Source organism: Polypterus senegalus, chromosome 16 (assembly GCF_016835505.1).
Source record: "Polypterus senegalus isolate Bchr_013 chromosome 16, ASM1683550v1, whole genome shotgun sequence".
Classification (NCBI taxonomy): Eukaryota; Metazoa; Chordata; class Cladistia; order Polypteriformes; family Polypteridae; genus Polypterus; species Polypterus senegalus.
This window is the reverse complement of record NC_053169.1, coordinates 51,382,067-51,641,626: the sequence shown is the minus strand read 5'-3', so window position 1 is coordinate 51,641,626 and position 259,560 is coordinate 51,382,067. Positions and strand designations below refer to the sequence as shown.

General features: G+C 38.9%; 3 protein-coding genes across 10 annotated transcripts in view; all 3 read right to left on the bottom strand.

Moving 5' to 3' along the window:
• Positions 1-23,079: 23,079 nt before the first annotated feature.
• On the bottom strand, positions 23,080-91,264 carry LOC120516524 (interferon-induced, double-stranded RNA-activated protein kinase-like). 5 transcript variants are annotated; one of them, XM_039738256.1, is made up of 15 exons: positions 91,154-91,264; positions 84,824-84,933; positions 82,263-82,389; positions 68,840-68,955; positions 53,341-53,467; positions 52,196-52,260; positions 45,150-45,258; positions 44,364-44,428; positions 33,720-33,827; positions 30,422-30,520; positions 29,470-29,656; positions 27,890-28,033; positions 24,486-24,590; positions 23,975-24,037; positions 23,080-23,879 (listed from the first exon to the last, which is right to left on the bottom strand). In XM_039738256.1, exons 2-15 carry the CDS (start codon positions 84,913-84,915, stop codon positions 23,760-23,762), a joined length of 1,527 nt encoding a protein of 508 aa, XP_039594190.1. In that variant the 5' UTR covers positions 84,916-84,933; positions 91,154-91,264; the 3' UTR covers positions 23,080-23,759. The 5 variants fall into 5 exon arrangements, 4 of the variants coding, with proteins under 4 accessions (XP_039594190.1, XP_039594192.1, XP_039594191.1 ...); XM_039738258.1 differs by having other exon boundaries at positions 24,486-24,587; XM_039738257.1 differs by having other exon boundaries at positions 29,470-29,653.
• Positions 91,265-114,895: 23,631 nt separating this feature from the next.
• LOC120516522 (interferon-induced, double-stranded RNA-activated protein kinase-like) lies at positions 114,896-239,359 on the bottom strand. 4 transcript variants are annotated; one of them, XM_039738251.1, is made up of 23 exons: positions 239,090-239,359; positions 230,246-230,381; positions 229,144-229,255; positions 225,508-225,624; positions 223,404-223,536; positions 221,582-221,727; positions 202,669-202,795; positions 199,694-199,758; positions 183,585-183,645; positions 172,142-172,269; positions 169,707-169,827; positions 166,167-166,213; positions 162,883-162,991; positions 161,654-161,691; positions 161,188-161,257; positions 160,898-160,953; positions 148,658-148,765; positions 128,039-128,170; positions 123,770-123,956; positions 121,019-121,162; positions 117,847-117,948; positions 117,212-117,274; positions 114,896-117,116 (listed from the first exon to the last, which is right to left on the bottom strand). In XM_039738251.1, the coding sequence occupies exons 4-23, from the start codon at positions 225,612-225,614 to the stop codon at positions 116,997-116,999; spliced, it is 2,064 nt and encodes a 687-aa protein (XP_039594185.1). In that variant the 5' UTR covers positions 225,615-225,624; positions 229,144-229,255; positions 230,246-230,381; positions 239,090-239,359; the 3' UTR covers positions 114,896-116,996. The 4 variants fall into 4 exon arrangements, with proteins under 4 accessions (XP_039594185.1, XP_039594188.1, XP_039594187.1 ...); XM_039738254.1 differs by having other exon boundaries at positions 123,770-123,953; XM_039738253.1 differs by having other exon boundaries at positions 229,144-229,250.
• Positions 239,360-246,280: 6,921 nt separating this feature from the next.
• Positions 246,281-259,560, bottom strand: part of gpatch11 (G patch domain containing 11) — a 36,611-nt gene continuing 23,331 nt past the window's right edge. The window contains exons 6-8 of the mRNA XM_039738554.1: positions 259,275-259,388; positions 255,578-255,659; positions 246,281-246,945 (exon numbers count right to left, since the gene is read on the bottom strand). Of these exons, the coding sequence (XP_039594488.1) occupies positions 246,890-246,945; positions 255,578-255,659; positions 259,275-259,388 (252 nt within the window). The 3' untranslated portion in view covers positions 246,281-246,889. The remainder of the gene's footprint in view (positions 246,946-255,577; positions 255,660-259,274; positions 259,389-259,560) is intronic.

The window sequence follows — 259,560 nt, the reverse complement described above, 5'->3', positions numbered from 1 at the left end:
TCGCTAAGCCACTGCACATGAGACACGACTTTGGCTCTCCGATATGTTAAAACTTACTTGGAAATAATTTGTAGCAATCAAGTTTTTAAAAAGCCGAATACAGGAGTCGCGTTGCTAATCGAAAGCTCGTTTTTATTCACTAAGACAGCCAAGATGCTCGAATAATTATAAAATGATAAAATATACATTGAAAAAGCAGTTAAGCATCTCCATGCCGTTACTTGTAACATCTATCTTCATCCAAAATTGGGAAGACTGGCTCTGAGAACCAAGAACTCTAAATACTTAAGTCAACGGCGGTCCTTTTTTAGAGCCACTCAACAGTAATCTGCGTTAACAGACCACTTCCACACCTCCGTCTCTCACACCCGTGGGCTGTTACAGTAGTTTAAATGACTGCGATAACATTCATTTCAAACGATCGTGTGCCCTTTGTCGGGTGGAGAATTGGTTTTGGTGCAAAAACAATTGTCTGCATCTTAACATCAGCAAAAAGGTTATTGACGTTCGCCACACCAAAGAGCCTTTCTGCCCAGTCACGATTCAGGGAGTTGATGTAGAGGGAGGTCCACACTAATGACAAGTTGGACTGGTCCGCTAACACAGAGGAAGTGTGTAAGAAAGGAAGGAGCAGACTGTTCCTCGTTAGGAGATGGTGTTTCTTATCAACAAGGTAATTAAAAGGGCAGGCTCAGTTACAGAACACATTCTGGACGCCCTGGAGGTCATAGCAAAGAAGAGAGGTAAAACACAACTGAGTGTCATTATGTACAACGCTGCACATCCTCTCTGTGACACAACAACACCGAGGACTTTCAGCCAATGAATCATTCAGCAGAAGTGGGTCAAGAAACGGGAATAGGACTGTATTGTGTCACACTGTGATAGGGACGACCAAGTTAAAATGGTATATGTATATGTATGTGTATACAGTAATCCCTCCTCGATCGCGGGGGTTGCGTTCCAGACCCCCAACGCGATAGGTGAAAATCCGCGAAGTAGAAACCATATGTTTGTGTGGTTATTTTTATATATTTTAAGCCCTTATAAACTCTCCCACCCTGTTAACATTATTAGAGCCCTCTAGACATGAAATAACACCCTTTAGTCAAACGTTTAAACTGTGCTCCATGACAAGACAGAGATGACAGTTCTTTCTCACAATTAAAAGAAAGCAAACATATCTTATCTTCAAAGGAGCGTCGTCATAAAGGAGCGCCGTCAGGAGCAGAGAATGTCAGAGAGCGCTCGCAAAGAAAAGCAAACAATCAAAAAATCAATACGTGCTTTTAAGTATACAGAAGCACCGCGATAAAGCGGCATTTTGTTGAGGAGCATCCGTGTCCTCTGTGCAAACAGCCCCTCTGCTCACATCCCTCCGTCAAGCAGAGAGAGTGAGAGAGAGAGAGAGAAGCAAACAAGCACCGCGCGGGAAGCATATCTTATAGCATTGAGGAGTTTTAGTTAATATGCAATACATGCTCTGATTGGGTAGCTTCTAAGCCATCCGCCAATAGCGTCCCTTGTATGAAATCAACTGGGCAATCAAACTGAGGAAGCATGTAACCTAAATTAAAAGACCCATTGTTCGCAGAAAGCGGCGAACCAGCGATAAATCTGTGATATATGTTTAAATGTGCTTACATTTAAAATCCGCGATAGAGTGAAACCGCGAAAGTCAAAGCGCGATATAGAGAGGGATTACTGTATATATGTGTGTATATATATATATGTATATATGTATGCGTGTGTGTATATATATGTATATATGTATATATATATATATATATATATATATATATATATATATCAGTAAAAGCCAGATATATATATATATATATATATATATATTTCAGAAGCTTCAGGGCACCTTTTATTATTTATTTTATTATCATTTATCCAAAGCAGGTTAAAACATGTCACTTAATGAACAACCACACTGATGAAAAAAAAATGAGTGAATGTGTTTTTTAATGTTTACTTAAATAACAGCATATAAAATCTCTCAGAGTCCAAAGACATAGAGGTTAGGTGGACAGATGTTGCTACATTGGCCCTGGTGTGTGTGTGTGTGTGTGTGTGTTCACCCTGCACACTGTCCAGTGGGTGATCCTGCCCTGCACCTGATGCTTCTTCAGATAGGCTCCAACTGCCTTGCCACCATGACCTGGATAAGCGGTTTAAGAAGATGGATGTAAATAGCACTCTAAAGGCAGTGTTCTGTGAATAACTCAAGGTACTGTCTACCTGAAAATATAATATGCAATCACAGTTACATTTACAAGCCAAAACAACTTGAAAATCAAAATAAATCTTTTAGACACTACTAAATAATAGATAATACTAATAGACACTACTTATACACTCTTGCCCTGTTCTCCATTTAACACTGAATCTCTGGTAATTTCCCCAATGAAATTTACTCAGAAAGATTTGATTCAAATCTTGTGAACCTAAGACAAGAACTTCAGTGAACTTCCCCAGGCTCATAACAGCTGAAGATTTGCTTGCATGCTTAGCCGTAAATCTGAATCTTCTTGTCAAAGTTAGAAAAACTAACAAGAGGAGTACAGACTTGGGAAGAATGAGAATACTATGTCCGATGGCTATACCACCTGCACTTCAGAAGAAGTTATCCATCTGTACCTAAGTATGATCAGGCCTGACCAGTACCTGGGTGGGAGAACATCTAAAAAAAGCTTGGGGTTGCTGCTGGAGGAGGTGTTAGTGAGGCCAGCAGGGGGCACTTACCCGGTGGTCTGAGTGTGGATCCCAAAGCCCCTGTGCTGTGACGGGATGCTGTGCTGTAAATAATGGCACCATCCTTCAGATGAAAGATAAGACCAAAGTCCAGAATCTCTGTGGTCATAAAAGATCCCTGAAAAGTCATTTGAGTTTAAGCAAGCAGAGGTAAAAGGCATTTTAATACTGATAGTTGATCTGCTTGTAAATTTTCCAGCGAACTAAACATATCCATTGTGATAAAAAATAAAAATGCTGGAATGCTCAAAAAGAGTTGGGGAATATCCCTGTATAATGGCCGAAGGACAATATGAAAAATGAGGCCAAAAGAATCAAAAAGTTGCAACATTCAACAAGAAATATTGCTTACAGTGGAGTTTATTTAGCAGTAAATGGTGGCAGGAAATGGTCGTAACAGGAAATTATAAAATGGAAGTGGCATCATCGGGGATGGCCGGAAGTGCTGTCCTTATGGATTGTTGTGCTGCGACTGTGGAATCATGGCCATTTTGAGAACCCAGAAATATGGTAGGTGAATTATTGTTTTTCTTCTTTATTTCTTTAGATGGAGAGAGAGGCATTAGTACATATAATCAACCCTTTATCTCGCAAAATATCACTCACCTTGGACTTGTTGGCTGCTTCCTAAGCGCACGTGTGACACCATAAACATCCCATGGTTGTGACGTGAACTTCCTTATATGGGCAGAAATATTTTTCCCCGGGAAAAAAAAATACCGTGGTGGGTAATTCACACCAGTGCATTTTTCACAATTATTTTGCATTGTTGAAAGGAGGAGGAGGAGGATGTTGACACCTCAGCACCACAATGAACAGTGTGAGTTTTTTTACAGTGGCTGGAGTGCCAATCCTGCCACCAACTTTCAAGTTGAAAACGACCTGAAAATTGTGCGCTCCTGAGCTTATACGCTGAAGGACTTGTTTCAAACAGCCGAGTGTACAAATGAAGACGAGCTGTGCTGATTGTGCTAATGGCCTACTCGGTGCTTCAGTTTTGAGACTGTAGACTTGCCACTATGGCAAGCCAAATGAACATTTAGAGATGTACAGTGGTGTGAAAAACTATTTGCCCCCTTCCTGATTTCTTATTCTTTTGCATGTTTGTCACACAAAATGTTTCTGATCATCAAACACATTTAACCATTAGTCAAATATAACACAAGTAAACACAAAATGCAGTTTTTAAATGATGGTTTTTATTATTTAGGGAGAAAAAATCCAAACCTACATGGCCCTGTGTGAAAAAGTAATTGCCCCCTTGTTCAAAAATAACCTACCTGTGGTGTATCACACCTGAGTTCAATTTCCGTAGCCACCCCAGGCCTGATTACTGCCACACCTGTTTCAATCAAGAAATCACTTAAATAGGAGCTTCCTGACACAGAGAAGTAGACCAAAAGCACCTCAAAAGCTAGACATCATGCCAAGATCCAAAGAAATTCAGGAACAAATGAGAACAGAAGTAATTGAGATCTATCAGTCTGGTAAAGGTTATAAAGCCATTTCTAAAGCTTTGGGACTCCAGCGAACCACAGTGAGAGCCATTATCCACAAATGGCAAAAACATGGAACAGTGGTGAACCTTCCCAGGAGTGGCTGGCCGACCAAAATTACCCCAAGAGCGCAGAGACAACTCATCCGAGAGGTCACAAAAGACCCCAGGACAACGTCTAAAGAACTGCAGGCCTCACTTGCCTCAATTAAGGTCAGTGTTCACGACTCTGTGGTGTTATGGGTCCACAGCTCCTTGAGAAAAGGCCATTCATTTTAAATAAATAATCACCGCACCCGAGGCGGCTTCGTGAGGGGGGCGTTGTTGTAGCGAGCAGCGGGGCAGTCGTCGATGGGGGCGTTTCTCACCGTGTGCACAGGTGAGGAACTGCCCACATTCGTTGCTCCGTGGCTAATGCTACAGCTGTGATGGCCCCTCACGGTTTAAAAAGAAGCGCGAGTCGGTTGTGGGGGGGTGTAAAACGATCGGAGAGAAAAAGGAAAGGAAAGAGGACGGAGGTTACAGGGAGCAAGGAAGCATGCGGTGCAGGAGAGACAGACACGTGGAGCGTGCGTGTGGTGAGCGCAGCGATCGAGCGCTCATGGGCAGCTGCAAGGAAGCTGGGTGTTAGGCCGACACCCAGGCGCTTGAGTTGAGGTTGCTCCCGCTGAGCGACCATGTAGCGGGAGTGATCAGGTGAAAGCGACGGCCGCAGAGAAGCCGCGGAAAGGCAGCGGAAGTCGGGAGACTTGGTGGTTGGAATCCCCAACGTGAGCGACCTGACAGTTGGTGGAAACCAAGTTCTCCGAGGCTGGGATGAGTGCCATACCGGAGCCAGGGTTCGGGAGGTCTCCAGTCTCATGCGTGTGTAGAGGAGGGCAGCTGCAGAGAGCGTCTTGCCTGCTGCTTGGCCCATACGGGATAAGCAGGTGAGACGCTAATAAACGATGCACTGGATTTGTTGTTTTAAAGAACTGCTTCCTAGAGAAGATTTTAACCTCTGGTTTTTAAAGGATTGTTTTTTTGTCTAGTGTTTTAACCTCCACGTTCTTTTTATGGATTATTTATTTAATGAACATTGAAACTGCACTATTTATGGAACACTGTTTTTGTTGACTGTTTTTTAAATAAAAGCACTTTTGCACTTTTTACCTTCCCCTTGCTCAGTAATTTGCCTCCATTGACTAGGTCACTTGGTTACATTATCGACGGTGTCGGGTTCAAGTGCTTCCAACAGCAAAGGGAGTGTGGAGCCAGAACCCACATCATCACAGACTCCACCATAAGAAAGAGACTGGGCAAAAACGGCCTGCATGGCAGATTTCCAAGACGCAAACCACTGTTAAGCAAAAAGAACATTAGGGCTCGTCTCAATTTTGCTAAGAAACATCTCAATGATTGCCAAGACTTTTGGGAAAATACCTTGTGGACTGATGAGACAAAAGTTGAACTTTTGGAAGGCAAATGTCCGTTACATCTGGCGTAAAAGGAACACAGCATTTCAGAAAAAGAACATCATACCAACAGTAAAATATGGTGGTGGTAGTGTGATGGTCTGGGGTTGTTTTGCTGCTTCAGGACCTGGAAGGCTTGCTGTGACAGATGGAACCATGAATTCTACTGTCTACCAAAAAATCCTGAAGGAGAATGTCCGGCCATCTGTTCGTCAACTCAAGCTGAAGCGATCTTGGGTGCTGCAACAGGACAATGACCCAAAACACACCAGCAAATCCACCTCTGAATGGAGAAGAAAAACAAAATGAAGACTTTGGAGTGGCCTAGTCAAAGTCCTGACCTGAATCCAATTGAGATGCTATGACATGACCTTAAAAAGGCAGTTCATGCTAGAAAACCCTCAAATAAAGCTGAATTACAACAATTCTGCAAAGATGAGTGGGCCAAAATTCCTCCAGAGCTGTAAAGACTCATTGCAAGTTATCGCAAACGCTTGATTGCAGTTATTGCTGCTAAGGGTGGCCCAACCAGTTATTAGGTTCAGGGGGCAATTACTTTTTCACACAGGGCCATGTAGGTTTGGATTTTTCTCTCTAAATAATAAAACCATCATTTAAAAACTGCATTTTGTGTTTACTTGTGTTATATTTGACTAATGGTTAAATGTGTTTGATGATCAGAAACGTTTTGTGTGACAAACATGCAAAAGAATAAGAAATCAGGAAGGGGGCAAATAGCTTTTCACACCACTGTATTTGAGATATCTTAAAATGCTTTTGAGATAATCTCAAAATGTATCACAGATGTCTTAAAATGTAAATGAACTTATTTTAAGATATCTCAAAGCGAGTTTAGTAAATTACATTGTAAGTTATCTGAAATTCTTTTTGAGATATCTCTACATGTTAATTCTGCTTGTCAAAAGTCACAGAATTTTAACTGCTGTATGATGGTGGGTATATACTCTCCAGAAGCCGCAATAAGTGTGTAAACTCCATTTAATTTGTCTCAAATCACATGTCTGTTGTCATATCTCTTATAAATATTTAGTTTTGACTAGCCATCACCCGCGGCTCCGCCCACATATTAGTGAAAAAGGACAATGAGGAGGGCCCTGACCGGCTCCCTACTCCTGACATCAGGCTTCCCCCTCCCCTCTGCCCACAGCCTCTGTCTCAGATGAATGCAAATATATCGCTCCTGCAAGTGGACTATGAGTCTTAGTGCAAAATGAACCAGAATGTTCAAGCAAGTTATAGAAAAAACCTGATTTAAATCCATTAAGTAGTTCTCTCATTCACTAGCTAAGAGAAGGTTAGGTTACTCCCTGAAGATTTTACATGATTGAGGAGGGCTCTGCCCCCCGCCCCTCGGCCTGCTGCATGTCTCTCAGATTCGTGCAAATAAATCGGTACTGCACGCAAACTATAATACTTAACGTGACAAGAGAAGTTGCAAAATCAACCAGAATGTTCGAGCAAATTATAGAAAAAAAACACATTTTAAATCCGTTAAGTAGTTCTATCATTCTCTAACTAAGAGAAGGTTATGTTACACCCCGAGGCTGGCACGTGAATGAGGAGGGCCCCGCCCCTTTCCCCTCGGCCCAGTGCATCTCTCTTGGATTCACGCAAATAAATCAGTACTGCAAGTGAACTATGATTCATAATGCAATGAAAGAAGTCGCAAAATCAACCAGAATGTTCAAGCAAATTGTGGTATAGCAGGTCAATAAAAAAGGTCAGGTTTTTAAATCTGTATAGCCGTACCGTTTTCCATGGGCGCGATTGCACATCCGCGGGGAGTTAATGGGGTAGTGGGAGCGAGTCGCACCTGCACATGAGGGAGCGGTCATTCTGGATTGCCTCATTGGCTTCCTGCGGTGCGTAATTAAGGCTCTGCACCCACAGAGGTGCACAGGGGTGTATATACAGTATATGGGTCGACATCAGAGAATGGGGATAGATAAATCGTGCAAGAGAAATTGAAGAATATAGGGAGATAGAGATGGTAAGATTTATAGAGGTTAAATTAAGAGAAGGGCAGTGTAAGCGGGAGGTTCTGGCCACCTGTAAGGAGGAGACAACATGACCTGGGGCCCCGTGAAGGAGCGTTAGTTGGTGGCGCTCTGGGGGCTAGATTGCTCCACTGAAAGCTCAAGTGAGTGGGGTGAGCAGGGCAGGTGTCCTCCCGAGGGGTCTGAGGAGCGACTGTGGGAGCACGACAGATGAAGGGAGGAGAGCCAACCTCAGACGGTCTGGCAGTGACGTCCGTAAGGAGGCCAAGATGGAGGTTGGCTGAAGGAGCTTGTGGCTGTGGGCTCTCTGCCAGCTGATGCAGCAATGGGTGAGCTGGGGACAAAGAGAGACGGAGGTGGGACGGAAAGTAAGGAGAGTAAAGAGAGAGAGAGACTGCATTTTAACTTCTGCATTTTTACCTCTGATTTTAAAGGATTTATTTATTGATGGTTTTTATCCTCACTGGACACACGTTTTATGGATTATTTATTGAACCTGAGGCACTGCACTTTTGTTTGGACACTTTGTTGTTTTAATAAAAGCACTTATGCACTTTTTGGATATATCCCCTGGTTTCATGTGAGATTTGTTCTCATTTGTCAGCTTATCTCAGTGACATTACAGACAGTGTTGGGTTTAGAGCTCCCGGAAGGCATTGGGAGCATGGAGAGAACCCGCATTGTCACACAAATTATAGAAAAAAAAAGATCTAAATCCGTTAAGTAGTTCTCTCATTCGCTAGCTAAGTGGAGGTTAGGTTACGCTCCGAGGCTGGTGAGTGAGTGAGGAGGGCCCCGCCCCTTCCCCCTCGGCCCAGTGCGTCTCTCTTAGATTCCCGCAAGCGAACTATGATACATAGCGCAATGAGAGAAGTCGCAAAATCATCCAGAATGTTCAAGCAAATTATAGAAAAAAAAAGATCTAAATCCGTTCGGTAGTTCTCTCATGACAGACAGCCAGCCAGACGCTGGATTTGATATATATAGATATGTTTATTTTGGAGTACTTGATTAACATTATACGATTCGTAGAGATGAGTAAAAGCACTGAAGCCACAGGTTCTCAGTTCCTTTATAACCTTTCATTTCCTTTTTCTTTCTTGTGCATGAAGGATATATCACTTTTATTTTTTCCACCTCTCTCCCTTTCTAGGCCCAACTAATTCATTTACCTGGTCCAAGGGAAAGGAAACCAATTAGGAGTCCACAAACAAATGAACTGAATTATATACAAGGGTGGGCCATTTATATGGATACACCTTAATAAAATGGGAATGGTTGGTGATATTAACTTCCTGTTTGTGGCACATTAGTATATGTGAGGGGGAAAACTTTTCAAGATGGGTGGTGACCATGGTGGCCATTTTGAAGTCGGCCATTTTGGGATCCAACTTTTGTTTTTTCAATAGGAAGAGGGTCATGTGACACATCAAACTTATTGGGAATTTCACAAGAAAAACAATGGTGTGCTTGGTTTTAACGTAACTTTATTCTTTCATGAGTTATTTACAAGTTTCTCTTTGTTTACAGCCATTGACATGTCGCAGAGGTTAACACGTGAGGAGCGGATAGAAATTGTGTTGATGTCTGGTGAACGCAGTAACCGGGTCATTGCAGCAGATTTCAATGCAAGACACCCTACGAGACCACCCATCTCCCATGCTACAGTTAGCAAACTGCTTGCTAAGTTTCGTGAAACTGGTTCAGTGTTGGATTTGCCAAAATGTGGACGCATGAAAACTGTCACTAATGAAGAAACATCAGTGGCTGTCCTAGCTTCATTCAGCAAGAGCCCACAGCGTAGCACTCGCCGCATGTCACTGGAGAGTGGCATTAGTCGAACATCCCTTCGGCGGATATTAGCTACTCACAAATGGCACCCTTACAAACTCCAGCTACTGCAGCATCTCAACGAGGATGACCCAGATCGGCGCACTGAATTTGCAGAATGGGCAAAACAAAATTGGAACAGGACCCTCAGTTTACGCAGAAGATTTTGTTCAGTGATGAGGCAAACTTTTATGTGAATGGTGAAGTTAACAAACAAAACCACCGCTATTGGTCTGACACTAACCCACATTGGATAGATCCCTCCAAGACTGTTGGAACAAAAAAAATGATGGTATGGTGTGGTATATGGGGTACAAAGATAGTGGGGCCATTCTTCATCAATGGAAACCTCAAGGCCACTGGATATGCGAAATTGCTACATGATGATGTGTTTCCCTCTTTATGCACTGAAGCTGGCACGTTCCCTGAGTTTTTCCAGCAAGATGGTGCACCACCACATTATGGGTGTCAGGTCCGAGCATTCCTAGATAAACAGTTTCCTGGAAAGTGGATTGGTGTCGTGGGCCAGTTGAATGGCCCCCAAGGTCTCCCGATCTGACCCCCTTAGACTTTTATCTTTGGGGTCATCTGAAGGCAATTGTCTATGCTGTGAAGATACGAGATGTGCAGCACCTGAAACTACGGATACTGGAAGCCTGTGCTAGCATTTCTCCTGCGGTGTTGCTATCAGTGTGTGAAGAGTGGGAGAAGAGGGTTGCATTGACAATCCAACACAATGGGCAGCACATTGAACACATTTTATAAGTGGTCAGAAACTTGTAAATAACTCATGAAAGAATAAAGTTACGTTAAAACCAAGCACACCATTGTTTTTCTTGTGAAATTCCCAATAAGTTTGATGTGTCACATGACCCTCTTCCTGTTGTAAAAAACAAAAGTCACCACCCATCTTGAAAAGTTTTCCCCCTCACATATACTAATGTACCACAAATAGGAAGTTAATATCACCAACCATTCCCATTTTATTAAGGTGTATCCATATAAATGGCCCACCCTGTACAGTAACAGTAAGAGCCAATCTTTGAAAGTTAAAGTTTTGAGTTAAACCCATAGTAGTGTTTGCTTAATTTGAATAAAATAGAAATTTCTTTCATAGCCATAGACAATGGAATAGCCATTTACCTCCCTGTACGTTAGTATGAGATAGAACTTTCTTGCTCTAATTAAGACACAGTGTGATAATTGAGTAAGTTGTTGTTTTGAAGAGGTCCCAGTTCACAGGGACTTAAAATTCATAATAGAAATGGGATAGGCAAACAGTTTTGTGACCGTTTTGAAATGGTTCAGAAACATTTAGAAGTGATTTTGTAACGACTAGAAATGAAACAAGATTTATAAACTTTGAACAGAACTTCTCTTAAACATGACCTTTTCTAATTTTTGCTGTTTTAATTTTTTCTTTTTTATGTGAACTGTTTTACTTTGAAAAACAAAGATATTTTGTCTGTGGAATCATTTCGACGTGTCAGGCTTTTGTTTATTCCCATTTTGTATGCTAGAGCTGCAGAACTTTGGTAATTTTGGAAAAAAGCAGTTACAGTAACAAAATTATTTGTATTTATTGTAAAAGATAACCCAACCACAGACAGACACAACACCAGATGTCCACAACACACACGGTTGATTTACAATTACTATGTACACAATCCGGTTCCACCAACTCACACAGCTACTCAGTCCTTTTCCTTCAGCCGCCTCACCTCCACTCCTCTCTTGCAAGCTCCGTCTTCCTCATCCCGACTCCGGCTCTCCGAATGGACTGAGGCGGTTCTTTTTATAATACCCTGGATGTGCTCCAGGTGCTCTGTGATAGTCTTCCCCCAGCACTTCCTGGTGTGGTGGAACTGCTGTCCTCCAGGACTCGGGAACCATCCTGGTGCCCTCTGGTGGTGGCCATGGACCCCCACAGGGCTGAGCTTCCCAGCTCCGTTATCCGTGGCCCCTGATGGAAACCATGGGGGATGCCTTCTTGCACCCAGAGGAGATATTGTCCCTGTCCCGGTCTTTCCCTGCTCCATGCGTCCCGGTGGGGGAAGGTCCCTGGTCATCTGCCACACTATACTTTAAATCATGGGCGCCGGCAGGGGTGCAAGTAGGTGCACGTGCACCCCCCTAGCTTTTGAAAAAAAAGGAAATGGAGAAAAAAAATAAATCTTTCAATAATAAGAAAAAACGCGAAAAAATAGTTTTTATTTTAAATTTTTAAATTACAATTAGACGTTTACATTTTACAACTATACATAAACAATCATTCACTTTGTTTCTAAAAGAGCATCTCAAGCCTTCTTTTTTGTTGTCCAAACTTGTCTACAACTTTGTCGATAAATTTTGGACAATTATTTATTCTTTTTTTGTGTACACTAAGCATACATAATCCACTTAATCTATCGTCACTCATTGTAGATCGGTTCCAGGTTTTGACGCCGTAATGTGCTAAAAGATCTTTCAATACTGCAGGTTGTTGCAGGAAGTGTCATGCCAATCTTGAGTGCCTCGGAAACAGCCGGATAAAACTTGTAGCCTCTTCAATTAAACTCATGCAATCGGTAATTTCGTTTGCAATGTTTTTATTTTTCCACATCTCATACCATGTGGTAGCATCAGATATAAAGTTTGGAAGAATATCACCATACAGACTGTTAATGTCTTCCAGAACTATTAAAAACGATGATTTATCCAATTTACTCATTTCTTTTGGTTGAAGTTGTAAAAGTGAAAATGCTTTCTCTTGTGTAAAAGAATACCGAATTTGTAGAGAAGATATTATAGAATCCAAATAAGGGATGAAAATGGACCTCCTAAAATATTCTTCTGCGTTTTCAGAATTGTATGACACGGTGGTTGCTCTTATAATATAAGAGCATACATATTATGTAACCAATCAACTGCATTTGCTTAAGACAACTGGGCGTGTCTTAAGCAAAAGGTAGTATCTAATTATAATTTGAAGCTTCGATAGTGGTATATTTTTGTCATTTGCATTCATTATTTTGTAATTATTACGTAAATAATAATATTTTGCATTCAGAGCGTGCTATTATTTGTGTATTGTTATTATATGTATAGGTGTATAGCTACAAAATGTATTTTCAAAATAATTATGCAAATGCGAAAAAAAATGTAAACTTTTTTTAAAATTTATAATTCCCCCAACCCCTTCTTTCTACGCCACTAATACTTTAAAACCCCGAAAAATAATTATATCTATTTTACCAACATACAAGTATATAGTGTACAGCTAGATCTCTTTTACGCTGTGTATAGTTCGATTTATGGGAGAACAGTGACGCTTTAGAGAAAAGTATTTATCATAAAAGTTGTAGAACTTATCAATGTCTACAATTTTTATTTGAAATATTTGTCTCTAAAGTGTACTGTTCTCCCAGAAATCGAACTATTAACCGCGTAAAAGATCTAACTGTATGTAAGTCTTACAAAATTACATTAAAACTTAAGGAAAAAAGCACTACCTATGCCACTGAATACATCAATAACATTTTTAACTATATTCCAGTGATCATATGATAACAAAAAAAAGTCGATGATTTTTTGTCAGAAAATTAAAAATGAGGTCATGCCTTAAGTGGTTAATCTATCTATGCAAAAACTGACTGCTCTGTACTGTTCAGAGATAGCGACTGTATTGGCAGGTATTTAATGGGCACATACATATACAAAAAAAGTTTTTGTTGCGGGGGGGAGCGTAGAAAGAAAAAAATCTCTTTATGCACCCCCCTGAATTAAATCCTGGCGGTAATGCTTTAAATGACTATTATCTGCATTATCTCTATCTCTTATACATTACTTCCCTCTTACAGAAATGAAACATCCTTGTTTCAAATATATTTATAACATTTAACGTTACTCTAGAAAAAGATTTATTTTTCTTTTTACTACAACAAATATGAATTTTTTCAACACTAAATCATTTACCTAAGATGAACAGGTGGGCACGCAAGTCTTCCAGATCTTGTTCTCAGCTCTACAGTAGGCACCTCTGTAGCTGGTAAATCGTTATTTTCTGCTACAGAAGCAGGAGCCAGTGGTGAAAGGGCTGAGGATGGTTCTGTTGATGAAGTTTTCCCAAGACAATAAGACCTTGAAGCAGATAGGGCAGTGAGCTGTGGAGAGTCCATTTTAAAGAGTCCCAAGTAAAGAAGGGCTTACATCTGGAGTAGTTATAAGAGTAGCTGTCCATGCTGAAATATATGCCTTTAGCTGACTGTAGTGAATAATCCAAGGCTTTGCCTGGGAATCTGTCTGATTTACTATTTGGTAATGGACTTCAGGTTCTCCTGTGGTGTCATCTAGGTAGTGCAGAACCTTAAATAGGACCTTCCTACATTGGCGAAAGCTCATTTCACCCTTGTGCTGGAACATCTGCCAAGACGAGATCAACAGGTTCCTATGGAGTGTGCCAGGTCTGGTGGTCATAATAAAGCTTTTGCAGGCCTTCGGCAGCAAAGATATTTTTAAACACAGCATCAAAGGCAGAGCGCAACTTACAAAGCAATGAATCGACACAATCAGCAGGGCTTCCAGGGGTGGAATTTGACAACAAAGGGACATCACCAAGGAGCGCTTCAGCTGGAAGATGAACATCTCTACCATGAGCCAGAAAGGTGGTGGTCAAATAAATACTTGTGTTGTACGCCAACTCTACTCAGTGAAAGTGATCATTCCATACTCCCCCTTTGGTGTAAAGCATTTGGCAAGTTGATCTTTGATGGACTGATTAACTCTCTACCATATCATCTGACATGATATGATTTTGAGCTGCCTTAGTTTTATGAATTCCTAAATGACCACATAAATGTTTGACCAGATCAGAGTCAAACTGACGACCCTGGTCCATATGCAGGCTTTGCAGCACCCCATGGCATAATCATCAAAAAGGCACTTAGCAACTGTGGCTTCTCACTTATCTGGTAGTACATAAAGACTGAGGTATTTTGGGAAATAATTTATTACTACAAGCATAAAGCCTTTCTTTGTGATAAGAAATTCTGCTGCAGTTTCCACAAATCGCCTACTGATGATGATGTTCTGCAGTGGGACTTACTCATGTGGAATCCTAGGCTGTCTAGCCTCATATGCTGACACCGCAAATTAATGTCTTTTGACATCAAGGGTCAATGACAGCAGTAAATATACCCATTTCAATGTTTTTTTGAGTGATAAAGTACCCTGAAAGTGTGTATTCATGTAGACAGGAGGGTATAAACTGTCAGGGACAAGAACCTGTAAAATGCCGTCACCAGGAGATGGCTGTACCCTTCACCATAAAATAGAATAAAAAATGGTAACTCTGTGATATTCTTTCCAGATATAGCGAAGTATGCAAGGCTGACCCTTAGTTTTATGAAAAGGTGGTCTTTCTCTTTTTTCTCTTTTACCCACCTTATCACTGTTCTCAAAACAGGGTCTCCATTTTGTACTTGTTCAAGATCTTTACTACTACAGCCTGCTTCCTCTTGGAATTTAGACGGAAGGATGTTTGGCACTTGTACTGTACCATATCTGGAGGAATTGCCTGGTCTGCCGAAGTGCTAAATTAAGAGCGTACAGCACCTAGTTTGGGTTGTCTCTGACTGACTGATGAATCATTAATGTGCAAATGATTCTGTTTGGGGGAGTTCTTCCATGTCTGTCTTGGCAGATTTAGACACACAACATATTTGACTCTACTCTTGAGCCTCTTATAGGACAATATGAAAGAGAGTCAGCATTGTTTCCTTCTCTGTATTCAACAGTCTAGTCATAAAGTTCTACTTCCAGAGCCCATCATGCTCATCATCCAGTTGGGTCAACATCGAAAGCCATCTTTCCCAAGCCTAATAAGGTTTGTCATCTGTTATAATTTTCAAAGGATAACCTGAGAGGTATTGGTGGAAATGGCAGGTAGACCATACAATGGCCCACAATTTCCAGTCATAGGTTGACTTCCATCTCTCACCTCGAGTAAGAACACAACTGCTGAAAAGGTCTTGTTTTGGCTATCACCACCTCTGTTTTGTCACAGTCAACTCGAGAGAGAACACAGCCAATGGCAGTCCAAACTCACGCTTGAAATCAAGGTAAGCCAGGACTGGCATGTGTGTTAAAAGGGCAGCCGAAGAGGAGAGACAACATGGCAAACAAAGAGAAACAAAGGAACAGTCTACCCAACAATATCTGACTTTATTACTTCAGTGATCTTTGTCCACTCTTACAAAAGTCGGTAAATACAGTGAGACAGGTTACTTGAACACTGAGGCAGGAATTATTTGGATCGTAACATCTTTCTGTTATTCCTCAAATGACACATAAAAATTATATTTTTTAGATGCTAATTATCCCATGTGGTTTGTAGTGATGGCTTAGAAAAAATGTTAGCAACCCTGAACCGGAATAAGTTAATTAGAGAATATTACTGTATGTGATATTTATTTTAAAATAGTAATTCCTTACAAAACTAACAAGACTATTCCATTGCACTGTGCGTAACACAACATTTTCAAACACAGCTTATTTCAAATTTTTGGCACAAGCCAGTAATCAATCCTGGGTAGAATGGAAGTCCATCACGTGGTCCACTCTCTCTCATCACACACACACACACACACACAGGACCAGTTTAGTATCACCAACCAACTCAACCAACACATCTTCAGGATTCAAATCGATTTCAATTGAATTTATTTTTGTCTAGCGCTCTTCACTAAGTTCAAAAAAGAAAACAAAAGAAAAAAGATTAACTTAAATGGCATTGGAACCTAACAATACCAGACAGCATAGCATAGAGATGAAAGGAAAACTGGAGCACCTGGGAAATGTCCAACCATGGAGAGAACTCACACACAGGCAATAAGCAGACAGACATCTCTGCAACCATGCTACCCCTTACCAGACACATGTAAATGAAAAAGAACATCTTTCTACGACAGCCTTTCACATTGAAAGCAATGAATATTGCACGAGAATAAATGAGAGGTTATCAGTAGTTAAACTTTCGGGTTTTCAGTACATAATGAAATATATAAGCATTTGTTTTCAAATGTCATGAAGAGACTGAGGCTGAATGTTCCAAGAAGCTGGCTGATGTAATGTTCTTTCATGCACCTAGTAAGACTTGCTAGTTGGCACATAACATATATACTCGCGTAGAAGTCTGGTCTTGAAACCTGAAAAATCGATCATAAAATCAGACCCAGACTTATATGTCCGTTCAAAACTGTGACACTTCATTTTTTTTTATCTTCTTGCCTCCTCTAATCTCGCATCAGTTTCTCAGACATATCAAATTTTGTTGCAGCAACGCAGTAACCAATTTCTTTCGCCACGTCAATGACTTTATTTTCTTCTGATCGAATGCTCCATCGTAGATAAGGGGTGCTCTTATGATAAAGGTGTATGAAAGTGTGAGATACAAAAAACACAAAACAGTGTAAACTTCACTTCGGAATAGTTCAGGTATTACCGTGTGGTCACGTAGGCACAATACATACAAAAAAAAAGGCTGTGTGCTCCGTGGTTACTCTCTCAGGTGGGCGTCAGCATATCATAATCTCGTGGATCAATAGCGTGAGTTTTCCTCATTCGACTTATACAACCGACATTATAAAATATCAGAAATTAAACGATAAAATCAAGCCCCAAATTATCCGCGGGAGAACTTATTTGCGAGTATATACAGTATACAATTTTCATAACAGAATAAGAGCTGAATTCAAGAGATACTGAAGAATGTGAAAGAAAAATGAACTGCTTGCAAGCTACTAAGGGTTAAAAGCTGACAAAGCTGTTTTTCTATAACGGTAGGTTATTCATACAGGCGTCTGTTATAAGACAGGGTGCAGTAAGCTGACTTAGGACAACTTCCTATTTAGGAACACCTCTGTTAGACACAGGAAAGATGACCTTTCCTTCTTTAGGGTCCATCTGACATGTACACAAAACAAAAACAGATGGCCCATTTGTGTAATAAAATTAAATCCTCAGGTAAACAACTTTTTGCTTTTTGATAAGCAAGGAGAAGAGGGAGGGAGGAAAATATTAAAAAGCCAATCGAAAAAGGGAACTTTGCTCTTCTGCCTTGCAACACCTGAATCAATGTACTCACCTGTGCCTGAATAAAGACTGATTGACTGAACTATTCCTGTCTTCCACAAGAACAAGGATATAACGGAGAAATACTTTTATTTTAGGCTGGTTGTGCTCTGTGCTAAAGCACTTCATGTCTTTTAACCAAACAGAGTATGATATGGAAGCATTAATTCAGCACTGTTGTGCAAATTGTAGTAGACTGCTGTGATGGTTGCTCCCTCTTCAGCATGATGCTGCAAGAGGAAATAAATGACGCAGGTGGACAAGCTTTTCTCCTGCCTCATCACTGACTCAGAAGGCTTTGATCAAACTTGTCCTGGTAGAGGATACGTTTCTTTGTTAAATTAACATGTTCGATTTCTACCATAATATCTACATGTTATTCATCACTATAATTAGAGAGCTAGTTATGGGATTTTTTTTGTGGTGAATCAATTTCATGATTTAAAGTCTACTAGTCAGACTGCAGCATCCTTCTATTAGGGAGCAATTTATTAAAACTGAATAAATTGGTAATAACTGAAAAAAATTCATCTCGACTCATCTTATTCTCCAACCTCTTTCCTCCATTATTACGGTACCTGCACTAAACAGCATTGGACAGGAAGCCATGCTTGACACAGACCAGCTTATTAACCTTCTCCTGTTCACCTTCACAAAGGTGGCCATCAGCCTAACTTGCATGTGTTTGGTGATGGAAAATCCATAAGGACACAGGGGAATGTGCAAAGCCCACACTGACTATTTCTGGGTGTCGGATTTGAACCCAGACCTCTAGATCACCAAATCATCCTTGTCATTTACAACTTTTTTTATTAAATGGCTTATTTAATAATTATGATAACATCTTTTCATTTTGAAGAACGTTGCACAGTCATAAAGCCAATTACCTTAGCTTCATCACTTGATAAGCACAGACCAAATGAACTTGGTCTATACTTTTAGTGTACAGTATTATATTTATATAAGTTTTTTTTATATATTTAACAAACGTAAAAGGTGGTATTTATAAGACAAATATACAAAAATGAATAAAAATTGTCAAGAGCATAACCTCAGTAGAGCACAAAATGCCTCAAGTGACTGTCATGTCTGTGGAGGACACAGCGCCTCCTGCCTGCTGAACGGTGCTCATTTCCAGCAAGGCCTGTGCTCATTGGACTCAGCACTGACTGTCAATTAGAATCTAAACCAAGAATGAAGTCTGCAATGTGGAAGAGCCTTTCACTCCACCTGGTGAGAGCTTCATAATCATTATTGGACTTCACTAATGAAAACCAATTTGTAAATTCAGAATATCAGAATCAGAATATCTTTATTGTCATTGTAACAAATACAACGAAATTAGGTGCAGTCCCTGCAGTGTCAAAATATAAATAAATATAATTACAAAATGATAAGAAAGGATAAGAAGAAATGAGGTAGAACACAAACATTCAACATAAGACCTTAATTGCACATGAGACACTATTGCACAAGATGTCATCTATCGCACTGTTGTATTGGAGGTGATTAGGTGGCATTCAGTGCCCTAACAGAAACAGGGTGGAAACTGTTATTCAGTCTGTTAGTCTTTCTTTTGATGCTCCTATATATTTTGCCTGATGGCAACAGTTGGAACATGTCATGAGCAGGGTGTGAGGAATCTTTAAAGATGTTTTCTGCTTTCCTGAGGCAGCAGGAGCTGTGCAGTTCATCCAGAGAGGGTAAAGAACAGCCGGTGATCTGCTGGGCAGTCTTTACAATCTGCTGATTTGTTTTCCTCTGTGCTGTTGTGCAGCTGGAAAACCACACGCAGAGGCAGTAGCACAAGATACTCTCAATAGAGCAGCGATAGAAGGACACCAGCAGTTTTTGGGTGATGTTATTTTTCCTGAGGATACTCAGGAAATAAAGTCTCTGCTTAGCCTTCTTCACCAGCTCAGCTGTGTTCACATCCCAGGACACGTCTTCCATGATGTGGACTCCCAGGAAGCGGAAGTCTGACACCCTGTCCACACAGTCCCCTCCAATGTAGAGTGGTTTGATGTCCGTTTTCTTTTTCCTGAAGTCCACAATGAGCTCCTTGGTCTTACTTGTGTTCAGGAGCAGGTTGTTGTCAGTGCACCATGCTGTCAGCCTCTCCACTTCGCCCCTGTAGGCGGATTCATCTCCCCAGAGATGAGCCCCACCACAGTGGTGTCATCTGCAAATTTGATGATGGTTTTGTTGAGGTGGGCGGGGGTGCAGTCATGTGTGTACAGTGTGAAGAGCAGGGGGCTCAGCACACACCCCTGATGAGCCAGTCCTGATGCTGATGGCCAAAGAGTTGTGAGGGCCCACCGTATCCCTTTGTGTGCGGTCTGCCAGGAAGTATTTAATCCATATACAGGTGGAATACGGGAGTCCCAGGGCTAGCAGCTTGCACACCAATCTGTGAGGGAGGATGGTGTTAAAAGCAGAGCTAAAGTCAATAAAGAGGAGACGTGCGTAGCTCCCCTGTTGCTCCAGATAGGACAGGGTAGCATGAAGAGCAGCAGCAACAGTGTCCTCAGTAGACTTGTTAGCCCTGTAAGCAAATTGGTGTGCATCAAAGGTGGGAGGGATGAAGGACATGATGTGACTCCGGACCAGTCTCTCAAAACACTTCATCAACACCAGGGTGAGTGCTACTGGCCAATAGTCATTCAGGGAGGTTATGGGCAATTTTTTCGGTAAAGGGAGTAAGATGGAGGATTTCAGACAGGGAGGAACTGAGGCCTGGGACAGTGACAGGTTAAAGATCTTTGTAAAGACCCCAGCCAGCTGCTCTGCACAGCACCTCAACACACGTCCAGGGACACCGTCAGGACCTGCTGCCTTCCTGGGATTGACAGCCTGGAGTGCGCGTCTCACCTCATGTTCCTCCACCCTAAGGGTGGGAGTGATATTGTTGTGAGCTGCTGCTGCGTGTGTGACAGCTGCCTCTGGTAGTTCCATCTCAAAGCGAGCAAAGAAGTGGTTCAACTCCTCTGCCATTAACGCGTCACCATAGCAGCTCCATGACTGGTCCTGTAGTTGGTGAAGTGCTGGATTCCCTGCCAAACCTGCCTGCTGTTATTACTGTCCAGCTAATCCTCAATCCTTCTCCTGTAGTCCCTCTTAGCCTTTCTGATGCCTCTCTTCAGGGTGGACCATGTCATGCTGTAGAGAGCCTTGTCACCACACCTAAAGGCAGTGTTCCTTTCCTTTAGCAGCCGCTGAACCTCTCTTGTCATCCAGGGCTTCTGGTTTGGATTGACACAGATATGTTTCTCCACTGTGACAGTGTCAATGCAGGTTTTAATGTAACACAATACACTGTCAGTGTAGAGTTCCAGGTCTGCATTTTCAGAAATGTCCCAGTTAGCCCAGTTAGGCCAGGTTGTGATGGATCTTGCGGTGGTAAGAGTGGGGTGTATGCAGGAATCATCAGCAGTGACATGGGGTCAGACTGGGCCAGGTGTGGAAACTGTTTAGCTCCGTAGGCCAGCTTGATGTTTGAGTAGACCTTGACTAGTGTGTTAGCTCCTCTAGTAGCACACTTTACGTGCTGGTGGAGTTTGGGGGGCACTGCTTTTAAATCCACGTGATTAAAGTCCCCTGCAATAATGAGCACTGCATCAGGGTAACGGCTCTGTTGGCTGCTAATGCTGCTGTATAAATGTCTCAGAGCCAAGTTAGCAATAGCAGCTGGTGGTGTGTAAACAAAGGTGATCATTACCACTTTGAATTCCTGCAGTAAATAGATAGGTCTACATTCAGCCTTTATTTCCCCAATTGTGAAGACTTTGTTCTTTCATTTTTAAGGAAGCATGAAGACTTATTAACTCACCCTCCTTATCCAAAGTGTGGAGGGCATTCTGAGATTTAAGACAAACTAATGTAGGAAAAATAATTGATGGCTAAATTATCTTACAATGGCCTTTCCATGAAACTACACCATTATACATAGTGTGTTAATTAAATGTTCTTAATTGAATACTAAAGTAAATATCATTTGTTTTCAAAATACTGAGAAATGCAGTGCACTGCAAATTTAGTATTATGTGCAGACTCACAGACACACGCTATAGTTACTTTAGAGAAGGTGGTCTAATGGGATATCCCAGCTTGTTTCACATTAACTAAGTGGAAGTCACTTATTGGTTACTCTTTTGAAAAGCATAGATATTCAAATCTGCCAAGATGTTAATAATTAGAGAGTAAATGGTTTCCAACATGCTATAACCAGTAAAAGACAGCATGTGTTCTGAGGAGGTGCTCCATGTATATGGAGTTAATGTTCAGCAGTTTTGCTTATGACACTTCTCTTCGACTTTTCCAGGGATTTCCTCCATCTCTAAACGTAACTTGGTAGGTGTTTTGTCTATGTAAAGTAATATATTACACTACTTTCCACTTTTGTATTATTAATATGTAGCCTTTGTCAGAATTCCTCAAATCTCACAGACTTACCACTGTTCATAAGGTATTGTACCATATAACTTCTTCCTACCTTCCCTTCTACATTTATAACCTCAGGCGATTAGGTGTAGTAAAAGACAAACAGGAGTTAAGTTACAATTTAAATAATGTACTGTATTATTGATAATATTCATAAATAATAACAATATACAAAGTACATTTGAATACTGGCAACCATACAACCTAAAAAAATGGTGATGTGTAGTTTCAGGCGGCACACAGACTTGTAGTTACTTTAAATTTCTCTAGTTAAGTCCTCATTTGTGGTTTGCTTTCTTCAGAACATTCTGCATTAATGTGCCCTCTAAGGAGTAGCATATAGTGAGCAAAAAACATTGTTTATGAGCAACATTTTGTTTAAGCCAAAAATTTATGAGCACCAATTTTCGCGATAAGTACGAGCGACACCGTCAGAATGATCGATCGTGTGGGAAGTATGAGCTACGCTCTGAATTCGTGTGAGCAATCGCTCACGCGCTCAGCTTAGAGGGAACATTGGTCTGCATGCCTATCTCAATATGGCTGCCGAGCTGTGCTCTTCATTGTGTTGTCCTTTTCAGTTCATGGTGTGTGAGATGGTCTTTCATCAGTTGGTAAGAGAGAGAGGGTGAGGTAAAGCAAGCAAATTTACAGGTTTTCTGTCCAACCCCTACAGCCAATAGGGCATCACAGTACTTAAAGGCTTCTAATACAAGCCAATTCCTAACAGCCATACTTCAGACCAATAAGGCAGAGAATACAATCACACCTGCCACCCTCAAAACCATTTGTTAAGGTGAAGTTTGCCAGCTAGGCAGTCTGGCTTTCCTGTGGGGGTTGACTGAGAGGGTCGTGCAGAGAATCCCTTGCCAAACTTGTTTGAGGCACTTCCCCCAACCCTGTCGTAAAATTCACTATCCTGACGTAGTCCTAGGGAGTAAACATGAATGCTTCTCGCTAATGAAATACAGTACTAATATTACATTGCTTTGCCTAAGTTACAAATAAAGACATACCAAATATTTATCAACTTGTATGCAACATTTCATACCACAACAGTAGGAAACTTCAAGCCAGTTATGCATCTAAAAGAGAGTGGTGATTAAGCAGTACCTTAGTGCAAGTGCCTGCAATGATTGCTTTTAAAACAGAACACTTGATTTTGTTGAAGACATTCATTTGTGACAAGTGCAAACATGACTTAAAACTAATTTCATTTATATTATAGATTAGGCATATTTGTCATAAAAGTCTTGGAGGCCTGATTTTCATTTGCAATTTATACAATTGAAACTGTAAAAACAGTATTATGACCCATGATTACTTCATCAAGAAAAAAAATGGATATGTTTTTAGTTGATATTTCCCACGTTAAATGTGATCATATATTGTGGAAAGGAACTAAATGTTATGTAAGCGAGCTCACATTGGGAGTATTTAGAAATGCCTTTTGCAATTCCACTTGCTAAGATCAAGTCTGAAGAATAAGAGTTTGCCTTGATGGTTAATGTTTAAAAGACAGTAAAGAGTCGATAAAAATATAAATTCTCACAAATGTGTAACTGAGTCCACTAAGTTTCTGAAGGATGCACATCTGTTTAAAATCCAACACGTGAAGCTATACAGTCTCTCCCATGTCTTCACAGATGTCTCCTATACTGTTTTTGGCTTGCAAGAATTGTTATTTATCATTTTGTCCATTCTTTTGGAAAGATGTTTTGCCGTTGGTCGTTTTTTTGGATCTTCCGAGAGCATCGCTCTAATAAGTGAACACTGTAAAAATAGTGAAATCAGTTTAAAGAAAGGTGTTATTTTCAGTCTTTACTTTCAGCTTTAGAAGGAGTTTCTACGAAACAAACAGTACTTACTTCTTGGTCATGCTCCTTACAAAATGGTTCAGGGAAGATTCCTTCTCTTACATCTGGCCAAATCTAGAACTCAAAAAATAAAGTGTTTGAAATAAATCCCCATAGAGAAGGTATGTTTGCAATTATCAAACATATATTTAAAGGTGCTGGTTTTATTATCTCCCATGAATTACAATGTTTCATTAGATGTATTTAATTGAATTTAACCTCATCCCATTTTTTATTGTATTTGACCAGATAATACAGAGCCAACAGTGACAGGGATGTTATTTTGGGAGTTGTGAGGAAAAGTTAACTGTTACGTATAAAACAACAGCCTCTGTATTTTACTATGGACCCCTGAATGTGAAGAAAGGCATCTATAAAGGATGTCGTCCTTACAACCAAGCCAAAAAGGTAGTGCCATAAATTGGGGTAGATAGGAACTATGAAACGTGTGCTCCCCTTAAAATATAAATGTCAATACCTGTAACATAAAACATCTTAAACAACAGTCTCACACCAACCTTACCTTAGACTTTTCAAGGTCTGTTGACATTGGCCAAAGCAGTTCAAAGAAAATAAGTCCAAGTGAGAAAATGTCTACTTCATTCCCATATTTCCGTAGGTTCTTCTGCTACAATACACAAAAGCAAAATATTTACAAGAGAATAGTATTTCATGTGATTTGTATATCTGAAAAAGTAGTGCACTCCAGCTGAAGCTAAAACACAGAACAAATATAAATTGTGTTGCTAATTGTTGGTAATTTCCACTAATACTGAGAAATGGTGAACAATCACATTACATCTACTTTTTCATGAGAAACAGTAAGATGACCACAGTTTTTTTCCCCAACAGGACTTGCTCAAAGACACTTCATTTATTTCAAGGTTATGAGAGGCCGCAGCCTGCAAGGCAGGAGTCAGAGCTACAGAAGAAATGTTTAGAAATACTCAAGAACTTCAAAAACACTCCAATAGAGGGTAAGTTCATCTTCTCCTCATGTACAGTGAAAAAAGGATAAAGGAGACCATCGATGTTATTTAAAATGTCTTCAACAGAGGGGAGATCATCATATGAAATTAGGGCCCTGCTGAAATTGTGGGGCTTTTCTGCTGCTTCTGGCTCTGTTAAGACTAACTACGTTTCATGATTCACTAAGTAAGTTGTTTAGGCCTCTGCAATAAAGTCATCCATGGATCTATTAGCATGAGAAATGTCAATAAACACTCTACAAAATCAATAAATCAAAAACATCACTTAACAGCAGTCATTTCAGTCTGTGGACTTGTACACAAATTAAATCATGTGGACAATCTGTAAATGTAGAGCTAAGAATATCAGGGATGTGTAAAATGTACACAAAGAGGTGTGATGTAACAAATAAAGTTGTGCTTTCATGCCACTTTAAAGGAAAAAAGACTTTATGCTGTTGCAGATGCAAAAGGAGACGGTGCCAAGTACTACCAACTTTATATAATAGGGTGACCAGACGTCCTCCAAAAGGAGGACATGCCCTCTTTTTTAACATCGTTTCCTCCGTCCTCCAGGCATTCCAAAAATTCATTAAAATGTCCTCCTTTCACAGAATCACGAACAGAGTTGACCGCTTTTGACTAATTACATATGATATATACCGAGACTCTCCATTCATCTACATCACCGCATGACATTACGTTACGTTATCACATTATCAATAATTGTACATCAAGTAGCGGCAACACTGTTTTATATTCTATTTCTGCCCGACGGCGCAACAGACATCGGCTAGCAGTTGATTGGAGTTGGAAAATATATTTGGTCATTTTTGACCTCCTATTTTGACTGTCGGTGTCCTCCTTTATAGCCAAACCCATTTGGTCACCCTATTATATAATCAATTCTTACATTCATTCTCAGTTTCCCTTAAATCCAAATTAGAATTGTAAGGTTCCAGGCCTATCCTAGCATGCATTAGGCAAACCAACTCAAATCGATGAAAATCGGTGCCAATCCACTGGAGGGTCCTATACACTTACAAGGCCAATTTAAAATGAACAATTCACCCACCACACGTGTCACAGAGATGTAGGAACTAAACTTGGGTACATAAAGAAAAAAAAAACATGCAGACATGGGGGAGAATTTGCCGTCTCTTAGGGGGCAACTCCTTGATGCAGAAATAAAACACAAGTCATTGGATCCCTGAGGCATCACCACAAAGCACTGATCCACTGTGCCACCCTATTTTGAAAAACTACACCTTGCTTCCAGTTCTGTATTTTTAAGATAACATTTTAGTTAAATTTATCAAGGGTGTGTGTTATGTGAGTATAATAGTGAATACAGTATAATTAATATTTTTAAAACAAATTTTAAGATTTATTTCAGAAACTCCCTAAGATGTGATTTGACAAAAGAAAAAAAGTATGTTTATGTGCAAATGTTATGGTGGGTGGCACGGTGGCACAGTGGTAGTGCTGCTGTCTCACAGTAAGGAGACCTGGGTTCGCTTTCCAGGTCCTTCCTGCGTGGAGTTTGCGTGTTCTCCCCGTGTCTGCGTGGGTTTCTTCCGGGTTCTCCGGTTTCCTCCCACAGTCCAAAGACATGCACGTTAGGTGCATTAGCAATCCTAAATTGTCCCTAGTGTGTGCTTGGTGTGTGGGTGTGTGTACTCTGCTGTGGGCTGGCGCCCTGCCCAGGATTTTTTCCTGCCTTGCGGCCTGTGCTGGCTGGGATTCGCTCCAGCAGACCCCCGTGACCCTGTGTTAGGATATAGCAGGTTGGTTAATGGATGGATGGATGGATGGATGTTATGGCGCCTGATGTTTCATGCATCCTAAACTCAGATCCCACACTGGGATTCTATTGATGTGAAGTTTTCACCTTGTGAAATTTTGATCTCACATTCCCAGAGATGAGCAGGCCTGATTACTTGGAATTTCTAAGCTGACCCCAGTGTAAGTGAGTGTGACTGTATGTGCCCGGACATTTACTGAAGACTGTGTTGCTTTGTACCTGATGCTCCCAGAATAGACAACAGCATCACTCAGTCCTCTGAGGAGGCATGTGTGTAGTATTCTACAATATATACTGTATATTATACAGGGCTTTGATTTCATAGGGCAGAGTGGTGGCTCTGAGGTTAGGGATTGGAAGGTTGCTGGTTCGAATCCTGTAAACGCCAGAAGTGACTACTCCATTGGGCCCCGAGCAAGGCCCATAATCTGCAATTACTCCTTCCTGGGTGTGACATTAATCTGCAGCCAGCCCTGCAAACAGATCCTCCAATTTACAGGGAAAACCTTGGGGTTGGTGGTAGAATTGGCACTCCAGCCACCATAAAAAAACTCACAATGGTTCTATTCCACCTGAACTGGATAATATGGCTGCACTCAAGTCTTAATCTGGGATCCCAAGTTGGTTTGTCATGTGATGGGTGCAGCAATGTGCTGTATCAGCGCGTGCTCCTAACTTTTGATTTCATGAGTGGCAGAGTGGCAAAATGGATTTGGGGGAAGATTTCAGTGTTTAAAAAGAAGGACATGATCAGAATTGACTACTCGATGAACTAATATTCCATTCTGGGTCCATACCAATCTTGTCCATCACCCAAGTGACAATACCCTAAAGTATACGATAAAAATGTCTCACAGTCTGATCTCTTCACTCATAAGAAACTCAATGGGCCTAGACAGAAATGGCAAACATTTTTCTCTAGTGCTAGTAATATATTTATAAAGGCCTAGTCATATGAAGGGTATTCAGTTCTGACCAGTTTGGATGGACCACAAATTTACCCGAGAGGCCCATCTTATTTTAAACAGTTACATATGATCATTCTAATAGACTTTAATTTTGTCAAATAAAATATACAATCTTGTTAAAAAAGCAACAGCTACACAGTGTAATTCACAGAGTAAAAAACAAACAATGACAAGCTTTCAGGATTACCTGCTCAGGACTCATATATGAGTTTGTTCCTGCGTATTTTGTGCGTTCAATTAAGGTGTTATCATCGTCACTGCTTGTCGTGCATGCTAATCCAAAATCTCCAATTTTTACTGTGTCATCATCACCTATAAATATATTATTTGGCTAAAACAATAAAAAAAATGAATGAGAGGGATTTTCAACAAATCTTCTGTATGGTCAATTTTTTAAGTTGCTATACCAGCAAAAATAATAACAATAAAAGTATAATGTTATTCTTAAGGTGTGTATAATGCTACAGTCATTGAATATTTTATTATAATTATTACTTCTTGCAAGTGTAAATTTTCAGCTGCAGCCAACCAGATAAATATTTACATAAAAATGCCTTAACTTCAATCTGAATTTGATATAATGTTAGTACATATAATATAATAATAATGTGATGTCATATTTGGCAAGAAAACTGAACAGTTGAACAAACTTAAATTATGCAAATACAAGTAATCTGGCATTTAATTAGGCTAATTATAAGGATTGCCAAAACTAAAAGACTGAATACCAGACTGAAGATAAAACTCTAGAACTGGCCAAGGTAAGACAAAATAATATTCCACTGAAAATGCTCAAAATGTGTGAAATCTGACCAGTACACTTTACAGTTTATGGCCTGTTCTTAAAAAGGCATTTTTTTATGCGACTCTTCCAAAAAGATTCTTGTCAGTGTAATGGGGCCTCATGTACAGTGCATCCGGAAAATATTCACAGCGCATCACTTTTTCCACATTTTGTTATGTTACAGCCTTATTACGAAGTGGATTAAATTCATTTTTTTCCTCAGAATTCTACACACAACACCCCATAATGATAACGTGAAAAAAGGTTTACTTGAGATTTTTGCAAATTTATTAAAAATAAAAAAACTGAGAAAGCACATGTACATAAGTATTCACAGCCTTTGCCATGAAGCTCCAAATTGAGCTCAGGTGCATCCGGTTTCCCCTGATCATCCTTGAGATGTTTCTGCAGCTTAATTGGAGTCCACCTGTGGTAAATTCAGTTGATTGGACATGATTTGGAAAGGCACACACCTGTCTATATAAAGTCCCACAGTTGACAGTTCATGTCAGAGCAAAAACCAAGCATGAAGTCAAAGGCAGATCTGAAAAAAATGAAGACAACACAGAAACAGTAGCACTGTTTTGACACTGGGTGCCACCAATTTGCAAAACTGAGCAGAAAAGTGTGTACATAAGGTGAGAGGCTACCGTGAAAAATGTGCGTGGCTTTACATCAAGTTTAGTTTTTATACATCTCAAAGTGAGCGTGGAAACAGGTGTATGCAACATTTTTGTGCGTATACACAGTTTATACATGAGGCCCCATTTGTTTATGTAAAAACTATTCAAAGATCTAAAGTAGAAGGTGGAATTGTATTACGTAACTTGTAGTCTTACAACCATGTTTTCAAATTTATGAGATTATGGAAGTAATCAAAAGAAAACATACATTTCACCATGCTTTAACCTACAATAAACTTTTCAATAAATTTTAATAGCACTTTAGGAAGACAATAATAGGAGAAGAAGAAGGGCAATTACCTTTAAATCTCTGTGAATCAGATTATTGGAATGAATCTTTTCAACCCCATCAACAATTTGTGCAAACATCCATTTAGCCTTAATTTTGTTTCCCTTATTTTCCTTCATCCAAGTTTCCAAAGTTCCTTTCTCATATAATTTCATTTGAATAAACAGATATCTCTGTGGAGGGCTAGGACCTGAACTGCTAAAGAACAAAGAAATGTGCTCTGTCACAAAGTGACGGTACAACTATTTCATACAATTATTATTAAGGACAACATGTTAGGATGCTATCCTGTGCATTCAAGACATGCTGCAGTTTTTGCTTAGGCAGATCATCAAAATGCAACATTCTAATCTCCTGATTATATTAAACACCAGTTTTGTCATACCATTTCTAAACAAGTGAGCTGGGGCTGGGGTAGCAACGTACTTTGGGAGGAACTCAAATCCACCTCAGGCAGCGAATATAAATAGACACTTGTATCAAGAAAATTCAAAACTCCAACCTGACTATGGGATTAAAGCAGAATATCTAGAAAAAGTACACATGAACACACTGCAGGAACCTGCCATCTCTGCAAAGAAACTATCACAGCCAGAAATGCAGCATGACATCGAGGACTGTGAGGTGGTACTGTTTTTATCATGTAAACTTAGTCTTGAAAATTTAGAGATGAGCAAATTTCTAGGTTTCCTCTGGTAACTGTATAAAACATTTATCTATTAAAAACATACTATGAGGACATGGACTTACTTTTGAGATGTTTCTTTAATAGCTGCAAGATCTGGCTCCACTAAAACATAATTTGGCCTGCACCATGATAAAAAAAGCTTTGTGCACATTTTCTGTATTTTTAATGTGATGTCTTTTGAAAGGTAAAACTAGCAGAATGAAAATAAACACCTCAGTAGCTCTTTTGGTCTTGAGTTAATGAGTTAAGTTCTGATAAATTTTAAACTACATTACCTGTCAGAAGTGCTGCTTTCAAATTCCCAGTATGTAACATATTGAACAATATTTTTATGGTCCAGTTTTGCTAATGCGGCAACTTCACGGGAGGCTTTGCTACAATATAAAATTGTAAAAACAAAAATGATTAATGTAATCCATATAACTTGTGAACTGTAACTTGAAAATTATTGATTCACCTTAACTAAAGATTATGTTCCCAAATCCATATGATTCCCATATCAGTTTTTTCTTAAAGTTTTTAAATGTTGTTACTTAACAGTAAATAGAGCAGGGTGGCACAGTGGCACAGTGGGTAGCACTGCTGTCTCACAGTTAGGAGACTCGGGTTTGCTTCCCGGGTCCTCTCTGCGTGGAGTTTGCATGTTCTCCCCGTGTCTGTGTGGGTTTCCTCCGGGAACTCCGGTTTCCTCCCACAGTCCAAAGACATGCAGGTTAGGTGGATTGGCGATTCTAAATTGTCCCTAGAATGTGCTTGGTGTGTGTGTGTGTGCACCCTGTGGTGGGCTGGCGCCCTGCCCGGGGTTTGTTTCCTGCCTTGCGCCCTGTGTTGGCTGGGATTGGCTCCAGCAGATCCCCGTGACCCTGAGTTCACCGACAAAAGCGCGATAGACATATGCACCCGGACAAAACTGCGACGGACAAATGAGCGACGACAAACCCGCTAACTGGTTTTCGACAAAATCGGCACGACAAAATCGCGAAAGAGGCCAAGAGAGTGGGACGCGTACGTGCGCATTATGTGCTAGGTTATAACTGTTATAACTGCTGATGGCATGCCGCGAACAAATAACTTAGTCGAGGTTTGGCATAACGTGTTGTATACAAAGCGGAATTACCAGTAGTCAGGCAGCCAGCAAGTCTAAATACGCTCAACTATCAAGACGTCTTGCTGAAATTCTTCCTACATATGCAGGGCGTGATCTTAAGGACTATCTGCGTGCCGTGCTGATGGCATGCCGCGTCTAATAATATTGACTTCAAAAATAAACATTGTTATATATGCTTTAAACTAGTAATTCATATTTAACGAAACTTTCGTGATTTTGTCGGCGCTCATATGTCTATAGCGCAAATGTCGGGTCACATGACCCTGTAGTTGGGATATAGCGTGTTGGATAATGGATGGATGCTAAATAGAGCAAGGGTAAATTATACAAACAGAAAATTTCACACGTATGATCTTAACACTGAAGCATTCTTTCTGTGCTACGCAATTAACACTTTCATTTGTTCCTGTCTCCTAAATAAAGACAGCTGTAGAACAAAGCTGGCATTGCACAGTTCTGGTGGGCATCAGTGACACACAAGGTATCCTCAGCTGAAAAACCACACTTGATCACAATGCAGGAAGCCATCTTCCCCTCCCTCATTGGGATTTCAGCAGGACAATCATTTTTATTAACTTTTCTACACTGTCCAACATCTGGTCAGCCTGTGTTTTGTATTTCATATAATAACCAGAGAGGTTAACTGACATGTCTGCAGACTGAAAATTGTTTAAAATGACAGTCATGTTGAACTTTTAACCCCAAACCAAACAACTGCTTTCTGTGAGGGACATACTCATGCACCTATAAACAGGCATAACTGGAAGCAAATGATAATCCAACTAGCAGAGGATACACCTTCTCCTGAAGATCCAGCCACAGCCAGCTTTTCTTTCTGGGGATTGAAAGCGCTGTGCTTGGGCCTGTAAGATGCTCTCCTTAGACCTTCTGGAGACTGACACCCTGAAATCCACGTGCGCTCACGATTGCAGAGCAAGCAGCTGATTACAGGAGGATTTAAAACACTTCACTTTTACTGTCTCAGTTTCACTTAGGTTTCCAGGTGTTGCACGCATAAGGCAGCCTTCCGGGTCCTGTTAGCAACTCCATTCAAATTTCAAAGCCCATCTGAAGTGCAGTCATGACAAGTTGGTGCCCGAGGTTTTGCCATTCGCTGGAAAATTTAAGCTCCACTTACAATCCATTTATCCCAGTAGCTGCTAATTGTGACAAGCCAGAAGCCCAATCAATTCTAATCTCTCTATTAAAAAAAAAAATTGCTACAAGACGAGACTTTTTCCTGGGGATGAGACGTGATCTTTTGAAGAGAGACAGAGACATTGAGACACTTTCACTTCCCGCAAGACGGACAAGTCACGTGATACTTACAACCCTCAGATGCAAGTCCAGTGATACACATGCTGAGCAGGTTAGAGACAATGGAAGTAGGAAAATTCGAAAGTCTCCAAAAATGAGAGTAAAGATCGCATTAGCACAAACAATCTGAAAATATTACACGCAGGGAAATAATAGAACAGCGAAAAGAGATGGAATATTCAGGTGCTGTACAGGCTTTTAAACATTCGCAGCTCCGTACAAAATGCAGATCAAGCAGCAAGCAGCAGTAGAAAGCCAACAGCTTCTCGAGCAAAGAGGAGGTGAAAAAAACACCTGTTACTTGTTTCCCAATGTATCACTGTTTAAGAGGGGTTTCAGAGGAGAAAACAACCTGAGAAATGGGCAAACGGGTTCATCCTCCATCATGACAACACTCCATGTCCACCATCGCTTCTGGTACGGAAATTTCTGACCCTCGTGGCTAATGCAATTACAATATATGAATGTAGTATTTCTGTAAATTTATGTTACACTCTGTACACATTTCATTACAGAAATGAACTGTGGTTTAGAAATGGGGGCAGCCCTTGGGCATGCACCACTTGTTGGAGTCTTTTTGGCCTCAAGTGTCTTTCATCAAACTTTCATGCCTGACACACAAATAACAAACTGATACTAACAGATGTCCTAAATGGAGTAATCTAGCGTTACTGAAACATGTGTGAGTGGGGGGCTCACTTAGCGAGACTGTTACACCACACTTCTGCACTTCACTACTGAACATTGTAGCAATCAAAAATCATTATTTAATGAATAATAATTCGCATTTTAAATCATCTGGCCACAAGATATCTAAGTATTTCAATGTAACCACAGATTTAACGGCTTAAAATAATAATAATAAGCATCACTCAGGCAGTGCACTCAAATGCCTGTTGCTTAGAATATTTATTTTTTTAACACCTAAAATAGGTTCCGATATGAAAATGCAATGTCCAACAACTAGTATGTACTGTATGTGTAATTATTTACGTTATATATGAGTATAACAATAGAGGTGAGTCTAAAAGCTATAATTATATAAGTTGCATGCAAGATCATTATAGAATACCGCTGTCATATTTTATTACAGTCAATTATTGCACTAGAAATAAGTATATTTAATTAAAGGAAGAAGAAAAACTTACTCTGTATACTTTACCCTCTTCACCGCATAAAATTTATCCTCCAAAATCTTTCTTGCTTTCCAAACATATCCAAAGCCTCCTTTACCAAGGGGGCTAATCTGATCAAAACTGCAAATTTAAAAAAAAAAGGTTTTAATGCACTTGCTAAAATAAGGGGTTAAAAACATCTCTCCAGGTTTGGGACTTAATTAAAAAAAATTGAAGTTTATATGTTCTCCTCATGACTATGGAGGTTTTTCTCTAAATTGACTTTACTTTAATCGTGGCATCAAAGAGTGGCAGCAGGTTGCATGTTGATTAGTACATGCAAGTAAGTGCACTGTGCTCTGTACATGTGACAATAATGAGCCTATACACCGTGCCATGCACACTCACTATGGGAACATGATGGATGCTCCGCAACAGAGATAAGATGAAAAACAGGACTAGATGAGACACACTAACTCCTCTTCCTTCTTCTACTTCGGACAGGAAGACAATCCCACTCCAGACAAGTAACCTGACTTCTGGTGAGCTTAAGAATATGTCTCTTGTAGTCAGCACCTGATAAAGGTACAGACTCAGCTGAAAGACGGTATTCCATTTTGAACCAGAATCTGTATTTGCTCACTGAAGCCTTCTATTTGGAACCCTTCCCTGGCTATAAAACTTAGCAGTAAGTTTTTTTTTTCAGTTATTAGCTGTGGTGCTATTAGGTAGAGTATGTAGAAAGACCCCCAGCCCTTCTATGTTACCCTGTGTCTGTTTTTCTCCCACAATTTAATCTTTGCTTTCCTCTTCATCTCTTTCCACTTCTATATGGGGTCAATGTTTTTGATCAGACCTCTCCATACAGTTCAGTCCTGTATCTCTGCCCCAGTCAAGCCCTTTTCCTTCAAATCCTCTTTTACTTTATCCATTCACCACTGGTTTGGCCTCCCTGTCTTTCTTTTCCCCTGTACTTCCATTCCCATTACTCCTTGGTCCAAATGCTCATTGCCTGTCCTGTACTCCTGTACTTTCTTAGATATCTCCCACACTTTTCTTCTTCTTCTTCTTCTTCTTCCTCCTTTGGCTGCTCCCGAGGGGTTGTCACAGCGGATCACCTTTTTCCATCTCTTTCTGTCCTCTACATCTTGCTCTGTTACACCCATCACCTGCATATCCTCTCTCACCACATCCATAAACCTCCTCTTAGGCCTTACTCTTTTCCTCTTCCCTGGCAGCTCTATCCTTAGCATCTTTTTCCCAATATACCCAGCGTCTCTCCTCTGAACATGTCCAAACCAACGCAATCGCGCCTCTCTGACTTTATGTCTTATTTCTTGTTCTCTCCATCTTTGTAACTCCAAGCATCCATCTCAACATTCTCATTTCTGCCACCTCCAACTTCTCCTGCGCCTCCTTCTCATTCTCCTCCTTCTCTCTTTACTGTCCATGTCTCACTTCCATACATCATTGCTGGTCTCACCACTGTCTTAAAAATCCTGCCTTTTATATTCTGCTTAAATCTTTAATCACACAATACTCTTTTTTATAACATTTTATTAATTTTATTAGAATCAAACAACAATACATACAAGCAAGTCAGGTTTAACAAAACTATTTTCAAAACTAATCAACCCCCACCCATGAGAAAGAGAGCCAGGCCCGCAAAGCAAAACTTTAACAATAGTAAAAAATATGTAAATAAACAAATGAATAAAAATAAATAGAATAAAAAAGAGGGAAAAGAATCTGCTTCCACAATTTAAATGCTTATTCTAAAATGTTATTGATTAGATCCTGCCAAGGTTTGAAAAGGTTTAGACAGTGAGGTGCCAGTGGCTAAATGGCGATTGAAACCAGCAGTGGTGACAAGGGGTATCCTTGTCTGGTACCACATTCTAGTTTGAAGTAGTCTGAATTAATGTTGTTAATACAAACTGAAGCTTCTGCCTTGGTATACAGTAGTTTGATCCATGCACAAATGTTCGGGCCAAACCCAAATTTCTCCAATATGGTGAAAAGGTAGCTCCATTAAACCACATCAAATGCTTTTTCTGCATCCAGTGATAATAATATTTCTGGGGTGTTTGATTTTGTGGGTGAATATATTACGTTAAAGAGGCATCGAAGATTGGAAGTTAAGTGTCTGCCTTTAATAAATCCAGTCTGGCCTTGTGATGTTACCGCAGGAAGCACTTTCTCAATCCTTCTAGCTAGGACTTTGGAGAGTATCTTAACATCATTATTCAAAAGTGAGATTGGTCTGTATGGTGCACATTGTAATAAGTCTGTATTTTGCTTAGAAAAGACAGTAATTAAAGCTTGACAAAAAGTTTGAGGTAGAATTTTATTGTCTATAGCTTTTGTAAATGTTGCTAATAAAAGGGGAGCTAGCTTAATTGAGAATTTTTTATAAAATTCGGCAGGGTAGCCATCAGGGCCTGCTTCTTTCTCACTTTGAGGTGAGTTTATGGCATCTAGTAATTCTGATAGTGCAAGAGGTTTGTCCAATTCCTCTGCACTGAGAGAATCTATTTGTGGTATCTCTATTGCATCCACAAATGCATTAGGTTGTGTCTTGTCTTCTTTAAACTCATGAGAATATAAGGATTTATAGTAGTCTCTAAATGTGTGCATTATTTTTTATGATCAATAATTTAGTCTCCATTCGTGTTGGTAATTGCCAGGATTGCATAGCAAGCTTCCCGCTTGTGGATTTGTTGAGCTAAAATCTTATTGGCTTTCTCTTCTTATGTTCATAGTAATAGTGTCAATCACACAATACTCCTGATACCTTCTTCCAACTGTTCCATCCACAATGCACTCTGTGGGTTATCTCTACATCCAATTCCCCATCTTAGGAGATCCCAAGGTGTTTAACCAGATCCTACTAGGTATTTAAACATATCCACTCTTTTCAGTAGCTCTCCCTGCAGGTTAACTTCTGAATCCTGCTCATCATTAAATGTCAGATATATTCTGTCTTCTTCCTAATAATCTTCAGTCATCTATCTTCCAAAACCCTTCTCGATTCCTCCAACTTCCTCTCCAATTCCTCCTTGGCAAAAAGCTTGCACCAGGGAAATGGATCTTTCATCTCACAAGTGAACATATCAAATAAAAACAGAATGGTTTGCACATGTTTTTTATTGATTCAGTGAAGGCTTATGATGGAGCGCCATATCAAGAGGTCTGGAGGTGCAAGAAGGAGAAAGGAGTGCCAGAGAAGCATGTGAGGATTGTCTAGGATATGTACAAGTGAGGACACAGGTAAGAAGCTGAGTTGTACTAACAGGAAAGATCCCTGTCAGAGTAGATCTGCACCAAGGATCTTTTTAAAGCCCTTACCTCTTTAATGTGGTTATGGATGCAAGAGATGTGATTTAGTACTGGCAGGAATATGTTACAAGGCTAAAGTGATGAAACAGAAGCATGCCGTTTCAAGAGTAATATGTACCATCATGCCAGTGGTGTTGCTTGGCTCTGCTAAGGAGCAACAGATTGCACATGTTGTGACAGTGCTCCAGCATTTTCTATAAGAGATATGACAGAGGAGACAACTTATTGTTTACAGAGTGTGCCTCCAAACACTTGGACGATACACGCTGGTTCAATGGGGAATGTATAGGGCTCAAATGACTGAGAGAATTGTACTTTAATGGTGAATTAAGATTCAGAGGTGCAGGAGCATTTGAGGCCACCACAAGTAGGTATGAGTATGGTTGCAGTACTTTCAAAAAGCATTTCTAGTTACAGAAGTGGTTCCTGATGTGACTCCCTGAAGAAACCCTGGCCTGGGCTGCAGATGCATTCAAAACTGCTCCAGCATTAATGGTAATGTTTGGTTGTAGTAAGTGAGCTGCTCTGTGCCCACTTACATGTGGTGAAAGATGAAACTAGAAAAGTCACCTCTTGCTCCCCACCTAAAGAGAAAGTTTAGTCACATATACTGCAGCAGCTCTGGACATTTTCCACCTTTGAACTGAACTGCATTAACTTCTGCATATGCCTCCCCTTCTCCGTCACCCACATTTCTCCTCAGGGGTTGGGGTTGTTCGGGTTGCTTTGGCAGTTGCCTTCAAAATGACCACATTTTATTATGGATTCTTGTAACTAATGCAACAATCTGATTCATCAGAGATGGCTGGCTGGTTTGGGTTCCTTGGTAAAGGATCAGCCTGTGTGCTTCTCCACAGCTACTAAAGGTCTGCTCAATAAAGTACATTTTACAGAACTATGTATGCAGTTATAATGTCCTCATTTAGTGATGTTTGCTTAAACCAAAGAAAAGAAAAAGAAAGAATTGAGTCGTCCATGTGAAATATTGTAAATAAAACGCTATTTGATTAGGAAGCAGCTATTTTATGCACAAGTGCACTATGGATTTGTAAATGACTGTATTTATTGCAATAGATATTGTTAAATTCAAACATGGAATGTGGCCTGCCACTGTCAGAGCTATTTTGCAATAAATATCTTGCACTTCCTTGGCATGGGGATGAAAAGCACATGAGGGGAAAAAAATAACTATGGGGAGAGCATGTGACCTCCGCAAAATCCAAAGTCAGCCTCCTGGCTGTGCTGGGCAGTGACGCTAATCACTGGGCTGATCCCCACCACCTTTTTTTGATCAGTGCCTTTCTTTATTTTACTTTACCTGCGCTAAACAATAATACAACAAGAATGTTTCAATAATAAAAACAAGAATGGCACCTCTTAGTATTTTTCTTGTTTTCAAAGATTTTAGTATTGTGTTCAGTAACTACTTTTGCTAGAGTAAGAATCAAGCATCTATAATTCTAATCTCGCATAACTAGAAAACACGCATAATTGGAAATACATCAAAGAAGTACCACACACTGTAAAAAATTAATCATGAGGTTTGTAATTTTCATTAAAAAAATTGATGTAATCATTAAAAATAATGTGCATATTTAATTAAAAAAATAGGTTTTCTGTGTTTCTTATAATATATTGAGAACATTTTACTAATAAAATTAAGAAATAAATTTTACCTATTTTTTTAAGGAAATGAGTGCAAATTTTAGGCTTAATTTGAGGAACCATTAAGGCTAAAATTTTGAGGAAAAAAGGCTTCATATTTATTTAAAGAGAATTGGTCCAATTATCCGGGTTTGATTGAGTCACCTTCATTTGAATCTCAACAACGGCAGTGATCAGACGGCGTTTTGAAGGAGCAGACGAACAGTGGAAAATATTAAGAGGTAAGTTAAGCCTCTTACTAATTTTTACATTTTATTTTGATTTCTTATATAAGCTCCTCAGGACACCACTTATTCACGCTAGTACAGGAATTGTTTTACACTGAGATTTGAATCTGAACGACAGTGATCATTATGGCATGTGAAACAGTGACTATGTTGAACCAGGTGTTTTAAAATAAAGGTTTACAATTATTATGCGATGTTATTTGATGTGAAAATCTGAACTCAAGCTCATTAGTCATAACTCCTCAAATGCACGTGCTGAGGCTAGAATGGACATGTTGGTCGCTAAAGCAAAAATAATTATGGCCATGCATCGAGCTTGATAGGTGGGGCAGTTTCAATGATTATACCTAAAAACTTTTAAGAGTGTTGATGTGTTTATATATTCACTTCAAATTGTAAAGATGTATTAAATTAGCATTTAATCATTTCACGCAGTATATGCATTTTTTTCATTCATCCTCGACATTAGAGGGCGCCCTCTTAAACAGAACAAGTCACAAACACCATAGAAGCAACACAATGACGTTCCAGGAATTGATATGGACAAACCCATGCTTTTGACTAGTTGAAGAATACAAACATCTTTGCAATAATTAAGGCATTATCAGTCTCCACAAAGAATAAGATATATCTATAGCAATTTACATTTTCTCTTTGATTAATCTATGTAAAATTCGACCTGAGTGAGGTTATTTGAACACATTTGAGATTTACTATAATGCAAATTTATTTAAAATTAGTCTCTAACGATATTTAAAAATGTTTAGACTTGTTTAGCAGTATTGGGTTTCTAGGCTTAAACCATTCCAATATCATGATTTTGGTGATTAAAAATATGTAATAAAAATATTCCACAAACCTTACATTAAATGTAAACCCTTATAACTACTTTTCCTTATGAATAATAATTTTAACAGCAACTTCTGAGATGACAATGAAGCTTGTGGTGCAAGTAACTACTTAAACTAAATTATGTCAGTGTCTATGCTTAAACATTTAAAATATTATATTATACAACTGATTTTATTTGATGCAGTTTTGTCAAGTGAATGATTTTTTACAAATCTGATTCAGTTTTTTATTATATTTTTTTTTACAGATCATCGTGAGAGTCGTTGATGCACCATCTTCAAAAGCATTTGAGTTTTCAACGGAAGTGGTATTTTTCTACTTTCTTATAGCTACATTTTCAGTTTAAGCATGCTGCATTTAAGAATGTGAAAAGATAGCTTGAGATCATGCTATGGCATGAAAAGAAAAAATGTCAAACCCCTTTGCTCTCCGAAGACATGAGGTGGTTGAATTGTGCCCGACTGTTGCAGAATTTAAAGATCGCTGGCCTGCTCTGTTTGACATTCTCCAGGTAGAGATTTTACATTTTGTCATTAAATACCATCAGATAATAATGTGGTTGTCAACTGAACATAATTATAATTGTTTTCATTTTTTAGATTAATGAAGAGTTTAGGAGAATTACTACTCTGCACCTTGAGCCAACATTTATTAAGATGGTGGATTCCTAAACTCCTAAACTTTTCACAAAATTTTCCTGCAAAAGAGGAGCACTCGGACAGATTTTGAAGAAGAAAATGGGTGCCATACAGCAGGTATTTTAATTGGTATTTTTTATTATTATTTGATTGATATTTGCTTCATTATTATTGGGTATTATTACTAATTTCTACACTTTTGGTGCCTTAGACCTCACATCAAAACATAGAACAGACAAGAGATGTTGTCCTCCATTGCTTGGTCAATTACTTGGGTGAAAAGGAGGAAGACCTCGTCCAGGAGTACAATGTAAGTGTCTAAAACTATTTCAGATATTTATTGTTTTCAGAAAACTGCATTTAGCATTTGTTTTCCTTTAAAAAAACAGAAACACATCTTAAACATAAGTACGTTCCTCAGGTAAAAAAATTCTTGCACTAGTGTCAGCAATAAAAATGAAATAAATTAAACAATGTCAACATTTCTGAAAACATCCTGTCCGCCATTAGCCATAGTATACTTGAGTTTGTTGTAGTGTCAGTCTCCATAGTTCACTGAAACACGTTTTGGGGAGTTAGTGTTTTACAATGTTACAAAGATATGAACCTAGAAATGGTTTACTGTACTTCCTTGAGGTCTCTGCATTTTAAGTTCTTATGAGGAAAAACTTGTTTGAACATCTGACACAAATTTACTACATAAATAACAGATCTTCATAATAAAATATGTTATGTTTGTTTTACAGTGTGACAATGAGGATGTGCAGCAAAGTCTACTGCAGCATGTAATGAAAATTGCTGTCTGCAAGAAGGATGACCAGGAGGACTTTAGCATTGTCTTGGATGGTGTGCAAGTCATGACTGGCTTGGGAAATCTCACTAGAGCCTGCGCAGTTCTTCTTGGATTCACATATGCACTAAACCTCGCCTATCCCAAACAACTGAGGAACACGTTTGAGGCCTTTCTGAAGCTCTTCTTGGAACTGGATGTTTGCAGGTTTTCCCCCAAATTACAATCTCTCAAAAACAAACTTGTGTGTTAGATTGTTACCAAGTTTTGGTGAAAATGCCCAGGTTGAGGTGTGAGATTGTTCTGCAGCTTGTTCTACAACAGGTTATCTGTTTGATGCTAAACAGTTGATTTCAATGACATAAATTGTCAGTTACAAACTGTTTTACAAATTGTTTTTGTTTTTTCTTAAAACTGCTGTAAATGTTATATACACTATTTTACAAAGTGTTTAATATTTTGATACCAGTGTAACATGGAATAAAAGCATGTTTAACACCAAAATGCATTATGTATTCATTTCATTATAAAATGTTTTTTATATTATTAAGTAATTTTCCTTATACATATGAGTACATTTTGTTTTATCTGCTTAAACTAAAAATGATTATTCCACTAATAATGTTAAAATCATCATGTCTCTGGCTAAATAATGTAGGATATTTTACATGATTTATTCAAGTAGATTCTGCTAGGGAAAAAAATCAAGCCGTAAATACTACTTAAAAATAATATGCGTCTGGCTAAGTAATTTAGGATTTTTTACATGATTTATTCAAGTAAATTCTTCTAAAAAAATCAAGCCTTAAAAAATGTTTGAAAATAATATGTGCAATATTGTTACGATATTTTTTTTTAAGTAGATAGATTTTTTACAGTGCAGACGTATCTAAACTCATAATGGAATGTGTAAAAAACCAACCTAATCTCTGAACAGTCACAGTTGACAGTGTTCTTGTTGCTTACGCTGCACGCTGGGACCCAAGTCTTCTGTGCACTGCAGCGCTTGAGTCGCGTCTCCTGTCATTGCTGAGGAAGCAGGAGATGTGTCGAGCTTGGCGGCGAACTCCGTGGCAGGCAGACTCGATCTGAAATGCAATGTGGATTGCTCGCGATAGACTTAAATTATCTGATTCTAGCAAGAGCTTTTCGCAGACCTTTGGATTGTTAGTGTGCTCAGCCAATTGATCCCTAATAAATTCATCTTGCATGTCTCCGAATTTGCATAAACTGGCTAATCCCCTTAAACTGGCCACTTATTGGTAAACCGATTCGCCTGCCTGCTGTCGCCGTTTACGAAATAGGATTCGGCGGAGGATAACACTTTATGAGCAGGAAAAGTGCGTCTCCAGGAGAGTCACAAAACCGTTACCCAAAGTCTTGAACACGCGCTGTCCCTCCGTTCCTAGACAATGGAGGAGCAAAGCTCTTTTGCGCGCATCACTTACATTTTGCAAATCAAAAGCCAGGAGGTAAGTTTCAAAAGACTCCAGCCAGCGGGACCAAGGCACTGGAGGCTCTCCAGGCAGGGAAAGAAAGGGAGAAGGTGGTGGAAGTGAAAATTCAGCCATCCCTGTCACCAAAATGTTACATACAATACGAGAACGTACAGGTGCAGTTTGTCTCAGAAAGGCGTTTATTTCTGAACCACTAATCCCGCCAGAAACTCACCCTGTAACCCCAAACACCTTACGGCAAACAAGAACACACTGTCGTAAAATGTCCATATTGCAAACATAACAGTTCTGTTTATAGGTACACCTGAATGTATAATGGAGCTGACAACTATGGAGGAATATTTCGGACAAAATGAAATAAATAAATAAATGCGTAAATAAATAAAAGTACTGTGAAATGTGAGCATAAATAAATAAATGTGTCATGAAATGAGAGCCTTAATAAATAAATATGTCATGAAATGAGAGCATAAATAAATAAATGTGTCACGAAATATGTTTTTCGTTGCTTATTTATTTATTTCATTTTGTCCGTAACATTCCTGCAAACCGTCATGAAATACGGCTTGAAATAAAACTGTCACTTTCACTCGTCAAAGTTGAGAGGGTGGGCTCTAACACGCCCTCTTAGTTACTGATTGGTGAATCGATAGCACAAGAATTAATTAGAAAAATGCTTACTACTGCCGATGAAATGGATTCTGCCGAAGATATTACGTATTTCAGAGAGAGAATTGAAGATTTATCGGAAGAAATTACAATGTTGGCGGCCCTTTTAGACTCCGATATAGATGAAACTGTTTTTGAAATTATCGAAGAACAGGTGGAACAGACTCTACTACACTCCAGTTCAGGTGACAAAGTTCGCTGCTCTGGACGTCCAATCTTTGACATTCCAGCTGAGTCAATAGAACACCTTCTGTTATGCGGTTTAAAAGTACAACAGATTGCAGATCTATATGGTGTATCGGAGAAGACGATCACAAGGCGAATGAGCCAGTTTGATATACGGTAAGCTACAACGGCTGTATTAGTTTAGGTACTTTGACATGGAATGCCCAAAGCAGCGCCAACTAATATTTTGAACTGAACAACTTTACCACTGATCAGAGCTGTACAGTTGTTTGAAAAAGTAGCTGCGAATATGCAACTGACTTTCTACTCGTAAAACAAGGGTCAAATACTCAGTTCTAAAAGGGCCGCCAACATTGTAATTTCTTCCGATAAATCTTCAATTCTCTCTCTGAAATACGTAATATCTTCGGCAGAATCCATTTCATCGGCAGTAGTAAGCATTTTCTAATTAATTCTTGTGCTATCGATTCACCAATCGGTAACTAGAGGGCGTGTTAGAGCCCACCCTCTCAACTTTGACGAGTGAAAGTGACAGTTTTATTTCAAGCCGTATTTCATGACGGTTTGCAGGAATGTTACGGACAAAATGAAATAAATAAATAAGCAACGAAAAACATATTTCGTGACACAGTTATTTATTTATGCTCTCATTTCATGACATATTTATTTATTAAGGCTCTCATTTCATGACACATTTATTTATTTATGCTCACATTTCACAGTACTTTTATTTATTTACGCATTTATTTATTTATTTCATTTTGTCCGAAATATTCCTCCATAGGACAACATTCTGTGGATAACAAGCAAAACGTTAAACCAGTGATAAAATCTGTGGCCTTGTAAATACTCACTCTTTAAGGTCAGGAACAACTGGAGCCCTGGTTTCTCCATTGATACTTCCACTCACTGTTCCATCCTTAAAATACAAAAATATGTTAGACTGATATATTGTAATTCTCTAGAAAATAAGTTACCCCCCCAGCAATAAAAGTTATTCACATACTGTAATAATGTGCCATTAAAATCACAAAGACAAAGCAGGCATTAGCCCTTGGTGGAGCGCCATTACTTGACACCCTCTTTCTTTTATAAAGTGCTGATTCAGAGCTGCTATCAGAGAACTCTGGAGCTGTAAGCTACAAGCACTACACGCTGAGTCACTGTACCACTCTTAAAGTCACTAATTACATTATAATGAGCATAAAGTTCAGCTCTGCTAACAGTAGACATAATTCACGTTGCCATTACACAGGAAGGATTTACAGGATACCCTGATTTGTTAAATGATTCCTTGTCTCTCCTTCCAAAGGGGGAAGCTGCACTTCTTCTAGCCCAACAGATACACAGATATGGCTGTAGTACTTATTCAACAGCATTATTTTAACATGAAGGCAGATGTTCACCTTGGAGGACCTGATGCAGAAGTGAGTAAAACACACGTGTACCAATGCAGCTTTGCCTAAGGGTTAACTGGTCTCATCTTCAATGATTATCATTGTAGAATTTATTGTAAAGATTTCCATATTAAAAGACTGATAGTCTTCCTCAGCGTACTTCATCTACTTTCTCACAATTCAGGAAGACTTGCTCTCTGCTAGTAAAACATAAAACATATTTTAAAGAAGTGACCTCCATACCAGTGAAGGCGAAATGGCGGCAGAAGCTTCAGGCCTGGGACTGCTGTCCTTGAACACAATGGAGTCATCACTGTCCCCAGAGTTCAAACTCTCTGCTTCTTGTTCAGAGCTTGTAAACAAATAGAATTAGAAATGAACAGTTAAAACATTTAACACATTAATTATTGACCTGATACTCACTTTTATTTGTAAAGCATTTGTTCTTCATACATTACATGTTAAAAGAACATTACTTAAAGGTTTAACAGCAAAACTTGATGGCCCAAGATCCTAGAGTGGAATCAGACGGTTTTTCTCTTTCATTTTCTTTTTTTTTTTGAAGTAGAGAATTTAATTTGGATAATGTTTCATTGCAAAAATGATTCTCTTTCAGTTATGTGTTGTATTGCTCATGTAAAATATTTTATTTATGCATTGGCCTTGCAATAGTGCTGTAAAAGATACATTTTTTCGTTACATAAATCTAGCTATAAAATTCTAAAATGTATAAGAGATAAATATACAGACTGCAAGAAACATGAACTTAACAAGCAAAGCCTGCTTAAAAGAAGACTTATTTAGGTCACTCTCACATTTTTCTTTCATTTTCATTTTTGTAAATACATGGAACCCTTCTAACCTACTATTTTATAATAAACACACCCTTTTATACAATTCAAAGAATTTAATTGCACCCTTTAATTAGAGACTTCAAGTCTTTGTTGAAATATCATCTCGTCTTGATGTGAGGCATGATGGCTGTTCACATGAAACTGCAATTTAAACTGAACAGTTACAGAGGTTTTCTATATATATATATATATTATCGTATTATTTCCCTCTGCTTACCTTTACCTGTTTTCTTAAGGGTAAGTGTTCTTGTCAAGCTCGTTATCGAGTCGGCCTACTGTTGCACTTTAAGATGAACAAACACACATACATAGCTATACGCATACACACAGACCGTAATCACAACAGTGCCCCAAGAATGACACACACACGCTGATTAACCTTTAGCACTTTAAACCACACAGGTGTTTTAGGAATAACACAGCCTGTCACTTCAAGAGATTTACTTATAATTGGCACGAACAACAATACGATGTTTTAATGATATCTCAGACCTAAATATTACTGTTGGTCTACAAGAATACATTTAAACATACAAAGACTCAGCACTCTTGACTATAGGCCATTTATCAGCCAAGAATACTTTCTTCTCGTACTGTCCCTACTGTTGAGTGGAGCTCCTCACTCTCAGGCTTATAAACCTTGCAGCATAGATATCATGGCAAATGTCAGAGGCTGCTCCAGGTGCTCAAAGTAATATAACATATTACTTCAGTCACTCTCAAAGCATAGAAAGTTGAAAGCAGCATGGTATTTATTATAAGAAGAATAATAATACCACTGGAACAAAGAATAATAGAAAATAGGTACTGATAGGAAAGTCTGGATATATATAGTCTTTAGAAAAAGCTTACAAAAAACAGTAGAGGTGACAAGGATGAATGTCCCAGGGCGGCGTTTGATTTAGCAATCAATGTTCATGGTGCTTTTCTGACGACCAGTAACGTCTTCGTCCGTTCTTCTTCTTCTTCTTTACTTTCTTCTCCTTTACTTTCTTCTTCTCTGACGTTGCTTTCAGAATGAGGCATATTTTGAAATGAAATGAAATGGCATGCCATGGTTTCACAACAAATGCACCTGATTGGTTGGCTGTCAATATAATTGATGAATTTTGCTCAAACTCTTTCCCAGATAATAAAGTTTTTTGATGTTGCCTCATGTCCGTCTTTTCCAGGCTATAAACCAAATTGTTGTCCCAGATGTCCATATCAATAGCCTGAGGTGTCGGCTTAGTCTTCCTTTCCCAGGTTATTAAGTAATTGAGCCACCAGTATGTCTTCAATTCTATGTTGGAACAGCTGTTTTAAAAGTGAGGTGTAAGGAAAGAAAACCTGCTTTGATTTGTATTAAATTTAGTTCCGTCTGGCCTCCATGATGTCACTTCCTGTCACGAGCCAGATGATTTCACTTCCATTTCCAATCACAATTACCTCACTTCCTGTGCCACACTTTATAAACCACCATCTCAACCTCACCAGTTACTTCTGTTTTGGACAGCCAGGAAAAATTATACAGGTGGCTGCCCCCAAATCTTATTTTGCGGCTCTTGTCTCATCACTGACAATACACATACATATAATGTATTATACAGTCGTTAAGAGGTTCTTGCTAATGAAATTTCTCACGATAGATAGAAAAATGTTAGGGTCTTTTTGTAACCTAAAAAGGACACATTTGTAACTTTAGTAGGGAACTTTCGTAACATGAGTCAGGCACTTTTGTTCCATGCCATAAAAAAAAGGCATTTTTGTATCCTGAAATAGTTACATTTAATCAAAAGTTTAGCTGTACGGGTTTGTTGTCAGCCCCCCTCCTAACACTCCTATACATTTATTTTAAGCCCATTGTCCCCACAGTAGGCTGCAGCTCCCAATGCCTTCTAACTGGACAGAGACATCTCATATAATCAATGGACTGGTGCCATTAATAAACCTTAAGGATGAATTCACACAGTATAGCATTAGATTAAAGCACTCTGATAATTGCCAATTTGTATTTTGATTTATTTTTTTCATCCTACTCTTAGTATTTCTATTTGATGTATTCCCTATGCCTGTTCAGTACTCTATAAGAGCGGAGTGGTGGCTCTGAGGCTAAGGATCTGCACTGGCATCCCAGCCTCTGACCCCAAGGGGTATACGAAAAAGATTCATTTCACTGCATGTTGTCCTGTATAACTATGCATGTGACAAATAAACAAAGAATTATTATTATTATATGATGTTTGTTCATTTAAGGTTTGAATATTTTATGGGGTTTTTTTTGCTCACATTAGTCATTTACGTCTGTTGTGTTGTTGTACTCAGTCCTGTATTGTTGCTGCATGTTTATTCAGAAGTAGATCATAAATTTTAATCTTTTTTGTTGTATTATAAGGCATAGTGACAATAGATTAAATGACAGAACTGCACAGGTTTGCCCAGCTGACATTGGACTGCGAAAAGCAAGCCCCTTACGTGAGTGGAAGCAGACATGATGAGGGTCTCACTACTAACTGAGCACTTTTACATTTTACTATACTTAAAAGAAACTCAGCAGGCCACGGCTTTCCCAGTCAATGTGATTTTTTTTTTTTAGAAAAATCAATAATAAGAAGACAGAAATGCTAGAAGAATATCACAGACCACTGACCAAACACTACTGTTGTGGTCCACTTTGACCATTTATTCCTGAACGTTTGCAGTTATTGGATTTGCAGGTTTGTCTCTGTCACGTTTTCATATCCCCCATATGTCTGTTTGGCTTTTTGTACCACACTGCTGTGACATGCCTGTCATTTTAAGTGTCCCTTCAAACTGGAACAGCACATCTGACTGCAGGTGTCATCTGGCTGCCCTGTCTAACTGCTGAATGGACGAGTTCTGGTGCTTTTGATGCTGAGTGGGAGGGAATAAGCAGGACAAAAATAATTTAAGTAGTCAATAAAGCATATGCACTAATAGTTATTCACAATGCATTAGATAAAATGCTGAATTTTTCTTAAATTTAAATAGACAGGTCTTTTGATGTGAGTTACACATGAAGTGATGACACTCCCAGACCATCTTCCACAAAGATTGCTTTTTTAAAACAGGAAAATATTTGCTTTTTTCTAATTCCAGATTTTGGGATGAACTTGTCCTGTGTCCTATGTAAATGTTTTTAAAGCAGCTCCACTGCTCTTTGCTCTCTGTCTTCACACCTAAACGTTTATTCCAGTTTATTCCTTTTATGCTCTGCCACGTCTGTTTCTCTTCGCTCTTCGAAAACACTGAGAATTGCATGATATGCTGGTCACCTGACCCATGTGGTCCAATCACATGCACACCCTCAATTCTATCTGATTATTACAAAATACAAACTGCAGACAGGCTCCCCCCTCCCTGATGGCTTATTAAACAGTTGATAATTACGTTAGTTTGTTAATATTAGTAAATTAAATTGGTGACTGCATTGGGAGGAGGTCTATAACACACTCCTAAATTAAGCCTCATCCTTGAATGCTTTCCAGAAAAATCCAGATGACCTCACTAAGGTGGGCTTATCATCCAAATGAAGAGACCTTGAGTTTAAATTCTGTTTCACAAAATGAGCAACACCCCCCGGCCCCCCTTTTCAGTTCTGTCTGTCCCTTCCTGTTAAACGTCTGCCCCTCCATGTCCTGCTCATCCCCATCAGGTTTCTGTTATTGCTGTAATATCATAATTATGCTTAGCTGCATATTATTACAATTTATTTATTTTACTCTCATTATTGATAGCATTCAGGTAAGCATTTTAATGTGTTGCTTATTTGAGTTTTGCACTTTAACCTTGGGCTAGAATTTACGTTAATATGCAATCTTATTTCACTGCTGTTCACATTAGAGAATTTAAATACAATATGACAGCATAAACCTTCTGAAATACAACAAACAGATCTGCATGTGCGACAATCAAGTCAAGGCTGCACAGTAAACACACTCTATAAACAGAAATGATATGAAAATAATGATTTACATTAATGTTATATTTTATTTTTAGCATTTTAAAATAATTTTACTATATAAACAACTGTGAGACATGCCCGAACACCATCAGACAGACACCGCATCTTTATACAAAAGTACGTTTATTCACAGTCCCACACAGTACACTGGGCTCCTCGCCCCAATCACCTTTCCTTCGCACTTCACTCTTTAATGTCCGTGGACTGCCTTTCCTCTCTCCAGGGGAGCCTTGTCCTGCTCTTCTTAGAATTCTTAGAATGTTAATGTGGAGAATAAACTGTAGAATAATAAATGGCTTTATTTTAACTTGCAGTATTAGGTGTGTAGCGAGAAGTCAAGCAAAAAATGGCACCTTATAATGGCTAAGTGAGCAAATTACAATATTTATTTGAATTTCCCCTTCGGATTAATAAAGTATCTATCTATCTATCTATCTATCTACAGTATCTACAATATGCAAGGGGAACTCAGGCCCCTTCTTCAGGCAGGATGTAATGTAATGTATATGTGATATGTATTGAATACATCCTGCCTGAAGAAGGGGCCTGAGTTGTCCTTGCATATTTTAGATACTATAGATAGATAGATAGATAGATAGATAGATAGATAGATAGATAGATAGATAGATAGATACTTTATTAATCCCAAGGGGAAATTCAAATACATATTGTAATCTGCTCAGTTAGCCAATAAAAGGTGTCATTTTGCTTGACTTCCCACTACATTCATAATGGCTGACGTGGTACAACACCCTAGTACTACAGTATTGGGTGTGCAAAAGAAATAAAGTTGTCATTGTCTCCATATCTTTGTATATTTTTCACAACATTATGGAATTTTGCTGTCACATCATGTGACACAGGGTGGCATGTTGGAACAGTTGTAGCGCTACTGCCTCGCAGTAAGGTAACCAGGTGTGCCATTTGTACTTTCTCCCCTTGTCTGTGTGGGTGTCCTCCAGGTGCGCCAGTTTCCTCCCACTGTGCAAAGACATGCAAGTTAGGTGAACTGGTGATGCTAAACTGGGCCTTGTGTGTGTTTGGGTGTGTGTGTGTGTTTGTGTGTGTTTGCCCAGCGATGGACTGGCATGCTGCCCAGGGCTTGTTCCTGCCTTGTGTCCTATGCCAGCTCTATATGGGACCCTGGTCTGGATTAAGCAGGTTACAAAATGACATGTCATCATGTGACACAGCTGTGTAGATTATATTTATCAGAAATCTGATCTTGTCCAATGTGTGTGTGTGTGTGTGTGTTTGTGTGTGTGTGTGTGAGACTATATCCTGGTATTGACAGGCATCCCATCTGGGTCTGGTTTGCTGCCCTCCTGCCTTGCTGCAAGGGTAGGCTCCTGGACCTTTGCTCCTGAACTGTACTAGAGGCCATTTAAAGTGAATACATGGATGAATAGATGCATTTCTTTTGCTGATAAGTTGGGCAGCATGGTGCTTGCTGGGTGATCTCACTGCTTTACAAATCCAGCAACCTGAGTTTTATTACCACACCTAACTGTTGTACATGTGAACTCTGCATGTTCTCCCTGTGTGGAGAATTTGTCCTCCTGTTACAAAAATACAGGCAGGTTAAGCTGATTTATGACTCATAATTGGCCCCAGTATGTGAATGAGTGGGTCACACATTAGATTGCCACCTTAATAATAATAATAATAATAATAATAATAATAATAATATATTTTATTTATATAGCGCCTTTCCCATGCTCATGGCACTTGTCCAGTATTTGGCTGTCTGACCCTAAATTGGATTAAGTGGATTTGAGAGCAAATTGTGTTATGTCAGTTGTCTGAGAGAATCAGTAAATTACCAATAAATAAATACATACATCATAGTATAGTAATAGATAGAATAAAAAGATCTTTACATTACTAACACTTGATAGATAGATAGATAGATAAAAGCTGTATAATAGATAGATAGATAGATAGATAGATAGATAGATAGATAGATAGATAGATATTGGTGAAAATTCAGCCATCCCTGTGCAAACAACGCAACTCCTGCTCTGAAAACAAATTTAAATGGAAAAGAGAGAAGGGTTTTACATACTAAAGATAGATGATATGAAAGGCACTATATAATAGATAGATAGATAGATAGATAGATAGATAGATAGATAGATAGATAGATAGATAGATAGATAGATAGATAGATAGATAGGTGAAAATTCAGCCATCCCTGTTACCAAAATATTACATACAATACGAGAACGTACAGGTGCAGTTTGTCTCAGAAAGGCATTTATTTCTGAACCACTAATCCCGCCAGAAACTCACCCTGTAACCCCAAACACCTTACGGCAAACAAGAACACACTGTCGTAAAATGTCCATATTGCAAACATAACAGTTCTGTTTATAGGTACACCTGAATGTATAATGGAGCTGACAACATTCTGTGGATAACAAGCAAAACGTTAAACCAGTGATAAAATCTGTGGCCTTGTAAATACTCACTCTTTAAGGTCTGGAACCACTGGAGCCCTGGTTTCTCCATTGATACTTCCACTCACTGTTCCGTCCTTAAAATACAAAAATGCAATGTAAAACTTCTATTTACATTACACTGAAAAACAACTTCACGGTGCCGTTATCTGTTTTGATTCAGCATTTCTCCAACATTATCAGTTATCAGCAATGCACCAACGCAACCCACTACCCATCATGGCTCTTTGCATTGAACAATTTTAGCTTAAGACAATAACATGGATTTATTTGAACTTTCCTTTGGGTGCGTCTTTCAAAAGTTTTATTTTATCTTCAGTACACTATTCACTAAAATTTAAAAAAATAATTCAACTGCCAAGTCTTTTTGTGGAACATACAGCAAGCAGTTGTTTTGTCTTTAATCACTAATTAAAAGGCCATCAGCATAAAACTGAGTTACTTACTTAACAATGTGGCAGCTGAGATGGACTAAAGTACCTGTTCAACCATTTCTGCAAATTCAGTGGACTTCAGGAGCAAATACCTGGCGTTGCCATATTATTATAGGCTGCCTTTTAAAAGCCTTTAACCTTTTTCACGGGAATGTGTGCTTGAATTCAATTCTACATTTGAGCCTCTTTTGCAGATGAAATGCTGTATTAGGTGGCTAACTACTTTACTAAATGGGTTATTTTTGCAAATAAAGGTATTTACACAAGGGAAGCACAGTGGTGCAGTGGATAGAGCTGCCGCCTTGCAGTAAGGAGACCCGGGTTCACTTCCAGGGTCCTCCCTGCGTGGAGTTTGCATGTTCTCCCTGTGTCTGTGTGGGTTTCCTCCGGGTACTCTGGTTTCCAAAGACATGCAGGTTAGGTGCATTGACGATCCTAAATTGTGCTTGGTGTGTGGGTTTGTGTGTGCCCTGTGCTGGTGCCCTGCCTGGGGTTTGTTTCCTGCCTTGTGCCCTGTGTTGGCTGGGATTGGCTCCAGCAGACCCCCCATGACCCTGTAGTTAGGATATAGCGGGTTGGATAATGGATGGTATTTACACAGCTATTCATGCCTAATGACAACTGGATTAAACAAGACGCCGCTGTTCTCACAGTATTATTTCATTACAAATCCAAAGTAACAGAAATGTTTGACGTTTGCACTGTCCAAATGTCCCTCATTACCTGTGCATGGCCGTCTTTAATGAGTTCCTCATATGCCATCTTTGCTGCCTCGTGTTTTGCTTCTTTTTTTTTTTCAGCTACAGCATAACCAAATTCTTGGTTACTAGTTATGAACTGGGCAGCAAACCTGACAAAAAAAAAAAAATTAAAAAAGCAAAGTAATAAGGATAAGAACTAGTCCTGCTTTATTGCAAGTGCTTAATCATTATGTGTCACCGTGTTTTATGGTGTTTACGTTTTGCTTAATTCTTCTGAGCTCTCCTGACAATCAATTATGTTATAATGAAGAGACTTTTATAGAGAGAGAGCATACGTAAAAGAATACACTCTTGGCCATTATCGCCAGAATGTTAAGCAATTACAAACATTTATTGGTTTGGACAAAATCCAAGAGGAATTAAGGCAATTCATTGAAATCTTCTCCTTAGCCAGAGACGACATGTACATCGAATGCCAGATGGTCGCATTCCCAAAGGTGTCTTGTATGGCAAGCTGGCCAGAGGACATTGCCCAGTGGGCTGCCCAGCACTGCAGTATAAAGACATCTTTAAGCGTGACCTAAAGATGAAAGGCATTGACCCAGAGAATTGGGAACGGCTCACAGGCAACTGAAGTGGCTGGCGCTGGGTTGTTCAAGAAGCCATCAAGAGAGGCAAAAAAAGATGCAATCTGCAGCTAAAGGACAGAAGACAACGCAGGAGGCAGAGACAACAAACTCGGGCTCCAGTTTCAAAATGCAACCTTGTATGCAATACCTGCAAAAGAGACCTCCATGCAAAGATCAGATTACTGAGTCACTCCAGATGTTGTACTCAGCAGCACTAAAGAGACTGGCCATCATGTTCCGAGATGGACAGATGCCTATTTTAGTTTATCCAGTGAATCTGAATTGGAAATCGCAAGTGTCAGCACTTTTGTGGAAGTGGTCAAAGGTATACTCCTGTTTGTTGTTCTGCAGGGCCTAAATTTTCAATGGAGCCTATTAAATATATTTGTTTTAATTTAAACCTTGAATCAAATACTCTGTCTTATTGTCTACAATCTAAAAATCTAAAACGTAGACTCAAAATACAAAGAAACAAATGAAAACCAAAAGCCCAAACTGATTACCTTTAAAATACAAGTGAAAAAAAACAACAGCCAATTTCTTAATCCAAAAAAACAAAAGCTTGAAAGATCCCAGACTTAAATGGACAAAATTGCTATTAAACAAATCTCAAGTAAAGGAAATCTAAGGGAGCAAAATTCAAGATGGCACCAACTGGTGTGGCTGGCCGTCTGCTCGTCTCGCTAATCTATGTTTTATCTTTGTTCTTTTGTATTAGTTTATTTCAATGACCACTGTCCTATGATCGTGATTCTTTACTTAACATATTTTCTTGCTTGCTTTCCTCTCAATTTTCATCTCCTGATGGGACATTATGTGATCCTCCACTTTTGTTTTATTCATCTGCTGACTTCTTCACCTGGACGCCGGTGTTCACCTGCTGAATGAGATGAATGCCTCTCGGAGATGCAAATGTACCAGAGCCGGTATTGCTGTTAAACACCGCCAACTCAAGTTCCAGACCTTGGTTTCTCGATGTCTGCAAGTTGCATACGACCCATCCTCTCCTGCACAGGACTCCATCCCTGGTTCATGGGCGCTGGACATCGGATTTAATATCTCCATTTCAAGGCAGCATCACTTTTCCTCGGTGTGCTCTCGGGGAGTAAACGCTGCTAATCTTCACATCACCAGTGCTCATCCCACAGCGAGCTCTTCTACTTCTATCAAGGCTGCTCTCTTGAACGTGAGATCAGTGTCTAATAAAACTTTTATTCTGCAAGACTTTATTATCTCAAATAAACTGGATTTCTTTTTCATCACTGAGACCTGGATTGTAAATGGTGACTCTTCATGTTTTACTGATTTGGTACCATCAGGTTATTCCATTTTAAACTCTCCTCGTCTGACTCGTCGTGATGGGGGCATTGCCACTGTTTTTAAAAGTATATTCTTGTGTCAGAGCCTTACAAAGGGTCCGTTTAGTAGCTTCGAACTATAACTTTTCAAAGTGTGCAGCTCCCCTTCTTTGTTATTTGCTGTGGTTTACAGGCCTCCTGTAATTAATGATCTATTTATTTCTGAATTCTCTGATCTCTTGGCTAATATCACCCTCTCCCATGACAAAACATTTATTGTCGGTAATTTCAACATTCACGTTTGTTGTCAATTGAAACCTTTGGTTAATGACTTTTTATCACTATTGGAATCATTTGATTTTATCCAGCATATTAATATGCCAACTCACTCTCTCGGTCACACCCTTGATCTCGTTCTTACACGTGATATTTCAATTAATAATATTGATTTATGTGATGTTTCTTTTACTGATAACTTTTCTATAATGATGGATTTGAATATTACTGTAGATGTCCCTACTACTAATTGTACTTCAGGCTGCTCTCGCTTTTCAAATTCTTCTATTATATCCGATTTTAAAACCATATTCTCTAGTCTTGATGTGCATGTCCAATATGATTGTATCGATGATTCTGTCTTAGAATTTAATTCTTCTTGTAAAACAGTATTAGACTCAATTGCTCCACTCAAGATACTCTGTAATAAGGGAAGACCTGCTCCCTGGCTAAATGAAACTACGTGATCGCTGCGTCGTGCCTGTCGAACTGCGAAACGCATTGGAAAAAAGATGGCTGATTGTTTCTAAACAGATTTTTAGGACTTCTCTATTCAACTTCCAGGTTGCAGTTATGAAAGCTAAACATGATTTCTTCGCTGACTTAGTATCCTGTCATTCTAAGAATCCTAGGGTCTTATTTAATTCAATTAATGTGGCCATTCACCGTCATTCAGTGATGAGATTAAATAGCATGGTTCTTTCATGTGAGCAATTTCTTTCATTCTTTGTCAGTAAAATTGATAAAATTCGCTGTGGTATTGTTCCAACTGGCTATGAACTTCCTACTGTTAATCATGGTATTGTATTCGAATCTTTTGATCTTGTCTCACTTTCACAGCTAAAAAGAACTATTGACACCCTTAAACCAGACCCCAGCCCCCTCGATATTGTACCACCACGCCTCTCAGTGGAAGCCTTTGATGTTTTGGGCTCATCTTTACTAGCCATTATCAATGATTCTGTAAGTGCAGGGGTTGTGCCCTCATTTTCTAAACATGCTGCACTCCATCCCTGTCTAAAAAAGGCAGAATTAGATCCTGGAGTTTTAGTCAATTTTCGCCCGATTTCCCATTTGCCATTTCTGGCTAAAATATTAGAAAGAATTATTTACAATCAATTGGTTGATCACCTTAACTCCAATAATTTATTTGAGATCTACCAATCTGGCTTTAGGTGTTATCATGGTGTTGAGATGGCCCTCCTGAAAGTATTCAATGACATCTCTATTATTGCTGACTCAGGTGGCACTGTAGTCCTTGTCCTCCTTGACTTGTCCGCTGCCTTTGACACCATTGACCATGAGATATTGCTGTTGGAGCTTGAACATCTTGTTGGGCTTAAAGGGCTGCTCTTAACTGGTTCAGGTCATATCTAACTGGTAGACACTTTTCAGTGACTTTAAATTTCTCTTTTTCGTCTACTGCTCCTCTTAAATGTGGTGTTTCTCAGATCTTCTAGGGATCTTGAGAAAGCTACTCATGCTTTTATCTTTTCTTGCCTTCATTACTGCAACTCCAGAAAGGTCCAGAATGCTGCTGCTCACTTTCTGGTTGGGGCAAGAAAGTATGACTCTGTTTCTCCAATATTAGCTTCTTTACACTGGCTGCCCGTCAGTTTTCAAATTGATTTTAAAATCTTGTTGCTAGTTTATAAATCTTTACATGGGCTTGATCCTATCTATTAATCTGAATTGTGTGCTTTACACCAGCCATCTAGAGTGCTTAGATCTTCTGGTCAGTTGTCTCTTGTTGTCCCTCGTACCAAATGTAAAACTAAGGGGGACAGACAGAGTGTTTGCAGTTACTGCTCCTCGCCTGTGGATCTCTTCATCTCATCATATAAAGGAGTCGTCTACAACTGAACTGTTCAAAACGAGATTAAAGACTCATTTCTATTCATCTGCATTCCGTGACCTTCAATAATACTGATGGTTTCCGAATTGTGATTATGTAACATTACTTAAGGGATATTTTATTTCTTTTATGTTATTCATGTTAATTTTATGTTTTTCTTTAATTCTATTATTGTAAAGCACTTTGGCCACAGCATTCCTATGTTGTTTTAAATGTGCTATATAAATAAAGTTGACATTGACATTAACACAATTCTTGGTTGATGCCCCTCCACTGTGGAAGTGACTGCAGGTGCTATAAGTGTCATGAAATACGAGAGTCCCGAAAGCACAAAGCACTTTCGAAAATGTGGCCCATTAGAGGGGGGAAATGACTAGACACCCAAAGGGCAAGGCAGATACTTATAAAAATAAAAGTTTATTTTAGCAAAAGGCTTTACAAGCCCTGAAGCCTAAAGAGTGAAGGCAGACATACCAAACAAGTCCCAAAACAGAATCCAAAGGTGGTGATTGAAACAGAGCAGAGGATCAAAAAATATCAATAAATGCAGTCCTAATACAAAATCCAGTGGTGAGGTCAAAAACCGAGCAAAGGGTTCAAAATCCAGAAAATCACAAAGCAATAGCAAAAGCACAGAAACACAAGAAAACACACTGCACTGCCAGTTTGTTCAATGCATCCCCAGGTACTATGGGGGCCTTCCTTTATACAGGGTGGTGGACCATTCCACCCCTTGTGGGACAATCTACAAAGCACAAGGGACATAACTCAGACCCTTCCCCTTTTCCAACCTACAAACAGAAAAACATAAATTGTAAATAAAATAAACATTAATATAAATACAATTAGACAAAATTGACCCAAAACACAACTTTGAACCCGAGCCAGGAGGGAAAATGCTGGCTGAAACATAACAGTAAGTGGTCCATAGGTACTGCCATAAAGCCTAAAGACAGTTCCTGATAGCAGATAATTAACTAATTTGGAGTCTCATTGAATAACTAAATTAAAAAACTATTTAATTACATACATCTTACCAAAACTAACAAAAGAAAATAGTAAGCAAAAAGGCAGAAACAATTAGAAAAACAATACAAATAAGAAATTAAAATGCAAAAAGGTGCAAAAAACAAAATCTCAGAGCTTGACTCGGGACAGACCATGATAGATTACTGTTGTTAGGAACAATGTGACTCCTGGTGGTCTTAGCTTTGGCAAACTGGTCTAAGAATAAGGGTCACCCAAGAAGAGCTGGAAATTGGCTGGAAATTGAACTGCGCTTACGAAGACGAGACTTAGCTCAGTAAGCTTTGTTTCGCAAATGAGGCTCAATAGGTTCTTCAAACGTCAAGTGTTTCTCATTAACTGAAACTGGCTTGTATAATCCACAACTGTGCACGCAATTGTGAGATTTAAACAGATTATCAATAACATCAATCAGGGCTCAAAAAGCACCGAGGAGGGTGCAAAATCTTCAAGTTGAATGTCCTGCAAATTAAAGCATGAAACTGATGTGATGGTGTATGGGACAGCCTGGAAATGTTTAGAGTTTATTTCATTTTCATAAACTAGGTGCACATAACAGAGACAGAGGGGGTCCCTTCAGTAGTTGATCAAGAAATAATATTTAATCTATCATAACATAACAAAGGAAATGCTACTAGGAACGCGAGAACTGCTGTAAGTCAATCTATAGCAGATTAATGTCTATATATGTTAGGGTTATGGATTTGTACACTGCTTATTTAGATACTAATGGCATTGTTCACATTAAAAATGTAAAGATATTAGTTAGTGAACTTCATACTTAAAACAATTAAAATAAGCAAGTATTCAGTAGCACTCTAAAGTGCATTTGGCAGCAAATTAAATTATATAGTGTGGAAGAATAATTTTAGGGCAACATAGCATTCATCTTAAAGAATAGCATAAAGGGTTAAAAAATGTGGGAATCCAAATAAAGGTCAAGTGAACAACAAAAAGTACACTGAAATATAAGATTTGGTTTAGGAACAATACTGAGATGGTCAAGTAAATAAAGAATGTACCAGAAGAAAGGTTGATCTAATATACAAAATGTAGTGAAGGAGGGCTAAGAGATGACTAAGAAATCAGCAGACTAGAATGGACAGTTGTTATATTCACAAAACTTTCAAGGGTGGTGTCTCATCTCAAAAGGTATAAGAAGAACCAGGATATAATATAATATACTTTTATTTTATATAAATCATTTGGGTGTAAACCAATGAACAAATCCAGAGTAAAATGTATGCATTGATTGACCCTGTATGTAAATTTCAACATTTTATAAAATGAACCTCTAGTCTTCGTTTCCCTAACTTTTCTGACCAGGCTGTAATGGACTGCTTTTGAAGAATGCTCCCTCTAAGGCCTTTTGCCGAGCAGTAATTAAAAGATACAACGAACAGCTTTCCTCCTAACTGATTACTGATTTGTCCTGTTAGAGGACGTTTCTTTCCTTAATAAGATGTTAAATTTTGACCACAATAGATATACAAACAAAAGACCTGTGTGTGTGTGTGTGTATGGAGCCATCCACTCTGCTCACAATCAACCACAGCCACTAGATGGCACATGCATGCATTTTTACATTTTTTCAACAGAGTGTAATTGTAGACCGCAGTACCTATGAGATCAGTCATGTAATGCCCCAACATCAGTCACATAACACCTATCGCATTTGACTATGATTAACATTAGGGCCCCGTTACACTATGGTTAAGATTAGGGTTGTAGGAGGGTTATCTCAGTCAAAGGGCGTTTTGTGACTGGCATTGTGGGCATTACCCGATCTATGTCATAGGTGTTGCAAGCTGTAGCCAGACCCTTCTCCATTTTTTCGTCCCTTGTTACAAAAGACCTGTGCACAGTAAACGCTGCCGTGCAACAACAAGGCTGAAGAAACACAACGTCACGGTTCAGCAACATGCAAGTGAAAGACCTCAGCAATGGAGGGAAAGACTTGACGTTTTCACTAAAAACATTGGCTATCTGAAGGTTTTAGATTAATAGGACTCCTATGCCAGCAATACGGCTAAGATATAGAATCAGCAGTGTCGTCGTATGAAAGGCAGGAGGGCAGCAAGCACAGGTGGGTCCTCATCCTCTTCCCTCGGTAATTCTTAAGAGTTAGCTGACGCCTCTCCAAGTTCACCAATATAGTAAAACTGCTAGGGTGTCTTCAGTTTTTTTTTTTCTACCGAAGACCACATGCAGCTAGTTGTATATAAGCACATACTTCAGAATTATTAGCCTATTCCTTATATGTATATACAAACATATATGGTGAATTTAACAATTACACAAAGCTACAGCTTTTGCCTTTTGTGCAATGCCCCAATGTCACTCCTGCTACAGGAGATTGCCCCCATCAGAATGACCGTTTGTACAGTGTGACTGGACATTCACATCAATTTCCTTTAAAAGTAATGACCTGTGCATTGGCGCTATAGAATGACTTGTATTTTACATATTTGGTCTCCAAGTAGCTTGGTGGGGTCATTATTTACACACAAATGCAGTCTATAGCACTTCTGACATGTGGGAAACTTCAGAAGCTTAAATAGCATTATCTACTGTCATTGATACAGCTTTGGATAAATACATTTAAATAGATTCACTTACTAAAAAATGAAAAAGTCTCCTGGCTGTTAGAGTCTATCTGCCTTGTCGTGTGGTGACCAGCGAGCCTCACAGGACCAGCAGAGAGTGGGCATATAAGGGGAGGGCAAAGGGATGAAGCAGCTGAGAGATGCCACCAAAGTGCTCACTAAGTGCTGTGTTTGCCAATGCTGATAGCAGAGCTGACTTTTTTCTTTTTTTTTTTTTACCAGCTTCTCCAGTAGTCCCATTTGAGATAAAATGTGTTTGCGGTTAGTAAGATAGTGGTGTGCCTTGGGATGTTTTTGGGTACCAAAAGTGTGCCACCACAGAAAAATGGTTAGGGAAACACTGATGTAGGTTCATCTATGGGGTATCTGTTCCTTGAAAATCCAATGCGTGTGGGAGCTAAGATTGTAACAAATAGTTTAAGGCCAGCACAGACCTCTTGGCATTTCCTCACAGTTAAAGAAATGCAAAAAAATAACTTTATATGCAATTATCTGAAAGTATACATTGTGAAGTCAACTCTCTGCAGCAAATGCCAGACCACTGTGCAAACAATTAGCATCAATTTGACTTGTTTTTGCTTTGTGCCCTCCCCTACCACCCAACCATAACCTATCATCTATGAGGGAGGAGCGAAAGCTGTAGATTCATCAAAAATCTCCAGTTTTCAACAGATCTCAACGTTTTAGGGTCCCCTAATATTGAAAACATCGATATTTCGATGATGGGTGTGTTTCTGTCTCTGTGTGTGTCTGTCTGTCACAGTTTCTTGAGGACGGTCTAGAGCTAAAATGGCTGGGGTGAAAAAATACCAAACCTAAGCGTGTCATGAGATAATGATGTGCTGATTAGTTTTTGAGCCAAATCCTGAGAGAGAGAGAAGCCCTCTAGAGGAACCCTCAAATACCATAATTCTCGTCAATTGTTATCATAATGACCTATTTTATGATCAGAAAGATCAGCATCAGAGTGGTAAATTATTATTGAAATGTTATAGAATAGTCGGGGTAGCTTGATTCATAGGGCACAAAGCCTACTGATGCTCACATCCAAATTTTTCTTTTCATTCCAGTCATATCCAACCCAGCCACAAGGGATAAACAAACCAGTGTGTTTCTTCGTGCCAGTCCCAAGCCCAGATAAATGGGGAGGGTTACGTCAGGAAGGGCATCCGGTGTAAAATTTTGCCAAATCAATATGCAGACAACAATACAAATTTCCAAATCGGACCGGTCAAGCCCCGAGACAACAACGACCGCCACCAGTACTGTTAGCCAACAGGGTGCTGGCAGAAATTGGACTACTGTTGGCCGAAGAAAAAGAAGGAGAAGAAGGGGGGAGACGTGTCCAGAGGCAGGAGGAGAGGAGGAAGGTAAAGAGGTGAATACATATTTTAAAAAGAGGGAGGAACATAGGGTTACATACAAGAGTGGAGGAAGATGCACACAGGTAGATCACATCCTATGCAGAAGAGTTGATCTGAAGGAGACTGAAGACTGCAAAGTGGTGGCAGGGGAAAGTGTAGTTAAGCAGCATAGGATGGTGGTCTGTAGGATAACGTTGGAGATCAAGAACAGGAGGAGAGTGAAGGCAGAGCCAATGATCAAATGGTGGAAGTTGAAAAATTTACACTCCAAGGTTGAGTTTAGGGAGGAGGTGAGACAGGCACTGGGTGGTAGTGAAGTGTTACCAGACAGCTGGGAAACTACAGCAGACATAGTAAGGGTGACAACAAGAAGGGTGCTTGGCATGACATCTGGACAAAGGAAGGAGGAAAAAGGAAACCTGGTTGTGGAATGAGGAAATACAGGAGAGTATACAGAACAAGAGGATGGCAAAGATGAAGTGGGATAGTCAGAAAGATGCAGAAAGTAGACAAGAGTACAAGGAGATAAGGTGCAAGGTAAAGAGAGAGGTGGCGAAGGCTAAAGAAAAAGTGTATGATGAGTTGTATGAGAGGCTGGATACTAAGGAGGGAGAAAAGGACCTGTACGATTGGCTAGACAGAGGGACCAAGCTGGGAAAGATGTGCAGCAGGTTAAGGTGATAAAGGATAAAGATGGAAGAGTGTGTTGAGCAGATGGAAAGAGTACTTTGAGAGGCTGATGAATGACGAGAACGAGAGAGAGAAGCGTTTGGATGATGTGGAGATAGGGAATCAGAAAGTGCAACAGATTAGCAAGGAGGAAGTAAGGACAGCTATGAATAGGATGGAAAATGGAAAGGCCATTGGTCCAGATGACATACCTATGGAAGCAAGAAGGTATCTAGGAGAGATGGCAGTGGAGTTTTTAACCAGATTGTTTAATGGAATCTTGGAAAGTAAGACGATGCCTGAGGAGTGGAGAAGAAGTGTACTGGTGCCGATATTTAAGAATAAGGGGGATGTGCAGGACTGTAGTAATTATAGAGGGATAAAATTGATGAAGTTATGGGAAAGAGTAGTAGAAGCTAGGTTAAGACGTGAGGTGATGATTAGTGAGCAGCAGTATGGTTTCATGCCAAGAAAGAGCACCACGGATGCGATGTTTGTTCTGAGGATGTTGATGGAGAAGTTTAGAGAAGGCCAGAAGGAGTTGCATTGCATCTTTGTGGACCTGGAGAAAGCATATGACAGGGTGCCTCGAGAGGAGCTCTGGTATTGTATGAGGTAGTCGGGAGTGGCAGAGAAGTACGTAAGAGTTGTACAGTATATGCACGAGAAAAGTGTGACAGAGGTGAGGTCTGCGGTAGGAGTGATGGATACATTCAAGTTGGAGGTGGGATTACATCAGGGATCGACTCTGAGCCCTTTCTTATTTTCAATGGTGATGGATAGGTTGACAGACAAGATTAGATAGGAGTCCCCATGGACTATGATGTTTGGTGAGGACATTGTGATCTGCAGCAATATTAGGGAGCAGGTTGAGGAGACCCTGGAGAGATGGAGATATGGTCTGGAGAGGAGAGGAATAAAGGTCAGTAGGAACAAGACAGAATACATGTAACGGTTGGGAGACAAAGTCAGAGAGGCGAGATTGCGTTGGTTTAGACATGTGCAGGGGAGAGATGCTTAGTATTGTGGTGGATTGCCGGCATTGTACTCCGGCCCTCAACCCCAGGCCGCCAGGAGGAGCTCTCCCGACAGCATGATCATGCCCCGAGTTCCAGCAGGGCATCATGGACTATGTAGTGTTTGTACACAGCCCTGCTGGATACCTTGGGGGCCACCAGGCGTCGCTGTAGGGGAGCTCGTAGGCTCTTATGTGCCCTATGACCCGGGAGTGCGTCACGGTCACGTGACAGGAAGAAACGACGTGCTCCCGCGTTGAAGAAAAGGACTATTTACCCTGACCCGGAAGGAATAAGGACTTGTGGACTGTTGGGCAGGAACACCTCCGGGTCAGGGAATATAAAAGGACTGGGAGCTCCCAGACAATGAGCTGAGTTGGGAGGCAGGGTGGCTAAGCGTCTGGGAGTGGAGGATTGGTTTATTGTGATTATTATTGGAGAATTGTGGAGAGGAGTGTGCTTTGTGCACATAATTATTATAATAAATAATTATTTGGACTTTTATCTGGTGTCTGACGTGTGGTCCGAGGGTACAAGGGTGCAAGAAACCTCGTAATTCTGTCACAGTATATTGGGAGAAGGATGCTAAGGATAGAGCTGCCAGGGAAGAGGAAAAGAGGAAGGCCTAGTAAAGGTTTATGGATGTGGTGATAGAGGACATGCAGGTGATGGGTGTAACAGAACAAGATGCAGAGGACAGGACGATATGGAAGAAGATGATCTGCTGTGGCAACCCCTAACGGGAGCAGCCGAAAGAAGAAGAAGAAGATTCCAGTCATTTCCAGAAGTAGAGGCCATCAACAGTCTTTTTAAAAACTTTTCCTTCATCAAAATACTCCAATTGGTTGTGCGTATTGATGAGCTCACGAGTACATTTGATAATGCCACTTTGCCATAGTTTTCTGCTAATATAATTTTGCCATCAGATTTTCAGAAGAAGCAGCGACATAATGAAAAATGATTCATAATGATTGAAGAATGAAGTTACTCCATTAGGCGATAGATGGTGGCAACACAATGAGGCGCAACTATACTCTTAATAATAAAGTTGCCAAAGTGGTTCTTCAGAGAAATACTATAAGGGTACTATCTTTGGTTCCCAAAAGACCCATCCACATGAAGGTTCCAGAAAGAACCATTTATTTATTTAGATCTGTAACAGGCACCATAGGATAAAAAACCATGACTAGATGTAACAGATTTGTGAAATACCAATGGCTCATGATTTTAAATGGACTCTTGCTACATTCAATTACATGAGGTAAGTTCAGATTTGTCTTAATCTGTCATTGTCCTGCCAGGTAGCCTACCTTACATTAAAGATTTCCATTCTTTTCCATACATTTTAGGAAGTTCTTCAAAGCACAAAGAGCCCACTTCATATTGTGGGTGCCCAGGAGCAAAGACAGGCATTCTGGCCGGATATGAAATCTTCCATTACCCAAGGTAGGATGCCCGTCCTTGCTTCTGGGCACCCATAATATATAAAGAACCCTTCCAAGATTGAAATGGTGTGAGGAACCACACAACCCAGTAAAGAACCATAAAGTGCCATTAAAGAACCAGGATTTTTAAGAGACTGGGTTTACCGATCCAGTAACTGGGTGCCACAAAAAAAATTCTTGCCCAAAAGGGGTTCATGCCATCAAAAAGTTTGTAAAATAATGCTCTACATAAATAATGTATCGATTTTTCCTACAGATGAAGAAAATCATGTAACACAATGTCTGTGAGGTTTTCATCCACTTACTGTAAGAGAGAATTCAAGAAATGTGAAAGTGAGCGCTCTGTTTTTGAGATAAGACGTTTCATGGCGGGACTTTGTATAAATGAGACTAAAGTAAAGGCTGCCAGTCAGAGGCAAGCCTCTATAGCAGTTCAAATTGCTGCAACATGTTTTAGGTTTTGCAAACGATTATAATGGCTTCATTAAAAACTTCAGGTTTTTGGATGCACCCATTACTGCCTTTTCTACAAAAACTGCCAGCACAAGAAGCTTTTCAAAGATTCAGCTCCTATTCTCAGATATACAGATATACTGTTCATTTACTGCACAAAGGTGAGGTTGAGGCATCCAGCCTTTGATAAAGGTGTCATTCATTTTCAATAAATAACACAGTATTTCACCCTTGTGCTGACTTTGTTGACTTTGTGTTGAATGAGCGGTTGCTCATGGAGTCCTTAATGAGGTACATTACCTGCAGTGTGAGGAAGCGTCAGTTACAGCATTACGGCAGAGGGTGATCCAGCTCATAAGATCCTCATTGTTGGGGACCTGAGTAGCTGGACCAGGCCAAGGGGTCGTCTACGTAACACCTGGCTGCGGCAGATAGAGAGTCATTTCCGGAGGGTGGGTCTGCCTGGGGGGTTGCCAACCAGGATCCTGAGTTGTTTCACCGTGTAGTGGGTGTGGCAACAAACTAACAAACTGTACCAGTGCATGCGCCCCAATTTGACTTGACTTCCTTACTTTTCTAAAAAAAGAAAACTCCAGAACAAAAGTATGTTATAGGGAGCCAGGAATGGAAAAATGGTGCCACTGGCATAAAGGAGCAGAGCATCCTCTCATTATATTCACAGAACATAAAGAAGTAACTTTTTTGAAATCTTCATTTGAAGAAACACTTGAACTCCCAACAAGCTCAATGAGATTCATTTAAATGACAATTCAATTTTATTATTTCATGCTGAGCTGGGGAGAAAAATGTCAAAGCGGATACTCTTTCTAAGGACAACACTTTTGAGTCAGTCAGTCACTCAGTCATTGTCCCACCCGCTATATCCTAACTTGGGTCACGGGGGTCTGCTGGAGCCTCAATTACTATTTCCTTTGGAAAGGTTAATGACACCTATTGATAAAGAAAGAAAGAAAGAAAGAAAGAAAGAAAGAAAGAGGGGTAGGCAGGAGGCAAAAGCAGTCGGTGTGAGCGAGCTGAGGAGAGCAGGCATGAGTGAGAGAAGGCAGGCAGCTGGGAAGTGAGAGCCTGATGCCCGGGGCTCAAGGAGTAATCACTCTGGCTGAGCAACTTGGGGAGCCACAGCAGTGTGTGTTAAAGGAGCGACTTGCCATATAAGACCCGGAAGGCAGCGGGGGTCAAAGAGACCTGGGAGGAGAGCCTCAGCATGAGCACCCTGGCCATGGAGGACCAAGTCTTGGTCCGGCGAGGGAGCCTTTCCGTAGCCATGGGATGGCAGACTACTGGACCTGAAGGAAGGTCAGCTGCGTCTGCTGTTAGGGTGGCTCCTCTGCTGCAAGGCCCGTACAGGACAAGAAGAGTAGCCACCAGTTAAAAGAGGAATGCAGCGGGCTTTTTTTAAAAAGGACTGTTTTCTGCCAGTGTCTTTTTTTTTTATCTTGTTTTAATGTATTGATTTGTTTATTGAGTTTATTTTAACCTCCACTTAATACCTTGTTTTATGGATCATATATTTATGAATTTTGAGCATTGCGCTTTCTTTCTGAACACTTTTTTGTTGATTGGTTTTAATAAACCCACTGAACTCTTTTGCACCTTCCTCTTGCTTCATGTGGTGTCCTCATTTGTACAGCTCATCTCGATGAAGACTATCGACAGTGTCTGGTTCAAGAGGCTCCCAATTGAGAAGCCATGAAGCTGGACCCTCACAATCACAATAAGGGACTATTTTTTCTGCTTGTGATAGCAATATAAACTACTAATCCCAAAACACAAAAGCAAAAATCCAAAGAGACATACTGTACACCCCTGCATAGAAAGACACATACGAGCATTACATTTACAACCAGAATTCAAGTTGTGCATATTTGAAATGTCCATTCATTCATTTTATAAAGCCGAGGGTTGCACAGTGCCGAAGTCTCTTTCAACATCACTGGGTTCAAGGTATGGAGAGCACCTGCTCAGGACTCCAGTTCATCACAGAGCACACTCCTGCACACTCACACACACACACACACTTGCTCACACCATGTCACGGTTCAGCCAGCATATTCCCCCTGGTTGGAGTTCAAAGTTGTGTTTCTTGCTTGTTTCTTGTGATTTTATGCCATTTATTTGTATTAAGGTTTATTTTATTTATTATGTACATTTTTCTTTCTGTTCATTTGTCCTTGTCCCTTGTGCTTCGAGGGTGGTCCCACCAGGGGTGGGCTCACCTGCCCATCACTACTAGGAACGGCCTTCCATCCTATTTAAGGGTGAGCCTCCCCATGATTCCTTGCAGTTCATTGAACACACTGGTGCTATTGCTTCTGTTTTCTGGATTTTTGACCCTGTCCTTTATTTTTCAACTTTGTCTTTGGATTTCATTTTAGGACTGTGATTGTTGATTTCTTGACGCTCTCCTCTGTTTTTGACCACACTTCTGGATTCTCTATTGTATTGGGACTTTGTTTGCTTTTTATTACCTTGACTTTCAGGCAATTCCTTAGTGTTCTTTGGAGCTTGCACAGCCCGTGTTAAAATAAATCTTTTATTTTATAAAGACTCGCACCTTTGGGTTTCTAGTCGTGGGCCACTTTGGAAGAGTTTTTGGTAGCTGTGCTTTTGGGACTCCCGCAGATCACGACACACCAGGCCAGTTTAGGTTTGGAAATGAACCCGTGATATGAGAGAACACTTACAAGGACGAGGGCAAGTCTTGCAAACTACACTCAGACATTGAGTCAGCCAGGAATTGAATTTAGGACTCTTAAAGACAAACTGCTGTGCCAAGGTGTCACTCTGTACTGGGCTGTGCTTTAGGTAAATTAAATGACATACAAATTAGACTTATTCGAGGTAACAGTGAATATCTACATACCTTTCCACAAATCTGACAACTCTGTTTTTATTTCTCCCGTACTCTTTAAGCCAAGATATGTAGTCTTCACTCCCTGATGGAAGTGACGGCATACCCCACTTTGTTCTCCTCGCAGACTAAAGAAAAAGAACCAGAATGACAAAGTGATCAAACAGCATGAAATACAATTCTAAGGCTAAAATATTTATATGAAACATTATTGTATCCATTCATGTCATTCAAAGTTGGTGTTCCTTACTGGGAGGCCACAACACACAGTGGATATAAAGCAGGAGGCTATTCTGACTCGCGTTTGAGATTTTAAAGTGACAGGCCCAGGAGATGGACACAGTCAAAACAAGGCAAACCCACAACAATAATGAAGAATCAAAGTCGTTAAGCCCAAAATACAAAAGAATGTAACCACTAGAGAACTGCTAACCCTCACACAGTTTACCCAATATTGACTTCAAGAATCCCAATTCCTTCTGGGTATATCTTCATGGTATCCATCACGCTAAAGTGTAGAAAATGACGGCACCATAAGAATACAAAATGGTGACATGATATCATGATTAAGAAAACTGCTACCAGCAGGAACAAACAAATGTTAAAAATGAATTTATTGGGCAGAAATCCACCAAGATGGGTGCATATATATCTATAAAATAGTCTAGAAATTTCCATACAAAAATGAAAGTGAACACCGGATTCTAACGGAGGAAGGACAGCATCAAGATTAGTTGTGTTATGTCCGGTAAGAGTACAGTAATCCCTCCTCGATCGCGGGGGTTGCGTTCCAGACCCCCCCGTGATAGGTGAAAATCCGCGAAGTAGAAACCATATGTTTGTGTGGTTATTTTTATATATTTTAAGCCCTTATAAACTCTCCCACCCTGTTAACATTATTAGAGCCCTCTAGACATGAAATAACACCCTTTAGTCAAACGTTTAAACTGTGCTCCATGACAAGACAGAGATGACAGTTCTTTCTCACAATTAAAAGAAAGCAAACATATCTTATCTTCAAAGGAGCGCCGTCATAAAGGAGCGCGTCAGGAGCAGAGAATGTCAGAGAGAGCGCAAAGAAAAGCACACAATCAAAAAATCAATACATGCTTTTAAGTATACAGAAGCACCGCGATAAAGCGGCATTTTGTAGAGGAGCGTCCGTGTCCTCTGTGCAAACAAGCACAGCGCGGGAAGCATATCTTATAGCATTGAGGAGTTTTAGTTAATATGCAATACATGCTCTGATTGGGTAGCTTCTAAGCCATCCGCCAATAGCGTCCCTTGTATGAAATCAACTGGGCAATCAAACTGAGGAAGCATGTAGCATAAATGTAAAGACCCATTGTCCGCAGAAAGCGGCGAACCAGCGAAAAATCTGTGATATATGTTTAGATGTGCTTACATTTAAAATCCGCGATAGAGTGAAACCGCGAAAGTCAAAGCGCGATATAGAGAGGGATTACTGTAGTGAGAATCGACTCCAGAAGGAGAAGGAAAAACAGAAGGAAGAAGAAAACATCCTGCTACACACGGGGACCTTTTGGCAGCTGCACTGTCCGACATGTTGAATGTGGGGTGTGTTACAGCTGTGGTTACCACTATCATGTTTCCCCCAGTTGTGTTTTATGTCTGTGTAACCTGGGCTAGGTTAAGAGAAACGAAAAAAAGAGAACATCAGAATGCGAGTTTGTGCTAATAAAGTTTATTGACTGAAATGGGGTACAAGTTACTGGGGTTGTGTAAGGTTAAGATGGATATGTTAAGTGTCCTCTGATTGGCCTATTGACAGTCCATGTGAGATAATTGTGAGACGGGATTGGAGGAAAGTTGACGAAACGAGAAGGGAAAAAAGGACAGTTCGAGGCAGAACGCCGAAACAAGACGGGAAAAGAAAGAGGAAATAATTTTAGCAAACTGCTAAAACATAAAAGGAGAAGAGAGAAAGATTTAGCAACACGCTAAACTGATTAGACAGTGTGACAGATTTAGGGTTTCCTCGCACCCTTGTACCCTCAGACACCACGTCACGTCAGACACCAGGTAAAAGTCCAAATAATTATTATTTATTATAATAATAAGTGCACAAAGCACCCTCCACTCCCAAATACTCCAATAATCAAATATACAATAACAAATCCTCCAATCTCCCAGACGCTTAGCCACCCTGCCTCCCAACTCAGCTCGCCGTCTGGGAGCTCCCACAGTCCTTTTATATCCCCCAACCCGGAAGTGTTCCCAATCCAACAGTCCACAAGTCCTTATTTCTCCCGGGTCAGGGTACACAATGCTTTTTCTCACCCCAGAAGCCCGTCGCTCTTCCTATGACAAACTTCCGGGTCATAGGGCACGAAGAAGTCCTCGGTCCTCCCTGCAGTTCCCTCTTGTGGCCCCCATGGCATCCAGCAGGGCTGTGCATAAAAACCACATTGTCCATGATGCCCTGCTGGTCTTCAGGGGATCTCTATGCTACAAGGAGGGCTCCACCTGGCGGCTTGGGGGTATTGGCCGGGATAAACGGCCGGCCATCCTTCACAACAGAAAGAAGCAATAGATAGTTCAGATGGGAGAAAGCAAGTGGGGAACACTGTAAAAGTGCACCATCAAAGAAAAGGGTGTCTAGCCAATGAAAGTAAGTGTGCCACTGCAGGACACGAAGAGAGTCGAGAGAGGAGAGGGACTGACACGTGGTGGACGGAGTGATTTGGTGACCTGAAGAAGAGAAAGACAGCAGGACACGAGTTCAGCACTGGAAAACCGCGAGTGAGGAGGTTGTTCAAGAGAGAGAGAAAGAGAGACGAGAGGCCCAAAAGAGGTACCCGAGGAGAAAGGAGAGTACATTCAAACAAGGTCTGTGTTTTCTTTGTTTGTTTTGAGTGGCTTGAGTTAAATCCTCAAGTGAAGGGGCCAGTTGTGTTTTGTTTGTTTGGCCACCACGCACCCGAGCTACGGTTTGGGCCCCCAACGTAGTGAGTAAACGTCACTGACTGTGGTAATTAATAAGGGTGAGCTCACCAGTAGTATCAGACGGACGATATATATAACCGTAAATAATTTAGTGTTTGTGTTTTATTATGTGTTGTATATATTTGTAATATGCCAAGTTAGGACACCTGTTATTCATTTTTCATTTAAGTAAAGAGAAAGTTTTTTACTTAAATTTGGGGTAAACTGTGATTTGGTTATGTGTTCAAAGGCTGAAGGCGACATATATTGTACATGCCAATAATAGAGGTGGTGACACCATAAAAAAAAACTAAGGGCCTTACACGCTGATTAAAGGAAGGGTGGTGCAAGGGGGTTTCATCTGTATTGTTTCATTTTGCAGTATTTATTTGTATTAATGTTTCTTTTGTTTATACTGTACCTTTTTCTGTGTGTGTGTGTTGGGAAAGGGGTGTGGCCTAGGTAATATCCCTTGTGTTTTGTGGGTTGCTCCTCCAAGGGGCGGGGCCACTGGCTAATCACTTCCAGGAATGGCCCTCCAGTCTATTTAAGGGAGGGCCTTCCACAGCTCATTGAACGCGCTGGCAGTGAAGTGTTTTCTTGCGTTTCTGTGCTGTTGCTATCACTTGTGATCTTCTGCTCTGTTTTCAACCTCGCCTATGGATTTTGGATCAGAACTGGGTTTACTGATATTTTTGAACTTCTGGTCCATTTTATAACTGTGATTTCTGGCTGTTGTATTGGGAATTTGTTCTCTATTCAGGAAAATCTTTGTGCTTAACAGAGCTTTGTGCATTTCAGAGTCTTTTGAAAATAAACTTTTTTATTTTATTAAGATTTGTCTTGGCCCCTTTGGGGTTCTAGTCTAGGTTGTGATGGTGTTTTCTCCCTCACTAGTGGGCAACTTTTGAAAGTATTTTGTACCTGGGCTTTTGGGGCTCCTCAGATTACGACAACCACAATTTAAACGGACAGTTCCCAGATCACTTTTTGTGTCATTTGTTTTTTCTTGTGTCTTCTTATACATTTTTAGATGTCGTCTTCTCTTGTAGTGTTGGTCATCCAGGCACTGGAGAAGTGCAATGTGTTTTGGCTGGACATTCAAGTCAGAATTTTATGGTACTCTGTACCTTTAACAGCCCTACTTCTGGTACTACTACAAACACATACAGTTAGACCGGGTACACTGAAAATGAACAAACAAACAAACAAACAAAAAAAGGTGTCTGCAGTCTTTGTGGTGACGTGGTTTCAGTCTTTAATTTTTCTACACTCCCAGGAGTAATTTTTTTAAGTAGTTCTTTAATGTTTTGGGCTTCTGTTTACCATTTTGAAATGTATTTTATACCATGTACGTTTACTGTTTGTTTTTATTTTGTGACTTCGTCATTACGATGCTAGTCATTGTTATAGGTGTGGTCTGGCAAGACATGAAATAAGGTTGCAAGGGTCATATTTTCTGCCATTTTCTAGACAAGTTTGCAGATATATCCCATATGGCTACAGTACTTAAAATTTTAAAACTTCTAATCCTCTTTAAGTTAACAACTTCTGCTGGTAGCTTTTTGACTTTATTTTTTACTTGGTAAGTACATCTTGACTTCCTGGTTATGATCCAAGCATGTATTTTGATTAGGTCTTATTTTGCTTTTGAGACAGTACAGAAATATTCCTCACCAGGATAAGATGCCAATGTTTCCACTCGGCAGCTACGCTGATCAACTTAAACTTGAAGGCTGACGTCCGGGTGCACACCCAAGTGGAACAGGCTCAGTTCCGACAACATCTTACCACAAGTACAAAGGTTTTTGGAGATTTCAGTAGTGCTTTTTTGTTTGTAATATTGCAAATTCTAGGGATGTTGAAGTCATGTTTAATTAAAAATACTCAAAAACTCTATTTTATCCTCGTATTTCCAAATGATTATTACTAGTTTCAGTACTCATAATGTGTATTTTGTGCTCGCTCAACATTTTTTCTTAATGTTTTTGATTGTAAATATAATATGAGGTCAAATCTATTGATCTGGAGTGCATATCCTGAAAGCTTCATAACACTAAGTACTTCATTATCTTCTAATTAAAATCATTTGTTAATTAACAAGAATTTTCCAAAACCCATTGTGACTAAAATGTTATTTAGTCTCATTCATAAATTAACAGGTGATCCGATTCACTCGTTATTTTTAATGCTCTTTTTGTGGATTCTTGTCTGTGATTCAATCACAGAGACACAGAGGTGGGCTTAACTGAAACACAAATAAAACTCACTGACATAATAATAATAATAATGTCAATGTTGCAATATAATTATAACATAGGTTATAAATTAGCAAGAAAGATGCTCTTTGTACAGTAGCTTTAATACCTGTAGACAATATGAGTACATAATGATTTGACTAATCAGACTCACTTTCAAGTCAGAAGGTGAATCGCCCTGCAGTACCAGCAACGACAATGGCAGCTATCCATTTGAGACAGTGCTATCCAAGAACCCGACCTTCTGGTATAAACGCTGTTTTGTGGGCAGACATGAACCCCTTGAACCATAAATTAATAGAAAAACAAAGGCTCCCCAAGTGCAGGACAAATTGGAAAAGGAACACATCGGAATTATGCCCTCGGTCCCAGTGTGTAGCTGCTGATAAGTTTCTGCTTCTACGCAGTCCGGTCCTGCTGACCATCGGTGATGCATACGGCCTGAGCAAGGCTGCTGTGTCCAAGTCTCTGCATAAAGTGACCAGATTACTATTGCGCCATATGCATGCAACAAAATCTGACGTTGTGGGCTCACATCCTGCTACTGACACTGAATGACATGAGCAAGTCACTTCATCTGCCTGTGCTCCAATTAGAGAAACAAAAGAGATGGAAGCAATTGTGTGCCAAAAGCCGTACGTCACCTTGGATAAAGGTGTCAGCCAAATAAGTAAATAATAATAGTAATAATTATACAATGACTTGCATGACACTGAACTTAGTTTTCATGACATCGTAGGTCTATGTGACACTGTAGGTGAAGTGGATAGAACACTCATCCCTACTCACAATCCCAAGTTCGTGAATAGACGCCTGTTGAAAAGGGTTCTCGGTGCTAAATGTGCAATTTTTACAAACATTGTGGCCAAGCAGCCATGGAGTACACATGATGATTATAGTTTTCCAGCTTTGGAGTGTGCCCAATGACAACGGATTGTGCAGTTGATGACTGGCTACTCCTCTTGGTGAATACCCGCCAACTCCAGTGCTGAATCCACAAATTGTGGGGATCACATGTACTGTGGTACAGTACACTCTGGGCATATGGAAGATGTGATCCTGGTGCACACGCAAGCGTCAGTGTTATCTACATGCCTTGGGAAAGAACACTTCTTAATTTTCTGTCATGTCCTATATAAGTTGTTGTAACTCCTCTGTTGTGAATTGTTTTTTTTTAAATTACTGCTCTTGTTCTTTTCTCCAAAGGGATTACACCATGTTTTGAGTCCTTTTATAGATTTTCAACTGATAGGTTAAATTAATCTTACCTATAGGTCAAAATGTTAATATATCATCATGTTGTGCTTTCTTGCGTGCTAATTGGTTATATATTGTGGGTGCTGGGGAACAGTCTAACAAAGAAGTACTAACTATCCATTATGAGATATTGAAAGTTAAAATAACAGAATACAATAACCCAGTCCGTCTTGAGAGGCGCTGCTATTTCTCTCAGATTATAAATAACAATGCTAGTAATCCCAGAGTCCTATTTTCTACAATTGATCGTCTGCTAAACCCAGGTCACACAAAGGAATGCCCCCATAATACTTCCAGCGAAACCTGTGAGAACATTGCTATATTTTTAATCAAAAAATTAATGATATTAGAAATAATATTGTATATCTCCCCAACACTGTGGAACCTCCTAAGCCCCAGTACTCCATTATAAACAAATTCAATTCTTTCACCAGGATAGATTTACCTGAATTACATAGTATAATCTCTCAACTGAAACCCTCCACCTGCGTCCTTGACCCAATACCAACAAGATTTTTCAAAGAAATATCAGGCATGCTAATTGATAATATTCTTGACATTGTAAACTCGTCATTAGATACGGGGGTTTTCCCAGACTGTCTTAAGACTGCTGTAGTTAAACCCCTACTCAAGAAAAATAATCTTGACCCTCTGCTTTGAAAATTTTAGACCCATCTCTAACCTGCCCTTCTTAAGTAAAATTCTAGAGAAGGCAGTCATTATGCAGTTAAATGACCACCTCAATAAATATGCTATTCTAGATAAATTTCAGTCGGGTTTCAGAACAAATCACAGCACAGAAACTGCACTCGTTAAAGTAGTAAATGACTTGCGGGTAAATGCAGACAGAGGCCATTTATCTGTTCTCATCCTCTTAGATCTGAGTGCTGCATTTGACACCATTGATCACAATATTCTTAGAAATCGCCTTAGTCAATGGGTGGGCCTCTCTGGCAGTGTCTTAAATTGGTTTGAATCTTACCTGCAGGGAGAAAATTTTTGTTAGTTGTGGTAATACAACTCAAAGACACATGATATCCATATGGTGTTCCACAAGGCTCTATCCTGGGTCCGCTGCTCTTCTCAATCTACATGCTTCCGTTAGGTCAGATTATCTCAGGTTACAACGTGAGCTACCACAGCTATGCTGATGACACACAGCTGTACTTATCAATAGCACCTGATGACCCCGATTCTCTTGATTCACTAACACAATGTCTGACTGTATCTCAGAATGGATGAATAGTAATTTTCTCAAGTTAAATAAAGAGAAAACTGAAATTTAGTGATTGGCAATAATGGATACAATGAGGTTATTAGAAATAAACTGGATACATTAGGATTAAAAGTCAAGACGGAGGTAAAAAGCTTAGGGGTAATTGTTGACTGTAATCTGAATTTTAAATCGCATATTAATCAGACCACTAGGACAGCATTTTTTCACTTAAGAAACATAAGTAAAGTTAGACCTCTTATATCACTGAAAGATGCTGAGAAATTAATTCACGCTTTTGTTTTCAGTCGACTAGATTACTGTAACGCACTCCTCTCAGGACTACCCAAAAAAGACATAAATCGTTTGCAACGAGTGCAGAATGCAGCTGCTAGAATCCTAACTAGGAAAAGAAAATCCGAACACATTTCTCCAGTTTTGATGTCACTACACTGGTTACCTGTGTCATTCAGGATTGACTTTAAAATTCTGCTTATGGTTTATAAAGCCTTAAATAATCTCGCTCCATCTTATATATCGGAATGTCTGACACCTTATATTCCAAATCGTAACCTCAGATCCTCAAATGAGTGTCTCCTTAGAATTCCAAAAGCTAAACTTAAAAGAAGTGGTGAGGCGGCCTTCTGCTGTTATGCACCTAAAATCTGGAATAGCCTGCCAATAGGAATTCGCCAGGCTGATACAGTAGAGCACTTTAAAACACTGCTGAAAACACATTACTTTAACATGGCTTTCCTAACTTCACTTTATCTTAATCCTGATACTCTGTATGTTCAATTCATCATAATAACTATTCATAGTGGCTCTAAAATCCGTACTGACCCCTACTCTCTCTTCTGTTTCTTTTCCGGTTTCTTGTGGTGGCCTGCGCCACCACCACCTACTCAAAGCATCATGATGCACCAACATTGATGGACTGAAAGCCAGAAGTCTACGTGATCATCATCATCATCATCATCAAATCCTTCCGTGAAAACCATAAATACAAAGAGGACTGTTTCATTTATGTTAGGTAGATTGCCCAGAGGGGACTGGGCGGTCTCATGGCCTGGAATCCCTGCAGATTTTATTTTTTCTCCGCCGTCTGGAGTTTTTGTTTGTTTTTTCTGTCCCCCCTGGCCATTGAACCTTACTCTTATTCTATGTTAATTAATGTTGACTTATTTTATTTTATTACTGTGTCTCTTATTTTTCTATTTTTCATTATGTAAAGCACTTTGAGCTACATTTGTTTTGTATGAAAATGTGTTATATATATAAATGTTGTTGTTGTTGTTGTTTAAATTAATTCATTAAATGTCTAACAATGAAGTGCTTCAGGAAACACTTATAAAAATCCCTCATTCTTTACCTACATCATTCATTATTCACTAAGATCAATCTTCTTTTTCTTCTTCTTCTTCTTCTCTTCTTCTTTTTTCGGCTGAGCCCGTTAGTTGTTGCCACAGCGGATCATCTTCTTCCATATCTTTCTGTCCTCTGCATCTTGTTCTTTTACACCCACCACCTGCATGTCTTCTCTCACCACATCCATAAACCTTTTCTTAGGCCTTCCTCTTTTCCTCTTCCCTGACAGCTCTACCCTTAGCATCCTTCTCCCAATATACCCAGCATCTCACCTCTGCACATGTCCAAACCAATGCAATCTCGCCTCTCTGACTTTGTCTCCCATCCGTCCAACTTGAGCTGACCCTCTAATGTACTCATTTCTAATCCTATTCATCCTCATCACACCAAATGCAAATCTTAGCATCTTTAACTCTGCCACCTCCAGCTCTGTCTCCTGTTTCTGGTCAGTGAAACCGTCTCCAACCCATATAACATAGCTGGTCTCACTACCGTCCTGTAGACCTTCCCTTTCACTCTTGCTGATACCCGTCTGTCACAAATTACTCCTGACACTCTTCTCCACCCATTCCACCCTGCCTGCACTCTCTTTTTCACCTCTCTTCCACAATCCCCATTATGCTGTACTCTTGATCCCAAGTATTTAAACTTATCCACTTTCGCTAACTCTACCCTCTGCATCCTCACCATTCCACTGACCTCCCTCTCATTTCCACACATGTATTCTGTCTTGTTCCTACGGACCTTCATTTCTCTCCTCTCTAGAGCATATCTCCACCTATCCAGGTTCTCCTCAACCTGCTCCCTGTTGTTGCTACAGATCACAATGTCATCAGCAAACATCATAGTCCATGGGGACTCCTGTCTAATCCCATCCATCAACCTGTCCATCACCACTGCAAATAAGAAAGGGCTCAGAGCCGATCCCTGGTGGGAGCCCACCTCTATACAGAATACATCCGTCACTCCTACTGCAGACCTTACCACGGTCACACTTCCCTTGTACATATCCTGTACAACTCTTACGTACTTCTCTGCCACTCCTGATTTCCTCATACAATACCACAACTCCTCTCGAGGCACCCTGTCAATATGCGGACGACAACACAAATTTCACTAAGATCAATCATTTTAGGGAAATGAACCCCTGAATGGAAAGAATAGTGCCACACAAAATAATCGTTTAGGGTCATCTCTCTACCTTATGGCTAATGGTGTCAACAGAGTTGTTGCTTGGGACTGTACTGAGGCATAAAAGCAGCACACATTTAAAAATAGGAGATGGTCAGAGAGAGAAAGAAAGAGTGATATAAAGACAGAGAGAAACAGAAGAAGTTACAAGAAGCAGAGTGATACCACTTCAACCAGCCGTGAGTCTCATACAGAAGGAAAATACATGAAAGATCTAAAATGAATTACATTAGACATCTGGCCAAAATTATTATACTGTACTCTTGATGGACACTAAGATGCCCATGTTAATGACAAAAAAGTGAAAAGAAAGTATGGTTTTCTTTCTTCTGCAGTTGGCTGCCTTTCCATCCCTATTCTCAACTTGTACCTTTATTTGCTGGTATTCAGCATCATTAAGCCAAACTTTGCAATTCATCTTCTGAAAATGTGACTTGTTGTTTGGTTTGGGTTTTTCTGTTTTTCATGGCTCTGACCCATGGATTAGTGCAGTGATGGCGAACCATTTAGAAACCAAGTGCCCAAACTGCAATCCAAAACCCACTTATTTATCGCAAAGTGCCAACATGGCAATTTAACCTGAATACCACCTAAAACTGAACACCAGCATAACCAAGGAGCTGGTGGTGGATTTTAGGAGGCCCAGGCCCCTCATGGAGGTGAGTGTGTGCAGAGGGTACAGACCTATAAATACCTGGGAGTGCAGCTGGATGGTAAATTGGACTGGACTGCCAATACTGATGCTCTGTCTGTCCATCTACTGAGCTTTTAGTTTAGAAAAGCAACTCATACATTAACATCTTTTGTCTTAAAAGAAAAACATAATAACAGAGCTTTCAATGATACAAACAACTTTTTGTTGAAAGGTAAAAGTTTGCATTCGGTATGCTTTTGAACAATTAATGTGCTTTTTGCTGTTGTATGCATGCTGATAATTTGTCTAACCTTGGCTCATACTTTGTAAGTTTGAGAGCAACACATGCAGCACTCAGGTCATCTGTTAGTCTGTTTCTGGTGTCAGATTTGATTTAATTCAAAGCTGAAAACAGCTGCGCACAAGCATAAGATGTTCCAGACAAAGTAAGGAAAGCAATCTCAAGTGCCTTCGTTGATTTAAGATTATTTGGCAGAGAATTCCACACTTTAAGGATTTCATTTTCATAACTAACTGTGCTGTCCTTTGTCATCCCTTCGATCCTCTCAAGTGTTTCACGCAGGTCTTCCCTATTAAGCTCCGCCCCAAAGCTTCCATTATATATTACGGGTCGTGGATCAGGTGTGGCGATTAGCAACTCCGGCAATAATTACAGATGCGGACGACTCCTCACCTGTGCGCTTAAGCGAGGACTGCCCGCATCACAAAGCTCCCGGAAACCGCTCCGGCCACTCTACCATAACCCCCTTTAAACCGAGAGTGCGGCAATTATCTGTTAAAACTGGCCTTTTCAATTTTGAGCTGTGGACCCGCTATACCACATCCCCTCCAACCCCACCACGGAAAACACAGACTCAAAAGGCTGCAGTCCGTGCCGCACCCTCAAGCAGCATGTGTGCCGCCCGCCTTACCCCAGACAGGAGAGGAAGGAAGCGCTCCCATTGGGCTGCTGGGCAGAGGGGCGGGTGATGTGAGAAAAGTCCTCCGGCGTGAAGAGGGGAGCGTTGAGGGGAGCAGCCTGGCCCCACATTCCTCTGGCTTTATAGTAACGAACTCTGTGCTCGGGCGACGGCACTCGTGCCCACTGAGAGGGCTCTGAGTGCCCCCTTTGGCACGCGTGCCATAGGTTCGCCACCACTGGATTAGTGAATAGGCTGAGGAAGAACCTGTGGTGGTTTTGAGTCAACAGGCTAATTAAAAAGGCAGGCTCAGTTTTGGGATGCACTCTGGACCCCCTGGAGGTCGTAGCAAAAGAGAGAATGAAGACAAAACTCTCTCTCCTCTCTCAGACACATCAATACTGAGGACTTTCAGCCAATGAATCATTCAGCAGAAGTGTGTCAAGAAACACTCCTGCCAGTGTCAAAGTTCTCCTACTGCTGACATGGGGTCTGAGATGAGAGCTTCCTCTCAATCTCAACCTCACGCCACACCCCAACACTGATGAATGTTTTTACAAAAGGGTATATCTTAGGAGCGTAGTGTGGCCTTTCTCACCTTCTCTGACCACAACCTCATGCACGAGAAGTCTGCACAGTGTCTCTCTGTCTCTTTCTCAGATCTGGTCTACCAAATTTTCAGTATTTACTGTATATTTTTGGAAAACTTTTTTGGTGTACCATCACTTTTAGAACAGTTTTAGATATTTTCAGTGTAATGCAGAAGTATGTATTCATATAAACAAATCTAACATTTTTATTTTAGTGCTCATTAATATTGAACAAGAGCAAAGAAAGCATTTATTTAAAACTGAGTTATTAATGCCTGGTAACCTTCATCCTTCATCCATACATGATTACATTAAATACAAATAATTCAGGAGATCACTGGATTATTTCAAAGCAAATTAGAAAGGTTTGCTGTTGTTCGTGTTCGTGTTTCATTTCTTTGTTTATGTGATGGAAGTTTAATGCACCGCATGTCCACCATCATCACCTCAATTATGTCTCGGGATGTGACAGGATAAATAGGGTGGCGTCACATCATTCTCTTATCCTGTGGCAGATAAAACTCCTTGTTTATGAATTTTAGCATAGTTTCACAATCTAGCAGCCCTTCTGTCAGGTTATCATTTTCAATTTTGATCTCAACTTCTGATTTGCATTTTGCTCTCATGTTTTGGTTGCCTTCTTGTTTGTCTTTTTCTGTCTTTGACCAATTTCTGGCTGACTGCACATCTTGATGAATGTGATTTTGCACATAATAATTCTCTGACACCAGCATGTCGAAACGCACATACTGAAGTCATTATGGCCGCAGTTACCTGAGGTAACTACTTAAGACTCTTGTTTTTGTTATTTAATTAAAGCAAATATAGCATGTTTAAAATGTATCAGTGGCTGTGTTTCAAAGAAGGGTTTTTAGGATGTGGCCTCCCCTGACCAGGAACCGCTTCTACTTAAAGGAGACATACTGACATGAATTAGAAAAGAAACGAGGCTTTGTGTCTTGCGTTGTACCTAAAACCCACCTCTTCGTAAAATATGCTCCAAAATTCCATTTGACTGTAATTATGGTTATTATTTTGTTTCTTTTTTTTTACATTACCTGTCTACTACCTTCTCGTGTAAGTTCGTCATATGCAAGTTTGGCTGCTTCATGTTTTGCTTCTTTTTTTCTTTTCACTATCACATTAGCAAACTCTCGTTCACCAATTTGAACATGGTAAGAAAACCTAAAAAAAAGAATAAAAAAAAATAAACCACAATTAACACTTGAGGCATGAATTTTTATGCTTAATTGTCAACTATTATTATCTGAATTTGATATTCTGGATTTTGATATCTTGTATGCATTGTCACAGACACTTGAATAGCGGGCAGCCAACGAGCCAACAACCAGGGAGATTTGATGTTTAGCGCTAATGCCTCTCTCTTTTGTCCTTCAGGAAAACCGATGATTAGAAGACTTACCTTCCGAAACTCCTTTCAAAATCCATGTGAGACACAGTCCTCTTCTGGGTACTGGAAGATACGACTCCATTAAAAGATCTCACTTCTGGCTCACTCCAGATGACCTCACTTCCACCTTCAACCCATCTTATAACCCCCAACTCACCATTTCTACGTCACTGTCAATTATAATTGTCATTTCCTGCCCGTCACATATAAAAATCCTCTGTATCATGCAAACAATATCTCATGGAACTCTATGTTACTTTGACAAGACAGCTATCCTCACAACCTACAGTATACGGGACTGGGTCCCAAACCTTTATGTATCTCTCTGGTGTTATTCCGTCTTCACAGCATATATGACTGCATCAGCACATTCATTTTAATTCAGTAGAACAAAATTTATGTGTGCAACATTCAAAAATATAGAACCTTTAGGAAGTCAATGATAACATTTTTATTTAAATCATATTGTATATCATGAATCTGTGTCATAGTTTCCCTGGGGTCTTTTTGTTATATTTTTGGAATTTTCAGATATGCATTTTTTTGTTGTTTTATTTATTTAAATAATATGATTGTTATGTTGTAATATAGACTGACTGAGTAAATTCTTAGGACCACCATACTAACATTGAGCAGAGCCTCCTTCTGCTCCTGAGGTAGACTCAGTTTTTCATGACACGCATTCCACGAGATGTTGGAAAGATTACTTTGAGATTGTGGTCCATGCTGACACCTTCATACTGCAAATCACCCGCTCTACCAAAGTTGTTTTGTTGGATTCAGATTTGAACACGGGGAAGGCCAATGAAGAACATTGAACTCACTGTCATGTACTGGAAGCCAGTTTGAGATGACATTTGTTTTGTGGTATGGTGCAATTGCATCCTGAAAGTAGTCAACGGAAGATGAGTAAGTTGTGACCATGAAGGGATGCAAATGGTCAACAACAACATTCAAATAGGCCATGGCATTCATGTGACGATTGATCGGTATTAATGGACCCAAAGTGTGCCAAGGAAACATTCCCCGCACCGTCACACCACCATCAGCCACCTGGGCTGTTGACACGAGGCAGGTTGAGTGGATGGAATCATGTCGTTGTTACCAAATTCTGACCCTACCATCAGACCATCAGACCAGCTTACAGTATGTTCTTTCATTCTTGAACTGTCTGCAGCCTCGTGTTTCTGTACCTGACTGACATAAGCAGAACCCGACATGGTCGTTTGATGTTGTAGCCCATCCACCTGAAGGTTTTAACATTTGTTGATGTGGAGATGCTTTTCTGATGCCCACATTTGTACACCACAAGTGGTTATCTGAGTTACCATAGCATTTCTATCAGCTCAAACCAGTCTGGTCCTTTTTACCCCGACCTCTGTCATTAACAAGGCATTTTCGTCAACAACTGCTCATTGGATGTTTTTTATTTCTCACACCATTCCGAGTAAACTCTAGAGACTGCCGAGTCTGAAAATCCCAGGACATCAGCAGTTACAGAAATACTTCAAACCAACCTGTCTGGCACCAATAATCACACCACAGTCCAAATCACTGGGATCACATTTTATTCCATTCTGCTCTTTGATGTGAACATTAAATGAAGATCTTGAACTGTATCTACTGTATCTGATTCATGGAAGCCCAGCACCCAACTGCTTTCAATTCACCAAGATGCAAATGAAGGCTACAACTGAGAATTTCCGGAAAAGCCACATACAGTAACCCAACGTAGCACAAGACATCTCACAATATGCCAGTAGTCTTCTGAAAAAACCTTGTCATTTTGCACGCTATGACAGTTTTGCATACTCTTTGTCACAATTTCCTAAGAAAATATGTGGAATATAATTTGATTCATACAAAGAGTCCTGAAATTCTAAGCGATAACATAATAAGTCAGGTAAAGGTAAGTAAAGGCTATCAATGAATGAATGAATGTTCCACACATACTGAAGGCCACAAATTGGACAGTTCTGAGAATGTTAGCTATACATTGCTTGGTTATGTATGTTGTTTATTAAAAAATCATTACATTTTTTATTTTTTCTGTAATGCAGATTGGGTGTGTCATGGCTGTCACCTTGCTTGATCTGACAAGCTAGAATTGCAATATGCTAATGTAGTAAATACACCCTTTTATATCAACTCAAAGATATGGCAGTTCAGACTTGCATCTTTCAAGAGTAACAATGAATCACAACTTACTCTTCCACAAGCTTCAAATTTAAGGAATTCTGTTGCCCATACTTATAAAGCCGGGATATGTAGTCCATACCAGGAGGTGACATTCCTTGCATCTTGTTTTTCGTTGTGAGCTAGAAAGAGTCCAAAGGAAAAACAACAATGAAGACCACTCAAACAGGCAGGGGCAGTGCAGTGTCCACTGTGGATTATTTAGTAATGAACTTGAGTTTTCTGGGTAAGATTCAACCTGAGAGCATTGTGATCGAGCTCCTGCCTCACTGGGCCACGTGCTTTGGCCGTGCACTACATCAACATCATTTGGGACAAAAATCTTTGCATGTTTATCAGCCACTCCTAATCCATTAGCAGGTGTGTTTGGTGGATTCCCAGGTGGGTTTAAAGTGGAGAAGGAAAAACAAACTGTAATTGCCTTTACCACACAACTAGCACGTAGACTTATCTTGCTTAACTGAAAAAAATCCCACCCCACCACTTGCAAGTCAGTGGGTTACTGATGTTCTATGCTATTTGAAGTTAAAAAAAATCAAATCCTTGCTTAGAGGATCTGTTTTTTAAAATATGGCGGGATCTAATCAATAAAATTTTAGAATAAATTTCTGTAATAAGGGAGAGAACAGAGAGAACAAGGTTTTGGGATCCACCCTGTATACTGTAACAGAGCAAAATAAATCAGCGAGTAATCACAAAGGACTGAGTCCCAATAGAACTGAATGTGGAGGACAGGTGTGTGGCTTTTATAGGTGGTGTGCAGGAAGAGGCGGGTCTGTGAGAGAAGTGGTGGAAGTGAGGTCAGTGCAGGGGGCGTGGTCTGGCCAAGAATGTGGAAGTTGATACCAATTTAGCTGGGCTTCCCTTCTGATGATCTGCAGTGGAGGAAAAAAGAGGTTAGTGCACTACATCAACCCCTGAGCTGACATCTTACCCTCAGTTAAGCCCTTTGACTGCCCCCTATGTGCACGTGTGTGACACTTCCATTTCAGGGAAAAGCATACGCTTCCTTCCTTGCTGCTTCAAACATTTGCTTTGTTGGCCAGCTCTCCTCTCTTTCCTTTCTTTTGGGTGAGGGCTGAATTTTGGTTTTGTTCAGTTTGAATTGATTGTGTGAATTGTTATTTGCTTTTAATTAATTAATAAAAATAAAAAATAAAGTAATGAACTCAGTGCCTGGCAGCAGAACAGTGGGAACTCAGAGGTGGAGGCATGCAACAAGGAAAGTAGCACTCTTGTTACTTGAAGAAAGTGTATCTTCCAAAAGGGTCAGGTCAGGTTGGGGAGCATGCACTGGTACAGCGCGTTGCCACAACCACCACACAATGAAAAAGCTTGGGATCCTGGTTGGCAACCCCTCAGGCAGACAAGTGGTCCAGTCCCACCATCTGTAAATAACCCTCTATCTGCCGCAGCCAGGTGTTACGTGGGCATCCCCTTGGCCTGGTCCAGCCACTCGGGTTCTCAGCAATGAGGGTCATGCGAGCTGGATCACCCGGGAATCGCGCCACATGGCCTTAGTGCCGTAACTGACGCTCTCTCACAATGCAGGTAATGTGCCTCATTTGGGACTCCGTGAGCAACCTCTCATTCGATGCAAAGTCAAACCAGAGGTACCCAAGGATGCTCTGAAGAGACACAGTACCAAAGGAGTCCAGTCTTCACCTCATGTCACTGGATGGTGTCCATTTCTTGCAACCATACAGCAAGACTGGAAGCACTTGGACCTTTGCCCTTTTGCATAGATATCAGGAGCACCACACACCCCTTTTCAGCGACCTCATGACCCCCTATGCTCTCCCAATCCATCTACTGCCCTCCTGGGTCTACCATTCATTTTCCCAGATATCTCATTAAAAGCACAGTGGTGCCTAAACTGTTTCTATGCTACTCTCCCTTGCAGAAGCAAACCTGATCTGCATGTGTGGAAGAATAATTTTAGAGTAGCATAGTATTCATTTTTAAGAAATACAATAAAGGGTTAATAAATGTCGGAAACCAGATAAAGGTCAAGTGAACAACAAAATGTACACTGAAATACAAGAACTGGTTTAGGAAAAATATTTAGATGGTCAAGTAAAAAAAGAATGTACCAGAAGGAAGGTTGATGTAATATACAGAATGCACTGAAGGATGGCTAAGAGATGACTAAGAAATCAGCAGATGTCCTATAAACAACGAGAATGGACAATTGTTATATGCACAGAAACTTCAAGGGTGGTGTCTCATCTCAAAAGGTATTAAGAAGAACCAGAATAGAATATAATAGACTTTTATTTTATATAAATCATTTGGGTGTAAACCAATGAACCAACAAGAGTAAAATGTAGGCACTGATTGACATTGTCTGCGGTGGGTTGGCACCCTGCCCAGGATTGGTTCCTGCCTTGCCTTGTGCCCTGTGTTGGCTGACCCTATTCGGATTCAGCGGGTTAGAAAATGGATGGATGGATGGATGGATGATTGACATTGTATGTAAATTCAACATTTTATAAAATGAACCTCTAGTCTTTGTTTCTCTGACCATTCTGACCAGGCTGTAATGCCAAGCATTAATTAAAAGATACAATGAACAACTTTTCTCCTAACTGATTACTGAGTTGTCCTGTTAGAGGATGTTTCTTTCTTTAATGAGGTGTTAAATGTTGACCACAGATGCCACTGCTAAGAGTGGTCTTCAGTGATGTGCCCACCAAGGTACCTATGCATAGAATAGATCCCATTTTAACTGGCAATCTTCATTTTCACTCCGTAACCATGCATGAAAGTCTGAACTCTCTTGTGCAGCAGAAACAGTGGACTTTGGGATTTTGTCCATGCAGTGCCTCCCTGCTCCTCTTATTCTTTTCAAGACCCGCTCCTTCCCTGCTTACTGGGCAGATGTGTCAGACAACAAAGGGTTAAGAGAATATGGCAATACGGTTCCTGACATTTTCTTCAAATACCACTTTTGTGAGGACACAGGGATTAAATGTTGAGAGAGGAGTGTCTTCCATCATCGGTGGCTGACCACAGCTGTCCAGATGTTTCCTCCTGGGCTTCATTTTGCTTGGTGCCTTCATTAAGTGTACCAATTGACTCCATGAAGGATGGTCCTGTAGGAGAATATGATCACACACACACACACACAAACCCGCAAACAGAACAGGTTAACAGTGTAAAGCTGCACATGACTTCTAGTGAGAGGGGAGGGCTGCAGTTCCCAATCTTGTAACCTAAATATGGCAGTATGTTCAATTCGATGGCTGTGTGATGACTTTTCAACATAGCTTTACAGATGCATCACAAGATGACCCTTTTTGTGACGGCCAATAGCAGGTTGCCTGACAGAGTGGGTGTCCATGCAAGGCTTTACAAATACAGCAAATTCAGGCATCATCTCTTTGCTTCCATTCTGTTGTGGTAAGTAAAACATGGGACATTAGACAGAGGAGTCTCTCGAGGTGAGTGCCCATCGATTATCTGCTCTCATATACACAGAACCTGCCCAGCAACTAACAAAATAAATCAGACCTGTTTGATTTGACAGGGCAAGCTGTGGACTTGTCCCTGGGTATGTGAGACGACACGACTGGAGAGCACTGGAGCACATCATGTCTGCCTCAGAATTGAGAAGATAATGGAAATAAAGTCAGCGATTGAAAATCGCTGGAAAAGTCACGTAATGTGGCATGGCCTTCAGAAGATACACCAAAACCTAGCTGTTGTTTAAATGTTCCTCTTGGTTTTAGTGATGCAATGTTTGACACGGAGGCTTCAAAGCTTGTTTCAGTTTAATGAAGCACATTGTTTCAAAGCTATACCACGTGACTGATGCAGTCCAAAGCTTCAGATGTCACTTAAACATTGGCAGTGGTCCGACTGCTTCAAAACCTTGAGCTGTCCCTCAAGAATTGAAACTACTGCTCGTATTTTATACGGAGAAGATACTGAACTGAATGCAAATGTGAGGACTGTGTTATCCAACAGTGAAGTAAACACTCTGTTATGCTGGTCTTCTCTACTGGAACTCATAATGTGTCATTAATATTCTAGCCCACTCTAGACACCCTCTCTGAGCTTTCTTATATGTGTCCAGTAGCACATGCACATTCCCTAAAACCTGTTAGGATTCACTTTGCCACATGGTACAAGTATTCTTATAATCTTCTTCTTCTTCTTCTTCTTCTTCCTCCTTCGGCTGCTCCCACAGCAGACCATCTTTAGACTTTTTTAGACCATATCTTTCTGTCCTCTGCATCTTGTTCTGTTACACCCATCACCTGCATTGTCTTCTCTCACCACATCCATAAACCTTCTCTTAGGCCTTCCTCTTTTCCTCTTCCCTGGCAGCTCTATCCTTGGCATCCTTCTCCCAATATACTCAGCATCTCTCCTCTGAACTTGTCCAAACCAATTCAAATATTAATCATTCACATGGTCTCACAGCAAAAATCCCTCTAATGTAAAAAATCACATAATTTTGAATCATTTCTGGCTTATAATGTGTGAGTGTCACCCCGGTTCAGACCGACTCGGAGTGCGGATGGATTTCTGTTCTTTACATTGTTGCTGTGACAGCATTGAGAAGTTGCATCGGCATGGGGAAGAGTCGCCAGAACGATTAGGTGGCATTCCATCTTACAAAGGAGCGGCTTGGGTGCCAGCTTTAGGGGAGCCTTTAAAAACAGCCAAGCTTGGCAAAGTCCCAAATGAATTGAAGTGCACCTCTAAGGACAGGGAGATGAAGACAGCATTCAGTGCAGGTGAGCACTGGCACCGCGCCGCAGCAGCAGCTACAATGGCAACACGATACATCTTTAGGACAGCACGTTTAACATATTAAACTGTAGAAAACTGTCAGCCATATTTAAAATATTTAAAATATAATATTCAAAATGTCATGTAAATTTATTGTAGCATTTTAATAACAGCATGACGATCAAAATGAACATACAGTGTCTTCTTAGGCTCTTCGTGCACACGTCCGATTGGAACCAAGCGATCAGTTGGAATGCGAGCTTCCTCCGAGGGCCAAGTCAGGACTGCTATGACTTTGTCAACCAGCAGATGTCACTCTTCTCAAATATTCGAAGCTTCGGATCTTTTTCTTTCGGCACAATCAGGAAGAGGCTTCAGGAGCGTTACAGGCTTCGGCCGCCCCTAACTATTTGGCTTACTGTTCCTTAATAATAAAAAGTTTATGAGGGTATTTTGCTATTGTGCCGTTTTGTGTTGTGTATTCACCTAACGGTTTACGGATGTTGTGGGTACATTAACTGAAATGAGCTTGATGCTGATATTGTGTTGTTCATAGCTGATTCTCACTGCTTATTCCTTCAGTCAGTGCTGCTTATATTATATGGTTGGTCTAAAGCTGGTCACAGTACACGTTTCTATGACCCACACTATACTGTATTGTTACAATGGGATGTTCAAAGAAACGTTGTGTGCATCAAGTGTCACAGAGTGTTTTGCACTTCATGCTTGCTGCGGGTCACTGAAGGTAAGGCACAGTGAGGTGGAGCACGTTGATGGGTTTTAATCTCGAGGATGGCCTTCAGTCTATGGGCTCCCAAAAGTTGTTAATCTTCCCCTGCTAGTTCATGTCTTGCACCCTGTGCTACCAGGGCAACTGCATGAGCATACCTGGTGTGTGTTTCTTAAAAGATTTCATTTCATTTTTGGTGTTGTATTCATTGTCTGTTGTTGGTATTTTGTTACGTTTCGTGCTGCATACACATTACAAATTTCAACTTGACCTTGTTTGACTTGAACACTGTCTGACCCCTTAACGGAATAACATAGAGATAGATGAACAGCCTCATTTCTAGAGTGCCTTCCTGTAGAAGACCTCGTCACAAAGCACTTTACAAAAAAGAACTTTAGCACAACTGTACGCTGATTCCAATTGTACTTTTGTAGTCTGAACAGGATCTCAGGGAGCCAGATGGGCACAGACGAGTACCAGCCAAGAGTGGACAAGGTGCAGGTACTTGGCCTGTGCCGGTCTTATTCTCCAAATGTTCAAAACACAATTCTCTTTGATGAGCGCCTGCACACACACACACACACACACACACACACACACACACAATCCCACCAACAACAACTTAGAAAGCCAGCCCCTCTCTAAATCATTTATTGCATGTTTTAATAAGAAAGTTGATACAATATGGGTCTGTACAAAAGCAATGTGCCCCTGACCCGCTCTGCCAATTAACTGCGAGTCTCGTCGGACCTCAAGACAGTCAACTCCGCCGTGTTTTGCGCTCATCAAAGTGTTCCTGTCGCCGCCCTTTATTACCATTACTAACACCTCATTAAGTGTCGCTTTTCAGCCACACACAGTAAAGTACTCACTTTTGTGCAGCTCGCAGTCTGTGTCCACTGTAAAAGCTGCCAGCCCGCGCGCACACCCGAGTGTCACTGTGTCAGGCTACTTGTTGGGTTTCTTCTGAACTTCAGATTCAGTTTCTCCGCCGTTACGTCACGACAAGAAAGAACCCCCACCGTCCTATTGGCTATGAAAACCAAATGTGGTTGCCGTGAGCTCTTTTCGCATTCTCGATTCAGTGACAACCCCAAAAAGGACACACCTCTTCGGAAGGCAACTTTTACAAAACAGATGACTTACCTGAGTGGATTTATGAAAGCTGTTCTGGCGGAAGACACTGAGATTAGGACGCAGTTTCGCAGCTCTTACGTGCTAAGTTTCCTCCTTAGAATGAATCAAATATTATGAATGTATGTTCTTAGAGACACATGCTGCCACCTAAAAAGAATAATGAAAATAACTTCTGGTGTCCATTTGAAAAGCAAAAAGCGCACATCGGCCCCGCCGTATATCAGGGCATTAAGGAGTTGGCAAGTGTTGTCAAGTCAGGGGGGAAATCCCCTCATTATTTGAAGAAATATCAATACAGTGAGCATCAGGGTGTGTGGAGTGGGGATACATAGAATATGCAGTAAATTCTTACAAATAAATAAATAAATATTTTTTTCATATCAATTACCTTTCAATGGAAATAAGAGTTCATTTGCTCCTAATAAAAAATAACTAACGCACTGAACGTTGACAGCCGCCTGTCATTGCCCCGCTTCCTCGTCACGGAGCTCAGGTATTGGTCAGGGGTCGCAGAGGTTTATGTTCGATGGCTGTCCGACAGTAGCACAGAATCCTATCCAGTCTTTACTGCTCTTGTTTATTTTTTGTCATTTTATTAACAAGATTAAGAGCTCCAGTTAAGCATGAGAGCAGACCTGGGGCGGGTTTCCGTGAAGATGTCCGCTTACCTTCGCATAATTAACATCACATCTTTGACTCGATTTTAGTAGAACAATTACCTAATGACAACTCCCAAAGCATCAAGTTACAGACAGAGCGTCAGCAGTAAGAGTTTATAAGTAGTGTTTATTATTCATATCGATTACTCTTGTATTTCTAAAGTTTCCTGGCGTGTAAATTAATCTGCGGTTGATGTTGCTCTCCTTTAAGTTTCAGTTCAGATAACGAATCACAATGAAGGGTTCTTCTTTATGTGTCACGATGGGGTAACCACAGACAGGCACAGTGACTGACGCACAAGTACAAAACCAACACGCTCTTTTATTTCTGTTCCCTTGGAGGACACGTGTCAGGGGTTGGGGCATTTTTTGTACACTAGTGGTTCCATTTCTCTCTTAGGCAAAGGAATATGTAAATATTAATTTCAAAAATAGCAGATGAAAAGGCAAATTTCCTGGGTAATCCCGTTACTGATTATTGTGATGGCTGTCTTCAGGATATACTGTAGGTATTTGCTGTCTTGCAAAGGAGTCACCACTTTGAAGTTTTGGCTGGTTGAGTATACAAACAATACAAAGTTGTGATAACAGAACTGCTCCTTCCTTGGAGGATATTTGTATTTACCTGACTTGGAAATTACATATCTGACAATACTGGTTTCTAATCAGCATATGTATACTCATTCAGGGTTGGTAACAATACATTTTGTTAACTTGTGTTTTCATTAATTGTTAAATTTAGTTGTGCCATTGTTTAATCTGATTGTCCAGGAATGATAATGGCAGGGACTGAAGGAACAGTGCGCAAACTGGACTCTGCACTACTAAAGGTTGTATTCTCCAATCCTTGTTTTTAACTGACTTTTAGAGGGTGGACTGTGTGCTTTCCTTTCTAAAAAAAGGAATTTTGTTCCTGATATTGTTAGATTTTGTTTATGTTCATTTATCTTTTTCATGTACTTATTATTGACTTGGGTAATAGAAGTTACTGCTGCTTTTCCTGAAATTACTGTTGTGTCTTTCATTGTGTGTTTACTCACCACCCAATTTAAAGAAACCTGTGCGCTATTATCAGTAAATTTCAAGAGTTCCCAGTCTCTTAATAAAACTGGGTGGCGTAGTCAGATATGTTGATGGTGTTTAAGTTAGATTACCTGTAAGTGTGACCAGACACCTGTCACAAACGTCTTCCCTGTTCCCCACAAGTACAACACAGTCCCACAATACTGCTCAAACCCTTTTCTCTCTCTTTCTCTTCTTCTCCTTTCTCTCTCTCTTTTTCTCTGCAGTCACCACTCCTCTCCACACAAGCTTTCTCCTCCACCTCCAGACTCCAGCTCCTCCTCCAACAGAGTGAGGTGGTCTCCGTTATAGTGCACCCGGATCCTCTTCTGGCAGCACTTCTAGGTGTGGTGGAAGTGCTGCAGTCCAGGGCTCTGGGACTGTCCAGGTACCCCCTGGCGGTGGCCACCGGCCCCAGCAGGATTGAGCTTTCCCTGGCGATGGCACCGACGTGGGCACTATATCTGATCGTGTTCAGCTCTGACTGGACAGTGTTCTTTAGGTGGGGAGAAAAGCACATGGCCGTGATATCTCTGGCAATCAGCAGCTACCCTCTAAAACACATGGAGCTCTAATCTCTCTCTCAAAAATATCAAAACAATCTGTAGATGATAACGTCTGTTGAACAAACAGGTATCGCTAGCTAAGCGGAGGTAAGGTGCACTCCAACACGTGGCGAGACGCAAACTAACTCAAACAGAGGCTGGCGAGTGAATGAGGAAGGCCCCGCCCCCCTGCCCTCGGCCCACAGCCACTCTCTTGGATTTGCATAAATACATCGGTACCGCAACCGAACTATGGTACTCAGTGCGATGAGAGAAATCGCAAAAATGAATGGAAAGTTCAAGCAAATTACAGAAAACAACCCAATCTAAATCCATTAAGTAATTCTCTCGTGAAAAGCGGACAGACATACAGAAAGAATGTGCTTGGACCGCAAAATTTTTAAAACCGCTTCTTGGTGAGCATCTATGGGCCAAGGGTAACCTACATTCCAAATTACAAGTCCCAAGTCCTCATAGTTCGGGAGATTTCGTGACGAGTGAGTCAGTGGTATTTGGCTTTTATATATACATATATAGATATATAGTAAAAGAACACAAGAGAGACAGAAAGATTTGGGGATCCAACCCATATACTTGAACTTTGTGGAATTTTAAACGCTAGGAAAACACCCAGCGAGTAATCTCAAAGGACTGAATCTTAACACTGATTCAACCAGAGAAAGGTGCCGAATTTAGAGCGGATAAGGAGGAGGAGGAGGAGGAGGAGAAGGAGGCAGGTCTCCAGAGCAGCAGGCAAGGGTGAGGTCAGGACTGGAAGTAGATGTGAGGTCTCAGTATCTGGCCTCCTGTACAGCCCACAATGGCAGACCCTTGCAAGAACCTCTGCAAATGGTCTCAGAATATTAGTAACCATCTGACATGGATAGGGTAAGCAGGAAGGAAGCTAGCAGTTCTTTGGAGAGCCCCCGTGTCACCTACCAAACCTTTAACTTGACACAGTTATGCATCCTCAAACAGTGGTCCAGTTGTCATGTTAAGAAGTGGAAGAGACTCCGGGATCATCAAGCTTCATTGATCTTCGGTTATGTCAGAGCAGTAAGGGCTTTGTGTTGTTAAAGAAGTCAAAAACATGGACCTCATATGTGTGAATTCTTCTTTCGGCTGCTCCCATTAGGGGTCGCCAAAGTGGATCATCTTCTTCCATATCTTCCTGTCCTCTACATCTTGTTCTGTTACACCCATCACCTGCATGTCTTCTCTCGCCACATCTATAAACCTTCTCTTAGACCTTCCTCTTTTCCTCTTCCCTGGCAGCTCTATCTTTAGCATCCTTCGCCCAATATACCCAGCATCTCTCCTCTGCACATGTCCAAACCAATGCAATCTCATCTCTCTGACTTTGTCTCCCAATCGTCCAACCTGAGCTGACCCTCTAATGTACTCATTTCTAATCCTGTCCATCCTCGTCACACCAAGTGAGAAGGACCTGTATAACAGATCAATGATGACATTGCCCTCTCCAGATGTGCATCTAACAGGCAAAGCGCTCTGGATGGAGTGCTGTTTTCACCAGATGACTCAGGTTAGTAACTACAAGTATTTAAACAGTTTTCATGACGTGAGATGTTAAGGATGCATGTCTGTAGTCTTTCAGTTTATTAGGTTCCATTTTGGACTGCACAGTAAAACTCAGGTAGTAATAAAAGGAAATCATGACAATAGATTCAATGTGACTGAGAGCTGATGGGGATAGAAGCTGTAAGTGCCAAACGGGAGGGACGTGCATCCTGACCAGGGGCCTCATGCGTAGAACTAACACTATAACATGGCGTAAGCACAAAAGCGTGAATGTGCGTACGCATAGAAAAATCCAGATGCAGGAATCTGTGCGTACGCAAACTTCCACGTTCTTCCACTACATAAATCCTGATCAGAGTGAAAAGTATCGCACGTGCACGTGCCTGCTACCCCGCCCCGACTCCTCCCAGAATTACGCCTCTTTGAATATATAAATCAATATAAATAGTCCTTAAGCTCTGCGTTCTGTGAAAAGGCAATGGCAAAAGTACGGGGAAAATAGAACAACTTCAGCGAATACCAAGTGGAGGCAAAGAAAAACGTACTATTTGTTTAAATAAACCGTGGTATAATCAACAAAAGGAAGTTGATCGAGTGACATAGAGTGTCGGAGAAACTCGAAAGCTCAAGTTCACAAAGTAGCACAGTGCCAGAAATAAAAAAGTTGTCACATATCAAAGTCGCCGTGAAAAGGCGAGTTGTAGCCCACCGTCTGAGTGTCATATGAAAGCTTATTAGGGTACTGAGAAAAAAAAGGCACACAGTAGGGAAAAAGCACGAAATGTCAACTTCAACTTCGAAATTTCCATTTTAATCACATAGCTTATTATGTCATTAAAGCAGAACATCATAAACTTAACCGTAAAATTGTTTAATTTACAAGTTTCCCAAATCCCATCGTAGCTAAAGTAGTACGTTAAATGTACTGTGTTATGTGCTGTGTGTGTGTGAATCACTATGTGCTTCTTAAACCGACTTTCTCTACCTCTGACAGGGCACAGAATCCATTATATTCATTTTATTACATGTATACGTGATATCATTTTCATGATGATAGGAGTTAAAGCACGTTATTAAACATGGGAACACGGTGGCGCAGTGATTGTGTGTGACCTTTGATGAAATACTTTATTGCAGCAGTACTGTCTCTTTCAAACGTACTAACCTCCAATTCATGTCCTTCCTTTTCTTTCTCCAAGTAACCGATCGCCACACAATCAGCTCTGTGATACTGTAGACATTAAGCCGTCTGTAAGCTTAGAACGACGATTCTTCAAAACGTTTAAGGAACATTGAAATATCTTCGTAGTACATGTTTAATTATTCTATCCTTCACGCCAGTCTCAGTGAAGCATATAGTGCGAGGCAGGAACAATTGTGAACGGAGCGCCAGATCCTTGCTAGCGTAGTGACACCGTGTGCTTTAATTATTAACAATATCGATTATTTAAATGAAGTTAATGTTTTATCTGTATAATATAATAAACATATTTTGCTGCATTTCATCTTAAAAATGACATTGTCATCATATGTAAATACGGGCTTTATAAAGTGGCTCAGGTTGTTCAATATTATAACTGTATCACAAGTTTACAGTGTGGTAATTGTACTTATAAGTACAAACAGTTCTACAAGGAGCAGTTGATGGACTAATTGATTGCGTTTACAGCTCTTGGGATGAAACTCTTTCAGAACCGCAAGGTCCGTCATGGAAAGGTTTTGAAGCGTTTGCCGTGTGAGAAGCAGTTCAAATAGGAAGCATGGCTGAGGCAGCGTGTGCTTGATGCTGTATACAAATAATTCTCTTTCTGATCAGCTGCTCCGAGTGGTGCAGTGAGAGTAATATGGAAAAAGATGATCCGCTGTGGCAACTGAAAGAAGAAGAAGAAGGTGCAGTGAGAGTAACAACGCTAAATCAGCTATGGTATTTTGAATAGTTTGACCATTCTGTGGACCATTATATTGTTAAAGGTTAATTACAATCAGATGCATTAAACTAATAAACAATATGCGGTTAATTTCAGTGTATTTATAAAGCCGCATCAGGAAAAGAAAGGATAACCACACAGGAACAGTAGCATTGCTTTGATGCTGGGTGCCACCAGTCTGCAAAACCGAGCGGAGAACTTATGTATGATAGGGTATGAGCTGCCGTGGAAATGTGCGTGGCTTTACACCAAGTCTAGGTTTTATACATCGTAATTTGAACGTGGAAACATTCTTACGCAACATTTCTGTGCGTACGCACCGTTTATACAGTGCACCCGGAAAGTATTCACAGCGCATCACTTTGTCCACATTTTGCTATGTCACAGCCTTATTCCAAAATGGATTAAATTCATTTTTTTCCTCATAATTCTACACACAACACCCCATAATGACAATGTGAAAAAAGTTTGCTTGAGATTTTTGCAAATTTATTAAAAATAAAAAAACTGAGAAAGCACATGTACATAAGTATTCACAGCCTTTGCCATGAAGCTCCAAATTGAGCTCAGGTCCATCCTGTTTCCCCTGATCATCCTTGAGATGTTTCTGCAGCTTAATTGGAGTCCACCTGTGGTAAATTCAGTTGATTGGACATGATTTGGAAAGGCACACACCTGTCTATATAAGGTCCCACAGTTGACAGTTCATGTCAGAGCACAAACCAAGCATGAAGTCAAAGGAATTGTCTGTAGACCTCCGAGACAGGATTGTCTCGAGGCACAAATCTGGGGAAGGTTACAGAAAAATGTCTGCTGCTTTGAAGGTCCCAATGAGCACAGTGGCCTCCATCGTCCATAAGTGGAAGAAGTTTGAAACCACCAGGACTCTTCCTAGAGCTGCCCGGCCATCTAAACTGAGCGATCGGGGTAGAAGGGCCTTAGTCAGGGAGGTGACCAAGAACCCGCTGATCACTCTGTCAGAGCTTTAGAGGTCCTCTGTGGAGAGAGGAGAACCTTCCAGAAGGACAACAATCTCTGCAGCAATCCACCAATCAGGCCTGTACGGTAGAGTGGCCAGACGGAAGCCACTCCTTAGTAAAGGCACATGGCAGCCCGCCTGGAGTTTGCCAAAAGGCACCTGAAGGACTCTCAGACCATGAGAAACAAAATTCTCTGGTCTGATGGGACAAAGATTGAACTCTTTGGTGTGAATGCCAGGTGTCACATTTGGAGGAAACCAGGCACCGCTCATCACCAGGCCAATACCATCCCTACAGTGAAGCATGGTGGTGGCAGCATCATGCTGTGGGGATGTTTTTCAGTGGCAGGAACTGGGAGACTAGTCAGGATAAAGGGAAAGATGACTGCAGCAATGTACAGAGACATCCTGGATGAAAACCTGCTCCAGAGTGCTATTGACCTCAGACTGGGGCGACGGTTCATCTTTCAGCAGGACAACGACCCTAAGCACACAGCCAATATATCAAAGGAGTGGCTTCAGGACAACTCTGTGAATGTCCTTGAGTGGCCCAGCCAGAGTCCAGACTTGAATCTGATTGAACGTCTCTGGAGAGATCTTAAAATGGCTGTGCACTGACGCTTCCCATCCAACCTGATGGAGCTTGAGAGGTGCTGCAAAGAGGAATGGGTGAAACTGGCCAAGGATAGGTGTGCCAAGCTTGTGGCATCATATTCAAAAAGACTTGAGGCTGTAATTGCTGCCAAAGGTGCATAAACAGAGTATTGAGCAAAGGCTGTGAATACTTATATACATGTGATTTCTCAGTTTTTTTATCTATATATATATATATAAAACAGTTCCATGACTGACTGACAGACAACGCACAGACTAAAGGGCTGACATTTTGAAAGTGCATTCCTATAATGACATGGATAACCGCTAAGAAAGGATTTTTTGAAATTCCATCCCTAAGAGGGTGAATTGGGAGGTGTCAACTGTATCTGCTCTCTTGCTACTGAGAAGAGGGGCGAACAACACGGTGCGCATGCGTGGAATGAGGAAGGGGATGTTTCTGTTTCTGCCTGACGGTAAAGTGAGCGACAGCCGTGCATCATTTGCGCGAGCCACCTGATGCTATGCACTTCGGTCTATAAATGATAACTGATAGATCACATTTATCCAGGCATTACTCAAATACAGAATACGCCTATAGAATGGTTTTGTGAACGGGCCATTTTGACTCCAAAAAATGATCAAGCTGTGTTCATTAATGACATGTTGCTGAAGTCCTTTGACGGAGAAGAAATGGTCTACAAGTCGATAGACACTGTCTGTAATGCAGATGAAGCCGTTAACTATCCAGTAGAGTTTTTAAATTCCCTTAAACCACCGGGTCTTCCATACCATAGGCTTACTCTGCGGAAGGGCACACCGGTAATGCTCCTTCGGAATTTAAAACCACCGAAACTGTGTAATGGCAGTAGACTGCAAGTCAAAGAAATGTAATTGAAGCCATTATTTTGACTGGGTGTGCTCAAGGAGAAAAAGTGTTCGTGCCGCGCATTCCTCTAATATCCAAGGACCTCCCCTTTGACTTTAAGAGACCGCAATTTCCCCTCAAAGTATGCTTCGCCATGACAATAAATAAGTCTCAGGGCAAAACTAGAAAATAAGCTGGTGTAGATTTAAGGGAAGATTGTTTCTCCCAATGTCAGTTTTATGTAGCTTGCTCACGCGTAAGTTCACCCACGAGCCTGGTAATATTAGTGCCGCCCAATACAAAAACAAAAAATATTGTTTATAAGGAAATCCTCTAAAAAGCAATTAAATATTTACACTCCCACGGCGTCAGAAGTTCCACATGAAGAAAGTCAAGGGCAATAACTATAACTTCATATATACTGTATATTTCCGGCAAAAAAGTATATTAAAACAGCGTCCCGTGCGGATGAAGTCGCGGGTAAAAGCTAGTTTTTAATAAATTTGTATAATCCTCAAGTAAACTTTTTTCACGTTGTCATTATGGGGTGTTGTGTGTATAATTCCGAGGAAAAAAATGAATTTAATCCATTTTGGAGTAAGGCTGTAACATAACAAAATGTGGAAAAAGTGATGCGCTGTGAATACTTTCCGGATGCACTGTATATGAGGCCCCAGGAGAGGGGAAGGTACCTTACCTGGACGAGAGGCCCCAAGTGGACAGCTGAGGGAGAAGAAGGTTCCTTCCCCAAACAAAACCCCCAGGTGGATGGACGGACATCCCAGCCAAAGGAGAGGAAGGTCACTTACTTGGACAGGAAGCCCCAGACAGATGGACAGCCAACACAAACCAGCTATATTCCCTGACGGGGATAAAAGGGAAGGGCAGGGCAGGATGTTTATTCCCCCAGGACACTAGATGGCAGCAGCCATGGATATAAGTGTCCATTTAGAAACCAGCAAGGAATGCTGGGAATTGTAGTCTGGCTATTCAGCCCTGCTGCAGGGAGATACACTCTCTGTTATTTGCAACTTTTGTATGACCCAGAAGTGTTTTCATGGGGCAAAAGTGCTGGCACCGGAAATACTCCCGGGTTCTCAATAAAAGGGACTGCACTGCCTTGTCCAGACGAGTCAGAGCTGGGAGAAGAGGTGGGCAACACTCAAGTGGAGAGGGGAAGAGATTTAAAAGGAAGAGAAGGAAGGAGAGACATTTGTTTATTTGTTTGTACAATGTATTTATAGTTAACCCTCCCTTTATTTGAACCCACGATTGTGTTTGTGTGTTCAAGTTTGAGGTTTGGGGCTCCGTGGCACCCCCTAACATTCACAAAGCATTTAGTGCTCCTCTGGGATACTGGAAAGAAGGTGACCTAACAGTAGACTAGGGTGCCTGGTGCTCTCACCAGAAACTTTGGAAAGAATAACTGAAAAGACATTTCTATAAGTAGACATTTAGGACCTGATAAGCCCCTTACCTGACGAAACAAGCAAGGCTCCTCTTTCATACACTGCAGTTTAAGGACTTGAAAAGCCAGCAAAGACTTTTCTGGTCTGGTGCACCTGGAGCTAATACAGGCTGTCCATGACGCCGTGAGAGGATCTAAACGCCACTTCACAACCAACAGGGAGAGGAAGGCTGGTGGTGAAAGCTGAAATGACAGGAACCAGAGGAATGGAGGAAGAGGCCCCAGGATCTACAAGGAGGGGAGCGCCTTGTTTGGATGCTGTGGGCCAACCATTTCACTGCTGTGTAGAGGACCAAAACTTGCATAGGCAACCCATTTAAATTTGTTATTGGGTTGTACCACCAGAAGAACTGAGAATAACATCGAAAATAAACTTGAAATGGATGTCAGTCTTTCACAGGCCGGGCCCACTCACACAGTCTTACCAGCCAAGCTGTGAGGCAGCCAGACGAACTATAATTCAGTCAGACATGAAGAAAACAGAAAGATATTTACCAAAAAAATACTAATGTGCATTGTTGTCAGTTGTCATATACCAGTTTATTTGGATTAAAACGATATTATTGAACATTTTACCATAACAATTATAAATTGTATCACACATTATTTCTGTACAAAGAACATATCACTGCCACTTTGAAACAGAAACCGTATGCTTGAGGGTAATACAAACAGCAAAATCCATACAAATTTGACTTGCGACATTATGAAATAACAGAGCAACTGTAGTTAAGTAGACAGTACATTAATTTAAAAAATGTCATTTTATCATGGGCGTTACAAATTGGGCATTTTTATTTGCAGTTATGACAAAAATGTGCCAGAGATTTTCTTTTTTAGACTCTGAACAGCAGAACTTAATATGTTAATGGTGTACCGTATGTACGGCACAAGGTGACTGCCTATCTGTAGCATTTCAGCAGCGGCACTTTCAGATATTGTATAGAATTTCACCATTGCCTTCAGGGAAATACGACTAAAAATAACATTTTGCAAGAAAAAACACATAAAGGATGAGTAACAGTCTATCTGTTACTCGATCTCTGTAGTTTTGTGGATTTTAAATTGCATTTTTTATTTTATTAACTGTACAAGGAGGTAATTAACATCAAAGCATCTCCTCTTCCTGAATTGTACCACACTTTTAAAACATTTGTGCAAACAAAGTGGAAGATTAGGATGATGTCTCGGACTCTATTGATTACTTTACATCATGTGAACAGATGGGTACCCTTCGGATTTGTAATTGCCAAGTTGGTTTACAGCTTGGGAAAGGAAGAAATGCCGGACATACTTAAAAGATCAAAAACTTTAAGCAAAGTCATTCATCATATTGACAGACAGCCAATCAAATGTGTGTTCTGGAATCCCACATGGAATTTTAAAATAAATACAACTTGTCTGTGGGACAAAAGAGAGAGCGACATCAGGAGAAGGTGAAGCGATGTAAAGAGTGGGAGAGAGACATGCGACCGTTTTCATCTGATTGTCGGCTAAAGCATCTCATGAACAATACCGAGTCCTAGATCGAAAACCACCCAAGGACATTCATCTTTGACACTTTTTACGGTTTCTGTTATACTATCCTCTATTGGTATTATTTTTTTTTTAATAAATACCATATTTACGCGTGTACCACGTGCACATTTTTTCCCAAAAATTAGCATTAGAAAAACAGTTGCACATCATACACGAGGGAATGTAATTCTGTAATGTTTACTTCTTCTGCTTGGGCTCGCTTTCTCTCTCACTCTCGCTCTCTCTCTAAACGCTTCCTATACAATCATAATGCGCATCGTACACAGGGCAAAACCATTTTCGCGATTTTCTTTGTAAAAATTAGGGTTCGCGTCTTACACGAGGCTGCGTGGTACACGAGTAAATACAGTATCAAGTTGCTTTTAAATTTCTATACTTTGTCTTTATATCTGGAGTGATTAAAGTAATAAGGTAAATATATAGAGCTCCTGAAGTAGTAAGGAAGTGACATTGTGAACCGAATTTCGAGGTTTATCAGCTGAGGTCCAATAGTGAACAGTGCATTAAAGTACGACATTCATTGGTTAACAAATGACCTCTCGCCAAAGATGTTGAGCCTTTGTATATTTAAATTTATTCTTTGTCAACCAAAATAATATTTGGGTCTAAGAAATATCTTACGTTGTTCGTGCCAATGATAAGCAAGTCTCTAAAAGAGCTGGAGAGTGACGGGCTCTGCATGTGTTATTCATTCAGCACTTGTGTGGGTTAAAGAAACAAAATTAATCATCTGGCCCTGCAAATCAAACCAGAGGTAAAAAATGTAGGTGTTATCATTGACTCTGACCTTAATTTTAATAATATTACCAAGACTGCTTTCTTCCATGCAAGCAAGCAATCTCTTATAACATTTAAAGAAGTCGAGAAATCGGGCGACCAATTGGCCGAGGTCATTCTGACTTCCATGATGCAGACCTAACGATTTGATTTGCTCACCTGTCTTCTGACTCTGACCCTCCAGAGGTTTGTGTTTCTCCTAAGGCCCGTCGTAGGAGTTTTTGGTTTTCCTCTCCTCCATGTCAGCTTGTCAAACATTCACATTCAGGCTTCAAGAACTTCACCTACATCCTCAATCAACAGAATCTGCTATGGATTGGTTTATTTGCTTTTGTTTCTTCTTGTTAACTTTAAGAACATCAAACTGTTTCTACTCAGTGGGTTGCCATGTACATATGCCTAGGTAAAAAGTAGATATATACTGTATATATTTATTTATATATACATATTAATTAGATCTGGTTGTTCTATTGTCAACCTTAATGTATAAATATTTTAACTAGAAAACCTTTTTCTAATAAGAGTGAAGGTTTGCTGTGCACTTTAGTGGTTACATTTTGATTAACAATACCTGGTTGATTTTGTATTTCTTATAATTAACATTTATTAGAATTTTTCATAGTATTAATTCATGATAGTAATCCAAGTAAATGTGATATTTTTCTTGATTAATCTGTAGAAAGCACCTTGAGTTGCATGTAAATGTATGATAAGTTGCTACGTGGTATAGAAAAGAATCACCCCCTTCGAAATATTCCAAATTTTTCATTTTTAAATGAAAACACACAAACCAATATTTTCCAGCTTTACTTACTCAATGCAATTTATAACATCCAAGTGAAAGATATCACAGCTACAGTTCAGAAAAATGATAAAAAATCTAAAACAAGACACACTGAGATTAATAAAGGACCCCAATGTCAATATTTTGTTGCACCACCTTTTGCTTTAATGACAGCCTTGAGTCTGTTGGGATTCTTCTCTATCAGCTTTGCACATCTACATTGAGCAATATTTGCCCACTCTTCTTTAGAGGACTGTTCAAGTTCGGTCAAACTGGATGGTGAGCGTTGGTGGTCTGCTATCTTCAAATCTTTCCACAGATTTTCAATGGGATTTCGGTCTGGGCTCTGACTGGGCCACATGAGGACATTCACTTTTTCCTCCTTCAGCCACCGTGTGGTCAATTTTGCTGTGTGTTTCAGGTCGTTGTCATGTTGAAAGGTGAACATTCTGCCCATCTTCAACTTTCTGGCAGAGGGTGGCAGGTATTCCTCAAGAATTTGATGGTATTTTGCCTCATCCATTTTTCTTTCTACCCTAACGAGAGTCTCAGGCCCTGCAGCAAAGAAACACCCCCACAACAGGATGCTGCCACCTCCATGCTTTACTGTAGGTATGGTGTGTTGTGGATGGTGAGCTGCATTGGATTTCCACCAGGTGTACCAGTCGGTATTGAGACCAAATAGTTCAATTTTGGTCTCATTTGACCATAAGACCTTTGTCCAGTTGGCATCAGAATCTTCAAGGTGCATTCTGCCAAAGCTCAAATGAGCCTTAACATGGCCTTTCTTGAGAAGAAGCTTTATCCTTGCGACCCTCCTGAACAAGCCACAATTGTGGAGCCCTTGTGAAATTGTTGTCACATGCACACCATGACCACTCTTTGTCATAAAGTCCTGTAACTCCTTCAAAGTGGCCATTGGCCTCTCGATAGCCTCTCTTATCAGTTTCATCCTTGCTCTTCCATCCAATTTGGAGGGACGGCCGGATCCAGGGAGGGTCCTAGTAGTACCAAACACTCGCCACTTCTTTATGATGTACTTTACTGGGGTCCTTGGGATTGAGAAAGCCTTTGAGATTTTTTGTATCTCCTGCCTCATGTCTGTCCACAACTCTATCCCTGAGATCTTTTGAAAGTGGTTTGCCACCCATTGTCAGTTGTTTGCTGTCAGTTGCTCTACCAAGCAGTGGAATGAATGCTCCAGGAGCAGCTTCACTAATCACACGGATTACAGTTGATCACAGGTGGACGGACGCCAGTAACCATGCTGTGCAATGGAAGTGGTGCTTACTTACACCTGAGTGAGTTTAGGAGGCGGGTGATCCTTTATTCATCTCACTAGTTCTTGTTTTTGATTTTTAAAAATTCTTCTGAACTGTAGCATTGAGTGAGAAAAGTTGGAAAAAATTTGGTTTGTGTTTTCATTATAAGGATGTAAAGCAAAAACAAAATGGGAATATTTCGAAGGGGGCGATTCTTTTCTATACCCACTGTAAATAAAGTTATTATTAAAGTGCTAGAGAATAAGGGTCTGGGTATACATCATTCTTATGGTACTTTTGTGGTTAGGGTCTGTGTGTATGTGTTAACCCTAATGTGAGAGATCAGACCAACCCGGTAAAGAACCTGGGGAGTTCACTTATCCTGGAAGCAAATAAATAAAGGGTACATAGTGGGAGATACCACGATAACGCAGTCTCCATTAAATTCAAGTGCTGTAGAAATAACATCTGATTAAACACTTAAAAAACACAAGCAGCAATCATACAACATGACTCTGCCTGTAATGCAAGTGATATTTTAGAGCTTCGACACGCCAACATGTGTCAGATTGGAGGAAGTGGATGAATTTTGTGTCAATGAGGTGTCAGTCAGCTTCCAGAATGTACAAATAAACACCTTATAGGTTTTTTAAGATCTACATGGAGTGCGACTGTGTCTACGTAGCTGTGGCAGGGGAAAGTGGGGTCTGTCTGTGTAATTCAGTACGGACCTCGGCTCATGTACTGGAGGAGCTTCTGATGCCTTGCAGCACCATTCTTTCTGAAAGGGTCTCTGGGATTCCTTCAAAGCAACCCGTCTCTCTATTATAATAAACAAATCTTGGGAAGAGAGACGAGATGTGATTTTCTCAGAGAGATACTTTCATGTCCCACAAGACGAGACTTTGTGCCAAGAGATTTAACCACATCCGTGGCCGGAAATAAAAGACAAAGAGTAGATGACAAAGTAGAACATCTTAAAGAATTCAAAAACGTTGGTGTAATACACATGCAGAGCAGGTTAGAGATTATGAAAGTACTAAAATTCGAAACTCTGAAAAAAATTACAGCAAAGATCGCATTAGCGCAAACAAATGGAAATTATTACTCGGTGAAATAACAGAACAGTGAAAAGAGATTGAATATATTGTTCAGATTTAAACTTTAAGTTGGAGACTTAATTTGTGTTGCCATCAGGGAGAAAAAAGGATTTGTTTCTTCCCAAAGAAGAGGCATATCTGCGAGAATTAAAAGATTTGTTGTTTGGTGAAAGTGAAATCCCGCGAGAGAAAATTTCAAGCCCTGCGAGACAAGACTTTTTGCAAAGAGATTTAGAAAAGTTCTGCCCACATCTAAAACATTTACATCTACGCACACAGTTCAATCATTTATCATTTGTGTGAATGCTATTGTCAGACACAGTTCGTGTGAAGAGAAAGAAACGGTATTCACTCACGGGCAGTTATACGCTGCGAGGTCACGATGTCATTCCAAACACAGAATCAAAATTCAATGTAATATTGACGAAAAGGTAAAAGCAAAAAGAGATCAAATATATGGACATAGGTGATATGACAAAACTATGTAGATACTGTTTGGCTTTAAACTGTAAGTCGGAGACTTGTAGATCGTCTGATTCATGTTGCCATCAGGGAAAAATAGTGTTTCTTCCAAATGAAGAGGCCGGATCCGCGAGAATTAAAACTTCTGTTGTTTGGTGAAAGTGAAATCCACATAAGCGAGTGACAGAAACGTGAAGTTGCTTCGGCGTAGCGCAGGCAGTGGGGTTGGTGAGCGAAGGGAGCTGGGGGTGAAGCTCCCTAGTATTTTCTAATATTTCTCTTAAAAGTACAAAAGTATCTGCTGATCTACAAACACGCTTCATTCCTTTCTCCCTATTATCTCTGCTTTCTTTAACACTGCAATTCCCTTACTATATTTAAAAAAAATAAAAAAGATGACACCATTGTCTCTGAAAATGCTTCATCCGAATACAAAACAGACCTCATTTCCCACTGAATTTGTGCACAGATGTGTAAGTTTGAGGAATTTCTGTTATATTCCTGCATCTACGTGCAATAGGCCTGCACTGTGTGCCACTTAGTCCATTGAAAGATGCCATCACATGGCAGAAGTGGTGAACCAGTGACAAACTGAAGAGAAGTACGAGTCGTCTGGGTGCAGTGATGTGATAAAGACATGATGGTAATAACAGAGTATGTCTTCTTCAGGTCTTAAGTCAGGTCACACGCTCTGAGACTGCAGCTGGCATCTCCTTCCAATCAAAACAGGAAATGAGGTTCGGGTCTCACTGTGACCACAATCTTGCCAGGTGTACTTCTGCCATCAATTGCACAATGAATGTATTCAACTACATGCAGCTGACTTTTTAAATCGAATATAGAAAGAAGAGCATACATGTCATGAAGTGAAAACAAAATAAGTAGGTCCTGTTCTTCAGGTGCACTCACTGTAGTAAAATCTTTCAAGGCCTTCCATGGTAGGCTACGCTCTGCTGTTGTTCTGTGCAACAACAAAAAGTCATCTAATAGTCTGCTATGGAGGGATTAAACATAACAGAAAGCAGGGTAGACCTGCAGAACAACCCTGGTGGTGCACAATGGACGAGTGAACACACATGTGACAGTACTTTGCTGACAACAGAGAATATAGGAAGAGCTGGTTTATAGGAGGGCAAGGAACAAAGGCCATCCATCCACGTCCCCTTTGAACCATTACATGACAGCCTTATTCCAAAATGAAGAGAAAAGCTGCTTTGTCAATCCTTCCAAAGTCATCCCCCTCTTCATCCATGGACTTTATAAGTAAGCCGGAATGTCAGCTTTACTGTAGATTGCTTGAACATCCTCAGGGATTTTTTTCCTCTTTATATGCTGATATAGACTTCATCTTCGACAAGCAGTTCCAATTCTGAGAAACTATCAACACATTAAAACAACGTGAAACGTGCATCTCGACAAAATGTTAAGTCAGCTCTTCATTTTTTACCTCATATTCTTTGAAGATAGGCTGGAAAATGTTCTGTGTAGTATAATAGAGCAACAATACCATCAGATCAGTAGGAAGTGGGAAGACGACTTGGTAGAATGTGGCATGGCATTAGACATCTTTCACGGTTTGTAATTAGAACTTTGAGACCTACTAGTATCCCTAGGGGGCATCTGTTGAGGCTGAACTGAAGCCAAAATAAGATTTATTATCTAGTCATAATTTCATAAATTGTTGTTACTGTAAACTTGTTACTATAAAAAAGGAGAAGGCAAATATAGTTTTTGTGAGAGCAACAAATTCAGATTCCTCTAACAGAAAGAAATGTCACATGTGTACGCTGAGGGAACAACTTACAGACTTAGATGATGACAATATTATCCAGGCTACCCGAGGACGTTAAGCAATAACGCAATCTCTTCTTCTTTCCCTGCTGCAGAAAGGAAGACTGACATGCTGCCATCTATGACATCACTTCCGGGGCCTCTTCCCCAGAAACCATCTTAAACGGAAGCACTGCTATCTTGGGGCTGACTCAGCCTATTCACCAGGACCAGTCTCATAATAGCGCTACCATGTGTTTCTTTTGAGCTATTTATAATGGGTGCCCCAGTCCCTTTATGAGCGTCTTTGTGCTTTTTTACAACATGTATAAACCAATTAGATAGATAGATAGCTCCTTGGTCTTGCTGGTGTTCAGTTGTAGGTGGTTTGAGTCGCACCATTTAACAAAGTCCTTGATTAGTTTCCTATACTCCTCCTGCCCACTCCTGATGCAGCCCACGATAGCAGTGTCGCCAGCTTAACTTTTTATACGTGGCAGGACTCCGAGTTTTATTGGAAGTCCGATGTACATAGGCTGAACAGGACCAGAGAAAGTACAGTCCCAGAATACTTTTTTATTCTTTGCTGGACTCTCTTGGTTTTTCTTTCTTTTATCACTGCATGAGCTAAAAAATTTTATATTGCTGAAGATGCAACTCCTTTTCTTTAGAATGTGACTGGTATACGTGCATCTTACAAAACTAAATCAATAAACTTTAAACACTGACCAAACAAAAAGCACAGTATTCATTGTTCTTTTTTTTATTAACCGTAGCTCAGATGCGAAACTAAGCTCCAAAGTGCACCCCACCTCCACAGTTGATATTCATTTTTGTAAACTTCATACCCAATTTCCAAAGCACATCAAATTTAATATATCACCGTTTTGAAAGCAGACATCAAATTGAATTAAACATTAACACAGTTAGTTATGACAGTTATACAGTATAATATATATATACTGCATATTGTGGACTGGGACCCAGACACAGACAGGCGGACATCGTATTTCACCCAACACACGTTTATTTACAGTTATATACTATTTACAGTGCACACAAACCCCAGTGCCTCTTGCACCGATTCCCCAAAGTCCAGGCCTCTCAGTCACTGTGCCTCTCTCTTGGCCGCCTCCCGTCCTCTCTCCAGCTCTGTCCTCTTCCACCCGACATCCACTGCTGACTGGAGGGAGACGGCCCCTTATATGGGAACCCGGATGGGCTCCAGCTGCTTCCCACCAATCTGTCGTAGCCACACCCCAGTGTGGCGGAAGTGCCGGCTGCGCACCCGGAAGCCGTCCGGGTGTCCCCTGTCGTCTTACCCCCAGCACTTCCTGGTGTGGCGGAAGTGCTGGGCTCCAGGGATATGCAGGCATTGGGGCGCCGCCTGGCGGTGGCCACGGGTCCCTACAGGGCTGGGCTTCCAAGCCCTGTACCTGAGGCCCCCAACATAACCAGGACGGACGCCCCCTCGCGTATATATATATAGTTATATAATACAGGTGCTGGTCATAAAATTAGAATATCATGACAAAGTTGATTTATTTCAGTAATTCCATTCAAAAACTGAAACTTTTATATTAGATTCATTCATTACACACAGACTGATGTAATTCAAATGTTTATTTCTTTTAATTTTGATGATTATAACTGACAACTAATGAAAGTCCCAAATTCAGTATCTTGGAAAATTAGAATATTGTGAAAAGGTTCAATATTGAAGACACCTGGTGCCACACTCACTCTAATCAGCTAATTAACTCAAAACACCTGCAAAAGCCTTTAAATGGTCTCTCAGTCTAGTTCTGTAGGCTACACAATCATGGGGAAGACTGCTGACTTGACAGTTGTCCAAAAGACGACCATTGACACCTTGCAAAAGGAGGGCAAGACACAAAAGGTCATTGCTAAAGAGGCTGGCTGTTCACAGAGCTCTGTGTCCAAGCACATTAATAGAGAGATGAAGGGAAGGACAAGATGTGGTAGAAAAAGTGTACAAGCAATAGGGATAACCGCACCCTGGAGAGGATTGTGAAACAAAACCCATTCAAAACTGTGGGGGAGATTCACAAAGAGTGGACTGCAGCTGGAGTCAGTGCTTCAAGAACCACCACAAACAGACGTATGCAAGACATGGGTTTCAGCTGTCGCATTCCTTGTGTCAAGCCACTCTTGAACAAGAGACAGCGTCAGAAGTGTCTCGACTGGACTGCTGCTGAGTGGTCCAAAGTTATGTTCTCGGATGAAAGTAAATTTTGCATTTCCTTTGGAAATCAAGGTCCCAGAGTCTGGAGGAAGAGAGGAGAGGCACAGAATCCACGTTGCTTGAGGTCCAGTGTAAAGTTTCCACAGTCAGTGATGGTTTGGGGTGCCATGTCATCTGCTGGTGTTGGTCCATTGTGTTTTCTGAGGTCCAAGGTCAACGCAGCCGTCTACCAGGAAGTTTTAGAGCACTTCATGCTTCCTGCTGCTGACGAACTTTATGGAGATGCAGATTTCATTTTCCAACAGGACCTGGCACCTGCACACAGTGCCAAAGCTACCAGTACCTGGTTTAAGGACCATGGTATCCCTGTTCTTGATTGGCCAGCAAACTTGCCTGACCTTAACCCCATAGAAAATCTATGGGGTATTGTGAAGAGGAAGATGCAATACGCCAGACCCAACAATTCAGAAGAGCTGAAGGCCACTATCAGAGCAACATGGGCTCTCATAACACCTGAGCAGTGCCACAGACTGATCGACTCCATGCCACGCCGCATTGCTGCAGTAATCCAGGCCAAAGGAGCCCCAACTAAATATTGAGTGCTGTACATGCTCATACTTTTCATGTTCATACTTTTCAGTTGGCCAACATTTATAAAAATCATTTTTTTTGCGTTGGTCTTAATTAATATTCTAATTTTCTGAGATATTGAATTTGGGACTTTCATTAGTTGTCAGTTATAATCATCAAAATTAAAAGAAATAAACATTTGAAATACATCAGTCTGTGTGTAATGAATGAATCTAATATAAAAGTTTCACTTTTTGAATGGAATTACTGAAATAAATCAACTTTGTCTTGATATTCTAATTTTATGACCAGCACCTATATATACACTGGTACCTCGGTATATATCCTTAATCCGTTCCAGACCCTTTAACTTATACCAAACAGGACGTATACCAAACACATTTTTTCCATAAGAAATAAAGGGAAAATGATTAATCCGTTCCCATGAAAAAAAATCCTATTGTTATTGGCATATTATACATTGATGGGGTTGTATAAAATAATTTAAACACTGCTTAATACTAAAATACATAAATACAAAAGCAATTACACGAAATAAATGACAATGTAACCTCACTTTACTTTTTAATAACGTCTTTGTTTTTCACAATCGTAGATACCGTCGTCCTCGGCATACGGTATGCAGCAGCCATGTTCCGGATACGCATGCCACCTTCATACTTTTCAACAATCAATTCAAATTTACGCGAAAAAACACAAAATCACGTGAAAATTCAGAAAGTTATAGCGTGGGGTGTTCAATGAATGCTAGCAACTGGAGTACTGACGCTTGTTGGCAGTCGTGGCTTTGTCTCGAGAGAGGTAAACAAGGGTAGTGTAGTGTTCTCTAGACTGAAGTAGCGACAAACTCAGAATAACGTTTCGAATGCTGTTTATTTTGAACCATGTTTAACCAACTCTCCATACAGCGTGCCTTCTAAACCACACCCCTCCCTCCGGCAGTCATACGTCTCAAAAGACGCAGACCATAACAATCAACACCCGAACATTAAGCAATGAACAAAAGCATCATTGAACAATCATTATACAACAGGTAGCATGTGGGTTGTTCACTGAATGCTAGCAACTGCCGTACTGATGCTCGTGGGCAGTCGTGGCTTTGTCTCAAGAGAGAGGTAAACAAGGGTAGCACGCGAGTTGTATTCCAAGCAAAATTTTTCATGTCCAAACAGGACATATACCAAGTTGGACTTATTCCAAAGCGGACATATACCAAGGTATCACTGTAGTTATTTTAATAAAATTGGAAAACATATTATTACTCAACATGAGTACTTTTTCTAGCCTACAGGCAGGGCCTGCTCTACCCATATATGCATACCAGATGGTGTACTTAAGCACATCACTTAGCACATCAAACATGTTGAGAAGAATAATATACATGAGCGGAAAAACGGTAAAATAAGGCTCTTCTCTGTAGTTAAACTTTCTCAAACCCAGGATGGCAAATGCGTAAATGTCCAATCAGAACTTTCAGTCACTGTCATCATTTTCGTAACCTTAGCTAGTAGGAGGCAGTTGCGGTGCTCTCTCTTGACTGTTAATCGTTTAGTTTCACTCTCTCTACAAATCAGTCTGGCCAATCTGTGACTTGCCCTGACAAGATCAAAGAGGTTTAATTTAACTTATGTTTTAGGTGTGGGCACCACGTATGCAAGACAAGCACCGAGTGCTCACCCAGAAGTACAGCGCATATAATGCAGAACTGAGGAATATGGAAGGCCATTATCTGGAAAGTCAGCACCTTATTGGCTTGAATGCTCTGGTAATATGAGACTGTGCACACTGTCACAGAGTCATGTAGTAGGGAATCCCCTCAAGGCAATGAAAAAGCAAGTCTGACAGCCTCTCCGACTACAATTTGTTTTCCCAGGTAGAACGAGGAAAAAAAAAAAGAACTAAATCTCAAGAGGTAGGTCCATTGACATTATGGCCAAAGAAGTGTATTCTGTGAAAGAAACAGCTGGACACACAACAAAGGTTTGGGGCAGTCACCCGTATAGTTTCCCTGGCTGCAAAAGGCTTACATTTGTGTAAAATCTGTACAGGTTAGAGTCCAAAACAGAACTGCTCAATTATGGAGGATGGAGGGTTTTTAAGGCGGTTCAAGGGAATTGCCATTTGGGCCGGGACAGGGAGTGAAGTCGTTGGACTGTAATCGGCCATGGGCAGAATTTTTCGTGTTTGATCTGCACATAGAAAAGAGAGAGGTTTAGTGCAACCCGCCGCCCCCTGGCGTGGTGTGGAATTGCCCTTTTCTGACCCCTATGGTTGATTCCCAAATGCACGTGTTTGACAGTACCATTAGCTAAAATAATTGATTACTAATGAAGAATGCAACTGAAATAAAAATCTGCTGCCATTATGGCTCTCAAAGAAGTAAGGCTGACACCTGTGCTGTCGATGGTGGGAAGTGTTGATGAGATGTAGCAGTTGTGTGATCTACTTGTCATTTCATGCTATTCCTCTGGGAATTCTATTTTCTTCCGGGTGCACGTGAGACACCTACCTACTGTCATCATTATCAACTTGTCTTGAGAGCCAGTATGTGCTGTGATCTGTCGGTCTGAGTGCCCAGCCTCAAAGACACAAGTTTCCATTATGACTGATGATAAGTGTAAAATTGTGGCAGCTCGAGTATCCTGAGGTCACCATGATTGTACTTTCTATTGTCATCGTGAACCAGGTGTTTGGCTTAATGGAGGCTCCTCAGAGATGCTAAATAGTGGGGACTTGAAGAATGAGGGAGGCTTCCAGGACTTGGTGTTATCCTTCTTTACTTTTAACAATGTAGTGAGGCTGAAAAGAGACACAGACACCTTCCCAGTTGCAGTTTAGAAATCAGATGCCTGAATTCTCACCTCCTTTAGCTCAGTGATCCAGAGTTTGGACACAGCTTCTCCATGTGAGAATGTGACGCCCAGTACTCTAGTTTTTTTATAATGTGTCTTCTGGGAGAACAGGTTAGTGAAATTTATTTTTTTTGTAATCTTACAAACATGTCAACCTCCAAATAGTATCAACAATTAACTCAACAATGCGTCCATAATAATGTGTGAGAAAATCTGAAGCGACTGGTGGAAAATCGTGTTGACAGGGAGAGAACAGGCAACGTCTACATTGACAACAACATGGAATTTAAATGTGGATGTGGGAGGCAAAAGTGCTAACCACTAGACGAGTGGGCCATCCCTGAGCAGCAAACTCAGAGGCTGGTGACGTTAGCCCAGTCACTGTGAAACAAGAGGCCTGGAGTGGTGTCAAAAGTAGAGGATATTCAACACAAGAGCAACTGGAAAAAAAAGGAAACATGGCAAACAAAATGAAGCAAAGAGACAGCCCACTCAATGATATCTGACAATTTATTACTTCAGTGATCTGCGTCCACTCTTGTCAAATTTTACACACATTAGCAAATACTGTGGGACAGCTTACATGATTCAAAGACACTGAGGCTAGGATTCATTTGGATTGCACATCTTTCACTTTTCTTCAAATGACACAGAAGTATCTGCCTTCCTTAAAGAAATTCTCCGCTGAAAAATTAGTCTTTTTTTTTTTAAATGTTACTTATCCTATATTGTATGTGGTGATGACCAAGAAAAAAAATAGATTTCATTCTTTCATGCAGAACTGAACTAACAAAGTTTATGCTTTAATAGAAGAGAGTGGCGACCAATGCTGGATCAAAAAAAAATCTTTTGTTACATAATAATACTGCAAAATCGATTCCTCTGGTAGAGCGAAAGAAGCCCACACCCCTTTCACACGGGGGTCACACTTTTGAACTGAAGACAGGATTCTTGACTAGTGTAGTGAGAGGAAGGTCTTCAATTGAAAAGCACAACTTCGTGTAAAAGAGCTTACGAGTTGTGGGCTGCTTTTGTTTTATCGGAGGAATCGATTTAACAATATTTAAGCAAAAAATACGTGCGTTTTCCATGATTGGTGTATACAACTAGAAAAAAAACAAAAAAGAGTAACTGGAGGTTTTTCCCTATGGACTTTTTCACATTGTTTTGCTGTTGTCCAGTGTTGGTGACTGCCAGCTTCCATTAAACCATAAGCTTTGTTACCGCTGTTCTGCATGAAAACATGAGATTAAAATTTTTTCTCAGCAATCCCTACAAACCACATAAGAGTGCCTATAAAATGAAATATTTTCAGGTTGACTATTCCTTTAAGCACATTACCCATTACACAGGATGCCACTCATCTGTCGACAAAAGGCACAATTTATTAAATAAAGTGCTTCAACGCAGCTTTGTGCTGCTTTTTCGTACTTCACCCAAGACTCAAAATAAAGGTCGACTCACTTGTTTAGCGGAAAAGCCACACAATGCAGATGCTTCAGACCTCTAGAGCAGAGATTTGGTTTCTGTTTAACACATCTCAACTTTGACATCAAGCTAGTATGTTTAGGTGAGTCACTGTTTAGTACTTTGTCGCAACATACATAGAAAAGACCCCATAAAAGCATACTCATGTAAAATCACTCTACATGCTACGTTTCACGTTTTCTGGTAATCTTTCAAGATGTTAACAATTAGAGAGTTAATAGTTTCCAACATGCTATAACCCAGTAAAAAACAGTATGCCGGACCGTATGTGGAGTTAATGTTCAGCAATTTTGCTTATGACACTTCCCTTTGACTTTTCCAGGGATTTCCTCCATCACTAAACGCAACTTGGTAGGGAACTGCAAGTCAGTTATGCATCTAAATGAGAGTGGGGATCGACATGGTTAAACCGTAACTTAGTGCAAGTGCTTACAATGATTGCTTTTTAAACTGAACACTTGATCTTGTTGAAGACATTTCTTTTGTGACAAGTGCAAACATGACTTAAAACTAATTTCATTTACATTATAGATTAAGCATTTTTGTCATAAAAGTCTCTTAAACCTGATTTTCATTTCCAAATTACACAATTAAAACCATAAAAACAGTATTATGACCCATGATTACTTCATCAAGAAAAAAATTTTAGTTGATACAGTATTTCCCACATTAAATGTGATCATATTTTGTGGAATGGAAGTAAACGGCAAACAAGCAAGCTCACATTGGGAGTATTTAGAAATCCATCCATCATCCAACCCGCTATAACTACAAGTTCACGGGGTCTGCTGGAGCCAATCCCAGCCAACACAAGGCGTAGTATTTAGAAATGCCTTTTGCAATTCCACTTCCTAAGACTGAGTCTGAAGAATAAGAGGTTGCCTTGATGGCTAATGTTTAAAAGACAGTAAAAGGTCTATAAAAAATGTTTGCACTTGGGTAATTGTTATGCCTTCAAAAGGCTACCTTAAAGCACACCCCTCTGACTTTTGCCTCTTTTCTGACCGCAGGAAACAGAGTCCACCAAGTTCCTGAAGGATATACATTTGTTTAGAATCCAACACGTTAAGCTATACAGTCTCTCCCATGTCTTCATGGATGTCTCCTATACAGTATTTGACCTGAGAGAATTGTTTTCTATCATTACGCCCATTCGTGTGGAAAGATGTTTTGCTGTTGGTCGGTTTTTTGGATCTTCTGAAAGCATCGCTCTAAGAAGTAAACGCTGTAAAAACAGTGAAATCAGTTTAAAGAAAGGTGTTATTTTCAGTCTTTACTTTCAGCTTTAGAAGGAGTTTCTATGAAACAAACAGCACTTACTTCTTGGCCATGTTCATTACAAAACCGTTGAGGGAAGTTTCCTTCTCTTACATCTGGCCAAATCTAGAACACAAAAAATAAAGTGTTTGAAATAAATCCCCTTGGAGAAGGTATGTTTGCAATTATCAAACATATATTTAAAGATGCTGCTGTTATTATTTCCCATGGATATCAATGTTTCATTAGATGTATTCATTGAGACATTGTTAAATAATAACAACAAGAAAAGATGTATTACTGTGACTGGTTTTGGCAATTTCTAGAACATTACCACCCAGGGACTGTATATGGTTCTGTTTTTGTTTTTTCTCTCATTATTTTATTTTATTTTATTTTCATTTTACCAGATAAAACTGAACCTGCAGTGACAGGAATGCCATTTTGGGAATAGTGGAGAAGAGCCTAACTGTTACATGTTACTATGGACCCGCTGAATGTAGAAAAAAATGTCTCTATTGGGTGCCTTGCATACAAACAAGCCAAAAAGGTAGGAGTGAGACAAATTATAGGTTGACAGGAACAGTGAATCTTGCACTACCCTTAAAGTATAAATGAAAAAGGTAGTGCATTTAATATTAAAAGGGAAATACCAGTAATACAAAACAAGTTACCCAACAGTCACACATGAACCTTACCTTATACTTTTCACTCTTTGTTTTTATTGGCCATAGGAGTTCAAAGAAAATAAGTCCAAGTGAGAAAATGTCTACTTCATTCCCATAGTTCGATAGGTTGTTCTGTTATAATACACAATAGTAACATTTTTAGACTTTTTGTGATATGGACATTTTAAAATGCTGTGCACTCCAACTGAAGCTAAAACAGAACACATTTCTTGGTGTTGCTAATTGTTGGTAATTTAAAAGCTCCATTTCCAAGTCAATCCAAAACAACAGCTCCATTTCCCAGTATATTATTTCCCTAACATTTTGACATCCTTTAGGAACAAGATGTTGTGAGCATTCCGTATGCATTTGTTTAATGAGAACTGTTGAGCAATCACTTTACGTCTACTTTTTTATGAGAAACAGTAAGTAAGATGACCACTGTTTTTTTCCCCAACAGGACTTGCTCAAAGACACTTCATTTATTTCAAGGTTATGAGAGGCTGCTGCTTGCAAAGCAGGAATCAGACCTACACAATAAATATTTCATAATACTGTAGCAATATTGAAGAACTTCAAAAACACTTAAACGGACAAAGACCACAAGTGTTATTTGCCTTCAACAGAGGAAAGATCATCATACCCAGAGTGAAATTGGGTGTACAGCTGAAATTGTGATGCTCTTTTGCTGCTGTTGGCTTTTGGTCCTGTTAAGACTAACTACATCACAATAATTACTAGGTATGTTGTTTAGGCTTCTGTCATAGTCATACGTGGATGTATTAGTATTGCAAATGACCCTAAATGCTCAAATAATGAATACAAAAATAACCGTCTGACAGAAAACCCAGAGACACGATTTCAGTGTCTAGCTTTGTACCCAAATGAAATCCTTTGGTGTAATCGAAAGATGTTGTCACATTACACGACTCTTTAGTTGTGAGGTATGACAGACTTGCTGACTGCTTTTGATGATCTCAGCGCTGGACCATGTCAGTTTAAACAACTGAAAATCGTTGGGGATGTCTTGTTTACCAACTGAGTGCTGATCTTCCAGCAGAGTCCTGCTCACAATTTTTTGTGACAGTCAACCGCATGCTGCCTGACAACCTTTCTTATAGCGCTCGCTCCAACAGGCATGATGAGTTCAGCTATTTTTTCTTTTTTCCATTTTCTCACGATACACAAAACAAAAGACTGCAGACAAACTACTCTTTTGTTCATGAGGTCTAAAACACCAATGTTCCTTGTTCCTCATTATAGAATTCTATGCATTGTGGATGAACATTTGTTGGTTTTTAGCTCTCATGTCCTCAAAGTCTCTCTCTATGACTAAAGGCAAATATCAGAACAAGTAGTGGACTAGTTGGAGTGATCTGCTGGGCACGTCACATTGCACGACTAGCTTCACAGGAACATGGTGGTGGCTGTCATCATCTCATTAAAATTATGTAAATGATGGCAATGACTGAAAAACACTCGAAAAGTCACATAATGTGACATGGTCTTAAGAGGACAAATCTGTAATTGTAGGGGTACGAATATCAACAATATGCAAAGGTACAGAGTTATTATGTAAAACCAACATAGATATTCTTTTTAACTTTATGAGACTTTGAAGGAAAAGGCTTTATGCTATCACCTATACAAAAGAACACTGTGCCAAGTACTAATTATTTCAAAACCTACACAAAAACATTGTGTTACTCATTTCAAAAAAATCAATTCATTACATTCATTCTCAAACTCACTTAATCCAATTTAGGATTATAAGGGACCGGGTCTATCCTAACAACATCAGGCAAAACACAGGAACCAACTCTAGACATGGTGCCAATATAACAGAGGGTGTATATACACTTGCATGGCCAATTTAGAATCAACAATTAACCCATCACATACATCTCAGGGATATGGGAACAAAACCAAAGAATGCGCCATCTCCATAAGGACACCGCCTGCATGCTGGATTTAATCATGAAGCAAAATCACTAAGCCCTGCCCTACCATGCCACACCAATTTTGAAAAAGTCTCTACTAGCCTAAATTTTGAAAATAAACCTAATTTTCAGCTCTGTAAGTTTGGTATGACATTTTTCTCAAATTTATGAAGGAAGACAATAATCCATTATGTGTGTATAATACTATACATAAAAAAATTGTTTTCATGAATATTTAAAGAAATTATTTAGGCACCCCTCCAACTGATGTCATGTGACAAAAGTAAAGATGTTTTATACTTTATGTAAATGTTATATACGAGGGCCTGATGTTCCAGCATTCTGGGCTCAAATCCCACATCTGGATTCTGTTGATGTGGGGTTCACACTGTGCTCGTTTCCATTTTCCTCCCACATCCCCAAAGATGAGCAAGTTAGGGTTAATTGGTAACAATAAAATGAAACCAGTGTGAGCGAGTTTGGCCTGAAAGTGACTGGACGGTTTGGTGGTCTGCATCTGATGCTGCCAGAACAGACACCAGCATCTCACAGTCTTGAATTGGATAAGTGCGCCTGAATGTATTGATAGTATTCAATAAACGGTATATAATACAAGGCTCAGATTTCATGAGTGGTAGAAAGAGGGGATTTTCCAAATGGATTTAGGGGATTATAGGCTTGTGGGATATTTCAGTTCAGTGTTTAAAATGAATGATATGATCAGAATTGACTGCCTGATAGAGAAATGTTCCATTTTGTGTCCTTTACACTCTTGCCCATCACCCAAGTGACCCTGAACAAAAGCACGTGATAAAAATGTATCTATACCTAATAAACAAAATCCCAAAAAATCATGGACCACTACAGTGGCATTACAAAAGATGTTTTAATGTCTCACAGCCTCATCTCCTCTTTCCTGAGGAAAGCAAAGCGGACACACTGTAACTCAGCATCCAGAGATTGCACATAAAGTGGTAAGCCTAGATGGAAACAGCAAACGTTTTCCACCAGTACCATCAAAATGTACATAAGGGGCTTTCCACATGAAGGGTATTCAGCGCTTACCAGCTTGGACGGCACAAAAATTTACCTAAGCGAGCCATCATTTTCCAAACAGTCACAAACAATTTAATAGACTTTAAATGTCAAAATAAACTACCATGATAAACAAAAAAAATAAATAAATAAATAAAAAAACACAACAGCTACATTTGTGTACATTACAGAATAAAAACTACTGTAGTAACAACTTTCAGTATTACCTGTTCAGGACTCATATATGAGGGTGTTCCTGTGCGTTTTGTGCGTTCAATTAAGGCGTTATCATCGTCACTGCTTGTCGTGCATGCTAATCCAAAATCTCCAATTTTTACTGTGTCATCATCGCCTATAAATATATTTTTTGGCTAAAACAATAAAAAAAAAAAAGAAATCAGACAAATTGTTTTTAAACACTTAATGACAAGGATTTTCAATCAATTTCTGTAGTCAGCAAAAACAAAGGTATAAAATTAATTATGAAAGTGCTTTTAATGCTAGTTATTGAATGCTTTGTTTTATTTCTTGCATGTGCAATTTTTCAACTGCAGGGAAAAAGACATATATTAACAAAAAGATGCATATATTTTAATCAGAATTTCAAAATTACATGCGATATAATTTTAGACAGCCAAACTGAGAAGTTAAACAAACTTAAATTAGGCACTCAGTTAGGCTAATTAAGGACTGCCAAAACTAAAAGACTCAATACCAGGCCTGAGATAGAACTCTAGAACTGTCCTTAAGAGAAAATAATATTCAATTAAATATGCTCAAAACATGTCAAACCTGACCAATACGCTTTTTTCATCTGTACGCTGTTATTACTCCTTTTTTATTAGATATGCTGTATATTTAAAAATAAGTTAGTGAAAAAGATGGCAGCATCTATCAGATGTAAGTTTGTGGAAATTCAGCTTGTTTATTGTACTGATTCAGAGATACTGGTTCAGATACTCACATATTAGTTTGTTTCTTTGCTGATATTTATTATATTCATGGTACAGAAGTCAGACTCACAACATATCCACCAAGAGGGCAAACCAGCCCAAATTGGTGCCAGCCTGGATAAATAGTGAGGGTTAATGTTAGGAAGTGAATCCAGATGTAAAACCTTAGCCAAAACAATTAGTGATGTAATTATTCCAATCAGCTTTGGAAATTGATAGGGCATACCCTGTAAGTGACATGCATTGGCCATGCCTGGTCCTTGTAGGAAGAGAATGAGGCCTACCAGGTCAAGGGCGGGCCCAGTTAAAGAAGTCAGTCCAGAAGAAGGAGATGGGAAAGCAGGAAGAGAAGGTTAAACTGAAGGTAAGAGTTAGGACAATGACTGGGTAAGAAAGAGAACTAGCAGATTTGGCAGAAAGGATGATTCTGGGAGTGTTGGGTGTGCAGAAGACTAGATAGAAAGGGAATAAGTTGAAACAATTGGGGGGAAGAGTGTAAGTTCTTGTACAGTGGAGCAAATGAGAAATGGAGGAATTGTGAATATATAAAAGTATTCAAAGAATTTACAGGTAGTCTTGGCAGTGTGAATGGGAGGAGTGATAAGGGTAATAAGTGTCAAGCTGGGTCTCATTGAGACTATAGTTAATATCTTTTGGACATATGCTCCTCAAGTGGACTGTGAGGAGGAGGAGGAGAAGGAGGGTTTTTGGACACAAATGGACAAAAGTTTAGGGCAGAAGGAAATGGAGAAAATGTTATTGTTGGTGGGGATCCATATAGGCAAGTAAATAATAGCAATGAGGTGATATTGAGTAGTGTTTCTCAGTCACAATGGGTTGTCATCATTGTGTGTCAAGTGGATCGTGCCAGGTAGCCAATGTGATCGACAGCACAGCACAATATTTACCCCCATATTTATCTCCAATTGCCTCATGACTGCGATCTGTCTAACTCCTGCAAGTTTTGTCTCAAAATGGCTCTACTGGCAAACTTTCAACTGTTTCATGCTTCTAAATGGTTTCTATTATGATTGTAATTGTGCTTTATGGTATTTTGAGCTGTCTGGAACATTTTTTTTAATCTTTGCCTAATTTGTGCAAGTCAACAATCTTTAGTTCCATCTGACATGATAGCTCTTTGGATTTGCCCATCTTGACGGATGACAAAGATTTTACATGTGCATAACCTCATATTTACACCACAGGGAAACAGGAAATTATCACAGTTCAAAGGAGTTTTTGGATAACAGAGAAATGTTAAGAAAGACATTTATTTGGTATATTCATTTACTGTAAGTATTCCTTAGGGGTTCCAGTAAGTGTGCCCCATACTGTATTTTCTACTCTCAAAATAAAACAAGGTTCTTGTAGGAATGATTTTACAGATCAATGATAAATAATTTATCAAAATATTTTGAACAATATTTAAATCATTAAATGTATTGCTTATTTTATACTTTTTTAACCATTTCCAATATCTTGAGTTTACTATACAGTACTGTATATCAAATACTTAAAAAAAAAAACAGACTCAGTTGTAAGTTAATTTGTCAGGGACCAATAAAGACTATACATTTAGAAAAAAAGAGAACCAAAAACCTCTACACGGATTTAAAGCAGAGGGTGGAATGGCATTACCTAATTTCTAGTTTAACTACTACGTTTCAAATAAAGGAACTTTTGAGACTATGGAAATAATCAGAAGAAAGTCTACATTTCAGCTTTCTTCAACCTAAAAAGTATGTAACTTATGAAAATCATTAAGTAGTCTGATTTCTAGAGAACTTTTTTTGTATGGCTCCTTTGATCAAATGCATTTCAAACAGACCTCAAGGTGCACACTATATATGATACATTATAGTGTGCACCTTGAGGTCTGTTTGAAATGCATTTCATAATATGAATATGAATATGGAGTTTATTAATTTAGTCTTAAATACAGAGAAAAGGATATGCAGTCCAGTACTTTTCAATAAACTTTAATAGTAGTTTGGGAAGACATAATAGAAGAAAAAAGGAAATTACCTTTAAATCTCTATGAATTAGATTATTCGAATGAATATGTTCAACTCCTTCGACAATCTGTGCAAACATATTCATAGCCACAATTTTGCTTCTCTTATTTTCATACATCCAAGTTTCTAAATTTCCTTTTTCATATAATTTCATTTGAATAAACAGATAAATCTTTGGATTCTTGGGATCTGAACTGCTAAAGAACAAAGAAATGTGCTATTACCAAATTATATCACAACAGTTGATACAATTATTACTACTGACAACATGTCTGAATGCTATCCTATATGTTACAGAAATGTTGCATTTTATCCAATTTAAATGCCAGTTTTGTTATACCATTTTAAACCTGTGAGCTGGAGCTGGGGTAGCAATGTACCTTGGAAAGTACACTAATCCACCTTGGGCTGTAAACATAAATACGTTAAGGGAATTAAAAACTCCAAACTGGCTATGGGAGGAAAACAGAATATCCAGAGAAAGTCCACACGAACACAGCTGGAATTAACCATCTCAACAAAGAAAGTATTTAAGCCAGAAATGCAGCATGACATCAAGGATAATGAGGTGGTACAAGTTTTATCATTAAAACGTTTACTAATCCAAAATTATACTAAAACATGTATGCATTTTGTGCAGATGGTGGACTGACTTAACACTGAGGGTGGGCTCCCACTCTATTCTTAGGACTGCTGTGATGGTCAAAAGCTGCCCCCAACCCTGAACTAAACGGGTAAATTAGAAAATGGATGCAAGGATAGACTTTTTCTAATTAGCTCATGAAAATTAGATTAGGTAGTTTTGAAAATACAGATACAAAATACAAAATATTGGCAGTTTTATAAAACCATTTATTTATTAAAGGTACAAATGAAAACATGGATTTATTTATTGATGTTTCTATAATAGCTATAAAATCTTACCCCACTAACACATATTTTACAGAAGCTCTGAAACACACAGTGAAAAAAAATTATGGGAAAGCCCTTATCTCGTACGTACGTGAAAATATCTTGTACGTACAAGATATTTTCACGTACGTACAAGATGTTTTCACGTATGTACGAGTTACTTTCATGTACGTATGAGATGTTTTCACGTACGTACGAGATAAACTTGGATTAAATTATATTACAAAAGTGTGCTTCGTGGCTTCCTAATTACGACCTTACCAATGCCATGGCGCTTCAGTTTGACGTCAGTTCCAGCACTTATAGCACGATGATATAAAAAAGCAGACGGATGGGCTTTTATTTATTAAAGGAATGTGGGATGGTTAGAGATAGGTTTAACAGCAGCTTGCAATACTTGTGATGTATGTCAGGTAATGCCCAGAACGTCAGTCACGAAATGCCCATCGCATACCCCGTTACACTATGGTTAAGATTAGGCTTGTGGGAGGGTAAGGGTTTAGTTTACAGGTATTCATCTGCACACTCGTACTGAGCAACTGAAGAGATATGGTGTTTTTTTTCTTCCTGGGAAACAATTTGGTGCGTACAACTTACTATCTCATGCCCACCACTTACCATAGCCTGCGCACCAGGTACTTTAAGGTCGCACCTACCAATACTGCGTGTGTGCCGCATACTTTCAGATGAGCACCAAATGCCATTGTGTGCTACTGTACATCATTTTCTGGAAATAGGACATATCACTAAACAGTCTGATGTTTTCCTCACACAGTAACAGTCCACAGAAATCAATATTGGGAAGTTTATAAAAGCAGGCTATGCATTCAAGCCCAGATCGTTAAATCCGCGAAGCAGCACCACTAACCAATGCACTAATTTATAGTAAAAGGAAATTACATTAGTTAGCCATTTACTTACTAGCCCGCAGCTTGTTATTCGCACAAGTTACGAAAGGAATTAATATTTCACGTATTTAGTGTGTGTGAAGTTTACCCAGTTCAATGCAAGTTCACTAATTTAATTCTCTAGTAAACCTGGCACACTCTATCGCTTATCTGAACCAATGAACTGTGAGATTTAACGTGCGTCTAAAGAGTTAAATCCAAATCGGGCCACTTTAACTCCCACCGTTTTCAGACAAGAAATGTACCCTTGTTAAAAAGCCAAACTTGAATATCCTAGTGAAATCCACTGGCAAACCTGGCACACTGGGTCACCCGTTGCATTGTGCAAAATTAACTGCTACCTTTAAAAGTACAGCAGAGATCTAAATCATGTTGTGGCAGATTTTTATTGTCATGTATTTGACAAAATGGATCCCTAAGTTAAACGGCAGGTAATACTTCCTTAGCCCAAACGTAGGGAAATTCATTGACTAACTTGCCCTGTTATCGGTGATGCGAAGAAAACACTTTCTTTCAGTTGACTGTGATATGTAATATGCGCTGTAAAAAGTGAAATCGATTTGAATGTCTTTAATTTATATTATTTATATATTTTTTTTAGATATATTTTTTGTTAAATGCAGTTGAATTTTGCCTAGACCAACCCGGGTAGAATAGTCAAATTGACTGGTAAATTTGGCATACCCTGTACATCTGTCTTCATATAAACAGCACTAGACTGATTGTAATATTGAAGTCACACTCTAAATTGTTAAATCACTTTGGCTCACTTTCATTTTATAGTTCTGTGACAAGAGAGACTGCAGTTAGATTTTGACACCCAAATGCGGATACAAGTCCTTTTTTACTAGCAAAGTTTACACATTCCCATATGAGCAACAAGTCGGACTCGGCTGTTTAAGGGGCAATCAGGTTAAATAACCATCTGTGCTTCTGATATGTAATAAAGCTGAAAGAAGGTGTCTTTTCTTTTTCCCATTACCGTAAACACGATGACATCATAAGTTAGCCAATTAATATACCAAGTGTACCTATATTTGGGCTAGGCAAGTATTACTTGCAATTTAACTTAGTGATCCATCCTGTCAAAAACGTGACAATAAAAACGACAGCAACACAATTTAGATTTCTGCTGTAATTTTAAAGATCACAGTTTGTTTTGCACAATGCAATGGGTGACCCAGTGAGCCAGGTTTGTAGTGGATTTCACTAGAATATTCAAGTTTGGCTTTTTAACAAGAGTACATTTCTTGTCTGAAAACGGCAGAAGTTAAAGTGGCCTGATTTGGATTTAATTCTTTACATGCACGTTAAATCGCACAGTTCATTGGTGCAGATAAGCGATAGAGTGTGCCAGGTTTACCAGTGCATTAAATTAGCAAACCTGCATTGGACTAGGTAATCTTCACACGCACTAAATACGTGAAATATGAATTCCTTTAGTAACCTGTGCAAATAAGAAGCTGCGGGCTAGTAAGTATTTCCTTTTAGTGCAGTGGTTAGTGGTGCTGCTTCGGGGATTTAACAATCTGGGCTTGAATGCATATCCTGTTTTTATCAACTTGTCAATATTCATTTCTGTGGACTGTAACTGTGTGAGGAAAACATCAGACTGTTTAGTGATATGTCCAGTTTCCAGAAAATGATGTACAGTAGCACGCGATGGCATTTGGTGCTCATCTGAAAGTATGCGACCTTAAAGTACCTAGTGTGCAGGCTATGGTAAGTGGTGGGCACGAGATAGTAAGTTGTATACGCCAAATTGTCTCCCAGGAAGAAAAAAAAACACCATATCTCTTCAGTTGCTCAGTACGAGTCTGCAAACGAATGCTTATAAACATAAAGCACGTAACTAAACCCTTACCCCCCCACAAACCTAATCTTAACCATAGTGTAACGGGGTATGGGCATTTCGTGGCTGACGTTCTGGGCATTACCTGACGTACGTCACAGGTATTGCAAGCTGCTGTTAAACCCATCTCTAATCATCCCAAACTCCTTTAATAAATAAAAGCCCATCCGTCTGCTTTTTTATATCACCGCGCTACAAGAGCTGGTAGTGACGTCAAACTGAAGTGCCATGGCCTTGGTAAGGTCGTAATTAGGAAGCCCCGATGCACACTTTCGTAATATTTTAATCTAAGTTTATCTCGTACGTACATGAAAGTTTTGCGTATGTATGTGAAAACATTTCGTACGTACGTGAAAGTATCTCATAAGTAAAAGATATTTTCACGTACGTACGAGATAAGGGTTATACCATAAGTTTTTTCATTGTGCGGTTCAGAGCTTCCGTATATTTTGACCTGCAACAAGATAAAAAATTCTGTGTGTACATTTTCTGTATTTTTAACTTGTTGATATTTAAAAGAACAAACTAATAAAATGAACACCTGGGAAGATTGTTTGGTCTTGAGTTAAACTCGGAGTTTAAACTACACTACCTGTGATGCTATTACCTTGAGCTACTGGAACTTGTCGATGTCTCCGGAAAGTTGCTTGGAAATTCTTGAGATACCCAAGATGTAAAATATTGAACAATATTTTTATGGTCCAGATTTGCTAAAGCCTCAACTTCACGGCGGGCTTTTCTATAATATAGAATTGTAATAACAAATATGATTAGTGAAATTGGTATAATATTTTAAAATTAGTATTTCACATTAATCAAGAATATGTTTCTTTTTCAGTAGCTAAAGGATCAAGGAACTTTTATTGTCATTCCAACATCCATATGCAAAAACATAAGTCAGTACTCCTGTCCAGGTAATTAAACAGTGCACACGATAAACCCATAAAAACTTCATAGCAAAAAGCACCCAATAAGGTAGCCCCTTAACCCCATAAACTACATGATAAAGGTATCACAGAAAATCACAATAAAACAGAACAAAGTAAAATGAAAACATAAAATGAAGTAAGGTAGATATAGCTAAAAGAAATATTATTGCAGTATGCCCTGTAATTACCAGTAAGTACAAAAAATAGCAGCAAATAGTTTAGTTCATGAGACTACTGAAACAAAATGCAAAGTGTAGTATGTGACTATATACACAGTGTACAGTCAGATTTAGTGATGTTTTATTTGTCTAATATCATCCAGGAAGAAGCTCTTCCTCAACCTGGTGGTGCCAGACAGTAAGCTGCACAATCTCCTGCTAGACAGATGGGGCAAACAATCCATGTGCAGGATGAGTTACAGCTTCAATAATGGAGAAGGCTTTACTTTTGTACCTGCCGGTGTAAATGTCTTCGATAGTGTGTAGGCTGCTGCCAATATTCTGCTATGCGGACTTAACCACTCAATTCCCATATACTTTATTTAAGTACTCAATTTTTTCTTCTTAATCTATACTAATAAAAGGCAAAGCCCTCACTGACTGACTGACTGACTCATTCACTGACTCACTCATCACTAATTCTCCAACTTCCCATGTAGGTAAAAGGCTGAAATTTGGCAGGCTCATTCCTTACAGCTTACTTACAAAAGTTAGGCAGGTTTCATTTCGAAATTCTATGCGTAACAGTCATAACTGGAACCTACTTATGTGCATATATACCGGCCATAGCCCGCAGCTCCGTCGCCGTGTGAGGCGGAGTTGCGTCTCTCATTGTCACGCCTCCCACGTAGTTGAGTGCCTGTCCATATAAGGACGTCCATCAGCGGCAATCCAATAGAAACACTCTACCGCTAAATATTTGCGGGTTTAGGGCTGTGCTTATGGAAATGAAGATGAGATGGTCAGGGTGGTGTTTGGAACAAACTCAGCGAAACTGAGAGAGAAATGTTTAAGTGCCGGGTCTTAGCTAACATTAAATAAAGCCATAGACATTGCACGAGATAGCACAAGCACAGCTCAGAACCTTCGATGCATGTAGTCCGAGCGACTCACGTGAACTGTGAACGCAGTACACAGACAAAAAGCAAGAGCTCCAAAGAGCGCTGAACAAAAAAGCATTACACAATTGAGAAGGCAGCAAAAGAATATGAAGCGAGTGATGCATACAAGCATATTCATAAGTGCAGCTACTGCAGAAACAAAGCACACAGTGGAAAAAGTCAATGTCCAGCTAAAGGAAGACAGTGTAAAAAAAATCCCATGCATGCAGTGTGTGATGTCTCAAATAAAGAGGAAGGCAAGCTGTTTATTGATGCAGAAAGGAAGGAAATCGATGAATGAAACCTGATATCTTTACAACGGTTGACAAACACGGAATGTAACTTGAACACAACACATCCTACAAATACGAACCTGATTCAAATAAATAATGACAATCAAATCCTTGATGACAGCAACACTCATAACAGTCACAAAACAATTACATTGACAATCATGTTACGTTATTTTGAAAATGTTCTCTTTTCTTTTTCATAACTTCTTTAACACACTACTTTTCCGCTGCGAACCGCAGGTATTTTGATACATATATATATATATATATATATATATATATATATATATATATATATATATATTATATATATATATATATCTATACTAATTAAAGGCAAAGCCCTCACTCACTCACTCACTCACTCACTCACTGACTCATCACTAATTCTCCAACTTCCAGTGTGGGTGGAAGGCTGAAATTTGGCAGGTTCATTCCTTACAGCTTCCTTACAAAAGTTGGGCAGGTTTTATATCGAAATTCTACGCGTAATGGTCATAACTGGAAGCAGTTTTCTCCATTTACTGTAATGGAGATGAGCTTCAACGCCGTGGGGGGAGTTTAGGTGTGACATCATCACGCCTCCCACGTAATCACGCAGTACATAGAAAACCAGGAAGACCTCAAAAAGCGCTGAAGAAAACATGCATTATATAATTGAGAAGGCAGCGAAACAATAAGAAGCGAGCGAGTGACATATACAACCATATTCATGAGTTCTGCTACTTCAGAAACAAAGCACGATGTAAACCTAAACTTTAAATTAAGTTCATAGACAGGCTGCCGCTGGCGTTTGTAATTTAGTGCCTGCCCATATAAGGCCGTCCGTCAGCGGCAATCCAATAGCAAACTCCCACTAAATATTCACGGGTGAAGGACTGTGTTTATGGAGAGGAAGATGAGATGGTCAGGGTGGTGTTTGACACAAACTCAGCGAAACTGCGAGAGAAAGTTTTAAGTGCCAGGACTAAGGTAACATTAAATACAGCCACGGACATAGCGAGATGGCACCAGCACAGCTGGGAACCTTCGATTGCATGTACACCGGCGGCTCACGTGAACTGGCGAGTGCAGAGATAAAAGGCAACAGTTCCAAAGAGCGCTGAACAAAAACCGAATTACACAATTGAAAAGGCAGCAAAAAATATGAAGCGTCTGATAAGCATATTCATAAATCCAGCTACTGCGGAAACAAAGCACACGGTGGAAAAAGTCAATGTCCCGCTAAAGGAAGACAGTGTAAAAAAACGCGTGCATGCAGTGTGTCAGGTCTCAGATAAAGAAGAAGCGAGCTGTTTATTGATGCAGTAAGAAACGAATCGATGAATGAAACCTGTCATCTTTACAACGATTGACAAACACGGAATGTAACTTGAACACAACACATCCTACAAATACGAACCAGATTGAAACAAATAATGATAATCAAATCCTTGATGACAGCAACACTCAGTAACACTCACAAAACAAATACTGTATATTGACAGTCATTACGTCAATAGTTACGTTATTTTTAAAATGTTCCCTTTTCTTTTTCTAGCTTTTTTAACACACTACTTCTCCGCTGCGATACGCGGGTATATATATATATGTATATATATATTCCGATCTACATACTCGAATAATGGATACTTTATTAGCCATCAATGATTGTTTTGGTAAAGCCATACTCAGTGTATTCATTAGATGAACGGTAAAAAAGTAAGAGCGAGGGGAGGATGCACAAACTCAAGGGCCACGGGCCACATCCGGCACGGCGTGTAATTATATCCGGCCCGCGAGATCATTTTATATACTGTATTATTGTTATTAATGGCCCAGGTATATGAAGCGCTGGTAACATAATAAACTACAGATCCCATAATGCAGCGCTTCAGCTGCCTTGCCGAACACTTATTGCGAAGCTAGCTCACGCGATGCTGGAGAAAAGTTCATTCTGAAAACAGAGCCTTTAAAAGCGATGGGAGGCTGAGTATATGTTTACTGAACCCGTGTGTCTCATTTGTGGAGCTAATGTGGCTGTAATTACAGAATTTAATCTAAGACGGCACTATGAGACAAAACATCAGGGTAACCTGAATGCAATGCAGAAGATACAGAAAGCAGAATAATTAAATAAGAATCTGACACTTCAGCGGACGTTTTACCCGTGCACAATCACAAAGTGATTTCAAGTGAAGCTGCTTTTATGGGAGACACAACCACTTGCCCCACTTTCCCTGTTACCAAGTAATGTTAAACCAAGTCGTCACTACGGTGTTCCCAAATCGCACTTTGCTGATAAACTGGCGCACTGAGTTTGCACGGCGCTTTGGTGACTTTGAAGAACAAAAAAAGTCCGTCTACATGCGGCTCGAACCTTGTGCATGTTTGGTAGCACATATCTGTGTGAGAAGCTCTTCTCAGTGATAAAGACTAACAAAACAGCACACAGGAGTCGCCTCACTGATGAGCACCTGCAATCCATCCTGAGAATCTCCACAACACAGAACCTCACACCAAACAGAAACAAACTTGTGGCCAAAAAAAGATGCCAGGCGTCCAGCTCTAAAATGACATATGAGCAAAGACAACTGAATGATTTGATTTGTTATTGCTGAAAGGAACACATTTTATTTATATTTCCAGGTTTTGTTATGCAGCATGTTCATATTTGAATTTGTATAATTTTGACAGGATATATTTTTATGGAGAGCAAAATCTTTTGGGATATTTAAAATCTAAGTTTATTTTTTATATAAAATTACATAAGAGTAAAGAAATTTGAATGTTTGTTCTTTTAATGTTTACTTTATTTCTAACTTGTATAATTTAGACAGGATATATTTTTATGGAGAGCAAAATATTATAAGTTGTTTAAGGTTTGAGTTGATTTATTCAGGAATAATATTCCTGTCTGTTTTTACCATTCCTACCAAAGATATTTCTGTCGACTAAATAAAAATTCCTTCTATTTAAAATTTAAATAGAACTTGAACAAATACGATTCATAATATCCACGCAGACTTGCACGTAAGAGCGGGGGTTATCCATTTTAACAAGCAGCGTATTGCACTGATACGAAATAGCTGTGTGTGTATATATGTAGATATGTATGTATATGTATATATATGTTTATATATGTGTGTGTGTATGTATATATATATATATGTATTTGTGTGTATATATGTGTGTGTATGTATGTATGTGTGTATGTATTTATGTGTGTGTGTATATGTATGTGTATATATGTAGATATATATATGTATGTATATATGTGTAGACACATCTATACTAATAAAAGGCAAAGCCCTCACTCACTCACTCACTCACTCACTCATCACTAATTCTCCAACTTCCCGTGTAGGTAGAAGGCTGAAATTTGGCAGGCTCATTCCTTACAGCTTACTTACAAAAGTTGGGCAGGTTTCATTTCGAAATTCTACGCCTAATGGTCATAACTGGAAGGTATTTTTCTCCATTAACTGTAATGGAGTTGAGCTGGAATGGCGTGGGGGAGTTTAGTGTGACATCATCCGCCTCCCGTAATCCGTGAACTGATTGTCAGCGCAGTGCGTAGAAAACCAGGAAGACCTCCAAAAGCGCTTAAGAAAACATGCATTATATAATTGAGAAGGCAGCGAAAAACAATAAGAAGCGAGCGAGTGACATATACTACCATATTCATGAGTGTTGCTGCCTCGGAAAGAAAGCAAGGTGTAAACCTAAACTTTAAATTAAGTTCATAGACAGGCTACCGCTGGCGTTTCACATGCCCACAGGTAATCACGGGATACAAGTTTAATGAGAGGGCGCGGGATATAAGCGAGAGTTTTGATCACTTTGTAACTAAGTTAAAATTGTAGGTGAAGGGGTGTGCTTATGCAAATTCGAGACTGTGTTTGTGGGGATTGACAGTTAAAGGCGGGTGGGGAGTCACGTCATCATCTCCCCTCCCATTCATCTAATTTCGGTCTGAGCTGAGCTCCGCGGCTAATGCCGTCTTTCGAAGCAACTTTGTCAGACTGCCACCAAATACTCACAGAAAAATCCACAAGTTAATACACACGCTGTCTCTAGAGTTTCTCCACACTGAATCCTCCAGGCACTACTTACAAAAGGTCACATTGACAATCGTGTTACGTTATTTTTAAAATCTTTCCTTTTCTTAGCACAAGCACAGCTGAGAAGCTTGATGCATGTGCTCCATAGCGTTAAAAATAATGCATTTAATCACACTTTGCATTACAAGCAAAGGGAGCTTTTGTCAATGCATGATTTCCTGGTACACGATTACATTGATCAAGCGCATCCCGATTCATTTTACCCTCGCACCACCTTAGTTTGAGAAGAAGTCTGAAAAAATATGAGGTTAACACAGAAAAACATCACCAATTCAAGCTTTATGAATAATCGATTCAGCCATCAATAATTGTTTTGGTAAAGCCATCCTCCTTCCATTTTATAATTTTTCCGCCAATAGCCATGATTAAATGAGCGGTAAATAAAGTAAGAGCAAAGCGAGGGTGACTTATTTAGGCAGGCATATATATGACAGCAACACTCATGACAATGTCAATCATGTTACGTTATTATTAAAATGTTTCCTTTTCTTTTCATTACTTCTTTAACACACTACTTCTCCGCTGAGCGGGGATTTTGCTATATATATAATATATGAATGACCTCCAAAAGGCTGAGACTTTTGATATCATGAGCGTGTCTGCAAAACTGTGGTCTCCTGCCCAGCAAAAGTCGAGCAGCCAGCGTGCATAGCTGTGCCGGCCTTTGAGGCGCTGACTGCGCTTCTGCCTTAAGTCAAAGTGAGCACTTTTAATTTTTCATCCTCCCCTGCGCTATAGCCCAGACAAGTGCAAACACGGGACCCCTTTTCTACACCACGGAAAAATAATATTAAGGCGATTCACACTTTCTTTTGCGTATCGATTATGAGGTCCTCACCTCGGATTATGAAGACACGCACAGTGGAGGACTGACAGTGCCATCACAGCCGATTAATGGCGGGGCGTCTCACCAGTCTACACAAGACCAGTCTGTCACAAAGGCGATCATAGCGTCAGCGAACACATCTCTCTATACTATATAAAAGAAAAAGGCAACTTTCCTTTCTTTACACCTTTTTCCTTTTATCCCAAACCAAAGCCTTTCTCTCTTAACACTGCAGAGGACACAAAACTAATTTTCTTTAAATGCGGTAAGGCACATTACCAGAGGCACAAATTTGAGCGTTCACATAGAAAATGTAATTTCTATACCACAGCCGTCGTGTAGCGCCTTTCAAAAGGGATCTACTACCGAGAGATGATCCATATACATTTTAGCTGCTGTTAGTTACTTACCTGTTGTGTTACACAGTCTTTAAAATGTAGTTTACCTGAAACCACTCCAGTAGTGCTCAATGTACCTGTACTTCTTAAAGCGTTAATGTTTTACTGTTTAATAACTTATAGACTATATTTTATTATTTTTCCCTTGCACTCAGTGACCAAAGCTATACACACACATATAGACACATACAAACATACACACAAGTATATGTATGTGTATATATATATATATATATATATATATATATATACACTATACATATATATATATATATATATATATATATATATATATATATATATATATATATATACACACACACACACACATACACACACACATATATATATATATATATATTTGTGTATGTATATGTATATATATATATATATATATATAGATAGGTATGTATATATATATATGTGTATATGTAGATATGTATATAGATATGTAGATATGAAGATATGTATGTGTATATATATATGTATGTGTGTGTGTGTGTGTGTGTGTGTGTGTGTGTGTATATATATATGACAGCAGCAATCAAGCTGTGAGAAAACACTAAAAAGGAGGCATGTCAGGCGTTGTGGTACATTTTCTGATGCAGCTAGGCGAAAAAACTTTGTGGCGCTGCCGCCAAATACACAAAACAATTACTTTGACAATCATGTTACATTATTTTTAAAATGTTTCCTTTTCTTTTCATAACTTCTTTAACACATGACATGCTGCTGAAGCTTGGGTATTTTGCTATATATATATATATATATCACAGCGACACTCATAACAGTGACAAAACAATTACATTGACAATCATGTTACGTTATTTTCAAAATGTTTCCTTTTCTTTCTCTTTCCTTCTTTAACACACTACTTCTCGCTGCCAAGTATATATATATATATATATATATATATATATATATATATATATATATATATATATATATATATGATAGATAGAGATAGATAGATAGAGATATATATATATATATATATAGATAGATAGATATGAGAACAACACTCATATCAATGACAAAACAATTACATTAACAATCAAGTTACGTTGTTTTTCAAATTTTTCCTTTTCTTTTTCGTACCTTCTTTAACACACTACTTCTCCGCTGCGAAGCGCGGGTATTCTGCTAGTATATTATATATACACACACATACATATATATAGGTGAGAGCACAATAGCAAGCAGGCTCGATGTAGTGCGCGTCAAGTCAATCTAAAATGCACGATCAGATTCGAAAAAATATATCTTTTTAAGTTCTATTTGGATATAAATAGGTTCTATTTAGTCGACAGAAATATCTTTGGAAGAAATGTAAGTTGAATTTAGTCATTATATTTCTATGGTGAAGAAAAATTTATGCAATGATGACTAAATTTAACTTACATTCCTACCAAAGATATTTTTGTGAACTAAATGAAAATTACTTAAACTTAAAATTTAAATAGAACTTGAACAGATACAATAGTTCATAATACCCACGCAGCACTAAGTGCACGTAAGTCATCCGTTTTAACAAGCAGCGTATTGCACTGATACGAAATAGCCTGCACATTTAATTATTTAGGAATGGATAGATAAATTAAGATTTTGTATAAATAATGTTTTTCATTTTTCTTCCTCGATGGATTCTGGCACCCCCAGCAACAGCTGCTCGCACCCCAATGTGTCGCTGTAGGGGGGCTCATGGGCTCTTGTGTGCCCTATAACCCGGGAGTACGTCACGGTCACGTGACGGGAAGGAACGACATGCTCCCGGGGTGAAGAACAGGACTGTTTGCCCTGACCCGGAAGGAAAAAGGAACTGTGGTCTGATTGGACAGGAACGCCTCCGGGTCAGGGGCTATAAAAGGACTATGGGCCAGTCCAGACACTGAGCTGTGATGGGAGGGAGAGGAGCAAAGTGTCTGGGCGAGGAGGAGAGAGAATATTTGGTTTATTGATTGTTTTGTATGAGTAGTGTGGAAGGTGCTTGGTGTGGGAAAAAGTAAAAAGTCTTGGACTTTTACCTGGTGTCTCGAGTTGTACCTGGGGGTTCAAGGGAGCACTAGCCACCCCTACTGCCACTAATATATATATATATATATATATATATATATATATATATATATATATGTATGTTTGTATATATATATATATATATATATATATATATATATATATATGTATGTATATATATACATATATATATATATATATATATATATATATATATATATATATATATATATGTAGGTGTATATATACACACGTGGACAAAATTGTTGGTACCCTTCAGTCAATGAAAGAAAAACTCAAAATGGTCACAGAAATAACTTTAATCTGACAAAAGTAATAATAAATAAAAATTCTATGAAATTTAACCAATGAAAGTCAAACATTGATTTTCAACCATGCTTCAACAGAATTATTTAAAAAAATAAACTCATGAAACAGGCCTGGACAAAAATGATGGTACCCCATACTTAATATTTTGTTGCACAAACCTTTTGAGGCAATCACTGCAATCAAACGATTCCTGTAACTGTCAATGAGACTTCTGCACTTCTCAGCTGGTATTTTGGCCCACTCCTCGTGAGCAAACTGCTCCAGTTGTCTCAGGTTTGAAGGGTGCCTTTTCCAGATGGCATGTTTCAGCTCTTTCCAAAGATGCTCAATAGGATTGAGGTCAGGGCTCATAGAAGGCCACTTTAGAATAGTCCAATGTTTTCCTCTTAGCCATTCTTGGATTTTTTTAGTTGTGTGTTTTGGGTCATTGTCCTGTTGCAAGACCCATGACCTGCGACTGAGACCAAGCTTTCTGACACTGGCCAGCACATTTCTCTCTAGAATCCCTTGATAGTCTTGAGATTTCATTGTACCCTGCACAGATTCAAGACACCCTGTGAACATAACAGAGCATCCTCCATGTTTCACAGAAGGGACAGTGTTCTTTTCTTGATATGCTTCATTTTTCCGTCTGTGAACATAGAGCTGATGTGCCTTGGCAAAAAGTTCAGTTTTTGTCTCATCTGTCCATAGGACATTCTCCCAGAATCTTTGTGGCTTGTCCACATGTAGTTTGGCAAATTCCAGTCTGGCTTTTTTATGATTTGTTTTCAACAATGGTGTCCTCCTTGGTCGTCTCCCATGAAGTCCACTTTAGCTCAAACAACGACGGATGGTGTGATCTGACACTGATGCTCCTTGAGCTTGAAGTTCACCTTGGATCTCTTTAGAAGTTTTTCTGGGCTCTTTTGTTACCATTCGTATTATCCGTCTCTTTGATTTGTCATCAATTTTCCTCCTGCGGCCACGTCCAGGAGGTTGGCTACAGTCCCATGGATCTTAAATTTCTGAATAATATGTGCAACTGTAGTCACAGGAACATCAAGCTGCTTCGAGATGGTCTTATAGCCTTTACCTTTGACATGATTGTCTATAATTTTCTTTCTAATCTCCTGAGACAACTCTTTCCTTCGCTTCCTCTGGTCCATGTTGAGTGTGGTACACACCATGTCACCAAAAAACACAGTGACTACCTGGAGCCCTATATATAGGTCCACTGACTGATTACAAGATTGTAGACACCTGTGATGCTAATTAGTGGACACACCTTGGATTAACATGTCCCTTTGGTCACATTATTTTCAGTCTTTTCTAGGGGTACCATCATTTTTGTCCAAGCCTGTTTCAGTCTGGATGGAATCTGCTTTATGGATTTGGATTGGACTGCCAGAAGAAGAACAACTGCGGTGCTGCACAGTCGTCTGAAGAGGCTCCTTTATAAGAGCTGTAACGCTCTCCTTTGTTGTGCAGTAAACTAAACTCATCGTTATCGGACAAGTCATCGTGTCATTGTTGGTGAGTAACCATAATTAATTTTCTACTTATAATACTTAGTACATGTATGTACGTTTACTGTCACTGTACACACATTTATTGTATACAATTTTTCTTGCACTGTACGTATTTATTGCTGGTGGCCTGTCTATCGTAATAGCTGTAACATGTGATATCGGAGACACTCGATATCTTTAAAATAATATTTAGGTTTTACTGTATATAAACAGTGTGTTAACATATGTAATTTCAATGAAGCTTACCTAATATCTAAGAGGATACAAAGGGTTTATGCTGTATAACTGTGCGGGGAATATTTATAAATAGTGTGGGAGAGTTTATATTGGCTTAAAATATATAAAAATAACCATATAAACATATGGTTTCTACTTCGCAGATTTTCACCTATTGCGAGGGGGTCTGGAACGCAATCCCCACGATCGAGGAGGGATTACTGTGTATATATATATATATACACATATATACTGTATATATATTATATATAATATATGACAGCAACACGCTTAACAGTGACAAAACAATTACATTGACAATCATGTTACGTTATTTTCAAAATGTTTCCTTTTCTATTTCATTTCTTCTTTAACACACTATTTCTCCGCTGCGAAGTGTGGGTATTTTGCTAGTGGTAAATAAAAAAAAGGTTACTGTAATTATTCAAACAAGAAATTTTGCACACATAAATATCAATAATGAAACATACTTTCTGCATTATGTGATTATCACTTTCATTTATTCCTATTTCCTAAAAAAGATTAAGATAAACAGAACAACTGTAGAACAAAGCTGGCATTGCCCAATTCTATTAGCCATAAGTTGCACACAAGACATACTCTCCTGAAAAGACAAATGCAGAATTCCACCTACCCTTCCTCACCCACATCTCAGAAGAACACTAATTGGTCTATAATTTTCTCCTGCTCACCAACTAGCCAATATCTGGTCAGCTTGTGTTCTGAATTTGACATTATAACCAGAAGGGTTAATGAAAGATAAACTGACCTGCCTGCAGACTGAAAGGTACTTAAAACAACAGATGTGTTTAATTTATAACCCCAAACTAAACTTCCGCTTACTGTGAGGGGCACACTCATGTGCCTATAAGCAAGTGTAAACCCATAACTGGAGGCTATACTTTACCTTAAAACTAGGTGCAGCCATCTTTTCTTTCTGGGGATTAAAAAGTGCTCTGCTTGGGCCTAAAAGCTACTCTCCTTAGACCTTTTGGAAACTGACACCCTGAAATCCATGCAGATACCCTGGGGGTGAATCACTGAGCCCTGCCTAGGAAAAGAAGCTTATTTTAGGGAAGGGTATACCAGCATAAAAATGCTTGGGTCAGAAAGACTACTTTGAAACACAATAATGTAGCACCTTGATTTTCTGATAGAATCCAGTACAAATGTGGAGCAGTATCTTTAAAATGCATGCAGTAAAGCATAAATGCACAAGGTTGCTACTGACTAAAGATGGTGGCCAGGGCAAGGAAACCATTAGATTAGCATCAGGCAAAAAATGCATCAAGCCTACAGGTTGGAAAGTGAACCACACAGACAGAAGGATATGTTCTGTATAAGCACTTGCAAGTGTACAGGAAGCATTAAAAGGCAGTATGATGTGCATATGTTCTTTGTAGCCTGCAAGAGCTAAAGGTAGGGGACATCATTATGAGAGAGAGAGCCCGGGAGAAAGCATACATAGGTATATGTATGTGTATGCTACTTTGCACCTGGACTTATGTTCCTTGTTGCTGTTGGAGCAAGTAAAAAAAAATCACAAAGAAATCAATGAGCAACTAAGAAATAAGCATAACAAACAGATTAACAAACAGACCAATAAATCATAACATTACATTCTCAAATCCAGTTCATCCCATTCAGGGTCACAGCAACATCAGGCATAAGACAGGAATCAGGTCTGCGTAGGATGAGGTCATTTGCTGGTCATTTTGTGAGGTGAATTTGTAATTGGCTAGGGATGCCACTAAAGATTATTTTTCTAAACAATTAATCTCTCCACTATTTTATTGATTAATCTAGTAACTGATTTTGTCCAAATAATTTCGCTAGGCATGTGTAACTTTGCTGTATATGAATTTTCATTAAATAATGTTATACAGGTGCTGGTCATAAAATTAGAATATCATGATAAAGTTGATTTCTTTCAGTAATTCCATTCAAAAAGTGAAACTTGTGTATTAGATTAATTCATTACACTGTGGCAGTAGGGGGCGCTAGTGCTCCCTTGAACCCTCAGGTACAACTCCAGACACCAGGTAAAAGTCCAATACTCTTTATTGTTTTCTACAGTGCACCAAGCACCCTCCACACTACTCATTCAATTAACCAAATCACAACACTATAAGTTTCTCTCCTCCTCGCCAAGACACTTGCTCCTCTACCTCCCAGCTCAGCTCAGTGTCTGGACTGAGGCACCGTCCTTTTATAGCCCCTGACCCGGAGGTGTTCCTGTCCCAGCAGTCCACAGTTCCTTATTCCTTCCGGGTCAGGGCAATCAGTCTTTTACTTCACCCCGGGAGCACGACATTCCTTCCCGTCACGTGACCGTGACGTACTCCCGGGTCATAAGGCACAACAGAGCCCATAAGTCCCCCCACAGCGACTCCTGGTGGTCCCCAAGGTATCCAGCCGGGCTGTGTATAAACACTACAGAGTCCATAAGGCCCTGCTGGACCTCGGGGCACGATCCTGCTGTCGGGAGAGCTCCTCCTGGCGGCCTGGGGGTGCGGACCGGCCTGGGAAGCCGGCAGTCCTCCACAACACACAGACTGATGTATTTCAAATGTTTATTTCTTTTAATTTTGATGATTATAACTGACAACGAATGAAAGTCCCACATTCAGTATCTCGGAAAATTTGAATATTGTGAAAAGGTTCAATATTGAAGACACCTGGTGCCACACTCTAATCAGCTAATTAACTCAAAACACCTGCAAAAGCCTTTAAATGGTCTCTCAGTCGAGTTCTGTAGGCTACACAATCATGGGGAAGACTGCTGACTTGACAGTTGTCTAAAAGACGACCATTGACACCTTGCACAAGGAGGGCAAGACACAAAAGGTCATTGCTAAAGAGGCTGGCTGTTCACAGAGCTCAGTGTCCATGCACATTAATAGAGAGTCGAAGGGAAGGACAAGATGTGGTAGAAAAAAGTGTACAAGCAATATGGATAACCGCACCCTGGGGAGGATTGTGAAACAAAACCCATTCAAAACTGTGGGGGAGATTCACAAAGAGTGGACTGCAGCTGGAGTCAGTGCTTCAAGAACCACCACGCACAGGCATATGCAAGACATGGGTTTCAGCTGTCGCATTCCTTGTGTCAAGTCACTCTTGAACAAGAGACAGTGTCAGAAGCATATTGCCTGGGCTAAAGACAAAACTGCTGCTGAGTGGTCCAAAGTTATGTTCTCTGATGAAAGCAAATTTTGCATTTCCTTTGGAAATCAAGGTCCCAGAGTCTGGAGGAAGAGAGGAGAGGCACAGAATCCACATTGCTTGAGGTCCAGTGTAAAGTTTCCACAGGCAGTGATGGTTTGGGGTGCCATGTCATCTGCTGGTGTTGGTCCATTGTGTTTTCTGAGGTCCAAGGTCAACGCAGCCGTCCACCAGGAAGTTTTAGAGCACTTCATGCTTCCTGCTGCTAACGAACTTTATGGAGATGCAGATTTCATTTTCCAACAGGACCTAGCACCTGCACACAGTGCCAAAGCTACCTGTACCTGGTTTAAGGACCATGGTATCCCTGTTCTTGATTGGCCAGCAAACTCGCCTGACCTTAACCCCATAGAAAATCTATTGGATATTGTGAAGAGGAAGATGCAATACGCCGGACCCAACAATTCAGAAGAGCTGAAGGCCACTATCAGAGCAACATGGGCTCTCATAACACCTGAGCAGTGCCACAGACTGATCGACTCCATGCCACGCCGCATTGCTGCAGTAATCCAGGCCAAAGGAGCCCCAACTAAATATTGAGTGCTGTACATGCTCATACTTTTCAGTTGGTCAACATTTCTAAAAATCCTTTTTTTGCATTGGTCTTAAATAACATTCTAATTTTCTGAGATACTGAATTTGGGACTTTCATTCGTTGTCAGTTATAATCATCAAAATTAAAAAACATAAACATTTGAAATACATCACTCTGTGTGTAATGAAGGAATCTAATATACAAGTTTCACTTTTTGAATGGAATTACTGAAATAAATCAACTTTGTCATGATATTCTAATTTTATGACCAGCACCTGTATATGGGACTTGAAAGCAGAAGTCATTTAAACAGCATTTTTTTTAATGAGAAGGGATATACATGTGAGTAAGGTATATTTACAATTTTACACGAAGGTTCAAAAATAAATGCATTTTCTGTCTTGGCTTGAATATAATCAATTTAAATACATGATAATATGTCAATTTAAAAAGACTACAAAACTCGTTATACAAGTATTTTTAAAATATGGCTGCAATATTTTTTATTTTCTAAATCCAAGCGGGCTGACTCGGCTATGCATATTTCGGATAACGCAGCTTAATAATGTTTGGTAAGTATAAGTGATACCAACAGGAAAAGGTAAAACTAATGTACAGTGCTATACTTTGGTATATACAGTGTATTAAAAAATGATACACACTAAGTTAAACTTTTTTGTAACAATTAATTTTGGCAAAAATAATTGTTACAAAGAGGCTATGAATGCATAATGAGTATTAATTCCTCGTTTTTGCGATTATCACATCTAAACATTTATGTTTTTTATTTTAGGTAAACCGTTTCAGTGCTACTTCTATAATTTGTTTCTTTGCAGAGCTGTTCTCAACATTTGATGTCTTATTGTTTGACAATTTCTTGTCACATATCTATAATAATAAAAGGCAAAGCCCTCACTGACTCACTCACTCACTCACTGACTCATCACTAATTCTCCAACTTCCCATGTAGGTAGAAAGCTGAAATTTGGCAGACTTATTCCTTACAGCTTACTTACAAAAGTTAAGCAGGTTTCATTTGAAATTCTACGTACGGTCATAGCGATTCGATAATGTCCGCCATGTTGAACTTTCTTATTTATGGCCCCATCTTCACGAAATTTGGTAGGCGGCTTCCCTGCGCTAACCGAAACCACTGTACTTACTTATTTCGATGGTATGACGCCACTGTCGGCCGCCATATTGAACTTTCCAACTTCACCAATTTTCAAACTTCCCGTGTAAGTAGATGGCTGACCCCATCTTAATGAAATTTGGTAGGTGGCTTCCCTGCGCTAACCAAAACCGATGTACATCCTTATTTCGGTGGTATGACGGCACTGTCGACCGCCATATTGAATTTTCCAAACGTCACTAATTCTCCAACTTCCCATGTAGGTAGAAGGCTGAAATTTGGCAGGCCCATTCCTTACAGCTTACTTACAAAAGTTAAGCAGGTTTCATTTTGAAATTCTACGCTTGACGGTCATAACGGTCAACAACGTCCGCCATATTGAACTTTCTTATTCATGGCGCCATCTTCACGAAATTTGGTAGGCGGCTTCCCTCGCTAACGAAACCAATGTACATACTTATTTCAGTGGTATGACGCCACTGTCAGCCGCCATATTGAACTTTCCAACGTCACTAATTCTCAAACTTCCCGTGTAGGTAGAAGGCTGAAATTTGGTACTTACTTCGGTGGTATGATGCCACTGTCAGCCGCCATATTGAACATTTCAACATCACTAATTCTCCAACTTCCCATGTAGGTAGAAGGCTGAAATTTGGCAGGCTCATTCCTTACAGCTTACTTACAAAAGTTTAGCAGGTTTCATTTAAAAATTCTATGCGTAATGGTCATAACGGTCAACAACGTATACCATGTTGAACTTTCTTATTTATGGCCCCATCTTCTCGAAATTTGGTAGGCGGCTTCCCTGAGCTAACCGAAACCAATGTACATACTTATTTCGGTGGTATGATGCCACTGTCGCGCCATATTGAACTTTTCAACAGTCTTTGTTACTTATGGGCCCATCTTCAAGAAATTTGGTACATGGGTTCCCAACGCTAACTGAATCCTACTTACGTACATATATATGTCCATAGCCTGCAGCTCGGTCGCCGTGTGAGGCGTTGGTCCCCATCCCAACGCCTCCCACGTTGTTGGCTGCCTGCCTATATAAGACCGTCCGTCGCTCCAGTCTCTACATTCCCTTCCTTGCTTTGCCACGGGATTCACTTCTCCCTACTGATGACTACAGCCTTTTTTTTAAATCCACGGCTTCTGTGCTGTTTTATTGTTTGTTTATTACAATTATAGTTATTGTGTAGGTATTTTACACTTGATTTACATTGCTCAGGTACCCATTTCCTTTATCATTCCAACCCCCATTACCATGTCTATCGAGATGATCATATTGCACGGCCATATCAGGCTCACTCTTGATCTCCGGAGGAACATTGTGTCTTATGTATTGAATGACTGGGACTGATGACGGTACAGGAGATAATTATACTACACAGGAGCACTATAAGAGTGAAATGCTTAAGCCCTTCACCTATGGATCTGCATATGAGTTGATGGCTGCCACTGAATTGTTCGGTTGTTGCTTTCAAGTGTACCGAAATGGCCAAATATTTTACACCTTTCGACAACCGCCAATGCCTCTTAAATATCTTAGATTCACATGTGACGATTTCAGTAGTGGACACTTCGATGTTTATGAATGTTTAAACTCTCAAAAGCTGGATGTGATTTTATCGATGAAACCGGTTGTGTGCTTACAACGGTTGACAGATGCCAAATGTCACTTCAACACAACAAATCCTGCAAATTCTGTCATAATTGAAACAAACCATGAACCTCAAACCGATTATGACAGTAGCAATCCAAGCTGTGAGATTTGAGACAAGATTACTGTTCACATGGCCAACTGTACGTTGCATCCTTAAGAGTAAGCTCAGCGCACAGCTTGGTCATGTTACAACCGGAGGGCCGAACTGACAACATGGTATACAAAGAGATCCTTAACAAATAATTATTGGCATATTTTACCTCAGTTTACAAAGGTTTACTTTTCTTCTTAATAAAAATTTTAATGCAGTACTTCGCCGCTGCGAAGCGCGGGTATTTTGCTAGTTAAATATAAAAATCAGAGATGAGCTGAGCTTGTATTGCGTATTTAAATCATTCATCTTTAAACTTTTGATGTTCATAGGTAATGTTTTTTTGTAAAGCCAACATACTATGTACAGTGTGTTAAGAAACAGGCTACCATATCCTGTATAAATGCACATTATTAAACTGTCAAAAACAATGTTATTCACTATTGTAGAAAACCCTGGTTGTATACTAATATACAAATGACTTCACACAGAACAGTTCTGCTAAAAAATGTCCTCTTTGCTCTAAACTTAGTAAGGGGAAGGTATGAAGTGGGAGAAATGTTTACACCATCCAACATTTGATTGACAATATTCAGTATAACGCAACACATTGCTATTGCAGGGTATTCCTTTCCTGGAGAATGAGGGCATCAGGACAGTTGTCTGCATGGACTTAAGTAAGACTGCTGGAAGAGCAAAAAAAATTTCACTTAATTTGAACCAGGATTTGACTGATTTGTGTGCTCTATGCAATCGATTGAATCTGAACTGCAGTAAACCATGTGTTTTATATATACTGTAGATTGTATTTATTATGTGTGGCTTTCATTTAGCTACACAAGATTGCATTTAAAAAGTAACAAGATTCCAGGCCTTGGCATAAATACCTGGCAAAGGAATATGCAGTTCTACCCAAAATAAGGCGTCAATTAGTTGATTATATTCAATGCATGGACATGTGAGGCAGCATTGGTAAGTAATTTAGTGCCTTTAACAACTATCCATCTCTCTATTATGGACTGCCGTTCACATACATCTGTTTATCTTGCAGCTTCTAGAGCTACCCTTGTTGACTGAAGTATAGGAAACCAGAGACAATATAATATTTATAAAGTATGAACACTACGAAGCAGAAAACAATACTGGATAAGGTTAAACACATATTATTACGAGGGCAATCCCAAAAGTAAGGTCTCCAAAGCAGTGGGGACATAGAGAAACTGTTCATATGGCTGTTGGCCACACTGTTGTGATTGATGCTTCCTCCACTCCCAAACAAGCATGTGCGGCTTCGCTGGGATGTTCAATCTTGGCTTGGCAGCCCTTGAAAATGGAGCTCCCGTTGAACACTACCACCAAGTGCGAAGTTCGCGCAGTTATTTGATTTTTGAACGCAAAAGGCGTTAAACCGGTTGAAATTCATCGCCAATTTAGGGGAAGTGTATGGACAGTCGTGCATGGATGTCAAAAACGTTCACAAGTGGTGTAGAGAGTTTACAGCCGGTTGTACTGAAATTCACAACGAAAAAAGGACATTTGTCTGGAAGGCGATTCTGCTCCGATGAAGAGGTGAAAGATGAGGTTCAACGCTTCCTGAAGGACATGGCGGCGAGCTGGTATGACATGGGCATTCTAAAACTGCCACGGCGTCTACAAAAATGCATCGAACGAAATGGCGATTATGTAGAAGAATAAATAATTCTTCAACCTTAAAAATGATGTAAATATTATAGAAAATAAACAGTTGTTTGTATAGTGTTTGTAAAAAATAGGAGACCTTACTTTTGGGATTGCCCTTGTAAATAGAAACAGAAAATGTTTAGAGTTGCCAAAAATGGATTACTTACTTCTTTTAACCCATCCAATATGAAGAACTAAAAACAGTTTTTCTACACCATACAAAAATAGAGACTATTAGTCCAAAGTACATGTGAATATGTGACATGAGATACAGATGCATGATGACAAGTCCTGAGCAAAAGCTTCTTTTGTGCCCGATAATGTACACATTGGAATTACTTGCCTTAAGTGTTCTAATTATTTTAACAGCCCTTATGATGCAATATTACACATATCATATGGCATATACCGTAGGTACTGCATTCTGTGTAGAGTGTATCAATAATTAATCCCAGTTTCTTTTAATTTTTAACTGTTGTATAAAAGTAGTATAAAAGGTTAATGTCTTCCCCCAATATGTGCAACTTTCTGAAGTTTTAAAACAAATTGAAAAATAGGTTTTGTACAGACTAAAACCATTTTTTAACAACAATTTAAAAGCTGACACCATGTTTATTTCCCCATGCAAGAAATCTGAAATTTACAAGGAATTTTCACATCAGTTTTCAGTGCGCTGATACATGACGGAGCACGAGGTGTCTGTACATAATCATTAACTTTCAGTACCAAAATGAGCAAAATGTTGGAATAGTATCGTGTAACACTAGTCCAGACTCACTAACTGAGCACTGTCATACCACAAAAACACAGTAATGCACTGATATAAAAAATATATGAAGTAAGCTGGATCCCCCAGATCCTGAATTAACTCCTTATAATAATAGGTATCACCCAGACACTGAACCCTAATGTTTTTGTGTACAATTTCTTTTTTAAACACTCTGAATGACAGGGTTTGATATGAAATACAATGTCCAAGCATTAGTATATACATATAAATGTTTATGCTTTACACACAGTAGAACAACAGAGGTGGATCTAAAATCTGTTACTAAATAAACAATATGTAAGAGGATTATAGGATACCCCAATATCTATTATAGTCTACTTATGCATTAGAAATAAGTTAATTTAATTAAAGGAAGAAAAAAAACTTACTCATTATACTTTACTCTTTTAACTGCATAAAATTTATTGTCCAAAGTCTTTCTTGCTTTCCAAACATATCCAAAGCCTCCTTTATCAAGATGGCTTAATTGATCAAATCTGCAAATAAAAAAAAATAATATACAAACTAAAATGAAGGGTTAAAAAACACCTCTCCAGGTTTGAGACTTTTCAGCATGTGCAACATCTTTAGTGATAAGACTGTGATTATGATCAACTAGTTTGGATGCAGATTTGTGAAAACTGACTGTGGCCGTCTAGGTTTTTCTCCAAATACACTCCTGAATCATGGCATTGGACAGCAGTGATGTGTCGATTGGCACATTGCTAGTAAGAATTTCACTGTGTTATATGTAATCATGACAGTAACGGCCCTACACACCTATATGCCTGTTTTTCTCCCACATCACCAAAATTGCATAATTGAAGAGCTAATAAATAGAGTTCATTAATACTAACAGTAAAATGTTACAAGGCTGTAATGATTAAACAGAAGGATGCCCTAGCAATATATATATCATCATTATACTTCAGTTCTGCTTTGTTCTCATCACCTTGGATTACTTTGTATTTGTGTTTATCCTTCCCTGTATTTACTTCATAAATTAAAACCTTTATTTTGATACTTTGGCCTCTCGGGGGTTTCTATGTTAATTGGAAACGCTGTAATAGTGTGAATAATAATACATTTAATTTATATAGAATCATTGGAGACTGTAAAGAACCTTGGTTTAAGTGTGGGCTTGTGCATGACAACACCCTGCAATGGCTCGGGTGCAGCTTTACAGTACAAGCATCATAGGTCCAATTACAATATCTAGATGCTGTCTGCTACATGTTTTCCCTATGTAGTGCTCTTTAAATTCATCTTAAGAGTGCTGGAATTATTCCATAGCATATCAGTGAGCATTTTGCAGTTTCACATGAGGAACCCTCCCTTTGATCGAATATCACCTTTATCAATCCGCTCACATCGGTAGGTCACGAGCACATGAAACAAAAGAAATATGTTCTCAGCTACTGACATGATCACAGTATAAATATTCCAGCCACCAAAGGAATCAACAGTACTATGCAATGTTCTTTTAAGCCCGTTTCTAATCATGGTCATTTTATGACCCCCCATGTAGAAACAAACACAATTACAAACAAGGAATAAAATCAAAGAGTGTTCTTTGGTTTGGGATAGCTGAAGTGAGCAGTTGGTGAAGTGGATACTGGATAAAATAATCTCACACAGCTTTGTTTATTCCTATAGTGAAAGGAGGGGTGAACAATACCATAAGTGTTTGGAATTCAGTGATGGCCACCTACGATCTAAAAGTGGCTGAGAAACATTGGTTTACGTGTATGTGTTGTGTATGTGACTAGCTATGGGCCCCATCCATGTGGTTTCCTGCTCTGTGATTACCCCCATAACCCAGCACTGGAAGAAACTGGTATGAAAATGTATCTATATACAGTACTTCGCTTATCCCAGATGTAAAATGCAAGAAAAAAGCAATATCCACAAAACAAAAAAATAAATACATAAATAACACATTGAACTTTTGTGTGAATTGCAACACAAAAACTCAAATCTGGTGTGCAAAATGTAAGGTTGCTCTACGTCTGGTGGTAAACAGAAATTGTTTCTAGGATTGGCATGAAAAATAATTTTGAAAAATTTGGATGAGTACATAATTATATGTATACGCCTACAAATTCAGAGTGATATATAATGCATATATGTTTTATATATATATATATATACACTTCCTACTTCAATACTTGATTTGGGAGATAGTTTAAGTGCGAGAGACTAAATGTTTCCAAAAGGGGGCAGACTGTTTCCAAACAGGGGGACAACTTTGCAGTACTATGGGATATGACATCTAAACTTGGTAGAATGACAGCTGACAGACTGGAGCATTTAAAACAATTGATTAAAGGGTTGTGCATCATAAAATGTCTTATATACTGTAAAATCTAGTTTTTTGGAGAGAAATCACTAAAGCAGCAAATGTTTTGTGTATTTTTATTTAGTTGATATTGGTTTAAACAAAGGTTTTTAATCCTATACACTACCAGTCAAATGTTTTAGAACATCTCAGTGTTTTCAGTTTTTAGATAGATAGATAGATAGATAGATAGATAGATAGATAGATAGATACTTTATTAATCCCCAAGGGGAAATTCACAATACATTTTTATGGAAATGCACGCAGTTTAATGTCTTAACGTTTAATGAAATCAAGGCATTGAACAAATAAACAATGACATATAAAAAATAAGTCATGGAATCATTAAGTGTACAAAAGTTTATTCAAATTTTTGATTCATCAAAGTAGCCAACTTTTGCTGATTTAACTGCCAAACTATGGTAAAACTTTTGATTCAGAATGCCAGTCACTCTGTGCAAGTCACCAACTCTGCCTCCGGCAGAAGCACCCCAGACCATCATACTTCCGCTTCCATGTCTAACAGTTGGGGCCACACACAGAGGAACCATCCTTTCACCAGCTCACTCATGTACATACACCCTGTGTGATGGACCGAAGATTTCAAATTTTGACTCATCAGCCCACAAGACTATCTTGCAGTCTGCAGTAGTACACAGCCAGTATTTCAAGGCCCAAAGTTGTTCTTAAAGGAATGGCTTTCTTACTGCCACTCACCCTATTAAACCTGCAGCTCAAAGTCTCCTCCTCACAATACAAACTGAAACTTGTTTTTTTTTCAACCACTGTTAAGCTGTGCTTGAAGCTGTTGTGCTATACGGCACCTATCACACAAGCTGGTGACCCTCAGGAACTTGTTTACTGTGACTTTGGGTCTACCAGATCTCTTCCTATCAGAGTTTCTTTCAGTTTCCAGTTGCCTTTGGATTGTGTAGGACAATACTGTACTCACTGGCACTTTGATTTTTTTTTCAATTTCTTTAAATGAAAAGCCTACACTTCTAGGGTAATAATGCTCTCTCTTTTCATTTGTTAAATGCAATTTTCTTTCCATTATCAAAACAATATTGCCTTCAGAGGGTGTAGTAACACAGTCTGTTCCAAAGCTGCTTTAAGACAGACAGAGGGGTTTTAAGTAATCAACAGAAGTTGGGACACCTGTGTAAACTGTTTGCTTTGACTTGGAAGGCTTACTTTATTTTACTTTTTCTGCAGAACATCATTAGTTGTTCTCTAAAGAAGGCTCAATTGTAATATCCTGGTATTTCCTTTTTCAGTTTTCGCTAACCTAAACTTTAAATTGAAACCTCTGGCAGTTTACTGCTTACCTTTTCACCATTTTTGGCCATTCATTGCATTTCGACTGATTACATTTTAAGAAAATCTGGAAACACTGAGGTGTTCTAAAACTTTTGACCAGTAGTGTATATGCTTTATTTTAAAAATTTGGATATGTTATACTCAATACTCTTTAGCCATTTCCAGCTTCTTTATTACAAAAGAAGAATAATGACCATTCATTTTAAGGTATGCAATAATACCAAAAACCCCTTCGTGCATAAGGCATAAACTTACCTAGTGTGTACCAGTTTAAATAGATTATTAGGTCTAACTAAATAAATTAAGTGATATGGTATTCTGCCTCATTTACATTGCAAACGTAATAGTCACTTTAACAAGAATTCAAATTAATATCAGATTAAGCTATTGCATTAAAGTATATAATTATGTATATCAAATAAAAATATTCAGCGGCATACTCTAATTAAAGATAAACCACATTTACATTCATTTGCACTTTGTTCATATCAAACCAAATAATAGGCCAGGCTTATTCCACTGCTTTGTTCTCATTTTAATAAATTTGCTTGCAGTTCAGTATAAATTTTTTTCCTCTTATGGTTCTTTTTGACAAATATGTCCACAAAATCTCCAAGACGAATTATCTAAAACTCAATTCCATTTTAATAGAAAATAATACAGATAGAAAGAAGGCATGCCAATTGGATATCCATTATCAGGACTCTTAGCTGAACTGGTTATGCAGCGATTTGAAAGAGTGGCTCTAACTCAATTCAAACCTAAACTTTGGATACACTATGTTTTATCATATTTAAAAGCGACCAGATGAATTAATTCCACAGCCATATCAGCTCAGTATTCCCTGCAATCCAGTGCACTATGCAGAGAGAAATTAATCAATGCATCAATTCCCTGAACATCTCCATTGAAAGAGGTAGTGATGCCACTTTGATTACGAGTGTTTATCGCAAGGAATGTTATGCAGGCAAAAATATAAATTTTTTGTAGCAATAACCCTTCATCGCATAAACTTTGTTGTGTTAAGACGTTGTTCAGAAGGATTTAAAACCATTGTAATACAAAGGTTGTAATACCATTTGTTCACATCAAACAGCTACCTCAAGTCATTTATCAAACAATGCTTTCACAAGAGATGCCACAGATCTCAGCAAACAATCAACTCCGACCTGAACCCCCATTCCACGTGGCACAACCGTCCTTATCACCATTATGTATCAGAAATTACATACAGTGTGCATCCTCTCCAGATCAGGCATCAAAATAGCACATAAACCGGCAAACACTTTGCGGACTGTTCTTTTTAATGCCAAAAATCTTCAGCAGAGACAAGGAACACTGTTTACAGTATACCATGCTGTGCATGCCCTGCTGTACAAGTGGGGCAAACATCTAAAACACTCACAACATGCACATAAGAGCATCACAACGTACAGATGGAAGGACCCAAGGTCTCTGATATATGCACATACAAATTCAACTGGACACACGTTTAACTGGGACACAATGCAAGTAAGATTCAAAGCTAATACTAAGTGCCAGAGAGCTGAATGAATCGTGGCTGTCAAATGTAAATGGCATTAACAGACATCTGGACATGAATACCACATATGCAGGCTTGAAAAGAAGAACACTCACATATTAAATAAGACTTTATGACCAACACCCTCCAAACCACATCTTATTGTCCAACTTACTCATTTGCTATATATTGCCTTCGATTCCTGTATGTCTAATCATTTTCCTCTGATGAGTTTAAAGCTTAGGAATAAAAAACTTAAGATATGTGACTCGTCTTCTCCCTTTGTGGATCTCTAGCTACAAATTTGCGAATCATATCACAGACCTTCGCTTCTATATTTTATTATATATAATACATTATACAGTATATTTACCATCCTGATATTTTATAAGACATCATCTCCTGTTTCAATGCACATAGCATGACAACACGGTTAAAATATGATGGTATGTTAAATAATTGTAAATCAATGAAAATTGTGCAACTTGTCCTTAATGGGAAATGTTTCAGTTCACAAATCAAATGAATGAGAATCATAAACCTTGCTCTCGGATAGTGATACAATTCATGAATCAAATGAATAGGAATGAGTCAGTTTGAACTTGAAAGAATCGGTGAATGACACATCATTGTTATTAATAAGCTGTTACAAAAAGCGTGCATTAAATTTATATTGAAAGTGATTAATCATTAGAAATTAGAAAAATATTTTTAAAAGGTTTAATTTTGTCAGACTAATTTGTTGAATGCATAAAGGGACATAATACCTATTACACCATTTTAATATTATGTTAAAAAATTCTGTTTAAAATAATTCCAATAGCAGATTACTCAAAACAATTGATACATATGGTGTTGTTGTACTGTATTTGTATTAGGAACAAAAGAATCACCAGTGACAGAGCTCTTGTTCACTGATAATGACTCTCACTTTGATCTTAAAAGAAAAGAATCATAAGTGAAGAGAATGAAAATCATGAATCAGAGGGACGGTACTGGCAAATGTGCTTTAAACATCTACCTGCAAAAACAAAAGATGCTGACAACATGGTGCATACCCTACTGCACTCCTCTACTGAACTGATTAGTTTGTGCTTGCAAATCGAATCGCATGACTCACTGAAAACAGATATTTAAAAAGATTAGTCTGTTAAAACAGTCATCACTATCTTTCATAACTCATTGTATATCTTTTTTTTTTTTGTTAGCAGTGGATTTCGAACTCAAGTCAAATTTGAAAGAGTACATGGGGGCCAAATTTGTCAGGCTAACATCAATAATATATAATATACATACAACAAACTATATTAAAAATATGAACATGCTGGTGTATCAAAGTCAGAGAACTAAAGGATTAATGTGCCTTTCTGATTCTGATACTAAATGGTGAGATGGAGGCTGTTAATGGCAACAAACAACCTAGCTAGCATACAGTAGTTACTTCTGAATAATCTTGTAGGGAATAAAATTTAGCAAGACAGAACTACAATACTAAATGCCTTCAAGTGCAACGTGAACGCAGCAGGAAGGAGAAAAATGAACGATGTGCTCCTATAGAAGTCCTCATGTAATGCACATTTATAGTTCCATTTGTAGCTTCATATCACAGAGGCTGGGAGTATGCACTGATAGCATGTTGCTGCCCCCACCACATGGTGAACCACCTGGATTGGGACCAAAGTGTACTGGGTGACACCTCAGCACCAGTCTGGATTAGTGTGAAGATTTTTATGGTGGCTGGAGTACCAATCCTGCTGCCAACCCTCTGGTTTTCTCTGTAAGTTGGAGGACCTGCTTGCAAGGCTGGTTGCTGATTAATGTCATACCCAGGACAAAGCAATTGCAGGTTAAGGGCCTTGCTCAAGGGCCCAATGGAGTAAAGTCAATTCTGACTCCATCTGCTGCAAGATGATGTTGTAGGTCTTTGGTGCTGGTCTGTGGGTTGACTCTGACTGTTCTCACCATTCGTCGCTTCTGTCTATCCAAAATCTTTCTTGGTCTGCCACTTCGAGCCTTAACTTGAACTGAGCCTGTGGTCTTCCATTTCCTCAATATGTTCCTAACTGTGGAAACAGACAGCTTAAATCTCTGGGACAGCTTTCTGTATCCTTCCCCTAAACCGTGATGGTGAACAATCTTTGTCTTCAGGTCATTTGAGAGTTGTTTTGTGACCCCCATGTTGCTACTCTTCAGAGAAAATTAAAGGGGGAGGGAAACTTACATTTGACCCCCTTAAATACTCTCTCATTATAGGATTCGCCTGTGTATGTAGGTCAGGGTTCACTGAGCTTACCAAGCCAATTTGAGTTCCAATAATTAGTTCGAAAAGTTTTGGAATCAATAAAATGACAACGGTGCCCAAATTTATGCACCTGCCTGATTTTGCTTGAACAATTATTGCACACTTTCTGTTAATCCAATAAACTTCATTTCACTTCTCAAATATCACTGTGTGTGTCTCCTATATGATATATTTAACTGACATTTTTTATCGTAAAAACCAACGATTTACACAGGAAAATAATGACTATTAACAAGGTTGCCCAAACTTTTGCATCCCACTGTATATACTGCAGCAACTCTGGACAATTTCCACCTTTTAATCGAATTGCATTACATTTACATTAATTTGTTTAGCAGATCCTTTAATCCAAAGCAACTTACAAAAGAGGTCAACATAACTGAGTAAACATCAGCCTGGGGGACAATTTGAGAACAAGTGTTAGAGGATAATAGAACAAAATTAATAATCACAAGTGAATAGGTCAGAACAAAATACAAGCTAGATGCAATTCCTAGTTTACAAAACCTAACAGTTAGTTGAAATTCTCAGAACAAAAGAATCCTCTAACACTATTTAAACAAATTGAGGAAGTCAGGATTTCATTCCACCACCTAGAAGCTACCTAGAAAGAGTCTGGAGTGAAGTTTGGTATCACACAGATGTGGCATCACCAGTCACCATTTATCAGCAGACATAAGTAAATGAGAAGGAGCATTACGTGCTGCACATGTCTCTTCATCTCCATTGACCACAATTCTCCTTATCTACCTCAGAAGCTGTGTTTGGTCAGTTTGTGTTGCCAGTTGCCAACAAAAATTGGCATTTACTTTATTATAGATTTGTACAACTTGTGCCATAATCTGATTCATTAGAGATGGGTGGCTGCTTTGAGTTCCTTGGTAAAGGATCACTGACCACTTTTAACTAACCAGCCTTCAGTGCTTCTCCTCAACCACTAAACAACTGCTCATTACAGTATATTGTACAGAACACAGTATTGCAGTTTTCAAGCTTTATTGTTCTATAATGTGCATTTTGGTGGGTACTGCATGTATGTGATGGTCCAGGTTGGCTCCACATCCTTTGGCAGCTTGTGCCCAGAGATGTCATTTTTCATAGTCAAGGATGAGCCCGGTAAATGTGGACACAAACAGTCAGCAAGGAGTGATGTAAAAGTGATTTATTCCACAATAAATCCAAACTTGGGCTCGAATCCCAATCAGTACAGTGCCAAAGATCATCATTTATTAAATAAATAAATAAATAATCCAATAAAATGGGAGCTAAGTGGAGGTTATAAAAGGTCAATAAATAGCTCAATTAAAATGAGGTTAAAACTCTTCTCCTTTACAAACAATCATGAGCCATGGTGCATTACTGTAAAACTGACATCCACTTATCTTGTAAGGACCTTGTAGCAGTGTCTCAGTTACGACCCGTGGAAAGTTAGTGAGACAATGCTCAATCGGCCCCCAGTCACCCCATTAGAGGGTGGAGTTATGGCTCTTTGGCTAAAGGATCTGGGCTGGTAACTGAAAGGTAACCAAAGGAATGCTACTCCGTCGGGTCCTTGAGCAAGGCACTTAATCTGCAATTATTCCTGGGGCAATGTACAAATAGCTGACCCTGCAATCGGACCCCAAAAATGACAAATTCCGAATACAAAAAACTGTATATGGCGATTAAAGGATTAAAAATCACAAAAAAAAAAAATCACTAAATATTCTGGGGCTGCACAAGCACACACATTCACAGAGTCCAAGTCAAATCATTTTTCATTTATTTACCTTGAACGCACTATAACACACTATGAAGGTCAAACCCTGCTATAGCAAATACCAAAGTAACTAAATTTTTAGAATAACAAATACTTTTTGTGGGCCTGGACAAACATTCATACAACAACATGTTAAACGAATTTCATTTAAACAAAATGTAAATTTTAGTGTAACAAATGTTTTTTCAACCAAAAATGGTCACCAAAGATGATAATGTGATGTAAAAAATACTTAATGCCACACCTACATTTTCCACGCTGAGTCTAAGGAACCCTGTGCAACAGACTGTCTCAAAGAAAGAGACATCTAACAGAAAATCTAACGTTTCATTTTCATTCTGTATTCATACCTGTATTTTGGTTAAAAAATAATTTATATCCAATGTCTTGTTTTTTAATAAAATATTTCTTGCACTATAAGAAGTAAGTTTTTTTTTACGCATGTATTGGTCAAGCTTGAATCACAGAGTTGCACAAGAGGCTGAAGGATGAGTCCAGGTTTTCAAGTTAAAATACAGTTACAGTGTGGTGTGAAAAACTATTTGCCCCCTTCCTGATTTCTTATTCTTTTGCATGTTTGTCACACAAAATGTTTCTGATCATCAAACACATTTAACCATTAGTCAAATATAACACAAGTAAACACAAAATGCAGTTTTTAAATGATGGTTTTTATTAATTAGGGAGAAAAAAAAATCCAAACCTACATGGCCCTGTGTGAAAAAGTAATTGCCCCCTGAACCTAATAACTGGTTGGGCCACCCTTAGCAGCAATAACTGCAATCAAGCATTTGCGATAACTTGCAATGAGTCTTTTACAGCGCTCTGGAGGAATTTTGGCCCACTCATCTTTGCAGAATTGTTGTAATTCAGCTTTATTTGAGGGTTTTCTAGCATGAACCTCCTTTTTAAGGTCATGCCATAGCATCTCAATTGGATTCAGGTCAGGACTTTGACTAGGCCACTCCAAAGTCTTCATTTTGTTTTTCTTCAGCCATTCAGAGGTGGATTTGCTGGTGTGTTTCGGGTCATTGTCCTGTTGCAGCACCCAAGATCGCTTCAGCTTGAGTTGACGAACAGATGGCGGACATTCTCCTTCAGGATTTTTTGGTAGACAGTAGAATTCATGGTTCCATCTATCACAGCAAGCCTTCCAGGTCCTGAAGCAGCAAAACAACCCCAGACCATCACACTACCACCACCATATTTTACTGTTGGTATGATGTTCTTTTTCTGAAATGCTGTGTTCCTTTTACGCCAGATGTAACGGGACATTTTCTTCCAAAAAGTTCAACTTTTGTCTCATCAGTCCACAAGGTATTTTCCCAAAAGTCTTGGCGATCATTGAGATGTTTCTTAGCAAAATTGAGACGAGCCCTAATGTTCTTTTGCTTAACAGTGGTTTGCGTCTTGGAAATCTGCCATGCAGGCCATTTTTGCCCAGTCTCTTTCTTATGGTGGAGTCGTGAACACTGACCTTAATTGAGGCAAGTGAGACCTGCAGTTCTTTAGACGTTGTCCTGGGGTCTTTTGTGACCTCTCGGATGAGTCGTCTCTGCGCTCTTGGGGTAATTTTGGTCGGCCGGCCACTCCTGGGAAGGTTCACCACTGTTCCATGTTTTTGCCATTTGTGGATAATGGCTCTCACTGTGGTTCGCTGGAGTCCCAAAGCTTTAGAAATGGCTTTATAACCTTTACCAGACTGATAGATCTCAATTACTTCTGTTCTCATTTGTTCCTGAATTTCTTTGGATCTTGGCATGATGTCTAGCTTTTGGTCTACTTCTCTGTGTCAGGCAGCTCCTATTTAAGTGATTTCTTGATTGAAACAGGTGTGACAGTAATCAGGCCTGGGGTGGCTACGAAATTGAACTCAGGTGTGATACACCACAGTTAGGTTATTTTTAACAAGGGGCAATTACTTTTTCACACAGGGCCATGTAGGTTTGGATTTTTTTTTCTCCCTAAATAATAAAAACCATCATTTAAAAACTGCATTTTGTGTTTACTTGTATTATATTTGACTAATGGTTAAATGTGTTTGATGATCAGAAACATTTTGTGTGACAAACATGCAAAAGAATAAGAAATCAGGAAGGGGGCAAATAGTTTTTCACACCACTTTACTTATTACTGTATAGAGAAGGCAGGTACAATCTCAAGACTTTGTTCAAAATAGGAGCAGTTAGGAGCTGTGACACAGGCAACTGTCCTGCTTTAGATCCCATCTTCAAATTAGAAAAACACCAGCAGCTTGGAATCACCGCTGTGGCAGACATGGTCTGGAGAAGAGAGAGATGAGGAGAGTGCGAGGAAGACTATTTCAAAGCCTGATGTTAAATGTTCTAAACAAGCATGTTACACAGTAAACCTGATCCTGCAGATGACAACCAATTACTTTGCCCTTGGTTTACTATTTACCCGTAGCAACAGAGCAGCTATGGTGCCGTCCTTGTGCCACTGCCGTTACAGATGGCAACTCCGGTCACAGTAGTATACATATTTTCCCCATATTCATTATAATGAAATTTTTGTTATAACGAAATATTTTTATGGTCCCATGAGTTTCGTTATAATGGGATTCCACCTGTATTACATTTTAATACACTAATTCTTTATAATTTTTTCATTTAATGATGTTTGCATAAAGTGAAGAAAAGCAAAAGTAAGAACTGCGCTGTTTGTGCGGTAAACAGTAAATAAACTGCTCTTTGATTACGGAGCAGCTGTAATATGCACAAGTGCATCAAGGATTTCTAAAGGGCTGTATTTCATGCAACAGATATTCTAGAATTTAAACATGGAAATGTGGCCTGTCATTTGAGGCTCTTATGGTCAGAACTACTTTCCAACCTATCTTGCATCTCTTTGGCATGTGGGATTAAGAGCACATGATAAAAACATGCACGGGGAGATAATGCAAATTCCACATGGATGGTGAATTCAAAGTCAACCTCCTGGGGCTGTGAGGAAGTCATGCTAAGCATTGTGCCTCTGTACCACCCATTTTTGGATTTATGCCTTTGATTATTTTAAATAGTGGTTTTCATATGCGATAATAAGTAAAACAACAACAAAAATAATTCCACCTCTTAGTATTTTTTTCTTGTTTTCAAAGCTTTGAGTAATTTGTAATTAAATTATCCATAGTGAGAATTAACGATATATAACGAATTTCATACAATCAATTACACATGTAATTTAAAACACAGCAAAGTACCACTAAAGACATAACAGATAATGGAAATTACATAAATTATCTCCAAACAAGTAACAGTATTCTGTTTATAGGTGTAGCTAAATGTATAATGGGCCAGTTAGCACTCTGTGAATAACATGTAAAACATGAAAACAAATGATAAAAATCAGTAGGCTTGTAATTACTCACCCTGAAAGCTCTGGTACAATGGAAGACTTGGGTCCTCCATTGAAGGTTTTTTTTTCCTTAAAATAGAAAATGTAAAATTAGACTTACATATTCTAATAGGAAAAATCTCTCCCAGCAACAAAAATCAGTTATTCACATACTACTGAAAACTCTATTTTGAAGATTGAATCTCATTCCAATGTAACATTAAAATTATAATGGCAATAATATTCTTGGTGATTTGTTATTTAGAAATTTAAAGTATAATCTTAACAAAACATATTTTAAGCTTTTGTGTTATTTCTTTGTACCTGTAAATTTGTTCTTGGGTGGTTTGCTTCATTTCCATGGGCAAATGTTGGTGCTAACACTATTTTGGTTCTATATTTGTATTACAAAAAACAAAAAAAAACACACATTACATTAACAGTTCTCAAAATTGTTTTTATTCTTTTCATCTTAACTGACATTTATTTTGAAAAATTAAAATATTTTATGTATCAATAATTGGGTACTACAATAACAAAGCATGCTGAAAAATGCACACAAGTAAAATACAATAATATGGATATTAATAATTTAATGACATAAACATGCACCATTAATGAAAAAAAAAACACACACAAAGGCTCTGCTCAAACTCAACTCTCTTAAACCAAATGTATATTTATAGTAATACAGTGGTAGTGGACCAATTAATTTCATGTTGATTTATTCTTAAATACTAGAGGATGATTAGACTCACACTTTATTATTTGTGAGTTTTGTGTACTTTACCTCTGTTTACATTCATCAGGACTCCTCCGAACAGGTGTCTGGAAAGAAACAAAACTTTACTCTAGCATTTGTGGCACAGAAATGTCAGAAGGCCTCACATAACATTAACTTAAAAAAAACTTATTTTCTTATTAGTATACAAATATATAGTTTGCTATCCATTGATTTCCACTATTGCTTTAATAACAAATTATTAATTTAATTAATAATTAATTTATCTATAAGTGCCAAATGAAGAATGAGTCTGCTTTAAAATGAAAACAGCAAAAGAATGGTACAGTAAAACCCAAACTCTTATTATTTTATAACACTTATTACAGAAGCAATATACTTCCATTTGTACAATAACACAATTAGTAAAATTTAATTGATTACTTTTGTATTTCACTCTTTTAAACTTTCCTCTGGAAAAACAACAGATACTCATTGGTGACGTTTTAACATTTTGGGGCTGGGACTCATCAGTCAAAAAAAGCACATATAAACAGAATTACAAGTTCCTGAACATATTTTATGTTGCGGCTTAGATATGAAACCATTTATCTAAATTATCCATTTGGTTGTGGGAACTAGAAACCTATCCTAGTAGCTAAATGGGCAATAGCCCTTGGTGGAGTGCTATTACTCTACACTTTCTGTTCAAACCCACTTTCTTTTTATAAAGAGCCGATTCAAATTTGCTATTGGAGAACTCTGGAATTGTAAGGTAGGAGTACTACACATTAAGTCAATGTACTGGTCTTAAAGTAACTAACTACAAAATAAGGAGTACAAAGTTCAGCTCTAACTAACATTAGATGTTCGTCACTTTGCTATTACACAGGAAAGATGTACAGGATATCCTGAGTTGTTCAAGTTTCCTTGTCTCTCCTTCCAAAGGGGGAAGCAGCACTTCTTCAAGCCTATTGTATTTATAAACCAAGATTGTTATAACATTCTAGAAGATGTTCACCTTGGAAGACCTGATGCATGTCTATGTAATACATGCATACACATAGTGCAACCTTGCCTAAGGGTTATTTAGTCCCATGTTAAATGATTTTCATCACAGTACATATTGTAAATATTTCTATAAATAAAGACTGATAACCTCAGTTCCTCAGTAATACAGTACTTAATTTGTGTTCTCACCTGAAAAAAGGGTGTGTTCGCAGTTCAGGAAGATATGATGTGTGTTAGCATACATCAATAAAACAACAAAAAGATACTTAAAGAACTGAATTCCATACCAGTGAAGGTGAAATGGCTGCAGAAGCTTTAGGGCTGGGACTGCTGCTCTTGAACACAATGGAGTCATCACTGTCCCCAGATTTAAAACTCTCTGTTTCTTGTTTGGAGCTTAAAAAAAAAATGGTTTTCAGGTGACTACCTGTTGAAGCTCATCGTGAGAATGCCAAGAGTGTGCAAAGCAGTAATCAGAGCAAAGGGTGGCTATTTTGAAGAAACTAGAATATAAAACATGTTTTCAGTTATTTCACCATTTTTTGTTAAGTACATAACTCCACATGTGTTCATTCATAGTTTGGATGCCTTCAGTGAGAATCTACCAATGTAAATGGTCATGAAAATAAAGAAAACACATTGAATGAGGAGGTGTGTCCAAACTTTTGGCCTGTACTGTATGTGTGTGTATATATATATATATATATATATATATATATATATATATATATATATATAGTGGAGGATTGCCGGCTTTCCATGCCGGTCCGCACCCCCAGGCCGCCAGGAGGAGCCTTATGGACCTTGTAGTGTTTATACACAGCCCTGCTGGATACCTTGGGGGCCACCAGGAGTCGCTGTTGGGGAGGGCTTATGGGCTCTTTTGTACCCTATGACCCAGGAGTACGTCATGGTCATGTGATAGGAAGGATCGACGTGCTCCCGGGTTGAAGAAAAGGACTGTTTGCCCTGACCCGGAAGGAATGAGGAACTATGGACTGTCGGGACAGGAATACCTCTGGGTCAGGGGCTATAAAAGGACGGTGCCTCAGTCCAGACACTGAGCTGAGCTGGGAGGTAGGAGTGCGAAGTGTCTGGGCGAGGAGGAGAGGTTATTGTGTTTATAGTGTTGGTTAAAGTATATGAGTAGTGTGGAAGGTGCTTGGTGCACTGTGAGTCACAATAAAAAGTATTGGACTTTTACCCATTGTTTGGAGTCATCCCTGAGGGTTCAAGGGTGCACGACTGCCCTACTGCCACAATATATATATATATATATATATATATATATATATATATATATATATATATATGGAGCCCGGCCGGGACACCCAGGAGGACCGGAGGAGGGCTTGTGCCTCCTCCAGACCGCGAGGGGGAGTCCGCCCTGGTTATGTTGGGTGCCTCGGGTAAAGGGCTTGGAAGCCCAGCCCTGTAGAGACCCGTGGCCACCGCCAGGCGGCGCCCCGGTGCCTGAATATCCCGGGAGCCCAGCACTTCCGCCACACCAGGAAGTGCTGGGGGGAAGACGACAGGGGACACCCGGACGGCTTCCGGGTGCGCAGCCGGCACTTCTGCCACAAGGCACGGTTTTTCACAGGAATTGTCGCAGGGTTCTAGAATAGAACACCAAGCCCACTAATTTAAAAGTAAATCTTGACCTTTTTTAAAAGTATATGGGGTATTACTGTGAGTTCTCTATTAGCTAATAAAATGAGATTCATGAATTAATTTGTCTCCCCTTGTTTGCCAACCATCTTATGTTTGATTTTAATATCAGTGACAGCACATGTAAACATAGTTATTTTACTGGTGGAGAAATATGTAATCTGGGTTAATTTCATTTTCCCCTGAAATTTTCAATTGGTTTGACAGTTTAAGACAAATTGACTGCCATATTAAGTTCCTAACCTTGTGATATGGAATATTGTCGTGCTGTAATCATTTGGTGATAGGTGTAGAGATGTCACTCAAAGATGCAACAGATCAAAACTCTTTCTTGGCTTACTCATAGTATTCCAATTTTTTTTTATATACACAAACAGTATCACAGTCTGCTGTTGGCCGGTTTTTGCTTTGCTGTGTTACCCTGCTTAATATCCCAGTCTCCCAGTTTTTGATGTGCTATAATTTTATGTCCACTAACATTCAATGTTTAAAATTACTTAATCATTTAGTCTTGCTCAATCTACCTCTGAATTGGACAAAATACATGATCGGATGGCTCCCATCTGGTTGGTATAGATTCCAATAACTACATAACAAACTGTAGTCAACACACAGCAGCATACCTTATACAGTCAAAGCCTTAAAAACTTTAAGCTGGTCTTAGGCCAAAGCAGAAATCCCCATAGTATGTGAAGTCACATCATCAGTTGTCCTTCTTTTATAAGCAAATTGCTCTGGAGTTATAGAAAAGACTTATTAACAGGGCATGAGACAAAAAAGTGGTCTTCCAGGAAAGAACTGTTGATTGGGTTACAGAAGCTTCATACTATTTCCTTTCATTTCCTCATTTGAACTAGAGAACTAAAAGAGTGATGGAGTAATTACATAATAGACTTAGTTCTTTCGGTCATGTTTTAAATCACATATTTTAAGTGTTCATACTTAGGAATGGAAGTTGGGCAGTTGTCAATTTGGAGTTAATTAAATGTATTATATTATATTACTTTTGACTTTTAAGTTATGTCAGGTCAGGTCAGGTTGAGGAGAATGCACTAGTACAGTACGATCTGACAGTCACCACACAAAGAAACAGCTCGGGATCCCGGCTGGCAGCCTCCCCCAGATAGACAAGCATTCCAGTCCCACCCTCCGGAAATGACCGTCAATTTGCTGCAGCTAGGTGTTACTTGGGCATCCCCTTGACCTGGTCCAGCCACTCAGGTCCTCAGCAATGAGGATCCTGCGAGTCAGATCACCCTCTGGAAATTGCTCCACTTGGCTATACTGCTCTGATGCTGATGCTCGCTCACAATGCAAGTAAAGTCCTTCATTCAAGACTCTGTGAGCAACCGCTCATTCGACACAAAATCAGAATCAGGACACTAAAGACTTGGACTTTCATCCATTTGCAGAGATATTGGGGGCGCCATACATCTCTTTCCAGCGACCTCATGACGCCCCCCCCAATGCTCTCCCAATCTGCCTACTGGCATCATAGGAAGAGTCACCAGAGTCATGAATGTCACTGTCGAGGTAAGTAAACCTTTTAACGAGGTTGACATTCCCTCCATTGACAGATACACTGCTAATTAAGATGTGTACATTGTTTTTTCAATAAGATATAAAAACTTGCATGCTATAACATGAGATTGCCCTACTGGCATTGCTCTATATAATGAATAATAACAAAAACACAAGCAGTCTTTCTTCAAACTCACAGTAAATCTTGACCCCTACTGGTGCTATTCAATCCTATCCTACATGCATTTCTAGCCAAACCTGATAATTACTTTCTTCATCAGTAGTGGCTCTTTATTGTATTTTAAGTTGACATCACAAACTTTAGGAAGTGTCCTTACTAAATAATTAAGAGCAAAGCAATTTAATAGAAAATCCTGCTTACCATGAATCTGTAGAAGAAGATAAAGTTCCGCTATGGGTTTCAGAACACTGAAAAATAAAAAAATTAAAATTAAGACCCTAACCACAGATCAAATGATTAAAGAAAGTCATTCAATATGCTCGAGGTTCAGCTGTGTAAACTGTTGATAGACAAAAGTTGTTCTATATACACTCAAGTCTGTACCATAAAACAGGTGGCTAAAACAAGTACAGAAATTGTAATATCTTAAAGCTTGGTGTAGTACTCTGCTTTTGATATGCTTTCTTCTCCCAACTGACCATCTGACTCTCAGTATAATTGCTTATTTGATTATTGTTTTTATTTGCTCTCACTTACTACTGTTTATAAAATTAAAAAAATGCACTCTGAATTGGAAGGAGGTATATAAATAAATGTCATTGTTGTAGTTGCTTGCACAGCTAGGTAGGTGCTGGCTATAATTTAGCATTTTTGATTATGGTTCCCATAATTAGAATTAAGACTTATTGTTCTATAATTGAATATAATTTCTTTTCCTTCTTGTGGACTAGAGTCACAATTGTAACATTCCAATCATCATTTAGTTAGTTAGAAAGATCTATAGATAGATAATACTCTAGTCCCCAAAAGAAATTTTAAATTTTATGGAAGCTCCAAAAATTAAATAAATAAGTACATAAATAAAAACAAACAACAGCCTTCCCAAAGGCACATTAAAAACTGTGGCTGGGAGAACAGAGTGCTGCTGCTGTCAATAATAGGTTTGTAGGTGGAAGTAAGATGAGGTCAGACCTGCTCAGATTGTGCCATAGGTTCATAATTAAAATCATTAATATTTGGGCAGAGCAGGTCCAGTTTGTAGCGTTCACAAATGGAAAATGCCTAATAGACACTTGAGTTCCTGTTTGAAGTTACCAGCATTCAGAATGATTCATCCAAAAGATACTGGTACAGAGTGAACCGTTTATGTTGCTGCATCAGCCAAGATGATGCAACTAACTTTCCTAGGCACTGACATGGACAAATTCAAAATATACGAGTCAAATCTTATCAGGCTGAGAGGTCTTATTAGTTTTCAAAGCAGTATAGTTCTGAAACAAATCTGAAATTTAAAATTGTTCTTACTCTGCCTGAAGATTTTTATTATGTTTGGGATTCCATCCCAGCACAGAACGCAAAACAGAATCTAGCCCTCAAGAGCCCTCCACTCCATCTTTGCACCCACTCACTCACATACCAATGCTTAAACTTATACTGGGCCACAATATAATTGCCAATTAATCTAACATGCACAACTTTGGGAATAATGGGAAGAAAATTGGAAGTGCACTGAGGAAAACTGGAAAAAGACAAGAACATGCAAATTCCACATCAGCAATGACAAGAAATGGGATCTGAATCTAGGAAGCTGTATCCATGCAGGAACAGCGCAAATCAATGAGCCACCATGATGTCCCTGAATATTAAATATTAGGTAGAAAATATAGAGAGAGGACTGTGAGGGATGGCCAGCAGCTCGACCCGGCTGGGACACCCAATGGACAGAAGGATGGGTAAGGCAGCTTTTCCGAGACACAGCCTCCCCCAAAATGCTAGATGGCAGCTCCCCTAGAGTGGAGTGGTGCTCTGTATTCCCACAGGGCATCCTGGGACTTGGAGTTTGGTTGTGCAGCCCTGTTGGGTGCAGTGGGTGCCACCAGGAGGAAGCTGTAAAGGGACAGGAGGATACATGCCTTATTTATAGTCTGGAAGTACTCTCAGCTCACATGGACGGAAGCACAGAAGTACTTCCGGGCTGAAGAAAAGAGCCAGTTCTTCATTAGACCTGAAAGTGCTAGCAAGTCGCGTGGTCAGAAGGACAGAAGCACTTCCAGGTCAAGGACTATATAAAAGAACTGCTGGAGACCCAGCAAAAGAGCCAGTGTCGGGAGGAGTGTGACAGAGCTTGTTGTGAGGTGGAGGAGAGAATTATTGTGTTTATTTATTTATTGTATTGCCTGTTTATTGTAGCTGGGGTGCTTTGGAAGCACTACAAAGGAAAAGAAGAATTAAAAAGATAATCTTATTGCGTTTACCCTGTGTCTATGTCTGTCTGTTGGGTTTCATGGGGCAACAGCACCCCCAAGCATTTGACAAGGACATAAGATTTTTTTCTTGATCCTTATTCCCTGACTTTTTGCATTTAACAGCTTTTATTTTTTTTCCATGCAATTATGACTAGGACAAGTAAAACAGTTTACAATTCAAAACAAATTTATAGTATTCAGTTTTGCCATAGTTGTCTGATGGCATTGTGATGCTGCGTTATATATTTCAACTATATGAGACAAAATATGCAGTATCTTACAAAAATGACAAAATAAAACAAAGTTAGGCTCTGTGCCACAAAGCTTATGTCAGAAATTCACAACACTATTTAAAATATCTAAATAGAAATGAGAAAAACCTGACCTGTCCTTTCTGTTATACATATACAATGGCAAACCTCAGGTAACTATGGTTCACTGAATTGCTCATAATGTTTTTATTTTCTTCAACAACTTTTGATCTTTAATGGCATGTAGGCTTTTTCAGCTATATCATTCAGATTCACCAGGTGCCTGTCATCTGCTAAAGCTACTCAGTGATATGACCTCCTAGCGTCGAGAACTGAAGTTTGGTGCTACGATGTGATGTATTATATCTGCTAAAAACCTGTCTGTTGCCAGTGTATTGAAATTGAATAGGATTGCCCATTGCAAGCTACACAATTAAAAAACACCTCTGATGTTAAGTTATATGCCTAACGAAGTCCCAATACTTGCCAAAAATACTTGCTGCACAAACTTGGAATGACACAAAAAACACTGTACCATTAATACTTTTTTCAACACTTCACTCACCACCAAAGCATCCAATGACCCTGATACAACTGCTTGTTATTTGTTTTACAATGATCTAAATAGAATCATCAGTACAGCACAGGAGTACCTAGAATCATTAAAAAACATGCATATTGGAGGGTTTTTGCAAAGTAAAAACAAACACTTTTTTAAAATTGTATTTTGTACTCTTATGATTGACTATTCAACAATAACATTTTCTCAAGGTACATAGTCCTTTTTCAAAGTTGTTCACAACTTTTAACTTCAGCTTACAATTACAAAAACAGTGTAAGCATGTAAACCGTAGCACAGCAAGTGGTATTGTTGCTTTTACAGTTTATATCCGGTACATTCAGACTGGACAGAAGCAAACAAAAAGCATTTATCCATACTCTGCATAGATTGCTTAGTAGTAACAATTTCCATATTTCTCGATTGAGCTCCCTGCAACCATGGAATAAATTAAAAGGTTTTAAAAAAGTAGTTGGAAGGAACTATTCAGAATCATTAATGTAGCCTTGAATTCACATACAGAGTCAGTATAAAATACTCAAATGTATTTAATGGTTGTTAATTATTGATACTGCTACATAAACTATAATGTGAGCAGAACTCCTGTAACAACAATATATTTTTTATGACACTCAAAATATGCCAATGTGACAAAGAGATTAAGAGATGATGAATGTTAAATTACCTTGGCTGAAGAGCAACATTCTGTCACAGCCAACTTTGCTGCCTTTTGCTTTGCATCTTTACTGGTCTTTCCCTTTGCTTCAGGAAACTGTTTTCCATTAATTGTAACATAGCAAGAAAATCTAGGCATTAGAAAAGATGTAAAAGTTAGTTGTGTTGCATATGTATTTATTAGAACATTATGACAATATGGTGTGCTACCAAAACCCGAAAACATGACAATGCTGTGGTTCTTAATTTACACTACAATATATAATTGTTAGGTTTTATTGCTAAGCATATTTTAGGCATAAAAAAAGAACAATTTCACTATGTGAGAATATGCAGACCAAGGGTGACTATGGTCTTAGTCAGTTAAGTATTCTTTTTTAATATGGTTTATAGCAAAAATATGACAGCATTATCTTTGTTTTGAAATGATAAATAACTACCAATGAAAAACTATCAAAAGAGACCTGTTTCAAAAATTCACTATTCCAAAAAAATTAAACACTACATATGTTTTAATCAGTAATGTCAGGAACGAGATATTCACCATACTATTGTGTTAATTCAGCAGAAACCTTAACACATTATTTGTTGTAGTCTTAAATGTTGTAAAGTACGGATCACAAGTGCCTCCTGATGAGTACGTTTACTGGAAGCTCATTTACAGACTGAAAACTTTATGCTTTTGGAACGGAAGTGCATGTTTAAACCTGTTATAACTCTTCACATTATGCTGAATTTGAAAACATATTTCAGAATATGATTAGGGGGAGAAAGGCAAAAAAGAAATGTTCGATATAACTGTGCTTTAAAATGTGATGTTTTTTACGTTGCACAGTAAACAGTAAAAATAATTTAATAATCAGTGATCAATATTTCACTGTGAATTACGCTTTATTAGGCTTTGTAAAAATGTTTTTTTTATCTCCATATTTATAGTACATAAAGGTTTTGCATTTATACACATGCATATTCTAAAAATCATGATACCTAAGAGTGCCAAAGAAAAGATTCACAGACTTGTGTTTTTATAATATACTGTTGCAGTTTTCATTTCTTGTGCGGTCTGTTTACAGGATTATTGCTTATGAGTAAGAAAACCTTTAAAATATCAGAGCAAGTATTCTAGATTTGACTTTTTAGCCTGTTAAATATGGAGCTGCTATTGTCAGTTATCTATAACCAACGTAACATAAAGCAGCTAAAGAGAGGTTGGAAATGGAGACACAGAGTGGAGGTACTCAAATGACAACAAAATGGTATGTCAGGTGGCCTCTTCTGCTCAATTTTTTTTTTTGTAGGATAACAAAATATATAATGGAAAGGAAGACTGGCTTCACAGAGAGAGAGAGGAGAATAAGACATTATTAGCTGCTACAGTACATTTGAAGTAACCACTTACTAAAATGGGAAAAATAGCACAGCATATTTCCTAGTTATCCCTAACAATCCATTATGATGCTTTTAATATCACTAGTTGTGCTTCCCGTCTAACATGGGTTGAAATCTAAATATTCGACATAGACCTCAGCATTAACGTTTCCATTGAACCATACAATGGACAAGTCTTTGTTATATACTATTTGCCATGAAATTCATAAAAGCAGCATTAATGTTTGTGATGCTCCATCTATTGGGATAGATAGATAGATAGATAGATAGATAGATAGATAGATAGATAGATAGATAGATAGATAGATAGATAGATAGATAGATAGATAGATAGATAGATAGATAGATAGATAGATAGATAGATAGATAGATAGATAGATAGATAGATAGATAGATAGATAGATAGATAGATAGATAGATAGATAAACAGACAGAGAGACAGACACTTTATTAATCCCAAGGGGAAATTCACATAGACAAAGCAACTGGATGGACACACAGACATTTATTCTTTTATTAAGATTTTTATTTTTTATAAAGATGGATAAGAGAAAAAAATAGTATACTGAGAACTGAATTATAATTGTGGGTAGAGATCTCATGGGAACAGTAGGGGTTTGCAGATCTTTCTGAGTTTTGCCACTTTAGTGTGTTACTGAAGACACAAGTCTCCTTTATGTTTTATTGATTCCTTTAAAATTTTTAAGTGACAATACTCATTAAATAGTTAATTTACAAGATAATTATGATTAAAGTGACTCAAAATCAGTAATTATATAAATCATTAAGTAAAACATTTGATGTTATTAGTTGATGTGTTTGTCCAGCATTCAATGTATTGTCTACACTTGTGTGCAGTCAGTATCTGGGTAGATGGCAAACAGTTAGGCACAGAATAATAAAGCAGTGCTGCTGTACCTTGCTTTCTTGTAGTGCCAGAACCAAACACTATGAATAAATATTCACTTTTATGGTGTTACCCTAGAAAACCAGACTCTAAACCTCACCAAGGAAAAACAACAAAGGCCATGGAAAGTGACCTACAATTTTACTTACTCTGGATCGTGTGGAGGTCCACTTTTAATCAACTTAAAATCATGCATCCAGCTGTTTTTTTGGCACAATTCATTTAATTTCCCAATATGGTTTGCATCACAACTGGTGTCATCATCTTGACTGAAAACCTGAATACCAACATGAAGTTAACATTACTCACCTAGTACATGTTAGAGTAATATTTTTCTATGAAAATTTACATTAGAAAACAATGAAATGCCCTTCAGTTATTAATAATGATTAGATTTATTTACATTTTTAACTAAATAATAATACACATGCAAAACATTAAATAAAATCAACATTTTATTTTTCAACACAAAATTATACATTTGTTTGCATTTAATATTACAGTAATACAACGTATTTCTAAAGTTATTCTACATCTTAATGGTAACTCATTCCACATGCCCAGCTTGAACACCACTCTTGATGTGTCTGTATATGTTTGCCAGCCACCCTTTAAACCTTGTATTTTACCTTTCACATTTACCTTCTGCATTAATTTATTGAACACTAGTGAAAGTAGACCGATTTACCATAAACAACTAAACCTGTACAAATGTCCAAATTTAAAATATAACAGTTTTTTTTTAATGCTTCTACATTTAAATTGTCACACTCACCTCACGCTTCATGCCCAGAGCAGATTAGTACAAACTACAGCATGGCATGTTGCTTTTGAATTGGTAAATATTCACATACCCTTTTGCGTTGGTAAAACGTTTGAAAAAAATTTAAAGTACCTATGAATAAGACTTTTGAGTGGGAAAGGGAGAGCCTGTTGCATATTCAATTCACACTTGCACTACAGCAGGTATGCATTCTCAACATTTCCAATTTAATCTTGACGCTTATGTCGAGAATAAAGTCAACATTTCCACTTTATTCTCAACATTTCTATTTTATTCTCGCCGTTTATCTCGAGATTAAATTCGACATGTTGACTTTATTCTCGTAGTTTGTCATTAAAATAGAACATTGTAAACTAAACTTCATCTTAAAATGAATGTTTAATTTACTAGATTTTCTCAAACCCACGTTGCACCTGAAAAGTTAAAAAATCTTCTAGCATTGTTATACCATGGAAGACCCAAAGAGTGTCGGATTTAAAGAGAACATGCCGTAGAGCTGAGTGTAAATGGAGGAAGACTAAACTAACTATCCACTATGAAATATTAAAAGTTAAAATAACAGAATACAATAACACTGTCCGTCTTGAGAGGCGCTGGTATTTCTCTAAGATTATAAATAACAATGCTAGTAATCCCAGAGTCTTATTCTCTACGATAGATCGTCTGCTAAACCCAGGTAACTCAAAGGAATGCCTCCTAAGTACTTCCAGTAAAACCTGTGAGGCTATCGCTGTATTTTTCAATTAAAAAATTAATGATATTAGAAATAACATAGTATATCTCCCCAACACTAAGGATCCTCCTAAACCCCAGCATTCTGTTATAAACAAATTAAACTCTTTCACTAGGATAGATTTACCTGATTTACAAAAAATAATATCTCAATTAAAACCCTCCACCTGCGTCCTTGATCCAATACCAACAAATTATTTCAAAGAAGTATCGGGGAGCTAATTGATAATGTTCTAGACATAGTAAATTCGTCATTAGAAAATTAGATTAGTCTTCCCAGTCTTAAGACTGCTGTAGTTAAACCCCTACTTAAGAAACATAATCTTGACCCTCGGCTCTTGAAAATTTTAGACCCATCTCTAACCTGCCTTTCTTAAGTAAAGTTCTGGAGAAGGCAGTCATTATGCAGTTAAATGACCACCTCAATAAACATGCTATTCTTGATAAATTTCAGTCAGGTTTTAGAACAAATCACAGCACAGAAACTGCACTCGTTAAAGTAGTAAATGATTTGCGAGTGAATGCAGACAGAGGCCATTTATCTGTTCTCATCCTCTTAGATCTGAGTGCTGCATTTGACACCATTGATCATAATATTCTTAGAAATCACCTTAGTCAATGGGTGGGCCTCTCTGGCAGTGTCTTAAATTGGTTTGAATCCTACCTGACAGGGAGAAAATTCTTTGTTAGTTGTGGTAATTACAACTCAAAGACACATGATATCCAATATGGTGTTCCACAAGGCTCTATCCTGGGTCCACTGTTATTCTCAATCTACATGCTTCCGTTAGGTCAGATTATCTCAGGGCACAACGTGAGCTACCACAGCTATGCTGATGACACACAGCTGTACTTATCAATAGCACCTGATGACCCCGATTCTCTTGATTCACTAACACAATGTCTGACTTGTATCTCAGAATGGATGAATAGTAACTTTCTCAAGTTAAATAAAGAGAAAACTGAAATCTTAGTGATTGGCAATAATGGATACAATGAGGCTATTAGAAATAAACTGGATACATTAGGATTAAAAGTCAAGACAGAGGTAAAAAGCTTAGGGGTAATTGTTGACTGTAATCTGAATTTTAAATCGCATATTAATCAGATCACTAGGACAGCATTTTTTCACTTAAGAAACATAGCTAAAGTTAGACCTCTTATATCACTGAAAGATGCTGAGAAATTAGTTCACACATGTGTTTTCATTCAACTAGATTACTGTAACGCAGGACTACCCAAAAAAGACATAAATCGTTTGCAACTAGTGCAGAATGCAGCTGCTAGAATCCTAACTAGGAAAAGAAAATCTGAGCACATTTCTCCAGTTTTATGTCACTACACTGGTTACCTGTGTCATTCAGGATTGACTTTAAAATTCTGCTTATGGTTTATAAAGCCTTAAATAATCTCGCCCCATCTTATATATCGGAATGTCTGACACCTTATATTCCAAATCGTAACCTCAGATCCTCAAATGAGTGTCTCCTTAGAATTCCAAGAACAAAACTTAAAAGAAGTGGTGAGGCGGCCTTCTGCTGCTATGCACCTAAAATCTGGAATAGCCTGCCAATAGGAATTCGCCAGGCTAATACAGTAGAGCACTTTAAAACACTGCTGAAAACATATTACTTTAACATGGCCTTTTTATAACTTCACTTTAACTTAATCCTGATACTCTGTATGTTCAGTTCATCATAATAACTATTCATGGTGGCTCTAAAATCCGTACTGACCCCTACTCTCTCTTCTGTTTCTCTTTCCGGTTTCTTTCACCTACTCAAAGCATCATGATGGTCAAACAATGATGGATGGATTAAAAGCCAGAAGTCTACGTGACCATCATCATCAAGTCCTTCCGTGAGAATCCAAAATCCAGAGAGGACTGTTTCATTTATGTTAGGCAGAATGCCCAGAGGGGACTGGGCGGTCTCATGATCTGGAATCCCTACAGATTTTTTTTTTTTTTCTCCAGCCGTCTGGAGTGTTTTTTTGTTTTTTCTGTCCACTCTGGCCATTGGACCTTACTCTTATTCTATGTTAATTAATGTTGACTTATTTTATTTTCTTACTGTGTCTTTTATTTTTCCATTCTTCATTATGTAAAGCACTTTGAGCTACTTTTGTATGAAAATGTGCTATAAAAATAAATGTTGTTGTTGTCATAAGTTGTGTAGCAACATGTCGACTTTATTCTCCTCATAAGCGTCAAGATTAAAGTGGAAATGTCAAGAATAAAGTCAACATCTCAACTTTATTCTCGACATATAGTTTTTTTTCTTCACTTTGTCCGTATTTTTTTTTCTTCACCTAATACCTAATACACCTAATACGCTTCCGTACAAAATCCTCAGAAATTCAGTGACAAAACTGTTGCTCAGGACACAGTGTGCTGCAAGGGTTTCTGCACACTTTTTGCAATATGGACGCAGGTCCAAATAGGAACAAATATAAGAACAGCAGATGGGGTCACTTTAAACAAGAACCACAGTGATTGCTACAAGGATTTTTGCACACAGAACACACCTAATGCTTAAAGAACTGTATGTGTATATATTGGTTTGCTATGTACTTTACAAGAAGAGAGCTGCTGTACGCTCAACCACATTACACAGACTGCGCTGATGCTGAGAACAGAGATATCACTTCCTGACGCCTTTTTTCTGATATCTGACAGGCTGGTTTCACTAGACTTTTTTTTTTAATTTTATTTTATCAGATCTCCTCTTGCCCACCCACTTCCACATCCTCTTTGCTTGTGAACTGACGCTCCGCTCCTGCTATTAGCATGTACAAGCTCATCCCGCCCACCTCTCCATACTCCTTGCAACAAGCTGATACACCCCCGTTAATACCATGTACAGCCCGCTCTCGAAACCCCACCTCCCTATACTCTTTGCTTGTGAACTCTGCTCCACCTCGACACCCGCTATTAGCTTTAGCAGTATTTTCCCACCCGCCCGCTCGTCCCTTGCCATCTCTGCAGATCATTAGATCTTTCTGTGCCTACAGATCTACGGCTGTCATCACACAATGTCATGCAAGATGACAGCCAGGCGCTCAACTAAATTAGCCGGAACACCAATACCGATATGGTGGAAGTTAAAGCCTCATATAGTTTCAGTTTCTTTTTAAATAATATGGGAACCAGATTCTTGGGAAGTATAATTTTTTTCTCTCATCTTATACTTTAACTTTACTGATTTGTATTAGCTCTGCCAAAATAGATTCATTTCAAACTCTTCATGAATTAACTCAAAAGTACTATTAGAATACTAATAAAGAGGTGGAGCTACTCAATTTTAAAACATTTATGTTTTCTTTTTTATTATACAATTGTTCCAACTTCTCTTTTCATTTATAAAGGTTTAGTTTTATGCAAAAAATATCCCAAGTTTGTATGGCAATTGCTACTGCACAGTCTGCAAAATCTTAACTGGTAGAATCAACTGAAATTATGAAAAATTTTCCAAATATAATCTTTTATTTCAGTCTGAGAAGTGACATCAAATTTTACTTAAATTGTAATTTGTCAAAATGTACAATGAAGCTTCTAGGTTTTGAGGCATTCAATCCACGTATGCAGTAAGCTGCTGACATCTCAGGGTCTGATTTAAAGTCCTCTCTAATAATTTTAGGGAATACTTCAGCTATGAATTTCACTGGATTTGGACTTTCACGGTTTTCAGAGAGACCTTCAATTTTGATATTATTCTTTCTGTATCCATCTTCCTGTGCAGCTAGTCTTTCTCTAGCCACCTTGCATTCAGAATTTGGAGCTATTGCTTTTCCGTCAGCTGTAGAAGCCAATTGTTCATCTATTTCAATAAGAGTCATGAACGATTGCTTAACATCTTCAGGATAAGCACGAAGTGCTCTAAATTTATTCTAATTCTTACTCACATTTTCTTGAAATTTTTCCTCAATTTTTTCTAGCATGCCTTTAAAGGTTGCCTCAAAGCGATTACTTAAATGTTTCTCCTGGCCTTTAATATCCTGAACCAGCTACTCGTTTGTCTTGGTTATGTCCTTTATATCTTTCCTGATATCCTTTATGTCCCCCCTGAGAGCAGTCGTTATTGCAGTAATCACTGTGGTGAGTGGTACCTTCAGTTCGGACTGTTCATTTCGGTCTATTCCATAATCTGCAGGCAGAGTAACAAGCCTGGTTGGAGTCAGTGCCGCTGACTCGCTGGAGGTACTTGACAAATGGATAGTAAGACCACGCTCAGTTCAAACTCACCTTCTGGAATTGATGAGTTCTCCTGGCCTGACTCACTTACAGTTATGCTCCCACTTTCACTCTTGGCTGGAGCCGATGCTGCAGTGTCAAGTCCCCGGAGATCTACTCTTTCATCTTTCTGCTCCAGGTCAGTCTCTGGCAGGCTGTTCCTTGAACTTGAAGCCTGTTTAGACTTAGATAAAGTTCTATCTGTCTATTCTGTTTCTTTTAGAGCCCTTTTTCTGGTACTCATGCTTGTATATACTTGCATTTACTTTAATTCAAGTCCCTCAGATTTAGCAAACACAAGATACCTCTGGATGATAATAAAAAAAGATAAAATAACACCACTGATAATGGAGTTCCACCTCAGACATCCATTTCCCAAAATGGATGAGATCAACATTAAATGTGCTTTTTAAGAGCACTTTAGCCTAAATAAGCTTGTCGTGGCCAAATGGCTTTCACACATAGCAGATTTCAATTAAAGTGATGTAAAAGTGACACTGATAGTGGTGGAGGGTCTCTGACTAACTGCAGTTCTTTTTTCTTAAACATTAGATATTTTTGAAGTACAGCATACCCGATATAGCAGTGCCCAACAATTAGCAAAAGAGAAACAACTGTTACTACAAAATAAAAAGCACTAGCATAAAATCACTATTAACATTACCCCATGAAAAGAAAAATGTAACTGAAATAAGTTCCCCATATAGCTATTAATATCAGTTAAAACTCAGTAATTCATTAAAATTAAAGTAGAGTCTAGCTTATCCAACATAAACGGGCTGACAGAATGTCAGATAAGCGAAAATGTTGGATAATGGAAGGTGTTAAGAAAAAGCCTATTAAACGTCAAACTATGTTATAATTTTACACATTATGAACCTAATAATCATGTTTTACAAGAAAACAACAGAATAAATTAACTGGAAAAAAATGAACTTACAGTTACAGAATTGTCTGAAGTTAAATAAATAGTGGTTCATGGAGAATCCACTGCATCCACTTAACAGTGTCACCTCCAGGCAGAGGAGTAGCTTCAGTGACAGACATTTGTCACTGTCTTGCTCCACTAACAGACTGAGGAGATCGATGCTCTCCCACACAATGTGACTCTTCAATTCCACCCAGGGGAGTATATGTTAACATTATTCAAAGTTATTGTCTGTTTTTACATGCATTTTTTATTACTCTTTAATTTAATATTGTTTTTTGTATCAGTATACTGCTGCTGGATTATGTGAATTTCCCCTTGGGATTAATAAAGTATCTATCTATCTATTTATCTATCTACAGTATGTAGTATATTTAAACAGTTCAGTCCTGTGATGATTTAAAGCCATTTTTGATCGTAGTCTGCTTTCCTGACGAGTGCCGCGTCTTCGCTGCCAAGTCTCGCCATCTTTGCAGCATCATTATGTCGATTCCTATAGCTTCTTCTTGTTGCTCAATGTAATTAATTGCAGTTTCTAGAGCCTTAACTTTGCAACTCATATAGTCAACATCCGTATGAGTGTATACTGTTTACTACAGCATTGTGACTGCGTGTGAGTCCCCGTCTTGTACCCGAAAACACGAAGCTGAGTCTCAGTACTTTAGCAACACCAGCTTTATTCAGCTTGAAACAGCAACAGCGCGGTTATTTATTGTAGCTGGATCTGTCACTTTCCTATACACAGACACAGCAGTCAGGCAGTGTTGGGGGAAAGTAATACTGTGCCCTGCGTATTTATAATGTTCCTTGTATCACCCATCGACGGCAGGCGCTTATAGCATGTCCGCGATCTTTTAGGATTCACTTTTATGGCGAACTGCTACAGCGCTGGGAGACTACGATTGCTTTGGGACGCTCTTCCGCGTGTAATCCCATTGGGTGGAATCCCACAAGAGTTTAGAAATTCACTCACACCAGCTATGATTCTTTTCAAAAATAAAGTGCATGTTAATTTGCTTTATGTATTTTTACTTTAAATTTTGTATTAATCCCTTTTTATATGAATAGTTTTGGGTTGTGGGACAAATCATCTGAGTTTCCATTATTTCTTACTAGCAAAATACCCACGCTTCGCAGCGACGAAGTACTGCCTTAAAATTTTTATTAAGAAGAAAATTAAACCTTTTTAAACTGAGGGAAAATATACCAATAACTATTTGTTAAGGATCTCTTTGTTTACCACATTGCCAGTTCGGCCCGCCGGCTGTAATATGACCAAGCTGTGCGCTGAGCTTACTCTTGAGCATGCAACTTACAGTTGGCCATGTGAAAAGTAATCTTGTTTCAAATCTCACAGCTTGGATTGCTGCTGTCATAATCGGTTTGAGTTTCATGGTTTGTTTCAATTACGACAGTATTTGCAGGAATTGTGTTGAAGTGACATTCGGCATCTGTCAAGCGTTGTAAGCATATAACTGGTTTCATCGATAACTTCACATCCAGCTTTTGAGAGTTTAAACATTCATAAACATCAAAGTATCCACTACTGAAATCATCACCTGTGAATCTAAGATGTATAAGAGGCGTTGGCGGTTGTGCAAAGGTGTAAAATATTTGGCCATTTTGGTACACTTGAAGGCGACAACCAAACAATTCAGCGGCAGCCATCAACTCACATGCAGAACCATAGGTGAAGGGCTTAAGCATTTCACTCTTCTAGTGCTCCTGTGTAGTATAATTATCTCCTGTACCGTCATCATTCCACACCTTGATCCTGTCCCAGTCATTCAATACATAAGACAATGTTCCCCCGGATATCAAGAGTGAGGCTGATATGGCTGTGCAATATGTAACAAAGAGAATGGAAAAGGTAGGTGCCATCTCCGGGCATGGAAACCACTCGGTAAGTGACAGTTCTTTGATCGATGGTGATCACCTCAATAGACATGGTAATGGGGGTACGGTTGGAATAATAAAGGAAATGGGTACCTGAGGAATTTTAAAGTAAGTCTAAAATACCTACACAGTAACTATAATCGTAATAAACGAACAATAAAACAGTGGGGAAGCCGTGGATTAAATAAAAAGGCTGTAGTTATCAGCAGGGAGATGTGAATCCCGTGGCGAAGCAAGGAAGGGAATGTAGAGACCGGAGCGACGGATGGCCTTATATAGGCCGGCAGCCAACAATGTGGGAGGCGTTGGGATGGGGGACCCAATGTCGCCTCACAAGGTGACCGAGCTGCAGGCTATGGACGTATATATGTACGTAAGTAGGATTCAGTTAGCGTTGGGAACCCATGTACCAAATTTCTTGAAGATGGGCCCATAAGTAACAAAGACAGTTGAAAAGTTCAATATGGCAGCCGACAGTGGCATCATAACACCGAAATAAGTACGCTCAGCTTTTGTAACTAAGCTGTAAGGAATGAGCCTGCCAAATTTCAGCCTTCTACCTACACGGGAAGTTGGAGAATTAGTGACGTTGGAAAGTTCAATATGGCGGCCGACAGTGGCGTCATACCAATGAAATAAGTGCGTACATTGGTTTCCGTTAGCGCAGGGAAGCTGCCTACCAAATTTCGTGAAGATGGGGTCAGCCTTCTACCTACACGGGAAGTTGGAGAATTAGTGACATTGGAAAATTCAATATGGCGGCTGACAGTGGCGTCATACGATTGAAATAAGTACGAACATCGGTTTCGATTAGCGCAGGGAAGCCGCCTACCAAATTTCGTGAAGATGGGGCCATAAATAAGAAAGTTCAACATGGCGGACTTTGTTGACCGTTATGACCGTTACGTGTAGAATTTCAAAATGAAACCTGCTTAACTTTTGTAAGTAAGCTGTAAGGAATAAGCCTGCCAAATTTCAGCCGTCTACCTACACGGGAAGTTGGAGAATTAGTGATGAGTGAGTCAGTCAGTCAGTGAAGGCTTTGCCTTTTATTAGTATAGATGGGGAAATTCGCATTGATATATTGTACAAGTGTTTTGGACTAAGAACACATTTCCGGAACGAATTATGCTCGCAAACCGAGGTTCCACTGTAATTAGCTGCGGTAGAGTCGGGAGCAACAAAAAATAGACTACGCTCACGCTCGCAACTTGCAGTTCTTGTTGCCAATTGATGCGTTTTTTTGCGGTGGGACGTCGAATAATATGGAATGCCAGATAAGCGAAGGTAGGATAAGTGAGACTCTACTGTACATAAATAAGAACTTTGAAAGGAAATAATTTATTGTATAATGAAAATAGCAAAGGTGACATTTACTGTAGATTTTATTTTCAGTCTGAAGATACATGGAAGCAAAAGCAACTCTTCAGGCACAGATAACCCATAACCACAAATCATTTTTTGTCATATGTTTCAGCTAAGAACCTCTTTCTGGATGCCCAAACTTTGTCCTATAAAAAACATGGAGTGGTAGGATTAATCAGTCTATTTGTGCACTGTAAAAAAAGTAAAATCATTAATTTTAAAATATAAAGGAAAACGACAAGAGGTGTCAACTTGGCACTCTGAAGATCAATAAGCAGACAGAGAGTTGGTAGCCCCCAACCTGTCCCACTTGCAATATGGTGCCTCTCACTAAAAGTGATTTTAAAACAGTGCCAGCTTTAAATTCTGCAACACCACAAAAAGACACTTGATAGTCTGTAGTTGTTATTTGTGTACATAAAGTAAGAAACAGTAGGCAGACCAATAATAAAGTGACATGGTGAACCAGAATGAGTAAGTGTAACGTGAAACATAAGGAAGGTATTAGTTGAAACTAAGTTTATAATACATTGGGCAGAGATATACAATTAACGTTAGGTATCATTACTGTAGGTCACTATAAGGTCATTTAAATTCTGTGTTTAATACTCATTTTTGGTATAAGCAACAAAGAGGTCTAGACCTTTTTTTTTTACCTTTCAGTTTTTACCAAACAGAAATAGGTCAAAAACCTAAATGCTCTTACTTTTCCCTAAAAAATCTGCATGAGAAACAGATTTTCAGTGAGGCCCTGTTGTAAATGTTGAACTTTTTCATGTGAATACCTTTATTTTAATAAAAAACAAAACAGCTTCAGGGCTGAAAAACTGATTGGGTCATAAAAAAATAAATACATAACTGCTTTTTTTTTTTTTTTTTTATTTATTAATTTTATTACAATCTATACATAGCAATCAAGTTTTTACAAAAAAAAAAGAATTATGCTAAGAACAGATCGATCCCCACCCTTGAGAGAGAGAGCAAGCCAAACGTTGTAAAATTTAAGGCTTGTAAAAATACCTAAATCAACAAATTCTCTGTGCTTTATAAAATCATTTCAAAATATTACTGATTAGATCCTGCCATGTTTTGAAAAAAGTCTGCTTTTTGATGAATTGCAGACCTGTTGAGGGCTAGTTCAGGTCATGTGCCCAGTTTGGAATAAGCAAAATTAAAACATGGATAGATATCTATAGATAGATGATAAAGAAAGCTATCCACACTGAAAGCCACAAAAATAGAAAATAAGCTTTCGCCTGTTTTTTTTTTTTTTACTTATTTTCTTCCTGTGGTTGTAATCAATCCAGTAAAATTCTGGAAGCTTATGAGAGTATTACTTGTTCTCATCTAGTCTAGTCATCACAAGACCATTATCATCCTCTAAATATCAAATGATACACTATATTCAGCAGATAAAAATAACATGCAGGAAGAATGGGTTTAGCTCTAGCTATCCACTGGTCAAACTGCTCAGCGCTCCCAATACTCTAACGAGTTTTACAAAAACAGTTTACACACACCAGTCTCTTTTAAACTCTGAACTGGATCAGTGGATTTTGTTTAGAATATAATGTAACAGGTCTGGAATATTCCGGACAACTGTATACCAGCCCATCCCAGTCCAAGACACTGGAGTAAAATTAAATTGATACCTACCTCACTTTTTTCAAGGGATGATTTGCTTTCACCGTTTACTATACTTCCCATCTCAGAAGAGCTGCAAAAAGTATGTCAAAAAATAAAAAGCCAGCATAACATTTAAAACCAGATTAATCATATTCAGGGCTGCAAGGTGCTTATACCTATCCTGAAAGCACTACACAAGTTAGGAAAAGACCCTGTACAAGTCATTAGAATACTACTGTTCAAATTGTCTTTATAATTTACATTAAAATATGACCAATGAAAATTAATTAAATCTACTTATATTAAATTTACAAATCCATACAGTATATAAATAAAATGTAATGCTGCATGTTTCCTATACAATCCTACCCTTTGACTGATCTGGACCAAATTTTGCATACCTATGTAAGACTATTTGGACAAGACAGACTACTTTGGAACCCAACATTTTGTCTCGGTGAGTTTTTCTCCAAATGTTACAGCCTGTATATCAGTGGCACCTTCTGGCTCAAAGCAAGTGAAACATCAGAAAAGACTGAAGCCAAACCAGCAGAAAAAAAGACCAAGGCCATAAAGGCATTTATTGTGGCAACAAGAGTTATATATATACTATATATACAGTATATATATATATATATATATATATATATATATATATATATATATATATATATATATATATATATATATATATATATATATAAACTGCTCAAAAAATTAAAGGAACACTTTGAAAACACATCAGATCTCAATGGGGAAAAGAAATCCTCCTGGATATCTATACTGATATAGACTGGGTAATGTGTTAGGAGCGAAAGGATGCCACATCATTTGATGGAAATGAAAATGATCAACCTACAGAGCCCTGAATTCAAAGATGCCCCAAAAATCAGAGTGAAAAAATTATGTGGCAGGCTAGTCCATTTTGCCAAAATTTAATTGCAGCAACTCAAAATTGTACGCAGCACTTTGTATGGCCCCTGTGTTCTTGTATACATGCCTGACAACATCGGCGCATGCTTCTAATGAGATGACAGATGGTGTTGTGGGGATCTCCTCCCAGATCTGGACCAGGGCATCACTGAGCTCCTGGACAGTCTGAGGTGCAACCTGGTGGCATTGGATGGACCAAAACATAATGTCCCAGAGGTGTTCTATTGGATTTAAGTCAGGAAAGTGTGGTGGCCAGTCAATGGTATCAATTCCTTCATCCTCCAGGAACTGCCTGCATACTCTCACCACATGAGGCCAGGAATTGTCGTGCACCAGGAGCCACTGTACCAGCATAGGATCTGACAATGGGTCCAAGGATTTCATCCTGATACTTAATAGCAGCCAAGGTGCCTTTGTCAAGCCTGTAGCGGTCTGTGTGACCCTCCATGGATATGCCTCCCCAGACAAGCATTAACCCACCACCAAACTGCTCATGCTGAATGATGTTACAGGCAGCATAATGTTCTCCATGGCTTCTCCAGACCCTTTCACTTCTGTCACGTGCTCAGGGTGAACCTGCTCTCATCTGTAAAAAGCACAGGGCACCAGTGGTGCATCTGCCAATTCTGGTATTCTATGGTGAATGCCAATCGTGCTGCATGCTGCTGGGCAGTGAGCTCAGGGCTCATTAGAGGACATGGGACCCTTGGGTCACCCTCATGAAGACTTTCTGGTTGTTTGGTAAGAGATATTCACACCAGTGGCCTGCTGGAGGTCATTTTGTAGGGCTCTGGCAGTGCTCATCCTGTTGTCATATCTATCTATTTATATATATATATATATATATATACACATATATATATATATATATACACATATACACACATACATATATATACATACTGTATATACACATATACATATCTACATATATACTGTATATACACATTTGTATATACAAATCTACATATATATATCCACATATATATATATTAGGGGTGGGACTCGATTAAAAAAATTAATCCAATTAATTAGAGGCTGTGTAAGAATTAATCTTGATTAATCGTATGTAATCGCACACGTAAATTTGCCCCAAATCGCAAATGTTTTTTTTAATTTAAAAGTGTTTTAGTAGGCAACAGAATCAAATAATAGACATGTACATGAATATTGTAAACTGAAGCTGTTTTAATTTCTGAAAAAAAGCCTTTAAACTGCATTTGAATTCAAAACAGAAACAAAAATATCATCCCTGGTTAAAATTGGGCAGACTTAAAAATAAAGTGGTACTTTAAGTAGATTTTCAGAATAGTATTGTCTTTAAATAATAATAACCAAAATTTCAACATAAAGTGCAGTTTTTCTTCTTAAAAAATAAGTCAGAAACATAAAAGGTAATTTGACCAACTTAATCTTTAAACTCTGAGTAACCTTAGCCAAAATTATTTTGTACATTAGGCTAAAACAGTGTGATCATTGAACATTTTGTAATTAGATGTAATAGAATTACTAACGGTCACGGAAGTCCAATGATCCCCAGTAAGAGCCACAAAGTCTGCTTTCTGTAATGCATCTAATTTTGCTTGCTTTTCAGTGTGCACAAAACCATGCTTTTATCAAGGCTTACGGAAGTCGAAATGATCAGTCGTAGGAACGCGCTTTATTCCGACTCTAACATTTTTGTAGCTGTGATGTGTGCATCAGTGTAATGGATGTACCAGGAAATCATGCATTGACAAAAGTTCCCGTTTGCTTGGAATTGAAAGTGTGATTAAATGCGTTATTTTTAACGCGTTATGGAGACATGCATCGAAGCTTCTCAGCTGTGCTTGTGCTAATAAAGGGAAACATTTTAAAAATAACGTAACATGATTCTGCGTTAACCTAATATTTTTCATACGTCCCAAACCAAGGAGATCGAAGGTAAAATGAATCGGTAGCGCGTACATACTCAGTGCATCCCCTCTCGGGAATCGAACCTCGAATGTCGGCATTAGAGGCGAAGACTCTACAATTGAGCCACAGCGTGTGGCTTGTCCATGCGAGTATGTACTGTAGATCGGGGTATATATATACATTTAAATACATACCCGCGTATCGCAGTGGAGAAGTAGAAGTTATGAAAAGAAAAGGGAACATTTTAAAAATAACGTAACATGACTGTCAATATACAGTATTTGTTTTGTGAGTGTTACTGAGTGTTGCTGTCATCAAGGATTTGATTATCATTATTTCTTTCAATCAGGTTTGTATTTGTAGGATGTGTTGTGTTCAAGTTACATTCCGTGTTTGTCAATCGTTGTAAAGATAACAGGTTTCATTCATCGATTAGTTTCTTACTGCATCAATAAACAGCTTGTCTTCTTCTTTATCTGAGACCTGACACACTGCATGCACGGGTTTTTTTACACTGTCTTCCTTTAGCGGGACATTGACTTTTTCCACCGTGTGCTTTGTTTCCACAGTAGCAGCATTTATGAATATGCTTGTATGTATCAAACGCTTCATATTTTTTGCTGCCTTTTCAATTGTGTAATTCGGTTTTGTTCAGCTCTTTGGAACTGTTGCTTTTTATCTGTGCACTGCGTCAGTTCACGTGAGCCGCTTGGTGTACATGCATCGAAGGTTCCCAGTTGTGCTGGTGCCATCTCGTGCTATGTCCATGGCTGTATTTAATGTTACCTTAGTCCTGGCACTTAAAACTTTCTCTCGCAGTTTAAGCTGAGTTTGTGCCAAACACCACCCTGACCATCTCATCTTCCTCTGCATAAGCACAGTCCTTAACCCGTGAATATTTAGTGGAGTTTGCTATTGGATTGCCGCTGACGGACGGCCTTATATGGGCAGGCACTAAATTACAAACGCCAGCGCAGCTGTCTATGAACTTAATTTAAAGTGTAGGTTTACATCGTGCTTTGTTTCAGTAGCAGAACTCATCAATATAGTTGTATATGTCACTCGCCGCTTCTTATTGTTTCGCTGCCTTCTCAAATATATAATGCATGTTTTCTTCAGCGCTTTTGGAGGTCTTCCTGATTTTCTACGCATTACTGCGTGATTACGTGGGAGGCGTGATGATGTCACACGAAACTCCGCCCCCACGGCGTTCAAGCTCATCTCCATTACAGTAAATTGAGAAAAACAGCTTCCAGTTATGACCATTACGCGTAGAATTTCGATATAAAACCTGCCCAACTTTTGTAAGGAAGCTGTAAGGAATAAACCTGCCAAATTTCAGCCTTCCACCCACACGGGAAGTTGGAGAATTAGTGATGAGTGAGTGAGTGAGTGCTTTGCCTTTTATTAGTATAGATATATATTATATATATATATATATATATATATATATATATACACACATATATATATATATATACACACATATATACACATATATATATATATACATATATATATATATATATATATATATATACTAATAAAAGGCAAAGCCCTCACTGACTCACTGACTCATCACTAATTCTCTAACTTCCCGTGTAGGTAGAAGACTGAAATTTGGCAGGCTTATTCCTTACAGCTTACTTACAAAAGTTAAGCAGGTTTCATTTCGAAATTCTACACGTAAAGGTCATAATGGTCGACAACGTCCACCATGTTGAACTTTCTTATTTATGGCCCCATCTTCACGAAATTTGGTAGGCGGCTTCCCTGCGCTAACCAAAACCAATGTACGTACTTATTTCGATGGTATGACGCCACTGTCGGCCGCCATATGGAACTTTCCAACGTCACTGATTTTCCAACTTCCCGTGTAGGTAGAAGGCTGAAATTTGGCAGGCTCATTCCTTACAGCTTACTTACAAAAGTTAAGCAGGTTTCATTTTGAAATTCTACGCGTAACGGTCAATAACGTCCGCCATGTTGAACTTTCTTATTCATGGCCCCATCTTCACGAAATTTGGTAGGCGGCTTCCCTGCACTAACCAAAACCAATGTACGTACTTATTTCGGTGGTATTGCGCCACTTTTAGCCACCATATTGAACTTTCCAACGTCACTAATTCTCCAACTTCCCGTGTAGGTAGAAGGCTGAAATTTTGTACTTATTTCGGTGATATGATGCCACTTTCGGCCTCCATATTGAACTTTTCAACAGTCTTTGTTACTTATGGGCCCATCTTCAAGAAATTTGATACGCGGGTTCCCAACGCTAACTGAATCCTACTTACGTACATATATACGTCCATAGCCTGCCCACCATCCAAACGCCTCCCACGTTGTTGGCTGCCTGCCTATATAAGGCCGTCCGTCGCTCCAGTCTCTACATTCCCTTCCTTGCTTCGCCACGGGATTCACGTCTCCCTGCTGATAACTACAGTCTTTTTATTTAATCCACGGCTTCTCCTCTGTTTTATTGTTCATTTATTACGATTATAGTTATTGTGTAAGTATTTTAGACTTACTTTACATTGTTCAGGTACCCATTTCCTTTATCATTCCAACTGTACCTGCATTAACATGTCTATTGAGGTAATCACCATCGATCAAAGAACTGTCACAGAGTGGTTTCCATGCACGGAGATGGCACCTACTTTTCCATTCTCTTTGTTACATATTGCACGGCCATATCAGGCTCTCTCTTGATATCCGGAGGAACTTTGTGTCTTATGTATTGAATGACTGGGACAGGTTCAAGGTGTGGATTGATGACGGTACAGGAGATAATTATACTACACAGGAGCACTATAAGAATGAAATGCTTAAGCCCTTCACCTATGCATCTGCATGTGAGTTGATGGCTGCCACTGAATTGTTCGGTTGTCGCTTTCAAGTGTACCGAAATGGCCAAATATTTTACACCTTTGGACAACCGCCAATGCCTCTTCAACATCTTAGATTCACAGTTGAAAATTTCAGTAGTGGACACTTTGATGTTTATGAATGTTTAAACTCTCAAAAGCTGGATGTGAAGTTATCAATGAAACTGGTTGTATACTTACAGCGCTTGACAGATGCAGAATGTCTCTTCAACACAAGTCCTACAAATACTGTCGTAATTGAAACAAACCATGAAACTCAAACCGATTATGGCAGCAGCAATCCAAGCTGTGAGATTTGAAACAAGATTACTGTTCACATGGCCAACTCTACGTTGCATGCTTAAGAGTAAGCTCAGCGCACAGCTTGGTCATATTACAACCGGAGGACCGAACTCACAATGTGGTATACAAAGAGATCCTTAACAAATAATTATTGGTATATTTTCCCTCAGTTTAAAAAGATTTAAATTTCTTCTTAATAAAACTTTTAAGGCAGTACTTTGCCGCTGCGAAGAGCGGGTATTTTGCTAGTACACTAATAAAAGGCAAAGCCCTCACTGACTGACTGACTGACTGACTCATCACTAATTCACGAACTTCCCGTGAAGGTAGAAGACTGAAATTTGGCAGGCTCATTCCTTACAGCTTACTTACAAAAGTTGGGCAGGTTTCATTTCGAAATTATACGCATAATGGTCATAACTCGAACCTATTTTTCTCCATATACTGTAATGGACTTTAGCTCTATAGCCGTGGAGGGCAGAGCTGTGTCTCACATCATCACGCCTCCCACGTAATGACGTCAACTGACTGTGAACGAAGTATGTAAAAAAGAAGGACGAGCTCCCAAAGAGCGCTGAACAAAAACACATACAAGCTTATTCATAAGTGCAGCTACTGCGGAAACAAAGCACGGTGTAAACCGTAAGTTTAAATTACGTTTATAGGCATGCTCCCGCTGCCGTTTGTCATGCCTTCGTCGAATACTTTATTAGCGAGATACAAGTTTAATGAGAAGACACGAGGTATAAACAAGACTTTGGATCACTTTGTAACGGAGTTAAAATTGCTGTAGCGAGAAACTTTTAAGTGCCGGGTCTTAGCTAACATTAAATGAAGCCGTGGACATCGCAACATCACACAAGAGAGCAGCTCACGTGAACTACCTAAACGCAGTACGACTGGTCACTTCCATGCATCAAACCTGTTCAAAAAACACATTACACAATTGACAAGGTAGGAAAAGAATATGCTCCGAGCTGAGCTCCACGGCTAACGCGGTCTTGCGTAGGCAAGTTCGTCACGCTGCCACCAAATACTCACAGAAAAATCCACAAGTTAATACACACGTTGTCTCTAGAGTTTCTCCACACTCAATATATTCCTCGCATGCCCGTTATACCCTCTGATCTCCCATTTCAATTCAGATGCCTCCAATTTCCAGTAAGGCTCTGCTGTGCGATGACAAGTAATAAGTCTTAGGGACACACGCGACAAAAAGTTTGCCATTGATTTCAAGCAAGATTGCTTTTCTCCTGGACAACTATACGTTGCAGTCTCAAGAGTGAGCTCGCACAGCTTCGTCATATTACAACCGGACTGCTGAACTGACAACGTGCTATATAAAGAGAACTATAACAATCGTAATAAACGAACAATAAAACATTTAAATAAAAAGGCAGCTTTCTTTGGCGAAGCAAGGGAAAACGATGGCCTTATATGTCTTTCGTTTATAAAACAGCGGAGAAGCTGTGTAAAGGCTGCTTCACAAAAAAAAACAGCTGAGCGCCTTATATGAACAGGCAGTCAGCTAAAGAGGGACAGCGGAGAACCCATGGATTAAATAAAAAGGCAGCTTTCTTGGCGAGGCAAAGTAAAAGGATGGCCTTATATGTTGTTAGTTTATAAAACGGTGGAGAAGCTGTGTAAAGGCTGCTTTACAAAAAACCAGCGGAGCGCCTTATATGAGCAGGCAGTCAGCTAGAGAGTGGAATCAATAAATAACTATAATCGTAATAAATGAACAAAAAATAGCATGGAAGCCGCGGATTAAATAAAGGAGATGGGTACCTAAACAGTACAGTTAGTCTCAAAGAGCTACACAATAACTATAGCAATCTTATTAAACGAACAATAAAACAGTACAGAACCGCAAAGCAAGGAGAAACGATGGCCTCATATGGCCTTTGTTTATAAAGCAGCGGAAATGCAGTGTGAAGGCAGCTACACAAAAAAACAGCACAGCGCCACACTCTGAATGTTTTCCTCATATCACCGTTATACCCTCTGATCTCCCATTTCAATTCAAATGCCTCCAATTTCCAGTAAGGCTCTGATTCGCGATGGCAATTAATAAGTCTCAGGGACAGACACTTCAAAAGGTTGCCATTGATTTGAGGCAACATTGCTTTTCCTGGACAAAACTATACGTTGCATTCTCAAAAGTAAGCTCAGTGCACAGCTTGGTCATATTACATCCGGAGTGCTGAACTGACAACGTGGTATACAAACGTCGCTGCGAAGTGCGGGGATTTTGCTAAATACAGTATATATATATATATGTGTATATAGATATATATATATGTATATATAAATATGTGTATGTATGTATGTATGTATGTATGTAAGTATGTATGTATATATGTATGTGTGTGTATATATGTGGATATGTATATATATGTAGATCTGTATATATATATATACTAGCAGAATACCAAGCCATTGTGAGAAGTAGTGTGTTAAAGAAGTTATGAAAAAGAATAGCAAACATTTTAAAAATAACGTAAGATGATTGTTAATGTAATTGTTTTGTAATTGTCATGAGTGTTGCTGGCATATAAAAAATATATATATATATATATATATATATATATACAAAATACACACACAGAAACATATATAAACATATATATACATATAAATATATATATATATATATATATATATATATATACACATACATATATATACATATACATATATATACACATACTGTATATATACACACACACATATATACATACTGTATATACAACATATACATATCTACATATATACTGTATATACACATATATATACAAATCTACATATATATATCTACATATATATATTAGGGGTGGGACTCGATTAAAAAAATTAATCCAATTAATTAGAGGCTGTGTAAGAATTAATCTTGATTAATCGTATGTAATCGCACGTAAATTTGCCCCAAATCGCAAATGTTTTTTTTTTTATTTAAAACGGTTTTAGTGGGCGACAGAATCAAATAATAGACATGGACATGAATATTGTAAACTGAAGCTGTTTTAATTTCTGAAAAAAAGCTTTTAAACTGCATTTGAATTCAAAACAGAAACAAAAATATCATCCCTGGTTAAAATTGGGCAGACTTAAAAATAAAGTAGTAAGTTTAAGTACATTTTCAGAATAGTATTGTCTTTAAATAATAATAACCAAAATTTCACCATAAAGTGCAGTTTTTCTTCTTAAAAAAATAAGTCAGAAACATAAAAGGTAATTTGACCAGCTTACTCTTTAAACTCTGAGTAACATTAGCCAAAATTATTTTGTACATTAGGCTAAAACAGTGTGATCATTGAACATTTTGTAATTAGATGTATTTAGAATTACTAACGGTCACGGAAGTCCAATGATCCCCAGTAAGAGCCACAAAGTCCGCTTTCTGTAATGCATCTAATTTTGCTTGCTTTTCAGTGTGCACAAAACCATGCTTTTATCAAGGCTTCGGGTAGTCGAAATGATCAGTCGTAGGAGCGCGCTTTATTCCGACTCTAACATTTTTGTAGCTGTGATGTGTGCATCAGTGTAATGGATGTACCAGGAAATCATGCATTGACAAAAGTTCCCGTTTGCTTGGAATTGAAAGTGTTATTTTTTAACGCGTTATGGAGTACATGCATCGAAGCTTCTCAACTGTGCTTGTGCTAAGAAAGGGAAAATTTTAAAAATAACGTAACATGATTCTGCGTTAACCTAATATTTTTCATACGTCCCAAACCAAGGAGATGGGAAGGTAAAATGAATCGGTAGCGTACATAGTCAGTACATCCCTCTCGAATCGAACCTCGAATGTCGGCGTTAGAGGCGAAGACTCTACAATTGCGCCACCGCTTGTCTATGCTAAAGTATGTATTGTAGATCGGGCTATAGATATACATTTATATATATACCCGTGTATCGCAGTGGAGAAGTAGAAGTTATGAAAAAGAAAAGGGAACATTTTAAAAATAACGTAACATGATTGTCAATATACAGTAATTGTTTTGTGAGTGTTATTGAATGTTGCTGTCATCAAGGATTTGATTATCATTATTTCTTTCAATCAGGCTCGTATTTGTACGATGTGTTCAAGTTACATTCCGTGTTTGTCAATCGTTGTAAAGATAAGAGGTTTCATTCATCGATTAGTTCCTTACTGCATCAATAAACAGCTCGTCTTCCTTTTATCTGTGATGTGACAAACTGCATGCACGGTTTTTTTTTTTTACGCTGTCTTCCTTTAGCGGGACATTGACTTTTTCCACCGTGTGCTTTGTTTCCACAGTAGCTGCATTTATGAATATGCTTATCAGACGCTTCATATTTTTGCTGCCTTTTCAATTGTGTAATTCGGTTTTGTTCAGCTCTTTGGAACTGTTGCTTTTATCTGTGCACTGCATCAGTTCACGTGAGCCACTCGGTGTACTTGCATCGAAGGTTCCCAGCTGTGCTGGTGCCATCTCGTGCTATGTCCATAGCTTTATTTAATGTTACCTTAGTCCTGGCACTTAAAACTTTCTCTGGCAGTTTCGCTGAGTTTGTGTCAAACACCACCCTGACCATCTCATCTTCCTCTCCATAAGCACAGTCCTTCACCCGTGAATATTTACCCGTGGCAGTTTGCTATTGGATTGCCGCTGACGGATGGCCTTATATGGGCAGGCACTAAATTACAAACGCCAGCGCAGCCTGTCTATGAACTTAATTTAAAGTGTAGGTTTACATCGTGCTTTGTTTCCGAAGTAGCAGAACTCGCTTCTTATTGTTTCGCTGCCTTCTCAATTATATAATGCATGTTTTCTTCAGCGCTTTTTTGAGGTCTTCCTGGTTTTCTATGTACTGCGTGATTACGTGGGAGGCGTGATGATGTCACACGAAACTCCCCACGGCGTTGAAGCTCATCTCCATTACAGTAAATGGAGAAAACTGCTTCCAGTTATGACCATTACGCGTAGAATTTCGATATAAAACCTGTCCAACTTTTGTAAGGAAGCTGTAAGGAATCAACCTGCCAAATTTCAGCCTTCCACCCACACGGGAAGTTGGAGAATTAGTGATGAGTCAGTGAGTGAGTGAGTGAGTGAGTGAGTGAGTGAGTGAGTGCTTTGCCTTTTATTAGTATAGATATATATATATATGTTTATATATGTGTATATATATATATATATATATATATATATATATATATATATAGTGAACGATAGCGATAGGGCGCTCTCACTCCCTTGAACCCCTGTCCACGACTCCAGACACCAGGTAAAAGTCCTCAAGTTGACTTTATTTTTATGCCACAGTGCACAAAGCACACTTTCCACCACAATAATCATACAATAATAATCACTAATCACAAATACACAATAATCCAATCCTCCAGCTCCCAGACGCGTTGCCACCCTTTCACCCAGCTCAGCTCGCTGTCTGGGAGCGACACAGTCCTTTTATACTCCCTGACCCGGAAGTGTTCTCAATCCCCAGTCCATGTGATCCTCAATCACTTCCAGGTCAGGTAAAAGCTCTTCTCTTCAACCCGGAAGCCCGTCGCTCTTCCTATGACAAACTTCCGGGTAATAGGGCACAAAGAAGTCCTCGGTCCTCCCTGCAGCTCCCTCTTGTGGCCCCCATGGCATCCAGCAGGGCTGTGCATAAAAACCACATTGTCCATAATGCTCTGCTGGTCTTCTGGGGACCTCCATGCTGCAAGGAGGGCTCCACCTGGCGGCTTGGGGGTATTGGCCGGGATAAACGGCCGGCCATCCTTCACAATATATATATATATGTATGTGTGTGTATATATATATATGTATATTTATCTATATGTATGTGTATATCTATATATGTATACTGGCAAAATACCCGCGCTTCGCAGCGGAGAAGTAGTGTGTTAAAGAAGTAATGAAAAAGAAAAGGAAACATTTTAATAATAACGTAACATGATTGACAATGTAATTGTGTTGTCATTGTCATGAGTGTTGCTGGCATATATATATCTCGTGTTACGCACGCGCGAGTAGGAGACCGCGGACGGATCTTAACGCACTTGGGAAGACATTCGCCGGCAGGGAATGGCGGGGTACTAACCTTTTTCCTTTGCTTTCTTACAGAAAAAAAGACGCTCTGCCACCATAAGCCGCATTTGCCCACAGTGCGTTACTTCCGCCCTTCCTCCTCCATTGTTCCTGACGTCATCAATCCCATCTTCCCCCACAGTTCTTCCCAGCATTCCTCCACTTCCGGCTCCTCCCTCATAAAATGGCCGCCGACGCCATGATTCGGTGTCGTGCAATACATGAATTTTGTTTATGTATTTTTTGACCTTTTTTGTTCTTTACTGTGGAGAATTGTACAGTATACGGGGCCGGAAATCCCAAACCTTTATGTTGTGTCCTGATTCGTCTTTTACAGTGGCGTAGTCGGCAGGATACTAGATCCGAAAATATGAGCGAAGGACAGGACCTCAACACAGCGCTGCAAGGGATGAATACCCAGATCCTATCCCTGCAGCAAGAGCAAACCGCTACCGCCCGAGGAATATTGGACATACTAAAAGAGGGCTGGGAGGCTGAGGCCCCTCCCTCCTCTAACATGTTGGAGTATGTGGCGCAACTGCGCGACAGGCTCACTAAAATCAGGCCGCTCCTAAAAGACCACGTGACTCGTGTGCAGGCAGCGCAGGCCCGGTGTTACAATCGTAACTGTCCTCCGGGAGCTCTGCCCGGGGGATCGGGTGATGGTGCTTGTTCCTACCTCCCACTCTAAGTTACTAGCTCACTGGCAAGGGCCATACGAGGTTAAGGAAAGAAAGGGATTCGTCGACTATTTGGTTAAAACAGCCCAATCGTCGGCCGAGTGAGAGGATCTACCATGTAAATTTACTGAAACCCTGGAAAGACGGGGAAGAGTCTTCCAACTCGCGCAGATCCCTCTCCCTGTTCGCGTGCGCGTCTGCCCTTAACCTCGGTGATGAGCTGACGCCCCTACAGCAGCAGGAGTTAACCCATGCGATCCGAGCCTTCCCCGAAGTAGTGAGCGAGTCACCTGGTCGGACCTCGCTGATTGCACACGACATAATCACGGACCCAGAGTAATCGTCCGGGAAAGACCCTATAGACTCCCGGAGGCAAAACACACTGAAGTGGAACTGGAGGTGCAACAAATGTTGGATATGGACATTATTGAAGAGAGCCATAGTCCCTGGTCCAGTCCTATCGTCCTCGTTTACAAGCCAAACGGCTCCTGGAGGTTCTGTAACGACTTTAGACATCTAAATCAGGTCTCCAAATTCGATGCCTACCCGATGCCCCGCATTGACGACCTTCTTGACCGGCTAGGTACGACTCGATACTTGACTACTCTTGACATGACGAAAGGGTATTGGCAAATTCCCTTAACGGCATTCGCAAAAGAAAAAATGGCCTTTAGCACCCCTAGTGGACACTGGCAATACAAGGTCCTCCCATTTGGGTTGCACGGGGCCCCGGCGACCATTCAACGTCTGGTGGATAGAGTGCTAAAGCCCCACCAGTCCTATAGTGCCGCCTACTTGGATGACGTAGTCATCTATTCCGGCACCTGGAAGGAGCATCTACTGCAGGTCTCTGCTGTCCTCTCAACACTAGCTAAAGCCGGCCTTCGCATAAACCCTCGTAAGTGTTTTTTTGGCTTGAAGGAGGCCAAGTATTTAGGCTACCTGGTGGGACAAGGACAGGTGAGACCACAGTGTTCAAAAATTAAAGACATCCTGGAATGGCCCCGTCCGAATACCAAGAGACAGGTGCAGGCTTTTTTGGGGTTGGCAGGGTACTACCGCTGGTTCGTACCCCGTTTCTCCGAAAGCGCAGCACCCTTGACCAATTTAACAAAGAAGGGCGCTCCCCTGCACGTGGTATGGAATGACAAGGCGGAACACGCATTCAGTGACCTAAAGAAGGCCCTAACGTCGGCACCTGTGTTAAAGACACCCGATTTTGGGGTCCCTTTTATTCTCCAGACCGACGCTTCGGACACAGGCCTGGGCGCCATGTTGAGCCAAAGCGTCGATGGTGTCGAACACTCCGTGATGTACTTGAGCCGGAAACTGCTGGACCGAGAGACTAGGTATACGGCAGTGGAGAGGGAGGCCTTGGCCATTAAGTGGGCAGTGAACCATCTCCGTTACTACCTGTTGGGTTGCGAATTCACTCTGGTGACTGATCAGGCTGCACTTCAGTGGATGTCCCTACATCATAAAGAGTCGAATCCGCGAGTCACCAGGTGGTTTCTGGATTTACAGCCGTATAAGTTCACCGTCACTTATCATCGCGGCACCCTTCAGTCCAATGCCGACGCCCTCTCTCGTATCCACGACCTCCCGGTTAGGTCCGCCAGACCTGACGGTTTTGGGCTAAGGGGGTCGTCACTCACACGCAAGTAGGAGACCGCGGACGGATCTTAACGCACTTGGAAAGACATTCGCCGGCAGGGAATGGCGGGGTACTAACCTTTTTCCTTTGCTTTCTTACAGAAAAAAAGACGCTCCGCCACCATAAGCCGCATTTGCCCGCAGTGCGTTACTTCCGCCCTTCCTTCTCCATTGTTCCTGAAGTCTTCGATCCCATCTTCCCCCACGGTTCTTCCCAGCATTCCTCCACTTCCAGCTCCTCCCTCATAAAATGGCCGCCGACGCCATGATTCAGTGTCGTGCGATACATGAATTTTGTTTATGTATTTTTTTGACCTTTTTTGTTCTTTACTGTGGAGAATTGTACAGTATACAGGGTCAGAAACCCCAAACCTTTATATTGTGTCCTGATTCGTCTTTTACAATATATATATATATATATATATATACACAAACACATATAAACATATATATATACACATCATATATGTATATACATACATATATACACATATACAAATATAGACATATATGTGTATAAACATATATATATATACACACACACACACACACATATATATATATATATATATATATATATATATATATATATATATACTAGCAGAATACCAGCGCTTCGCAGTGGAGAAGTAGTGTGTTAAAGAAGTTATGAAAAAGAAAAGGAAAAATTTTATGGAACACACGGTTTTTAACTGTGTTCGTGCTCGTGCTTGCGCATGTGCCAACCGGCCTACGGGCCTTTTGAGTGTGAAGTAACTCTTAAAACAGCACTTTTATTTAAGTGTTGAACCGTATGCTTAAGGCATACAGAAGAGGAAATTAAGAACCTTTAAGTATAGAAAGAAGAAGTAAAGAATGTTTAAGTATAGAAATAACTGAAGTTTCTCAAGAAAAGCTAAGTTTATAGAAGATACATTTTTTCCTTTTTTTTACCTTTATTCTACATGTGTAACCATTTTTCCTTTTATTCTTGTGTGGATTATTTGCTTTTAACTTTCACTAAATATTTTAAAACAAACCTTTGTACTTTGAGATTTCTTTCACACCACATTTTACCAAAGAAGGCTTCATTTGGGAGAGGTTTTTGCAGTTTCTCCGGTGGTGGGGGGATGGTATGGCCGCTTGGGATTATCGACACATTTACAAGACAAAAGACGCTGAATGAAGACGTGCAAGTGGATTTAAGGTGGGCCGGATTTACGAGTTTTCTCGTAAGCTTTGGTAATTCTAGTGTTAAATAGCTACACGATCAGTTGTAACTTTTTCAGGGTGTTTCTTTTCAATAAAGTCAAGTGTTAGACAAGTGTCATTAAATAGTGCCGCTGCACAATCAGTTGCAATTTTTAAATAAACACAAATCACAAAACGTCTGTGTGCCGAATAAGTTTTTGTAGAATACAGTACATTAGCTGACAAGAGGCTGGCCCAGCCTTTCTGAGTTTTGGTAGCCAACACGAGCCCTGATTCGCCAATTCTTGGTAGCCATGCCAGGTGTCACTGGTCAATTTTTGGTAGCCGAAACGGGTTGTGAATGGTCAATTCTTTGTAGCTGATACAGGCTGCAATTGCCCTGAGCTTTCAATTCTTGGTAGAATCTCGGTAGCAGAAACCGATCTGATTGGTTCTCGCTACCAAGAATTACCTTGACTCATGGCTGCTCAGGGGCCATATACATTAACTACATACCAATATGATGTTGTATTTAGTTTCAAATTAACCTAAAAACAGGTATATGACAAACTACTTACCAAGAGCCTAAGTCCAGTCTAGAATCAGGACTGCATTTAATCTCACTTTCTGACTTGTCTTCTGTCTAGAAAAAAAAATCAGACATGTATTTGAGCTATTTTGCAAATTTACTTTAGCTCCATGTAATCTTGCAAATTGCAGAAGGCTAATTTCTCAAACACTTAATTATAACATAAACATGAAAATATGACCAGAAAACTAATGGACATACAGTGGTGTGAAAAACTATTTGCCCCCTTCCTGATTTCTTATTCTTTTGCATATTTGTCACACAAAATGTTTCTGATCATCAAACACATTTAACCATTAGTCAAATATAACACAAGTAAACTCAAAATGCAGTTTTAAATGATGGTTTTTATTATTTAGGGAGAAAAAAAATCCAAACCTACATGGCCCTGTGTGAAAAAGTAATTGCCCCCTTGTTAAAAAATAACCTAACTGTGGTGTATCACACCTGAGTTCAATTTCCGTAGCCACCACAAGGCCTGATTACTGCCACACCTGTTTCAATCAAGAAATCCCTTAAATAGGAGCTGCCTGACACAGAGAAGTAGACCAAAAGCACCTCAAAAGCTAGACATCATGCCAAGATCCAAAGAAATTCAGGAACAAATGAGAACAGAAGTAATTGAGATCTATCAGTCTGGTAAAGGTTACAAAGCCATTTCTAAAGCTTTGGGACTCCAGCGAACCACAGTGAGAGCCATTATCCACAAATGGCAAAAACCTGGAACAGTGGTGAACCTTCCCAGGACCAAAATTACCCCAAGAGCGCCGACACGACTCATCCGAGAGGTCACAAAAGACAGATTACTAGGACAGCATTTTTCACTTAAGAAATATAGCAAAAGTTAGACCTTTTATAAACTTGCAAGATGCTGAGAAATTATTTCATAGTTTTGTTTTCAGTCAGCTAGTTTACTGTAATGCACACCTCTCAGGACTACCCAAAAGAGACATCAATTGATTGCAACTAGTGCAGAATGCAGCTGCTAGAATCTTAACTAGGAAAAGAAAATCTGAGCACATCTCTCCAGTTCTGATGTCACTGCATTTATTACCTGTGACATTTAGAAATGACTTTAAAATACTGCTTATGGTTTACAAAGCTTTAAATAATCTCTTTCCATCCTGTATCTCGGAATGCCTTTCACCTTACACTCCAAATCATGACCTTAGATCTTCAAATGAGTGTCTGCTTAGAATTCCAAGAGCTAAACTTAAAAGAAGTGGTGAGGCAGCCTTCTGCTGTTATGCACCTAAAATATGGAATAGCTTACCAATAGAAATTCTTCAGGCTAATACAGTGGAGCATTTTAAAGAACTGCTAAAAACTAATTCTTTTAACATTGCTTTCTCATAGCTTCATTTTAGTTTAATCCTGATATTCTGTATATGCATTTAATTATCTTTATAATTCATGGTGGTCTTGAAATCCGTACTATCCCCTACTTTCTCTGCTGTTCTTTTTCCAGTTTTCTGTGGTAGCGATCTGCACCACCTCCATCCGATCAAAGCACTGTGCTGTCCCTACATTAATGGATTGAAGGCCAGAGGTCCACATGACCATCATCATCAAGTTCTTCCATGTGAACCCTGAAAATCATGAGGACTGGTTGAGATAATTTATGTTCGGTGGAATGCCTAGAGGGGGCTGGCCGGTCTCATGGGCTGGAACCCCTGCAGGTTTTGTTTTTTTCTCTCCAATCTTTGCTCTTGCTCTGGGCCTGATGTTGGTCCCCAGCAACCATATATTGGCAGAGGCAGTAGATTGCATTTCAAACCTAAGAATGTACTCTTTGTATTATTTGGCAGATACTATGATCTGCTTCTCACAATTGAGAAGACGTGGTGGATGTTTGCAGACTGGCTGATCAATCACAAGTGTTATCTGGTAGGTAAGAACCCAATTAATCAGACTTTGTTTCAGACCTAAGAATGTAAATAGATGTATAATATATATATATATTACCAGTCAAAGTTTTGGACCAGAAATTTCATAGAAATTGAAAACATTAAGAAAAATTATACTATTAAATAGAAACAGAAGGGGAAGGCCCATATGCACAACTGCATAAGATATGTACATCACATTGAGAAAAATGTCATACAGGTCCTCAGCAGGCTTCTTTAAATGCATGCCAAAAAATTGGTGTCATCTGCAACAGAGAAAAGACAACTGCAAGACGTAGAATAAGAAACAGAAAAAATAAAAAAATATATCTGAAACTAGCAAATAAAGAGAAAAGATTAAACTGGGCAAAATTAACAGAGACATTGAACAGAAGCTGACTGGAAAACCATATTGTGGTCATTATCTTATTGCAGATGACACTTCTCAAACTACTTACTCAAATGTCCCTATCCTCTTATGTAGTTGTGCATCTGGGCCTTCCCCTCCATTTGCTGTCCTCTTAAGATTAAGTTTGCGCTCTTTTCCCAAGGCACTTTGTAGGAAATATTCAGTTTCTTATCAATCTGTTGCATGGAATAACCTTTACTCCACATAAAAAAACAGACTGACACGTTTATTAGGAAAGCTGTTTCATTTTGGTCATTTTTGAACCTAGGACAGAACCTGAAAGCCACTACAGTGCAACCCACATGAAGTGAATAATAAGTGTGAATAAGCAGTGTTAATGCAAATAAAAAGGTTTTTCTAATAACAGATTAGCATTTAAAAAGGAATAATCAAGGATAAGGTAAGGGAGTTGACCATAAGGATAATGAAGGAATAGCTTCTAGTCATGTGTTAATTATAAAATAAAAAATCAGTCATTTCAAATGGTAAAAGCCATTAGCAATACTAGCAATGTCAAGATATTTTTACACCATTTTAATGACATCTTCATTAAAAAAGGTATCAATTTCTATCAAAAACGTGAAAACAAAAAATGGTATTAATGAATAAAAATATTTTACTACTGCAGGACCTGTATAAATGTTAAAGCCCAGTGACACCCTTTATTACCTGGACACTACTTTCATGTACAAGTTCATCATATGCAAGCTTTGCAGCTTCTTTTTTTGCTTCTTTTTTATTTTTTCCATTTGCTACACCAAATTCTCGATCTCCAATTTTGAACTGACAGGAAAACCTATTTTAAAACAAAAAAAAAAAGAGCATAATGTTTTGTTAAAAGCATTTTCACTCTTATGATAATGAAGATGATTTGGCAGCAACCAAGCTCCCCATATTTTATATATATATATAGATTGTCACACGTATACATGGGAGACAGTTTACAGGGTCAAATGAATGTATTTCCCCACCAGACCTGGGGTTGGCACTGCCCTCTAATTCTTTCTCCCTTTGTCCTGCAGTTTAACACAAGATACCTCAGCCGAATTCCTCTCCTGGTCCTCAGAAATTGTCTTCCAATGCCATCACTTCCTCTTCCGCCCCTTAAGATCCTACCTAACCAAGATGTAATTTCATATGCCAGTCCCCAGGATTCCACCCTTCAATCTACATCACTTCAAAAACCCACCCTGTCTGCTGTATTATACTATATATATATATATATATATATATACACAAGTATATATATATATATATATATATATATATATATATTATAATAAAAAAAAAGGTGACGTGATTTTCTTAGAGAGACACTTTCACGTCCCGCGAGACTAGACTTTGTGCCAAGACATTTAACCACGCCCGGAACCGGAAATAAAAGACAAAGAGTAGATGACAAAGTAGAATGTAAAAAATTCAAAAATGCTGGAGCGGTACACATGCAGAGCAGGTAAGTGATAATGGAAGCACGAAAAATCGAAAGTCTCAAAAAAAAAATGACAGTAAAGACCACATTAACGGAAACAAATGGAAAATGTTACTCAGTGAAATAATGGAACAGTGAAAAGAGATCAAATATATTTTTTGGATTTAAACTAGATGTCGGAGACTTGTAGATCGTCTAATTCATATTGCCATTAGGGAAAAGTAGCGTGTCTTCCCAATGAAGAGGCATATCTGCAAGAATTAAAAGATTTGTTATTTGGTGAAAGTGAAAGAGAAAATTTCAACCCCCTCGAGACAAGACCTTATGCAAACATCTGCTCACATCCAAAACATTTCCAACCATGCACATGGTTCAACCATTTCTCATTTGTGTGAATGCTATTGTCAGACACATTTTGTGTAAAGAGAAAGAAATGATATTCACTACAAGGCAGTTATACGTTGTGTGGTCACAATGTAATTCCAAACACGGAATCAAAATTCAATGCGATATTGACAAAAAGGTAAACGCAAAAAGAGATTGTATACAGTGGTGTGAAAAACTATTTACCCCCTTCCTGATTTCTTTTTCTTTTGCATGTTTGTCACACAAAATGTTTCTGATCATCAAACACATTTAACCATTAGTCAAATATAACACAAGTAAACACAAAATGCAGTTTTTAAATGATGGTTTTTATTATTTAGGGAGAAAAAATATCCAAACCTACATGGCCCTGTGTGAAAAAGTAATTGCCCCCTTGTTAAAAATAACCTAACTGTGGTGTATCACACCTGAGTTCAATTTCCGTAGCCACCCCCAGGCCTGATTACTGCCACACCTGTTTCAATCAAGAAATCCCTTAAATAGGAGCTGCCTGACACAGAGAAGTAGACCAAAAGCACCTCAAAAGCTAGACATCATGCCAAGATCCAAAGAAATTCAGAAACAAATGAGAACAGAAGTAATTGAGATCTATCAGTCTGGTAAAGGTTATAAAGCCATTTCTAAAGCTTTGGGACTCCAGCGAACCACAGTGAGAACCATTATCCACAAATGGCAAAAACATGGAACTGTGGTGAACCTTCCCAGGAGTGGCCGGCCGACCAAAATTACCCCAAGAGCGCAGAGACGACTCATCCGAGAGGTCACAAAAGACCCCAGGACAACGTCTAAAGAACTGCAGGCCTCACTTGCCTCAATTAAGGTCAGTGTTCACGACTTCACCATAAGAAAGAGACTGGGCAAAAACGGCCTGCATGGCAGATTTTCAAGACACAAACCACTGTTAAGCAAAAAGAACATTAGGACTTGTCTCAATTTTGCTAAGAAACATCTCAATGATTGCCAAGACCTTTGGGAAAATACCTTGTGGACTGATGAGACAAAAGTTGAACTTTTTGGAAGGCAAATGTCCCGTTACATCTGGCGTAAAAGGAACACAGCATTTCAGAAAAAGAACATCATACCAACAGTAAAATATGGTGGTGGTAGTGTGATGGTCTGGGGTTGTTTTGTTGCTTCAGGACCTGGAAGGTTTGCTGTGATAGATGGAACCATGAATTCTACTGTCTACCAAAAATCCTGAAGGAGAATGTCCGCCATCTGTTCGTCAACTCAAGCTGAAGCGATCTTGGGTGCTGCAACAGGACAATGACCCAAAACATACCAGCAAATCCACCTCTGAATGGCTGAAGAAAAACAAAATGAAGACTTTGCAGTGGCCTAGTCAAAGTCCTGACCTGAATCCAATTGAGATGCTATGGCATGACCTTAAAAAGGCGGTTCATGCTAGAAAACCCTCAAATAAAGCTGAATTACAACAATTCTGCAAAGATGAGTGGGCCAAAATTCCTCCAGAGCGCTGTAAAAGACTCATTGCAAGTTATCGCAAACGCTTGATTGCAGTTATTGCTGCTAAGGGTGGCCCAACCAGTTATTAGGTTCAGGGGGCAATTACTTTTTCACACAGGGCCATGTAGGTTTGGATTTTTTTTTCTCCCTAAATAATAAAACCATCATTTAAAAACTGCATTTTGTGTTTACTTGTGTTATATTTGACTAATGGTTAAATGTGTTTGATGATCAGAAACATTTTGTATGACAAACATGCAAAAGAATAAGAAATCAGGAACGGGGCAAATAGTTTTTCACACCACTGTATATGGACATACAGCGCATCACTTTTTCCACATTTTGTTATGTTACAGCCTTATTCCAAAATGGATTAAATTCATTTTTTTCCTTAGAATTCTACACACAACACCCCATAATGACAACGTGAAAAAAGTTTACTTGAGATTTTTGCAAATTTATTAAAAATAAAAAAATAAGAAAGCACATGTACATAAGTATTCACAGCCTTTGCCATGAAGCTCAAAATTGAGCTCAGGTGCATCCTGTTTCCCCTGATCATCTATGAGATGTTTCTGCAGCTTAATTGGAGTCCACCTGTGGTAAATTCAGTTGATTGGACATGATTTGGAAAGGCACACACCTGTCTATAGAAGGTCCCACAGTTGACAGTCCATGTCAGAGCACAAACCAAGCATGAAGTCAAAGGAATTGTCTGTAGACCTCCGAGACAGGATTGTCTCGAGGCACAAATCTGGGGAAGGTTACAGAAAAATGTCTGCTGCTTTGAAGGTCCCAATTAGCACAATGGCCTCCATCATCCGTAAGTGGAAGAAGTTCGAAACCACCAGGATTCCTCCTAGAGTTGGCCGGCCATCTAAACTGAGCGATCGGGGGAGAAGGGCCTTAGTCCGGGAGGTGACCAAGAACCCAATGGTCACTCTGTCAGAGCTCCAGAGGTCCTCTGTGGAGAGAGGAGAACCTTCCAGAAGGACAACCATCTCTGCAGCAATCCACCAATCAGGCCTGTATGGCAGAGTGGCCAGACGGAAGCCACTCCTTAGTAAAAGGCACATGGCAGCCCGCCTGGAGTTTGCCAAAAGGCACCTGAAGGACTCTCAGACCATGAGAAACAAAATTCTCTGGTCTGATGAGACAAAGATTGAACTCTTTGGTGTGAATGCCAGGCGTCACGTTTGGAGAACACCAGGCACTGTTCATCACCAGGCCAATACCATCACTATAGTGAAGCATGGTGGTGGCAGCATCATGCTGTGGGGATGTTTTTCAGCGGCAGGAAACGGGAGACTAGTCAGGATAAACGGAAAGATGACTGCAGCAATGTACAGAGACATCCTGGATGAAAACCTGCTCCAGAGCACTCTTGACCTCAGACTGGGGCGACGGTTCATCTTTCAGCAGGACAACGACCCTAAGCACACAGCCAAGGTATCAAAGGAGTGGCTTCAGGACAACTCTGTGAATGTCCTTGAGTGGCCCAGCCAGAGCCCAGACTTGAATCCGATTGAACATCTCTGGAGAGATCTTAAAATGGCTGTGCACCGACGCTTCCCATCCAACCTGATGGAGCTTGAGAAGTGCTGCAAAGAGGAATTGGCGAAACTGGCCAAGGATAGGTGTGCCAAGCTTGTGGCATCATATTCAAAAAGACTTGAGGCTGTAATTTTTTCCAAAGGTGCATCGATAAAGTATTGAGCAAAGGCTGAGAATACTTACGTACATGTGATTTCTCAGTTTTTTTATTTTTAATAAATTTGCAAAAACCTCAAGTAAACTTTTTTCATGTTGTCATTATGGGGTGTTGTGTGTAGAATTCTGAGGAAAAAATGAATTTAATCCATTTTGGAATAAGGCTGTAACATAACAAAATGTGGAAAAAGTGATGCGCTGTGAATACTTTCCAGATGTACTGTAGGTGATATGAGAGAAGTATGTAGATATTGCTTGGCTTTAAACTTTAAGTCGGAAACTTGTGAATCATTTAATTTGTGTTGCCATCAGTGAAAAGCAGTGCTTCTTCCCAATGAAGAGGACTATCCACGAGAATGAAAATTTTTGTTCTTTGGTGAAAGTGAAATCCACATACGCAAGCGGCAGAGACATGAAGTTGCTGGCGCGTAGCGCTGGCAGTAGGTTTGGCGAATGAAGCGAGCAGGGGGTGAAGCCCCCTAGTATATATACATTTATGTCATCTTGTAACCTCAGTCAGTTCTCTCTTGAACTCTCTCTCTCTCATGTTACAAGTGTATGGGGTAGAATATATTACAGTGGCATAGTCAGCAGGATATGTTTGAAGATGTCTGAAGAACAGGACCCGAATGTCTTAAAACCATGTGGCTAAAGAAATACAGAGACTGAAGGTACAGTTGGGAGAGACCCGTACTCAATTAGTGGAAACTGAGGCCCGAGCTTAAGCCCAAGTAGCGCTTCAACAAGAAAGGTCATGGGCTCCATCCAAGGTATTGTTATCCCTTTATGAAAATGATGACATTGAAATATATTTCTTAATTTTTGAGAGAACAGCTTCCAGGCATCAATAGGAGTATGAGGAGTGGGCCAACATATTGGAACCATTCCTGAAGGGTGAGGCGCAGAGAACTTATTATGACCTTGGAAAGGAAGCCACAGCCAATTATGACACCTTGAATGCCGAAGATTTCAAATGGTACAGGGTGTGGCGGTGCCACATAAGTATTGCTGTTTATTGTGTTTACACCTGTCGCGTCTCGTCACATCATCCCATTTATACTAGTATGTGTTTGCTTAAATATCGTCCCCGTAAGAAGAAACGGGGAAGGCTGTTGCAGGGAGGCAGCAACCCCTGGGAAACGTCAGAACCGGAGGTTTTTCCATTACATCCTGGTTATTATTATTTAAAAGGGAAGGAGGGAAAGAAGAGGAGAGAGAAGGAGATTCACCTATCTGCAACTGATAATTTCTGCCTTCATTCAAATCATAACATTTTTCCAGTTTGTTTCTCATTCGGCCGGATTACTGCAATGCATTCATCGCCAGAAACCCCAAGTTGGACATTATTTTCCACCATCGCCAAGGAATCATGGCGAGATTGTGTTTTATTCTCCTGAATGAAATACCAGAACAAACATTTAGGAACAGCTATCAGTAATTTGGACAGTTATTTACTCAGACTTATTTTCACGTTCATTATCATTTTAGTAATCATTCGTTGTCACTATTTGTATTGTGTGCTTATTATTCGTGTGCAGGGACAAGGAGGATTTATTATTGTATATATATTGCCTTTCACTTTGGTGGTCTGGTGGAGATATATATATATATATATTACGCCGGGGTTTTGTATTATTGTATTTTTCACTTTATTTCATCTAATGTATTACTGCACTTGATTCACATTTGGATATTGTTTGCTTGTGTTTAACCATCAATTGGGAGAAAATATTATTTGTCAGAGATACGGCTTGCTAGATTTAGGTTTACCTCAGTAATTTATCCAGGCCACGGGACCTGGTAGTGTGGCTGACAGCCGGGTAAGGGGTTGGCTGTTACAAGGGTTTTGGCAGATCAGAAGATGAGGTTATGCAGAAAGTGGCGGTTTGACTCAGAGTGGCCATCCTGCCCACAAGCAAATGATATTTGGGCTAAGGCTGAATGCAGGCTCAGGCCAGATGTTAATGATGCAAAACAAGTTGTAGAACAGGTAGCCTGTGATTTATTGGTAAATGCCTTATACAACTTCCTTGCCCAACCAGACCACCATCGGTCATAGAAGAACATGAACACTCTCATTGAGACTTAAGAGCGGCTCTGCGTGGCTTACCAAACCAAAAGCTCTGAACGGTCCTCTTACCAAACCCATACAAGACGTGTTGCCACCTGCCTACCCAACACAATCATGAGCCTGTGACCAGCACCAAGGACAAGAACAACTGCCTCCACGCTGCTTCAAATGCTGTGAACCTAGACACATGATCTCCAACTGCCCTGAGATGAAGGAGCTCATGGACTGCAGCCTGGAGAAGGGAGGATGGTATTGTGCAATCACTAATCCCTTGTTTTGTCCTTGCATGAGAGTGGTGGTAGTAAAATTGGATTAAGGTCACTGCACTTATTGATTCCGGTAGCAATATTTCTGTTGTTTTGGTTGCCGACATATGTTGCCGCAACAATGGCCTTAAGAAAAGATCAGTCTAACCTGTATTCACAGAGAAACACGATGGTATAGGCCTGCCACTTGTATAATCAGTCACAATAACTCCTTAAGGACCTTGCGAGAGGTGGTCCTTAAAATCCATCCTACCCTGTGATACTGGGGCGCAACTGGTCCAAAATTAAAAGTGGCTTAACCCAAGCCATTCATTCTCATGCTGGTTATGGATGGAATTAATCTGCCTCAAGATGTCTCCAGGCCATGTACACAGCTGGCAGCAAGGGGTCATGTGGCAACCCAGTGTGACGGAGTGAAAACGGAGACTTCCCAACCGAAAATGTCATTGACAAATGACAAGGTGTCATGGTTAGAAACTCTGCCCACTGAGGTCAACTCTGATCCTCTCATTTCTTTGGAAATTCAGTTTAGGCAGAGGCCAGTCTCCTTTAAACGGGAGCAATGCAACGATGATTCCGTAAAGTATAGCAAAAATGCAATTGTCTCCATAAACAGTCAACGCATAATTCTTCCCATACCTAACGAACTCCACTTTTTCATTAAATAGGACTTGCTCTATACAGTAGTACAATAGGAGGTGAAGTCACTATTCATGCCACAGGCTTTCTTGTGGCAAGTCTGTGAGTTAGCACATGCACATCTCCTAGGTGCCCACTTGGGAGCCAACAAGAAATTACAGCAAATCAAGCTCCACTTTTATTTGTCGGGGATTAATGAGAAGGTTTGTCGTTTCTGCACGGAGTATCAGTTGTGATAGATTCCTAGGAGAGACCATGCTTCTTCAATCTCCAATCTTTAGCTTGAGGAAACAAGTATGTCCCCTTTAGTAAGTAAAACTGTCCCCTTGAACATGCATTTCTAAGACAATTACACGGGAAGTGGTAGGGGTCTTTGCACCAGTGGACATCCATACAGAAGTCTTAACAGACCTTTACCTTAGAAGCATTCAGGGAGGTTGCCAAATTACTCTAAATCAAGCACTTCAAGACCACAGTATATTATCCTCAAACTGACAGTCTCGTGGAGTTGTTCAATCAAACCCTCAAACAAATGCTACGCAAGGTGGCCAGCGAGTATTGGAGGAAATGAAATCAGTTACCTCCCTTTTTTTAAAAATAAACTTTTATTTATTGAAAACAAATAAAATTTAATACAAGCAAGTCAAAATTTACAAAACTAAGTTCAAATCAAATCAACCCCCACCCACGGGAAAGAGTACAGAGTAAAACTTTTAATAGTAGGAAAAATAAGTAAATAAATACATAATATAAATAAATAAAAATAATTAAAATGAATCAAGGAAGATAATCCACTTCCTCAATTTAAATCTTTATTCTAAAATGGTATTGATTAGATCCTGCCAGGTTTTTAAAAAGTTTTGCACAGATCCTCTGAGAGAATTAGATTTTTTACAATTTCAAATAATATATAACATCAGTTACCCACTGACTTAAAAGAAGTGGGTTAGGATTCTTCCAGTTGAGAGAGATAAATCTACATGTCAATAGTGAAGTAAAGGCAATTACAGTTTGTCTTTCTCCACCTTAAGGCCATCTGGAAGTATACCAAACACAGATGTTCGTGGATTAGGAGAGATTGTGAGACCAAGGCTTTCTGAAAGGCGTTAAAAGATTTTGGTCAAAAATGATCATTTAGTGCATGCCCAAAACATATGGCCCAATGAGGCTGAAACTTGATTGCAACATTAACAGGCTGGATCTTGCCATGGAAACATTTTGGACAATTTTAAAGAGACAGATGTGCTCAACAGATTATTTTAAGTTGAATAATTGTATGCTTTGAGCATATGGAGCTAGAGTGAATTTTGTGCATTGCTGCCTTCCACTCCTTTTCTGAAATGTAGAGTGAGAAATTCTTTTCCCCCTGTACTCTGGAATCTTTGAAAGGGAGAGACTTTAAATTGTGTTTGTCTTATATTACAGATAAGCTGTCCGAGTCCTCAAGACTGATCAATATTTCTTCCGGAATAAAGGTAGGTGAAAGATGCAGGTTCGGTTAAGCAAAGTTTCTAATTTGGAGGTAGTGAAAGAAATGTGTTGCTGGAAAGTTAAATTTGCAGTATAATTGTTCGTAGGATACATTGTCTATGTACTGTATAGATCTCTAAGGGATTTAACCCCGAATGTTTCCCAGACATTAAAAACTGCTTAAGTTTGAGAGGGTGGAAAAAGGTCGTTATCGTGCAGAGGTGTCACAGATAAAAGCTTTTCTATCTTGAAGTACTTCCTACATTGGTTCCATATTCTGAGTGAATGAAGCACAATTGTGTTGTTATTATATGGTGGTAACTTGTATTTACTGGGGTACAAATCAAGGAATATAAAGAAGTACTGCAGAAGTTTATTTCTATTGTAGACCAAGCCTGTGTATGTTCATCTATTCCTGTCAGTGTCCAGGTTTTTATAGTTTGAATATTTGCCGCCAAGTAATAAAACTGAAAGTTAGGTACAGCTATGCCACCTTCTGCCTTAGGTCTTTGTAGGGTTGCCCTTTGGATACATGGATGTTTGGAATTCCAAATAAATGAGGTTATGATTGAATCTAACCGGAATGTTCTTAAATAGAAAAAGAAGCTTAGGAAGGATATTCATCTTGACAGTGTTAATTCTTCCAGCTAAAGTGAAATGGAGGGTAGACCATCTATGTAAGTCTTGCTTAAGTTTTCCATGCAGACAGCAAAATTTTGTTGATAAAGAGCTTTATGTTTACTTGTGACGTTTGCCACTAGGTATTTAAACCGATCTGCAATGATAAAAGGGAAGGTGTCCAATCTAATATTGTGTGCTAGAGAGTCCACTGGAAAGAACACACTTTTATTCAAATTAATTCTGAGATCAAAAATCTTTTGAAATTCTGTTAGTGCTGTTAGGACTGCAGGCACAGTATTTTGTGAATCTGATATATATAGTACCATATCATCTGCATATAGTGAAATTTTCTGTTCAAATTCAAGATGATACCCTTGTTGATCAATGGCAAATGTAAAAAGCAGTAATGACAATGGGCATCCTTGTCTATTACCACATTCTAGTTTGATCACTTTTCTGGACTGGTATACAGTAGTTTCATCGATGCACATATGTTCGGGCCAAACCCAAATTTCTTCAATGTAGTAAAGACTTGTTTCATTCAACCATATCAAATACCTTTTCTACAGCCAACGATAATACAGTATCTCCGGGGTGTTAGACTTTGTGGGTGAGTATATTACATTAAACAGGTGAATATTAGAAGTGTCTGCCTTTATTAAATCCAGTTTGGTCTTGTGATACTACCGAAGGAAGCAGTTTCTCAATCCTTCTAGCTAGGCCTTTGGAGAGTATCTTAACATCATTATTCAGAAGTGAGATTGGTCTATATGATGCACATTGTAATAAGCCCTTATTTTTTTTTTTTTTAGGAAAGAGGGTAATTAACGCTTGGTGAAAAATTTGAGGTAGAATTTTATTGTCTCTAGCTTCTGTAAATGTTGCTAATAAAAGGGGAGCTAACTTAATTGAGAAGTTTATATAAAATTCAGCAGGGTAGCCATTAGGGCCTGCTGCTTTCCCACTCTGAAGTGAATTTATAACATCTAGTAATTCTGAGAGGGCCAGAGGGTTTATCCAATTCCTCTGCACTGAGGGCATCTGTAATGCATTCACAAATGCATTAGGTGGTGTCTTGTCTTCTTTAAACTGAGTAGAATATAAGGACTTATAGTAGTCTCTAAATGTGTGCATTATATTTTTATGGTCACTGATTTTGTCTCCATCTCTGTTAGTAATTGCAGGGATTGTTTTGCGAGCTTCCCGTTTGTGGACTTGTTGAGCTAAAATTTTATTAGCCTTCACTCCGTGTTCATAGTAATGATGTCTTGATTTAAAAATGAGTTGTTCAGTTTCTTCAGTTGTGAAGAGCTTGAGTTCTGTATGCACAGCCTGTCCTTTCCTAAGAAGTGCAGCAAACATCTGGCATGTTCTTGATCTATACTGGTAATTTCATTGATTAGCTCTGATAGTTTCTTGGTTTCAGATTTATTCTTGTGGGAAAGATATTAAATAATCTGTCCTCTTAAGAAAGCCTTAAGCATTCCTGCAGAGACTTCTGAGGATACATTTGTCTCTAAAAAATTGATTTGCTTGGATATAAATTCTTTACAGTTTATCGTCTGTTAATGAAGGTGGGTTAAAACGGAAGCTGTGAGAGGAGTATGTGGGGCCTAGTGATTTAAGCTCCAAGATCAAAGGGGTGTGGATGGAGATAATAGCGTTGTACTTACAAGATTTAATCGTAGACAAGAAATTACTAAATATAAAGAAATAATGAATTCTTCAGTAACAATGATATACTGGTGAGAAGAAGAAATATGTTCTTGAGATTGGAATTGGGAATCTCCAGGGGTCTGATAAGTTATGATCAGTTACAAACTGTGTAATTGTTTTTGCAGTGTTAGATGGCATCGCCATTATAATTTCATGTTCACATTGGGGATGGATGTAAATATGTTGTTGATGAAGTCCCTATTATCCACATTGGGTGCACAGATATTTATCAAAATCACTTTACAGTTAAATAAATTACCCATGACAATCATGTATCGCCCTTCATGATCAGATACTACAAATTACATTGTTGTATGTATAAAGATTATCAAACCTCTGGTTTTCTTTGTAAAGCTGGACAGGAATAATTTGGCCAGTCCAGTCTCTGTGTAGCCGAAACTGATCAGTTCTTAAAGTGGGTCACCTGTAAAAATACTATTTTAGCATTTAGAAAATACTTTCTTTTTAAATTCATGATTGAGAACTTTAACATTCCAGCTCACAAGGTTAACTGTTTGGTTATGGAGACATTGCGCAGAACTTTTGTTGACATTTTGTTGTCTTAATTTAAGATAGTAAATTATTGAATAAGACAGCTTGACATTAGTTTCCAATTTTTTCAGGAGTTATTACCATGAAGCCTATAGTTACGCTGGCTCTTACAATTATAAAGATTAAAAGGATAGATTAGAAATAGCTTGATCTCTTTCTCCGCACCTCATTCCTCCCACCTCCCCACTAGGCTAGACCACACTTCAAAGTCCCAGTCATCTGACATACCTAGAGACAGAGCACATCCAAAACAAAACAAACTCCTTAGCCTCCTAACCAAATACTATAAACATAAAATATAATCTTAAACAGTCTTGAGAGAGTAAATCAAGGGTATGATGTTAAAACAGTCCCCTGTGGGGAAAAAAAATAAAATAAATAAATTACCCACACATTCATACATGCATATAATTGTAATTCAAACGTAAATAAAAAGTGACCGAGAAGGAAATAGGATGTATAATTACAGTACGAGTATCATTGCGAGCGGATAAACAGCAGGTAAGATCTTTGCCATGCCAGAACTTAATGTGACTCACAATCGTATTTCAAAAAAAGTGTTGGGATCAGTTTTCTTTGCTTGTTTTCTGCTTCCTCCGTAGAATTAAAAATGTAGAACTTCCATTGAATATCCACTTTCACATTGGCGGGATACAAGAGGCTGTATCTGATCTTCGCTTTCCGTAAGTGCTGTTTAATGTTGTAAAATGCGGCCTTTAGCAGCTGTTGAGGGTAAGAAATCAGGGAAAATACGAATGTGATTATTTTCAAATATAATCTTGTTTCTGTCTGAGAAGTATCATTATATGTGATTTAAATTGCAATTTTTCAAACGCACGATGAGAGTTCTATGTTCTGAGGTATTCGATCCACACGTAGTAAGCTGCTGCTATCTCGGTGTCTGTTATTAAGTCCTCTCCAATTATTTTAGAGAATTGTTCAGCTACGAATTTTGCTGGGTTTAGACTTTCACGATTCTTAGGGAGACCATTGATTCTGATATTATTCCTTATGCATCCATCCTCTTAGCACAGCTGTCTCCATGCACTTTGCATTCGGAATTTGCAGCCGTTGCTTTTCCATCAGTGGTAGATACCAGTTGTTCAGCTATTTCAATACAAGCCGTGAACGTTTGCTTAATGTCTTTAAACTGAGCGCGAAGAGCTCTAAGTTTCTTGTCAAACTTAGATGCATTTTCCTGTATTTTTTCCTCAATTTTTTCTAGTATACCTTTAAAGGTTGCCTCAAAGCAATTACTTAAACGTTTTTCTTGGTCTTTAATATCCTGAAACAGCTTCCCATTTGTCTTGTGTATGTCCTTTATTTCTTTCCTTACTAGGGGGCTTCACTCCCTGCTCGCCTGCTTCCATTCCCTGCCGCTCGCGTATGTGGATTTCACGTTCACCAAACAACAAAACTTTTAATTCTCGTAGATAGGCCTCTTCATTGGGAAGAAACACTACTTTTCACTGATGGCATCAGGAATTAGACAATCTTCAAATCTCCGACTTAAAGTTTAAAGCCAAATAATATCTACATACTTCTGTCATATCACCTATGTCCATATATTCGATCTGTTTTCACTTTTACCTTTTTGTCAATATTGCATCGAATTTTCATTCCATGTTTGGAATTACATTGTGACAATGCCTGTGAGAGAATATTGTTTCTTTCTCTCTACACGAAATGTGTCTCACAATAGAATTCACACAAATGAGAAATGATTGAACCATTTGCGTGGTAGTAAATGTTTTAGATGTGGGCAGGACTTTTCCAAATCTCTTTGCATAAGGTCTTGTCTCACGGAGCTTGAAATTTTCTCTCATGGGATTTTACTTTCACCAAACAACAAACCTTTTAATGCTTTGTGGATACACCTCTTCATTGGGAAGAAACACTACTTTTCCCTGATGGCAACATGAATTAGACGATCTACAAGTCTCCGACTTAAAGTTTAAATCCAAACAATATATTCAAACTCTTTTTGCTGTTTCGTTATTTCACCAAGTAATAATTTCTGTTTGCTTGCTGTAATGTGATCTTTACTATCATTTTTTTAGACTTTCAGATTTTCATACTTCCATTATCTCTAACCTGCTCTGCATGTGTACCGCGCCAACATTTTTGAATTCTTTACGACGTTCTACTTTGTCATCTACTGTTTGTCTTTTATTTCCGGCCCTGGGCATGGTTAAATCTCTTGGCACAAAGTCTAGTCTCACGGGACGTGAAAGTGTCTCTCCGAGAAAATCATGTCTTGTCTCCTTCCAAGATTTTTTTATTAATATAGAGAGATAACATTTATATCACTTTTCTTTATATCATTTATTTCTTTCTTGAGTTCCTTTATGTCTGAAGTGGTGGCTATTCTGGCGACCATTACCTTCAGTTCGGACAGATCCATTCAGTCTTCTCCATGCTCCATGGGTTAGGTAGCAAGCCCATTTGAAGTCGGTGTTGCCGTCTTCTGTAATCGAGTTCTCCTGGCCCAATTTGCTTGCACATTTGCTCTCACTTTTGTTCTTGGCTAGAGACAATGCAGCCCCGTTGAGTTCTTGGAAGTTTGTGCTTTCGCCTCTCTGTTCCAGGTTAGTCTCGGGAAGGCCGTACCTTGAGCTTGAATCTGATGCCTGCTTAGGCTTGGATGAAGCTTTAGCTGTCTTTTCCGTTTCTCTCTAAGCCTTTTTTCTGCCACTCATGCTTTTATATGCTTGCATATACTGTAATTGAACCCCTTTATGTTGAGTAATTACAGGATAGCTCGGGATGTTAAAAAATAGAGAAAAAATAACACCACTGCTAAGGGTGTTTCGCCTCAGACGTCCATCTCCCGTAATGGACAAGACCAAGTCCTATTCTTTTCACTTACTAGGATGTCAACGCTGAGGTATTTTGGACATCCTAAAAATGGGATGGGAGGAAGAGGCATGTCTGTCCTCCAACATTCTAGAAAATATCACACAGTTATGTGATTTGATAATATTAGACCCATCCTAAAAGAAAATATGGACAAAGTGCGAGCAGTGCAGGCCTGGCGTTATAACCAGGGTATGTCACTTTGAGAATTTAGACTAAGAGACCATGTCATAGTACTGATTCCTACTTCCCATTCCAAATTTTTGGTAAAATGGCAAGGCCCACATGAGGTTAAGGAGCAAAAGAGCCTCTAACTATTTGGTTAAACCACTTGGCGCTGTGTTGAGTTAAAGCGTTGATGGTGTCAAACACCCATCATAATCCTGAGCCAGAAACTGCTGGACAGAATAACCAGGCATGTGCAAGTGGAATGAGAGGCTTTGGCCATCAAATGGGCAGCAACGCAGCTAAGGTATTGCCTTCTAGGCTCCGATTTTACCCTCGTCACCAATCAGGCTGCTTTGCAGGGGATGGTGGTGCAAAAGGAGACAAACCCGCAAGTCACAAGGTGATTTTTTGACCTACAGCCTTAACGTTTTATGGTAGTGTATCGCGGAGGCTCTTTCTTGGGTTCATTACCTCTTGGTTCAGGCTACCCTATCTGATGGGTCTGGGCTGTTTGAGTGTTTCACACATGTGCGCATGTGAGAAAGTTTACAGGCTCAAATGTGTTTTAATGCCGGACCTGGAGATGGTGCTTCCCTCTCACTCTTTCTCCTTTAGTCCTGCAGACCAACACATGATACCTCACCCTTATTCCTCTTCCAGTCTTCTGAAGTCACCTTCTAAAGCCATCACTTCCTCTTCCACCCCTCAAGATCCCACCCTAGCATGACATCATTTCCTCGACTTATCCCCAGGATTCCACCCTTCAATTAACATCACTTCCTAAACCCGCCTCTTCCTGTCTTTTTAAGAGGATGTATATGTATATCTGCCATCTTGTAACCACAGTGAGTTCTACCTTGTATCGATTTTTTTTGGGGGGAGTGAAATCCCCAAATCTTTATGCACTCTTATCTCTCTATATTTTAAAATATATGTGAACCACACAAATACTCCTACAGTACCCCTTTCAACTTTTGATGAATAAAGCTCTTATTCTGCGATACCTTTCAATGTGGCATGGCTTTATACAGTTGCTATATAACATTATATGGATACTTAAACATCTAGCTAGAGTTAGAAAATGGGCAAGAAACACTAAAATAACAAATGTCATAAACAATAATTTGACATTAAATAGCTACAGTGTGGAGTAGGACATAACAGTTGTACCAATTAACTTTTGAGTTCTATCTTGGTCTCATCAGACCAGAGAATCTTATTTCTTACCATCTCAAAATCCTTCAGGTGTCTTTTAGCAAACTCCAAGATAGAACTTTTTGGCCTCAATTCTAAGCGGTATGTGTGGAGACAACCAGGCACTGCTCATCACTTGTCCAATACAGTCCTGTGGGGGTGTTTTTCAGCTGCTCGGACAGGATGACTTGTTGCAATCGAGGGAAATATGAATGCGGCCAAGTACAGGGATATCCTGGACAAAAACCTTCTCCAGAGTGCTAAGGATCGCAGACTGGGCCGAAGGTTTACCTTCCAACAAGACAATGACGCTAAGCACACAGCTAAAATAATTAAGGAGTGGCTTCACAACAACTCTGTGACTGTTCTTGAATGGCCCAGCCAGAGCCCTGACTTAAACCCAATTGAGCATCTCTGAGAGACCTAAAAATGGCTGTCCACCAACGTTTACCATCCAACCTGACAGAACTGGAGAGGATCTGCAAGGAGGAATGGCAGAGGATCCCCAAATCCAGGTGTGAAAAACTTGTTGCATCTTTCCCAAGACGACTTATGGCTGTATTAGCTCAAAAGGGTGCTTCTACTAAATACTGAGCAAAGGGTCTGAATACTTAGGACCATGTGATATTTCAGTTTTTCTTTTTTAATAAATCTGCAACAATTTCAAAAATTCTTTTTTTTGTCTGTCAATATGGGGTGCTGTGTGTACATTAATGAGGGAAAAAATTAATTTAAATGATTTTAGCAAATGGCTGCAATATAACAAAGACTGAAAAATTGAAGGGGGTCTGAATACTTTCCGTACCCACTGTATAACTGCCCGTGAGTAAATATCGTTTCTTTCTCTCTACAACAAATGTGTCTGACAATAGCATTCACACAACTGAGAAAAGATTGAGCCGTGTGCGTGGTTATGTGGGCAGGACTTTTCCAAATCTCTTTGCATAAGCTCTTGTCTCACGGGGTTTCCAGCCCAGGGCGTGGTTACATCTCTTGGCAAGAAGATTTGCCTCACGAGACGTGAAAGTGTCTCTCTCAAACAATCATGTCTCGTCTCCCCAAGATTTTTTTTATAATAGAGAGAAATAGCAACACATACAACCAAGGTGAACTTCTAAAACAAATGACTTCATAGTCAAAATAATAAATTCTGTACTATTTCTCTTGACTGTGGTATGAACAGAATGGTCCTGGTAAACACTATCTAGTCAATAATGATTTTCTATAGACATATTGCCCAATACCTTTAGAAATTCTTAGTCTGACTTTATTTTCTAGTTTTTGGCATGCATGTTGATTTGGTTCTGAAGACAGAAATAAACACTTAAACCCACCAAGTTTTGAAGTTTGTGATTCATATATTTGAAATCCCTAAAGCTGTTCAGAGTTGTAGAATATCCCTTTCAGTTCAGGCACAGTTCAGGGTTGATCACCCTTGTATCTGAAGGTTTTTCTTCAAACAAACAAATTATATAATGACAAGAATATGGTTATAATTTTGCCTGAATTATATCTAGTAATTATTAATGTTTTGAAAAATTATTTTATTCATATTTTGAATCAGCGTTTCATTTTGACATTAAAAATCATTAACACTACAATCCCTGAAGCCTACGAAAAATCTCATAATCCTAGGCCACCTTAAACTCCTTCGCACCTCCCTATTAAAATCTTTTGTTTTGCAAATGTATCGATCAGCACAAGCAGCAAGCAGCCAGCTATCCCATCTCCAAACCGCCGTAACTCAACTCTGGCAAAAAGTTCTCCCAGCTCAAGTCTGTTTATCTGGATGTGAGGTGCCGGGAGTTGTATAGAGTAAATAATATATTGTTATTTGGAAACACATGCATTTCATGCATTTTCTTTGCCTACAAAGATCTATATAAAATGTAGGGTGACAGGAAATGAGAGGCCAGAAATGTTGAACACATACCTAAAAAACAGAAACTTTTTTCATGTACAAATGACAAACTTTTGACACAAAGTGTATAGTGTGTGAAGACTGAAGTCCAAATATCAAATAAACACTTTCACAAAAGGTACATGTATAACAAAACAAGTGTGCTTTTATTCAAGGAAAATAATCAAAGAAAAAGAAATCGGGTTAGGGTACGATGCTGGCCCGACCGCTTGGGTGGTGCAGTGGTAAGAACTGCTGACTCATAATCAGAGATTGCAGGTTCAATTTCGGGCCCTTCCCAGAATTACTGTTTAGAGTAGCGAGCTGCTCTTATTGTTACTATTATACAATAAAAAAATACACTTGACTTGAGTCCATAACTAGCGTAACTAATTAGCGTGTTTTTCCCCCCCAGTAATGTTCACACTCGCCCCAATCTGATACGGTTAGTTTTCAAATAAAGACGTGTTAAAACAGAGGTGAACTCAGATGAGGATGAGGGCTCAAAGAAAGAGAACAGAAGCCCTCCCCACAAGAAATGCCCAGTCACACATAAGAACAATGCAACTGCACCAGGTACTTATATGAATACCAGAACGAATGTTATTTACCTACTTACCTTGATTTATTTATTTATCTTCCTACAGCGTAAAGTCTCAAGTAGACTGTACAGCTTCCTGTTTGATTGACAAAGGCATGCTGACAAAGTACATGTGCTTTCTTGTTTCTCTCTGATAACCTAAACCTAATCATTAACACTTTGCTGCGATCTATCACAAGAATGTATTCCATTGTTTTGAATTATATATTGTTTAATTAAATTGCTTTTCCTTTTTAGTTGTCATGTGAGAAACATCCTTGAATTGTTTTTTTTTCTTGTCTGTTAATGTCTCTGCTGTCATAATGCTAAACAAAAGTTATATTTTTAGGAAGCATTATTTTTCATGTTAAAGAATAAGATTTAAAGGCCTTCTTTGTATGATTTATATTTACACAACTTATTTTTATACCTCTTATTTATTTTATATGGGTAGCTTATTTAATTTTATTCAAGCTGTACAGTCCTCTAGTCAAAGCTTCTTGCAAAATGACAATTACAATAATGTTTGGCAAAATAATAATGAAATGCAACTTACTGTGGTAAGTGAGCAAGTCCAGGTAAACCCTTTTCTATAGCCCAGACACCTACATGATGCTGCTGACCGTAATTATTAAGCCACCCTATGTAGTTTACATCTGTGGGTGATGTTGAGAGTAAATTTATTTGTGGTCCAGTCACTGACTAAAGAAATCAAAAACAAACCAATAATGTAAAGCACAATTTTTACATATGATTGCATAACTGTACAAAATTTTACAAAACATACTCATTATATAATTTACAAAAAAATGCTATAGTTTATACTATGTGACAGAAGAACATAAATCACCAATAATGTCTACATACTTTCCTAAATGGTTGTGCTCAACCAACATTAATATCTGAATCATTGGTAACATGCTTTAGGTATGAAATTAAATGGTATGGGATAAAAACTGTGAAGGCTACCAGGCATGCCTCCTTTTGACTGCAAGATTCTGTAGGGGTCGCCAAAGCACAGACTCCTGTCATTTGTTAGCATGTAATATATATGATCTGTGTTAACTAAGCACAGTCAAGCCCACCCCAGCCACCCTTAATCCTGCTGGCCAACAACTGCCTCTATTCCAACATCAGATTTCTGCAGGCTATCCTGCCAACCTATTAAAGGCACACCACATTTACATATAAGCACATTAAAAATTAGTCTCAACCAATGACGTCTTAAGTGTAGCAATGTATTAAAATTTAACAGTTCAAGACTAATGGCATACTGTGTGCTAATACTTATTATGTTTTGATGGTGTTTCATTTAATATTGTTTTTGTGAAAGTGAAACAATTATGGTTAAAATATGTGAAGTGTGTATTATAACAGATGTTTTTTTAAATAAATGTATTTAGTTTAAAAATAATTTCCATGGTGGAAAGGGAGTATAGTATACTTAGGAATGTTCTCTTTCTTGTGCTGTTATATTAGTGAATATACAGAGGGGAACAAAACAAATGTCTACACACTTCAAAAGAAAAACCTGCATTAAAATTGTGATCAAGGGATGAATTTAAATCACTTTTGACTCCTGCATTTACGACAGGTGCTCAAAATGATTACCATGAGTGTCCAGACACTTCTGATTACATTGAGCTTCTCCTTGAACAACATTGGCCAAAGTGTCCAGGGAGACTGATGCACATTCCATTTCAATTTCTTCTCGAAGCATGCCCAGTGTAACTGGTTTTCTATGATAGACAACATCCTTTAGGGTCCTCCATACTTAAAAGTCCAGCGGTATTAAATCAGAAAACAAGATGGTGCACCACCATACTAAAACTAAGATGTGAGAACTTACCTTGATAAGAATTTGCCAGGACAACGGACAATGGATAGGACGAAGAGGTTCAGCTGAATTTCCTCCACGCTCTCCTGATTTAACACCACTGGACTTTTATCTATGGGGGACCTAAAGGATGTTGTGTATTGTAGAAAACCAGCTGCACTGGCCACAGGCTTCAAGAAGAAATTGAAACAGAATGTGCATCAGTCTCACTGGTCAACGATGTTCAAGCAGTAATTCGCTGTAATCAGAAGTGTTTGAACGCTCATGGTAACCATTTTGAAATTATGAGTACCTGTTGTAAATGTAGAAGTCAACAGTGATTTAAACTCATCCCTTGATGTCTGTATAAATGTATTATCACTTTTAATATAAGCTTTTCCTTTGTTGAAGGGTGTATATATTTTATGGCCCTCACTGTATGTATATGTGCGTGCATGCATGTGTGTATATACATAGTAGGTGAAAGATGAACTTACACATACAAAATAATGTATATACTAAAATTATACATTACATAAAAACATTTCTCTATGTATCTTACCAGATCACTGGATGACTCTTGTTTCTTTAATATTTCATAGGCCGCCTTGGCAGCATTTTGCTTAGCCTCTTTCTTATTTTTACCATCAGCTTTAGGATAACTTATTTCATCAAGGATTATTTGATACGTAAACCTAAATCCAAACAACAAAACAAAAAAATTTACACAAACTATGCACAAACTCATAACAAAAAGTCTGTGATCTTTTTCAAAAATCGGTACTTATACTTTTGTTAAATACGATTGAACAATCTAAATTAAATTTACTGAATTTAATAGTGAGGAGTGGATCCTGTGGAGTTTACTTTGCAGTGAGTTCAGCAAAAATCACAGAGATGTTTGAAAACTTTGACAAACAGTCCACAAAATGCATTTAAGTCAATGGTCAAGGAGAAACTGAGCTAGGTTTGAGTGGATTATAATATTGTGAAGGTCTTTAAAGTTTTCCTGGAGGGTAGCGAAGCATCTGCTAAAAATGCTGGACCAATTGTTGTAGCCAAAAATGTGATTTGTGCTGTGAGTCAGCTGTGTTAACCACTGTCCCATTTGGTCTCAAACAGAAAAAAAAACAGATGGAACCAAACCACAAATACAATACAACAAATGGTCTCTAACAATCAAAAAAAACAAAGTAACACAGTAATGAAAATGTGTCTTTTTTAAGTAACACAGGTACTTTTACTTCAGTAAAATAAGTAGTCTGTTACTTGTAACTTAACTTAAAGTAACCAGACTATGCACCAAGTGTTACTTTAAATATGTTACCCCCAACACTCTTATCATATTCTCATTATGGTCAGTTAATGTACTCCTAAAATGAAACTACAGCTAAAGTTTTTTTGTTTTGTTTTTTTTCTTTTCTAAATGCATGCAGGTGCAAATCTGGCTATATCAGGATGTGACACTGTGCAGGCACAAAGAGGGTGTGGCAGCGACCTTACAGGATGCATGTGTGAAAGTTATGTGCACGGTTGCTACAGCCTGTGATGTCACACTGGCCTCACAAAGCATCACGTGGAACTGGAAAAAAAAAATGATTTAAGCCACCCACAAGGCAAATTTTCAGGAAAATATTCAGAGAACAAGGTCACCAGCAAACACAGCATATTCATTGCAAAAAACACTTTGGTGAATTTCGCTGATCAACAGTAGTCTTCAAGAAAGAAAGAAAACAATTCATAAAGACCTCAGTAAACCTGTGCTATTACTCTATCCAATGAGCATCAATAAATCCCTTTTACAATTCACGTTTGTGACTGAAAATGGTGCAAGTGGGTAATGTTACAACCTATATCTCAAAAAGTGGCATATAAATGTGTTTCCAACACAATATTCAAATAACATAACACGTGTCCTATTTCAAGTTAGGTTTTTGTCTTTAACATATTCACACAAACTACAGCAGACATTTTGAAACAACTCAGTTCAAAGTAAACAAACTGTAAAATTTACTGCATAAAATGGACTTTATATAATTAATGCCGCAAAGCTGAATTCATCATTGATGCGACCATGGGTTTGAATACATGTTTAGATGAAAATAGAAGTATTTTGTAACTATGGATGTAACATAGTTCCAAAGAGCATTGCATTTTGTACAAGTTCAATTATCACATCTGTAAAGCTAAAGAGCAGATAAATAGTATAACCAACTATACAGAGGCCACTGCATTTAGGTCGTCATGGTAGAAAAGCTGTAAAGAAACTACTACTGAAGGAGACAAATAAGATGATGTAACTTGGCTGTGTCAAGAAATACCGACAGTGGACATAAAATTTGTGGAAACGAGTCCTTTCATTTAATGTGCCCACATTTGAGATATGTCAGCTGCTTGAAAGCCAGGAAAAATTACATTGATAATGACTTGCCATTGCATTGCAGTACATTTCCTACTTCAGAGACACATACTTGCTCCATAATCTTGAAATATTTTTAATTGTTATTAGAAACACTGAAATATTTTTATGCAGCAAAAAAAAAAAAAAAAAAAAAGAGGTACTAAAATACTTGATACTGCTATTGAAGTTGTGAACATGTTTTGTTGGAAGGAGAGAAAAAAAAAAATCACTTTCAAGTAATAGTTTAAAATGATTTGACACTTACGTGCGGTTGTGGTCTGGGCCATCTATGGAAACCTCTTTAAATACTAATGATAAATTATGTCTCTGTCGGTGTTCATTAAGAGCACTAATATAGTTTGTTCCATCCATGTTGAAATATCTTTAAAAAAAAATCAAATGTAAGATTTACAACCAAGTAACTTTAGTCAAAACACTCGTCTAATTATTAAAGCTGTGTGTTTGTGTTCAAGTCTGTCATGCAAATTCACAACATTAAACTTATCTCTCCTAGATTTTGCACAAAATCTGTTTCTTCAGGGGAACACCACAGGCTATTTTTCATTCCGAAATTTTGTTCGTATCTGAACCCTTTGCAGCACTGGGTACCCCTGCTAGTTTCAGGTAAAATTTAAATCCTCTTTAATGAAGATACATTAAGTATAAAGACTTCAGTTACACAAATATAATAGGAGTTGGTATATTAGAAACCACTGTGGGAGACTGCCATGTCCGTACCCAGCCGGGGTCGCTCTTGGAATGGAAAAACCAGGGTAGGGAGTGTGCACAGGGCATTATCTCCATTGGAGTGCTAGATGGCAGCCCCCAAGTTTGAGCAGTGCCTCAGTTTTCCACAGGGCAGCATGGGACATGTAGTTGCTTAACCGTTGGGTTTCATGGGTGCCACCAGGGGGTGTTGCAGGAACTGGAAAGTCCTACTTCATTGGGTTTCAGTCTCACCCAGAAGTACTTTTGGACCACGTGTGCGGAAGACTGGAAGTACTCCCAGGTAGGAAATAAAAAGAGCTGCCTGCCTCACAAGGACAAATCAGAGTCAGGTGGAAGGTGGACAAATCTTGCACGGAATAGTGGAGGAGGCAGCGACTACTGAAAGACAGAGAGAGAAGGCAAAGAGTTGTTTTTATTGTGCTATACAGTGCTTATTGCATATACTTGTGGCTGTGGTAGTGAGAAACACTTATTTTAATAAGTTTCCCACCAAGGTTATTATAGTTAACGAAAACTAAAATCAAAACTGAAACTATTATTAAAAAAACATTTTCGTAAACTGAAATAAAATAATTAACAAAACTGAAATGAAAAACTAAAACTAAACGAAACTATTAAAGTAGCTGGAAAGATTAACTGAAATAAAATAATAATTTACTAAAATATTTTTAGTTTTCGTTTTTGAATGAATATTCTTACCGTTAGTCTTTAAACCTTGTAAGTTTTAACTCTAAAACTGAGTCATCCACCACGAGCCGCCCGCACATATTCATCCAGTGAACGGCGGCTGTTCACACAGCATTTGCGGTGACAGAGCGAGCTGAGTGCGGGTTCGTAAAGGGTGAGAAATAGAAAGCGATTTGTGTGCCGCATTTCTTTGTGCTTGTTGTATATCAAGATGTAATTCAAATGGCTGAAATCAGAATGTGCTGGTCAACAAAATGTTTACCATTTGGATAGAAAAATCACGAGTGAGTAACGCTTCAGTTTATTTCTCAGGTGTCTGCTTTTTGTTGACAGCAATTCACCTGCCACTTCGCACAGGAGAAATCGTTTTTACTTTCTCATATATGAAGTATAGAGAAGGTATAGTAATCATGAAAAATTCGACCTCGATATTTTGATGAATCTTAACATTATAGACTAACCAGTGTCCAACAATACCGTTTCTTGGAATTGTGTGTGCGTGTGTCTGTATATATACACATAACTCAAAATGCAACTAGATAGATGGATGAAGTTTGGCATGTGGTTGTTACACCATAATTGCAGATCTGTATTAACTTTTGGGCCAAATCCATCACCCGGAAGTGGTACTTTACCTGAACACATACTCAATGTTTTTTTTTTATTTATGCTGCAGAGTCCGATTTATTCAACTTTACTTTTATAATAATTGTTCAATATATTATTAATTTGATTTGTTGTTGATGGTTCCTTAATGTACATAATATAAAATATAATCATTGTCTTGTGGTTTACTCTCAAATATCCATCCCCATATCTGAGTATACAAGAAAGTTGAGGGGAGTCCACTCCCAGCTTTTGAAAATAAAATGCCACTAATCGAGATACTGACTAGGTCATCATACAAGATCAGCATATTGTTACTGACCAATCACTTTTGCTTTAAAAACATTGTTTAACAATGAAGCGATGCAAACAAAGGTAGAGCCTGACAAGTGATGAAAAACTACTAATGGGTTTTTGTATTTATTCCATATTTATTAATTTATCATTTTTAGTTCATATTCACAACTCAAAATACCTGATATTGTGAAAGTAATTCATTAGCAGAATTATATTTTAAAATATTTGTCTCCCTTTTTTCAATGTTTTTCTCTCTCTCTCAAAATAGATAGTTGAAATATCATATTCTTTTTGTTTTTAACATCAGCCATATCATACATATTGCATACCAGGGATTTTTCCTGCCTTGCATCCAAACCTGCTGCGGTAGGCTCCAGGTTTCCTGCAATCCTAGTCTGGATAAACAGGTTTAGATAATGTATATGTTGTTCTTAATCTCAGACGCTGTCTCTGTTGTTTTGTGCCTGTCCATACTCTTATTACCTGCTCTTGCCCTGCTCATTATGGGTTTACTGTTCTTATGGTGGGCTATTCAAGACTCACCACCCCTAACCTTGACACTGCATGCTTGTTGTTCTTTGTTTCCCTCAATACAGCTAAGTGGGTTCTGCACACTGATTCAAGTCTAAGAGCCCTGTTCTTCCTAAGCCCTGTGATTTTCAAGAAAAATATTTTAAAAATTATAAAATTGTGTAAAATTGTTCATATTCAGTGTCTAGTTTTGATTATGCTTGTTTTATCAGACAAAACAAAACCAGATAGTAAACCAGGCAGTATAGTAAGCTTCCACTAACATTAAACTCATATCCAAATCTGTTAAGTGTACAGTTCTGTCTGATTGTGACACAAAACTAGGTGCTCCATGCCATAATTACTAAAACTAAAACTGAAACTATATATATATATAAAAATAAAATAGAAATGTCTTTGTGAAATAAAAACTAAACTAAAACTAAAAATACATGATGAAGGAAAACTAAAACTAAACTAAATTTCCAAGTAAGGTCAGAAAAAATATAGAAATAAAAACTAATATAAAAAGGCAAAACTATAATAACCTTGTTTCCCACGAATAAAGACTCTTTGAGGTTTTACCTTGTGTCAGTGCCTATTTTTGTTGGGTGTGAGGGGGACTGGAGCACCCTGTAATGTCCACACCATCCATCCATCCAATATTCTAACTCAGACATCCAGGGCAGGGTTGCAGCAGTCATCTGGGGCAAGGCAGGAACAACAGCCTGACAGGGCCACAGCTCATCACAGGGTGAACACAAAACACACTCACACCAGAGCCAATTTAGCAACACCAACCCACCTAACCTGCATGTCTTTGAAAAGTGGGAGGAAAACCAGACAACCAGAAGAAACCTATGTGGACACAGGGAGAACATGGAAACTCCAGACAAGGAGCACCAAGGCCATGAACCCTAGTTTTCTTATTGCAAATTCGTTTTTGTCTGTTATTTCTAAACCCAAAAGAATCTTTTCAGAACTAAGAGGACTTATGTAGAGTTGTATAATTTCACTTTATTGAGTTTTTAGTAAAAGATAATAATGACACCTGCCTTAAATTTTAAATTACCTTTTGCAGTGGTTTTCTCAAAGCTCCTTTAATAGACTGGTATGCTCCCCCAGATGCTCCCAGCCTTGTATCTGTTTCTGCCAGTATGGCTCCTGCTCCCTTCAACCCTGAACTAGACAAAAAAGGCAGCAATTAAGTTCAAAGCAAAGAATTAGTAATAACTCCAAAAAAAGACATGTTTTATTTTGTAGTAGATCGCAATGTTCAAAGCTCATCTCATTTGTATATTTTCTTTCATGGTTAACAATATTAAAGAGTTATGTAGTAAGCTATGACATAAAACTGCTTGAGATGTACATTTTTGCACATTTGAAAACACTGACAAAGTGTTATCTGAAGAGCAGCCCTGTACAGGAGTACATTTTAAATTCAACAATAGCAACATTTCCATCACATTTAATACTGCACCTGCTCCACCAATGTACTATTACTTCTTTCCTTTCATTTTAAATATCTGATGTAAAAACATTCATGTGTTTATACAAGGCTTCAGTTAAAGTCTCCAGCACACGAGTCAGTGCATTTGCTGTCCCCTCTTCATTTTTCGTAACTTTATGCTTGCAGGAAATGACAAAACATCGCAAATGTCATTTAATACTTTTAAGTTTATTTGGCTTAAGTCTCATTTACAACATGTGTAAAGGTCTTAAGAGGTTGAGACTTTTTCCTGTGCTTTGATAAATTTCAAAATAAATAATAATGCATTAGAACCCCAATTATAAATGAAAACTCCTATAAAACGGATGGTTGCAGCCATGACAAATCAAAACAATTACGTATATAAGAGATTTTGCCAATTTATAATCGCACAGTATCACTTTTAAGTCCCTTTTCATATCTTAGTGAATTTAATGTTATATAAAAACAAAGAAAAATACACATTCATGTTTATTTTTATGGTGCATCATTTGTTATACAGCTAATAACAAAAATGTGCATTTTTTTAGTTACATTTTAATATGGATGGTTTGACATTGAAGGTAAAATTAAATTATAAAAGGTAACAAAAGCAAGGTTAGGCGAAGTATAACATTTAGATGTTGGGTACAGTACTCCACGCAAAGCTTTGTGACTTGTAAGAGAAGTAGTGCATTACACTTACAGGTTTGCCTCAGGTAATGTGAACACCTTGGTTCATCAGGGTTCTAGTGTGCTTTGATCGTCATTAATAAAAACAATATTTCCTGTTTAGTGCTGATCAAATAAGAGGTTACTTCAGAATCAGACTTCCAATCAACCTAGTGAAAAACAAAAGATCATTAGTATGTGAAAAGGAAAAAAAAAAATCACAGATACACTCCAAAACCTCCATTTTGTTACTGTTACATTGAGCTTCAGTCTGGACTGGAGTACGTTTTGTTGCAGGTTTTACAGTAGAACAAGGGAAAAAAAACAACATGCCATTACATAGTTCAAAATAAACACTACAGATCAGCCAGCCTGACACGAACTGTACTGCAGGAAGACATTTGGGCTACTCTCACAAGTACATCCTGCTCTAAGTGGACAGGTATATCAGGATTGGAAAGCACATTAATTACAGGAGGCCACTTTAGAGGAGCAGAAGCTAAGAAACCAGCTGCAGATTCATGATAAGAAAAAAAAAAAAAAAGACTTGGTCAGTTTAGTGATAGCCCTGATGAGGTAAAATGGGTGTGGGTCAGTTAAACCATATTCCATGTAGGACCTAGAAGAGTACACTGGACAATATATGGCCTTATAAGTACACTACTGTTATATAAATATATTGGATTGTTCATTTACAATATAACACAACTGAACAAACAATATTCATATTTCGCCTTTAATAACGAGTACCATGTTAAACACAAACATGGCAAGAACACAGTCATTTGCACTTATAGTCGTAGCTTATTTGGTCATTAAATATTTCAGATGGTCTTTTATTTCAAATACGATCCTAAAGCACTTTATGAATCAAGTAATAGCATGAGAAGACTGCTGCGGCGTATGATGCTTGTTTATTTTTTTTTTTTTTATAATGTATACACATGCAGTTTAAAAGTAAACCTATTAACTTTTTGGGTTACTGCCATAAAAGCAGATATCTACTTATTTGGCTGACGCCTTCATCCAAGGCGACTTATTTATTATGCAATTGGTTACATTTCTTTTGGTTTCCCAGTTGAAGCACAAGTGACAGTGTCAGTAGCAGGATTTGAACCCACGACCTCAGGGTTTGAAGTCTAAAGCCTTAACCACTACGTCGCACTGCCAGACAGCTGTGTAGTGGTAGGTTTAAATCCCAGGCATTTATTGATGTATATTTCCATAGCTTTGCAAATACATCAGTTTTAAACAGATGACTTTAAATTAGATGAATGTGCTTCCCGCCCACTTGAATTGAACTAAGTGGGTTGTGGAAATGAATTACAGATTGGGCTGGGCAACACTTAATGTTCAATTAGACATTTAGCAAAAAATAGTATGCAAAAAACAATATCCTGATGTTCAGCATTTTGATATTCTGCAACTTCTTCATAATGTTGTATAAAATCCACATAATCTCTGGTGCGCTTTCCAAGCAGGTCTACATTGACTCTGCCCATGTTGCTTGGAGGGGATGAGCATTAATTAAATAGAGTGAACATCAGAAGAAAAAGCTTTTAGAAGAGGTAGGGTTAGATCTGCTATTTGCAAATTGTTTGGTTTCAACTGGGATGATAATTCAAGCAGTACAACATCTAATGATAAAACACATTGCTGCATATGAAGATGCCATCCAGGCATGTGCAGCACCTGCAAAGTGCCCACCTGCTGCCCCGACAATACGTGTCTCCGCTAAGCAAAGTTCCATAAAGTGTTTGCTGTTCTGCTGTATACCATATGAGTGGACAAGCAGTAAGTGGAAGGAGATAACAGCTGCAGTGACTTACTGCATTGCACAACACACTTTGCCTACTTAACTTGCACCCTTAAAGGACTAATGCATTGTCAGGGGTCAAATGACTGCACTAACAGTAATTCAGATCACCCTAGGAGTGAGACATCCATGCAGCAAAAGCTCTCATCTGCCATTTCACGTGGTCTCTGCTACTGAAATGTTGCAAGCAAGAATAAAAACAGCAGCCTTCATTGTTTTCATTAGGAATGCCTAAGTTGTTGTTGTTTTTTTTTGTTAAGGTTTGGTACCAATCACCAACATCACATTACTTGATCAGCCCATTCTGATTCCCCAAACCCCACTATCTCTTTAAAAAAGTTTTACACTAAGCTCCTGCAAAACCAGATGCAGAGAAGACTTAAGTTCTATATTAAAGTGATAACTTTGGTATTTTTATAGTTAAACTAGCAGTCAGTGTTTCTCAAACAAAAGTGGGTCACAAGTTGTTACTGTTTGTAATAGTAGTGAGTCATAAAGTGGATCTGTTCTTTAGCAAAGACTCTCGTACCCCTCACGCTGAACATCATGCTCGATTACACCAACACCGCCCCCTCCCCCACCTCCGCATACAATTCCCCAAGGAGGATCCAAACACCACCACCCCCAAACCAAGGGGTACCATGCACTGATGGTTTGCCAAAGAAGAAACCTCTGGTGGGTATTTGTAGTGGATCACTACACCAGAAATGATAAGAAACACTGCTATACATCACAGCTGTAGGATTCTTTTTTTTAATCTTGTGTGAACAAGATTTTACAGGCAAAAGTAATATCTTGAGACCACAAGTTATATACTATGAAAACAATACCTGTATGTTGTACGCAAAAGTTATTAAAGTTATTAAAGTTATTTTCTTCGTAGGCCTAATTCCGTTTTCTGTAGACAGCAGAATGATGAGCTTTACCAAAAAGCTCTACCTTGGTCTCATCTGTCCACAAGACGTTCCCCCAGAAGGATTTTGGCTTCCTCAAGTACATTTTGGCAAACTCCAGTCTGGCTTTTTTATGTTTCTGTGTCAGCAGTAGGGTCCTCCGGGCTCTTCTGCCATAGCGTTTCAGTTCGTTCAGATGTCGACAGATAGTTTGAGCGGACACTGTTGCACCCTGGGTCTGCAGAACAGCTTGAATATGTTTTGAAGTTGATTGGGGCTGTTTATCCACCATTCGGACGATCCTTCGTTGCAGGCTTTTATCAATTTTTCTCTTCCGTCCACGTCCAGGGAGATTAGCTACAGTGCCATGTGTTGCGCACAGTGGACAAAGGAACATGAAGATCTCTGGAGATGGACTTGTAGCCTTGAGAGTGTTGATATTTTTCCACAATTTTTGCTCTCAAGTCCTCAGACAATTCTCTGCTCTTCTTTGTGTTCTCCATGCTTAGTGTGGCACACTCAGACACACAACAGAAAGGTTGAGTCAACTCTTCTCTATTTTAACTGGCTTCAGGTGTAATTGCTATATTGCCAGCACCTGTTTCTTGCCACAGGTGAGTTCAAATGAGCATCATATGCTTGAAATAAAATGATTTACCCACATTTTGGAAAAGGTGACAATAATTTTGTCCGGCCCATTTTTGGAGTTCAGTGTTGATATCAGATTTGGCTTTTTTTCTCTGTTTTTTGTGTTGTTCCAATGCACATAAAGGAAATAAACGTGTATACCAAAACATTTGTAATTGTAACAATTTTCTGGGAGAAACGGTGCATTTTCTGGGAAAATTCCATGGGTGCCGATAATTTCGGCCATGCTTGTATATTATTCTGTAGTGCACTTCTATAGCATAAATACTGTGTGTTTTAAATTATTGTATTCTGTTCCCTAGACAAAGTCTCTTACCTTCTCATTATTATAAAAAAATTAACTTGTACTTCCCACTTGAGTGGTAGAAAACGCAATAAGTACATTTCCCCAATTTTTGGAAACTTACAGAAAAGTATCTGTGCACCTCTGCCTCAAGCAGCCCTTCTGAGAGGGCTTTCAGTACTGGAGGAAATGTTGCAACATGTAACCATGCTGCTCTGAAGCCAGATACTGTGTACAAACCGGGCTTTCTGTCACACAACCTGACGTTTCCACAGTAGAATTTTACAATTGTATTGTTTTGCTTTTTTTATATATCTTTGTTCAATATTGGACAGAACTTGAAGTTAGTAATTTGTTTACAAATGTTATAGGTTTGGGTTTTTTTGCATCTTTGGGCAATATATGACAGAACTTGTTTACAAGTGCTATTGTTTTTTTTTCTCTGCAGTATATGACAGAACTTTGGATTTTTACACTACAGTAATCCCTCGCTATATCGCGCTTCGACTTTCGCGGCTTCACTCTATCGCGGATTTTAAATGTAAGCACATCTAAATATATATCACAGATTTTTCGCTGGTTCTGCGGACAATGGGTCTTTTAATTTAGGTTACATGCTTCCTCAGTTTGATTGCCCAGTTGATTTCATACAAGGGATGCTATTGGCGGTTGGCTTAGAAGCTACCCAATCAGAGCATGTATTACATATTAACTAAAACTCCTCAATGCTATAAGATATGCTTCCCGCGCCGTGCTTGTTTGCTTCTCTCTATCTCTCTCACTCTCTCTGCCTGACGGAGGGGATGTGAGCAGACGGGCTGTTTGCACAGAGGACACGGACGCTCCTCTACAAAATGCCGCTTTATCGCGGTGCTTCTGTATACTTAAAAGTACGTATTGATTTTTTGATTGTTTGCTTTTCTTAGCAAGCGCTCTCTCCGACATTCTCTGCTCCTGATGGCGCTCCTTTGAAGATAAGATATGTTTGCTTTCTTTTAATTGTGAGAAAGAACTGTCATCTCTGTCTTGTCATGGAGCACAGTTTAAATGTTTGACTAAAGGGTGTTATTTCATGTCTAGAGGGCTCTAATAATGTTAACAGGGTGGGAGAGACGATAAGGGCTTAAAATATATAAAAATAACCATACAAACATATGGTTTCTACTTCGCGGATTTTCACCTATCGCGGGTCTGGAACGCAATCCCCGCGATCGAGGAGGGATTACTGTATAGTGTTGTATGTTTGATTTTTGCTCTTGCTTGTGTGCTGCATAATTCACGTTACAGCAAAGCAGTTTACGTTTATCCAAACTGTAATGTTCATGCCCTGTAGTTCAATTATGATTAGTATTTTATTCCCTTTGGATTCATATCTTGTTTACATTAAAGGTAAGTGTCTGTGTAAAATGCTCTCATTATAATAGTTTTGGTGGTCAGTGTAGTTTTTTTGTGTAAATCCTGTACGCCACTTTGCAATGGTTTACTCATACTTGTACTATCTGATCTCAGTAATAATTTGACTGGTGATTAATGTTTTGTTATTTTACTTCAGTTTTAAGTAAATAAATAAGACCTGACTGTTTTCCTTAACTGATGTTTCCATTAATCTAATTAAGACCAAGCTAGATCAGTAAGACTTTTACAAACATCTTTTTAAAGAACTAATTATTGTTATCGTTGAAGTCCCAGAAAATATCAAGATATCATTTTTTTGTCAACATCGCACACCCATACTCTCCAACCAAATTCTGGGTGATGGAGGACAAGGGACTGCCCTGGCATCACTGGCATATAGCAAAATCCATCCCTAAACATGCACACCGCCATTCAGAAAGCGCTAATTTGCAGTTATAGAGAGAGGAGAGAGAGAGACGTTGGGAGCATGTTCTGATTACAGCGCATTGACGCACCCACCACCAAGATCTCAGTGCAGCCATGCAACAGGTGACACCTCAGCACCACACAGTGTGAGTTTTTTTACAGTGGCTGAAGTGCCAATCCTGCCATCAAGTTACAGATAAATGCAAAATCCAGACATACAGTAACTGTAAAAATACCTCAATTCCTAGGATTTTTTCATGCTTTATTGTGTTAACAGCATGGAACCATAAAGTTTTTAACCGATTTTTTTCCTCACTCAACACAAAGTATCATAGAATATTAAAGTGAAATAACTCAAGATATTTTTCTAATTTAAAATAAAACAAAAGCAACTGATGACATAAAGGTTTACCTCCTGTCTTTGACACACCTAAATTTCGTCTTAAGTCACCAGCTCACTTCTCTAAGTCACATAATTCCTTGACTGGGATTGACATGTATGCAGTTGAAGTGTTTCATATGCTTTCCAAATAAAATATATCTGCATCTGAGATCCTCATCTGTGTGCTGGAGCATTTTAAAAGTAACAAACTTTCAAGGTTCTTGAAAAACCAGTCAAGGCAAATATAGAAGAATATTTCAAGGTACTCAATTCCATTATAAAAAGGCAAATCAGTGGATATACTTCCTGTGACAGCTGAGGTAGTTCAGTCCACCACATGAACAGCAGAATCAGTTCTACAAACCAATTATTGAGTCTGCTGCTATAAGCTCATCCATCACCGTGTAGTTTGGATTAGCAACTAAATATGAGAAGAACAGGGTACAACGAATATCAGGACTGATGAAAAGATCATTGACATTAGTTGTCCCACCTTACAAGACCTGTCCTATACTAGAGTTGTGAAACGTACAGAGAAAATCAGCACTAACCCATCACATCTAGGCGACAATCTCTTTGACCTTCTTCCATCTACATCTTCATTCTTTCATTATTCATAGTGGCTCTAAAATCCGTACTAACCCCTATTCTCTTTTCTGTTTCCGGTTTCTTTTTGGCGGCGGCGCACCTACTCAAAGCATCATGATGCTCCAACATTGATGGACTGAAAGCCAGAAGTCTACGTGACCATCATCATCAAGTCCTTCCGTGAGATCCCTAAATCCAAAGAGGACTGTTTCATTTATGTTAGGTAGATTACCCAGAGGGGACTGAGCGGTCTAATGGTTTGGAATCCCTACAGATTTTTTTTTTTTTCTCCAGCCTCTGGAGTTTTTTTTTTTGTTTTTTCTGTCCACCCTGGCCATCAGACCTTACTTATTCTATGTTAATTAATGCTGACTTATTTTGTTTTCTTACTGTGTCTTTTATTTTTCTATTCTTCATTTTGTAAAGCACTTTGAGCTACATTTTTTTTGTATGAAAATGTGCTATATAAATAAATGTTGTTGTTATCGGACAGGCGTTCTAGAATAAACTGCACCAGAACGGACAGATATAAGAATAGTTTCTTTCCACACGCCATTAAGCTCATAAATGGTTAATATGGCTGTCCCTACTCAGGCTGTCAAAAACCTTATCCCCCCCAAGTATTTTGCAATATTATTACATATAGCCGATGCTTAATCATTCAGTATTTCTTAAACTGCCTTTCACTGTGCAGGTTTATGTTTAAATTCGTATTTTGTATTTTGTTTGGATTGTTCTTATCAATTGTGCGTGTATTTTTGTCATACAACTATAACTGGAAATTCAAAAACTTATCAAAAGTATAGAAATATTGTTTAGTGTTTATTCGAACATTTTAAAAATTACTTCAATGCTAATTTTGTTTACGGATGCACTTCCATGGCTCGAGTTGTAGCCCTGTTTCCATCCACTCATAAGTGTTAATAAGATGGACGTCTCAGCAGCGTGGGAGCCTTCATCCGCACACATAAATGGCAAAAAGAGCAACCAGAGTAGTGTCTGGAAACACTTTCGCTTTTTTAGCTAATGGGGATTGAAAAAAAAAAAAATCACAAAACACATGCAAGACTGTATGTAAGTATTATAGTACAAAATATTTAGAGAGGTATCTTATTTTTAAATAAAAACTAAGCATGAGTGTTCTTCCCATTAAATAAAACAAAATGTCATTAACAGAAAAAATAATAATTTGGTTAACTAAAACTAAAAATTAAAAACTGAAAACTAGAACTAAAAGAAAATGGGGAAAGAATAAAACTATTTTTTGTAATTTTAATTTTGAATGTCATCACACCAAGTCTCTGTGCATAATGTACAAGACAGCAAGCAGTTTGCAGAATAATTATTATATACAGGGTGAGCCAAAATCATGTTAACACTAATGGTACTGCTATGTATACACTTGTATACCATTTTTGTGGACAGTCTATGTGCCGCATATGGTACATGTATTGAACATGATGGCAAACAGGTTGAGACATTCCTGTAAATCATCTTGCACATATGAAGTATGTTTGTGAATAAATTGTTTCCGCCATTCAAATGTTAACATAATTTTGACTCACCCAGTATTATTTAAAACAGTGGTATATTTGGTTAGGAAGGAGCATTAATTAATGTGCAGGTATCTGAATCTGCGGGATTCACTGCTCATTTTGTCCATCTGTCAGCTCTCCCTTCCAGATGTGACAGGGAGTACCAAAGCCTCATCACTTGTCAATGACTTATTCTGTGGATTTCATTGGTCAAAATTGACAATCAGTCACAAATGCCATGCTGACAGCAATATAGGAATAAACTGAATTTAATTACTTGGTGAAAACAGATATTCAAAAGACAGTAAAGGCTTCAACTCAATGAACAATGTAGAATTTAAATGCGTGATGTCTTGCAAAAAGCACTAACAATGTAAGGAGTTTACCCCCTGACAAATTATCTGTATTGGGAAAGCAGGTAAGGAAAATATTTAGATTGAGGCCGAGACACTGCAAATGTCCGGACACCCCGATTTAAAAGTAATGAAAGATGTAGCCGACCGCAGTGCAGTTCAAACCACTAAAGAAAATGTAAAACTGAGGTGCTAAAACAGGGCTGAGTAAGGCAGGACTGCCTCCTGAAATGGAACTGTTATACGTACGACATGCGGAGTCTCCTCGATCAACAGCAAGTATAAGGTATCAAAATATGCCGCCACAGAGAAGTAAACTGACTACTTTAAACCAAACGTCAACCCTCCACAGGCCATGCGGAAAGACAATTTCGCCTCGGAGATTTACAAAGTATATCACATCAAATCAAAAACTGGAATCATTTTTAAAACACACATTTTCATATGAGAACACTAACGTGACGTTAGCAAGGAAGATGCTACACAAATAAGACCGTTCTCTCTATACATAACTAAAACGATGACCTTTCTCGAAATGTGGTCACTCAGTAGTACTGACCTGTTCACGTCAGGTGTTGGCACGCAAACGACGAACTACACTGGAAGTCCATAAACGAAGCTGATCGGCCCACCAAGTCGTGTGCTCACCCTCGAGTACTGTGCACAGCCAGCTTATCCCGACCGCCAACAGGATCTCAATCGCCAGCTTAGTATTCGCTACGTTTAAACTAATTCAGAATTAAAAAAACATGTTCATTCCTTCTTTTCCACTTTCATTTTCTCTCCAGCAGCCGCTCAACTCTCTTGAACTCAGTTTCAATTTCCTTAGAGTCACGTCACCACCAATTAAAAAAAAGGGCTGGCTACTGACCAATCGCAAAAGAGACTTTAAACAAATCCCGCCCCTACGTGACTCAGTATGATATTACCTCATCAGAACTGCAAATATGTTGAACAGTAAAGGGCGAGACGAATTCAATTGCGTATTAGTTTGTTTTTTTTAATAGTAACAATCAAAGTTTTAAGTTAAGTATAAGCAGAGGTTCGAAGAACGCATTGTTTAGCAAGTAACAATACATCTCAAGGTTTTACTTTACCTTACATATACATGTATATTTACATTACATTATGTCAGGTTTTAAAGTCGCAATCCCAAATACGTCAGAATCTGTTTTTTTAAACCAAATGTAATATAATTTCTTAGATCATTAATACTGTTTAAACATGCATCACATTTATTATTACCCTTTCCAAACAATAGTTTCAATGATCTACATAGATCCTTTAAAAGAAAAAAAATCATTATTCAAATAAAAATGTATTGCGAAACAGTTTTCAAAGAGCCACTAAACAATAAAAACAACAAAAAAAAAATGGTGCAAACAAACTAATAGGAAATAAAATCTCAGGCCTACATTTACAAAAGACAGAATTGGCCAACATTCATTTGGGCAGTCTAGAAGAATACAGCAGCAATCCTTACAGAAGCAAAGAATGTCTGACTTGAGAAAATCATGAACTTCAAGAGTAACAGTAAATAAACTAATTGTTCTATGCATTTTAATAAAAAAAAGAACCTTTATCTCACCAAGCACAGAGTGCAAAGTTAAGAGGGAAATTATTCTTACGCCCCATCCACTCAAAACGAATACTTTAAAACACTCTCTAGAGTCGGAAACTTTCGTAAATGCAGCATCAGCTTAATGGTGTGGACAAGCGAAAACCTAGTTTTTCGAAAACGTTACCATAATCACACCCTGGTTGGTTATTGTATATTTTGTGGCCCTTCCCTGATTGACCTCTGCTCATTACAACAACTCATTCCCTTATTGGTCACTCTTCACAGAAGAAACATATTTTACAACGTAGCGGGGACAGAAGAGTCGCCATCCATGGTGCATGTTGTGCTGCTTACCTTTAAGATAAGATATCTTTATGTCACACTGTATGCATCTAAATTGTATTTTGTAAAGTTTGAATGAGGTATACGGTGCCAGATTATTTCAAGAGATTACCAGGGCAGTAGCCCAGAGCCTCCAAAAAGTGAGCTTTTTGCAAATAATTTCCTGGGTTTGCAGGTGACCTTGTTTGCTGAATTATCTCCCGAAAATTCACCATACAGCTGGCTTAAGCATACTTGCTTAAAATGCTATGTATTTTTCATTCTAAAATGCGGCACATCACAAACATTAATATTGCTTTTGCGAATCCTATTCCAAATGACATGCAACAGTGATGTTTGCATTGCATTTGTCATTCCAACAGATGGTGCATCACAAACATTGTTAGTAATGAAATGCATTGTATATGTCATTCCAATACATGGCACATCACAAAAATTAACCCTGCTTTGATGAATTCCCATAGCAAAGGATATATAAAAGAGACACTGTTTTGGGGTTTGTTTCCTGCCTTGCGCCCTGTGTTGGCGCCGGCAGACCCCCGTGACCCTGTAGTTAGGCTATAGCGGGTTGGATAATGGATGTATGGATGGACATTGTGCACTGCAAACATTAATGCTGAGGTCTGTGTCGATTAGCTAGATTTCAATATGTCTTAAATGATTAGCAAACCCAGCTGATAGATAAATAAATAAATAAATGGTAAATGAATAGATGTTAATAAATGTAAATATATATAATAAATAATAACAACAACTAACAATAAAAACAACAGTAGTAACCAACTGACTGCCTATAACTAAACTGCTAGGAGCAGATCTGAGGGCAGCAGGGCACCACAGTGTTCAGTGTCCGGAAAGCCAAGGGGTAGAAGCTGCTGCAGAACCTGGAATAACTAATTCAGATGCTACAGACCCTTCTACCAGATGGAAGAGGGACAAAGAGACCATGGGAAGGGTGGAAGCAGTCTTCCACAGTACTGTGGGCTTTGCAAATGCAATGCTTGATAAAGCTGACTTTCATAGACATCGGATAGGTCCCAGTGATCTTTTCTGCTGTGTATGCTGCCCGTTTTTTGGACCTTGTGGTCAGAGACCCCCTCAGTTCCCAAACCAGAAGGCAATGCAGCTGGTCAGTTGAATGAAGTATTTCAAGGATCTTTAATCTCCTACATTATTTTGTACACGTTGGGTGAAAAGTAGCTGACATCATGCTTGGCCGAATGGACCAATCTCTTGAAAATGATGTGCTTATACATTTATTTCAGTAGTATGCTCGTCACCCACCAGTCTCAGGTGTTTCCATATCTGGGCGAATAAAAGAAAAGGTAGGCATTATGAAGTTGTTAATTTGCAAAGAATTTCAAAACCATGTTGTTGAAATGCTCCTTGCACATAAACTAGAATTCTGGGAATTCTTCACCAATAATAAAAATGCATATATATTGACAATTATATCACCATAATAAATTATACTTTACTTTTTTTTTTAATACAAATCTTAAGTATAAACTATATACGGTACATCCTTAGGTCCAGCAGTGTGAAGCTCTGATGTGGATATGAGTGACTCCTGGGGCTATAAATACAACAGCAGGTCATATCTCTTGCAGAAATTCTCAGAGGATTCCGCACTAATGACGGTAGGAGGTGGGTTAGCAAAACGAACGGTCTGCAACTTCACATCAGCAAAACCAAGGAATTAGTTACTGAATATTGCCAAACCAAAGAACCTCTATGTCTGGTGACTATTCAGGGAGTGGTTGTGGAGGTGGTGCACTCCAAATTGTACTTGAGGGTCCATATCAATTAAAGAGCTGGGCTGGTCTCATAATACAGAGGAAACATATAAGAAAGGGCAGAGCAGAGTCTTGTGTTCCTTTAAGATAGGTAGATAGTGACATCCTTTACAAGTTCTATGAGTCTTTGATGGCCAGTGTGATTTTCTACGCTGTGGTGTGCTGGGCTGGTAACCACTTCAAGAGAGGCCCTCCAAATCAACTAGCTCATTAAAAGGGTAGACTCAGTTATAGAAAGCACTTTGGACCTGCAGGAGGTCTTAGCAAAGGAAAACATGAAGACAAAGCTGAGGGCCATTATGAACAATACTGTACATCCTCTCTCTGGCACAACAACAACACAGAACTTTCAGCCAATGAATCATTCAGAAGTGTGTCAAGGAGCGCTACAGGGGCTACTTTATATCTACAGTATTACACCTTTATAATGCCTCATGTATCTTCAACCAAATCTGCAATTTTCATCTTGCTTTGTAATACTTTGTATCTAACTGAGGGGAGTTGTTTGTTTATTTTAATATTTATTGAGCTTAATGTTTCTTTCATCTTTGGGCCAAATAAGTTCTTTCATTGCTCTACACTATCTATCTATCTATCTATCTATCTATCTATCTATCTATCTATCTATCTATCTATCACTTCTGCATAATGACTTAAATTATCTATCAATCATTGTTTTATATAGTGCCTTATATACAGTGGCATGTGAAAGTTTGAGCACCCTTGTTACTGTTACTGTGAACAGTTAAGTGAGAGGAAGATCAACTGATCACCAAAAGGCATCAAGTTAAAGATGACACATTTCTTTTCATCTTTTTATTATTTTTGTATAATGGTGCAGTGAAAAAAGAAAAGCAGCACCATTTAAATGTTTGGGTACTCCAAGATATTTGATGTCTCAGATAACTTTTCACAAGGTGGTCTCAGACCATCATCAGATCATTAGGGCTACGGCTTGTTCACAGTCAACATTAGTAAACCCCAGGTGATGCAAATGTCAAAAGTGTATAAATTCTGTGACTCCTCAGATCTTGTCCCAAAACTCACGGGCTCCTCTAAGCAGCTGCCTAGCACTCTGAAAAATAGAATAATTGAAGCTCACAAAGCAGGAGAAGGCTACAGGTAGCTGTTTCCTCATTTTGTAATGTTATTGAGAAATGGCAGTTAACAGGAATGGTGGAGATCAAGTTGAGGTCTGGAAGACTAAGAAAGCTTTCTGAAAGAACTGCTTAATCGTTACGAAGACAAACTGCAAAAGACCTTCAGGAAGATTATCAGACTCTGGAGTGGTGGTCCTCTGTTCTACTGTGCAGTGACACCTGAACAAATATGATCTTCAAGGTAAAACCTTTCCTTCATCCTAGTCACAAAATTCACCCCGATGCATTTTAGAAAAAAGTCCTGTGAACTGACAATGTCAAAATAGAACTTTTTGGCCACAATGTGCAAAGGAATGTTTAGAGACAAAAGTGGTCCGAGTTCCAGGAAAAGAACACATTTCCAAATATTAAGCATGGTGGTGGATTGATCAGCTTCGGGCATGTGTTGCAGACAGTGGCACTGGAACATGTAATTGGTAGAGGGAAGAATGGACTGAAATAAATACCAGCAAATTCTACAGTAGAAGCAAACATTATAACACCTGTAAAAATGTTTAAGCTAAATAAGATGATGGATCCTACAAGATAATGATCTGAAATACACCTCAAAGTCTACAATGGAATACCTCATGAGGTGCACAGCCTAACCTACACATCGTTGAAAATCTGTAGACAGATTTCAAAACAGCAGTGCACACAAGACAGCCCAAGAACCTTACAAAATTAGAAGCCTTTTGCAAAGACACATGGGTGAACATGCCCCAAGTAAGACCTGAAAGACTCCTAGTTGACTACAAAAAGCCTTTACAAGCTGTGATTCTTGGCAAAGGGGGGTCGTATTAAGTATTGACTGTGTTGGCTGCCCAAGCTTTGGCTTCAGGCCCTTTTCATCTTTTTGGTACTTTGTACCTGTGAATGATGGAAATAAAAATGTAATCTTGCTTAAAATATTAAAAAAATGTGTCATCTTTAACTTTATGCCTTTCAGTGGTGAGCTGATCTTCTGCTCTCTTAATTATCCACAGTAGCAGACATTTTAAGCAAGGGGGCCCAGACTTTTGTATGCCACTGTATTTAAATGGTCTATCATTCTTGTATATACTGATTTAGATAGACAGATAGAAACTATATCTAGCGTTTGCTTTAAAAATATATATTGTATTATAAACGCTATCCTTCTACTTCCATTCATTTTCAGCGTGACTCGTTTAGCTGATTATTACTTGACTAATGGTGAATCTGCATCATGTATCATCGTGTACCTAGAAGTTTTCATCTGGGTGGAGGTGTGTTATGTGGAAGCAATACCTGTTACATCATGGGCGCTGGTTAAAAGCGAGGGAAAAATCAATTAGTCAGTTACTATCAATTATTTCAAGTTATTGTATAGAATTTGTTGTTATACTTCATATCATTGATACACAGTGGGCATTGTTTTAGGATTTTTATTTGCAGCATCAGTGGGAAGAATAAAAATTCATCTGCTTCTGTATTCCCAGAAACTATTTTAAACTTTAGTACCACTGCTAAAATCACTGGTCACATTTAGCAGGAGTGTTCACACACAGATTTTGTTCATCCCATCCCATTTAGAAATGTATCTCCATGACATTCAAATTTGACATGAGCTGCAATGAAGATCAATGAACAAAAGAAAAAAGTGAAACAAAAAATTGGGTATGTAGAGTAGGAAATGATGTATTTCACCATGGTAGATTAACTTGGATCATTTATGTATGTTTCCAGTTATCTGTCACTTTTTGAATAGAAGACACGACTCTTGAACAACAAATGACATGGGGAGACAGGTCTTCAATTCAAAGTCATTCCAATCAGGCTTTACAGTCCTGTTTATGATACATGCTGATTATATCCGAAGTATATTGTGGCGGACGCCCTGAGTATTGAAGGACTGGGGGAGAGAGTATGGGATGGAAGCTCAACCCTGTTGGGGCCCATGGCCACCGCCAGGGGGTGCCTGGACTTTTACAGGACCCTAATTGGCAGCACTGCCAACACACCCAGAAGTGCTACCGGAAGAAGCTCGTTGGACACCTGGAGTCCTTCTGGGTGCCCTATAAAAGGAGACAGTTATCACCACTCAATGGCCAGAGTCGGGAGGAAGTGGACAAAGCTATTGAGGAAAAGTGGAGACAGAAAGGCTGGTGGCAAAAGGGACTGTGTTGTGCTTTGTGTCTTGTGAGCTGTGGAAGGCCAACTGTAAATAAACCATGTGTTGTGTGCTAAACATGTGTCCTGCCTGTCAGTGTTGGGGTTAGGGTGGCTGTACACACCCTGGGCTGCACAATATATTTTACAAAATTCTATGACAAAAGCATGTGTTTTGCATACAACTGGATAACTCATGGGTAGTGTGAGATTCCTCCCCAATGGATGTTTTCCACATTGCTTGCTGTTGTGCAGCATTGGTCATAATTGGCTTCTATTATATCATACTTTTTCCTTGCCATTCTACATGAAAATATGAGATTAAACATTTTTTCTTGGCCACACACTTACACTACATGGTGTAAGTAACATAAAAAAAAAGATTTTTAAGTGGAGTATTCCTTTAAAAAGTTCCTCAAATTTAAATTTATAATAAATCACAATATGCAAAGAAAAGGAAATCATGAAAAGATGCTGCTTCAGCATATTAACAAAAAAAAAAAAAAAAGATAAAAAAAAGCTATTGTTGTAAGCTTGTTTGTTAGGCAATGTCTAAACCTGAGGAGTTTGTTTTGGGTTTAGTATACTTTTTTGCATATTCAAACTTCATCTTAACACAAATAAGAATATACTGAGTACTTAAATAAACCACTTTTGTTATTCTGTATAGATACAGTATTTCAGTACGTTATGAAGTCAAAGATACAAAAAGACACAACTTTATTTAAATACACCTTTTCAACAAATATAATAATATCTAGGCAATAGCTCTGAGGCTAAGGATCTGTGCCAGTATCCGGAAGTTTACCAGTTCAAATCCTGTTACTGCCAGAAGGGATGCTGCTCTATTGGGCCCTGCGCTCTGACCCCAAGTGGTATGCAATAACTACATTTCGTTGCACCTTTACAGTGATAATATCATTGAATCATTATCATTAACAGAAGTAAAATACAACTCTTTTAACAAAAACAGAAATGGACTGAACATCTTGTTTAAGGAAGTTACTTCATTAGAGGGTACTAAGATGACATGACAAAGACACAGAGTATTTGTGCCAAGACATTACATTAAGAAAATCTGCATTCTTATAACAAGAGTTATGCTCTAATTCTGTGATTTGTACTCTGTGCATAGAAGTGAACAGCCATATACTTTACGTCATGTCTGTCTGTCTGGTTAGGTGCTCAATAATGAAATGTGAGAGTTGCAATCATTAGTTTATTGAGCATCAAGTCCCACTTGCTCAACAAGACAGACAGAAGGTCCTTGTTCAATGCACCATTCCCATGCATATTGTCTGTCCACATTCGTCTCATACAGAAATACAAGGAATTTGCTGCTCCTCCTCATCCTCTTCAGTTTTTTGTTATTTTAACCCAAATCAGAAGACCTAGTCGTGGTCAGCAGCAGAGTCTCCTGGGCAATTTGCACTCAAGTCATCACCATCTGTTGAAATACAAAACCAAGAGTATATTATAATCCATTATTTTTACTTTTTACAATATGTTTTGTATATTAGTTTGTAAAATTCAGTACTTACTAGAATTATTAAATGTAGAATACATACAAAGAAATAATACAACACCCTTTTAGATTTTTCTCCAACATCCAAATAATGCCAAGGAATCTGAAAACTATATTAACACAATGCGTTTATCATACACTATAAATGGGAACAGATCAATAGGTCAATTAGGAGAACACAAGTACAAATGTAAATATTAAAACAAAAGGAAAACTTTAGTGTCCCCTCAGCACATCTGGTGGGGTGGCTCATTAACTTTCTCACCTCCAAAGTACCACCCCAAAAGATTATTTTCCTAGGTTCTATCTCTCACACATCACTGGTCTCTATTCCAGCCATTGGGCCTTCATCCAAACCTCATCCCAACTCAAGATATTTCTGGTTTGAGGCAGCTTTCAGTTCCATCTGGGGTAGACCCCCCACAACCACATGCAAGGTAATTTGAGGACAGAGTTACTAGGCTAGAGATCCCTCTACTGCAGTGCTGGGGGGACCATGCTGCTGCAAGTTTATGCTCAAACCCTTTCATTAAAATGCACACACATAATCAGCTTAAGGTGAATCACCTGGGGCCTCATGCATAACGCCCCGCGTAGAATTCGCACTAACATGACGTAAGCACAAAAGTGGAAATGTGCTTACGCACAAAAAAATCCAGATGCATAAATCTGTGCGAACGCCAGCTTCCACGTTCTTCTGCTACATAAATCCCGGTCAGCGTGAAAAGTAATGCACGTGCCTGCTGTCCCACCCCGTCTCCTCCCAGAATTACGTCTCTTTGAATATGCAAATCAATATAAATAGCCCTTAAGCTCAGTGTTATGTGAAAAGGCAATGGCAAAAGCACGAGGGAAAATAGAAGAATTTCAGCGAATACCATTTTGAGACAAGGAAAAACATATTTGTTGGTTTAAACAGTGGTATAAACAAAAAGTTGATCGAGTAACATAGTGTGTCGGAGAAACTCGAAAGCTCAAGTTCACAAAGTCGCACAGTGTCTGAAATAAAAAAGAAGTTGTCAGATGTCAAAGTCGTCATGAAAAGGCGAGTCGTAGCCCACCATCTGAGTGTCATATGAAAGCTTATTATGGTACAGAGAAAAAAAAAAGGAACACAGTATGAAAAAAGCACGAAATGTCAATTTTAGTCTCTAAATTTCCACTTTAATGAAAAAATAAACTACGTGATTAAAGTACTGTAGAACATCATAAACTTCATCTTAAAATTGTTTAATTTACTAGTTTCTCAAATCCAATCGTAACTAAAGTAGCACGTTAAATGCTTTGTTTTGTATTCGATTTTCTATGTGCTCTGTGTGTGTGAATCACTACGTGCTTCCGGGCTTTCTCTTCCTCCGACAGGACACAGAATCCATTACATTCGTGATATTACAGCTCTCTGAATAATTAAAATACTGAAGTATACAGTTAGGTCCATAAATATTTGGACAGAGACAACTTTTTTCTAATTTTGGTTCTGTACATTACCACAATGAATTTTAAATGAAACAACTCAGATGCAGTTGAAGTGCAGACTTTCAGCTTTAATTCAGTGGATTGAACAAAAAGATTGCATAAAAATGTGAGGCAACTAAAGCGTTTTTTTAACACAATCCCTTCATTTCAGGGGCTCAAAAGTAATTGGACAAATTAAATAACTGGAAATAAAATGTTCATTTCTAATACTTGGTTGAAAACCCTTTGCTGGTAATGACAGCCTTAAGTCTTGAACTCATGGACATCACCAGATGCTGGGTTTCCTCCTTTTTAATGCTCTGCCAGGCCTTTACTGCAGTGGTTTTCAGTTGCTGTTTGTTTGTGGGCCTTTCTGTCTGAAGTTTAGTCTTCAAAAAGTGAAATGCATGCTCAATTGGGTTAAGATCAGGTGACTGACTTGGTCATTCAAGAATTTTCCACTTCTTTGCTTTAATGAACTCCTGGGTTGCTTTGGCTGCATGTTTTGGGCCATTGTCCATCTGTATCATGAAATGGAGCCCAATCAATTTGACTGCATTTAGCTGGATTTGAGCAGACAGTACGTCTCTGAACTACTCAGAATTCATTCGGCTGCTTCTGTCCTGTGTCACATCATCAATAAACACTAGTGTCCCAGTGCCACTGGCAGCCATGCACGCCCAAGCCATCACACTGCCTCCACCGTGTTTTACAGATGATGTGGTATGCTTTGGATAATGAGCTGTTCCACGCCTTCTCCATACTTTTTTCTTGCCGTCATTCTGGTAGAGGTTGATCTTGGTTTCATCTGTCCAAAGATTGTTTTTCCAGAACTGTGTTGGCTTTTTTAGATGTTCTTTAGCAAAGTCCCATCTAGCCTTTCTATTCTTGAGGCTTATGAGTGGCTTGCACCTTGCAGTGAACCCTCTGTATTTACTTTCATGCAGTCTTCTCTTTATTGTAGACTTGGATATCGATACACCTACCCCCTGGACAGTGTTGTTCACTTGGTTGGCTGTTGTGAAGGGGTTTCTCTTCACCATGGAAATGATTCTGCGATCATCCACCACTGTTGTCTTCTGTGGACGTCCAGGTCTTTTTGCGTTGCTGAGTTCACCAGTGCTTGCTTTCTTTCTCAGGATGTAACAAACTGTAGATTTTGCAACTCATAATATTGTAGCAATTTCTCGGATGGGTTTTTTCTGTTTTCGCAGCTTAAGGATGGCTTCTTTCACCTGCATGGCGAGCTCCTTTGACTGCATGTTGTCTGTTCACAGCAAAATCTTCCACATGCAAGCACCACACCTTAAATCAACTCCTGGCCTTTTATCTGCTTAATTGATAATGACATCACGACGGACTTGACCACAGCTGCCCATGAAATAGCCTTTGAGTCAATTGTACAATTACTTTTGAGCCCCTGAAATGAAGGGTTTGTGTTAAAAAAATGCTTTAGTTGCCTCACATTTTTATGTAATCTTTTTGTTCAACCCACTGAATTAAAGGTGAAAGTCTGCACTTCAACTGCATCTGAGTTGTTTCATTTAAAATTCATTGTGGTAATGTACAGAACCAAAATTAGAAAAAAGCTGTCTCTGTCCAAATATTTATGGACCTAACTGTATGTGATATCATTTTCATGATGATAGGAGTTAAAGCATGTTATTAAACATGGGAACACGGTGGCGCAGTGATTGTTCATGTCTCACGCAAGATGCTGCTGCGCCATGCGTGACCTTGGATGAAATACTTTATTACAGAAGTACCGTCTCTTTCAAACGTACTAACCTCCAATTCCTGTCCTTATTATTTTTTCTTCAAATACCCAATCGCCACACAATCAGCTCTGTATTAGATGTTAAGCCATCTGTAAGCTTAGAATGCTGATTCTTCAAAACTTTTTAGGGACATTGAAATATCTTTGTAATGTTTAATTATTCTGTTCATCTAATCCTTCCAGTGTCGCGCCAGCCACAGCAAGAATACAGTGCGAGGTAGGAACAATCCGTGAATGGAGTGACAGCGGCTTGCTAGTGCTACAGCACTGTGTTCGTTTATTTATTAACAATACAGATTATTTAAATTAAGTTAAAGTTTTATCTGTATAATAAACATTTTGCTGAATTTCATCTTAAAAATGATATCGTCATATGTAAATACGCACTTTATAAATTGGCTCAGGTTGTGAGTTATTATAACTGTATTGCAAGTTTACAGTGAGGTAATTGTACTTATAAGTACAAACAGTTCTACAAGGAGCACTTGATGGACTGAAGGAGTGCATTTAGAGTTCTTGGGATGAAACGGTTTCTGAACCACGAAGAAAGGCTCTGAAGCGTTTGCCATATGAGACTAGTTCAATAGACAGCATGGCTGAGGCAGCGTGTGCTTGATGCTGTACAGTAATCCCTCGCTATATCGCGCTTTGACTTTCGCGGTTTCACTCTATCGCGGATTTTAAATGTAAGCACATCTAAATATATATCACAGATTTTTCGCTGGTTCGCGGATTTCTGCAGACAGTGGGTCTTTTAATTTATGCTACACGCTTCCTCAGTTTGTTTGCCCTGTTGATTTCATACAAGGGATGCTATTGGTGGATGGCTTAGAAGCTACCCAATCAGAGCACGTATTACATATTAACTAAAACTCCTCAATGCTATAAGATATGCATCCCGCGCGGAGCTTGATTGTTTGCTTGTCTCTGCCTTTCTCTCACACTCTCTGACATTCTCTGCGCCTGACGGAGGGGCTGTGAGCAGAGGTGCTGTTTGCTTAAAAGATACTGACGCTCCTCTAAAAAAATGCCGCTTTATTGCGGTGCTCGGCATATTTAAAAGCACAAAAGCACACGTATTGATTTTTTGATTGTTGCTTTAATCTCGCTCTCTCTCTCTGACGTTCTCTGCGCCTGACGGAGAAGATGTGAGCAGAGGGGCTGTTTGCACAGAGGCTGTTTGCTTAGAAGATACTAACGCTCCTCTAAAATGCGCGGCAAACTTAAAAGCACAAGTATTGATTTTTGATTGTTTGCTTTTCTTTGAGCTCTCTCTCTCTCCCTCTGAAATTCTCTGCTCCTGAAGAGAAGAAGATCTATTTGCATTCTTTTAATTGTGAGAAAGAACTGTCATCTCTATCTTGTCATGGAGGACAGTTTAAACTTTTGACTAAAGGGTGTTATTTCATGTCTAGAGGGCTCTAATAATGTTAACAGTGTGGGAGAGTTTATAAGGGCTTAAAATATATAAAAATAACTACACAAACATATGGTTTCTACTTCGCGGATTTTCGTCTATCGCGGGGGGTTCTGGAACGCAACCCCCGCGATCGAGGAGGGATTACTGTATACCGATAATTCTCTTTCCAATCAGCTGCTGTACAGCTGTGATTCACCCTCGGATACAGCGATATAAATACTCCGAGTGGTGCAGTGAGAGTAATATGGAAAAAAATTATTCAATGTGGCAACCCCTAACGGGAGCAGCTGAAAGAAGAAGAAGGTGCAGTAAGAGTAACAACGCTAAAGCAGTTATGGTATTTGGAATAGTTTGACCATTCTGTGGACCATTATATTGTTACAGGTTAATTACAATCAGATGCATTAAACTAACAAACATGTGATTAATTTCAGTGTACAGTGGAACCTCAGTTTGTGAGTAACGTGGTTTACAAGTGTTTTGCAAGACGAGCTAAAATTTTTTAATAAATTCTGACTTGATAAACAAGCGACATCTTACAATACAAGTAGCACGTATACGCTTTGTCTGCCGAGTGTCATGTAATCACAACTGAGCTGATGGTTCTTCTCTCTCTCTCTCACTGCGGGATTGTGGGTAATTGTCTCCTATTTTTCCGTCTGAGTCAGCGTGCCTCACTCATATAGTCAACATTTTTACAAGTGTATACTGTTTACTACAGCATTGTGAGTGTGTGTGTGCGTGTGTGTGCGCGTGTATGTGTGTGCTGTGACGTGCGAGTCCCCATCTTGCACCACCAGCTTTATTTAGCTTGAAACAGCAACAGCGCGGTTATTTATTGTAGCAGGATCTGCCAGTCTCCTATACACAGACACAGCAGTCAGGCAGGGTCGTGGCCCAAGCATTTATAATGTTCCTTGTATCACCCACTGACGGCAGGCGCTTATAGCATGTCCGCAATCTTTCTGGATTCACTTTTACAGTGAACTGCTACAGCACTGGGAGACTGCGATTGCTTTTGGGATGTTCTTCTGCATGTCATCCGATTGGGTGGAATCCCACAAGAATTTAGACACTCACTCACACCAGCCATGATTCTTTTCAAAGGTAAAGTGCAGGTTAATTTGTTTTATGTATTTTTACTTTATATTTTGTATTAATTATTTTTATATGAATAGTTTTGGGTTGTGGAACAAATCATCTGAGTTTCCATAATTGTTTATGGGGAAATTCACTTTGATATACGAGTGCTTTGGACTGCGAGCATGTTTCCAGAACGAATTATCCTCGCAAACCCAGGTTCCACTGTATTTATAAAGCCATGTCAGGGATGTGGATCTAAAAAAGAAAGGGTAACCACACAGGAACAGTAGCACTGCTTTGACGCTGGGTACCGCCAGTCTTCAAAACCGAGCGCAGAACTTGCATATGACAGGGTATGAACTACCATGGAAATGTACGTGGTTTTACGCTAAGTTTATGTTTTATACATCGCAATTTGAATGTGGAAACGTTCTTACGCAACAATTTTGTGCGTACGCACCGTTTATACATGAGGCCCCTGGTTAAGGCAGAAACCTGGTTACTTTATAATCCGCATTTACATGCTGTGAAAACGAGAGGGTGCCAGGGATCACCCAACCCCAGACACAACCTTAGGAACTCAAGTCCTTTTAAAATAAAGATGTTTTATTTTGCAGCTACCTTCCACAAAGGTTCTAGAAGTGCAATAAACACAAATCTTTCCACACTATCTTGTTTCTTTCTCCTCCTCTCCACCTCCCAGGCTAGCTTTATCCACTTCCACCTAACAATGAGATGGAAAGCCTGGATGAGATTAAGCAGCTTCTTTTATCCCGGACCCAGAAGTGCTAGGGTGTGGCCCGATGGAAGTACTTCCGGGTCAAACGGAAGTCCCATAAAGCAGGAATGCAGACAGAGGTTGTTTATCTGTTCTCATCCTCTTAGATCTGAGTGGCGCATTTGATACCACTAATCACAATATTCTAAGTGGCCTTAGTCAGTGGGTGCGCCTCTCTGGCAGTGTCTTAAATTCATTTGAGTTTTACTTGACAGGTAGAAAATTCGTTGTTAGTTGTGGTAATTATACAGGGTGAGTCAAAATTATGCTAACATTTGAATGGCAGAAACAATTTATTCACAAAACATACTTCATATGTGTAAGATGATTTACAGGAATCTCAACCTGTTTGCCATCATGTTCAATCCATGTACCATATGTCTACAAAAATTGTATACAAGTATATACATAGCAGTACCATTAGTGTTAACATAATTTTGACTTACCCTGTACTTCAAAGACACGATATTCTATATTATGTTCCATAAGGCTCTAACCTGGGTCCACTGCTCTTTTCAATTTCCATGCTTCCATTAGGTCAGATCATCTCAAGGCAAAATGTGAGCTACTACAGCAATGCTGACAACACACAACTGTATTTATCAATAGCACCTGATGACCCTGATTCTCTTGTCTCACTGACACAATGTTTTACTTGTGTTTCTGAATGGATGAGTAGTAATTTTCTCAAACTAAATTTGGAGAAATCAGAAATTTTAGTGATTGGCAAAAATGGATTTAATGAGGGTATTAGAAAAAAAATCTTGATTCATTAGGCTTGAAAGTTAAGACAGAGGTAAAGAATTTAGGGGTAATTACTGACTCTGACCTAAATTTTAAATCACATATAATCAGATTACTAGGACAGCAATATTTCACTTAAGAAATATAGCAAAAATTAGACCCCTTATAACTTTGCAAGATGCTGAAAAATTAGTTCACACTTTTGTTTTAAGTTGACTAGACTACTGCAACACGCTCCTCTCTGGACTACCCAAAAAAAGACATCAATCGATTGCAACGAGTGTAGAATGCAGCTGCCAGAATCTTAACTAGGAAAAGAAAATTCTGAACACATCTCTACAGTTTAGATGTCACTACACTGGTTACCTGTGCCATTTAGAATTGACTTTAAAAATACTGCTCATGGTTTACAAAGCCTTAAATAGTCACTCCATCCTATATCTCTGAATGTCATTCACCTTACACTCAAAATTGTAACCTTAGATCTTCAAATGAGTGTCTGCTTATAACTCCAAGAGCTACATTTAAATGAAGTGGTGAAGCAGTCTTCTGCTGTTAGGCACCTAAAATCTGGAATAGCTTACCAATAGAAATTCACCAAGCTAATACAGTGGAGCACTTTAAAAAAACTGCTAAAACCTCATTACTTTAACATGGCTTTCTCATATCTTCATTTTAGTGTAACCCTGATATTCTGCATTTAATTATCATTTTTATCATGGCTCCACAATCCGTACTAACCTCTACTTTTTTTGCTGTTCTTTATCCAGTTTTCTGTGGTGGCGATCTGTGCCACCAACACCTAATCAAATCACCGTGCAGCCCCTACATTGATGGATTGAAGGCCAGAGGTCCACATGACCATTATAGTATAATTCTTTCACATGAAGCCTGAAAACCATGAAGACTGATTTAGATCATTTTTGTTAGGTACAATGCCTAGTGGGGGCTGGGTGGTCTTGGAACCCCTGCAGATTTCGTTTTTTTCTCCAGCCCTCAGGAGGTTTTTTTTTGTTTGTTTTTTCTGCCCTCACTTTATTCTTTGTTAATGAGTATTGCCTAATTTTTATATTTTTTCATCTTGTAAAAGCACTTTGAGATACATCACATGAAAACATGCTATACAAATACATGTTGTTGTTGTAGTATGGATATAGACTTAAACTTGGAAGAAAAAACCAAGAATAAAACACATTTTCTTAATTTCATATAGGGTTTTCATATTCAGAGTAAACTGTAAATTAGTAAAAATTTATTTATAAAAGTCTAACAAATATGTATTAATGTTTTTTCTTACCATCATATGATGTTCCACACCATATACAGTAACAGTGTACATCTCTTAAATATGATGTCAAAATCTGCAGTTTTTCAAGAGACTACAGGAAAGAAAAAAAAATGAAGACTAAATAATATTACATCCAATAATACTGTACATTTCCACACAGTCTAAATTATTTAAGAGAGAAAGTATTCTGATAGAATGTTTCTTGTCAAATAGTTTTATTGTATAAAGTACCATCCAAATTCACATTACAAATCAAAAAATGTTGTCAGGTAAGTAAAACACAAAACTTATTCCAGGGCTGTGCTTCACAAGCATCTGTCTTTGTGAAGAACCGAGGTCAACCACAAGATGGCACTGTTAGATCTCTGCTGTGCAAAATTAGGTTTTGATGTTAACTCAATGTACATTTAAATGGAGGAATATTTCAGAAACAATAAATATGCAAATAAATAAATGAATTGTGAAATCCACCGTAATAAAAGGACAAGTGTCTGTCTGTGTGTCCATCCAGTTGCCATGTCCTTGTTATATATTTCTTTTGGAATGGATATGATAAAAACAGTCCTAATATTTGTGGTTTGCCATTTCCTGGAATTAATAATGTAATGCATTTTATTTCTATACGGAATAGTAACACACTCCAATAGAATACGCTGAGGTGTATGCTGGTGGCTTAGATCTGAACTCATCTTAGATGGGTAGCACAGCTAATGTGACAATAAACAAATATAAAACAAAATGATATGTGGTTATAAATAATGAGATGTATCATAAAATGTTTTTGTTTCCTTATGTATTTATTTAATCATTTCCTTGTTTCTTTTTTAGGTGACACTGGTGTGTACAACATGAAATACACCTTGAAATGAAAACTATCAGTTTCACCCATCAAAGTGGAGGCACTGGGCTCTAGCAAGTAGTGTGTTTTGACTGTAAATTGTCAGTGGAGGGTGCATACATTTTTGCCCATGAAGTACTGCCTGTTGAGATTTAAATCACAAGTGGCCAAGGTGGTTTGAGGCCTTTAAAAACAACTAGAGAATAAGGTGAGAATTCCACCAGCCTAACCAGTTAAGGTGTACCAAAAGGCCACCTCTTTTCCAAATAAGAGGCTAACTTCAGCCTACACCAGGCAAAAATGTACTTCACTCTCAAATTCAAATAATATCTTTTGTAACGTCCCGGGACACGACCAAAGACTAACAACAATTCTCTACAAGGGACAGAATCACTGTCAATACCTGGCTTACATAGAACTAGGCCAAAAGAAATAAAGAATGTTTATTAACAAAAAGAGCAAAAAGTAGTTGCCAAAGACAATACCAGCAAAGAAAGTTAAAAACTCAATCTGAAAGAAAAATCTAACTTCCAGAGCAGAAAAGGCCAATAGGTCGAAAAACAGAAATCACTAAGAGAATAATACTTTAAAAAAAAAAAATCACAGACACCAGAGTGCCTTCAAATGAACTGTGGGTCTTGCTGTTGTTGCCTGCATAAAAAAAGCAAGAGGCAACCCCCTAAAGAAGACATCAGGGTGCCGATGCCTCCTGTGGGTCAAGCTACAAAATACAATTAAAATGACAGAACAAAAATACATACTGTACATAGAAATGAAATAACCCCAAAACAAAACAATACTGAAATACATAATAAAACAAATAATAAAAATACTTAACAGTATTTACATAAATAGGGAACAAACCTGGCTTAAACATTACACTGCCTTTATATGCAGACACCACGTCCTATGCAGAGGTTCTTGAATTAAAGCAGCTGCTTTGTGCAGTAAATCTGGCCAGCTATTTCTCACACTATTGTCCACCACAGGTGAGTACAGACCCAACTTTGAGCAGCTGAGCCACTTGCCTTGGGATTTCTGTGGCTCATAAGTAAGTAGAACAATGAGTGTAAGTGTTCCCTCTCCTGAGGTTTCACCAATCGAAACACAGTACTTGATACAGCCTGCACTGTTAATTTTGATGTGGGAAAACGTCAGTTTTCAATTCAAGATGAATTGCACATTGTGTGTGTCATTGAAAAAAATAAATTAATAATTTAATGCATAACAAAATAAATAACAAAAACATTTAATGACACACTTAATTATTTATGCTCACATATCACTGTTATTTATTGCCATGTTTTACAATACATTTATATATTTGCGCTATTTACTTATTTAAAATTTTGCCCAATATGTTCCCCAATATTTAAAAGCATGTTGTTCACATATGACTTACATTATTCATTGCGTACCCAGAAGCAGTGTAAAGACATGTAAAATAAATTAAGCCTGGCAAATACAAATGCCTCATTCACAATCACAACTTTTTCACAGCACACATGGCAATATGCATTGCTGACTGTTAACTGAATGCTCCAAAATCTTTACACAACCTTTGTGATCAAACTAGTCCACAAATAAAATCATACAAAGATATTCACACAGCTACAAAGCACACAGTGAAACAACTCATTGTTTTAAGTTAAAATTGTTTGCATTTAAGAAAAAACAGAAAAGCAATAATACTGAGATTGACATGAAGTGCAAGTAGCCACCGTTGTCCTAGAAAGTGAGACATTCAGATTTAGTGCATTGCACATTAAAATGAAACATGGTGTCTCAAAAATAACATGTATGTTAGATTATCTTTTCTTAGCTGTGCTGCCTGTCTAATCTGGGTTGAAATCTAATTTATCAACATAGACATCCGCATATCAAAGGCAACAAAAACATGTAAATGCTAAAATGTCAACATAATTATGTTCAAGGTCCACTGCTGTACTGATGCAGATTTAGTACATGTCTTTTTGTGTGATATACCTTGAAACATTCATCAATGCATGGCCCAATGTTGCAAGTGGGACAGCAGAAGTGTGTTTCTTTCCACAGTTTTGTTATAGTATTTTTTTGCTTTTTGCCACACACCCACTTGCACCATGTGCCTTCTCACGACCAGTTTCAACAGGCATATCACAGCAGTTTGGCTCTACAGTGCCACATGCATCAGTTTCACTATCTGTGCCAATGTCTGATGACCAATTGACATTGTCATCACTTCTGCTTAATGTAACTAATCTTTCAGTTTTAGTTTATTCTAAAACTGGCATTACAAAAATGGCTTTACTTAGATGCCAACGTGTATTTTGGTTGAAAGCTGAGCCCCACTCCTGAATACTGATGAGTTACCTTACAGTGGCAAAATGCATAGAAATATTCATGAACCTTTTGCAACCTAATGTCATTTTATCCACTAGACTAGATGAATACTGTCCTGAGTGTTACACAAGCTTAATGCTGTACATTGGATCACAATAGCTTAACTCAGGCTTAACTGGTTTAACACAGAACTCCGTCACCAGAAGAGGCAAAAGCCAAGGAGGGTGAATGCTGCAGGTGTTACAAAGGCAGAATCTGCTACTCTTGTAATAATGGTACTAGGATAACTGGTGGAAAGACATACTGCGCAAGTGAGATTGAGTGAAAATACAGCTGATGGTTTCAGTGGAATACATGACCAGATTAGGGAGAAACAGACCAATTGCTATTGTGCACATGGAGCCCACCTGGTTTCTGATTCCCTTGGCAAGTGATGAAATTGCCTCTTGTAAAATTAAAGAATAATCGGTCTTTCAGTTGAGAAAGACTCACATAACACACAATGGAATTTACATCTTACAATATTTTTTTTAAAGATACACCTACTGAAAGCTGCTCCTCGTCAACTTCAGATTCTTCATCCTCATCTTCACATTCTTCTTCTTTTACTTCTTCTATTTGAGCAGGCCAGTACCAAGGTTCTCTGGGATCAGACACTCCCTAAAGAATGCAACAATTACAAATACTTTACTAATATACAAAGGCTATGAATGTAGAATTATTTAATTTCCTTTTTTTCAGTTTTTGCTATCCTAAACTTTAAATTTAAATCTCAAATCTTAAATGGCAATTTACTTCTTACCTTTTCATCATTTTAGGTCATTCACTGCAT

Bases quoted from the DNA above. Each gene is read 5' to 3' on its own strand.
- LOC120516522 (XM_039738251.1), bottom strand. From the start codon at position 225,614: ATGGATGGAACAAACTATATTAGTGCTCTTAATGAACACCGACAGAGA. The intron at 160,954-161,187 runs GTACAAAGAAAT...TTCTATTTTAAG, and splicing joins ACCCAAGAACAAATTTACAG to GAAAAAAAAACCTTCAATGG. The intron at 117,275-117,846 runs GTAAGGTTCATG...TTTGTGTTCTAG, and splicing joins CAAAGAGTGAAAAGTATAAG to ATTTGGCCAGATGTAAGAGA.
- LOC120516524 (XM_039738256.1), bottom strand. From the start codon at position 84,915: ATGCAAGGAATGTCACCTCCTGGTATGGACTACATATCCCGGCTTTAT. The intron at 82,390-84,823 runs GTAAGTTGTGAT...TCTTTTTTTTAG, and splicing joins AATTTGAAGCTTGTGGAAGA to GTTTTCTTACCATGTTCAAA. The intron at 45,259-52,195 runs GTGAGTATTTAC...TTTGTTTACAAG, and splicing joins GTGGTTCCAGACCTTAAAGA to CTCTGAACAAGAAGCAGAGA.